We start from the raw sequence: 272,325 nt of genomic DNA, 5'->3' as shown, positions 1-272,325 counted from the left end.
ACACACACAACACACCACACACACGGCACACATCGCACACACCACACGGCCTGCACACTCACTCTCCACACACACCACACAAACATGAGGTGCAACCCCCTCCACACACACACACACACACACACAGACACCAACACACACACATGGCGCGTGCACCCCCCTCCACACCCCTCCACACACACACACAACACACCACACACACAAGGTTTGCAAACATCGCACACACCACACAAGTGCACACCCACTCTCCACACACCACACACTAACACGGCGTGCACACCCCCTCCACACACACACACATACGACACCACCACACACACCACACATACACCATACACAGACACAACACACACAACACACCACACACACACGGCACACATCGCACACACCACACGGCCTGCACACTCACTCTCCACACACACACACACACACCACACACACACCACACACACACCACACCACCATACACCACACAATACACCACACACAGACACAACACACACAACACACCACACACACACGGCACACATCGCACACACCACACGGCCTGCACACTCACTCTCCACACACACCACACACAAACACGAGGTACACAACCCCTCCAGACACACACAACACACCACACACACACGGTTTGCAAACATCGCACACACCACACGGCCTGCACAACCCACTCTCCACACACACCACACACAAACACGGCGTGCACACCCCCCTAATCCTAACCCTAACACCACACACAAACACGAGGTGCACACCCCCCCTAATCCTAACCCTAACCCTAACCCTAACACCACACACAAACACGAGGTGCACACCCCCTCCACACAGACACACACACACACACACACACACATGGCGCGTGCACACCCCCTCCACACACACACACACACACACCACACACACACCACACACACACATTACACACACCACACACACCACACATACACCACACACAGATACACACACACCACACCACACACTCACAGCACACATCACACACACCACACGGCCTGCACACTCACTCACTTTGTGCTTTTTACGCTGTACTCCCCCCTTGTATGTGTGACTGTGTTTTGTAGTTTGTGCTTTTTGCGCTGAACTCCCCCCTTGCATGTGTGACTGTGTTTTGTAGTTTGTGCACACTCACTTCTCCACACACACACACACACACACACACACCCACACACAAACATGGCGCGTGCACCCCCCTCCACACACACACATACACAACACACCACACACACACGGTTTGAAAACATTGCACACACCACACGGTCTGCACACCCACTCTCCACACACACCACACACAAACACGGCGTACACACCCCCTCCACACACACACACACACACCACACACACACCACACACACACCACACACACACATACACCACACACACACACACACACAACACACCACACACACACCACACACACACGGCTTGCACACACCACACGTACACGGCCTGCACACTCCCTCCCCACACACACACAAACACAGCGTGCAAACCACACACACACACACACACACACACGACGTGCATACCCCCTCCTGACACACACACACACAAACGTGTATGGCATGCACACCATACGCTGTGTGTGTGTGTATGGCGTGTGTGTTGTGTGTGTTGTGGGGTGTGTGCACGCTGTGTGTGTGTGGTGTGTGTTGTGTGTGTGGGCTGCGTGTGGTGTGTGCACGCCGTGTGTGTGTGTTGTGGGGGGTGCACGCCGTGTGTGTGTGGTGTGTGTGTTGTGTGTGCGTGTGTGTGCGTGTGTGTGTGGCGGGGGGTGTGTTTGGGGTGTGTGTGTGTAGGGGTGTGTATGTGTGTGGGAGGGTGTGTGGGAGGGTGCACGCCGTGTGTGTGTTGTGGGGGGTGTGTGCACGCCGTGTGTGTGTTGTGTGTGTGTGTGTGTGTTGTTTGTGTGTGGGGAGGGTGTGTGGTGTGTGTGTAGGGGTGGGTGCACGCCGTATGTGTGTGTGTGTGTATGTGGTGCACGCTATGTGTGTGTGTGTGTGTGTGTGCGTATGTGTGGGTGGCTGTGTGTGTGTGTGGCAGGGGATGTGCACGCATGTGGTGTGTGTGTGTGTGTACGCATGTGGTGTGTGTGTGTGTGTAAGGGTGTGTATGTAAGGGTGTGTATGTGTGTGGGGGTTGTACACCGTGTTGTGTGTGTGTGTTGTGAGTGGGGGGTGTGCACGCCGTGTGTGTGTGTGTGTGTGCGTGCGTGCGTGCGTTTGTGTGGGGGGTTGTGCACGCCGTGTGAGCGTGGGGGGGCATGCACGCGTGTGCGTGTGTGGGGGTGTGTGCACGCCGTGTAGGTGTTGTGTATGTGGTGGGGGTGAATCGTGTGTGTGGGTGTAGCTTTTCTCAAATTGGGCATAAATTAGCTAAAGGTAGTGGTGAACATGAAACAGTAACAGGGGCAAACACTAAACACAAGCAGGAAAGTGTGCACGTGGGACCTAACCCCTAGCAGATATTGTACTTGAAGCTGTTCTCAATGGGCATGAAGTAGCTAAAGGAACAACAGAGTGTAAGTGATTGCCCTACTACCTCCAGAAACAGTAACAGGGACAGACGTCTACTAAACACAAGCAGGAAAGTGTGCGCATAGATGAAAAAGACTTGTGTGATTGCTGGTACCATTTTTATTCGTTTTCTAGGAGGCACACCGCCTTTACGGCCACGAGCTGCACAGGCATCTGAGAAGTTATTAAGAAAGTAATGTTAGGTATTTTCGTAACAAACGACTGCAAGACTCCGTATCTTCTGCTGCAGAATTGGAGCAACTGAATGAGTAAAATGCCAAGAGATCACCAATTGGGGCGAGTGCTATCAGAGCAAAACTGACCACTTCTTTTTCTGGTATTTGCAACCAGGAGCAGGCTAGACTCTTTAACAAGACAAATTGCTTCCATCATCATCAATCCCATAGCTTGAGCTTTGTCTTGGAAACTTGGCAAATCAGTATCAGATGATGTTGAGGTCATATGTTTGGCTGTAGACGGGAAAGATTCTTGTGGTTGGTGGAAGAGATGTCGTGATACCTTCGTTTTTGAGGGATATTCATGACTCTATTTCCATGAACCATTCACGAATGCCTGCCTTTTCCAGTGACACACTGCTCTTTGATAGCAGGCATTGTACTTGGTAGCTTTTCTCAAATAGGGCATGAATTAACTAACTGGTACAAGGGAGTGTAATTGATTGCCCTACTACCTTCACAAACAGTAACAGGCCAGAAACAGTAACAGGGACAGACACACTAAACACAAGCAGGATGTGGGAGCATAGATGAAAAAGACTTGCGTGACTAAACACAAGCAGGAGAGAGTGCATGTGGGAGCATAGATGAAAAAGACTTGCGTGACTCCGCTGGTACCATTTTTATTCCTTTTCTAGGAGGCACACTGCCTTACGGCCACAAGGTGCAGGAACTTATTAAGCGAGTAATGTTTAAGTATTTTCTTTGCTTGAGAGAACAAACGACTGCAAGACTCCATAATCTTCTGCTGCAGAAACAGAATTGCAGCAACTGATTGAGTAAATGCCAAGAGATCACCAATTGGGGCAAGTGCTATCAGAGCAAAACTGACCACTTCTTTTTCTGGTAACCAGATGTGGCAGACTCTTTGCAACCAGACACGGACACGGCGTGCACAAACACACTCACGGCATTCATATCACCCCACACACCACCACACACACACACGGCGTCCACACCCCCACCCCCACACACACACACCACACACACCACACAACACACACCACACACACACAAACACATACAAACACGGCACGCACACCACAACCCCCCACACACGCACACAAACACACACAGACACGGCATGCACACCCCCTACACACACACACACCACACAACACACACCACACACACACACACAAACACACACAAACACGGCACGCACACCACCACCCCCCCACACACGCACACACAACTCCACACACACACACCACAGACACACACACACACGGCGTGCACACCGCCCCCAACACACACACACACACAAACACGGCGTGCACACCCCCCACATACACACACATACAAAATAGTCACCTCAAAAAAAGGGAGCTACTGTTTACATAGGAGTGTGTGTGTTGGGGGCGGTGTGCACGCCGTGTGTGTGTGTAGGCCGTGTGTAGGCCGTGTGTTTGTGGGTTGTGTGTGTGGGGTGTGTGTGTTGTGTGGGGGTGTGCACGCCGTGTTTGTGTGTGTGTGTGTATTGTGTGTGTGTTGGGTTAAACACGGCATGCACACCCCCCACACACACACATACGGCCCCCCAACACACACAATACACACACACACACACAAACACGGTGTGCACACCCCCCAACACACACACACCACACACACACACACAAACATTTCCACACACACACGGCATTCATACACACACACGGCATGCACACCCCCACACAACACACACAACACACACACAAACACACGGCGTGCACACCCCCTCACACACACCACACACACCCACACAACACGCAGGCCGTGTGTGTGTGGGGTATGCACGCCGTGTGTGTATGTGTGGAGGGGGTCGTGTATGTGTGGTATGTATTAGTCTCATGAATCCGCCGCCGTTCTTTTGGAACCACTGTCTGAGCACTCTTGTCATGAAGTCTTTCAAAATGGAATGTTGATTGCTCACAAAACCAATGGAATGTAATTAAATCGTGATCTTACGCCCACACATAATTATTTTAAGCGAAGTCTCTACTTGGGTTTTGCTGTGGTGCTAAATCTGTGCCCAAGGACCCCTGCTTGCCTTGCTTATGCTTCGTAGCAGCTTCTATGTATGATGCGTAATGCATGCGTAATGATTATCCAAATGCGTTGAGCAAAGTGCAGTTCTTTGCTGCCTCCAAGTTCATCACCTGACTGGACTTCTGCAATTTGATTGGTCAAGACGGAATTCCGTCTTGGCACATAAAACGATGACAAGAGTGCTCAAACGGTGGTTCCAAAAGAACGGCGGCTGATTCATGAGACTAGGTATGTATGTGGTATGTGTGTGTGTATGTGTGGTATGCACGCCGTGTTTATGTGTGTATGTGTGTGGGTATGTGAGGGTGTGCATGCTGTGTGTGTGTGTGGTGTGTGTGAGTGAGTGTGAGGAGGGGGTGTGCAGTGTGTATGAGGGGGTGAGTTGTGTGTGTGTGGTGTGCATGTGGTGTGCACGTAAGCACGCGTGTGTGAGTGGTGTGTGGGGGGTGTGCACGCGTGTGTAGGTGTGTGTGTGTGTTTGTGTGTGTCACATACACAACACACCCCACACACACATACACACACACCACCCCCCACACACCACCACACACACACACAGCGTTCACACCACCCCCACACACACACCACACACCCACACCCACACACACACACACAAGCACACCCCCACACACACGCACACACAACACACACAACACACACATACACGGCATGCACACCCCCTCCACACACACACGCCGTGCACACCGCCCCCAACACATACACACAATACACTCAAACACAAAAACACGGCGTGCACACCCCCCCCAATACACACACACACACACACAACCACGGCAAGCACACCCCCCCACACACACACACACGGCATGCACACGCCCCCATACACTACACACACACGGCCCCACACAACAATGTGTGGTATGTGTGTGGTATGTGTGGGTGTGTGTGTGTGTGGTGGTGCACGCCGTGATTGTGTGTGTTTGTGTGTGTGGGGGTGTGCACGCTGTGTGTGTGTGTGGGTGTGTGTGAGGAGGGTGTGCAGTATGTGTGTTGTGTTTGTGTGTGTGGTGTGCACGTGTGTTTGGTGTGCACGCCGTGTTTGTGTGTGTGTGTGTGAGGGGGTGTGAACGCGTGGAAACCGGCCGAATGAAACGAATGAACGGAGGCTGATAGCACGTGATGAAAAGTTTGTTCCCTCTAAACAGGTGTGACTGCCAGGTTTGATCTGAATTTGGCCAGTGTGTGTGTATGCCTACACACCCCCCCCACACACACACAGCTTGCACACACTACACACACGCAAACACCACACGGACACACACACACAACACACAACACACACACAACACACCACACACACCCCCTCTCCCACCACACACACACACCCACACACACACACACACACACAAACACGGGGGACCACACACACGTGCACCCCACACACACACACACTGCACACCCCCACACTCACACACCTACGGTGTGCACACACACACAACAACACAAAGATACACAACACACCACACACACCCCCCTTCCCACCACACATACACCCACACACACACACACACACACGGCGTGCACACCCTCTCCACACACACACACACACACAAACACGGCGTACACACCACACACGTGCACCCCACACACACACACACACAGCATACCCCCTACACATACGGTGTGCACACCCCCCCACATACCCCACACATACACAAACACGACGTGCACACCACACACACACGGCCCATACACGCGGCCTGCACACACCACACACTCACAAACACACACACACACACCAACACACACACACACCACACAACACACACACACACACACAAACACGGCACGCACACCCCCCACCCCCTCACAGCCTCACACCCTCACACACACACACACACCACACACCACCCAATAAACACCACACACACACACACAAACACGGCACGCCACCCCCACCACACAACACATACAGACACGGCGTGCACACACCCTACACACACATACACACGGCGTGCACACCGCCCCCACACACACACACAACACACACACACACACAAACACGGCGTGCACACCCCCCCACACTCGGCGTGCACACCCCCCAACACACACACACACACACAAACATTTCCACACAACCACACACCACACACCCCACACACACACGGCGTGCACACACACCACACACACACACACACATCGCGTGCACACTGCCCACCCCCACACACACAAATACGGCAAGCACACCCCCACACAGACACGGCCCCTCCACACACACACGGCGTGCACACCACCCCAACGCGCACACACAATACACTCACACACACAAACACGGCGTGCACACCCCCCCACATACACACATACAGGGCGTGCACACCCCCCAACACATACGCACACACACACCACCACACACACACACACAAGGCATGCACGGCATGCACACGCCTCCACACACACACGGCCCCACACAACACACACACGGCGTGCACACCCCCCCCCACACACCTCACACACACACACACACACAGCACCCCTACACACCACCAACCGCCACAAAACCCACCACCCCCACACACACACACACACACCACACAAACACGGCACGCACAAACACGGCGTGCACACCCCCTCTACACAGATACACACTACACTACACAAACACGACACGCACACCCCTACCCCCCACACACACACAACACACACAAAGACACACCACCCCCAAACACACACACACACACAACACACACTGACACGGCGTGCACACCACCACACAAACACGGCCCCACCCACAGACACGCCGTGCACAGCCCCTCCATACACACACACCACACACACGGCGTACACACTCCCCCACACACACACGGTGTGCACACCACCACACAAACACGGCCCCACACACAGACACCACACACAGACACGCCGTGCACAGCCCCTCCACACACACACACCACACACACGGTCTACACACTCCCCCACACACACACGGTGTGCACACCGCCCCCAACACACACACACACGTGCACACCCCCCCACACACACACACACGGCATGCATACCCTCCCAACACATACACACACATACCACGTAAGGATTAATCACTTCATCTATCAATTTCAGAGTTTCTGTCTCGTTGGACCAATGTTTAGGATTCTGTGATAAACTAAACCCAGTTGGAAAGTGGAAACCACGGGGGAGACTTGCTGTAGTCTTTCCTTGATATAGTGGCAAAAAATCACCAGCCAAGGTAACGACAAAAGTAAGGGTAGCTTATCAGTTAAACCCTTGATAGGTATTGATCCACTCTTGGCCATCGTTATCTTTCCAACAGAAATATAAGATGATGGAGTTTGGTCGGCATTAAGCACAAGTTCAGATGGACTTCTTTATTTTGTCCTTGATGCCCCTAAGTACTCCATTCGACATTCCTTGTACAGTCCTGGTGGTCGTGTAGTAGTTCCCATCCGTTTAGTAAAACCACTGAATCCATGAACGAGGCATATCAAATTTAGCTAGGTGTTGTGATGTTGATGGATTGCTAGCAATGAGAGCTGCTCGAACAACATGCCTATTGATCACACCACCTTTACATCGGAGACTCCGAAGAAATTTAATCAGCTTCTCATCCAACTCCATAAGTATTGGTCGTCTTCCACGGGGCAAAGCTGGGATTACTGTGATAGGTTTAGGATGTTGATGCTTTTTTTGCTCCTCTAGCCTTTCCTTGTATGCTTTCTTAAAATTTTGAATTGTGCTCTCTGCCAAGTTTGGAATGTAGTAAAAAATGGAGTCTAGCATTCTCATCCCATTTTCAAGAGCCAATCTGTGCTCCAGTGTAGGCTGTATATTTTCTCCTCGTCTTTCTCTTCTTAGTTGAGGGTCTTGGGTCTGCTACATTTGCTGTGATGCTCTCATGCTCCACTCTTCCTAGCCCAGATTCCTCAATGGCAGGCATGTAGGGTGGGGTGGGTGGTCTTTCTTCTTCCACTGTGGCAGGATTAGAACGGCAAAACCCATACTGAAAAAGGTTCGTTGACAGTAGCTAGCTAGCTAAACAAGCAGCTGTAATCAAGCCACGTGTATTCCAGCCACGTGGATAGAAAAGGTAAATTGCCCTCAAATATTTAATAATAGAAATAGCCAGGTGAAAGTGATTGAACACAGATAAATATGGCTACAGGTGGTACTGGTAGTTTGAGGTTTAGGTTCTTGAGGTTTAGGTTCTTGTGTGGAATTAGGGGCTATCATCAGTATAGATCCATGTGGGTCCCCACTGTTAACGAAATGTTGCGTGTTGAACCAGAAATCTCCAATCCACACGATATGTATGCAATAGCAACGAAGAAACGGTTTCCAGGATTCTCTTCTGATTCAGTGGTTGGACATTTACCCAGAGAGGTTTCCAGGATCACCCATTTCATTATCCTTCATGGTGGAAGAGTGTCCTGTAGGGTTACTGATGCCCACCATCGGAGATCTCCTCTGGTAACAAGGAGGACTGGAGATTCCAGCATATTAGTAAAGAAAACATATTAGTAAAGAAAACGTCCAAGCAATGAAAAAATACGAGGCCCTGGTAGAGGAGTACTACAAGGAACCTGTTGATGGTAAATTTGAGGACGCAACTGCTGCTATTCTTCAATCTCTAAAGGCACTAGCATCTGATGATGAGGAATCTGCAACAGACTCTGATGAGGACACAGAGCTATAGCTTGTATGCTGCCCTCTGACCTCAGACCTCATTGCAAATCCACCCTTTATTTCATTGACAGAAAATGCAAAAAATACATTGGTAATCTACACATGCTTTTACCTTGAAGATCAATTCATCAAGCCATGCTCCTCTTTCATCGCTCCTCGCTCCTCTTTCATCTTTTATAATGACTGTGTGATTCAATGATAATAATAATTTTATTACACAAAGATAGCATTGAAATCATTACTGTAACACTCTAAACAAAAGCAAAACATGGCGAGAGGCATTAGCACAAGCACATGCAGCGCAGCTTGCACCACTCGTTCGGAATGTTTATTTTCCTATAATTATTATACATATGCTAAATCGTCCCATCTCCTCTTGTTCCGTAACAGTTCTCCGTGACTTTGTACAGTTTGCCACTGGATGTCCTGTATCCAACAAGAGGATGAATACATCGTCTCTCACACTTGTTCGAGAGAAATTGTAATCTCTACCCGCGGCTGTGCTAGCTGTTATTGCGGACAAAACTTCACAATGGTTTAGAAACTTGAACAATAATATTGACGATGTAGATAATCTGTATATAGGTGAAGGTGTATAGGTGAAGGTGAATGTGTAATCATAGTGTGGTGCATATAATTATTATATATAGTATGTTGATTTTTGTATGAATCCTGAATTGATAATTATCATCTATAATTACATGAATCAAATAATGCATAATCATAGTATGGTGCATATAATTATGTATTATTGTATGAATCCTGAATTGATAATTATTATCTATTATTATCTAAATTATTATCTAAATGAATTATATAATTATACACAAGCTGTATCTAATTTCTAGTGCATCCAGATAATTGAACAGTAAATTTTATATTAACTGTTTTTAGTAGCAGCAATGTAATAAGAAATAGCCATGTCATGTCCATCAAATTGGGTGTTGACGTCGACTGATGTCAGAAATTCTTCACCATCTAAAGGAGTGACAACAGTTACAGTGGTAGGATCAAAACCGTACATGTTCACCGAATCACTATTGACCCATTTTTAAATTCTAGGCTTCACTCAGACTTTTTCGTATCCTTGGTAAATACAGGACGAACAGATCTAATTCGCTGACAGGACACCCCGCAGCGGAATACATCCCTCCAAAGACGTTCAATTGTGTGTTGAAGATCCTGCTAGGTCCGTGATGGGCAACCATAAAATAACAAACTTCCCCACCTTTATCTGATCGCACTCGCCTGGGAATACCATACTCTTGAGTAGCTTTGAGAAAGACCGTTAATGCTGTGTTGTTTGTGTTGCATGCACCTGGAATAACCATCGATTTCCCCAACGAAGTGCCACCTGATCAAGCTATGGTATCCTTTTACAGAGTATGTGCGTCTATTTATAGCTCTTCTCAATGGGATCTCTTATTCTGTGTCAAACACCTGCCGTCGCACAACATCATCTAGCTTATGTCAGTGTACTTGTCCATTTCAATACCACTATCTTTCAGCCGCCTCCATACCGTACTCCCAATAACCGAACTCCCAATAACCGAACTTCGGAGAAATTCAATAAGTTAGTTCAATGTTGAGGTCAAGTAAGGCACGGCCAGACCGTACAGATACACTATGATTACCGATTGGTGGAATAGTGCAATCGTTGCATCCATACAAGATTTGCCGGATCAAACGACCACCTTTTTGTCGAACTATGCTCAGCAACTGAAGCTCAACACTAAATCGTATTTGTTTGCTGTGTTGTGACGCAAGTAGATGGAAACTATGGCCTGTGCGAACAAACTTTCCACACCTTGTCACATCTTGTGAAAATTCCACTGGTATCTGCATAAAGGTTCACGCCTGATCAATAATAAGAATCGATCCCTACCTACCCATAAAACATCTATTCGAATTAATAAAACACATCGCCTACCAAAATCGCAAAATCGAGTCGATCCCTACCAGATAATCCCTACCAGATAATCGATTTGATAAAACGCATCGAGTCGATTTTATCCTGACACCAACACATGGTATTCACATAGTATTTTGTATCGCCATTTTGAAACAAAAGGCTCACCATAGAATTATATCATAGATAGTAAACAGGGGCGTAGCCAGGATTTGAGATAGGGGGGTGCTTGATGAACGAATTACCAATGGGGGTGGGGGCACTCCCCCAGAAAATTTTTGTTGTTACATGCTCTGAGATTGATTCTAACGCAATCTGGCTAAAGAAATGAGGGTACTGCTGCTTTGAGGGTACTGGTGGTTAAGCCACATCTTCATTTGAAGATATCCTATAAAATGCATTGTTTTGAGTTGTGACAATTAAATCATGCAGCTGCTAACCAGGTTCTGCTTGTGAATTAGTAGGACAGGGTGGCAAGCCACTTGCAGTTGCAGTGCTGCTCTGTGAAAACTGGGCTCAACGGAAAAATACTCATGATGATGATGGTGATAGCTGCTGAACATTAACAGTCTGCAACTCTGTGGGGGACCTTGGTCTGCTCAGCACGTGGCTTTGCGCATGTGCACTGACTGGAATGAATATTTGGAGGTGGAGCTAGATAGTTAGAGGTGGAGTTGATCGTGCAATTATAGAGCTCTAGTTACTCTCGATCTCATATCAGCTAGCTAAGCTAGCTAGTTAGTAAAATGAACTTGTGGAGCAGAGTCTGAGGCCAGAGGGCCTCTGCCCCCCTCTGGCTACGCCACTGGTAAAGGAAAGGGATTGGAAACGCACCAATGTTTTCAACAGCTAGAGTCTGGATGCTACTTACGATTTTTAATGTTATTCATTGCTAGTCAAAAGGTCAATTGCTGCTATAGTTTTGGACCTCAAGATCATTCTTTCAGCGTTCAAGCCCATCAAGTGAGCTATTTGGGTACATAAAAACATAAGTACCATAAAGTCCAAAAAAGTGTTTTTCTACCTTGAAAGTTAGGGTAAGTTGTTTGCAGGTTACTCGATTGATTGCACGAGCTATAAGATGGTATGTGATATAAGAGGCAGTTATACTTGGTTTTACAAAATTATTCTCGTTGTAGTGACAATTTTGTGGGCGCCAATAATGCTTTGGCAGATTATTATTTTATTATTTTTTATTTGTATGTTGTGTTGTAGTACATGTTGTAGTACTCATGCTGAGGTACTCATGCTGAGGTGCAAATGATTCCCACTATATTGATACAACGTACATGTGATTTAGGATGTGAAGCAAAAAGCTCGTAAGAAAAAATTCAAGCCATCCCTACCCTCAAAACAAAAGCATCTAGGAAGATTCATCACTTAGTAACCTCACCTGTCACCTCATTATTAAGTATACATAATTTTATTTTTGCTTGTGTGTATACACTGTAGTTTTGCAACCACTTACTAAACATTATAATTATAAAATAATTATTATTGACATCCCTTATTGACATCCCTTAGATTATTATAATTATGTAACTGTAGATCTAGCTTTTTTGGATGCCCCTGATGATATGGATGCCCCTGAACCCCCTTATCATTATCTCAAAATTATAATTATACCATGTGGCTTCGATTTACGCCAATCCGTAAATAGGATTGTACCGTATGCGTTTCCAATCCCTTTCCTTTACTATCTGTAGAATGGATCAGTATGTTGCCATGGTTACTGACATGTTGCGTGCGTTACCTGTGACCATTTATTTTAAACAACTCTTTTTAGAATGCAACCTCCAATACACAACCTCCAATACACCCTCCCTCCATACACCCTCCCCAATTTCATAAACTGTATAGCGGGTAAGTTTCGTGGGGTAAACATTCGTTCAACTCGAGAAACGGTGCACGATAAAATTTAGTGTACAGTAGTACAGTAGGAACTATGCTAGTATTTAGGACTGCCTCGAGGATATGGTAAAGCCATAGATAGTAGAGGATCTATGGTAAAGCTGACTGTGTGTGTAGTAACAATACTCAGAAAATATCTGTTAAAATGAAAGCACCGCGGGTGCTGATGCCTCGGTGGACATAAAAGCTAGTTCTATCCATGCTTTTATACACACATTGCGGCAAACTCAAAATTAATAGTGGGTAATGATCGACCATGACGATCGATGGCAAAAGTTCAAGTCTAAATTAATGGCTGCAAGTCATCTTTTCTCACTCCTGCAGCTAGCGTTATAGTGCAGAGCTAACTATAAGTAACGCTACAGTAAGCAAAACTAGGCATAACTCGAGTACAAAGTTTTATTTTAATAGCATGCCAAGAAAACATGACTAGAAGTCTACACACACACACAGACACACAACCGTATACCTCATGCGCACCGAGGCATTAAACGGCACTTGGGATGCTAGAGGATTTTCGTTGCTACCGCCTCGATGTCGCTGTTTAGAAAAGTAGCGTTCCAAAGGGTCCTGCGAAAACACTTCACTCAAGAGATAGTCAGCTCCAGGTAGTGCAAGCAGCTTTGGTGCCAGCTCAGTAAAAGATTTCACTGTTAGGAAAAAGAACCACATCTAAATATTTTGTACCGGACAGTGCAGTTTTCTAATTAACTAACCTATCAATCTCAGTCCTTCTTTTGTTGACACGCTCAAACCAAGTCTCTGCTTTTCACTGGCTCTCAGTTGGGATTTGCTAGCAATCTCCTGATCCCATTCATCCAAGTACTGCACAAAATCTCCAGAAAGCCACTGAATAGGAAACTTTAGGTAACAATCACTTATAAACATTGTGTTCTCTATACCTTCAACCGTTCATCCTTTGAGTCCTTGTATGGTGCCCTGCTCTCTTTACGCTTCCAGCCAGCCCCAGCCATCTTTTTACATTCAAATAGTCGAAGAACCGGTCCACTATTCCACTATTCTGATATTCCACTATTCTGATAAAAAGCCGAGTTTGTTCTGTACCAACACGATCCATATACTCAAGGCAACTAGCCACGCTCTCACTCATTACGTACATACAATTATCATTAATAATTAATGGTACAACAACGCATACCGACTTACCTGTGCCGCCAAGTACACTCGCATGCGCGTGCGGGGTCCTAACCATATATGGTCTCTTGTTAGCTTATGACAGAGCCTAACTCCCATAGTAGACGTAGTAGTCTCGCTGAGGTACAGGCATTAACGCAACAACTTCTGGATCATCAGTCATCACAAGGTTAAAAACTTTTGAATGATGTACGTGTGTGCTGTGCGAGTGTATGAATGCGTGTATGTACGAATGCGTGTGTGTGTGTATGCGTGTGTGTGTGTGTGTATGTATGTGTGTATGTGTGTGTGTATACCAACACACACACGCATTCGTACACAACACGCATTCGTACACACATGCTAGTTGAGCTGTGGCCTTTTTCTTGGGTTGTACACACTGGAGGTAGTACAGAAGTTTAAGGGCACATTTGCTTACATCATCACCTTGCTTACATCATCAACAATGAATTCGTACACCTTGTTCTATGATATCCTTGATGTTAATTTTTCAAAGGTGGCAGGTGCCCACTTCCGTATGAGCGATGTACAGAATACTGTTTGCAGAGGACCAGATCCAATTCTTGTTCAATCTACAAATCTACAACATGCACATGCACATAACAATAGTCCTATTCTCCTATTCGTTTAAGAGCCTGGAATTTTTGAACACCCACTAACTACTTCCTGTATAGCTTCCGCAGTAAAATTGTGCTGAGCTGGCACACCCTTTTACATTGAAGTCATTGAGCAGCCTCTGCATTCTGCAATGCATGCGCTATTCTAAATAAAGGAAGTTTGTGAAATATTGAAGTAAATGGTTTTTGTCCCAGAAAGTGTTGTGTCAACTACCAGTGAGCTAGCTCTAAGAGGTAAACTAATGCTCCAAGATGGTGGAACGTCTCCTCTACACTATATAAGATGTTCCATCATCCTTGAGCATTAGACTACCTGCACTTACTGTGTGTATAGTAGGTGTCTTCAAGACCAGCTAGCTCACTGACAGTTGACAAAAACTCTCTGGGACAAAAACCATAATAGCGTATGCATTGCAGAATGCAGAGGCTGCAAAAAAACGCATTGATTTTACAATGACTTCAATGTAAAAGGGCGTGCCAGCTCAGTACAATTTTACTGCGGAAGCTATACAGGAAGTAGCGTTCAAATAGCAATCAAAATTCCAAGCTCTTAAACGAATAGGACTATTGTATTACATGCACAGGCTACCACAGAAAGCGTCTTTAGAGCATCAATGTAACCGACTTTTGATTATGTAACATGTCCTTTCTGGTAGAACGTCCTTTCTGGTAGAACGTCTTCTCTTGGTTTTTCCTTCTCCATTTCTCCATTTCTCTATCAAGTGCCATCCTTTCATCTTCGCTACCGCATCAACATTGAAAATAGGATATCTATTTCCAAGTTTACTAAGCTTCTTCGGGCGGCCACGTTTTTTAGGATGCTCACTATCATCTTCACTATCATCTGTGGATCGCTTTCTTTATTGTACACCATTTTGTGCGATCCCTACAACAATTGTACACTGAAAACCAAATGTTAAATACAACATAACTTACACAGGGATCTATTCCTGAGTCCTTCATAAATGTGTAGTTGGCAACGAGTTTGCGGGAAACTTAGTGGGAAGTAGGCTTTCCCACAAAAAAGTACATGTGTGTAACTAAATCTCTTACAATCTCGCTTCGCAGCTCTGAATCCAGAGCCGGTTTCGCGGTATTGCAAAGTCTCTTCTAGAAGAAGTGGATATGTCTGACACGTCCTTTGACGTAGATAGTTTAACATGTTTTTACCTTGGGATTGGCTTTGCTACTTATCAATCTAGAAGTGGTTTCACTAGTGACTTCACATCGCTTTCGCTTAACTCCATGAATGCAGCGCCATCAATAAGTTCATCTGTTGCATATGACAAAGTGTATTATGACAAAGTGACCAATGTAAAACGAGTACGGTTAGGGTTATAGTGGTCATTTCTCAGTGGCTAGTGGCTATCTAAGTTTGGTACGTTATTGCTTACCTTTAAAACTTTCACAAACTGCTTCAGGTATCTTTGGCTGGAAGTAGTCCCACTCTGCAAATGGTTCCTCAAATATTGACATCTTTTAAGTGCTTAGAAAGTATAGTTTCACTGCTCAAGAGGTATCTAGCTTGCTTAGCGCCGAATTTCCATGTGCAGCTCCTCCCTCCTTTATCTGGCTCAGCTGCATGCATAGAATCAGGTGATGCTCTATGGGCTGTAAATAATGACCTTGGATCAACCATGAAGCAGTAGTGCTACAATTAGCTGCTATGATTGCTCGATGTGCAACCCAGGTAGAAGACTAGATGAAGACAGTGAAGATGAAGATTTTCATGCTGTGTGTAAAATTGATGGATGCACAACTGAATACGCAAAGTGTTCTTCTCATGTGTACAATCTTCTCATGTGTACAGAGATGTACTAGCAGTTACTAGCAGTCAGTTGAAAACTCAGGTGTATTAAGGCACGTCCAGAATCAAGAACAGCCAACGTCACATATATCAAAAAGTATTCAATATTAAACATAGTAATTGCACATTTTGTTTTGTCATAATAATTTAAGTTTCCTTAATGAAAAAAAGATCATGTGACCAATTAACATGAAATTTCCTTGTAAAACTAAATTATAAAAAAACCATTTGTTCCAGCTTAGTTAGATCCTATCTTTTCTTGGAATCCTGATGTACATATCATATACTGATGAAATCCTGCTGCGCAAAAGCAGATTCATAGGTAATCATGGTCTACACAAACAACATGCTAAGATTTACCTGAATTGTCCCCGAGATCTCCTCCTAACATTCTTGTTTGGTTGCACTCTGTCTTGCGCAGCAGGAAACAAGTTCTCTACTATCTAATAGTCTTAGTTAAGGCCTTTAATAACTACTAGGTAGCTTACAACAAATAGTTTTTCAGGGTTTTACACGATCAACTAGCTACGGTCAACTTCAGAAAGCGAAGTACAGTGTCATGTGACGGAAGCTCCACCCCCACTAGTAATTGCAGATGTTTTCCACCCACGCACGTGATAAACATTCCAATGCGATGACACTTGTGTATGAATATCATTATAACAAAATTCCTTGTAATTTTAATTTGAACAGTCCTTAATGCTTAATGCCCCTGAGAAAGCACACTTATACCTACACTATACCGAATATCGAGTTATATCGAGTTAGAACACACCTACTTGGAACTGACAAAGAGCTGCAAAAAAAGAAGGCTGCGCTTTATATTTTAAACTTGAAAAAAATTCAGCTGTTCAACATGTAGTTGGTGAAACACACAAGCTCCAGAGGAGGTCTTGAACTTTGACCTTTTAATGACATTCCAGGCCAAATTGCTTTTATGTTTTATGCTGATTTACGTTTTATGCTGATTCAGCACAAATAATGCTGGAGTCAGCACAAATAATGCTGACTCAGCAGTGTGACAGAAACCCTACAGTTATATATGGCTACTGGACCTAACCCTATGCGACAGTATCAGTGAGGATGAAGGCAGCAATGGCAATGGCAGTGACAGTGACCCTAACATTGACAGTGGTACAGTGCTCACTACCACTGAGCATTAACACAGAGATGTCACAGAGATGTCACAGACTAAAATTTAAGTGTCTTCGATCAGCTCAGGATGTGCGACGGCTTGGACATACAATCCCTGTTCAAGGAACCTCTAAACCCTAGAGATGCACAAGCTTCTAATGTCAGTTGGATAGAAAATGGAGGATATGTCGTTAGTGAATTGTTCCACAATGTAATGGATAGTGGCAGTTCGCCTGGATATCTTATGTTACTGACTGGAGAGCAAGTACAAGATAACTGGTTATTGAACTTTAATATATTTATTATGCGTTCATGAATCTTTTTAATCCCTTGTTGTGTTGTATATATAATTATAATTTGATTTTCATATAAATTATTGCTTTAATTGAACACAATAAGAAGTATAATGTTGGAGTGGAGTGGAGTTTATTGAGGGTGATGTTGAAATTATGGAAGGTCATCCAAGCACCAGATTCAGGGAGTGTTGCTCTTCCATACATAAGGTGAGCTGGTTGTTCTTTTCTTCGAACACGTTTCTTCCTCGGCGGTCATGTGATGAAGAAAAGCCCAGAGAAGCCCAGAGTTGGGTCGTCAAACTTGATGCACACCTTCCTCCAGGTGTACCTCGCTTGCCGTAAGGTGCTTTCCTGTCAAATCTCTCATGATTGAGAACATGCACTCAACATCATCAGTAGTGCTTGAGCGGGGATTCCTTCCAGTTTGGGCGTACTCTCGTCTTTTTCATTCAACACTTTCGATTCCTGTGGTGAGGGCATACACAATCTCCCTGGTGAATCCTAGGACTTCCTGTGTGGAAAAATTGCCACTTAGAACAGGGCCAATGAAAACAGACCTTAACGCGGACATTTTTGAATCAGTTTTTATTGTTGAATCGGATAGGGCGTCCTTTAAGCTTCAAAATGATACCAAGATCGACCTCCTGGCTACTTTCTTTCCGGAGATATGTTCGAGGGAACGCTACAAAGGTATTGCAACGCCTTCTTGAGTAAATGACGTTCGATAATTGAAGTTCAATTATTGGCTTCCGGGCACTCATAAAGCTTAGTAAAAGATGTTCTGGAGAAGACAAGTTAGTTAGATGAAGGCTAGGCGTTCTAGGACTAGCTAGTATAGCTATGTAGCTGGATTGCTTGGCACCTAGGAAGGATCTTCGAAGAAATAAAGAGACAAGAAATAAAGAGACAAAGACTCCCGTCGCTCGAATGGTAAGCTCTCATGTCTTGTTATAAGCTTGTACTTATTATCTGTGTAATGTATCAGTCTTATAAAAGATCCCTCACTTGTATGGAGCCTACAGATCTGTCCTTCATACAGCTTAAAGGAAGCCTCAGTGATCTATTATAGGTAGTCTTTCACTTAGTATTCGTCCGTATCGATCTAAGGCTTGATCCAACTTATTAGTAGCCTTATAAGAAGCTTTCCTCCTTTAATTTAGTACTGGTATCACTGCCATTGTGCTTAGTAGTAACAGGCCTGATGGGCCGTATAACATTTATATTGATGGTTCCCCAAGGTAGTGGTAGGTGTCGGAGGCCTAAGAAACGCTAGTCTATTGGCTAGAATGTAAGTGACATGACATGATAGTTATGATAGTTATGGAGTGTTTATGAGGACACGTGGCACGGGATACGTACATCTAAAGAAACAAGAGTGGATCTACGCCAAGCTAGCTAGCTAGATAGCTGCTCTTTCTAATCTAAGTGGAGCTATAATATACCTGGCTCCTCTTGATGATTGTAAGTACTGGGCTGATGAAACAGTCCTGTACAAGTTGTCATCTTTATTTGTTAAAAATAATTAACAATAATAGGGGAATTTCCCCTCACGTAGACAGTAAATTTCATTGTAAAAAATGAACGTTCGGTGAGTTTCTTCAACGTCCGCGCTTGACCTGTTTAAAGCTTCGTAGAGACCCAAATTTTTACAGGTAGGTAGAGGAAGGGTTGAAGTTAGCACCTGTGAAAAAAAAATGTTTGCCCATGTCTTTCATTTCTACTAAATCGGCCTATAGCTTAATTTAATTATTGCCGCGTTAAGGTCTGTTTTCATTGGCCCTGTCATATTTTTCAATTCACATCAACAGTAAACTTTATAGGTTACCTTGTAACTTCCATCAAGCTGAAGTCGTACTGGGCTGTATACCAAGGGCTGTATACCAAGGCTGATATCAGCTCATCTAAAATGAGATTATTCCTGATATTTATTTTTTCTCTGAGGGGAGAAAAGATTTTCTGCATCTTGGACTGTCAATGCTGGTCCAGACTCATGAAATCTTTCAACCCTGATTGTATATTAAATAAAACTCGAGCTGGTGAACATACTGTAAAAAAACACCTTCATAATGTGTGCAACTTCATAATGTGTGCAAAATCTTCTCTCTCGTGGAATTCTTGTTCTTTTCCGGTAATGGGATCATGTGAGTAGAGAATGGCAACACCCTTTTCAACCCAATGGCACACTTCCCAATGGCAAACTTGATACTTGCTGAGCTCTTAGCTTGTCACCTTTGTCTTCTGCCCTCTGATCTACACATAATTATTATACGTACTTTCACGTAATTTTGGTTGGTCATTATTATCATACCTGAATTATAAAATTGAACCGTTAGGATCGGTTCGTTAAAGTATATTTGTAGCGGAAGCCATGGTTTGAACTTGTTTCTTGAGCCATTTGTTGTATGAAAACGAAAGTCTCAATCAAAGAGGTCGGTCTGCTTGCTGAGGCACTTGGTGGTTTCAAGGAGTCAATGTTTTTCGCTAAGCGTTCTTTTATAGAATATGAGCGACAAACAAAGCAGAAGCATAAAGATCACAGCTTAAACAAGACCATTCGCTGTAGTACCTTACGTAACTTTCCTTCGAAGCATATTACAATAATGATCGCTTAAAACGATTTGACTTAGGGTTGTGTACACGGAATCAGCTGACATTGTTAAAAAGGTTCGACAATCTGCAACAAAGATGTGGACACTGGCTACTTTCCTTCCTCTATTGATTGGAGACCTCGTTCCTGATGACTGTGAACATTATGCCCTATTTCATATGCTAGCCATGGCATGGCGGTTACGTATTTGCTTTTTAAAGAACACCACAAGACTAACAGCACTATAATCCCTATGTGACAGGCTCTGCCATATTGGAGCAGGCTACAATTGTTGAGATCGACAGTTCTTGTTGGAGGGCCCATTGTTGGAGGGCCCATTGCAACTAATCTATTGCAACTAATCTCTTTGAGGTGGAGCAATGTCCAATGTCCCTGTTTCACTGTTTCCATGTACTAACCTCTTTGAGGTGCTTGAGGGTAGCAGTCAGTCTTTCGGAACCCAGGGAACCCAGGGACTCTACCGGTGGCAGCATAGTTCAGTTAGTGGGTGCGTGCTTGTTGCCGTGTATCCGCTCGCGTTGTGCGTACAGGTAAGCGTACCTGTATTATTTTTAGCAGGAGTACGCATCATGAAATTCATACACAAAAATTGGTATTTGCGTGTATTTGCGTGTGGATTTCTCGATGTGTAAAAATGGACAATACGTAAATGCACAAATGCACAATACCTACTAGGAGAATGTAGAACATTGTGGGGCGAGCGTAAGAAAACATGCTTGTTTTACGAATTAAAAGAAATATGTTGTATTTAAATTCAAGGTTATTAATTTAGTATACGTAGTAGAAGCATTTTACATTCGCACTGGTAGTTATCAAGGTCGCGTAACTGACAGTACCATTATAAGAACTGTGCAGAGATTAGGTTGTCAGCAGTGACTTCGGCTTCATCTATTTCAGCAATTTCTGCTACATTGTTTGGCCAAATACGTCCAATGTAAGAATACGTCCAATGTAAGATAGTTTCCACTTGGTGGAAGTCGGTAGATTTAAGGTCCCAAAAGCAAATCATTGTGCCGGTCCATGACGTATGGATACATACCGACAAAATTGCAACGGTGGAAGTCGGCAAGGATCATGAGTCCCAAAAGCAAATCATTGTGCCGGTCCATGACGTATGGATACATACATACATACATAACATACATACATACATACAAGAAATACATACGCAAATACACACAAGTATTTTTAGTGCGTGCGTGTGTTATGTATGTTATGTATGTGTGTATGTGTATTTGATACGCAAAATGGATAAACTGTTCTTCCTCTCTGCCACTACGTGTCGAGATTGAACCACCACACCATCGCTACGATTAGTGCAGGCCGGCCGAAATTTGAAATTTGTCCCAAAAGAGCCATATCGAGTTCCTCGTGTGAGAAATTTAAGTTTTGCGATTATCGAATTGATCAACCCGTGCAATTGATCAACCCGTGCAAATTAAGTTCAATGCATCTTTAGCCCGTGTGTGCGTGGCAAAGAGAATATATATTTCTCTTGTAAAAGTAGTGTGTGTGTGTGTGTGTGTGTGAGAATATACAGTCCCCTAAGCTTAACACAACTGAGCTTGAGCTAGCTAGAGCAGAGTTTTTATACTGATTGGAGAGTCAGACCACACCTAAGTTTCCTGGGCATGCGTACTGTGACTTATTATAATGCATGCTACATAATAGTGCATGCTACATAATAGTACAAGAGAAGTTTCTCACTATATATTCAGCCAACATCACCAGCAGAAACTTGATCAGCAGAAACTTGATCACACTTTATGATCACACTCTATGATCACACTATAAAATACCAGGTAGAAGATGGTTTCAATACAGATTTTCTTCGTGATAGTATAATTATTGTGCTGCTCAGCAGAGAGGTCTTTCAGTGGTCTGAAGAGAATGAATGAAGACAGCATTACGATCACACAGACTATTTCTATTTCTATATACACATACACTGTGTATAGTTGTATAGTAGATATTGATATAATACATGAGTCAGTTAGGCAATGCCTTTGTAATTATGCGCAGTAAAGCATGGGTGTGGCGGCTTCCAGTGCGTGGGCAGGACCCAAAAATTTAGCGCTATCGCGCGACCTGAGCACCCTCCTACTGATATTTCTAGAAACGCCACAGTGTGTGAGCTAGACTGTTGTATAGGCAGAGAGATTATAATTCAGTGACTACTACTACTTATGTCCCTTCCCTTGTGCGTTCACAGTGTGCGCGCACTGTGAACGTGTATAGAACGGATGTCAGTACGTCAGTGTGTGAGTTCGTATACTACTAGGTGTGTGTGTGTGTACGTACACACACACACACCAAGTAGTACACCAAGTAGTACACACAATTAGAAAATCTGTCAACCTAATGTGTGGGCGTGGCCTTCCCCCCAGCAAGCACGCGCGCTAAACATAAGAGTTTGTATACTGTCTGCAAATAGAGTATAATTATGCTTTATAGGTGGATCTGTTTGAAACTGAGTTTGCATACTACTACTATATCCTACTGGTGCATGCATGTGTGTGGCATTATGTACAATTCACGTAGAACTGGAACTGTGTGTGAGTCCTGGAAGAGATTGGTGAGTTTGTATACTACTATACTACTGGTGTGGCATTATATATAGTTCACGTATAGTTAGAGGAACTGTGCGTGGTCTGTTACGATATTGGTGAGTTTGTATACAACTACTGGTGCATGTGTGTGGCATTATATATACTGATTACCTGTGTTACTTGTGTTTACAAATACCCTTATGCCGTGTGAACGGACGTCAGTGTGTGAGTTCGTATACTACTACTTGGTGTGTGTGTGTGTGTGTGTGTGTACTGTACGTACACACAATTGTACACACAATTAGAAAATCTGTCAACCTAATGTGTGGGCGTGGCCTTCCTTCAGGGCCACGCCCAGCAAGCACGCGCGCTAAACATAAGAGTTTGTATACTGTCTGCAAATAGAGTATAATTATGCTTTGTAGGTGTTTGCATACTACTACTACTACTACTACTGGTGCATGCATGTGTGTGGCATTATATACAATTCACATAGAACTGGAACTGTGTGTGAGTGCTGGAAGAGATTGGTAAGTTTGTATACTACTACTACTGGTGTGGCATTATATAAAATTCACGTATAGTTAGAGGAACTGCTGAACTATAGAGGGTAATTGCGTCCTGAAGAGATTGGTGAGTTTGTATACTACTACTGGTGTGGCATTATATATAATTCACGTATAAACTGTGTGTGACGAGATTGGTGAGTTTGTATACTACTACTACTGGTGTGGCATAGTTAGAGGAACTGTGTGTGACGAGATTGGTGAGTTTGTATACAACTACTGGTGCATGTGTGTGGCATTATATATACTGATTACGGATTGGTGAGTGTGTGAGTTTGTATACTGTGTGGATAACCCAGTATGCGTAGCAAGAGCGTATATTTTATGCTCTTGTAAAATCATTGGTGAGTTTGTATACTACTATACTTGGTGTGCGTGACAGATAATTCATGTGCTGTGTAGAAGTATAAAATAGTACTACTTGGTGTGTGCGTGTGTGTATTCACCAGATAGAATAATTACAACTGTCGAGTTTATGATTTAGGTATCTATGATAGTGCGCACATGCTTTACCGGCCAAGCTTAGCGTTTACCAGCGTACGAGTGGTATTTTAATTCAACAAACACATACGCAGCGCAGTATGGATGGCTCCATCAGACAAGAGTTTCTCGAAATCGACAATATGGACGAATCCACCCGACTAATAAAACTGGCGAAGGTGGACAAACTCGTGGAGTTTTCCAGCAGAGGATGTTCTTGCGGAGGGTGCAGGGAATGCAAGGTAACCGTTAAACCGAGCATGCTGTGTAGTTGCTATTATTGTGTTTCAGGCTCCTGCGTTGCGTCAACGAACGGTTGACGCAACTCCTGCAAGCCACGAATCAAAGCCTCTTAAAAATGGCAGGCTGCGATTTCGGTGTAAGCACCACAGTGATTTGTCTCGTGTATTATAGGTTGCACAGAGGACATCCAATGTCCAAATTCGCGTGGATGGGGCGCTCGACTCACCCAAGTTGAGCGACTACATCATGGCCGGACGCCAATTGAGCAAACAACCAGTGAGATCCTACACTATTATAACACACCGTTTTTGAACGTTACACACACTTTTTGAACGTTAACGTGCATACTGTATTTCACCCACCCACATCCCGCCCACACATCCCGCCCACCAGGAAGTGAGATTATCACATACTTTTTGAACGTTAACGTGCATGCTATATCTCAGGTACCACCCCCCAAGAAAGTATCCACCCACCCACATCCCGCCCACCAGGAAGTGAGATTATCACACACTTTTTGAACATTGACGTGCATGCTGTATTTCAGGTAATCCAAACCCACACCCTACCCAAGAATGCCCACCAGGAAGTGAGATTATCACATACTTTTTGAACGTTAACGTGCATGCTGTATTTCAGGTACTACCCACCCACACCCCACTCAAGAATGTACACAAGGAAGTGAGATTATCACACACTTTGTGAACGTTAACGTGCATGCTGTATCTCAGGTACCACCCCCCAAGAAAAAGAAGAAAGTATCCACCCACCCAGTATCCACCCACCCACATCCCACCCACCAGGAAGTGAGATTATCACACTTTTTGAACGTTGATGTGCATGCTGTATTTCAGGTAATACCAACTGACCAAACCCACACCCTACCCAAGAATGCCCACCAGGAAGTGAGATTATCACATACTTTTTGAACGTTAACGTGCATGCTGTATCTCAGGTACCACCCCCCAAGAAGAGGAAGAAAGCATCCAAGGACAAGGAAGTGGAAGTGAGATTATCACACACTTTTTGAACGTTGACGTGCATGCTGTATTTCAGGTAATACCAACTGACCAAACAGAAGAATAAGTGAGATCCTACTACTATCACACGAACATTAACATGCATTCGAATGACCCACGTCTCCACGAAATTGTAACACCCGTTAATGTCCCTGATGCAAACTACAACTAGATGTACATGCACACTCGTTCATTACAGTGTCTTACGATAAATATTTTTCAGGCACTCTCTAAGACACTGCTTAGCACCAATGTGAGTCCGTATTTATATTCTGTACAGTTATTACATACTGCTTCAAAACGAACTAGATGCCACGGCAGGCTAAAGTACAGGCTAAGAGGAACATGTTCGTGGATTCGCCCTCTGAAAACGTATTAACCATTGTTTATATAATGTAACTACAATAATTATAACTTATGCAGGAGCATGAAGTGGAGACCGAGGTTATACAGTTATTATAATAAGTTACAAGCTAGCCATTAAAGTATATTATTATTATACAGGATTCTAACCCTACGTCCACGGATTCAGATGTTGTACGTTAACTAACCCATTGACCGTATTCATAGCTATCACTATTGCAGGAGGAGCAGGAGGACAACGTGGAGAGAGTGAGTTTATACCATGCAAAGCACGAATTCTACATAATGTTTATTATGTATACATACATCGTAACAGTATAATTATTATACTTCACAATTACAGGCCCCTTCCGAACAACCCACAGCCTCCACAACCTCCACCACTGTGAGTTTAGTCCAATCACTATAATTAGCTATAATGTGTTATTATGAATAAGAAGAAGTCCAAGCGTGTCAGGAAACTGGGGGTACGTACCCCCACCCTGATCCTCACCGACCCTCACCCGGTGAGTTTACCAAACTTATCAATCACAATGTCATTACTTGCTTTAAAGAGACCTGATCCCAAAAGGAGGAAGAAGACGGATACAGTGAGTTTGCAACACTTAAAATCACTTAAAATCACATTGTCATTACTATAATTATTGCTAAGGACGATGGCAACGACAATACAGTGACTAAAGAAGATGTAACGTATGCTGAAAATGGGCAAGTATGGATCAATGGAAAGTGTTACAGCCAAAAGTGAACAATTTTACTTTTATTTTTCTTATTTTAATCTTAATCTCATTTGGTTCTCTGTTTTCTGCATTTATCATTATGGCATTAAATTGTTTTCTGCATTTATCATTATGGCATTTATCATCATGGATTATTATTATAGTGATGAGGAGGAAGAGGAAGAGACCTACTGTCACTACCGTTTACGTCATCGTAGTCTCCAGGTCACTATGTATGTAGTTGATTATACAGCCATTTAACATGATCCACATTAGAGCTCACAACTACCCGTGGGGCCCAAATTGAAGGTGGAAGTTTTTGAGGGCAAAGGAAGAGGAGTTGTTGCCCTTGAGGCAATACCGAAGGGGTCCACTGTGTGTGAGTACGTGGGCAAGCTGCTCAATTTTGCAGAGACGAAGGCTGCAGAGAAAGCCTATGAGCAGCAGGGAGACGGATGCTACATGTATTATTTTAAGGATGGAATGTGGTGAGCCTATATAATTTATATTATGTATAATTTCCTTTAAAGAGTATTGATGCCACTAAAGAGGATGCAACAATGGGCCGTTTGATAAATCACTCTCGCTTAGCACCAAATTTAATCCCCAAGAAAATCAAAGTGTCCGGAAATGTCACTTTAAAAGACATAGTGTTTGGTGAAGAGCTGCGGTATGATTATGAAGAGGAAGACAGAGATGTCATTAAACAGCACACCTGGTTAAGGACGACATGAGCTCGAGAGGGGGTGGACCGGACCACCTCCATAAAACAAAAAAGGGGGGGTGAGAGCGTGAGGCGACAGCCTCCATAACCAAAATGAATGGTGGACCGGACCACCAAAAAAAGGGGGGGTGAGGGCTATTGGCGACAGCCTCTATAACCAAAATGAACGAGATAAGGCCGTACCTCATGGGTGTCTTGGAAACCGGCCAACTCTGACCAACCTTTCCATAACATTATTGGAATCGTCAGACTGGTGTATGGACTCACCTTAACAGTATACTGATATCAATTTCCGCCTGAGAATTATCGTACGGTAAAATTATATAGCTACAGTGTTACATAGGCAGCTCATAGGCAGCTCTATAGTGACCTACGTGTGTGCACTCACATTGCTGGCATCATGTGCATCATCAATTTCCGTAGGTACCTAGTATCATAATTATGAATGCACCGTATGTTAGTACGATTCTCACTTGGTATGTAAACAGTCCATGGAACTGTGGTGGCTTCAGTCTCCCACCCATTCTTACGAGTACCTTCGATCTCTACAGACAGATTACATAGATACGGGGACTACATAGATACGGGGACGACTGTGGTGCTTACTTCTTCAAACTCGCCGGCTGCCATCTTTACGACGCACTTATTCGCAGTGTCCAGCAGTTGTTGTAGTTCTTCGTTTTCCCGTGTAAGGCGTTGAATCTCCAGAACTGCCTGAACTATGACCTAGGACAATGGGTTTTTCGGTACCTTGCACTTTCTACATTCTCCACAATGACACTCAAAATTCAGCATACCTTGCTTTATATGTTCAAAAATTTTAGAGTGTGAGTGAATTGTTTCGAGTAGGGGCTACCATTAGCAAGTTTGCATCCAGGGTTACCTACCAGTGGTGCGTGAGGTGCGTGAAGGGACGTGAAGGGAGCGCTGCTTCCAATGGATCTGTTTCATGTGTAATGTTGCCATCATCGTCATCGTCTCGTCATCGTCTCGTCATCGTTATCACCTAAACAAAGGAACAAAGGCAACAACAAAGGCAAGGATTGAAAGTTAAATCCTAAAATTTTTATTTCTTACCTTGCAGCGAGAGGATGTGCAGCGACAGGATGTGCTCGTCAAATTCAAACCAGTACCCCCCATGCCCTACATCGTAGCATTTGTAACCTATGCCGTCTATGCCGTCCATGTTATCGGTTTCTCTCTAGCCATTCTGAGATGAAATCACCCAGGTCTTCTAGGCAACCTCAGCGTTGCCTGAGCTCATGCTGTTGATTGCAGCTGCAGCATGCGCAATCGAGATACGGGTGTGATGCACTTCCTTCATGTGACCCCACCCCTCCATTACTTAATATCTGAGACCAAGCTGCATGCATGGCCGGGCAATGGACAAAGGAATTAAATCTACTATGACTTGAGGGATAGGTTGAAAACCTAGTCTCTCCTCTCAAAGCAAAGTCAAAGTAGACTTAAGCTTCTAGTAAATATGAGAACATTTGAAAGGGGGTGAGGGGATTTGAGTGCACAATTCCGTCGCCCAGTGACTCTGAATCGTGGACGGATGAACATCACTGTTACAGGGGGGGTGGTGCTTAGGGTGCTCCAGCACCCCTCTGAGAAGCTTAAACAGCCATCACTGGGTCTGCTCTTGGCTGCTGGCCAGAGAGGAAGCTGCACTCACTGCAACTAATCTACAGCTTAATAGTGAGTTACAATAACTCTATAGATACCAGTTGGCTAGCTAGCTAGACTAAATAAAACTAGCTAGCTTTTACAGTTTCTCTAATGTACTGTACTGAGGATAACTAAGGGGCTCAATAACATTGAGACCCAGTGGACTAACACAAGCATGCATCAACAACAACAAGGTTTCCAGGAATGTTCTCCAGGGAGAAGCCCCAATCATAGAGTAATAAATAAAGCTGTCAGCAATTAAACAGTAATTAATACATTTGAAACGTAAATTACGAAACGTTTGATGCAGATTTTGTTTTTTGACAGTTCTCCCACCTCTCCTCAACCAGAATTTCCGTATTCAATTCCTCCCACCTCTCCGCCAGAATCCCTATATTCGATTTCTCCCACCTCTCCGCCGTATTCGATTTCTCCCAGCTCTCCACCAGAATCTCCTCATTCGACCCTTATTCGACCTCTCCACCAGAATCTCCACCGGAACCTCCAGCTAAGCAGCCAAGAATTTGTCATTCTGATCTAGGTGAATTTGTTCAGTCTCCCCGCACAGACAACAATGACAAGTATCACCTTATTGAAGAGCATTTTGTACCTGCGCCTACATACAAGTTCCCAAGGTCATCAAATGGGCGTGCTTTTCAAATAGGTGGCTTTTAAGGCTACGATATAGCCAGAAAGATGATGGAGGGTACTCTGTCTCCCATGTGCATTGTTCTTTAGACCAACTGAAAGCCACTCACTCACTCACTGAACAAGCATGAAAAAAAACCGTTCCATCGAACGTCAGTGGTGCAAATGGAAGGTTTCTGAAGGTTGGTTATGACAAACGAACAACCCAGTCAATAGTTTGTTGTGTGGGCGACAGAACATCCCTTTGCGAGACAGCATGCACCATGGACGTTGAGCGCACTCTTGATGCTCAACATGGGGATGGAGGTACTGTTCTACGAAAGATTATCCAGAGAGTGAGAGATGCCAAATACTACACAAATTCCAATAAGTTTTGAGGTATGTTCATCAGGAGGATAGTTTGATTCCAGAGGAGTGTGAGGAAGAAGGCAAGAAGGCATCACTGGTAAGGCTCTTTCCAATATGATCCTCACATTTCTCGGGAGCCATGAGTTAGATCCTACCAAATTGCGTGGTCACTTCTGGCAGAGTGAATGGTACCGCAGCTCTGATCACCAAAGATTATCCGGGTACAGCGCCTCCCAGTTCACTCCTGGGAAGGATAGGTTACTCAGTTATATGGCGCTGATGGTCGAAAACTGTCTTCTTCTTATCTTAAAATCTATAATCATTATCCTGTAACCAATCATACCATTGCCGATTCGTTTGAAATGGGTTAAATAGACAAAGCGTCCCGACTGTGGGTTAGGCTCAGACTCAGTAGCGACTGGGGTGCTGTTGAGGGAAAGGGTTATAGTTCGCTTTGGTCCTGGACCCGTAGCCGTTGGGCACCTGCTGACTGGGTGATTTCCACGGCAACTCTGGCAGGCATGGGTGTTCTTCCCGAAGCAGTACACTGTTAAAACAAAGGTCTACACTATAATATTGGGTGTAAACTGGGTGGCTAGTTTACACCCTTAATTACCAGAGTAAACTACAAAAGCTAGGGTGTAAGAGTACACTAGGGTGTAATAATTACTAGTGTATAAATTTTTCTTGCAAAATAATTATGAGAACAAAATCATGGCAAAATCATGGTGATATAGAGGCCATTCTGTTTAGAGAAGTAGTTTAGAGAAGTAGTGAGCCCAAACATAAGAGTGGAATAGCAAGTGGAAGGGTCAAAAACAAAGCACGCTGCCAGTAAGTGAATGATAGCACTTTTAAAAGTTGAAAGTTCATCTAGAGACTCCTGTTCAACCATTATGTGTTCTTCAGCGGATACACATACGATGATGTAAGGGGCGTAGTCTAATCCTTTCTCCAACAGCTGAAATATCATATGAAAAATGCTAACTAGAATAGCACTAAACGTTTAGCAAATCTCTGCAAAATGGACTAGGTTTTCAGAAATTCAAACAAACAAACACCTGATAGACCAGTGACTACTTTCCGATTAGCCGTTTCCATTTTGGAGTAGCCACAAATCCCAACTCTCGGTGAGTGATTGGACAGTGCTTAAATTCAGACCGAAACTGCAAGCATAGTATGTGTATTGAGGCTGTGTATTGAGGCTGTGTACACAAACATTTGATCAACTTACCACTTTTCTTATCACTAATATGTGTGGCTGCTTTTCTGTCATCCAGCCTAAAAAGGTGTCCCTAGCAATATTCCGGTCTCTTTTTCGCTTCTTCATTTCCTCTTGCAAACTTGCAATCATGTCGGTACCTATGCGCAGGAGGCTCAAGCACGCCTCAGAAATTTCATTCGGTCACGAAGTTTGCACTTCCAGGTAGCCTGCATGTGTACATACATGTGTACATAATACAATTTGAAACTTGAATCCGGACCGGGTCATAATCATTTTTCTTAGCTTATAGTTGGCGGCAGCGGGTGAGCGTCCCTCCACATCACCGAGGCCGTTGACCCGGTGTCATAAAATTTTGGGCCCCCCCCATGGCCCCCTGGGCCTAGAATTTTAAAATTTTGGGCCCCCCGGGCCTAGAATGTTAACAGTTTAGGCCCCCCAGGGGGTCCAAACTGTTAACATTCTAGGCCCCCCACTGTGAGATTAGGCCCCCCTCTTCTGCTATCCTTTTCTGCACGATATAATAATATGGTAAGGTTAGCTCTATTAGTTGACAAAGCATCAAAGAGACTGCATGCATGCAAAGACTCTGTATCAAAGTAGCAAAAATATTTGCATTATTATTCTATCAAAGTGAAGGAAGATTTACCTTTCAAGTTACTCATGCTTTACCTATAAATGCTTTGATGCAGCTCTGCAATGTTGGATCTGCCTGTAAGACAATCGATGTTGTTGCATAGCTATCGCCATATTTGCAACTTCTTGCTTACTTTCTCAGCCAAATTTCAGGACAAAAAAGTATAAAACACACAATTTCAGTGCAAAGACAACAATTCATATCTTCCTCCATGTTTTCCTATACAGACTCCTCTTCAATTTCTTCTGGGATTATTTCAATACAAATTTTGACCCAGACGAACTATGTACTTATCATGTCATTTGCCCTTGCTCCAATTGTATTATTTAAAAATCCTTATTTGTAGTATAGTACGATTTGTAGTATAGTACGTACTCCAGCTAGACTTTTAAGAAGTCAAAGACTGGCAGTGTGCTCTATTCCTTACTTATACTCAGTTCTTTATTCATTTTTGTTCAGCACTACTGAAAAGTTAATAATAATAATAATAATAATAAAGATGTAAATTGTTGTGGGGATGCTCCAATAGCATCACTGGCTCAGCTTCCAAGTAATGTGGAATCACAGATAGAAGTCAAGAGAGAAACTGTTGTATCATGGTGGAATCACAATAGCAGTTTCCTTTCGGGACAAGGGTAATCTTGGACAGTCCTGACCAATTCTGGACAGTTGGCACCTATGTGCTTCGTGCTGCATGAGGCCTGATTCATAGAATGATATGGTGCAGTGTGATGGTATTGTGATGGCTGTGATACCAGTGGTATACTACTGTACATGCATGAAATGTGTGTGTGTGTGAGGAGAGCTGCATTCAGTAACTGGCACTGCATAGACTGTGAAGACCATAGAAGACTGTATTGGTGTATTTTGAGAATGCACTGTCACATAATGTTACCGCTGTTGCGCTGTTAATGGGGGGGCCTAACATTTTAAGAGGGGGCCTAAAATGTTAAAATTCTTGGCCCGAGGGGGGGCCCAATCTCATGGGGGGCCTAAAATTTTATGACACCGGCTCCCAGCCAGGGTTGTAAAGAAAATCCTAAACCTGCAATTCAGGAGACCACAAACAGCACGTCCCCCGATATCTGCAAAGAGATACGGCAGGGATCCTCGCCTCAAATCGCCTCAAAGAGCCGAAAGGAGTAGGGGGCATAATTATGACAGGAATTATGACAGGCATTCCACGCTGACAACATATTGCCCCCTGAATCCGAATCGCCCAGTGTTCGGGTGGCTCACTCAACCGCCCCCCACAAGTTTTACAACCAGGGGTACACTGTTAACCGAATAGCCGCGGTTGATGTAAATTTGCCCTTTAACCGTCACGGGCCACAATCGTGGCCCGCAATAGTGACTTTTTTGCGAAATTCTAATTCTGCGATACTTAGGAAGTAGCTCAAACTACACACATCCCTGTATAGAGGAAGAGCTGTAGAATCAGCCACGTTGCTATGTTAAAATTTCATTAGCATCTTACCGCACGAAACTTGTGCCGATGTGCTTGAACTGCCGATGTGCTTGAACAGCTTGAGGACAGCAATGGCGATGTCTCCTCTGGTGATGACAGTGCCTATGAAGGTACCTCCCAAAGGCTACCAGCCAGACGCTGATGAACTGTCTGGGACTGAGGACATGCATGACATGGACCTAGACGCTAGCGCTATGGACCAGGACGGTGAAAGACCAGGAGAGGGCTCACTGTGTGACTCTGGCAAGTAGTATAGTATAGCTAGAATATCAGTAGTGTATAGCTAAAATAGAATTAGCAGTAATGAACAGTCAGCTTGTAAATTTCATAGATCGTTCACCGATCAAGTATAGTAATACATGTACATATTGTACTTCAAATTGATATATCTTAGCACTGTTACATTCATATGATGTGAAAATCAAGCTTAGTCAAGCATAATTATGATAGGCTGATCCATAAAAAAAAAATTTTGGATTTTATCTCACCGCTGGCCGAGCATTTAAAATGATAAAAACGGGTGAGCGTAATAACGTTATGGCAACACATGTTGCAACATTTTATTCCTTGTTGTATGGGCATTCTATTGGTATATGGTTGCTAGGCATTTTATTGCTGATATTTCACTTCACTGTTAATTAAGAAGAGTATTGTGTACTCTTATTTAATTTCCTGAGCTCCACGTCCTTCTCTCGAAGGTCAACAGAAGGGCAATCAAAAATTTGCTTAAAATTTCGTGTGAAATTATATAAATTCAATATCAATCTCAAAAGTGAACAATAAATACAATTACAATTAATTCTATAGTACAACAATAACAAAGAGGGTATCCTGGGTATCTTGGACAGTGAGTAGGACTTCTCAAACCTGGTGGTGGTACCATGGCATTGTTTCACAGACCTGCATGAGGAAGAAAGAGTATTACCAACCAATGACAAACACCAGAATTGAATTTTAAATGTAACCTTTGGGGTGGTGCCTAAAAGATCAAAAGATTATCATGCAATCCATACACACACTATATTGAATAATCTAATAATAACATTCAGCCACATAATTATAATTGAATTGCTATAACATGCATACAGCACACTAAAAATTGGGTAGATACAAAGAATTATACTGAGAACACAAAGTACACATCATACAAGGGTGACAAAAAATTATGAATCATGCAACCTTAGACATAATTATGTATAGGCTCTGCAATGGGCGGCACATATAAAGCAATTGTGATGCTACAACAAACTGGGAGTTCATAAAAAGATTCAACTTTGGGCACAGAAGAATTACAATGCATATCACATGCATATCACAGGCAAACAAACACACAAGCCAACTAATGACAAATTATGACCTAATCCTAGCTGGGGGAGCATAACACAACCAACATGTTGGGAAGAAAATGTCCTTACACAAGTAAACAGTACACTCATAAGAGTACACTCATAAGCCTTTGCTTTCCCCTGCAAAGGTCAGGACATTATTATGCAATCAACTTCTGTACACAGTGAGCCTAATTGAGTAGTGAGCCTAATTGAATTGTAACCTTGCCTTGGAAGCAAGCAGAAACTTCTAGGCATAAGAATTATAATGTAAATTGTTAGCAGTATAAAGTATCATGCCACTGGGCACACACAGGGGGCACACACGGCACGGGCGGACACGCACACACACACACACGGCATGGGCGGACACGCACATACACACACACACACACACACACATGCACGCACGCACGCACGCACGCACACACACACACACACACACACACGTGGGCACCAATAGTGAATACAGTGCACACTAATACACACACACAGATACACACAAGTGCGCACGTGTGGCCACACACACACGTACACCCACGCGGGCACACATACACACACACACACACACACACACATACACTCGCGTGGAATTATACAGACACGCACACGCACATAAAGTTACACACACGCCTAAGCTGTTCCACTCCTGGCCTCATCTCAACCAATCTGTTAGCCCAAACTTTCCGGTGCCAAGCATTCTTCACAGCTATTAACAGAATACATTGTGGATGAGACCAACAGATAGCTAAGCATAACCCCTTTACATTGCAACACTGCTGAGTGTACGCTTCTGTATTTTAAACTTGGGCTTCAACACACTGCTGGAGCAAGTATACTTTACAAGCTACGTAGGTAAGCGTCAGCTTACCTCTAAATCGCTCTGTCCTTGGCTGGTTGACTCTTCAGATAGAACTACAAGGTAGCTTGAAGAGAACTCTTTAAACAAATAAATTCAATATCAAACACTGTACACTACAAAACTAGTATACTTCACACACTCATAAGCTATCTAGGCAAGCATATTAAATCAGCCCTTATGAACTAACATAATGCTTGCTATACACGCTACCTCTGAAGTGATCCCTTGCTCTGGCCCTTGGCTGGTTGACTGTTTCGTTGGATACCTGACACAGTAAATACTGTAGAAGTTATGCATCTTTCTTTCTTTGCTAGAGATGAATATCAAACTACACTCAGGCTCTAAACTCACGAAGCTACTCTTTCAGTATATTTCACACAGCTATCTAGGTAGGTGGACAAGCATATTAAATCAGCTTCTAAAGGCTAAATGATGATCGCTATACGAGCTTACTTGTGAAATGATCTTTCACTGGGGCCTTGGTTGGTATACTTGGTTGGTATACTCCTCCGTTCGAAACTTAGAGATCCTGGCAGAGTAGACTAGTTTGCAACAAAGTTGCCTGCAGAAAACTGCTACTCTTAGCTACGCATCTTTCTTTGCTAGAAGCTGATAATGAAAGTAATTACCCGAGGCCGTGCCGCGGCCAGCGGGTTTGTCACAGGTATATCTACTCACCTGGATGCCTGCCTTCACACAACAATATCTTGGTTTAAATAGTGGCAGATTTTGATGTTAAAGCTTCATTGTCGAGCAAAGCTTGAAGCAGCTATATAACTGGCTACACGTTACGTAGTTGCAGCTGAAGTGATCAGTAGAAAGCTAAAATTGTGACTGGTTGTTGGCTGACTCTGGATCCTATACTCCAGCCTGGCAGGAGCCATACCTCCTAAGTCTCTCTAAGTCTAACACTCCAGGCGTCTAATGTGACCATGTACCACTCACTAGCACTCGAAGTTTCTGCCTCCAGTCTGGTTTAGTTTTATTGCTTTTGAGTTGCTCATACATATCACTCTTCTGGTTTCTTTATTAACATGTCACCAGCCGAGGGTTTGCACTTTAGTGCTCTAGTTTAGATTTTGGTTCCGCGGTCCGCGGTGGGCGTTATGTATTCAGTACCCAGAGGGGTGTAAACGACTAGGGAGTAAATCAGGTGCAGGTGTAAACTGGGGGTGTAAACAATCATTAGCTATATACAATTGCAATTATTGTACAAACCACAAACCACAAACCATCATAATAATCAGAGACAATCAGAGACAACCATGTTAACCAAGTTTTTTATATACGATTGAATGGTTTTTGATCCTGTAACTGGAATGGGATTAACAACTCCAGTGCTGGACACAGTTCCATTGACGATGTACACACTGTGTGTACACGTAAGTAATCGTGTACAGGCTAAGTATTACAGGCTGGCATTACATTAATTGAGATTAGCTATATACACTTACAGGCTTGAGCTCCAATGGCCTGTCCCTACTACAGGGGTTTACCTACAGGGGTTTACCTGAATGTGATGTCCAACTGTTCTGCCATTGTTAAAACAAAAGGTTAAAACAAAAGGCTTTGTTGGACTAAGTGTTAATTGAAAGTTCAAGGTTCAGATAACTAAGTGTTAAGATACAGATCACAATACATATGATAAACACTAAGAAGCCAGCCCAATGAAGCAGGTAGCACTCTTAGGTGATGAGGCAAGTATGAAAACAAACATTGAACATCAAAGGTTCAATTGGTGATTGCTGCACCAGTGAAAGTAAACAACTGTTTGCAACGGTTGTACTTGAAAGATCACTTTCTTCGAGTCTAGCACAATCAATTTTGATGTGACCAAGACTTCTTATAGAGCACTCCATCAACCTACTATAATAGGGAACACAAAAATAAGTGTGTGCATCATGCTTATTTGTTTACCTCCACCATCTTGAGGCAGTCTTTCCGGTAATGAGCATGCATGTGTAAGTACGTTGAAAAACAAAACATCTAACCTACAATACATTCCTGGACCAAGGTTCACTGTGGGAGTCCAATCTTTCGTAACATTGTAGACGACGAACGAGCAAGAGTAAGTGGGAGATTAATCAAATTCCCTATGTTTTGCGTTTGCTTTTTAAAGTAAGAGTTTTTACTAAATCTCATTGTCCAAAGCAAGTCTATAGAAATAACAGATAACTACTAAAGAGTACGTGCTAAAAGTGCTAATAATCAAACTTATTATTCTGCACAAGATAGTGGAATTTGGGTGCATGTTCGTACAGGTGCTTGAACTGATGATGGTGATCTGAGATAAGATAAACGGCATCGTCTTCAGCCAAAGCAGGAACCAGCAAGCGATCAACTATCGGTCTAGGAAGTTCAGCCAATACTCATCGCACCACGTGGCCCACCATCTGAGGCACTAATCTAGAGAAAGACAAACAGTTACAGCTCTACTTTGGAAGATAGACTTTCCTTGTAAGTATAAACTAAGTAAACACTTACCTCAGCTTATGGTCTTTGCTGTGTAGAGTGGTGGTGGTGATAGTTGATGGTCCTATCTTTAGTTTCCATAGCCAAGGTCTAATCCATCAAGTCCATCATCAGTTTATACTTAGTCGAGAGAGTAAAGCTTTTCTTGTTCGATTTATTACTGTACTATTATTACTGTACTACACACTTGCATGTACCCGTCATGCATAACATCTTGAAACAGTCCACCAGAGCAAACATTGACAAGAAGGTTCATCGGTGGTTCATCGGTGGATAATTGACGCTGAGTACTCGAAGCATCACAGCTGGCCAGGTGATCTGCATGCAATCCATTGGCCGGCCACTGGATACATATCTTCGAACACTGAATATTGGTGAGACAAACAACACAATTATAATGTACCGTACTTCGACAGATTTGGTCCAAAGAGGGGAGGTTATTTGAGCAAATGGTTCCACGCCACAACGAGGCTCAGGTCGGAAAGATAACAGAAGTGCATGTATTCATGCTGGCATTTTGGGGCAACTACAGGTGAAGGGCATGTGTCTCACACTAAGAGCAAGGCACCACCAAAAACGTACGTATGTACGTAGAGCTCTACAGTTTATATATAAGTATGGAGACCACAAAATTATTTTCAATCTAGGAAGCATAGTATACTTTAATACACGCTCAGAGGCCATGTTAAGAATAGTGATCAGCTAATACATACATCTAGTACGAGGGACATCTAGTACGAGAGAGTCATTAAGATCATTAAATCATTATTAAAACTTACCTCAGAAGACAAGTAGATAAGTGAGCTGATCAATCCAGGCAGACTATAGTTACAGTCGACTAGGTAACCCTCACAGAAATTTTCGTAATTCATGACGTAATTCACGTGCGCTTACATTCTGATTAGACGTAATTCACGTGCGCCATTCTATGAATATCATTAATGGAAATTATGACATTCTCAAAGTTGGACCCAGGCCTTAATCACCCAGAGACGAGACACACGCACACACCACACACAGGGCCAGACAACAGGGCACACACACACTACTATCTATTTATTTTAACATGACTTCAAATGTATACGCCCCAAGTGAATAACACAAGTGAATAACACACAATAATTATTGAAGCTACCCATAGGGATATATCATCAAGGGCAGAACTTTAGCCGTGATATGACGGCAGCGGTAGTGATAATTGCGCTGTGTTGGGGTACCAGCACATGCGCATTGGGCTGCTCTTTCACGTGGTATCTTTAATATCTTGCCTCGAGGTACGAGGTATACTTCATGCAATACTGTCGAAAGAAAAGTGACCGTTTGATAAGATCCTACCTCAGTGAGGTTCTAGGGCAGCTAGACAGTGAGAGTAAGAGGACAGTGACTGGGATCATACCAAGAGAGGCCTGAGCATGAACCAAAGTCCTGGACCTTGTAAGTAAGTATGGAGTGTATCATAGCTTCAGTATGGTATGCTTAGTCTAGTTAGTACACAAGTGGACCACCGTGTGTAGGTGAAGAAAACATTTCCAGGGAAAAGAGCGTCTGCCGATACGACCGATACGACCTCGCAGATAAGTTTCTGCTGATCTTGATTGATTGAACTATGTTACCGTGAAAACATTGAGAACACTTACTTAGTGTCTTTAGTTACTTCATGCCTTCATGCCTTCATACAATATTGTTTATGTTCATAATTCATAATTGTGAAATGTGTAAAAAAATCGTTAATTAGTGGGGGGTGGTAAGTTGCTAGGTAACGATGATGATGTCATGATGTCAGGCGCTACCTGTAGAATGTATTTTTACGTATTTATTCTGTATTTTGTTTTTTTAATTAAAGCCGTTACGGTGTAGCACATAGCTTATGCTCATCACATCCCACCAGCCTAGTACTACTCAATTTAGGCCACACCATCTCAACCACAAAGAGCAACAACCAATCAAATCCTGCCCATGCATACTCAGCTCACATGAAAGTGCCTATAAATAAGTTACTGTACTTCCTGGTATACCAAATGGATGCCAAAACTTTTAAGATAATGATCGACTTATGACATGCATGCGGTTGCCCACACCTACCATAATAAAATATACAGTACTAGATCTTTCACTAAGTAAATACAGCGTCATGTGTGAATTTTGTTTTTTGTGACACCAATCAATGGGGAGACCATCAAAGATCTTTAACCCATCGTATCTGATTCTCAAGGTCAGATCAACCCTCATGATTAGATGTCAAGCGTTCATCATATCACGAACACAATTAATTTACCTCTATTAACCCTTTAACCGCACGATCGTGGCCCGCAATAGTGACTTTTTTTGTGAAATTCTAATTCTGCGATACTTAGGAAGTAGACGCACATCCCTGTATAGAGGAAGAGCTGTAGAATCACGTGCAATTTAGTCTAGAATTTTCCAAGTCACGTTGCTTATGTTAAAATACCGCACGAAGTTTATAGCTATGGCTAGGTTGTTTACTTATGCCGATGTGCTTGAACAGCTTGAAGACAACAATGGCGATGTCTCCTCTGGTGATGACAGTGCCTATGAAGGAGAGGGGATAGTAGGATACCTCCCAAAGGCTACCAGCTTTATGCCAGACGCTGATGAACTGTCTGGGACTGAGGACATGCATGACATGGACCTAGACGCTAGCACTATGGACCAGGACGGTGAAAGACAGGAGAGGGCTCACTGTGTGACTCTGGTAAGTAGTCAGTAGTGTAAGTATAGTATAGCTAAAATAGAAGTCTTTATGTGAGGTTGTAAATTTCATAGATCGTTCACCGAGCCCCACCTTCTCTCTGATGTCAACAGTATCAGGGGGGGACTGTCTGATGGATGTGGGTCACTGTCCAACAATGACGGAGATGAACTTCCTGATGACAAAAGTGTGTCATCGGGTGATGGACTGTCCGGCGACGATGAAAGTTTGTTGATGTCTGATCTTTGCAGTTCTAAAGAGATACCTGGTATCACACTCACACTAGCTGTGCAGTTCGAGAATAGGGCTGATGGTTATACAATGTATACCAGAGGCGATGGTACACCTTATGGTACACCTTATCAAAACAACCAAACGATACCCACGATGTACCTCTTGGGTGGTAATGGAAAGCATCGTTATAATAATATAGTAATTTGATAATTTTTATATCTTAGCACTGTTATATTTAATTATGATGTGAAAATCAAGCTTAGTCAAGCCTTTAATGCCGTATGATAGGCTGATCAATAAAAAAATTTTTTTGGATTTTATCTCACCGCTGGCCAGATATTTAAAATGATAAAAACCGTGGTTGGTATGGCAACACATGTTGCACGTGTGGGCATTCCATTGGTATATGGTTCTGGAAACCCGACTTGCTCTGGAAACACATTTCACTTCACAAGAATCCGACGGTTAAAGAGTTAAAACCTCCCGACCATCAGATGCCGACCTTTGTACCGACCTTTGTAAAAAGATTATATAAGTGAGCATTCCGTTTGAGCTAGTAACGCGAACAGTTGACACACGTATTTGTTGACACGCGTATTTGTACGGGACTGGCGGGATCCTCAGTTGTCGATCCATTACTCTTATTTATAAGTCTTCTCAATGGATAAAAAAATTCAGGGGGGTGGGTCTAAAATAATTAAATCTGTTGATAAAATATAAGCACAAAGCACACTGATAATAATTATTAGCACACTGATAATAATTATTATTTCACCATAACCATAAGCATACCCAACTCCTGTCCTTTGACCTCCCACAAGCAACTCTTGTCAGCCTACACTCACAGTACCACTGCCTACCAGAACTTTCCAAAAAAACTAAATGACAATCACCCCAGACGATCATCCCAACACCCACTCGAACAAACAAACCAAAAGGAAACAACCGCAATTTTTTATGCCCCCACGACTAAGTTTACACAACCAAGAAATCACTCTACTACGCCCCCTCTTCTAATATTTCCTTCGACAATTTACACAATCACTACGATCCAGGCACACCAGACAGAACATTCGTGTACAGGAAGATATGCTTTCTCCCAACGAACAAAACAGTCACATTCACTCAGGACGTACATACAACAAACAAAACTGATTCTAGACGAGCACCCCACAGCAACCTCCGAACCGACACAGAAAAGAAGTAACAATAAAGCCAGCAGACAGAATTTAGGAATCGTCGTCGTCGTCCTCAACACTCGTCGTCCTCAACACAGATGACCACATATGACCACATACAGACAAAGCAATATCTTCCCAACAACTGACATAGAAAGAAAATTACAACACACTGTCAGAGACCTACTGACTTTCTAGTACCGAATCCCAAACACACAACCACACCGTTTGTCCATTTGCCTCCAGTTAGACCCATAGTGTCCCACTCCAACTCTATTCTCTCTCCATCTGCCCATATACCCAGACTACCTCCACAACGATCTCCGAGTACCAGACGAATCAATACTACCACCTATACCCATCCATAAGTCACGAAACAGACTACTAATAACGGACCCAATCAAATCTTGTCATCAACTACTTCGAATTCGCAACCTTATATTGCTTCACAGACTTAGAGAAGTTCATCACAGCGCTTAGCAATTTCCATCAATCTCTGAAATTCACATCAGAAACGTCAACCAATTTCTTGGATCTCACTATATACAAAGGCATCATGTAGAAAAAATTTATACCAATATTTGAATTTCAAATCCCTATAATCAAGGGAGAATGCATCCGCTATGCACGTACCAACAGCACATCGGATAACTATTACTCCATGACCCAACGCAACGCAACGACTCTCCTCGATTAATAGACAAAACAATCAAAACAATTAACTATCAAGACCGCCAGCAATTTCTCCGCCCAAAACAGGGACACCCAGAGAGTATGATGCTCTAAAAGCTACAGTGCTACTACATTACAACCAAGTACAAAAGTTCATTGCCCAAGGAGAAATTTGAGTCGACCCCCCCCACAGCTCACTCTAGGAGAATCAGAAAATGAAACAGAACACCAAACAGCGGGAAAAATGCCGTTGTCACAGAAAGAAACACCACCTCATGTAGGCACCCCCGATGTGCCCATCTAAACTGCGATAGCTACTTTAAAAGTACGTCACTCCTTCACGTGTACCTCAATATGTGGGGTATACAACAAACCAGATCAATAAACCATAAAAAACAACAAAAATATCTACTTCCCCGATCACAAGCTCACAAGCTAGACCATCTACCGGTACAAATAATCGACACAGCTCCCACAATATACATGAACTGAAACACCTAGAGATCCAAACATTGAGACTGAACGTTAGCCAATATAATTTCTTCAATGTAATGTCTCTTGTCTCTGTTCAATGTAATGTCTCTCAATGTCTCATGTCTCTCAATGTCTCAATTAGTTCAATATCACCGTGATGCCAATATAACTCTCAACCTAAACTGTTGAGGAAAACAAACCAACACCGAAAATTTCAAGTACACATAGCAGTAAACGTCTCCCAAACGAACGTCTCCCAAACGGACAAGAAAAAAACAACAACCAAACGGACAAGAAAAAAACAACAACAACAACGACGTGTAAAAACAAATCACGTGGCAGTCACACAGTGGCAATTACTCAGTGGCAATTACTCACAAAAGGTGGGTCCCACAGGGGTAGGGGACCCACATCGCCCTCCGCCCCCATACACGCACACACAGGACACACACACACACACACACGCGCACACACAGGACACACACACACACATAGCACACACTCACGCACACACCACACTCACGCACACACACACGCACACAGGGGGCACACACACACACGCATACACATACTCACACACACGCACACATAGGGGTGCACACTCACCCACACCACACCACACACACACACACACACATACTCACACACACGCACACACACACACACACGTACGCACACATAGGGGTGCACACACACACGCACACACGGGGCACACACACACACGCACACATACTCACACACACACACGCACGCACACATAGGGGTGCACACACACACGCACACACAGTGGGCACACACACACACACACACACACAAGGGCCCACACACACACACACACACACTCACGCGCACACACACACACACGCACACACATACTCACACACACGCACGCACACATAGGCCACACACACACACACACACACACTCACGCGCACACACACGCACACACACACACACACACACGCGCACACAACACGCACGCACATACTCACACACACGCACGCACGCACACATAGGCCACACACACACACACACACACACACACACACGCACACACACATACTCACACACGCAAACACACGCACACACACATAGGGGTGCACACACACATACTCACACACGCAAACACATGCACACACACATAGGGGTGCACACACACACGCACACACACACACCACACGCGGGCACATACACACACGAACACACACACACAACACACACACACACACGCAAACACACGCACACACACATAGGGGTGCACACACACATACTCACACACGCAAACACATGCACACACACATAGGGGTGCACACACACACGCACACACAGGGGGCACACACACACACACCACACGCGGGCACATACACACACGAACACACACACACAACACACACACACACACGGGCACACAGGACACACACACACACACACAGGGGGCACACACACACACACCACACGCGGGCACATACACACACGAACACACACACACAACACACACACACACACGGGCACACAGGACACACACACACACACACACAGGGGGCACACGCACACACACGCGCGACACCCAGGGGCCCACACACACACACACACACAAACACACAGGCATACGCAGGGGCACACAGGACACACACACACACAGGGGCACACACACACACACCCAGGTACGCACATACGCACATACGCACATACAGGGGGGCACACACACACACACCACACACACACACACACACACACACCCGGGCACACACACACACGCAGACGCACACACGCACACACAGAACACACACTCACACACACGCATGCACACACACACGGCACGCACCACACATGCACTCACAGGGGGCCTATACATTACCTGTATTACCTACACTAGGGTGACACAAGGTGTCATGGGGCGAGCGTGAGCGCAGTACAGGTGGGAATGAAAGCACTGTAGGTGCTGATATAAGCATAAACGTTTGTGAAAAGCTGTTTTAAGAACAGGGGATATAATTATGTACTAACAAGCTAGGTCTGTCTTCTGTAGTGCTATAATTATAACATTATAGGTCACTCATTTTACATTGCTAATCCCCGTATCCATAAGCATTGGCAGGTCTCGATAATAATTATTACAACATAGTTATTCAGGCAAGCAACAAGCAATAAAGATTAATAATGTTCACAAATTAATAGTTACTTTGAAACACTTGTGATGAATAATGTTCACAAATTAATAGTTACTTTGAAACACTTGTGATGACATTGTACATATTGTATGTAACATCAAAGGGCTTGACTTTCATAAATCCTCCATCGAGAATGCATTTCAACATATCAGCAAGTACATGTGATTGACGTTGTAACGGATTGGAGTTATGCTCTCGTCGGATTTCTTGTTTCCACGCTTTTTTGTGGTTCCCTGGCCAATCCTAGCAATTTTTCACATTGCAAATGTTTTTCTAGTCGGATAGCAATTATAGTTACACCTTCAAGCCGCGACTCTGCCGTGTCTGTAGTGTATTCATTTACATCGTCAATTTTCAATTTTTGCCATGAGAGACTAAAGTCGTCGTTGAAAACACGGACAAGCATCTTCGACATGTAGTAAGTTCAAGGGTGTCAATGTCATCTTCCCAAAGTGTTAAGGTACAATTGTTCGTTGAATCAGCAATCACACATTTTGTTGGAGAATTGGTAGATGAGAAGAGCTCGATTAGACTCGTTGGTTTTGACAGTGTCAGTCAAGCTAAGCTAGAGGAACTCAGCCAGAAAAAACTGCCTATACTTCTCGAGAACTGTGATGTTCAGTATAATAAGTTTACGAAGAAGCTGGAAGTAATCGTAAAGCAAATTGATGTCTCGTCTCGTACGTTTCGAGTTGCTGATGTTGATGGCATTGGTGCGAAGTCGATAAGTCTGAAGGAATTGAGAAGTATGCAAGCGAGTAAATGTTCGTGTGAAGGTCATAAATATAAAGAAGACTGCTCTGCGCACTTAAGGCCCGGGTCCAGATTTCAACACCAAAATTTACACTATGTTCATACTGCTGTATTATTTGCAATATACAGTGTATGCTGCATCAAAATGATCCAAAATGAAGCTCAATGTTTTCTTTTTCCAAAAAACTAATTAGCTTAATTCAATTATGCTAATTAGTCCCATAAACGGTGATGACGTCATGCCACTTTCAGAAAGAGAACTGCAAATACGGCGTTGAAGATGCCAAGATCAAGCTTCAAAAACAAGGCTAGATGAACATCTCATAGCTAGGTACTAGTATCCTTGATGGGAAGAGTAAGAGTTATTGTATTCTTGAGATACACAAAATAGCCTACCTCTAGAGTGGCTGTCAGAGCTAAAGAAGCTAGCATAGCTAAGAAAGTTTTGGACATTTTTACTTCCCATCAAGAAAACATAATCATAACAACATACTCTATCTTTTGAGGGCCTAAACAGCTACTCTTACCTTGTTTAAGTCCGCCGTATTTGTTGCCAAAGATAATCTATAATAGTTCTAGCAGCTAGCTAAGCAAATACATTGACCTTATGACGTCATGTGCAATGAATAACATTAATAAACATTATGAATCTCATTAACACTACATCATCTACATCATCTACATAAAATGTAGGCAATGAATAAAATTAATCTTATCAGTGCCTGACCCAGGCCTTAACTGCGCAGAGTGGGAAGAAGTAATTGGAGAGACTTGAGCAAGCAATGCCTCAAGACTTACATGAGTGGACGGTTCTTCTGGGTGTCAATGGCACAGCTTTCTTGGGAGTTGTTGACACCTCAGCTTTAGCTCTCGGTGTTGACACGTTGTCCAAGTCCTCTTGGAGCGATCTTGTGTTTCTTCTTTGTTTTCTTTGGAAGTTCTGACATCCTGGTAGGTTTGAGATTGTTGATAGCTGGTACTGAGATTGTTGATAGCTGGTAGGTTTGGTACGGATATAGCTGGTAGGTTTGAGATTGTTGATAGCTGGTACAGATATAGCTGGTAGGTTCGAGATTGTTGATAGCTGGTACGGATATAGCTGATAGCTGGTAGGTTTGAGATTGTTGATAGCTGGTACAGATATAGCTGGTAGTTGTTGATAGCTGGTACGGATATAGCTGGTAGGTTTGAGATTGTTGATAGCTGGTAGGTACGAGATCTTCACAGTGCAGCGTGGATGCCTTTAAATAAGAGAGTCAGGATCAGTTTGAAATGGATTGCAGGATTATACCCAACCCCACTGTACTCTACACAAAATTGATGAGTCACTGCCAAGGATCAGTTTGAAATGGACCAATCAGATTGCAGGATTTTGATGCCAAGGATCAGTTTGCAGGCCTACCGCATTGTACTCTACACAAAATTGAGGAGTCACTGTCAAGGATCAGTTGCAATGGACCAACCAGATTGCTACCGCATTGTAAGATTTTATAACCCTTCTCTTATATAAGCATTTCTGATCTCGTACCTACCATATCAACAATGGTATCATGGAAAGTCTAAAGAAGCTTTTTTACAGAGCCAGGAATAGTGAAGACTGGAAGTCAGCGGTGGGAATCAGAGAGGCAGAACTTTTGATTAAAGAAGAAAGTGTTAAGGAGAAAGATTGTAAAATAAAAAAACTGGACGAGAATCTGAGATTTGAATGTAGAGGATATGACAGAATCAAGAAGAGATTGAGCTGGTATGAGTATGAAGACAGAATGCGACACAAGCGAGAGGTAGACAGAAAAAAGAGGAAAGAGGAAATGAAGGAAGTAGTACGAATTGAAGAGGAAGAAAGAGAAAAACTGAGGGAAGAGTTGAGGAATAAGAAGTTGAAGTGACCATTATACGAACTATTCCGAATCTGATCAATAATTATGTACAAATTCATCACCTCCGTATTTTTTGCCTCAGCTCATTCAATAACTATAATGATGTATTTTGGCGATCTAGTAATGCACACGGTATTTCTGTGATGAACAATTTCTGTGTTTGCCTCCCAATACATATTTATCAATATCATATTTATCATATTTATCATCACGGGCAAAAAAAAAAGCAGACAGATCTTCATCTTTGTCTTCTCTTGGCAAATCTTTGTCTTGCCATGCAGCCGGTATATCTTTGTCTTGCCTTGCTCTGCCTGTGGAAATCAATAATATATTTAATTATAGTGCATGTGACTGTGTACGGTGTATGGTGGTGTTATCAGGTGCATTCCAGGTCGGTTCAGGCTTATTTGGTAATGTGGTTGATGCTGACACGTCAGTTTCCACTACAGGGAGAAGTGGATAGGTGTCTGATGGTTGCATTAAAATGAGCCGTTGATCTTCCAGCTGTCTGTTTGCAAGATTGGAGAGACGCTGATATGGTGTGAACAAGAGGTCACTCATGTGACGAACTCGATAAAAGTCAGTCCACAGGAGAATTCTTTCTTGCCAACGTCCACTACCACCTGGTTAAGAGTGAGGCCCAGGCTAGCTTGCTGCAGGCGAGAGGGGGTGATCGGCACTGTGCCATCAGAGAGTGTGGGTCCAGTGTAGTGGTCAAAGTTGATCAGTGGGAGGTCAGGTGGGCCTCCATTTCTGTAGCATATGGCTTGAATGGTACCCATTGACGAGGCCTACTTCAACCCAGAGGTTACTGGTGAGCATGACCCGAGCTGAGGCACACGACCGCTTCTAGACCACTTGCATCATCACATGAAGCTTTGGCAGCATTCGCTCCAGTGTGAACAGCCTTGATGGTGGCAATAGGGTACCACTGCAGCATTGACAAAAGGTGTGAGATCTTGCACATTGAAGTTCCTGCCAGTCGTGGTTGGTGATCTGTGCATTTCTCGAAGGATGTCTTTGAACAGCACTTGATGTGGGTCGTTACCAGCTTGACGCATCACTTGTGTGAGCTCTGTCAAACTGGAGGTAGGCTGTTCTTCCTTGATGCCTGACCCAGGCCTTAACTGCACAGAGTGGTGGGGAGGGGTGAACGTTCCGGCGCGTGTGCGAATACTTGTAGAGGGACCTCTCCTTGTTGACTTCTTCAAGGTGCGCCTTCAGAGTGGCACTCTTCTCAGCGAGTGCTGTTACGGTCAGTCATAAAATAGAATTAGCTGTTTCCATGCAAATAGCGATGTCCTCCTTGTACCACTGCTTTCCAAACCCTAGTTGATGCCACCCGTAAACAAGCTAACCCATGTAACGTGGCCCAGGCGGACAAGTCCTACGTTGAGGCTCCTATGTTCCTATGTTGAACCAAACAAAGACCCTGAGGAACAGAATCTACGACCCCCTTGGATTCCTGGTCTTATGCAAGAGCTATGTAAGAATAAGTTTGGATGGGACCAACCGGAGACGAAACTGGTGGAGCAGTTGAGAGGGGCACCAACGAAGAATTTGGCGATGTTTGAAAAATGCTGACATCTCAGTGTGGATTATAACGGTCGGCATTCTATAACGGTCGGCATTCGGCTATTTACCGACCGGTAAGTTTATCTGCGCATGCGCCCTATGCATGCTGATTCAGCAATGCTGATTCAGCAAGCACGTGCAAAATTAAGAATAATTATAGTTTTTGTTGATTGTAAACTATGTCGACAAACTGTTAATCAGTGGGGTGTGCTCTTGAACGCTCTTCCAAGGTATGGCTTTAGAGTAATTTAGAGTAATTTAGAGTAATGAACCTTGGTCGTGGTGGAGTCTCTGGCTGGGGTGGTGGGAGGCGATCGGTTTACGTGCGAGTTGCACTGTTGGTGGTGGAGTTTTTAGGTGCGTTGAGAGTACTTTATGACGGGGTATTGACGTCTTAACAATCTCCGTTTGAAAAGTTCAATGCAGACACGGTAATTTTCGGGGATTTGGATATACCTAATGCACTCGCCTTTGATGAGACCTTTGAAGACTGCCCGGAGATATAGGTTTTTTGGTTTCTGAGGTAGTCAACTGATGTGTCGGAGATGGTCGCTCTGATAGAAATTTTTTTAGGTCTTCGTCTTCATGTGGCCAGATAACAATGATGTCATCAATGTATCTTTTGAGGAGTTCTTTTCATGGGTTTGAAGGAACTTTTGGATGGCTCCCATGGCCGTTCCTTTGATTTGTTGATAGGCGAATTCGAAGTAGTTATAATTGATGTTGATGTGGAGCAGTTTAATGATGAGGTTAGGGTCGCAGTTCCTTTTTCTTACACATTTCGTCATAGACTATGGCGAGGCACTCGTTTTGTGGTATGGATGGGTAGACTCACCACGTGACCAAGATGGTATTGTCTGGAAACTCATGATGAGTGCTGAGTTGTGTAAGTGATCGATCAATCTGGCGTTGGAGTGAGATACAATTGGTGGTAATTTGGTGAAAGATTTATAGAAACGTGGTGTTTGTGTTCGAGTGAAGTCTGTACAGACTTCGTACTGCTTATGCACTTGTCAACCCCCCTCTCCTACCGGGGATAGGTGGGCCATCACATAATCTAATCCCCCTACCTTGGGGCATTTTATTTGGTCCTGGTATTCCCTAGTACTCATGGGGGATTAGTCCCTTAGGTGGGAGCAAGTCTAACCCCGAACCATCGCCGGTAGGGAACCATCGCCGGTAGGTCAGGGGGGGGTTAGTTTTATAAGTACATCACACATGCAATACATTGTGACAACTAAGGCTCGCACAGCAGAGCCCCCCTGCGACATATCCTGACAAGTTGTTGCCTAAAGACAAAACATCTTGACAACCAAGGCTCACGTATATTGCACAAGAGAGTAAACACACAAGCACAAGAGAGTACATACAAACGTACACAGACAAGCCTAACAACGAAACATCTTGACGGGCTAAAGACGACACATCTTGACAACCAAGGCTCGCACAAGAGCACACAACACACACACACCCACCCACACACACAAACATACACAAACCCCCTGCCTTAAAGAAACATCTTGACAGCCTAAAGACGACACATCTTGACAACCAAGGCTCGCACAAGAGACACACACACACACACCCACACCGTACACATACAAGAAACATCTTGACAGTTTGTTGCCTAAAGACGACACATCTTGACAACCAAGGCTCGCACAAGAGTACACACACACGCACACACACACACGCCACGCACACACACACACGCACGCACGCACACACACACACACACACACACAAACGTACACATACAAGCCCCCCTCACACGCACACGCACACACGCTACACATGCCACGCACACACACACGCCACGCACACACACACGCACGCACGCACACACGCACGCACACACACGCACGCACACACACACCACACACCACAAACGTACACATACAAGCCCCCCTGCCTAAAGACGAAACATCTTGACAGGTTGTTGCCTAAAGACGACACATCTTGACAACCAAGGCTCGCACAAGAGTACACACACACACGCACGCACGCACACACACACGCACAAACATACACATACAAGCTCCCTTGCCTAAAGACGAAACATACACATCTTGACTCGCTCAAGAGTACACACACACAATACAAGCCCCCCTTGCCTAAAGACGATGCCTAAAGACGACACATCTTGAAAGTACACACACACACCACGCCCACCACCTGTTTACTGTGTTACAGGTTTTTGCATATGTTTTTGCATATTAAAAGGCGAAACGTACACATAAAACCAAAGCTCACATAGTCCACCACTGTAAGTATAGCAAAGTATAACATTGTAAGCTTACCTTGTAAGCTTACCTAGATGTATCACAGTGAATCCCATTAGGCGTGTTGCTACACATATCTGCAGGACGGTGCAGCAGCTCAGCAGGTGGTGGCATCAATGGTGGGTCCTGTGTGGCGCCTAAACACTAGCAGCTAGATCTAGATCGTTACAAATGCGCATGCGCAGCCGCACCCCCATACAAAACATAAAAAATAAATAGCATTTGGGACAAGAGCTATAGTGCACTTGCTATATTCCTCCTGTTGCTAGCACCTGTATGAGTGCCCCGTTGAGGAGTTGTGTCAAGAGCATCGATGTCATCTGAAGTCTCAACAACACTCCAGAAGGGTGCTTCCTTCGGTTGAAGTTTTGTTGATGGGAGCCCTTCCAGGTTCACCAGTACCACGAGAATCAAGCTTTCTAATTAAGCTGTTGAGCTCTGTAGATGGCACAAATGCAAATGTTTTACACCAGTGTGAGGAAAATATTGAGCTAACCTTGAGACCGCCATTGTAGTTTGTGCTGCCGTATCGTGCTCTCATCATCTGATTCTGACTCATCTGTCATGTATTGGTAGTCAATTATTGATGACCACTTCTGTTTCTCAGCATCTATCTTCAACATCTTCTATTTCACATGCACAAGAAATTAGTAACACAATTAAGCTACAACCTTACTCTTTTCTGGAATCCAACGCTTATTGAGCACCACAGACTCTCTTCTACTATCGTTATAGGTTCGTCGACGAGATTCATAGTGCCGATGAATCGCACCTACATAAATTCACATGAATAACTATTATAAACTATTAAACACTAAGGAGACGATCTGCACCCTTCTTTCATTTGAGAGAACAAGAACTCAAAACACTTTTTGATTGTGTTCAGATTGATATCTACAGCCAGGTTCAGAAAACCAATGGTATATGTACGACTGATAACAATAAATTAATACTTACAATTGTCATGCAATTTTTTAATGGATGCCTGTTAAGTACCGAGAGTTCTGAAGGAATTTTCTTGCCGCCACTGTCAGGAGTATTTATACTTGACCTACTTCAAGTATGGCATGGGCGATCAAACACAAGTTTTTGTGTAGAACTCTCTGCCATGCTATCAAGTCGTGAGAATAGCTCATCAAACGGTTGGGTATGGGTACTAATTGGTGGATGCCTAGTGGAGAAGATTGAGAAGATCTTGGAAACTGGGCAAAGTTATCAACAGTTTGTCAAAGGATGTCTGCAAGTTCCTAGTCAGGGAAGTGTTGTCTCTGCTGTAAAATCCTCCTCCGTGAGCCATATAGAGCCATATAGGTACGTGTAGGCTAGCTAGTATAGTATAGTACAAGGCCAAGGGAAAATCTATAGAATTTGAGCTTTGCTCAGCACTAATTAATCGCACATGCAAAGATCGGAGAGTAGTTCCAGCTCAAACTTTGGTGAAGCAACAAGCCCTCCATCCAGTCCAATCTACAACTGAGCAATTCCCTGAGTCGGCACTCTGTTAATGAAAAGAGAAAGATACGAAATGTGCGGAAGAAGCGTAAGAAGTTTCAAAAAGTACACAGCACAATTGCACAGCAAGAGAAAAGCACTTCAAATCGAGCAAACAGCGCAAGGCTAGATCTTTTTGGGACAGGTGGCAATGGGAGCTACTCAAACGGAAAGAAGCGCTAAAAGAACATATCGTACTGAAAGGACGGCAACTTGCTCCTAGTGTTGTACAGCAGCCTATTCACCACCAGATTGATCCTAGTGACTCAATCGATAATGGAAGCAGTAGGTACATTGGTCGCGGATCTTTCTCTGTGGTACGTGTTCAGTTATACAGCTCAACGCGATGCCATTCATGAAGCCAATATGCTAATCAAGGTTTGTCATCCTTACTTGTTTGGTATTTGTACGTCTGCCCGGCCACTAAGCATGGTATTGGCCTGAATACGATAACTTTATTCCAAGAGATGCAACACCTTACTTGTGCCTTACTTGTGCAAGAGAATGGATTCTAGTCTGTGCACAATTGCACAATGACATAAAATCCAACAATGTTGTGATTGCTACAAATCCAACAAGTTGTGCATCAACGTCGCAATGTATCACGCGGTTTTAATAGACTTTGGTAAAGCTACTGAGAAAGAGTCTGGTCATTTGTATACCCTAAATGATCGTGAAAGATCTGAATACCTTTCGAAGTACCCACATATATATAACGCGAGTTTAAGCAAAGCGACATATTTTCTCTTGGGCAATTGCTAGTCAAAATGTCGAACTTCTCTGGTTTATCTGCAAATCTCAAGAAGAAGTTGCTGGCACGAAGTGTCGCACACCTCGATTCCACGCACACCTCGATTCCACAGTCGTCCCAACTCAGAAGATTGCGCAACTCAGACTCAATGAATTCATTTGTATTATTAATGCTTACGTTATATCCTCCTGATGCATGAGTATATGTCCCAATACAACTGTACATAATTATATATACAAGACTGACTATGCGCGTATAATTATTTGCCTTATATTATACTGTCAGCTGGATAAGTACACCTTAACTTTATTATTATTGTTGCAGTCGTAGCATACATCAATCACATCAATCACAAACACAAGGTGTAATACAATGTTAGGCAAAAAAACAAATTAATAAGCAATTAAGCTGAATACTTCAAAGGTATTGGGCAAGCAATGAACACAGTTTCAAGTTGAGTTCCATTTTCTATAGGATATTGCACTGGTATTTCGGCATATGCACAACGTGCATAAATGCGCTGAACTGGTATAAAACAGCATGCATCTGCATCTGCCAAACCATAGATAAAGAAGAGAGGGATTGGCAACGGAAGTAATGGCAACGGAAGTAAATTTGCTGAACGATGCGTGTTGCCCTTCGCCACGCCCACCAATGAATTACTAGGCAACCAATGTGCATGCACAATGGCTGAAGCAGTTCAATTGGTTTTAGATGCTGTCAGAAAAGAAATATCCAAGAAAGAACTACAAGTAGATACTACTCGTGCAAAGAAGGCTAGAGAAATTGGACAGCATTTGTTGTTGTTTGGTAAAGATGATGATCTTTTTGTTACATTTTGTCAAACTTTAGTAACTGCCCTGAAGTCCTGTTTCACAACATCTAGGTTAAGGTAAAAAAAAACTGCTGAGTTAAAGCTGTGGATGGCATATCACTGTGGATGGCATATCATACAGTAGCTACAGTAGCTACAAGCCAAATAAGCACTCTTTGGACTCAACTGTGTTTAAACATTGAGACTTTGGGAAAGGATCCTTTACTAATTCAGAGTGTTGCTAGATCCCTTTTTGAGATGTTACTGAAGAAACAGTTTGGCTGTGATACTGGTCCTCTGACTCGTGCAGCTACTGTTGATGTCGAATTTAATAAAGATGAGTTAAATGCACTGCGTTATGCGTGTGGATACGTGGCACTTAAGCTTAAGCTTCTCTACGCAAGTACAAGAGAAAGAGAGGTGAAAAATTGATCAATTTGAGATGTGTCTTGGAGAAATGGCTGTCATGGGAGAACCAACAGATTTTACTCAATACACTACAGAGTGGATGGACAAAGTAAATCGTGGTGGTTTATTCCCATTGAATGACGAATCTTTTCGATTTTTTTGTACTGTGGAAGGTGTTGTTCGCACTACATTACCAAGAGTTGTTGTCTCTGAGGATTCTAACTGTAACAGAAAGACAATTGTTGATGCCGTCGGACAAAATGAAAATGTACTATTCTACTGGAGTTTAGTTTCTCAAGATATTGATGAAGAAGAGTGGTCTTCTGAATTGTTGTCGGAGACAATTAATTTGTGGGTAACAATTCGGGGCTTCTCATTGGCATCACATTGGTTGGAGGCATACAAACGTGCGCAAAAAAATTAGTGAAGAAGAGCACTGGTATCAGGAAGACACTGAGCTAATTCGTATTTTGCATTCTATATAATTATGTAATTAGAAGTCATGTAATTAGAAGTCAAGGAAATATTATAGGCGTCAACCATTGCATGTACAAGTAATTATAAAAATAAATGTACTGCATGTATCTATAGAGTTGGCTATTTAGCATTGGTCTTTCTTGAACACTTTCTTTTTGGTAATGGGGAATTCATATCGTCATTAACTGTGATGTCTTCGTCTCTAAACAATTGCCTCTTTCTGCTAGAGTTCCCTCTCACTGGGTTTAAGGCCAAACTCTTTTGAACCCTCAATGCATTGGCATTTCGGAGGCACTGTTGAATTGTGGGATTTTCATTTCTATGTCCTCTTGCCCTTTGTTGGCACAATTTATATCATTAGTCGAAGTACTATCGCTTGTACTAGGCTCACACTCATCTTCCTTGGAGGAGGTACAATTTATATCATTAGTCGAGGTACTATCGCTTGTACTAGGCTCACACTCATCTTCCTTGGAGGAGGTACAATTTATATCATTAGAAAGCAAAAGAGATACACTTTCACAACGTACCACACCAACTTTAGCTACGGCATAAAAACAGTACATACACCAAATCTATAGCTACCTTCTTTGTCCAATAACGGTACTTTATAGAGCAAATTCTCATGGGCCACTATTTCTCCTGTGGAAGGATTTAATAATTGTTGACAGGTCATTTCTATGCATTGGTCATTCAATAATAGGTGTCAGTGATCTAGACATCCACATACAAATCACTAGGAAGCAAATGGTACATAGCCAAACACACTATCGCAAACTATCGTCACTATTTCATCACTATTTCAATGCCAATAGTCAAGCTTTCATTGTTTATTTCTATCAATCAAGATGTCTGTTAACCCTTTCCCTGCTTTAATTAAAAGTGAATATTTGCATATTTTGTTTAAAAAATTTATAACTCATGAACCGTATATTAAAAACACTTGTAACAAAGTTCCACAGGTAGAACCGGACCTGTCGCATCCATGGACTCATCATCGTTGCCTAGCAACCAACCACCACCCCATAAATAACAATTGTTAACAAAAATTCACAATTATGTACACAAACAATATTGTATGATGTTACGAAGTGACTGAACACATGATATAATATAAGTGTTCAGAATGTTCTCACGGTGACATGGCTCACTCAGGATCTGCAGAAACTTGTATTTGAGGTTCTATCGGCAGACGCCCTTTTCCCGGGAAATATTTTCTTCACCTACACACAGGTTTACAAGTTCAATGGTGGCTCATGATGTCCATTGTTGTACTTACTAGCCTAAACAAACCTATAGTGAAGCTATCAAGACTACAAATGCTACTCATAGTGACTTACCAGGTTCAGGAAGATGGTCCACCTCAAGTGCGTCTTCCTCAGGATTCTCAGGCTCTTTCTTTTTAGTTTGACCTCTGAAAGGAAGCTTCCTACCTAGCTATGACCTCAGTCACTGTCCTCTCACTCTACAAGGCCATAAGCATCGATATTCTCACTCTCTAGCTTCCCTAGAACCTCCCTGAGGTTGTACTACAAAGATCTTGTAGCAATTATAAAACGGTCACTTTTCTTTCGACAATTCTGATCAAACCGTACCTCGAAGCAAAATATTCAAAATACCATGTGGAAGAGCAGCTCAATACGCATGTGCTGGTACCTGCAGCGTGCGCATAGCTCCAACACAGTGTGCACAATGATTTTTTGAAATTTATCAGTAGCCATGCCGACTATAGTCGGCTAAAGCGTGGAAAGGGTTAAGCTTTTATATACAGTAAACACTATCAATACAATGAACTTGCTTTTCAGAGGTACATAGCCAATTCCACAATTCCAAAAACACTTACTTTTTAAAACAAGCGCCCAACTAGAGTCAAACGTCTTTAGCTAACAAGATTACTAGCCACGTGGCATACATAGTATACTATTTAAAGTCTTTATCCATATAAAATCCTTTGTTACTGTACAGAAAAGGCATAAAACACTTTCCCGCGAGGCAAGCGGGAGTCTCTGGAGGGCAACCGCGGCGTGGTTCGGGGGACAACTTTATCTATGGCCAAACATACCTTAGCAGATACTCCAAATCAGTTGGGTCAGTTGGGGTATCCGTAGGGCTTTGCAGAGTCTTAATCGAGTGCTTCACAAAATACTGTACTTCACCTATATTCATTTGCTCACTAGTTTCATTTGCTCACTAGTTAGAGTATCGAGTGAGTTTCCAGTAGATGGCCAATTAGCCATTATAATTGATGAGGATATATTGTTATTTACTAGTTGGATGCGGCCACGCTCTCTGTAGAAATAATACATGTGAACAATTCTTTTTATGTAGACAAATTTGCTGTTGAAACAACTTTTCCGTCAAAGCATTCTTTTGAAAAGGCTTTGAAGGATAAGTGCAGATCTTTAGGCGATGTATATACCAAATGCATTAAAATCAATGGTCATTGTCTTTGTCAGCATTTGGAGGCAATTTGGAGGCAAAAGAGAGAGAAAATCATCTTTAGCAGGGAGTTGCAGTTTGTCTGCTTCCTGTTCTAATTTCAACAGCTGAGATTCAATTGATTTTTTATTTTGTGTCTAGAATTCCGTTGTAACGTTCAAATGCAAAACACCAATATGTATGCGACGGTCTTATACAATCCATAATGTGGCAATGAAGGTGCATGTTCGGAGTGATATACTGATGTGACAGGCTCTGGGAAAAAGGCCATATTGGAGCAGATATTGGTATTGAGCAATAGCTAGATTTATGGACTGCTGATAACTTATAGTTATCTACAGTCTTTCTACTACCAACCTGATGCTCTGAATCCAACGCGTTCCACCGAAGCGCTAGTTTGTCTAAGCAGCAACCATTACCTTACTTTTCCCAATTTAGCAATTTTTAAGTGGGCGTTTCTCAATACCGCTATTGCATGGTATGTGCAAACTAAGCGCAAGCGTATCAATGCACAGGCAATTCTTTGCTCTATCATCTGGTATTTAAATCTCAACAATTGTAGCCTGCTGCCTTTTTCCCAGAGCCTGTCACATATATCTTCAAACAGTTTGCAAAATTGTAATAGCATGACATCAGCAGTCTCGATATCATCAGCTCTACAAATGCGGGGGAGAATTGAACATGCTCTAACGAACAACAGCCAACATCTCTAGTGCGAGTCAGGAATGACACCTTTTAAAACGATAATGGAATACAATAATGGAATACAATATTATCCAATGCCTCCACTGATCAGCTGTGAAACCACCGTAATTGCTCGATATATTTATTGGACTTTCAATTTCAAACAAGGTCTTGTTCTTAAAATATTCCACACCTTAAATACATGCTTGCCAGTGCCCAGAAAAAGATTGTGCATGGGATCAATAGTAAGGGGACGGAATATCGAAGTCTCTGAGCTTCAATATTTCTTTACAATGTTCTTGATGGTTTTCTTTACTTCCACTTTTGCCGATCACAAAGATACGAGTTAATACTGACTCCAACCAATATCACGTTTTCTTTTTTGTACCTCTCACTTCGATGAAGATTTTGAACAGTAAGATATAATGCGCCTGTAGATTAAGTGGTGTGTTTGAATGGTTGGAACCAGTCTACACTTAATGAGAGTTTGGGTTAGCCAGAAAATAATTAAAATACTCAAAACGTCTTCCATACATTGCCATCATAATATGTCACACAAAAAATCTGATGGAATTGATTTCTTTCGTTCTTCCCACTTCCCATTTCTGACCCATTTCTGACATTGAGATGCTTCAGTTTGGTGATACTTCGCTTTAGTGGTCTGTAGGCTTGTGTGGAACCAGGCGATATCCACATTCAGTACGTTGACGCATTTCTACATGGCAACACTTCTTCGATTCTTTGCAGCTGTTGTATAAACACAGTTATCAAACTCATATATGGAGTGACGTACTCAGTGCACCAATCATTTACATCAAAACCTAATGCCTTGTGTATCTGTGTATCTGTGCAGGTACATTGGATGCAAGGTACATTGGATGCAAGTTCAATAATGCTATTGACTTGAAAGGCTCGGCCAAGTGTCAAAACAAAGAATTTCAAGAAACGAATCAATTAAGTGCTACATTTGAGAGCACTTTGCCAAAGGACAAGGCAAATTAACCGGTAATTCAGCGGACAGGGTAGTCATGTATAGAGAGGGTAGTCACGTTGTCAGAATTCGCTGCTGAATTAGAAGATGACCATACTAATAATAGGTAGTATTCCATAGCTTATGCATGAGGCACAAATTATTGTGAGTATAGTGTGATGTGATGTTGAATATTCGTAAATGGGTTGTCAGAGGGTTCCTTATCAGATACTGTACTGACTCGTATACTCGTATATATATACGTATATATATACCTGAATGATATATATACCTGAATGGGATGATCTAGTCCAGTTGATGATCTAGTCCAGTATTGAAGCTTGCATGGCCTAAATCATGATCAGACAAAACTGTAGACTGCTGAGAGTCAATGCTGCCTGGCTCATGATCACCATCTGACGATTAACGGAATTATAAACTTAACGGAATTATAAACACAGTTCCGGTATATTAAAACGTGTATTATATATAATGCTATGTAGTACCAGTAATAATTATGTCATAATTATGATACAGCTAGCCCCATGCAGGCCCGCACACGCACACGTCCGTCTGAGTTAAGCACACACTATTATGCTTAGTGCTTCAATTATATTTCGAGCTATATCTAGATCTAGTCCCTTATTCAATTTATACCGGAACAAGCTGAATGTTCATCATCAAGATTGTCGTCAGTGTCGCTGTGACCACTGGCTCAGCAGTAGAGCTCTAAGCAGAGGCAATAAGTGGTCTTTGACACTTGCTGATGGCAGTGCTCACAATACTTACAGTACTTATAACCATAGGTTGTGTGGCCAGATCTCTTCTTTTTGGGAGGTGGACCTAGCCTCGATCCCAGGCCGAGTTTTCGCTTTTATAACGGTTAGGCGAACAACTAGGCCTGGTACTAGTTGCGTCAATCGTTAGTCAGATTCTGACTAATGGATATTCTCGTTCACTTTTGTGACATTTATATTCGTGTACTATCGTGTACTAGAAGTCAGTTCCCGTTTTATCATTATTGGAATGGCTGAAGCTTCTCTCTTCTCTGAAGCTTAGAAAACATTATTCTGAAGACTGAACAACAAGGGAAGAGGTATAAAGCTTTGTCAAGCTTGTTAAGGTCAGACATTTTTGTGTGGGCCCTGTGCTATCATCATGTTTGGCAAGATCTAGGTAGACTATAGTTTCATCATTAATATGGTGGATCAAGTGAAGAGTGTGAGCTAGAGAACTTGGTGCTGCCATCATCAGCTCGTCGACAATGACACTATAACCTGTTTAAAAAAATTTAATATAGATCTACACGTATTTAGAATGTCTACTTCTCTGTACGCAATGTCACCTTGATTCGGTAAATTACCAAAATTTATTCGCTGCCAATTTACCTAGTCACATGATCTATTCTCTTACCTTTGGGCCTGTTGGGGCTGTGTGCATTTACTCATGTGTATCTTTCGTTTTTGGAGTGCACACTAGTAGTTAGTTTATTGCTTCATAATTCTGTGAATACATCCGTGTTCATAGTTAGCGCTCCCTAGCAACGTGTGTGTGGGCGTAGGTGTTCCGGCACCCCTCTCTTGTACCGAGAGATGTTAGTAGTAGATGGACAACTGGAAGTTATTAGTAATCTGGCTCAATGTCAAGGGCAGTTACCAGTACCAGTACACCTTTTCTTTGTGCACCAGTTGCACTCTGCGGTACAATTGGAAGTTTCAAATTCGCAACTGCAGTGCTTAATTGATACGTCGAATGTCAGTTTATCTATTTGATTGTGGCAGACGAGGCTGAAAACTTTGAAACGACGTCCTCAACACCGAGAAGGTATGATTCCAGGCCACTTTCAATTGAGAACTGGTATACACTGGCAGCATACCTGATGGCTTCTACTCACGGTGAAGGTCTTCTTTTGTACTGTGGTAGAGTGGGGGTGTTCTTCTGTCAGGCTACTTGCTTGGATTGAGGGCTCGAGGGCTGTATTGTACAAACATTTAATGTATATAAATTTGCACCAACAAAAATTTATGATACTTGGATACTTGTACACGTCAGCTATAATCATTTGTGGTTCATGGGGAATAACAGAGCATTTTTAGAAGCGGTTCAGTTATACGGGGTACCAAGTCGGGTAAGAAAAATGTTCAGGTTTCAGACTACATGATAGCTTCGTAGTGTCCAGAATAGAACGTCTAATAGAACGTCTATGACCTATCACTAATTACATGGAAGAATCAAATATCCTGTGTGTAGACAACCGAATTCACCTTTTTCACTCCACTACGTGCTCGTCCTTTGTCCTGACAGGTTGACTACTCTATAGCTAAGTTTGTTATGATTTTAAGTCTTTTTCTATGGATCGGTCCAAGAACTTAATTGATTATTATAAACACTTACATTAACACTGTTTGATATAGGTTAGGGGAACCCAGACTAGTGCTCGGGATAGACCAATTCCCGCGGAAGAGGTAGTACTGTAGCACCAGAGGCACCAGAGATACCACTAAAGTTTCTACTGTTAGTTTTGTGCGTGACCACAGTTGTCGCAGTATCATAAATTGTGAGGAACACAGAGGAACACAGAGGCCAGAAATAATTATTTGTTCTGAACTGTTCGAATTTATAATTGTTATCCTGCACGCAACACCGAGGCCGAAAGAATAACACTAAATTTGAACTGTATCTAAGGCGAAGTTCACAGGTGCTCAAGCTATTGGGGCGTTGTAAACTTATTCAGTGGGGGAACAGTCTGTGCTGCCATGGCCTGTACTGCCATGGCCTGTACTTGAGCAGCCATCATCATTCTCTGAGCCTCTAATAGTTGTGTTACCGATTGCATAACGCCAGGCATCTCGGGAGATACACTATGGTCCGGGTCAGGTCTGGGGGGCGGATGCGTAGATGCGTGGACGACGTGTGGACCCAGTATACACTCTTACATTAGGTGCACTAGTAGTGACCGTAACTGGTGTGACATCACTAACAAGTTCCATAAGCAGTTTTCTGAGGCTGAAAAACTTCTCCATGGGATTTCTATTCGGCAAGCAGCAAAGCAATCCCCCATCAACAACTAGTACTATCCCTGTAAAATGAGTTTTTGTCTCACATTGTAGCAGAGCTTGATCAGCGATTTGATGGTTTGCTCTATCTCGTACCCTGTGAGTGTGTCCAGCTAGACGATGAGAGCGGCATTCCAACACAGCTGGATAAAGCTGGATAAAGCTGTTCTCTCAGATGATGTTTAACTCCTGGGTTCCTGGGTGTCTCCAAATAAGCCAAACATCAAGTACATTGTACGTGCTGAACCCGGGACCTTAGAAGAAGGTTTGGCGTATCTTGTAGAAGAGATTAAACTGTGTAGACATCTCACAGATCGAACAATAATATTCTGCCGCACGTACGACAGTATGTCGCACATGTACTTGTTTTTTAGGAGCCGTCTTAGAAAAGAAATGTTTGAGCCAATAGGTGCTCCAGCTTGTTTGGGCACACCATTGTCCTCATCAAACTTTTTTAAAATTTAGATCCTAAATCCTAATCCATTCAATGCACCTTTGCAATTCTTTGTTTAGCTGCTCCATATGGAGTTTACCAGGTCGACCGTGTGTGTTTATAGTCCTGCTCCACTTCAGTTGCAAGGCGGAACTTTTCTTGTGCGAGAAGCATAGTTTGTTCTCTAAACAATAGCAGGAAGTAACGCCAGCATCTCAATATTCTCTCGCCATCTCCCTCTCTAATGGCATCAACAAACTCTCTTTCTCCTTCTCATCTATAGTGCTTTGAGGGTCAACATGTAGCTTAACAAATTTGCAGTGAACAACATTAACTGCCGTCTCTGCAGGGGATCCAACTCCGATGAAATAGCAGAGAAGTATATACTTCTCTGAAGGTTTTGACATCATTTCAAGCAACGTCATTGCAGCGGTTAATACGTGGCTTTCAGTAACAGAGACGAAGAAATCTTCACTTGCATTGACATCAGCGTGTGGGTCTTTTCGAATATTTCTTCAATTAACAAGGTTACAAAGTTGGAAAAAGTACCACCAGATGCTGTAGAATATAATCTTTTCCAGATTATCTGCATGACAAAGTAAAAATGACAGGGGAAATTGAATAGTGGTAACAGTAATATAACATGTATATACCGCCTTACCTCAAGAAATATGACTTTAGCATGCCTTCAATCGATCTAAGTCTGTTTCAGAGTTGCTCATTACCCTTTTGCTACCTCTAATTCGTGCAGCAGTCATCTGATCTCCTATGAATTATTGCACATCATAATTAGCAGCACACAGTGAACACTAATTACACGAAGTTTTACACATGCAGGCAGCATACACACCGAATAGCAGTTTATGATGGAAGAGTCAGTGGTTTTGGTAAGCTCGGCACGGACACTTCTTCAGTTCTGGGTACATACTCCTGCAAGGTCCCAAGAATTTGCACCATGTCCTCGTACTTCTGCTTTGATTTTAGCTCAATTCCAATAGGAACCTATATGTAAAGTATAGAATGCAAACAGACACCAATATTTTTACTTACAACTTCTGATTTCTGAGCGGGAGTACTCGTGCTGAATGTGTCTTTCAATGGCCTTCCCAAACGTCTTGTACATGCTTTCTGAGTGCACGACAGATCAAGACAGAGAAATTTTTCATGAGGAGTGGAATCAACTCGCCTAAGGGTACTTTGCCAACCTCAACAAACGGTAACTGATCACTGACTCCAGCAGTCAACACGATCCCTAACAGCGTAGGTATGAAAGTAGTGAAAAGATTTTGTTTGGTAGTCGCTACGCATGTCTCGAGGTCGTACTTCTTTGTCGATGTTGTCTCCAACTAATTTACGTAATCTAAATTTAATGCACACATTGCTTAGTAAACTAGGCGAATCTTGAAGGATACGGCTTAGGAGGAGGTCCTAAAAAGGCTATATCAACAGGGATTGTGACGAGTATTGAGTGAAATCGGAGTACGTTGGAGTGTTACAAGAAGTGAAACTGGAACTGTGCGAAGAGAGGTTTAACAGTTCTTTGTCAACTGGTGGATCTTTATTCTCATCTTTTGACAGAATCTGTGCATTCTGCGACGGACTTTCCAATTCCTCATTATCGACAACCTGTATAAATTAAAACATGTATATCTTTGTTGGCATAGACTATATTATACACACTGTGAAACCAAGTCCTACTTGAGCACACAAAGTTCTTTAACATAATGACGACTTTAACACAATGACGAGGGTAATGACGAGGGATACATTTATGGGCATATACCTGGGGATGACATCTATACAAGATTTCCATTCCAGCACAGGACGATCATCCAAGTAGGCTAATGTACGCTGTCGAGACAATGAAAGGTTCAACTTCTGTAACCTCGTATATACCTGCACAAGACAAATAATATTTTGAACTAGAGTCTCACTTTTGAGTTGTTGTTACGTACCTGTTTTGAACTGTGTCCGGCGTTGAGAATCATTGCAATCGTTTGTTGAATGAGATTCATATGATGGTTACGGTAGCTGGTTACGGTAGCGCACACACCAAGAATGCTTTTTTCTGTCTTCGCTTTACGTCCTCGCTTTACGTCCACACATGCGTTTTGAGGCGTGTATCTCAAAACAGATTAAGCCAGTCTTATAAAAGATCCCTCACTTGTATGGAGCCTACAGAAAGTGTCTGTCCTTCATACAGCTGATATATTATAGGTAGTCTTTCACTTAGTATTTGTCCCTATCGATTTAAGGCTTGATCCAACTTGCCTTATAAGAAGCTTTCCTCCTTTAATTTAATTTAGTACACTGGTTATCACTCTCAGGGACTGGGACCTTCAATTATTGCTGAATCAGCTAAAACGCAGCCACGCCCACGAACAATTCTGGATAGCTACTTGTCTTTTTTAGTTCTAAAAAAACGGTGTTCTAAACCTTCCTTTTAGCTCTTAATTGTAGGTAGTAATTGTAGGTAGTTCAAAGGCTTAAGCAGCTGGGAGGGAGCATCATTTCTATTTGCCTATAAAAATAAAAATGTCACTTATTGTCAGCTGTAAGACTAAGTTTTGTGCAAAATCTCACCTTTGGCCAAAGAAGTGGCTCTGGCTCTCTCCCAGCGGTGCTTAAGCCTTTGAACTACCTGCTATACTAAGAATTAAAAGCTAAAAGGAAACACCGTTTTTAGAACTAAAAAAGATAAATAGCTGCACAAAATCGTGGGCGTGGCTGCGTTTTAGCTAATTGAAGGTCCCAGTCCTTAATATACCTGAGCTGATGGGATGGGTGATCACATCATAGGGCCCAGGAAACTGTCTGATAACATTTATATTGATGGTTCCCCCAGGTGGTGGTGGTGGTTAGTGTCGGAGGAAACGCTATCTTAACTTACTACTTATCTCAGGGGCGGATCCAGGAAAAACAAAGGGGGGGCTAGCTAGAAAGAGGCGACAAAGCCCCGTACGAAGGCGGCCTCGCCGGAGACGGTTTTTTTTGCAAGATTTGACCTTTGAACTTTCATATTAATGACGTTGACCTCTGCACTTACTATGGTGATACTGTACTGATCAGATGTAGGTACGTACATACAGCTAGCTAGCTAGCTAGGTACGTCCAGCTAGCTACCCTAGATCCTTTATACTCCTAGTAGCTGTTGTCTAGCATCTCTCAAGTGATTTCAAGTGAGTCTACAGACAGATGCATAATTGGTGGTAAAATTGTTGTAGAGTCAGACTACAACACATGGTAGTTTTTTCGAAAGGGGGGGGGCTTCAGCCCCTCAAAATCACCCCTGGATCCGCCCCTGTATCTGTAGGTTGTTATGAGAGGTTGTTATGAGGACAAGTGGCACGGGATACGGGATACGTACATCTAAAGAAACAAGAGTGGATCTACGCCAAGCTAGCTAGCTAATCTATTTCTGTTGCTAAATTATGCATTATACCTGGCTCCTCTTGATGATTGTAAGTACTGGGCTGATGAAATAGTAAGTTTAGTAAGTTGTCATCTTTTATTTCAAAATAATTAACAATAATAGGGAAATTCCCAGGGAATTTCCCCTCACGTAGACAGTAAATTTCATTGTAAAAAATGAATGTTCGGTGAGTTTCTTCAACGTCCGCGCTTAACCTGTTTAAAGCTTCGTAGAGACCCACATTTTTACAGGTAGGTAGAGGAAGGGTTGAAGTTAGCACCTGTGAAAAAACCATGTTTTTTAAATTGGTCCGTTTTCATTGGCACTGTCACAAATATGGATTTGAGACCTATAAAATGCGACTATAGTGGTACATTTTTGACAGAAACTATGTAAAAAATCAACCGTATGAAAAGTAGAATCTGTTGGCGACAACTGATTAGTAATTGTGTGCCACTTATGGCTTCAATTATAAGGAGAAAAAATATTGAAAAAAAATCCGGAAGTGACAATAGTTCAAAGCTATATGCCTAACAGTGGGATCAATGAAAAGTAGCTGAAAAAGTACTGAAAATCGAACCTTTCCACTGTTAGGCGTGGATAGAGTGAGTGAAGGATAGAGTGAAGGCGATGGCATCCTTCAGGCAGGCACACGGACTCACTTATGTTTTATGTTATATGAAAGTTCAATTAGACGACAGTTACACGCCACACTAACCAAACTTTTGTTAAAGTACTGGAGCAGCATATACCTTCGACAGGTACGCCCATCCTCTCACAGCAAGTGACTCTTGTAGATGTACAGTTTCGGCCTGCACGTCCGCTCTCTTGGAAATAATCCTCCAGTGATCGTGGTGCTCCATAGTGAATCGTGGCATACAAACCAACAAACCCATACCCAGTTGCAAACTGCAACACCACGCGAACAGTACCATCAACTTTGCCCATGCTACCTGTGTCCTAGAATGGTACGGGTGATCTCCTAAAGTGTACAAGAAATGGACGTACAAGGTATACAATTACACGTTTTGCTGAGATGGCTACATCTTCAGATATTCTCTCAACACCCATCTATCACTGTCGCTGTAGCAACACCGGAATACCAGAAGGAGTGAATGCTCTTAGTTCAGAGAGACGAGTATTGACTCCTGCAGTTTCAATTAATAGTTTATGATTATTATCGCCAGACAGTCACACAGAAGAGGCTTCATCAAACTGATCGCGGAGAGCTGTAGAGTAGGCGATACTGCCTGAAGCTTGCTGTCAACTTACTGTTGCCAGAGTGAATACTGCGAAGTTGCGTGACTTGGTTGACCATTAGAGAAACCAGAGAAACCAGAGGAGAAATCACAAGTACAACACTATGTTTCAGTGGGGACATCATCCTGCCATCAAACATGAAAGGCAGCGTTTTGAAGCAGAGACTTCAGTATGTACCCACAGAAACACATCGCTCCCTTCGTACAGATACTGCAATGCCTCAAGTCCGGGGCGCAGGAGAGAGCAGAAAAGTCGCTGGAACACTCGACTTGACAGCCTTATTCCGTGAATAAGTTGGTAATAGTTTGCATGCAGCCCAGGGGCATAGCCAGACTTTTGACACAGGGCTTTCCTTTGAAAAATGCAATAGCGCCGCGAAATTTTGACCATGCCCACTTCCTGTGCCACACCCTATTGATTGGGGCACACCTACTGCTTATTGTTCGTAATGACTTTTTTTACATGTAGCTAGCTAGCTATAGACATTCTAAAAGGCAGGTGTCAATCTAGTCTAGCTGAGCACCATCATTTACCTGAGAGGTTTCATGTGGCTGAGATTGTTCTAAACTTGTCCTTCCTGAATATCGAATAAAGTTGTGCTTAGAGCTGAGTCTGAGAATACTGGAGCATGCAGGATTGATACTAGAACTTAAGTCTTGGTCTTCTTTGTTTGAGGTAGCTAGCTAGCTCTAGCTGAGACAAAGCTAGCCAAAGTGAAACGATTCACGGTGCTATCTCTGATGATTGACATGAAAAGATGGGCAGGGCTGCTTCATTGGGGAGCCCTGCCCAATTTTCTCAGCAGGGGTTTCTGGGCAACCAGGAATAACAGAATGACAGGAATAACAGAATGGAGACAAAACAACAGAACACCGAAGCCTCACTTCAAGAGGTTGATTCAAATCAACAGTCGCATGTAACTCATCACCTATTGCTCCACATACCACGAAAAGTGTAGAGGGAAGCTTAATAAACGAGTGTTCTCTCACCATTTCGCTCAAAAGTATTGGAGTGTTATAGAGCTACTCTGCGCAGTTAAGGCCTGGGTCAGGCACTGATAAGATTAGGCATTCCGGAAGTGAAATTTTTTCGAAATATTTTTATCCGCATAATTAGAACACAGTTCGTGGCACAAAGTTGTAGAGGACTTAAAGTGTTGTTGAAGGACCTCAAAACGCTTTCTGGGGTTATCAAAGGTGCTGATTAACGAGGTAAGCTTTGTTTCTTCCCTTAGTGAACGCTTTTACCTGATGTTTATATGAAACTGTGGAGATATTCTGAATGCAAAAGAATGGTACTCTATCTTTCTGAAAGAAACACATATACATAATTAAACCATCATTAGATACATAGCCTGGCATGCCTAAATCATTCTGGGAGTGTACATATTTGACGCTAGACAATAAAAGGTCTGTTTACATAGTGACTATTTGTTTAGATAGGTTCTAATTTCCGATATCAAGGATCTGCACCCGTCCCACATAACTGTAGAAGACTCAAGTGTAGTTTAAATACCTCAAAACGCTTTCTGAGCTTATCAAAGGTGGTGATTAACGAGGTAAACTTGATTTTTTTCCCTCGGTGGGTATATGATACTGGAGATATTCTGGTAAATTTTGGTACTCATCCTTTTTACATGCATGTAGTTAAACATACATGTAGCCTGACAGTGTTATGCTTATGTCATTCTGGGAGTGTACATGTTTGACGCTAGACAATAAAAGTTCTGTTTACATAGTGACTATTTGTTATATAGGCACTAATGTCCGATGTCTAAGGTCTGTACCTGTGGCACAAGACTGTATATAGACGACTCAAGTGTTGTTTAAATTAAAATTATCAAGGGTGCTGATCAACAAGGTAAGCTTGATTTTTTCCCCTTGGTGAATGTTTTCACTAGGTTTTTATATGACACTGGATTTATTCTGTGTGCAAAATTGTACATAGTTAAACCATCATTAGGTACATGTATACACATAGCCTGTTATGCTTAAGTCATTCTGGGAATGTACACTGTATATACAGCTACACAATTAAAGGTCTGTTTACATGTGACTATTTGTTTATATAGGCACCAATGTCTGATTTCAAGGATCTGTACCCCACCCTGACGTCTGTGGGGCTAACGTCTGAGCGTCTCTTGGCAGTAGCAGATGATTCTGACCAAGGATCAGATATTGAAGCTCTCAATGTGCCTGCATCACATATAACAAACCAGTTTGTTTTGGAGCTGTATAACTTCATGAACAGAAATTCGCCCTGCACTTTCTATGTGCTGTGGTGTTGGATGTCATCCTTGTTTTCAGCCAAACGCGAGCAAGAAGAATTTCCTACCATCAAATCGATTCGGCAAAGTGTGCTTCGCTTGTCTGCAAAGTTTATGAACCTAAAGAAAATGCCATCCTCCAGTGACAAGGTCACCATGATTGCTGAGTTTAAGGCTCACTTATACTCCTTACCTCGGGTCTTTGTTTCACAAGGCAAAGTTGTTGTTTCCACTGATACTGGTGGTGAGGGCAGTAGTTGCTCATCATGTGCAGAAATGAAGAATGTTGTAAAACAATCAAGACAGAAAATGTACGCTGCTTGAAGGAATGGACAAAAGCGAACTAAAAGGAGAGATGATACTATTAAGGATCAGGCCCAAGAACTCAAGAAAGACAAGAAAGCTATAGACATGCTCCAGAAACAGGCCACTAAGAGTGCCAAACAAGTGACTTCACTCAAGGCAAAGGTTGATCGACTGAGACACCGGGCTTCCTATTGGAAATCAAAGTTCTCAGAAATCAGTGGAGGTGAAAACTGTGAGGAACTGGATGAACTAGAACGAGAGTACGGACAGAAACAGAATCTACTTGTAGAAGAAGTCAGGAAGCTTGAATATGACAATGCTGAACTAAAGGACAAAGTTGATGAAGTGATGTCAGACAATATTGTCACATTCGAAGGGGGGAAATACACCAATGATGTCCGTGCTTGTTGTTATGAATTGCTTTCGCTTAATGTTGGTGTCAACAATGTCCGGTCAGTGATTGAGAGTGTACTGACAAATCTAGTGCACAAGAAAGCTGACCGTCTACCCAAAAGAACTGCAGTCTGCCAGATGATGCTCGAGTGCTTGACAGTCGCTCAAGCACAACTAGGTGAACAACTGGGCTCTGAAGATGGTGAGCACTACACACTACAAACTGATGGTACGACCAAGCATGGCCACCATTTTTCCACATTTGATCTGGCCACTTCAGAAGAAACATACACTCTAGGGCTGCGACACGTGTTTTCAGGGTCAGCACAGACAACATTGGATACTTTCCGAGAGATTCTTGATGACTTAGATGTTGTGAGACAGGAAATTGGGCAGTCGAGCGTGTCATCAAAGATAGTATATAAGTTGAAGAACACCATGTCTGATCGACATGCTGCCGAAAAGCTCTTCTCTACTCTGTTATCTGATTACCGAGCTAGTATCCTACCTGACATTGTGGACAATTGGGACGATATGACTAGTGGGGAACAAGAACAACTTACCCGGATGAATAACTTTTTTTGTGGGTTACATTTTCTGATCGCCTTAGCAGACTCAGCAGAAGAGACACTAAAGGTATGGGAGGCTGCAAACAGTGAGGAAGAAAGCACCCCAAATTCGAGGAGCTCAGGAACACAAAGGCTCATACGGACAGCATGCAAAGCATTCCACCACCGCGGGTCTGAACAGTCTGGTTGCTCCACTCATTTCAGAACCTTCTTACGACAGAATGGAATAGCAAGGCTACCACTAGCTTCCTTTATTGGCAATAGGTTTAACATTCTATTCTATGATGCTGCAGGAGTGTTCTTCTTGAAGTCACACATGACAGAATATTTGTTGAAATACCATGGGGCAAATCTCAACCTACTCCTGCAAGCTGTTCTGAAAGACCTCAAGTCACCACTTCATATCGCAGGGTGCAAAGCTTTGGGAATAATTGACAAGTTGGTTAGTGGTCCTTTTTGGCGCTACTTGCAGACCTCTACATTGTCAATCCTGAAAATGGGTGAAGTCTATACCAAGATGAGAGACAGGATGCAAAAGTGGAGTGACGACGCTCAGTGTGTTTTAGACAACGAAGCCATTTTGTTCCCAGAGACCACATCGTTTCAGGACGAAGTGATGGATGCATTGTACGCTGAGACAGAGAATGATGCACTAGTTCAGGAGTTGCTTCAATTGTTATTTAAGAGCTTTGCCCTAACAATGGAACGACTAATGCCTGACCACTTACCTGGAGGTGAATTCCATGCTGTATCAGATCCTGTCATTATCATCAGTACCTTTGAGTAATGTAATGCCAGAGCGGGATTTTGCCCTTCTCGACAGGTTCATGGGTCAAAAACCAAACGCTACTTACATTGCACTGGAGTCTATGATCTTATTCTCCCAGAACAAGACATCTGCTTGGCTCAGACAGAAGAGTGCTGCTCGTAAACTCTCCAAAGTCCACAAACAAAATTTTCGGAAACGGACTGACGAAATCAAAGCAAAAAGGTTGGAATTGCTTCTGCAAAGAGAACGTGAGCTGTCAAAGAAACATGAGAAGGAGCTAAAGGACAAGGAAGAGCTAACTCTAAAGATACAAACTTATGGCCTTTGGACCAGCAGTAGTGAGGTACAGTTACAGTTGAGTAAGATGACAGTTGAGTAAGATGAAGACAAAGAAATCAAAATTAGAAGGTGTGAAAGCCCAGATCAACTTTCGCCGGAAAGTGCTCAGTCAGCAAAATGAAAAGCACCTGTTCCAATTTTCTCATGATCGTCGGCCCTTGACAGTTCAAGAACTGTGTAGCAACCTGTCTAAGTTGCTTCTTCCCGTACCAACACATGCACAGTCAAGAGTACCTGAACACAGTGATCTTGTGAGAGACCCCGAACTACTTTTGTATAGGCGAGTCAAACATCTGTTCACCGTTGATGGCACTGATGTTTGGTACAGTGGAACTGTGATTTCCTATGATGCTATGATGCTGTGTCTAAGCAATTTAAAGTAGCATACGACAATGAAGAAGAAACATTCTCTTTTCCTCTGCTAGATGATTTACTTTGTGGTGACTTAAAGATTTTATAATGCATAGTCATGTCTATTGTCATTTTTTATTCTGTTTCTTTTGTCATTTTTATAATCTATATTTCTGTGTCTTTTGTCATTCTTATGATATAATCTGATTCTCCTGTCTTTATTCTCTATGTGTGTCAAATTTGATGTTATAAAACTCAATACAACCTTAGAAATATGTCTTTAACTAAAGCCTACAGTTGGAATTCAATTGGAATGTGCGGTTTGTGCCATTTCCTGTGTTCTAATTTAAGGAAATTGTGGAGAAATTTTACAACACTTATAGTGTGCTAATCAAGCTCTAACTCTGCAACAGTTGAACCAATCGCTACTTGTCATATATCATTTTGATCAGAAAAGACTGTAGAATAAGCTAGTGAGCAAAGCTATTGCATGCAGTGTAGTTTGAATTTCCTGCGAAATCACTAATAAGATTAATTTTATTCATTGCCAACATTTTATGTAGATCATGTAGATCGTGTAGTGTTAATGAGATTCATAATGTTTATTAATGTTATTCATTGCATGTGACGTCATAAGGTCAATGTATTTGCTTAGCTAGCTGCTAGAACTATCATAGATTATCTTTGGCAACAAATACGGCGGACTTAAACAAGGTAAGAGTAGCTGTTTAGGCCCTCAAAAGATAGAGTATGTTGTTATGATTATGTTTCCTTGATGGGAAGTAAAACTTTCTTAGCTATGCTAGCTTCTTTAGCTCTGACAGCCACTCTAGAGGTAGGCTATTTTGTGTATCTCAAGAATACAATAACTCCTACTCTTCCCATCAAGGATACTAGTACCTAGCTATGAGATGTTCATCTAGCCTTGTTTTTGAAGCTTGATCTTGGCATCTTCAACGCCGTATTTGCACTTCTCTTTCTGAAAGTGCCATGACGTCATCACCATTTATGGGACTAATTAGCATAATTGAATTAAGCTAATTAGTTTTTTGGAAAAATAAAACATTGAGCTTCATTTTGGATCATTTTGATGCAGCATACACTGTATATTGCAAATAATACAGCAGTATGAACATAGTGTAAATTTTGGTGTTGAAATCTGGACCCGGGCCTTAAGTGCGCAGAGTATGTGCTTTGGGTGTCCACAGTTAATAGTGTATACGATAGTGTATACGAGAGAGAATTTTAAGCACGCAGTCAGAAAGTGTGTATCTATCTATATTAATACTGAGAAGATCTATTGTTATCTAGTTTAGTTTTAGTTTTGTGGTGATGATAACAATATCAGTCCTGAAAGCGAAGTCTTATGAGTAGAGTCAACAATCAACGATCAATAATCGGTGCCGATTGCTCCGAAGTGAGACAAATTTTTTTTCCATGTACAGGTCCTCTGCAACATCTGTGCAAAAAAAAATCCAACTCAGAGTCTTGCTAGTGGTAACTGCTAAAGTACACAAACCGGAGATATTAATAAATTACTTGTTTAGTGTATAGCTAGAGAAAACTAACTACATGAGTAGCCTTTGGGCTTGAACTGGCACAAAAACTGATATCTAATCTTTCTGCTGTTGTGTTATCTGTTATATGAGCTGTTTTGTTGTACTACTACACACAATGCATACAATGCATGTTCGTTTCTGCGCATGCGCACTGTACTCTAGATCAATTGATGTGTTCTTGGCAGCAGACCCTATTAACTAAGGTATGTCTGTATGGGATGACAATGACAATGAAAATGAAGATAAATGAGAATAAGAATAAGTACTAGCTATCTATCTAGGTGAGAGATGAAAATAAACCCAGCCTTGGCTATTTAGCTAAACCATAACTCAGCCCACTTGGCTATCAAGGCAGCACATGAATTGCTTTCATGTAGCCTTCTGAATGATTTGACCTTCTGAATGATTTGATTTGAATGATGTTCTATTTTATTAGATTAACATCAGAAGATCGGTTGCTGTAGGCATGCAGTTGCTGTAGGCATGCAAGCGACTGTAGGCATGCAAGCGTTAAAACTAAGGGCGATTCAAAGTAATCCGAAAAAGCACTTCCATTCTCCACCAGCTGTTGTAAGAAGTCGAGATGTAACATGTCTCGTGCTCTATAGTTGACCCTCGGTCTACCTTGGGTGATAGAGTTAGTAGAACCTGGAGCGAAAAGTGGGCCAAGCAAAGAATGTGAACTTGTTGATTTTCTCCTGCGGTGTGGATACCCAAAGTCTCGTAAACAAGTCACGTAAATAAACAAGTCACGTAAACAAGTCATGGGTATTGTTCAGGTAAGTGATGGGTGGTGGACCTGACGTCATCATCGCTCTTCTCTCAGTAGAGCACGTGCAGCTGCATCAAATATCGACACACTCAATGACTATTTTGATCTACTCGAGGAAACAATTGATACGTACGATTTACGAGACCGTCGGACATGGATGAATCTGGGATGCCGCCAAATCTCCCAAGGTAGTAGCTGACAGTAAGGCCAGATTTCATCCGGAGACAAAACACAAATAACTGGTGTCCTCCAATGGTAATATGGGACCGAAAAAACCGAAAAAATTTGAACGTAGTACTCACCGAAGGGGATGTGCCGGAGACATGCTATGTGCTGAGATATTTGACGGCTGGTTTTGTAATCACTTTTTGAAATATGCCCCTAGCGATAGACCACTGCTGCTGCGCCCGGACACATTGTCGAACGGACACATTGTCGAAAGCTGCAGAGCACAAAGTGATTATTTTTGCTCTACCCCCCAATACTACCCATTTCCGCTTGACAAGGGGTGCTTTGGACCCCTAAAATCGCATTGGAGGGACCGGTTCATTAGTGAGAATCCAGGGAAAGTGGTCACACGATATGAAGAATGTTATCGCTGGGTTTAAAACAACAGGTATCTACCCTGTAGATATAGGGATATAGATAGAAATGCCAGCGTACTACTCTTACTACTCTTCCTTTTCTACCTATGACCCCCCTATTTCCTCTTCACAGCCTCATCATGTACGTGCTTACTATCGGTACAATCGTTGGCTCTCACTGAACCATCCCGATAATCCATTAAATCCTATTTTATCCCAACAGCCACATGAAGATGACACCCAAGAGGTGCACATACCGTGGCGAACACACGTAGCACACTGAGCAAGTTGTTGTCTGAGCAGCCAAAAAAAAAGAAGAGAGATGAAGATGTTCTAAAAAAGCTCAGAGCTAAGGAAGAGAGGGAGAAGAACTAAAAAACAGATCGCTGTACAAAAGCCCCTTGCTAGGTAAGATACACTGCATGTACATGCATGTATGCTTTCATTGGTTCTCTTAAATTAATTGGTTCTCTTAAATTAATTGCAGCAAGTATTCAGGACACATCACAGACTGAGGAGGACTCCTATGGTAAGCTATACAGTTGCTTAGTTATCTTTTTTTTCAATAGAGGATGATTTCCACTTTGATGGTGGTGAGTTTTATTAGAATGTTTTTATTAGTGTTAATTGGCTTTTTCTTGCAGACGTACCTGTCAACAAGATTGATTCCTCCAGCTCCACAACACGTAGTGCAAGAGCTAAACGTCAAGGTACTAAAATTGTGTGTGTGTATATACGTGTGTCATATGTACATGTACGTGTACGCTTATTTATTGCAGCCTGTTTATCTAAGAAGTCGGGGTCAGGTGTTGCCTCTAAGAGTTCCACTGTAGAAAATGGCCAAGAGAGGGAGAAGAAGAAAATTGATAAAAAGGGCTCGCTGTACAAAAGTAGGTAAGATACACTGCATGTACTTGCATGTATGTATGCTGATTTGACTTCTCTTAAATTATTTGCAGCAAGTATTCAGGACACACCACAGACTGAGGAGTACATGTATGACTCCTAGGTATGGTTGCTTAGTTACATACATCTTTTTTTTCAATAGAGGATGATTTCCACTTCGATGGTGTTGATTTTATCAGAGAATGTTTTTATTAGTGTTAATTGGCTTTTTCTTGCAGACGTACCTATCAACTCCAACTCCAGCTCTACAACACGTAGTGCAAGAACTAAACGTCAAGGTACTAAAAGTGTGTCATATGTACATGTACGTGTACGCTTATTTATTGCAGACGCTTATTTATTGCAGCCAAGAAGTCGGGGTCAGGTGTTGCCTCTAAGAGTTCCACTTGGGTTTTCATTAGAATTAGTGTTGAATGTAAGCCAATATATTCTTTTTCTTGCAGACGTACCTATCAACAAGGTTGATTATGCCTCGGTGCGCATGCGCAAGCGAGGTAGTGTGTGTCTGTGTGTGTAGACTGCTACAGCTGCTCAAGGATGAATGAAGTGCAAGTAAGAGTTTGATTTTAATTCGTGGATTTGCAAATAATGCTTTACTTGGCACGTAGTATTGCTACTCTACTTAGTACTACAAGAGCTGCAAAGGCTGCACACCGTACGTAGGCAGCCATTCTGAACCCCCTTTCTTTTGGAAAAATTAAGGGGCGTGGCGTGGTTCCATCTATCTAATTATTTTTGCTTGATCCTTGGTAAGTGATTTCTGATATTGTGAGAGACTATTCCTACATAGAAATTGTATATGCCTTTAACAAAGGTGTGCACGCAGTAGAACACTGCAAAAGAGCAATATGCATGGCTACTCGTTCGTTATGAAGCAATCACAGATCAGCAGCAAAGCTAAGTTAAAAAATAAATCCTGAGAGTATTTTACGTAAAGCAATGAATAGAAAGTCCATGTCTAAAGCAAGAACAGTTGAGTCAGAGCCTGAGAGTATTGCTCTGAGAGTATTTTACGTAAATCTAAGGATAAGCAGTTGAAGAGTAAAGCAAGATCTGTTGAGTCAGAGGCTGAGAGTATTTTACGTAAAGCAATGAATACAAGGTCTATGTAGACTTGTTATTTTACGTAAAGCAATGAATAGAAAGTTCATGTCTAAAGCAAAAACAGTTGAGTCAGATGAGTCAGAGGAGTAAAGCAAGAGCTCAGAGGCTGAGAGGTCTATGTCTAAAGCAAGACTTGTTGAGACAGAGCCTGAGAGTAAAGCAATGAATAGAAAGTCCATGTCTATGCTCTTGAAACTGAGCCTGAGAGTACTTTAAGGATAAGCAGTTGAAGTCTAGAAAAAGAGCTAGAGCTAGAGAAAGTGATCAAGATATTGAGCTAAGAATAAATGTTTAATAGAACGTGTACTAAACCAATTGATGTTGTTATCCAATTGATGTTGTTATTGACAGTGGCAAAGGTTAGAATTGGACCCGATTATGTGTGTACTAGCTGCGATGTTATACAGGCATAGTTAGTGTTGTTCCATTCAAGCCTGATTCTGAACTCGGCATGAGATATGTTTGTAAAACCTGTGATGGCTCCATTAGTAGAGGTGTACTACCTGTTCAAGCAAAAGCTAATGGTATGGATGAGCCTGACGAGTTAAAATGTTTGAATGCACTAGAGCAAAGATTGCGTGTCCCGTTCATGAAGATGGTAGCATTGCCAACTGGAAAGCAAAAGTGTATTCATGGACCAGCTGTTAATGTACCCTCAAAAGTAGACACAGTGTGTGAAATACTCCCAAGGTTGCCCTCTGAGTGTGAGCTAGTACCATTGAAGTTAAAGCGTAAGTTATCTTACAAAGGCCACTATCTCTATAACTATGTCTCCCCAGAAAGATTAAGTAGCGCTCTGAGATGGTTAAAAGCAAATAATCCATTGTATGCAAATATCAAAATTATTGATGATTGGGTAGAGAATGCAATGTGAAGAACTAGTAATGACCATGTTAAATGACTATAATTATACAAAGACATGAAAAACAAGACATGAAAACGATACCGATACGGACAACTAACAGGATCATACATATACACTGACATAATTATAATTATAAACACACCGTGAGCTTACGCTATGTACTATTACAGACCGACATCATAGTTATCAAACTTACAGTAGGATCCCCCCTACAAGATTATTAGATAGTGCCATTTATTAGATAGTGCCATGCTGTTTCACGCCGAAATATAAAATGCGCGACGATTATAGATAAATGTGACATAATTATTGGTATTGAGATATATAAATAGCTACTCCAACTCTTGCCAAGAATTCAGCAGGTTATGTGCACACTAAGCATATCAATGCGTAGGTAATTCGTTGCTGGACCTGTCACAAATTATGGCATAATTATAGCCATGTGCAACTGTGCTCTGTCTCGTGGTCTGAAACTGAATCAACTGTCTGTAGTGTGTACCCTGCTCTGTGTGTGTGTCCTGTGTGTGTGTGTGTGTGTGTGTGTGTGTGTGTGTGTGTGCGTATGTGGGTGTGTGTACCACAGCAATGAAGACCCCTGTGCACAAGTTGGAAACTGGCTTGGATCTGCATATAACCAAGAGGTTTCCAACAATGGATATGTGGCCTGTATGTGGCCTTGTACAACTTGATTATGGCCCAGAAAATGCAGCACATCATATCCCAGAGTAATTTCCAAGTCAAACACCCCATGTAACCAAGATGTACAAGCATTGTACACCTCGCTTGATATGCTTGACAACCCCATGTAGCCAAGATGAACACTGCTTGCACACCTCTAGAAAATTGCTTGACAACCTTGACCACCTCATGTAACCAAGATGCACACTGCATGCTGTACTGTATATTTAATTAATTAATTTTCAGTATAATTATTCATTATTGCATGTTCAAACAGCTTTTGGCAAAGAAATAATGGATATACGTAATGTTAAACTAACAGAACAGAACGTTATAATTATATCTGAGGTTCGTTGTACAGTTTGTTGATGAGACCTCCAATGCACACTTGCATGATTAGTTCCAGTTAATTGGAGTCTTTCATCCATTCAGGCGTGGGCGAGGAGGACTGCTTGAATGGGTACCCACTGATCGAGTCTTTCTTGCAACCAAAATCCCTTCATTCTTTGTTTTTTCTGTGTATCTTTTATCATCTTTTATCTAATATTCCAATAAAGTCCGTGAACTCTGTAGTGATTTAGATCCCCAAATAAATAACATAATTATTAATAAATAACATATTAATGTAGTGAGCATAAAAAGAGTACCTTGGGAGCACCACTGGAGCTTATGGACAATAAGATTATTTATGTCTCCTGGATCATCTGATTCTTCAGACATGTCTTCTACTGTAACATTCTCCCAGCTCCCAGTAGTGCTTCTCTGGTTCCAAGACGACTAGCGCCCGATTCTCAAACTTCTGGATAATTAAGATACCAAATTTCAAAGTACAAGATTATAAACAAACCTACCCTCTTGCGTCTAGCTCGATATTTTTTGGCCTTGCTAATTTCCACAGAAAGTTCGTCAAAATTCTCATTGTCCTGCATCAACCGCTGCCTGCGGACTGTCTCATGTTTTCTTTGAACTGCGGCTATAAAAAGGGACACACACACACACAGTCAGCTTTACTGTACAGTTCGAGGCACAACAACAAATTTAAAGATATGCGCAAAGCAACAAAACCTATATACATTTTATTTTGTCTTCACTGTATGGGCTGTATGGGCAATCTGGGAGTGCACAAATATCGAATATCGTCCACGATTTTCTTCTTGACAGACGCATTAAAAATGGATTATGCATGTACATATGTAGCTATAACCAGACATACCCTTCAGGCGGATTGAAACCACTATCCTCAAGTACAAGGGACTCATAAATGAGAGCAACTTTTCTCTAAAAAAAAAAAAAGAAAGACTTCATCTCACATAATGGATGGGTTGCAGGAACGTACCGTTAAATCTCGGGTTATCCTGCTTTTGGATTTACTGCTGCTGCTGTCAGGTGAGGAGGTGAGGCTCCACTTGCTGTTGCAGATCTAGTAACTGTTTTTCAAACCCATTCTGCTTTGTCTCCATTATTTTCTGGTTATCAAGAATTTTTGCAAGCGCTTTTTGCTGCTCTTGGATGAGTGATACGAGATGCTGAGAGGAATCACCTGAGGTCAATCGAGAGTTTCTGAAAGGAGCTCGAGGGGTTGCAAAGCCACCACCAACATGGTTTGATAATTCATTCAGCGGCAATGAACCGCTCAATGGTTGGAACTGGCTGAAATCATCTGCATCACCGTGATAAGTACCTTCATACAAGCTCTGGTTAGGACCGTAACTCATGTGCCTAGGCGCCTGTACAAGGAAAAAACATTCAAAGATTACTATTAATAACAGCGCCACCCATAGTCATAATTATGCGCTAATTTTTCTGGCGCTATAACTACAGAAATCGCTATAACTACAGAAAGGATAATACATTGGGGTGTATTTACATCTAGTCTATATACGTATGTGGGGTGACAGTTACTTCCAACTATAATTTACCTTCTGTCAGTTGGAGGTAAGTCTGAAGTGATCCTGGCCGCCAAATCTTCAGCCGAGTAGCGTAGATGGCGCCTACCTCCAGCTCTAGAGGTAATGCTGACAAGTTGAGTAGAATTAAGGTAGCCTAGTAAGAGTAACTAGCCATTTAATAGCTAACGCTATTAAACCATTCCATCATCTGTTTCAGTACCAACCATTCCATCAGTGTCAGCAGCAACCATTCCACCAGTGTCAGCAGCAACCATTCCATCAGCGTCAGCACCAACCATTCCACCGGTGTACGTGTCAGCAGCAACCATTCCACCAGTGTCTGGCTTTAAATAATGGATCCCAATTGCTCTATCTCAATTATCACGTCATGCATCTTCATGTGTCTTTCCATAGTCTTGCATAGTCTTGCACTATAATTATGTGAAAGTCATAAACTAAATGTTCCACACTGATTTTTGGCCACACCTGTACCCATTCAGTGATTGCATGAATTTCACCACACAGTGGTTAACACCCAATTAACACTACACTATTTAGTTAACACCCAATTATCACTACTAGGTTATCTAACCGCGGCACTTAGGGCCTGACACGAGTGGTGATAGTGAAGTTCACCAGACTCTTGCAAAGAGGCTGGAAATCGAGACTAGTACGTACTAGATCTTGAGAGTATGCTGTACATACACTAACAGGTGTACATACACGGTAATATTAATACAGTTCAAGTTGTATGGTTAGAAAGTGTTTAGACAACCAACACATTGCTCACATATGTTATAGAGGATGGAAGCCTGCTCTATCTGCAGCCCCTCCTAGTGCTTCTAATATCAGAAGCATGTTGTTATAATAATCTAATTCTTAATCAAGCCTTATTTATTTGACCTTCAGGTGATGGAAAATGCTCCTCTACTAGCATGTCTGTGAGACACCAGCTTTTTCCAATTCATGATAACAAGGTAAGTTTCATACTTGCATGGGTGTTTCTTCGTGCGGATCTTGTGTGTGTATGTTCGCGACCATGCTGGTCTTGTAGGCAGGGAGTGTGTGTGTAATGTTCCCTGACCGGCGACCATGCTTCGTGCGGGTCTTGTAGGCAGGGAGTGTGTGTGCAATGTTCCCTGACCGGCGACCATGCTTCGTGCGGGTCTTGTAGTGTGTGTGTGTATGTTCCCTGACCGGCGACCATGCTTCGTGCTGGTCTTGTAGGCAGGGAGTGTGTGTGTGTGTATGTTCCCTGACCGGCGACCATGCTTCGTGCTGGTCTTGTAGGCAGGGAGTGTGTGTGTGGTGTGTGTGTGTGTGTGTGGTGTGTGTGTGTGGTGTGTGTGTATGTTTCCTGACCTGCTTCGTGCGGGTCTTGTAGGCAGGGAGTGTGTGTGTGCGTTCCCTGATCGGCGACCATGCTTCGTGCGGGTCTTGTAGGCAGGGAGTGGTGTATGTTCTCTGACCGGCGACCGTGCGGGCGTGTGTGTGTATGTATGTATGTATGTTCCCTGACTGGGTCTTGTAATTTAAGTATGTGTATCATTAGTATCCATTTACTCTTAGGAACCAAGAACAGCTGAACAGACCAGGAAAAAGCGAAAACGTTTTCGTGAAAACAAGAAGAGAATCTTCCACACATGGAAAATCGAAACAAACAATATCAGCAAAATGTACAAGATAGGAAAAGGCACTTGTAGAGAATCATAGGAAGGAAGAAAATGCTCTTAAGAAGAAAAGGAGTATTGAACAGCTGCGAAAAGTACAGCGTAAAATTGAGATTGAAAGTTTGAAAGTGCATACTCGTATGAAGCTAAAACGAATTCAGATGTTTTACTGCTTTCTGCCCATGAGACTTGTAGCCATGAGACTTGTAGCGTTGCTGACAGATTAAAGAAAGTTGATCAGTGTGTGCATATTCAAGAATTGGAAACGGAAAGGAACGAGGCTTGTATAGGGATATGGCAGAAAGAATAAAAGCTGAGAAAAGGATACTACACAATAGGATACTACACAATGAAATGTGCAGAAAGTTAGAGGTAGTTAGAGAACATTATAGGAACAAAGTTATTGAAAGTGGATCAAGAGGTGGGGTGATGGTGGGGTGATGGTACGTATGGCAATGGAAGCAAAATCTGACGATCCACCACTATGTCATGCACATAATTATATAATTATACTCCATGAATTTATATTGTGATCGATAATTGTACTATACATAATTATGTACAGCATTCGACAGAAAATAATTAATGTTTCACAATGTTTTAATAATAGCACAACATAATTATAATGCACAATAAAAAGTAATGTTATTTAATTCGAAGCAATGGTGCTACAACATACACCGAGTCATTCTTTAAATTACCAAATGTTTCAATGCATCTGGAATAGACGACACGAGATTTTATGCTATTAACTGGGAGAAGGAAAGAGCTTGGTGACTTGACAGTTCCTGAACAGGATTACCATACCACAACTTGCACGGATGTTACTGTCCGCAAACAAACCACAATTTTTGGGTTGAAGAACCAACCATACATGTACACTCCGTCAATTTCCGCCAAATGAATCACACCAGAACAATCCACTAACACTAAAGACGACTTTGAATGTCGAGATCCTTTTGCGCCGATAACAAAATTACCAATAGCTAACGTCTTGCTATGTTTGCAAAGAGTTAATAAACTGTATGTTCCACCTACATCTTTACTAACAAATGGTTGCATTTCTGCTTTCTGCTGTTGGGTTAGTGCTAATTCCCGTATCGGTGGTAGTGGTTTACACAGCTGTTTTGAGAGTTTCGTATCGAGAGTGTCTTGCATGAGGGAGCCTTTATCATACACAAATTGTTGGAGCAATGATAGGTATTCATTCACCTTTAAATTCACGTGGCCAATTTACTGGAGCAAATGTTTTGCTAGCCAAAAACCTTTCCATGTATTGAATTGAAATTTGGCGATTATTTGTGCTATAAGATCCAAGTATTCCATTCATACGTTCAAACGCGAAGCACCAAAAGGAATATACCGGGCCAAATTCACGGATGCAATCTGTTAAATGGCCATGTAAATGGATATTAATTGTGCACTCTTCAGCACCATGCACTCTTCAGCACCATACAATTCCTTAAACGATTTCCAGAACTCTTTCAACAACGCATCAGCTTCTTGTAGATCTGTACTCATGATGGTTCTTTGGCATAAGACAAAGCAAATTTTAACAAAAAGCTTCCAACAGTCATAGTGACGCCAGGGCAAAACATCTTTCAATGCCAGCTTTGATGGAATTCGCCCAATATCTGATGGACACACATAATGTTATCAAAGTCGTGATGGCTGAGTATTCCTTTAGATTTCCATATTTTGTACCGAGTAACAGGTTGTGCATAGGGTCTCATCAAAATTGGATCAAAGTATGGCAATTCAAGCAATGCGGTGTACCTGACTCCCCAAACTCTTTCTCTATCTTCTTCTGGGCTATGCGAGTAGTACAGCAACAGTGATCAATAACAGCAGCTCTTCTAGTGTCCTAGACGTCCATTGAGATTTGTCAAAATTTGAATAGTCGGGCTTCTTAAAAAATCCGGACGCTTTATCATTTCCTGGAGAGATTCACTTAAACTTTTGTAACAGTAGTTCGATTTTTAACTTCTTTAACTAACACCGTACCACAAGCTTTACGGTGATGATGCTGAGGATGATTTGGGAACTGAACAAAAGGGCAACACCTCGCTTTCAAAATAGAGTTTAAATTACAATCTTCCGTACTGTAGAGTGCACCACACGTAGGGCAACACACATATGTTTTGAACGACCGGTGTTTATGGTTCAGTTTCTTGCGTGCGGAGTAAATATTTGTGGGTATAACATCCAAAAACGACTGTGGCAGTGAAACAACGATAGTGTTCTAAAGAAGATTGCCAAAAACGCTCTGTCTGAAATTCTAAACAATGTCTGGAACATGAACAAGAAAAACAGATACACAAGAAAAACAGATACACAGATACAGCTGAACAATTGGAAGGTGCGTCTCTTCAGCAGTTGCAGGTGGTAATGACTCGGTTTCTGTTGAACTACTTTCTAAAACAAGTCCAAAGTCCATGGTCAAGTTCTTCGCCATCTTAGCTGAAATCTTCCATTTCTGAGCGTACACGATCAACAGGTATGGAGCAGCTGTCATCAGTAGATGATGAATGCCCATGGTCCAGACTAAATACATCTGAATGATCTTGAGTGGGCTGCGTACTCTTTTGTCACTCCACCATTCAATGTGAACGGTATGACACTACATTCAGCAGCGGGTTTCAGCCACTAGGTCACGATAAAGTGAACACATTAAGAAGTAAGCTGTCCAAACTTGTATTTGTATTGTTTGTATTGTTAATTATTGATGAAGTAAGTATGGTTGGTGCAAACATGCTGCTCGAAATGCCTTGTATCAATTGCCTCCAGTTGCTCAGCAGTTGGTGATAGTTATGCACAGTTGTACAAATCTGGCAAATAAGATAATGCAATGCGTCAGAGGGGTGACAGTACATTTGCTGAGTTACTATGTAGAGTGAGAACAGACAGTTGACAACACTTGAATCCAGAGTGATTAAACCCAACAGTCAGCATTGCAGGCTGATGTTGATGAGCACATGTTGAACCAATTGTCCCCCAGTATAACACGGTATCAGATCAAAGCTAAAGATGCAATGACTGGTCAAACTAAGCACATTGATATGTCCTCGTTATCGAACGATAACGAGGATTACATGGTGTGTGTGCTTAAGATAAGATAGCATGTGGTACCAGCTTACAACTAAGACCATCTGAGACATCGACATTAGTTGTAAGCTGGCACTAAAGAACAGTCACTAAAGAACAGTCACAATGATATCAACTCTACCATGCATTGCCTACAACCATATAGATAGAGTATTGTATGCTACAATTGACTCATCTCTATAGCTATTATCACTATCTACAGGGTGTATGTGTAGAAGTTAGTCAGTCCAGTTAGTCGATCGTTCTGTGTGGATCGTTCTGTGTGTGATTGTACTGCTGTCTTTATTCTCTTCAGACCACTGAAAGACGGCCTCTCTGCTGAGCAGCTAGTGACAGGCAGATACTACATGTATATCACCAAGAAAATCTGTATCAAAACCATTGTTTAAGATTCTTTGTCCTCTACCTCGTAGTCTAGTTTCTAGTCCTCTGCTGGTGCTTTCTGAATTATATAGACACTGACAGGGAACAACCTCCTGATGCAGACTCTTGCCTTGTACTATTAATTTTTGTGGTATTAATAAGTCACAGTACGCGGAAACTTGGATATCTGAAGGGTGTGGTCTCCAACAGTATAAAACTCTTTGCGAGCTCTAGCTAGCTCTATAGTGCAAGCTCAGGCTCAGCTCCCAGCTATCCAGTAAGTTGCAGTAATTAATGTTAAGCTTAGGGGCACCCTGAGCCCCTAGCTGGATACGCCTTGCTGTGTATTTGTATTGTTCAGTACCACTGCAACTATTGTATCACAGAGAGAGACTTGAGAAAACAATTTATTTTTATTTTCTGTTCCAGAAGATGTCCGGAGCTACCTAGCTCTATCGTAAGCTTTAATTTCATTGATGTGATTTTATCTTCCTTATTCCTCCTTCTCCAACATCCATGGGACTCATATCTGAACTTTACGATGTGACTCACTGGAATGGTAATTTCGGTCCCTAAATACATCTACTGACAATATATGAAAACGTCTTCTCGGTCTTTCCCTCCTACTGTTGTATGAGAGGGGTTTTTCCCGTGGGATCAGCAACTATTGTGATTTAGATCCCTAAAATGATGTTTTATATTGTTCACAAATCATATCGTATAATTATAGGCAACTTGTTTAAATAGCAACAGTGCATCAAGTGATCAACAACAAAACTTAATGAATATGCAATCACAGTTAAACAAAATATGTATAAGTTAGTGTTATGTATAAGTTAGTGTTATAGAATGCTGTTGACTAGAATGACTAGAATGCTGTTGACTCGGGAAGGAACATGATAATCACATTTTTCGAATTGTACTCTATAAACTTGAATACAGGCAGTAGACCTCCTTCCTACATGTGTATCCTTCCTACAAGGATATGAACTTCGATTAACATCAATTTTGCTTGTAGACAAATATCATATTTTTGAAGCAATCTTGTCGTCCTAACCCCTCCTTTCACAGGCTCAACTCTTAGCTGTAAAGACAACTTCGATACTTGTTTAACTCCTAGACAGCCATGATTCAATTTCAGGCTCATGAAATTCAACAATGTCATCATGGAGCTATACTTTCGAATCAAATTCCCTTACTATGAGCTCTCGTAACTTTCTCCTTCTTCTAGTGTTCCAATGTCATTTTCCCACAAAGTACTTCCCTGTGTTAACAGTTCACAACGGTGCAGCCTGCTGTCCATTTCTCCAGGAGGTCTCTCAGTTTTGTTGCGAGCTCCAGGCTTTGTTTCTATCAAAACCACTTTGCCATCTCCACCTCAAATTCATCCATTGCATCAAACCCTCTGACAATCTTCAAAAGTTCATACGCGAATCTTTAAACCCAACAAGTCGGCATGTTCTTTTGCCATCGCTAACTGTTGCATTAAAGTAGTTGGGTGCATTAAAGTAGTTGGATCCTTCTTCACTGGTGAAAGATATGTAACAATGCCATGCACTGATGCGCTGTCAGTTTCTTCGGTCACAGATGAAATATCCTCAAATCCGTTTGTTGATAGCACAAAAACTAAAACTGCACACACATCTTAAATAGCACTGCTCTAGAACATTCTATAATAACTACTACACCTCACCACCTGCACCCCTTGGACTATTAACCACAGACACTTCATCATCTACACCTAGATGATCTCTAGAAAATAACTACCACATTCACCTACAGTATTAACCCCTACAGTATTAACCACATCATCTGCACCTAGGTACTTACTTTTATCACTTCTGATCTACATGATTGTGCCTTTCATTCGTATAATATATATCATTTGCCTAAATTTATATACCATATGAAATCTGATGTCCTTACACCCTTTCAACACAATTAATAACACCGAGGCTCCAGCTCCACAACACGTAGTGCAAGAGCTAGACGTCAAGGTACTAAAATTGTGTGTGTGTATATACGTGTGTCATATGTATATGCTGTATATGCTGTACGCTTATTTATTGCAGCCTGTTCATCTAAGAAGTCGGGGTCAGGTGTTGCCTCTAAGAGTTGCACTGTAGAAAATGGCCATTTTTCCAATGGTGGGTTTTCATTAGAATTAGTGTGCCAATATATTTTCTTGCAAACGTACCTATCAACAAGGTTGATTCCACAACTCGTATTGCAAGAGCTAAACGTCAAGGTACTACGTGTATGCTTATTTATTGCAGCCTGTTTATCTAAGAAGTCGGGGTCAGGTGTTGAGTTCCACTGTAGAAAATGGTATTAGTTGAATGTAAGCCTTTTTCTTGCCTATGAACAAGGTTGATTCCTCCAGCTCCACAACACGTGGTGCAAGAGCTAAACATCAAGGTACTAAAATTGTGTGTGTATATACATGTATCATATAATATATGTACATGTACATGTATACACTTATTTATTAATTCATCATCGGTGTTGCCTCTAAGAGTTCCACTGTAGAAAATGGCAATGTTTCCAGTGATGGTGGGTTTTTATTGGAATTATAGTGTTGCAGACGTACCTGTCAACAAGGTTGATTCCTCCAGCGTGGTGCAAGAGCGAATCGTCAAGGTACTAAATTGTGTGTGTGTGTGTGTGTGTGTGTGTGATTGCATGCATGCAGCCTGTTTATCTAAGAAGTCGGGGTCAGGTGTTACCTCTAAGATGTAGAAAATGGCCATGTGATGGTGAGTTTTTATTGGTAGTGTTGAATGTAAAATCAAGCCATGCATATTCTTTTTCTTGCAGACATACCTATCAACAGACATACCTATCAACAAGTGGTACAAGAGCTAAACGTACAAGAGCTAAACGTCAAGGTACTAAAATTGTGTGTGTCGTGTATGTGTACATTTGTTTGCAGCCTGAGTTCCACTGTAGAAGATGGCAGTGATGGTGAGTGTATGCATTTGTTGACACATTACTTAACGAATGTAGATGACGTTCCTTGTCAGGCTCTACCACAAAGACCAATACCCTAAATGTGACTCGTGGTATCACTCTTTTTGCTTGGGAATTGGAGCAGTTCCAAATGAGTTTCTTTGTAGTCTTTGTGGTCAGTAGTTTTGATGTTTTTTGTAATGAATCATTGCATAATGCATGTGCGCATGCGCAGAAACGAACATGTAGTAGTGCAACAAAACAGCTCAGATAACGCAACAGCAGAAAGATTAGATATCAGTTTTTGTGCTACTCTACAGTTTCATGTAGTCACTAGACGGGAGTTATATCCTCTTGTCGAAAACAATTAATATCTCCGGTTTGTGTACTTCAGCAGCTACCACTGCCTACCGTAGACTTTTTTTTGCACATAATTATGTTGCAGAGGACCTGGCCCACCTGTTGATCGTCTTGAATATTGATCGTTGACTCTACTGTTGATATTCAAAGTGATAATACCAATGACCCTAGTCATCGATTGTCTAAGAGTAAGCGACGGAACCAGCTTTTTCTCACACTGATTAAGCCACACTGATTAGAATCTTAATGAACGAGACCTAGCGTTTAGGTGCTGCATCCACTGTGTCAAAGTATTTTATAACTTGGGTTTGCTTTCTACTCTGCGCACTTAAGGCCCGGGTCCAGATTTCAACAACAAAATTTACAAATTTACACTATAATATTTGCAATATACAGTGTATGCTGCATCGAGCTCAATATTTTCTTTTTCCAAAAAACTAATTAGCTTAATTCAATTATGCAAATTAGTTCCACTAGATCATAGCTAGGTACTAGTATCCTTGATGGGAGTTCTCAGATATATTAAGGACTGGGACCAGAGGAGGCTGGAACCACTTGACCTTAGCTAATTAACCGCCACGGGCCACGGGTGGCCCGCAATAAGTGACTTTTTTTGCAAAATTCTAATTCTGCGATACTTAGGAAGTAGCTTGAACTACGCACATCCCGGAAGAGCTGTAGAATCACGTGCAATTTAGTCTAGAAATTTCCAAGCCACGTTGCTATGTTAAAATTTCATTAGCATCTTACCGGTTGTTTACTTAACGGTTGTTTTTGTGCCGATGTGCTTGAACAGCTTGAGGATAGCAATGGCGATGTCTCCTCTGGTGATGACAATGCCTATGACAGTGCCTATGAAGGAGAGGGATACCTCCCGAAGGCTACCAGCTTTATGCCAGACGCTGATGAACTGTCTGGGACTGAGGACATGCATAACATGGACCTAGGCGCTAGCGCTATGGACCAGGACGGTGAAAGACCAGGCACTGGGCCAATTACACTATTTCCTGCATTAGGCCACATAGCTTTGTCAGATGTAGAACACATTGAATTTCCTTTGATTGTGTGTCACATGTTGTAACACAGCACATGTTGTAACACAGGAAAGTTACGAATTTCCTGAAATTATTATATAGCAGTATAGGGCTGAATTTCCTATAGACTTTCTTTCACAATTCCTGAAGCTTGTCAGGTCATGTTTCATGCACTTGTCATGTACTATAGTAAATACCACTTAAACTAGACCTGTCCTAACTGTGAGGTGCACTACCAGTGTACTACACATTAGGTTGAATGACCTATACTAAACCTGTCCATCTGCAGTGGCACATGAGGTGGACTGCTGCGTGGACTGCTGCATGGACTGCTAGTGTCCTATACATCAGGTTGAATGACCTGAACTAAACCTGTCCCGGCTGCAGTGGCATGTGAGGTGGACTGTTAGTGTCCTTTACATCAGGTTGAATGACCTGAACTAAACCTGTCCCGGCTGCAGTGGCATGTGAGGTGGACTGTTAGTGTCCTTTACATCAGGTTGAATGACCTGAACTAAACCTGTCCCGGCTGCAGTGGCATGTGAGGTGGACTGTTAGTGTCCTTTACATAAGGTTGAATGACCTGAACTAAACCTGTCCTGACTACAATGGCATGTGAGGTGGACTATTAGTGTCCTTTACATTTTAGTGTCCTTTACACCAGGTTGAATGACCTAAACTAATATAAACCTGTGCAGGGGCATGTGAGGTGGATTGCTATATAGCTATTGCTATTAGCAGTATAATATAGTGTATAAATAATAATACATATGCGTCATGTTGAATGCTATATAGACTGCATGCAATTGCAATGGTAGGTGAAGTGCACTATATACCTGTCTACTAATCAGGTTGAATGACGTAAACTACAAATACCCGACTACAGTGGCAGTGAGGTTGCACTGCCATAATTATATAGAGTGTAGTTATGTATAACTAGCTGCATGTCTCGACTGCATGCTGAGTGAATCAGTACTATACAACAGGTTGAATGACGTAACTATATACTCTTAGACCACACCTATATACTGTGCATGCATATACATACGCTTATAAATAATTATATTTGACTTATTCCAAATAATCTCGATCCAAATATATAAGACAGTGAGAACTACATGTATATATAGGGACTAAATGTTGTCTATATGCATAATGTAGACATTGTTTATTATAGTCATGATCATACGAATGCCCAAGGAGGGAACTTCTCTTCGCTAGGCGTTTTCCGACTAGAGAGCTCTCCCTCAACTCTCTGCTTTGTTTGTGTCTTTGCTTGAGGGCTCTTGTCTTTGAGGCTGGCATCATCAATTCTTCTTTTAAACTCAGCCAGGGCAATGCATGCCTTTTTATGATCTCTGTCCCATCATCATCTATATCGCTTTCATCACTTCAAGTGAGTTGAGGACACAGCACCACTACCCATTTTTCTTTATCTGAAGCTGTCAGAAAAGAAGCTTTTTCCAACATAGCGTGAATAGCTGAAGTGATAGACGTGTGCATGTATATAACAATCAAGTGTATGTCCACTATTAATAATATACATCAGGCTCTCAGGACGAGAAGGATGGTTTACCTTGTCATAATCGAATGCATAATTAAAATTTTAATCATGCACTTGGAATGAAAAATACCTATAAAGCTACCTTACCTAACTATCTAACTATATAGCTAATTATAACAGTCTCAACGAACGACAAGCTTGTGCGCATATAGCTCGTAGCCAGTGCATGCTAAGGGTTCTAGCTCTATGTACAGTGTACTACTTTACCATGCATGCATGTTTGTGACTATTGCTAGTGCAACGGGTGCTAAACTGCTGATTGATACCTCAATGGAAAGCAAGCTGCACAGGAAGCATGCACAAGCGAGGTATACGTACGGTAGTGTGTTTGTGTCTGTCTGTCTGTGTAGACTGCTACAGCTGCTCAAGGATCAATAAAGTGCAAATAAGAGTTTCTATATATACAGGCTTCTAGTCACGGATTATAATTCGTGGATTTGCAAAATAATGATTGGTTCTCGAGTTATGCCTATAATTTTGCTTACTTGCAATGCCATGCATTGTAGAAGAGTGCATATTCAAAATATCGGATATGTAATTTTTGAGGGCCAATACTTCTAGCGACTACGCCACATGTTCAATATTTACCATGCCTTGCCTAATAGGAACATTTGCACAAATTGGAAATTTTCACAGAGCAATTGTAGCAAGGCCATCGAAATGCACCATACAACCATACAACAGTACACCAGTACACCCTTAGAAGTTAACATACCCAGCTATAGCACGCAAGCCGATGCATCATACAACACCCACAGGACAAGTATATAATTATACATACCCTCGCAAGCCATACCCTCGCAAGCCGTTCAAAGCCGTTCATGTTTTCTTTTGCTTTTGTTTTTGGCTCCTAGTTTTCCTCGCCTACGAGATGACTCCTCCTCGTTACGTGAACGATAAAATCGATAAGCAGCGTCTACACAAACATAAACAACAACTTATTGTCTCATAATTGAACATTAAATGAAAACACCGCGGGTGCTGATGCCTCGGTGGATATGTCACATTAACTATACCAAGTGATAGAGAAGAGAGTATCGAACGTAGGCATACTGTACATCAGATGTATGCGGAGAGTAACGTGACTTCCTGTATCTGTCACAAGCTTGGAATTTGCACACTGACCAATCCAAGTGTGGGTGATGTAATCTATTAAGAAAGTAGATTACATCACCCACACTTGGATGGGTTGATAGATTACTATCAAGAAAGTAGATTACATCACCCACACCATCACCCACACTTGGATGGGTTGATAGATTACATCACCCACGCTTGGATTGGTCAGTGTGTGCAGATACAGGAAGTCACGTTACTCTCCGCATACATCTGATATACAGTATGCTTACATTCGATACTCTCTCTCTATCAAATACTCTTGACTATACTAGTTATGGCTATAATACGTTGTTACTGGGTAATTTACTGCATACAGGGAAACTCAAAGAAACTCAAAGAGTGCATGGGAAATGATCGACCATGATTGATGCTAAAAAGAATGCCAAAAGTACAAAGTCTATATAGCTGCTGATCAGTAGAGCCTATAATAGCTAGCATGCAGCTCTAATCTCACTCTTGCACTGTAGCTAGCGTTTTAGTGCAGTCAATATAAAGTACCTGTTCCGTTTACGTAGTAGTACGTTCGCGACGTTTCCGTTTTTTACCCTACCGTTGCTAATTACCGTTGCAAGTACGTTTTGCAGAAAAGTTTTTGAAAACGAACAAAGAGACAATCCTAAGTGATTTCGACTGTCGTAGCTAGACTAGTTTACTTAGCTATGCTATGGCTATATCTAGCTGTAAGCCTAGCTCTAGATTTACAACAAAGACGTAAAACGCACCATTCACAGGTATAATTCTTCTTCAAGTCTCTCATCAAAAAGGATGTCTGCAGTCTCTATAGAGTCCTATCTCTGTTCTACAAGGTTAGAAAACGCTAGCTACCTAGCTATAATATTTAGCTAACTGCTGTAAAAGTTCTAGCTAGCTAGCTGCGGAACGGGTACTTTATATTGGCTGCTACTGTAGTAGCAACACGGCTGCAATAACATTAAGCCAAGAAGACATGATGATTAGAAGCCTATAGAAATCCTTGAGCAGCTGTACACAAACACATTACCGTATACTTCGAGTGCGCATGCGAACTGAGGCATAATGAAAACACACATAGCTAAAATCACATAGCTAAATCAGTTGATCATCATAAATATTCTTGTACCTTTGATATGCTCAGTGAGGAATCCCGAGTTTAAAGCCTTAACCTCCTTGAGTAAGCGATTTAAAGTCACTTGGTTTTGGTCATCTTTGAATATTACCCTAAACTTGGCAAGAAAAATAAGACACTTAATTACCCAGGCTCGATTTTCCACCCAAGGAAGTTTTCTGTATCCCACCGTAGATCCGTCTTGTTTCACGCTGCAGTGAGAAAAACAGTTATATACCCCAATAATTGGATTGTCCCGGCATCTTGATGTACTGTAAATATTTATAACAAAAACTATGTGCAGTTCATTTGTTTCTCATTTGTTTCTCAAAAACATGTAGAAGACACCTACAGCTGGCTACAGTAAGTTTGGCCACCATTGGGATAGTGCAGCTTGGCCGGAATAGCGAGGAGAGTTGTGTTAACCTTAATTATAGTGGGTAATTTCTTTGGGAAAATATATAGACGTTTACTGCACAAAACTCGCCCTGAAATGCGGCCACTCACTATTCCGTACACTGGCCATGCACCAGTATACTGTTTGGATGCCCAAAAACTAGGTCATTTTGGGTGTGGGTTGGCAGATAAAATTGGACACGTACGTACAACAAACTAAATTCGAGTGGTGAAGCTTAACGCATTAACTTACTCTAACTTCATCAGGGACATTTTTCTTTTTCCTCTTTGGAGTGCTACAAGACGAGCTGGAAATCTGCTCTTCAACATTTCTTACTCTTCTCTGGGTAGTCTTTACTGTAGACACAAGCTTTTCAATTGCTGAGTTAGTTTTCTGTAGTTCCTTTAAAATCATGACATTGGAGCTGGTAGAACTAGCAGCCTGGAGGGACTTCTTTTTCTTCTTTGTTCTTTTGGGTGGTGTTGACCTTTTGGGTGGTGTTGACGATTGTTCTAGGCCATCGCTGTCCTCGTCTTCACTAGAACTGGAAGCGAACGCCGGACGCCGTCTCTTTTGAGGACTGCCGCCTATCCAATGATCCATTGCTGCAGCTATCACTTAATTCATGATCACTTAAGTCAAAAGCTTCTAAGTTTAAGTTGCGAGCCAATCGAGCTAGAGAACTGTGTACTGTGCTGTGCAGCTGGCTGACCATATGCTCCTAATAATACTGCGCATGTGTAGATATCGGAAGTGCCGCCCTCAACTCTGCCTTGATTCGAGCGGGCGGGTACTCGATCGTAAAGATTTCTTGCTCATTGCTAATGACCTCAAGAGAGCCAGCCAAGCTTGAAGCAACCTGGATACTATCACCAACTTTCTTAATCTTAGGTGCTCTTTGCTTAGAAGTACGTATGTGGTATTATGTAAACATGGCATCCAGTTCCAGCTTTCTTACTGCGCGCTTAGATCAGAAAGCAAGAAGATAAAGTTGTCCAACCCATCTCTTGCCAACAGGCAGATATGTCCCCACTGTGATCTGAGTTTGGTTTCTAAAACTTTTAAGAAGCACAAACGGTTGTATTGTAAGAAGGACGGTAGTTGGATACGTATTGCAGAGATTTCTACTACCATTATGGCAGAAGGTAACTTTAGTCTATGGAACTTGATCCACCGCTCCATTTTATTATCACAATAATTTATTGTATAAATTATCATTTGTTTTTTTGTCAATAATTTACGAAACACTTCACTATAGTTATAAGCCCATGCATTTGTGCATAAAAATTGTAAAATTGAACACTAATTTGTGACCTTCATAAAGTTGTCATAACATGAGTCATACTTTACTGAGTTTCATATATACCATTGGAGTATAAGCATGCATGTGTATAAGCATGCATGTGTTCTTTTACCGTTATATAACATTAACCATCCCAATGATTCATCATATATTTTGTTTCAGGCTAGGCCTATATACATAATTTATACTGATTATGATCATAATTGAATGCACACTCATGTCCCAGAGCCTCCTTCTCTACCGTCCTTTTCTGTCAATCCACCTCATGTTGATGTCTGTTTAGACGCAGTAACTATGGATAGTGACTCAGATACTACATGTTCAGGTTCGTATATATAGTACCAATAAGTGCATGCATGCACGTGCATGTGTCGTTCAGTCATTAAACTTATCTTTGTATATCCAGATGATGAGCTTGGGGATTTGGAATATTGGAGGGACGTTGAATCGGATAGATCTAGTGAGGCGTGTAGTGAAAATGAAAGCCAAGTGGATGATACACCAGAAAAACGAAAAACCCTTGCTCTATCTGTATGGTTGATGGGGTTCTTACTGACTCTGCAAGCTAGATTTTATCTCCCAGATAAATCTGTTGATCTTTTGATAAAGTTTCTGTCAGCTTTTCTAGTTATATTGGCTCAATTCTCCCCACCACTACAGGATCTCTCTAAAGATTTCCCGTGTTCGCTGTATTTGTTACGCAAACGAGTTAAGGCATTAGCCATTTCATGAAGCTTGTTGTGTGTGTAAGTTGTTGTAGTGTTTACGATAAAAAGGACTGTGTATATACTGAAGGAACAAAGACTCTTAGCCGACGCTGTTCTCATGTAAAGTTTCCGAATCATCCTCACCAACGAATCATCCTCACCAACGAAGACGAGAACCATGTGGAACCCTGTTATTAAAGACAGTTCAATGCATAAAGTTACTTTATCCGTGTAAGATTTATTGGAAAGTCTTCAGACCCTACTTCAGCGTCCGGAATTTCATCAACATTGTCAGGTGTGGCGTAGTAGGTTGTAGGTTATCATCAAATAATCTAGAGGATGTATACTGTGGACGGATTTGGAAAAAATTCCAGCAGTCGTCTTTCTTTGGCTCCTTATTTTCATTTGCCTTTATTCTTAATATTGACTGGTTTCAACCGTATAAACATACACAATTGTCTGTTGGTGCTATTTACTTAACAGTACTTAGTCTACCACGTTTTCTACGCTACAAACGGGAAAATGTTATCCTTATTGGGATAATTCCTGGACCACGTTCCTGGACCACGTGAACCTGAGGATGAATGAACTTTTAAAATGACGGTTTCTATGTCAACAGGGACATCAAACCGTACGAGGTGCCCTTTTGTGTGTTGCTTGTGACATACCCGCAGGACGTAAGACTTGTGGGTTTCTTGGACATAATGCAAATTTAGGATGTTCAAAATGTCAGAAGGTCTTCCCAGGCGATATTACCAACAAAAATTACTCAGGATTTAACCGCTCAGAATGGGAAGCAGCGTAGTAATAAAGACCACCGAGATAGTATTAAAAAGATTAACAAGTGTAAGACCAAATCTGACAAAGGTAAAGCAGAAAGTTTGTATGGCTGCAGGTACTCTGCTCTACTTGATTTGCCTTACTTCGATGCCCCTCGAATGTTGTCCCATGCACAATCTCTTTCTTGGGACATGTAAACGTATGATATCTATTTGGATGGATCGATCAGATGGATCGATCAGAACTTTATTGCTAAAAACCATTATCGAAAGATTCAAGAAGTTATTGATAGCATTAGTGTTCCATCGGACATAGGTCGCATTCCTTACAAAATAGCATCTGGTTTCTCAGGCTTTAAAGCTGATCAATTTAAACTTTGGGCCACTGTTTACTCCATTCCTGCAATGTATTGCCGACTGAGCATCTAGAATGCTGGCGGCACTTCGTCTTAGCGTGTCGCATCTTTTGTAAACAAACATTATCTATCACAAATGTTAGCATTGCAGATGCCTTACTCATCCGATTCTGTAAGAAGGTGGAACATCTGTATGGCAAAAACTCTATTACACCTAATATGCACCTGCATGGTCATTTGAAGTCTTAGATTATGGACCAGCACAAGAGTTTTGGCTTTTCTCGTTTGAGCGTTACAATGGTATGCTAGGGAAACAGCCTTCAAACAGCAAATCAATCGAGCCGCAACTGATAAATCGTTTTCTTGCAGACAATTGTGCTTATTCATTTGAATATCCTGCTGAGTATAAAAAAGAGTTGGCTTCTATAGTAATCAAAGAGAGACTATCTGGTTCTGTCAGTGACACACTAACTCCAGATTTGTTTAAACTACCTTTGAAATATAAGAAAGGTGTGTTAGATTCTGATTGTATAGAAGCACTACAAACATTGTTATGCAAGATACATCCTTCAACGACACACTGTGAAGTTAACTCTGTTTACGAAAAATATTCTTCCCTTACTCTTCACGGAAAGGTTTTCGATTCAGTAGGAACTAAAAGTAGTAGGGTACACTATGTGATTCAGGCAAAATGGGTCGAAGAATTATATGGTAAGCCTCCAACCCCACTTCCTGTTGACCATCATCCTTTGTCCAATCATCGTCCAATTGTAGTCCATCACTATCTGAAAGTATTTTACTCTATTGATAATACTCCAGATCTTTGTAACAAACTTTTTGCATATGTTTCGTGGCTGTTTCCACATCCAGAAAGACATGCCTATGGAAAACCTGCTGAATTATGGTGCAATCAACTATACGAATCTTTCGGGTCACATTCGTTCATTCCACTTGAGGGCCTGGTGTGTAGATGTGCTCATGTTATTGTAGAACATAACAGTGAACACTTATCCCTTATTGTTCCTCTTGTAGAATAGAGCACCAACTGTAAAAGAACAATTATCACTGAGCTGCATGCATAATTATGTATATATAATAGACTTATGCATGTTGTTTAATTATATTTGAGTGGCATGTAATTTTATAGTATATAGCCCAATACATACAATTCAAGCTAGCTAGAGATCTAGAGCAATCTCTGGTCAGCTTTTCTTGAGCTGCATAGATGTTTTAAGTATTTTTCCAGCTCTGCTTTCTTCATTGTAAATAATAAGATCTTTCCATACATGTTGAACAGAATACATTTTTCTTTTAGCTTCCGTGATTACCAATTTTTGTCTTTCTACTTCTTTCTCCAAGCCGATAGCATATCTGGTGGTGTCGATTAACTTCTTTTGAAGTCGTTGACAGTTTTCACTAACTCCAGACCCAGTCTCGTGTTCAATACTGCAATTATCCGTCTTTTCAGCTAACACTTCATGATCACTTTCAATTGGGATCACTTTCAATTGGGACTTCATTGCCATAGCAATATACTAGCGGTGACGATGGAGGGGATCCTGGGCTTCGTGGGCTTCCAAATGTTTCGTCACTACATGTACTTGAAACTGAAAGACTATCAGTGATTGTATCCGGCATAGTATACACAGCATTGATTTCGGTTCCTGCAGGATTTGTGATTCATTGCTAGCTATAGATATTGACGGTAGCACTACCTGGACGCCGAGTTGCGGAACATATAAAGGTTCATTCTTGGAGTCAACAGGTGACAGGTGAGGGTCTATATAGATCTAACTCTCTTAAGCTGAATTTTCAACATATTTTGTCTTTTCCTGTGCTTTCTTTTCGACACCAGTGTCCTGTTTCTGCCCATTGCATTGCCGCGCTGTAGTAATAATTATATCGGTTATGGCTAGGACCATAGATATGCTAGGACTGGACTACGCAGAGGCAGAGATACTTTCACGTGAGCCACAGCTGTGCAATGCTGTGCCACGTTTTAGACTAGACGTCGAGTCGAGTGGATATCCATGGGGCTAGGCTGGAGAGGATGGTCAGGCTTCTACAGATAAGTGTAGACCAATATTGCTCTCTCCCCATATGTGTCAGTTACACTGGCTTTAGGGGTGTGTGGTGTGTATAGCTAGCTGTTTTCTGTCCCGCCTTTAGCCAATCAACTGTATAGGGTATTTGTTTTCTGTTCCCATGTGTCAGTTACACTGGCTTAGGCCAGTCGACTTAGGCAGTGGGTGTGTGTGTAAAGCCTTGCTTGCTGTTTCCCGCCTTTAACCTGTCAACTTAGATGTGTTTGTATAGCCTTACCTGTTGCTCTCTGTTCCCATGTGTCAGTTACACTGGCTTAGGCCAGTCGACTTAGGCAGTGGGGTGTGTGTGTAAAGCCTTGCTTGCTGTTTCCCGCCTTTAGCCTGTCAACTTAGATGTGTTTGTATAGCCTTACCTGTTGCCAGTCGACTTCGGCAGTGGGGTGTGTGTGTAAAGCTGTTTCCCGCCTTTAGCCTGTCAACTTAGATGTGTTTGTATATGTTCCCATGTGTCAGTTACACTGGCTTAGGCCAGTCGACTTAGGCAGTGGGGTGTGTGTGTAAAGCCTTGCTTGCTGTCAACTTAGGTGTGTGTATAGCCCTACCTGTTGCTCTCTGTTCCCAGATGGGTGTGTGTATAGCTTTGCTTGCAGCCATGCTACGTAAGCGTGTGTGTATGATTATATAGCCTTACCTGTTACTCATGTGTCAGTTACACTGGTTTTAGCCTGTCAACTTGACAGCGGGGTATGTGTGTAAAGTAGCCACACTGCTGGACTCATGTTGACTTGGAACAACTGAAAGCTAACTATACTACTGGCTCATGTAGCTACCATGCATGGTAAAACATAAGGAGGCGGAAAAAGGGCGCCCAATAATTGAAGCAGAGCATCTGAGATTATAGAGTAATAATATTAATATTATTTGTTATTATGACATCATTAATTTTCAGATTTCTAGGGGAGAATAATCCCAGGGCGCTCCCCTCTCTGACCCTGGACTAGTCTGTGTGTCTATGTAGATTGCTACAGCTGCTCAAGAATCAATGAAGTGCAAGTAAGTGTTTCTAATAGGCTTCAATAGTCATTTGGTTCTTGAGTTGTGCCTAGTTTTGCTTACTTAGAATGCCATTGTAGCCTTTTCAGAAGTGTGCTTAGCAAAAATTGTGGCTATCAATACTAGTATAGCAGTATAGCTTTATGTTCTGTACGTTTGGTACATCCACCAAGGCATCAGCCACACGTGGTGCTTTCATTTATATATTATATAGCACCATTGTCATGCAAGTTCACCATTTTGCAGATATACCGGATTAATGCTGCAGAATACTTGTACGCTTGGTTCCAGCTTTATTTTTGATTGTGTTTTTTTTTTTGAAAGTTGAAGGATATACTCCCATAACGGGCCCTCCCACTAGAGCTCTATATAAAGGACACTAGCTATGACCATCTAAGTCCTTGATGGCGGGACAAGCTTGGTGTTCCCCCGGTCCCAGAGCCAACTGACTAGCCTCGATCCCAGGCCGCACTTCCTGGAAGGAGGCTACCGACCACCTTACAGACATACAGGAAACCACACCCACATTTTATCCACACCCACATTTTATGTCCGTACTGTTGTCATACTCGCTTACTGCTGCATGCAATGAATGTTTGATTTCAGCAAGTTATAAGTACAGCTTCTTGAAAAAAGACGACAAAAATATAGACAGTGCATGAACATACTATAGTTATCTAGTTACATTCTTATGATGTGAAAATCAAGCTTAGTCAAGCATAATTAAAGCATAATTATGATAGGCTGATTCTTAAAAAGGATTTTATCTCACCGCTGGCCGAGCATTTAAAATGATAAAAACGGGTGGGCGTAATAACCGTGGTTGTTATGGCAACACATGTTGCACCATTTTATTCCTTGTTTATATGGGCATTTTATTGGTATATGGCATTTTATTGCAGAATTTACAGACATTTCACGGTCTGAGTATGTAACTCTGGAGCTTCAATTGTGCTTTGTACATTCCCCAACTTCTGCTTTGCTTCTTCTGCTGTTAGGTAGAAAGCAGGATCATAAACAGCTGAAACTAGAACTGACCATGTCCGGGTCATGCCAAATCTTGAAATAACGTGTGGTAGAAAATCTTCTTAGATGAGCCTGATATACGTGTGTACGTATGTATAGTTATCACGTATGTATAGTTTTAATTATAGAGTAGCTAATAATACTATGTTCAATTAGGGATTATAATCAATCAATAACGTACAATGCTTGCAGTGTATCCATGCATGATATTGTATAGTAAAACTTCTTGTACCTGTAGTTCCTCTGCTTGAGGCAGTAGTCTCTACAGCATTGTGAGTTCCTCTCTCAATGTTTCTCTCTCAATGTGTCTGTTGGACCCATATGCACCCATATGCTCATGTCTTTCAAGTAACTTGGTTCTGATTTCGAAATTTTTCTGGCATGGGCTGTGGTCAGAGGAGGTAAGCCAATGTCAACATCACGTGGGCTTATGTTTTACATCCTCGCGCCCCAGACGAAATGACGAAATGGCTTGAAAGCAGAGATCCACGAAAACTTTGACCTTAAAATATAAATTAGCCTCAACAATAGCCGCGGTTTATTTGTGCCAAATGTTTGAGCCACAAAAGCTAGGCAGTACTAGCTGTACTGTGTCAATATGCAGCGAACAAGGGGATCTCCTACTGGACTGACCCCTTCACAGCTACCTAAAAGGCGTGTGCAGCGTTCTGATAATGCTAGAAGACGCAGGCTGTTTGATCCAGGCTGTTTGATCCAGAGACTGTACCAACCCTGCCTGAACCATTGCCTGAACCAGTACCTGAATCATCTGCTTTCTCACAACACAAAGTTGTCAAGAATCCATTGTGTTCTCATTTGTATCCTCCAACCAGTGGGTGGTCTTTAACAGAAGATAAAGCACTAACAGAATTTATTGGTGACCATCAAAAAAGAGCACACTTAAAGCTGGAACCAAGCGTACAAGTAAGTGTCCTCTGGTCTGGTGAGGTGAGAATACACTTGGTTATTTTCCTACGAATATTAGGTGGTGCCTGTCGTACCCGAGTGACAAAGTCACTGACTGTGACCTTTCAAAAACCGTCTATGGCCAAGAAATACTTTACAGATGGGGTAGCAGATCAGCTCCCTATAGGGCACGTATACTAATGTAGTGACCATTGACACCTTGAGTGAGATGGACCAAACCCTACTTCTTGTTCCAAGTTTGGTACCAAGCGATTACATACAATATTCAGCCCAGGGAATGCAGCAGCTGAGTGACACAGGCAGGACCAACTTTTTTTGTACAACCGAGGTCAGATGGAGAAGATTCTGTTTTTCCAACAAAGCAACTGATTACTGGCCTGTTTAAATATACTGTCAACTTCTTCAACACTACTCATAAAACTCAGGTGTGTGTGACTTGTAATACATATATACATTAGAATGATGTCTCCCACTTCATGCATGTAGGTTGCCTGCCCAGCAGAGTATCGACTATGGTTGGAGTCAATGTATACACTCTTTGGAAAGAAGTGGTTGAACATGCATTCTGGTCCTATGTGGAAGGTGGAAACAACGAACGTGAAAGTGAAAGGACCTGCTTCAATTCCCAGGAAGCAAGTGATTGAAGATGATGTTGTCATGAGCATGCTCATTCGCATAATTATGTATTGAATATATAGCTTCTTTCACTGTGGAAGCTGGTGTTCAGGTATATTATAAAGGTCTACGTTTGTTAATGTTTTAGGGATCGGTACTTGATGAAGCGTGCAAGGTTCTACCAAAATCAGATGGGTGTAGTTCCTGGTTTAACGGAGTCAATGAGAGGTGGAGACGTAGACCTTGAAAATGGCGAACTAGCTAAACGTACAAGGAATACCGTACCCTCGCGAAAATAAGCCCATCTTGAATAAACGCCCATCCCCTCTTTTGCTTCGAAGTTCTTGCACGAGGGTATTTTCACTCGATTATAAGCCCACCCAGAATAAGAAGTTGAGCATGCGCAGTAGCTGAATGCCACATGTTCACTATTAATTTTAGTGAAGAAAGTAAGTTTTAGGTAGTAGCTAGTAAGACTATACTCCTTGCTGGACCAAGATCAGACATTATAACTTTCTCTGTATGGATCTGTTTGCCCCCTGAAGATGTATATGCAGGGAACAAGTAGTCCTATATGCTGAGAAAGGAAAACACAAGTCCAAGAAAGTTATCACACAGGCTAATTTTGCAGGTTACCTTGCCTTGGTTTTCTGAAACAAAGTACCTGATAGCTGCTCTGTAGGAGTATGACCTACCATCCTTCGAGAAGTTTCTGCTACATCTAACATCAACGAATAGAGCCAGAGTCCACTTCTTATGTTCATTCTCTTGTCATGCTTTAATCATACTCATGCATTAGTTTATAACATTGTTGTTGTATAAAATGTTCATACTATGTATTAAAATGAAAATACAATAAATTAATAAAGAATTGGCATAGAGCAAAGTGTAAACCTCGATTTGAGGCAGGGGGTGGGCGTAAGTTCGAATGAAAACTCGCCGTTCGCGATTAAACGCCCAGTCCCCTAATAAGCCTAGACTTCTTGCAGAATAGGGTGGGCGTATTTTCGCGAGGGTACGGTACTGCAAAACGGTTGTGTCGACAGCGTAGCCTCACTGTGGTAGACTTGGGCATCATCAAGAAGGAATGGTTCAAAGCAAACACTTGTAAATCATTATTTCTTTTGAAGTTATGAAGAAGTCGAACGACAAACTTCAGGAGAAGCTCTCCTCTGGAAAGAAGACAAGCGATAAAGATCTCTTTTCGCTTAGCTGGACAGTCGATGAGCTGAGTAGGCTGAACCGTGATGGTCGTGACATGTATGTTGAGTTGCTGTCTGATTTGCTCAAAGACAAAACAACTGATGTCATTCAAAGAAACATGGCACGCAGACTCTCTACCCTCTACCAAGTGCATCTCAAGACGTGGCTGCGTCTCACGTCTTGGTGACGCTTTACCCATAAGTTGCATTCCCTACAAAGGCTCGCACCCACATCAACGGTGTCATCGAACAGAGGAAGGCTGGTGAGTATAAAATAACGTTTGAACTGCATTATATTGTAGGATTTGTTAGCAATGGGGCATTCAGAGTCAAGGGGTTCACACGTCCTGTGTCAGTTCTGAAGCTGAGGTCTGATGCACGTAACAAGTTTTCATCGTATCTACAATGCTCACGCCCCAAAATGGTTAGTACTGGATATACTAATTAAAATTATAGTTTTTCTTTGCCCTGATGGCGCAGTGATCGGCAGCTTACATCCAACTCCTTGTGTCTCCCCTCTCCTCCTGTGTGAAATTCATTCGTGGAGACATTGTGGAGCTAGTGGGGATGATGTTTCTAGTGGGGATGATGTTATAGATCGATTGAGGGTAAGATGCGTGTCGACTGGATATACCCCTCATCCATGGAGCATATATCGGCATGAATAATTAATTCCATTTCAGAAAGAATGGTTGAAACCAAACTAAGATCGAGGCACAACTTGAGTTTCAGTATCAGGAACGGAACTCACATGTGGCCATGAGAGGGCTCATGTATTAAAGGTATATATATTGATTATTTCCGTATCTGGATTTTTTTCCAGAGATTTGCAACTTCCACTCGTATAAGGAGGCACTAGAAGATCCTGAGTCAGGTATCCGTGAGAGATGCCGAGAGGTTGTTGTTCAGCAAAGAAATGCTCCAGTTTATGCGAAAGAAGAATTATAAGTTTAAGGGTGACTATATTGAGGTCGTACTAAACTGGAGGAGATTGTCAGATGAGCGTGGTATTTCTCAGCTGAAGCGGAGCAAATACAACTATGAGATGCTCAACTTCCTATTGGATGACTTAATGCCGTGGCATAGGTTTGTTATATTTATTATGCTTGTATACTATGATTATTGGTTAATCATACAGGAGTTTGAGAGGTGTTAGAGGAATATCAAGGGAAACTCTAACGACCACCCTCGAAAGCAGAGAGTGGATGAGGAGAAGATGTCTCGGAGAGTATTCCTCTCGAGCATCCTCTCGAGCATCCTCGTGCCACCTCAACCGACGACGTGGAATGCGTACTTAGGACTTAGGAGCATGGTGGGAGACCACTTCACCTCCAAGGCAGTAATGCTTACGTGGCGAAAGATATGCAATGAGTTTAGCAAAAGAATTGACTTCAATGCATAGCCGTTTCTACAAAGGTGAAATGCAATCGTTTGATGTACCTGGCAGCAGCAAGTCAACCTCTAACCCCAGAAATCAAAGGAGCAGGACTGTGGAACAGCCTGGGAAACTAGCTTCTGATAGAGCTTCATTACTTAAAACTGGCCATGGATCAATCCGCAGACAATTCCATGCTGTGCCAACAGATGTACCTCCACCACCCACTGCTACCCTGGTGGAACTTATCTCAAATGAACTAATGTTTATGTTATAGCCCCTGGCGGAACTTATCTCATCTCAAATGAACATGCATACTATTATCATGCATACTATTATATCATGCATACTATTATACAACAGTCATGCTCCACATTATACTTATGGTCAATTCTCAATTGCATAATAATTATAATTATGATGAACTGAGATATGATGAACTGAGTTTTACTAATTATACTTTCACACAAAAAATTAACGAGTACTCTTGAATCGTACAACCTTGCGCTCCCACTGACAGCTCTTAGTAACTGCAACACCAGCAAAGTATCCAGGACCAGAACGTGTCCAGTCAGTGATGTAGTCCAGTCAGTGATGTACTTAACCCACTGAAAGATGGGCATTGATACTCAGCTCATACAACTACTCAATATCTCAATATCTTATCGACCTGGTGATGGGTTAAGCAGACTACCCTTGCCAGAAAACCCTAAGGAAAGCCCTATACCAGAAGAATTGGTATTACTGTTGGATACCGTGCGAACAACACCGATCACAGTGAAACAAATCAAGCAATGGACTGATAGAGATCCGATATTATCGAGAGTCAGAACCTTATGCCAGAAAGGTTGGATGGAAATAAGCGATTATCACCATACCGAGAAAGAAAGAACGAACTAAGTATTCTTGACGACTGTGTACTCTGGGGCCACAGCTGGCAGGCAAAGTGTCCTGGAATTGCTACATGAAGGTCAACATGAAGGTCACCCTGGAGAGACAAGTAGTATGGTGGCCAGGACTAGATGGTGGCCAGGACTAGACGCAGAGATCGAAAGAACAGTGCAATCCTGTGAAAACTGCCAACAAAACCAAAAGAATCCGAACAAAGAATCCGAACAAAGCAGCATTACATGTATGGGAGTGGCCAAGTCAGCCGTGGAGACGAATACACATACACCACTTAGGACCAATCGAAGGTAGAACTGTACTTGTTATGATCGATGCTCATTCAAAATGGATTGAGGCAGAAATAGTCCGAAATACCACATCTAAAGAAACAATTCGATGTTTGAGAGACATGATGGCAAGATTTGGATTACCAGAATTAATTGTGTCTGATAACGGAACATCCTTCACAAGTGAAGAATTCAAAACATTTGTTGAAAAGAATGGAATCAAACACAAAACTACAGCCCCAGCTACAAACGGGCTAGCAGAAAGGGCAGTTCAAGTAATCAAGAATGGACTAAGAATGGACTAAGAAAGAACAATGGAGATTTTGACTAAGAACGATATAGAACTCAACCACACGCTACTACAGGTACCTCCCCAGCCGAACTCACTTAGACTTGATGCATCCACTTGATGCATCCTGACTTATCGACTAAGGTTTCTGAAAATCAGGAAGAACAGAAATCACACCAAAAGGCGAGGAAGGTGACTATTGTTTTGTAAGGAATTTTCGATGTGAACTGAGAAATGGAACTATTGTCAAGCATCTGGATCAAATTAGATTGAGACCAAGTGACACAAGTGACACAACCGAATTACCCATAATTGCTCCTGGTACCGAGTGAAGAGACTCCAGTGGTAACTGAAGAGAATTCGAAAAGTCAAGATTTAAGACGATCTACCCGAAATAGACAACCCCAATAGACAACCCCAATAGACAACCCCCCGACCGGTTTCAGTCTTAAAGGGGAAGGAGTTGCTATATTTAGAGTGCTGGTGTATGAAATGAATAATGAATGCACCATTCTTCTGAACATATATTAGCGTGCAGTATAAGCAGCAGTATAAGCAGTATAAAGTAGCTAAGACCAAGTTACTACACAGGAAAAGATTTCTTAAATCCGAAAATGAAGAAAAGCTTTGGGCGGACATTGACTGGAAATTTATGTTTATGAGCAGCTGTGATGAAGGGACAGTCAAGGTAGGATACACCATATGCAGTCTTTTATTATGCCGCACATGCGCAAAGTAAGAGCTTCGATATGCTGTGTATATACGGTGACCCTCGTGCTATAAGGCATGGCCACCCCTAACTCTTATTTGCGTGTGCTATTGTTTTTTATCACAGTTCTGAACAGGCTTGTCTCGAAGCTTGAAAAGAGGGCCAACCGTACTACCATCTTGGCAGGGCACGTGCTGCTTCGACTCCTCCTCCATCTGTAAGATTAACTCCAGGAAGTTCTAAGAAGGAAAAGATTTCAAGAATTTTCGGAACAGGACAGTACAAGTAGTGACGAGAGTGATTAATTCATTGTGTACTTATACTTTAATTGTGATCACATTTTTTTTATAAGTGTGTGCTTGCATGCTAAAAAGTAAGTAAATAAATTTAAGTCGACGGTTTGAGGACGATTCAATGACGGGTTGTGTACGGTGTAAGTTCGGCCACCCCGTACCAGTTGTTAAACGGATGTGTATTTTTTAGAAACGGAGCCGAAGTGCGGTCCAGTGCGGTCCATTACTTTCCTGGTTTCCTGTGTTATTTTTATAATTTTATTTTAAAACCTCGAAACATTACGCCGCACTTCGTATGGTGGCTGGCTTTTGTCAGCCGGGTTGGTATTTGTGGGGCGCTAGCTCTCCTATGAGGGAAAAGTAAGCAGCAAAAGTCAAAGAAGGTCTTCTGATGTAACTATACATATATACATATAACCTAGCCCCACCCTCCGCCCCACCTAACAAAACTTACCTATTATAACTACGATAACATCAAGATAACCCCACATAAAATGCTAGTTACCCGAGACGCTGGGTGTAGTGTGTAGTGTTTACCTATACCTAACTGTCTGTTTGTTTGTGTACAACTACCGCGTGTTTAGTGTCTTCATTGTATACACGAGCCAGATGCGCGTCACTAATGTAGAAAGCAGGGTTTAGTGCCTCTCTGCTAAGCCTTCCTAGCGCTAAGCCCCACCAGGATACATTATTCTAAAACTCAAGACTGGTTGTATACTAGGACATGTGTTTATATTACCAACACCTACCCTATATCAGTTGATAAAATGTGTTCAATTTAGCTAGCTTCCACGCTTATAATAACTACTGCAGTGTACACTGTTAGCTCTAGCTAGCTAGGACAAAGTAAATGGGCATAATTATAACTATTACCTCCGACTACATGAATATATAACAGTGTGCAAGCAAACTGTTTCATCCTACAACAAGCTACCAGAAGCAAGCAAACCTGCATCGTCCGAAAAAACACACTTTTCTTCCAACATCTAAGTGAACACAACACAGTGTCCAACATTGTTCATTTCACTGAACAACATCTTGCGTCCTCCGACCTCAACTCTCGCCAAGTTACACTCACTTTTCCTTGCAAAATGTCACCTAGATAATCACATCTGTCTACCGGAGCTATCCAAAAAACTGACTGACCCTTCCAAACCAAGCTCCAAAAGAAAAACACCACATCCTCAACCACCCTGCACAAAACATCCGAAGCATTTTTTATGTCCAGGCCTATCGCACGACATAAAGCATTTACAATCTCAGCTCACACAATATCCAACCAGAAAACATTATCAAACACCCCCAAAACCAAACAAAAACTTGAACTCCACCGACAATTCGACGACTACGACCAATTTATGTTCATGCTACACACAAAAAACCCAAAAAGCCCCCAAAAATACATACCAGAAACAAAGATCATTCATGTACCAAGACAGACCAAGACAGACCAAGACAGTCACACACACACATCATACATACATAGACGAACATAGACGAAACAAAAACAAATTTGGATGAAAAACTCGAAAAAATATGCGAATCAAGAACAACGATTCCTGAAACGATTAAGAAATGAAGTGACGATCAAACCTGCGGTGACGAACATTGTGCTTGACACAGATGACTACCTCCAACTATGCGCAAGCCAACTAGCAGACACAACCATCTAAATTCTAAAAAAATCCTTCTCCCACGACACCACGACACCACGACACAAGAACCCAAACGCCAAGAATAAACAACCACTAAAATTCTACAAATTCACAAGCCCCGTCCGACCTCACTCTAACTCGATTCTATCTCCGTCTGCCCTCCAACAAATTTTACCCAGACTACCTTCAAAATTCAACATCACTGGCATGCACTCTACAAGACCTTCGAATCCCAGATGAATCGATTCGATTCTAGTAACCATAGATGTACAAAGCTTGTACCCATCCATCCATCCCCCAGACAAGATTGCTTGGAAATAATTTACCAAGAAATCCACACCTCCACACCAGAAATAAACTCCATCAACTTCAACTATTTTGAGTTTGCAACCCTGTGCACTGTTCTCTGAAGTTCACATGTGAAACAACAGCAAAACAACAGCAAACCTCACCATCTACAAAGGAATCACCTTCGAATACACATTCGAATACACAACTATACATAGACATAAAAACATATCAAAAAGAAAAAAATCTCTACAAATATTTACACTACAAGTCGGTATAAAGGCATCATCAAAGGAGAATGTGTCACGTACACCAGAAAATTATCACGCCATGACTCAACTTCTACTACTACAAAAGCAGTAGATAAAATAAAGCAGTAGATAAAATAATTCTCAAAATCAAATATGAAGACCGCCAAAAATATCCTCGCCCAAGTGTTTACCACCATCACACCACCACAGTACACGATGCTAAAAGTAAAAGTATGCCCCAAAGCCCCGCGGACCAATTCGTTGACATTATACCCCAAACAGCAACCCCAAACAGCAGGGCACAGTCACACGATATACAGCAAGGAACACCACCCCGTGCAGACACCCCAGATGCAGCACATGCAAACTGCAAACAGCTAAACTACTTCAAAAGTAGCCTTCAGTACACTCTGAGTATAATCTACTTGATCACCTGCACCAAGTGCTACGTTGGCTACACCACAATCAATAGACACCGAACAACAACTTCCATGACCATAGCATTAAGAACCTCTCAGTTCAGGCCGCCTCCACGCAAACCTACGTACGCCTGGGTTCAGATTAATCTTTGAAATTATGTCAATTATGTCAATTTTGTATGTGTGATGATGCCCACGCAATAAGTGGGCATTATAAAAAATAAATAAATTATATATAATTATAATAATTATATAAAAAATTTAAAATTAAAGAATAAGATAATAAATCCACTCGGAATTAGATATTTTGTACCTCGAACAACCCTGTACCTCGAACAACCCAAACATACCATACCGACCGCTAATATATGTATAAACCAAATATAGGGAACAGCAACACGTACTCAATCAGCTTATAGCACACAAGCTACCCCTTCCTCCTACGCTCATGAGTTGAGACATAAAATAAGCACGTGGTATATAAGCACGTGGTATAAATAAATAATAAAAGAACATGCGCACAAAAGTACCCACAATAGGTGGGTCGGTCGCCCACTCCTGTGTGTGCACACACACACACACACACACACGCCTCGACCTAACTCTAAGAATTCTTCAACACCTGAGTACTAGGCCACAAGGCCACACCATGACACATACAACAGTGAACAGCCAACCAAATCACAGTCATAGATCACTCTTCGTGAACAAATACTATAACTGTCATATAAATAATTATTCTATACAGAAATAAAGTATGGGAGACCCGGTACCTACCAATGACATGCATAAACCAAAGAATAAACCAAAGAATATCTGTTCTCCCCATACTACTCAATGTATAACTAGTGTACTAATACAAATACAAAGATCATTCTCAAGGTCGAGCGGCTGACTGTAATTTAATTTGTGTTTTCTCTTTGTCTCCTAAAGGCTCCCTAATTAAGGCCGCCCTATAATGTCTACACGTAACTATGTACAATAGTAGACGTCTTCAACAACAAATATGAAAAAAAACAACATCAGATGTCAATAAGCGAGCAGCAGTGGACACAATAGGGGAATTTCATAACCATCAATAATTAGAGTCATCTGCTGAAATGGTCAAATTTCATTGTTTACCGCTAAAGAATAAAAATCGGGCGGAAAAATCTTCCTCTAAACTGAACCCTAACATGGGTATTGAGGCAATGGCATTGCCGTGAAGGAATGGTTGGATAAGCCCCATAGATATGAACCTTTTTTGTGTGAAGGCACTGACCTTAAAAAAGAAGCAAAACTCTTCTTAACCCCTCCACTTTTCAAGGCCAATTGGGAGATACGATGCTAACATGTCTATCCAACATACCAATTATTGTATTCTCCTCCATGGCATATCACACACTCTTCTGTGTCACCCCTGAGGTGCAACTTTGATGGTGTCATTCCACTGCCACTACAACTAAGTAATGCCGAGAATATGATTTCCTGTACTTGTGGTAAGAATGACAAATCTGGAGGATCTCATTGCAGTGAAATCAAGTACAAATACACAACCAAAATATCATGCCCATGCTTAAAAGCAGGCGAGGGATGCCATGCAAAATGTGTTTGCAAAAGTTGTAGCAACAGTATTGCTAAGAGACCCCCAAAAACAATAGTAAAACGCAACAGGCACAAGCACCAGTGGCAGAAACATGAAATCACCAAAAGTATTGGTTTTGCTGAAAAGAAGCAAGAAATAGTTATGACTGGACCCCCTACAAAGCTGGAGTACTTCCTTTTAGAAGCAATCTTATCTTACTGCTCTGAAAATGAACTAGAATCTAGTAGTGACATTATATCATCCATCTATAATACCCACTTTTTGACTGCATCTGATCAAGGCCTGAAACTTAGCCCAAAATCATCAAGTGATATTGCAAAGTACCTGTTGCACCGACGCAAATCACTAGCTACTAGCTACTTTCGCACAACTGTGTACAATGCAATTGAAATGCACACTGCAAGAGGCACATCATGACAACATCAGTACAGACAGTGGAGATGATACAGATGACGATGATGATGAACCGCGTAAGAAAACGCCAAGGCGACAGTAGAAAACACTTACAGCTACCCATATACTATTTAATCACTATTCTTCATTGTTATTTGTGTCGTTTCAAGGTTGTGTTCATCAATATTCACTGCATGCATATTTCAACTTTACCGTACCATGATATGCACACCGTTACAACCTAAATCCTATCAGTATTACATCTATATACCTATACATTACCTGCATTACCCGTGTTACCTACATTACCCGTGTTACCTACATTACCTGCATTACCTACAATACCTACATTACCCGTGTTACCTACATTACCTACATTACCTGTATTACCTACATTACCTGCATTACCTGTATTACCTACATTACCTGTGCTACCTACATTACCCGTGTTACCTACATTACCTACATTACCTGTATTACCTACATTACCTGTATTACCTACATTACCTGTGTTACCAACATTACCCGTGTTACCTACATTACCCTACATTACCCGTGTTACCTACATTACCCATTACCCGTGTTACCTACATTACCAGTGTTACCTACATTACCCGTGTTACCTACCTTACCTACATTACCAGTGTTACCTGCATTACCAGTGTTACCTACATTACCTACATTACCAGTGTTACCTACATTACCCGTGTCACCTACATTACCAGCGTTACCACATTACCCGTGTTACTAGTGTTACCTACATTACCTACATTGCCAGTGTTACCTACATTACCAGTGTTACCTACATTACCAGTGTTACCTACATTACCTACATTACCCGTGTTACTAGTGTTACCTACATTACCTACTTACCTACATTACCTACATTACCAGTGTTACCTGCATTACCTACATTACCTACATTACCCGTGTTACCTACATTACCCGTGTTACCTACATTACCCGTGTTACTAGTGTTACCTACATTACCTACAGTACCAGTGTTACCTACATTCCTACATTACCGGTGTTACCTACATTACCTACATTACCCGTGTTACCTACATTATCTACATTACTAGTGTTACCTACATTACCCGTGTTACCTACATTACCTACATTACCAGTGTTACCTACATTACCAGCATTACCTACATTACCGGTGTTACCTACATTACCCGTGTTACCTATATTACCTACATTACCAGTGTTACCTACATTACCAGTGCTACCTACATTACCAGTGTTACCTACATTACCAGTGTTACCTACATTACCAGTGTTACCTACATTACCCGTGTTACCTACATTACCCGTGTTACCTACATTACCAGTGTTACCTACATTAGCTACATTACCTGCATTACCTACATTACCAGTGCTACCTACATTACCCGTGTTACCTGCATTACCAGTGTTACCTACATTACCAGTGTTACCTACATTACCTACATTACCTACTTACCTACATTACCTACATTACCTGTGTTACCTACATTACCAGTGTTACCTACATTACCTACATTACTAGTGTTACCTACATATAGTGCATTACTATGATTATGATGTAATACACAGTGTAATAGTATGATGTAATGCAAGGAATAGTTATACCAAGAAGCACCCAGATGATGTAATCTAGGATTGGTTACATGGAGAAACAACCCAGAAAGACTTAACTAGCAATTATAACAGGTAGCTACACTGTAAAAACGGGGGTGCTACACTAACACCTGGGTGTCAAAATTTACAGTGCTCCAGTAGCCTCGACTCCAGCCCCTTGAATATTGGGCCTGGTATTTACTGTTGGCGCGTGGGTGGACAATTAATTTATTATTTACCGTATTTTATCTCATTGAACGTTAAAAAAGAACAGAAAAAAGAAAAAGGAGAGGCTACCTTCTCTGTATATACTGTAGACAGAGACAGCTAAGTAAAACATCAGCTCTGTAGATTTATTCATTAACTTGAGGCGATACACACACAGGCGACAAGTTAATCTCATAAGAAATTAGTTAAACCTGTGGGTAAAAAATAAATGTGGATAAGTACAGTGGCTGTGACGTAACATAATGTGAGGACTACTTATTGATTTACACAATAGATTTACCATTGAAAGCACTATCCATTAATACACACTCAAGCAACAAGTCCGGATACACACTCAAGCAACAAGTCCCTCGGATCGGATGCACATTCAGGCCACACAGTTCTCAGATCAGATACCACGTACTTACTCTGTGACCAATTTTCGGCAAATGTCACAACAATATTTCCTTCCAGAGAGAATGGCACTGAACGTCAAACAAACACACCAACACTTTGAAGATGGCTTCACTCAGAGAAACAAGAGGAGAAATCACCATCACCATCACAACACTTCTTTCAGAGAGAGGTGCACTGGTCCTGTCAAGCTTCACATCAATCAAGAAAGGGAGTGTCTGGAAAGCAGATGGACTTGACTTGCCATAGCCGGTCGGTATGGTACCCACATAAACACCAGCGTACAGACACTTCAACGCCTCCAGCTGCTTGTCTTTCAAGACTAGACCTGGTTTTCCAACACAGGATAACGCGTATGCGAGAGCAGAAGAGAAGGTAGCAGCCATTACACAACTTGGACTAGATTTCTTTTTTCAATGACATCATTATAAATGAAACGGATATCAATGTTTTACAAACTAATGCGGAATAAGAATACTGATAAATATACTGCAATTTACGATTACCCAGATTCTGGGTAATTCTGGCGCAACAGTGTATACCAGGGGCTAGTGCTCCAGTAACACTGGCCCTGTGTTACTGGAGCATGCACACCAGGTGTGTCAGGATAACACCAGGGTGTCAAGTATTTTGGTATTATAGTAGCACCAGAGTGTTCCCATAGCACCCTGGTGCTGCTGTTGTAACAACACCAGAGTCAACTGGTATTAATAGTCACTCACACCCAGTTGTTCGAATCTCAATTTTGTCAGGTGGAATGTGCATATTTCTATTATAGGCTTTCAGTTAGCCAAGTGTGTGCCTACCTGCAAAATAAAATACCCACTATCTCTACTCAAGGTTGATGGAGAAGTGTTACTACAGCTGACTGCTTGTGATGACTATTTGAAAGAAATAGCTTCACTGATAGGTGATCGTTTGAAGATAAAGAGAGTGGATAACTCTAATGTAAGTTATTTTAGTGTGGACAAGCAGCTAAGTTCTATTTTAATAGCTCCTGTCGAGTACTTCTTCAGATAGTCAGGTAAGCCCTTCTTTTTCTTACTGTCATGACTGTTGTCAGCATGTTATCGCTGATGGAGCAAACTGCCCACTTGCGCAGAGAATGGGTACGAAAAGAGGATCCATCAATCAAGCAACTAATTGAGAAATGACTGTTGTCAGCATGTTATCGCTGATGGAGCAAACTGCCCACTTGCGCAGAGAATGGGTACGAAAAGAGGATCCATCAATCAAGCAACTAATTGAGAAATTTAAATTTCCTTGTTTGGCTTCCTTGTTTGGCTTCCTTGTTTGGCTGATCCAAGAATAGTGAGGTTTTATGTAGTGAGGTTTTATGTTTTTGCTCACTTATTTCAGGTTTTCTATATTACACAGATGAGTTTTGTTTAATCACGGGAGCTACAATCACGGGAGCTACTCAAACTCGCTTCAAGCAGAAGTGGCAGGAGTATGAAACGCTGCTGTTTAAGTTATTGGGAGGCTCCGAGAGTGAATCTGAAGGTATACTTGATTTTATACATGTTGATGGTGTTGTGTATGTGTGTATCTGCATGTATTGTAACGCGCAAGATCTGTGTTTGTACCCATGTACAGACCAATGTACATCATATGCTCTGCGTCTCTTGAGTGTTAGCCTTGCTAGACGTGGGAAACAACAATCAGTGTTACAATTCGAGGTTATAATTATGCCAGTATGTATAGTATTCGTATTTACTTCCTTTTACTTCCTTGTACATGTACAATGTGATACTGGTTTCACAATAAGCAGTGTTTAACAGGTTCATTTTATATATAAGGAGAAGCAATCGATGAATCACTACAAGTTAAGGCCCCCTGCGTGGTGGGATTTGGGAAACTGCCCAACCGACATGCACGTTGTGGTTGAGGACAATGTGTTTGTCATGCCTTCAATGTCAGCTTCAATGTCAGTTGCTCTTCACTTTTGCTTTGCTATGTATTATGTGTGTAATATATCTTTCCCCTTCGTGACGTTTTATTATTTTTATTTATTTGAACAGTCTGTGTCGAAGTTACCTTTGTCCGTCCTCGTCCTTTACCTTTACCTTTACCATAATTTGCACATGTGACATGTCATTCAAAATGTTTGTCAAGAGTTTAACATTTTAAAATTACATGAAATGTGCACCAGTAAATTGCGAGGGAGAATTGAATATTTGGGCAGTGATAGAAACCATGAGGATGGTGATGTACAAGGTCTGTTTGTTTGATACGAAATGTTGCCTTGAAGATGTTGTTGCCTTGAAGATGTTTGCCTTGAAGATGAGGGAAGAAAAGTGAGAGCATATGCATGATAGTGATGAATAAAATGGGTTTCCATCAACTCGCACTCATCATCACCGCACACTAAAATTTGGTGAACATTTCCAATAGTAGGGTCTTCTTCTTCAACAATCAATACACACGGTGTTTGGTATTTTGTTCCGCTCACTTTTACCCAGTTAAATAAAGGTGTATATACATGCATGAGTATTATAATTAATAATACCTATGAAAAGTAGTCGGAGGCACAGAGAGATTACAGTCAATCGATTCACCTGTGTTATATGAAATGGTACTAAACTATACGTGGTACTAAACTATACGTAAGTGTAATACAATGGTCATAACACGAAGGACCTCGAGATTAATTATCTAACCTGGACCAATCTAACCTGGACCAATCTCAATCTTTTCTCCCGGTAGTGAGTAGGAGTTCAGTGACAGGTAGCAGTGCAAGTGAATAGCACACGTTCGTGAAATTTCCCATTACATTTGCTAATACTTGTGCTTTGCTTTAGTCCAGTGGTTGATCAGCGGCCCAAATCTGAAGGGTATTTGTACGTACGTTAAAACCATCGTACAAAGGGAGGGGGGCCATAGACTTAATGTGACATGCACACTTACCTCAACAAAAGTCTTGGAATGTGTACAATGTGTACAATGGAATGCATCTTCATTGTAAATGCATCTTCATTGTAATTGATGCGTGAGGGTAGAGCTGAGTAAAAGTAGAGTGGTGGTCACGGCTTCTAGATCACCACAAACTGATTTCGCAACTGGACAAGCAAACACTAGATCCAGTAAGCACTCGCTGTCTTCTGGAACAAGGTGGCCGATTACAAGAGGCAAAAATCGTCCCAAAGTCCACATCTGCATTGCTGTGAATGTTGGAACAAGCTATGTACTAAAATAGTTACATATACCGTATAGCGGGTAATTTTCGGGGGACAAAATATTCGTGGTTCAGCAATATTGAGACATTTCGTGGCTGCTTGCACTGCAGGTAAAGGTAGGCAAGGTCGCTTCATTCGTGGGTAAAATATTCGTGGTCAGACCTCCGATCCAACCACGAAAACCACGAATATTTGCCCCACGAAAATTACACGGGAATATAGTACAGTAGTAAGTACTGGTATGACGAATGGTATGACGAAGGGTTTCATGTTGACAGTTCATATAAAAGCAAGCTTACCATGTTGACGAAGATTGGAGTCCACTGTAGTAAAGTTAACACCAGCTAATGGAGACGGCTTGTCACCATCACAAAAACGCAAGTTCAGCTTCTTGAGGCTATCATCGATGAATTCCAGGGTAAAAAGCCTTTGATCAACAACAAACACCTATACACAGAAAGAGATGACTGATGACTCCGCATAGATCTACTTTACCTTAAGCATCAACCCAGTGGAAGTATACCCTCCAATATGTCGTCCGGTAGTAGCAAGGCATGCCGATTCACCCCATACACAATGGAATAGTGGCTATGATCAGCACTTGACAGTGCCAAATGGTTTGCGTCAGAACGTAACTCAAACTGAGAGTCAACAAACTATACAGATGGTAATAATAATTATGAAACAAAAGTGCATACATACATGTATATATATACCTTGGTCTGTCTATCCCAGACAGAACCTAAAAGCAGCATTACTTTCCATCAGCAGATACAACTGTCACGGTGCCACGAAAGTGGCACGTTTTTCCATCAATGTTTACAATCAATGTCCTGTAAACAAGGATCACAGATGAACACTACAGATTTGAAATAGCTGTGGAACTAGAGGAACACAAACTGCTGTGATATATGATTCTCCCTCACATGTACATGTAGATATACTCACGGATTCGTGTTTTCGGATATCTTTTACTATAGGTTCAAGCATGCGGTCAATCCAAAATTCAGCCACCAAGGCAAGGAGTAGGAGCTGAATATTGTTGATTCTTGACCGGAACCGGGGACTTAGATTTCCAATTATAATCATACATGTATGTAAATGCATACAATGCAAACAGTGAGTAGTGTGCCGTAAACTGAAAGTAAACTATATACATAATGCCCACGACCCATTCTGCTGACTTATATGGCCAGGCTAATACATGTATGTACTGCCTGTACTACTATATCTCCTTACATACCTGTTCAATCCCCTCTGAGTGGAACCTTCACTGCATTGTATTCACTGCATTGTATATAAAACGGGGGTCAGTCTCGAATTATAGACCCATCTCTCTACTGAGTTCCATATCGAAAGTGTTGGAAAAGTTAGTGTATGACAAACTCAATAACTATATCTTAGCTGCAAAATTCAAATCACTCATCTGTTCAACAACTGCTGTGTTTCATACATGAGGTTACCACTGCCCTAGACTCTAAGGCCCAGGTTGATGCTATATACTTGGATTTCAAGTTTATTAGCAAAGTTGATGGGAACGCTTGGAAATGGCTCCGGGAATATCTTTCTAATAACAGAAAACAAGAACCATTCCTCAATTGTGCCCGTTAACTTGAGCATTCTTGGCCCCCTGTTATTTCTGGTTTTTATTAATGACTTGCCAGACGAAATGTTCGAGAGTTATCTACTGCAGGGAAGAGTTACAGTGGGATATCGACAAAATACTTATTTTAACGAATCCAACAGTATACAAATGAACTTCTGCTCCTCTAGACAACCATCCACTTACACACTGGCTGGATCATACAGGGTTTTGCAGAATTCTTGCAACAGGCAGAGCAATGACTTCCATATGGAGTTGTAATTGTGTAAACAGCTGTAGACCACAGATGCATGGTTTTATTTTAAGAGCACCAAAACTAGCTAGCTATAGCTAGTTGTACACTCATTTCTATAGCTCTGAATTCTGATCTGTGACTAAACACTAGTACTAAGAACTAAGACTGACTGTGATTGAGAAGAGTGCTGACATGGATCAGTTTAACTGGTTTGGTGGCATGAATTCATTGGTGGCATGAATTCAGGACGTTCTGAATGGAGTTATTGTCTAACTCAGTTCAATTCCTACAGTTTTGCTCGTGAGGGTGACACCTACCCTAACCCGTCTACAAGGCAAGATTCAGTGTCCAGCTGTATCACCTATCATGTAAAAATCATTAATCCAAGGAAGAAAAGTGACTTTATTGTGCGTTTGTGGCATGGTGTAACTGAAATATTTATGTCACCATCAACACTGCGAGCAAGGCTACAAGAATCATTTCCATATGATGTGCCTGGCACCACAACTTTTCAGTTGGGTTATCTTGAAGGCAACACAAAGCGGTGGGTAGTCGAAGAGAAGGATCTGGAAGTTATGTATGGTACTTTAGGGCAAAGTTCTAAAATAACTTTGTGGTGTGATGCTAAGATTGAAGTGGATGATGAGCCAGCTAAAAAAAAGAGGAAACGTGATGAAACTAATCCGGGACCTAGCTGCTCTGACTCTTGCAAGGTGGATTCTGTTGATCTTATTTTCAAAGAATTGAAAAAGAAACACCCTGACATGCATTGTGATTGTGGGCTAAGATGATAGATAAAGGACGCCATGATGATTACGACAACCCCCCACAAATTCCACTTATTACTGGATCAACTGTTCCTGCAAAGAAGAAATCTGGTAATGTGGCAGATGCACTGGCTAGTGCAGCCACAGCAATTGCTAATGCATTTCAGGCACCGAGTACACCACAAAAGAGAGGTAGTAATACAACTGATGTGTCTGCAGGTTTCTCACCCATGAGGAGTGCAAAGCTTAGGAGGAGCTGTTTAGATGACTTAAAATTGTTGAAAGACCTATTACAAGAGAATGTGTTAAGTGAGGCTGAGTTCTCTGAGCAAAAAGAGAATAATTATCCTACGCACTCTTAAAGAAATTCATGATTAACGTCCAGCAATAATAATTATTATCTATTATAGTACGGTACAATTACTAGTACAATGTATGGTACAATTACAGCGAGACTATCGTGTTCGATATTCTGTTCAAGTTAACTGTATCCAGCATGTTCAACCATGTTCAACCCAGTGCATGCAATCTGTGTGAGTAATTGCTGAAAATGAGTGAAGTACAACTGATTCACAGTCCATTGTATTGAGTAAAGATTCATTTGTTCGCAATGTTGATTTAACCCTTTAACCGTCACGGGCCACGATCGTGGCCCGCAATAGTGACTTTTTTTGCGAAATTCTAATTCTGCGATACTTAGGAAGTAGCTCGAACTACGCACATCCCTGTATAGAGGAAGAGCTGTAGAATCACGTGCAATTTAGTCTAGAATTTTACAAGCCACGTTGCTGTGTTAAAATTTCATTAGTATCTTACCGCACGAAGTTTATAGCTATGGCTAGGTTGTTTACTTGTGCCGATGTGGTTGAACAGCTTGAGGACAGCAATGGCGATGTCTCCTCTGGTGATGACAGTGCCTATGAAGGAGAGGGGATAGTAGGATACCTCCCAAAGGCTACCAGCTTTATGCCAGACGCTGATGAACTGTCTGGGACATGCATGACATGGACCTAGACGCTAGATCTATGGACCAGGACGGTGAAAGACCAGGAGAGGGCTCACTGTGTGACTCTGGCAAGTAGTATAGTATAGCTAGAATATATAGCTAGAATATCAGTAGTAAGTATAGTTAAAATAGAATTAGCAGTAATGAACAGTCTTTATGTGACTTGTAAATTTCATAGATCGTTCACCGATATAGTAATACATGTACGTATTGTACTTCAAATTGATATATCTTAGCCCTGTTACATTCATATGATGTGAAAATCAAGCTTAGTCAAGCCTTTATACCATATGATAGGCTGATCCATAAAAAAAAATTTTTGGATTTTATCTCACCGCTGGCCGTGCATTTAAAATGATAAAAACGGGCGAGCGTAATAACCGTGGTTATGGCAACACATGTTGCACCATTTTATTCCTTGTTGTATGGGCATTCTATTGGTATATGGTTGCTAGGCATTTCATTGCTCTGGAAACTCGATAGAGAATTTACAGACATTTCACTTCACTGTTATTAAGAATCCGACGGTTAAAGGGTTAAGCTTAGAAAACGCTTCCTCGATAGGATTGAGATCTGGGCAATAAGGCGGTAGGTAATAAAGAAGGGCACCAGTTGATTCAATTAGTGGAGCTACACCATGAACATGATGGATGGACGCATTATCCATGACGACCACACTGTGGGGATTGACTCCATCAAATGGCTGAAGATGTGGAAGTAGAATGTTTTGAACAAAGTAAATAAATCTATCACCATCCACAGACGATGTTACAGAATGACAATCAAGGACACCACTGGTCGATATAGCTGCTATTGCATTTACTCGCTGGCCTCGTACTAACAGCTTCTTTGAGACAGGAGGCTTAAGAACCATCTTCTGTCGGGTTATATTTGATGAATGTAAAAACCTCCAAATGGTACTAACATCAACATGTGTACCAGTCTCGTTAACAAGAACCTCAGTGATTTCTCGTAAGTAAATATCTGGCCTCTCTGAAATTGTTTCGATGATGATAAGCTTATCAATATCAGTCAATACAGCTGTGCCACTGTTTGGAGGGTGTTTACGTTTATCAACTGTTCCTGTGTCATTGAAAAGAGCAGCAGTTCTGCACACAGTTGAAGCGTTGACATTCAAATTTTCACCAACTTCACGAAGATTTGCGCTGCATTTCCACCTGGTACACCATCCGCCACCTTAAATCTTGTGAATAAGCTGATGCTCTCTTAGGCTCACAGGACATCTTTCAATTCAATTCAAGCTATTCAAACTAGAGCACTAAAGTGCAAACCCTCGGCTGGTGACATGATTATAAAGAAACCAGAAGACTGCATATAGTGATGTTGTTATCATCATGCATGACTTGCACAGCAACTCAGGAGCAATAAAACTAAACCAGACTGGAGGCATGCTGAAACATTTGAGAACAGGTAGTAGTACTATAGATATATGCACTGTGGATTAGGATCACAGCAAAGAAGCCTGGAGTCTCAGAGAAGTATGGCTCCAGGTCCTGCATGGATCCCAGTCAGCTAAAGCAAGCTTTCTACTTTGGTGACCCTGTTCCATTCTTCCTGGTATATACAGCTTTCTACTTTAGTGACCCTGTTCCATTGTTTCTGGACCGGGTACAGGATCACTTCAGTTATAAGTAACGCATGTGCAAGTTCTGTTCAAGCTACATTTGCTCGCTTTTATTAGACAACGAAGCTTTAACACCGAAAGCTGCCACTATTAGAAGTACTGACTTGTTGTGTGGAGGCTACCCATGCTGTAAACGCAGTGCTAGAGCATCCAGGTAAGCAGACCCAGTCACAAGCTTCTTAGCTTTTGCTCGTTTTTATTTGACAACGAAGGTTTAACATGAAATTCTGCCACTATTAAAATTAATAACTTGTTGTATGAAGGCTATCCATGCTGTAAACGCAGTGCTGTGGCATCCAGGTGAGTAGATTCACCTGTCACAAACAAACAAACAAACCAAACGACTACTATAACCCGTGGCCGCCCACGCGCCTCGGGTTAATAATTATATGTGCATGCACATGTACTACAAGTCAGCAGTGACTTCCATATATGGAAGTCATTGCTGTGTCTGTTTAGCCCTGTTGCAATTCAAATAATTATTGTGCATTGCATATGTACCAAGTCAGCAGTGACTTCCATATATGGAAGCCATTGCTGTGTCTGTTTAGCCCTGTTGCAAGGATTCTGCAAAACCCTGTACAAAGATCTTGTACTTTTGGTCTGAAATGGGAGGCTCACTACAACTCTAATCAGCTAAAGATCTTTCTTTCCTTAGTAAGATCTCAGCTACAATGGAGAGCCCAAACCACATCTCCTATGATTTATAAGGAACGACTCGATAAATACATAAAGTCAATGTTCTCTATCTCCTCTAACCAGGGGCTATATCTCAATCTGGCAATCTGGCCCTGCGAGCCCCTGACACCCGACCGTCAGCACCATCCAACCAAATGGGATCGTACTGGCATTGTCATACCAAGTTCGTCATACCAAGTTCGTGCGGAAAATAATCATTAGCCAGCAATTCAACGCTCCATCCTTACATCACCCACTCAACCCTCATCAGACGAGACTCCGCCTGGGACAGCAGAGGACCGTGCCACATACCGGCGAACCACCCGCAGCCCTCCACCACTTAGCCCCATTCCACTCCCCGCTCCTTTAAGACGATCCACGAGAGTGAAGAAACCGCCTGCTTTGTGGCGGGAGGCCTAGCTGTGTAGGTAGCTTGGTGGACTGTCTGGTCAGAAGAAACGGTATGAGCTCCCCTTTCCGTATCGATCGATAATTGCAATGTAATTGCAGCCTTGGTAATGGAAGTAGTCTGCACATACAGTTGACAGGTTCTCATCCAGACTAGGAATTTTTTTTCTATGGATCGGTTCAAGACTTAATAGTCCTAATAGTCCTTTCCACACAACGGTAGAAGGAATTAAAATTTAATTAGAGTTAATTAGTTTTTCCAGCAGTCTGGGGGACGGAAGCGCTGATGTCACGCCATCAACTGTGCATGAAAATGATCATTTTAGTTGCAACTGCATTCTGTACTGCCATGTGCTTGATGGATTGAAGTGTAGCTATTGAGCCAACCAGTAAGAATGAAAGAATGATTTTTCTGCAACCCTCTTGTTTTGTTCACTGAAGGTTGAATTTACTCTCATAACTGCTTGTTTTCCTTGTTTTCTGTGGCTGTACTCCTCTCCTGAGCGCTTGCTAACAATCACTTGTGCATCATTCCATAGCTAAAACTGCATGCAGTCTTGCATAAATAGATCAAGCACATGGGCAGTACAGAATGCAGTTGCAACTGAAGAAGTGATCATTCACATTTGATAGCCCAGGAAACTAATTGCAATTGCAATGTCAGCACTTATCAAGAGCCCATAAAGAGAAGGAGCGGCTAACTTCAACGTACACTCGGGGATCACATCTCGGTGAAACCACATATGGAAGCGACTGCTTGCAAACCGCATCCCTGCATTGCGTATAACACGTGTACCACTTAGTGGACCCTGCATATATGGAAATGCGGTCACGAGATGTGATCCCCGTAGTTAGCCGCTCCTTCTCTTTATGGGCTCCTGATATTATTATTATTATACACACATATTATTTTACTGCTTGATGAAACTTCAATAAATACTAAAAAGAAATGTATATATATATAGTACGTCCAGACGAACATCTTCAGTGTTCTGAGCGATGTCAATAAACCCTAAACTCACACGACGACGATGACTGAACATCATCTCCATATTCAGTGGAAACAGGGATTGACAAGTGTGCTGTGGGGGTCACAGGTTTCAACCGACGACGATGACTGAACATCATCTCCATATTCAGTGTTGTGGACCTACAACAATGAGTGTGCTGTAGGGGACAGTTAAGTACAGACAGATGTCAAATTTTGTATAAACACAGGTTTCAACCGACGACGATGACTGAACATCATCTCCATATTCAGAGCAATGGGGACCGACAACAATGAGTGTGCTGTAGGGGACAGTTAAGTTGGTTGGTAACAGACAGATGTCAAATTTTGTACTCCACCACCTTTGTCGCTTGTTGTCCAAACTGTTTGAATTCAAATTGTTGCCCAAATTTAAAACCTGGGGCATCTAGCTAGCTATACACTGGGGTGTCAGGAGGACACCAATTTTTGGTGTCAATGAATTGTGCCCTCTGGGCACCCTTTTAAAGGTGTCAAACGAAGGTGTCATCAGAGCCCATATAGGGTGTCATCAGAGCACTTCTATATACAGTGTCAATAGCACTAATATTAATTTTGGGACTCATGTGCTCCCTTATGATATTTTCCAGAATCTCATACACCTTCGCAATTGCAAGCATAAATTGCACAAATTCAAAGATAAACTAAGTAACAGCTTGTAAATTATGGTGAAGGGTGAGGATTGACAAAGGTAACTTTGACACAGACTGTTTTAAATTATACACAAACTTTTCTAAAAATAACAAAACATTACGAAATGCAGGGAAAGATATATTACACACATAATACACAGCAATGTAAAGTGAAGAGCAAAAACACATTGTCCTCAACCACAACCTGCATGTCGGTTGGGCAGTCAACAGTTTTCCCAAATCCCACCACGTAGGGGGCCTTAACTTGTAGTGATTTAATTGACAAGTCCACATCGATTGCTTCTCCCTATATATGAAAATGACTAGTACAGATTGAAAAGAGGATCGCTCACATTGTACATGTACAAGGGCATATTATTATACCCACCTCAAAAAGTGTTAACACTGATTGTTGTTTCCCACGATTTGCAAGGCTAAGTTGCAGAGCATGAGGTACATCGATCTGTGGTTGAAATACAGAAATATAACATCATCAACTTACGTCCGACAATAACTTTTTTAATGCCCTCTTATCATCATGACGACAAAACTTAAACAGCAGCGTCTCATACTCCTGCCACTTCTGCTCGAAGTGAGTTTGAGTAGCTCCCGTAATTAAACAAAACTCAGCCAGCATCTGTGTAATATAGATAAATAAGTGAGCAAAAACATAAAACCTCACTATTCTTGGATCAGGAAATTTCTGCTTGATTGATGGACGTACCCATTCTCTGCGCAAGTGGGCAGTTTGCTCCATCAGAGACAGCATGCTGACAACAGTCCATTTGTACGACTTCTGAGGAACTGCACATGTCGGTCGTACTCGTCTTTGGTTGACATTGAATGGGGATTGATAATAGCGACCTTCAACTATGCCAGCTTTATCGGCTCGATCTGGTCGACGCAAATTCTTGAATTTGGTACGCAAACGACGTCTCCATCAACCCTGGGAAAATATGAAGTGTTTATGAATGTCCACTTACATAACCATTATCAACTGCATCTTTAGGTTCTTATGCTTTTCCACAAGCCTTCGGCTGAGGTCAGAAGGAGTAGGACGGGAAGTGTATACCAGCACTAATGTTGACAGTGAGTTACATATTTCCACACGTTCCTTCTTTGTCAGGATACCCTTGGCCAGCTTATCATTTCACTGGTATAACTAATTTCTGAGCCCAGTCCTTTTCAGGTTCTTCAGTGGCCAAACTGGAGAGCGAGGAACCCTGATACACTATTCTCCTTCCTAATGAGTAATGATAATCAATAAGTTCACAAACAAAACACGTACTTGACAATGACTTGGCTGTCTACTGCATCATTCACACTCATGTCACTGACATCATCATCACTTAAATAGGTCAACATGTAGGAACATACAATTCACTGGACAGCAGAGAGGTTGACTCAGTATCAACAGTATCACTACATGACATTGTATAAGGCAGCTTAGCTACTATTAAAGCTTAGCTACTATTAAAGAATTAAGCTTACTACTCTTCCAAATCACTATCACTTGAAATGGATAGCGGGGATAGCGGGGTCTCTTTCCTTTTTGAAGTAGAAACAGTTGGAAAGCCTAGATCCTGATAATTTGCTAGTCACACTAAATAAAACAGACACACTTACATTAACCAGAATGTCTCTTAAACGATCACCTAGCTATTTCCCTCAAACAGTCATCACTAGTGCTGCCAGCTGTAGAAACTTCTCCATCAACCTTGTGTTCCTGTATCTTTTCTAATACTACGTGCACACGTGGTTGATTGAAAGCCTTGTCCTGCCATCTTTCTCAAGATTCCACGTGGCAAAATTGATTATAATTAGATTTAACTAGGCTTAGTTGGGCAGAGCCCAATCCTGACAAGGCGCGGCTTGAACAACATTAATTTATTAATTAATTATTGTCCTGATGGCTACTCAGCTCCCTCAGAACAACTTTTGCTGTCTCATATCAGACTAGTACATTCCTCTGATCCTGGATTTACCATGCAGTGCTCACTCCAAGCTCACTAGAAGTGCTATGCAAGGAATAATTGAAGATACGGGGGACCTAGTTAAGTTTGTAACGCAGACCTTGGCTTCTGAAACACGAGCATTGCTGCATAGAAATGGCCAGATTTGCTATCCGGACTAGAGGATGTATTCAGTGGATCAGTCACCTAACCATTTGAAGGTGTTCAGCAATACCTAGTTAAGTTTGTAACGCAGACCTTGGCTTCTGAAACACGAGCATTGCTGCATAGAAATGGCCAGATTTGCTATCCGGACTAGAGGATGTATTCAGTGGATCAGTCACCTAACCATTTGAAGGTGTTCAGCAATACTGCCGCAAGCACTTTAACTTCATCGTAAGTTGTATGCAAGTTTGCTGCACTTTTCACATGTATATTTTTCAGAAGAATGTACTTCACCAGCACCAACTTATTTTTTGGTTGTTGTGTTATCATTCCTTACAGGAGCCAAATCGCATTGTTCTAAGGCGTCGCATTGTTCTAAGGCGCATTGTTCTAAGGCAGTCACGCAGGCTACGACTTTCTGGCCGTAAAAGGAAAGTAGTAGTCAAAAAAGAAGAGGTGATGTACATTCCTTTGCTAGAAACATTACAAAGCCTCCTCAACAGCTCTACTGTGTATGAACAGTGAACAGGTATTGTGCATATTATTTAGGTGTAGAACCTATAAACACTTTTCCACTACAGGTCATGGATAATCAATGCGACGGTACTCAGTATGCGTCAGATCCAGTGGCACTTCAGTTGATTCTGTACGTCAGTGCCTCTTGTTTTTGGAAAGGGTTAGCACAAGCGGGAGGCTGGCAGATCGCAGGAGGCCATGTGATTCAAGGTGCAATGTGATGAATTTACAGTCACGACTATATTGCATCTTCCCACTCACTGGGTCATACAATCTGTATCCTTTGACATTCGTTCCGTATCCTATCAAAATACACCGCTCGTCTTTAGGCACATGTGCGTAGACAACACATCCAAATGTTCTGAGGTGACTGACATTTGGTTTCACTGCGGGCTGAGATTGGCTGCTGTTGTCGTCGTGGCTAACATAAGTGTTCGGTTTAAGCGTTCGGTAACACCGTTTTGTTGCCGGGGTTTTCGGAATTGTTCGTTCATGCTTTATACCTTCGGATTGCAGGTATTCTTGAAATTGGTTAGAGGTGTACTCTCCACCTTTGAGTTTGTGACCAGTGCCTTTCTCCACCATTGTTTTCCATAAACAAAATACTTGAAAACCTCGTCTTAAAATAACGTCATAAAGGTCAAAAGATATCCAAGGGACTTGGTGTTTCGCTGTGTACTAAATCAAGTGGTTTTTCAGCTTGCTTTGCACCATTTGTGTAGCTTCCCTTGAGCACAGGGCTCATCCTGCTTTGGCCAGTCACCACAGGAAAACTTGGCCTGTTACATGGACAATCTGAGTTTCCGTTGAAAATGAAGATAACGGGGTGTGTCTGATAGGACGGCACCCGTGAGTAACACCGTTTCACCCACGCCAATCTAACGGTTTCCGTTGGTATGAACCGTCCAATCTAGATGTGTGTGAAACGGGAAGGGACGGATAGCCGTTATAGTAACAATTATTAGCTAGCTAGATCATATGATACTTATAATTATTGTGTTCGTAGTGTGCATTAATTCTGAAGAGTTTAGCAACGATATAATAAGAACTATGGAAGCTGTGATGAGCTTGGTCCACCTCTAGCCTCGACGCTTTTATAACGGTTAGGCGAACAACTAGGCCTGGTACTAGTTGTCTGCGCATGCGTCAAATTTTTATTGTATTTTAATAAATCAATAATCGAATTAGAAAATGCACAGAGTGAGTACACACAAAATATGCACATAGAGGGAGCTGCTTCACAAGGGCCTGGGGAGTTGCCAGTTGTGCTGCAGCATGATTACAGTGACCCAGGGCAACTTCAAGATGATTGAATGTCTTCAAATTACGTTTCAACGATTTAGCAGGCTGCTGGACTTCTCTGATTCTAGGCCCCAACTCGTAACTCAGTTAAACTTTGCTTGAGAAAACGTAGATTCTCTTGATGCCTCTGAGCTACCCAGCAACGCTCGAACGAGCAGGTCATACTCCAGTCCTGTAAGTATAGGACAATATTAAAGAAACTAAACACGGTTAAACCCTTACCTTAAACTGTCCAGTCTCATCCATTAGTATAGCCAAGAGGAATTCTTCCGATACCACTGCTATTGTTTTACACCACCATTTGGTACAGTTTCTTTATTTCCCACATCAATTACTTTTACAAATAAGCATTTTATTTCAAGCTCCTTTAAAGTAACCTCAGTAGCTAAGTCATTACATCAATTTGCTTACCAGAACAACATATCTTTGACTTGGACTTTATTAAAACCTCCATCTCAACCTCCATCTCATTCCCTCGACGGGCACTCTTTATTTCTACATCTCTGTATTTCTACATCTCTGAGTTCAATAGTTTGTTTTTTCTCCTTAAACTTCTGGATTTCTTTGTGTTGTTTTTCACAATACGCATGGAGCTTTTTCCATCACTCAAGTTCCCATCGAAAAAAAGGCTTTTTCTGCCTTTTTTTACAGGCGATAAACTTGTTGCAACACGTTGCACTGCTCAATGGCTCCTCTATTTCGTCAAAATTTTCCACTTCACGTGGCCTCTTCCTTGAGTTAGCCATTGCAAAAACTGCACACCGAGCGTACCAAACGAAATACTCAGCACAAACTCCACACAAAAACTCTGCAACACGGACACCTTCTTCAGCGCACAGACAAATCAAAACTGCACTCTGCAACACAGGACACATTCTTCAGCGCACAAACAAATCAAAACTGCAACACAGGACACCTTCTTCAGCGCACAAACTGTACTCCTTCTTCAGCGCACAAACAAATCAAAACTGCAACACAGGACACCTTCTTCAGCGCACAGACAAATCAAAACTGCACTCTGCAACACAGGACACCTTCTTCAGCGCACAAACAAATCAAAACTGCAACACAGGACACCTTCAGCGCACAGACAAATCAAAACTGCACTCTGCAACACAGGACACCTTCTTCAGCGCACAAACAAATCAAAACTGCAACACAGGACACACCTTCTTCAGCGCACAGGCAAATCAAAACTGTACTCTGCAACACAGGACACCTTCTTCGAAATTACGAACTTAGTTCTTGAAAAAACAACCGATAGACAACAAGTGCCTAGATGAGAACATTATTTTCCTTTTATACAAGCCACAAACTAACTACCTCGAAAATAGGCCTCTTGTGCCACACATGCGCATTGAATAATGACACGCCTCGATTCGATTCCAGGCCGACTAAAATACGGTCTGCATAGTGATAGTGCGCATGCCTTAGTTTATTCTCCAGAATTTTAAGCGCATGCGCACTATCACCCCTATTTTAATCCGCCTGGAATCGAGGTTACAGGGATTTTCAGGTAGGTTGTCAGTGAATTGTTTCAGTGAATTGTTTGCGCATGCGCGGTAATATTACGTACTTGAGCTTCATGAACACTATGACCACATGGAGCTAGAGAGATGATAGAGCTAGAGATGTATGTTGCTCAAAGCATAGCTCAAAGGAAGTTGTGTGATTTGTAGTGCCACTGCGTATGGTAGAGGCATTGTCAACTTGCTACGATTTAAATGATTTGTCAAAGTTCTTTTCAGCCCAAGTGGAGTAAATACATGTAATAATTAATATAGAATGACATGACATGTACAGTGACAAAGACCTTAAGGGCACGCGTATATTTATTCTGTATTTTGTTTTTTAATTGAGGCACTGATAACATTAATTTTATTCATTACCTGCATTTAATGTACGAAATTCATAATCATTATTAGTTATTCATTGAGTTATTCATTGCAATTGATGTCACGTGATGTCACGTGTCAAGAAGAAAATTAAAAACTATGTGTGGATTTATAAATCCACCCACATCTGTTTAATAAATCTAAATTATATTTATATCCACACCCAGATTTATATATCTTTTATAAATCCAAATAAATCCATGCAACTCACATGGCTAGTGTAAGTTAAGTCTCAACTGAGCTTATAAAGGATTGCCCAAACACCAACTACTTCTACTCAAAACCTAACAGTGAATGCAAGTAAATGCCCTCTCAAATGCATTTCCAATAGCAAGCCAGTGCCTCAGACAGTACCAGCTCACAGCTTCAAGCTCACCAGCGACCGGTACATATAATTATGACTACATAATTATTGATATACATTTGTATCTAGCCAGACCTTTTGTCGAAGGGAGGGAAGGAGGGGAACTCTTGTAATATCAATTTCGGAGATTTAAAAAAGGAGTATAAAAAAAGGAGTATAATAATTATAATTATAGATGTAGAATCTCGCTGTATCTCCACAGAGGCATTTCATTGGGTTAAAAATCACATGACGCATGCAGGTGGCCACATTCCGCTAGAGTTAGTTGCTGTATAGTTTGTGGCACATAAAATTGGTATATGTAAAAAACATGCATTGCAGTGGCGGATGACTAAGCTATTGTGGCTTTACTACAGCATCAGAATTATAAAATGATTCATTCTCTTCAAATGTAATCAAGAAGCATTTGGTAATAATGTCATTGCTTGGGATTGGGTGACAAATAAGCTGAACAGATTTTGATGTCACAATAGTCTCTACAAAATCTGAATCTGCTTGGTGTTCCTTATTGACAGTGTTGTAAGCAGTTAGCAGTTGTTGGATAACATCCGAAACATGATGGTGTCTTACGTTCTCAATTTGTCTTGCTATGGATTCCATTGACAAACCTACATTTTGTTTTCGTGAATCCGGTACGATGAAGCAGAACAAAAGGAATTTCATCTCTGCTAATTGTTTGCATAAGTATGGGGTCAGTTGAATATACTATGTGATCACAGTTGCATTTATAGACTGCTGCAATTAACAGAATCATTTCATGTGTGTCGTGAATTGACCGGGGTAGCATGCCTTGTCTCTCTCCATCAGTCCACAGATGAAAGTCAATAAGACCGTTACAACTATCTCGAGGGCATCGTTCAATGGACGATCTTAATAATGGACGATCTTAATGGACGATCTTAATAATGGAAATTGTGCTAGAGGGTTCCAGTCAGAAGGGACATTTTGTGAAAGGAGATATTGAAAATTGTTCGGTTGCAGTATCATCACCATTGGTGATTGCGAGTTGTGTTGCACCCTGAAAGCGGTATATAAAAGATGTAAATTCCCCATTGTGCACATGCATTGAATGCACATAATAATTTACATAAGATACTCACTGTGTTAGCAATTCCTTGAGAATAATTGTCCTGAGGGATACTAATTGAGTGACAGGAGTTGGGTTAGCAGTATGTAGAAAGAAAGAATTTTCATCTTGCTGGACTGCATCATGGTGGCATGCAGAGGTCAACTAGATAGTGATTTTATTGTACCATGCAGGGGGTTGTTCTGTGGTGGGACTAGATTAACCACACTCTGCTCATCTTCATGCAGCAAGTCTCAGCTTTATAGCTAGCTCTAGGCATGGATGCACTATTGTTGGATGTCGATGGCAGTGATGATGAATTTGCTTTCCCATCTACTCCTATAGAGTCTGTAAGCTCAAGACCTACTGTTGATTTACTTTCAACTTGAAGCCTCCAATTCCTCCAATTCTCTACCTAAAAAAGGTGACATGCATGATGTTTATTATTTAGACCATATCATATAATTATGTCAAGTTGTACTTTATACACATTATTTTGGTCTATAATATTGCAGGGTTTTACGATGACACTGAAGAAAACACTTTTGGGGTTGTAAAGAAAGGCATCTACGTTCCATGCTCTGACTTTCAGTTTCAGCTTGAGGCTGAAGTCATATGCGATGTACCCTCTAGTTCAGGCTACCTCATAACGCTCTCCCCTTCGAATGGATCTGACACTAAGTGGGTACAACTGCATTATAGATTTCCTCTGCCTCGATCTCCTACAAAAATTGTCACATCTTCTTTGTTGCTATATGGTAGATGGCTAATTATGCTTGTTGGTGCATGTTAATTAAACCTTATTATGTATTATTTACTACAGTTTAAACCATACTTTTCTGCTGTCAAGTTGTACTTTTGGACTCTAGCATTTAGCCTCACTATTGACCTCTCTTTGTTCATGTGAGCCCCACCCTGGGCCTCCATCACTGTATTTTGGTAGAAAGTATAATTTTAAGAAGCATGCCATAGCCTCAATAGCATGAGTAATGCTAATACTGTGTATAATTATACGTATGATAGTAGTACCTCAGTTAACTCCTCTTTTCTAAGATTTCTTTCACCAATATAGTTCCTTAGAAGATTATGTAGAAGGGCTGTGATGTTGCAGTATATAATTCTGGTTGATGATTTTTATTGAGACTAATGAGTAATAATTAAAGACGTACACCTGGGTAGGACTTGGAGACTGGACTAAAATTGTGAGCATAATTGGGCAAGCAATAGTGGGTTGTGGCTATGGTTTTGAGGGATTGATAGCCACCACTTGTTATGAACATTGCTCTTTTTCACACAGGAAATGCTTTTTGACAGCAGAGAGCACAAACAAGAAAGGGGATTTTATGAAGTGTCTCAACTCATCTTACAAGTCTCCAATGCAGCTTTACTGACAAGGAGCTTGGAGATTATATTATAAGAAGCGAGCTGCCCCAGCAATCAAAAAACAACGTGCTGTGAGCAAGATGGGTAAACAGGAGAACGGAATATGGGTTTTCTCTCGTGATGTTTTCTCTCGTGATGTTTTCCTGTCATCGTCAGGAGAACAGCTCCCTTGTGATCTAAACGAAATGGTGTGGATTGGCCACATACATTCAGGTCCGGGAGTGGCGAACGAAGTGCAGGAATGCTGCATTTCATTGCCATTGAGCACAGATCCCCTCTGTTTAATGCTGCACCCCGTTAGGGATTACTTTGCACACAACTTTTTTCCTGCTGTGCTCACCATCTCCTCGACTCTCATTGCACTTGAAGAAGTTTAAATCCTGTTCAGTGTCCCTTGCAAGTGTTTGCGGATGGATCACACATTCAAGGTTGCTTCAAACATAGGCTATCTACGTCATGATGGTAACACAATACTCCAGCTGCCTTAAATGAAAATGGAGAGGTAGTGAGTTGGCAACTCACTAAATCTACATCCATTGACGAGGTTGAATCAATGACACCACCAAAGAGGAACTAACTATTTTTGTTGACAATTGTTGCCAAGTGAGAAATAAATTAGTATCTGTGTTTGGCAGTGGAGTTAAGCTTGACGTGTTCCATGCTGTACAAAGAATAACTCGTGCTATTTCAAAGAAACACGTTCTTTCATGCTTGTATTACGGATTTGAGGATGGTTTTTAGATATCCTGTGGATATTGGGTACAAAAGAACATTAAATACCCCACAATCACAACATTTAATGGCAAACATGGAAAGCTTTGTGGAAAGCTTTGTGGCTAAGTGGAAGGATGCTGAAAGTAATGGTAACGAAATATTGACAGAAAACTATCAGATATCGAACCATCAGATGGAACGAGTCACAACGAAGCACTGCACCGACATCTAAACCCACATTTTGGTCATGCGGGGAGAATGGGAATTCCACTGGCATACGCGCACACACAATGCCAAAAAGGTAAACCCAAAATATAATTCCACTCGACATACACGTTCTACCGGCTCCACAACATCTTTTGGAATAACTGATATAACTGGCACTAACATGACAGACAACACATATGAAATTAGTGATGAAGACAGGGATAAAGCTATAAGGAAAGCACTGTCCACTACAACAATTAGTTGATCAGACTACGAAACTTGTTGGACAATCCCCACTGTTTTCCTATCAAATGATTCCATTCATGATGTATGTACCCAGTCTTTATATGCATTGCTCAAGATCATCCTCGAAAAGTGAAGCACGAGAACATCATGAGCGTCTCACAAACATACTGACTGCATGTAATATGCAGAGGCATTTGATTCCTGGAGATGGTAATTGCTGCTTTACTACTGTTGCTTTCAGGTCCTACAACTTTGCATTAATGAATGATGAACATAAGCAAATATCTTATACATGTCTAAGATCAGATGAATATCCCATGATGAACTTGCCAAGTATAACTACACAAAGAAAGATTCTTGTAACTACAAGTGATGATCATGATATTGCTGTAGCCACTGAGTGTTGCTCATCTACGCAAACAGATGTTGATGGTGACAGCATTGGAGATTAGAGTTTTTTACCTTAAAGAAGCGGAAAGCATTTCAGACAGCAGTATACTGGTTTTTCTGACTATTCAACTCTGAAGATTTTCTATTGGGCCATCAGTTAACAAGCTTACCTATTGGGGTAGCAAATCGTGTTAAAAATTTGGTTGTGGCAGAACCCGACTATTACAGCCCTTTGAAGAATTTTTTATTGTACTGCAGCTAGGGCTATTTGAGAAAGATCTATAGCCTACAAATTCCACACCGACAGTATCAATTTTCTTTACTATAAACTGAAATATTTGCCAATGTCAGTTCTTTCAAACAATTGTATCCATTGTATCCAAGCACTCGAGTTATCATTGATGCCACTGAACCGTACAAGAATCACAACACATACAAGGTATTGATACGTTTGTGTCTAAGCTGTTTCCTGGTTCTATTTCGGATAAAGAACTAAGTGGACTTATAGATTTACTTGAACCAGGGGACCCGATCGTGGGTTTGATATTCAGGATGAACTTACACCGCTGGGAGTGCGATCCCTCAGAGGAAAAAGACAATACAAAATGATTCAAACACGTAGAAAGTGCAATGAAACGAACTATCTTGACGTAAGTGACCAAAGGTTTTTTTATATGTGCAGCTATGAGTAACTTTTTACCTCCCTTGTGTAGCACGAGTACGCTTTCAAAAATTGTGGATTTGCCTCTTGGTGCTCCTATTGATTATATGCACTGCGTTTTGGAAGGTGTTGTGAAGCGACTACTAAATTTGTGGACCAACTCTTCAAACCATGGAACTCCTTTCTATTTAGGCCGTCATTTAAATATCATAGACTCTTCATTAATCAAACAAAGACCCCCTCATGACTTCACCAGAGCTCCACGAAGCATACAAAAACACCGGAGTCACTGGAAAGCTAGTGAGTATCGAAATTGTTACTTGTACCACATCTCCCTCCTCTCTACTTGCACCACTATGCCCTCCTTGTTACTGCTTTACACATCCTGTTCCGGAACTGTATGGTGAAAGAAACTGTGTACTGAACACTCATTTACTGATACATCTCTGTCAGCAAGTGAGGATCTCTCTGGGCATTTTCAGCATTTGGATTTGAAAGTCATTTAATGAGATATTTACATGGTACGTACAGATTGGCAGACCAACTAGTATTCTCACTGAACTTGAAGGCTCGCTACATTCTAAGCTGTTATCAACCGAAACTGAACACTCCATTGATGACAATATAGGAAAGCAAATACTGCCCTCTACATATGTTGTTGTTGGACCAATCAACCTAACAACTCTCTCCCTCGAATTTAGAAGTGCCATTATATCTATAACAGCCGAATCTGCAGCTTATATCATCATTCAAGCGAGTTTACCACAACAAAACCTTATTTTATTCAGCTGAGTATGGTCAGCACAAAACTAAACAGGACAGTACAATGTGCACATTCTGTGCTGAAGGAGAGGAGCAGTACGGATCGATTTGCCTTGTGGATAATGTACCAATTGTTATTCTCAAGCAGGTCCGGCTCGCTACTGTTGGAGGCAGGCAGACCAAGTTTAGAAATGCATCAGTCAGTTGACCTACATTTATTGTTAAAGTTGAAAAGGAACTACCTGCTAGAGCAGTTCAGTTGAAAGCACTCCGGTCTAAATGTATTTTTGTAAGCACCTGCCACACCTTTTATTGTCAAAATACCAAACAATTATGAATACCATTAATTTAATTTGTTATTGACATGATTCAGTCAGAGGGTAATTAATTGTTGTGGGTAATTGTACACCTTTTTAATAAGTAAAGCCTTAATTGAGCATCTGGTCAAAGTGCACTCATCATCAGTAAGCATGGCAGACCCCTATGTCATCACAACATATCCCGCAGTAGTGAGATATGCTAAAGTTGCGGTGCGCATGATGGAGCAGGCATACATCAACATGCCAAGGAATCGACAAATTCAAAGTAAGTCTGTAGCAACCTACAAATTATTTGTATAGTTATAATATCCAATATCCTTATAGTGGAAAATGGTGTCACCCAAATTCCTGAAACTCCGGCGCCCCGTCCAATTTCAGCAGGTAAACATAACATTTTAATGTATACATGAATAATACTGTAGAAATTGATCATGTAGATGATGATGATGGACCGATCGCGTCCAGGACGAGGTCAAAGACTAGACTATAGAATAAACTACTATGTGCCATAGAACACAATCATCACTCTCAATTCTCTTTCATTTGATTTAGGCGTGGCCATACACACCTATATAAATGCATTGTCTTGTACTGGTTGTACAAGATTATGCACTACGAATAATGTGAAGGGTTCACATGCATTGTCTTGCTAAATCATATGAATGGTTGTACAAGATTTTGCAACAAAGGGTTCACATGCATTGTCTTGCTAAATCATATGAATGGTTGTACAAGATTTTGCAACACAAAATCTTGTCATGATAAACCTCTGAACAATTTGAAATACCTTGTAAGATAATGCAACTATTGCCAGGAATTTTCACTAGGGCTCCCTACTATACTAGCGATGGTCAACTCTCTACTAGCGAAGGTCAATCGTACTGTCTACTAGCGAAGGTCAATCATACTGTTGTGAACTCTCTGGGCCACCGGAGGAGGTACGACATTCGCGTGTCATCCGCATGTTCTTTAACACACACATTCCTTAGGTCAAAGTGTGTGTTAAAGACACACGCCTAAGGAATGTGTGGACATGCGGATGACACGCGGCTCCTCTGGTAAAAATCAAGTCCCTAGCGTGGTTTTCTAGGCGGAACCGCTATTCACTAAAAATGGCTTGCTGTACCTCTGATATTTCTTCTTGATTCTTGAGGTAGGCACTAGTAGGATGAATGTCTCTACTGGCAGCAGTTTCATAGTTAGTTTTCCTCCAGATCCTCCTGGCAGAATCATCTTTTTCTTGAGGGACTGGTAGCACTACCATAATTTATAACAATAATATTATAGATCAATATGCATGTACACAAGTCTTTTCTTCTCAGCTATGATAGATGTTACAGTAGACTCTCGCTATTCCGGCTCTCTGAAGTACGGCCACCTCGATATACCGGCCATTTGGCTTGGCTAGCTATACTGCACAAAACCGTTAACCGGCCAGTGCTGGCTGTCCCAAACAAGGTTTTCAATGTACGTATATTACGGCCGGATATTATCAAAAAAAATTGGATTACACTTAATCATTAGATTCGAGCCGCGGCTATTTTCTGAGCTGCAGCCACCTTGCTATTCTGGCCAAGCTGCATGGTCCCAAGCATAGATACTATAAATTACATGGATATGAAACGACGGTAGTTTCCGGTGTTTTGGCTGTCGCACTCATTGCATCGGATGTAGCGGAAGTTTACAGTATAGTATACGATTATTCCAAATAAAAATGGCTACTCAAAGAGAGTCACTAGTTGTTCCAGCACTGAGAGCGTTATTTGAGAGAGTTTTGACGAATTTATGAATGAGAATAATGATGATGGAGGAAGATAGCCTTGAGTCATATGTATATAGATCTCAGAATTTAATATCAGTAGATTCTACTACAATTATTATACATGAATGAATGACGAGTATGCTTGGCTGTCGTAATTGTTGACGACATGGACAGTGGACATCACTTTCTCATGTCGTTCTTTTGCCGGTCAATTCCTTCATGAATGGTTTTCCTTCTTTTTTCTTGTGAGGCGAGAGTCTGGCTGTAAAAGAAAAATAAACGAAGTCAACAGCATGACATTGTAACATTACGAAAGAATAATCTTTAGCTACTTCAGTTCATAATAATTATAAATCAACCACAAACATTCATTGAAGGTGAAAAACATCTAGTGATTTTGTTGAGATCTAGCCACAATGAGACAACTGCAATACTAAAACCTTCTGCAAGGCATGAAGATGCCTTTGAACTACCTGATAAAAACGGTTGATGGTCATATAAATTAAGTGACACAAAGAGACCTACTTGACAGCACCACTGCTTAATGTAAAACAAACACAGCAATCCTCTTATAAGCGAGTCACAAAGGTTGAAACACAGCGTAAAACATCCTGATTAATCAGCTGTAAAAGCACTAAGCGAGCTAATCACGGATAAAACTTACTTCTGATAGTTAGTTGCAGAGTCAGTCGTGTTTTTAGTTGAGCTCTTTTCATACAGCTATAGCTCTTTTTTCAACTCTGTCTAACTCATTGACAGCGTACGGTCGTTTCATATCCATGTAATTAACCCGAGGCGCGTGGGCGGCCACGGGTTATAGTAGTCGTTTGGTTTGTTACCCGCAGATACAAAACCAAACCATAATTATGGAAGGCACAACAATATAATTTATATTAGCTAACTGCTTAATGTAAAACAAACACAGCAATCCTCTTATAAGCGAGTCACAAAGGTTGAAACACACGTAAAACACCCTGATTAATCAGCTGTAAAAGCACTAAGCGAGCTAATCACGGACAAAACTTACTTCTGATAGTTAGTTGCAGAGTCAGTCGTGTTTTTAGTTGAGCTCTTTTCATACAGCTATAGCTCTTTTTTCAACTCTGTCTAACTCATTGACAGCGTACGGTCGTTTCATATCCATGTAATTAACCCGAGGCGCGTGGGCAGCCACGGGTTATAGTAGTCGTTTGGTTTGTTACCCGAGGTGCGCGTGGGCGGCCACGGGTATAGTAGTCGTTTGGTTTTAAGCCGAGGCGCGTGGGCGGCCACGGGTTATAGTAGTCTGTCTGTTTGTTACCCGAGGTCTAACTCATTGACAGCGTGGCAATGAGTAACCGTAAACTACGGTCGTTTCATATCCATGTAATTAACCAGGCGCGTGGGCGGCCACGGGTTATAGTAGTCGTTTGGTTTGTCTGTTTGTCTGTTTGTAATTAACCCGAGGCGCGTGGGCGGCCACGGGTTGTCTGTTTGTCTGTTTGTTACCCGAGGTGTTTGTTACCCGAGGCGCGTGGGCGGCCACGGGTATAGTAATCCGTTGGTCTGTTTGTTATGTTTGTTTGTCACAGGTATATCTACTCACCTGGGTACCACAGCGTTGTTTACATCATGTATAGCCTTCCCAGAATAATATCTTTGTTAACCCGAGGCGCGTGGGCGGCCACGGGTTATAGTAGTCTGTCTGTTTGTCTGTTTGTTTGTTTGTTTGTAACGAGTATATCTACTCACCTGGATGCCATAGCACTGCGTTTGCAGCATAGGTAGTCTTCACACAACAATATCTTGGTTTAAATAGTGGCAGATTTTGATGTTAAAGCTTCTTTGTCGAGTAAAAGCGAGCAAAAGCTAAGAAGCTTAAACTTGCCACGTGGCCTTGAGTCAAGGTACGGGATCACTTCAGCTAAAAATATCTAGTCAAGGCTTGATTATGTATTTTCAGCTGAAGTGATCCCGTACCAGGAACAATTGAATACGGTCAAGAAAAAGTAGAATTGTGTGACTAAGGTTGTTGACTGACTCTGGATCCTATACGTACTCCAGCCTGGAAGGAGCCATACTTCTCTTAGTCTAAGACTCCAGGCTTCTTTGCTGTGATCCCAGTCCATGTGCACGTTGTTACTTTAGTTTTGAGTTTAGTTTTATTGCTCCTGAGTTGCTGTGCAAGTCATACATGATAACAACATCACTTCACTATATGCACTGCATTATATTTCTGGTTGCTTTTTAATCATGTCACCAGCCGAAGGTTTGCACTTTAGTGCTCTAGTTTGTTTGTTTGTTTGTTTGTAACGAGTATATCTACTCACCTGGATGCCATAGCACTGCGTTTGCAGCATAGGTAGTCTTCACACAACAATATCTTGGTTTAAATAGTGGCAGATTTTGATGTTAAAGCTTCTTTGTCGAGTAAAAGCGAGCAAAAGCTAAGAAGCTTAAACTTGCCACGTGGCCTTGAGTCAAGGTACTCACTTCAGCTGAAAATACGTAGTCAAGGCTTGATTATGTATTTTCAGCTGAAGTGATCCTGTACCAGGAACAATTGTCAAGAAAGTAGAATTGTGACTGGTTGTTGACTGACTCTGGATCCTATATGTACTCCAGCCTGGAAGGAGCCATACTTCTCTTAGTCTAAGACTCCAGGCTTCTTTGCTGTGATCCCAGTCCATAGTGCATGTCTCATGCATGTACGTTGTTAGTTTAGTTTTATTGCTCTTGAGTTGCTGTGCTAGCGCATGCTGGTCATACATGCTACATGCACTGCATTATCACTCTTCTGGTTTCTTTATTATCATGTCACCAGCCGAGGGTTTGCACTTTAGTGCTCTAGTTTAAATAGTGGCAGATTTTGATTCTTTGTCGAGCAAAAGCTAAGAAGCTTGAACTTGCATGTTGGCACTAGCTAGCTACACGACGTGGCCTTGATTACGTAGTTGCAGCTGAAGTGATCCGTACCTGGAACAATTGATAGTAGAAAGCTAAAATTGTGACTGGTTGTTGGCTGACTCTGGATCCTATATACTCCAGCAGCCTCTCTAAGTCTAAGACTCCAGGCTGTGATCCCAGTCCACAGTACATGACATGTACCACTCAATGTTTCAGCATGCCTCCAGTCCTGTGCTAGTCATATATGCTACATGCAATCATCACTCTTCTGGTTTCTTTATTATCATGTCACCAGCCGAGGGTTTGCACGTCTGTTTGTTTGTTTGTTCTACTCACCTGGATGCCATAGCACTGCATTTACAGTCTTCACACAACAATATCTTGGTTTAAATAGTGGCAGATTTTGATGTTAAAGCGAGCAAAAGCTAAGAAGCTTAAACTTGCCACGTGGCCTTGAGTCAAGGTACGGGATCACTTCAGCTGAAAATACGTAGTCAAGGCTTGATAATGTAACACTCAACTTTCACACCACTAGTCCTCTCATCTACTGGAGGCATGGGAAGAGCTTTCTACAAGAGACTTTCGTCGATGCTCAGTGATGCCAGCTGAGTTTCGCTCTACTGATCATGAGGGCAGCAATTAGGGGTGCCAGGTCATGACCAGCTAAGGATGTACTTCTTGAGCCAATCGAGGTCCAAGTTGTGGAGGGACACCTAGAACACTAACTTATTTTTTAACCTCTTTTTTACTTTCACTTGTTTTTGTATAATTAACCTCTTTTACTCTCAATTGTTTTTGTAATTTAAAAAAAAAAAAAAAAAAAATTTCAGCTGAAGTGATCCCGTCAAGAAAGTAGAATTGTGACTGGTTGTTGACTGACTCTGGATCCTATACGTACTCCAGCCTGGAAGGATGCTGTGATCCCAGTGCATGTCTCATGCATGTACGTTGTTAGTTTAGTTTTATTGCTCTTGAGTTGCTGTGCTAGCGCATGCTAGTCATACATGCTACATGCACTGCATTATCACTCTTCTGGTTTCTTTATTATCATGTCACCAGCCGAGGGTTTGCACTTTAGTGCTCTAGTTTCTGGGTCTGCTCACCTGGCTGCCACAGCACTGCGTTTATAGCATGGATAGCCTTCACACAGTAAGTGATTAGTTTTAACAATGGTAGATTTCGATGTTAGAGCTTTGTTGTCGAATAAAAGCGAGCAAAAAGTGACGGTCGCAGCTAGCTATAATTATAGCTAACTACACGCGGCCTTTATTCGAGGCAACCTCCGTATTTACAGCTGAAGTGATCCAGTACCAAAAACAGTGGAAAAGGGTCACTAACCAGAATTGTGACTTGTTTGTTGTCTGTTAGCTGACTCTGGGATCCGACTCTATCCAAGAGTCGTACTTCTCTGAGACTCCAGGCTTCTTTGCTGTGATCCTAGACTAGGACCTAGTTCACCTCATGTACAACTAAAACTCTGTTCTCAATGTTTCATGCCTCCAGTCTGGTTTAGTTTTATTGCTCCCGAGTTGCTGTGCTAGACAGCTCAGTCATACATCACTACATGCACTGCATTATATCACTCTTTTGGTTTCTTTATAATCATGTCACCAGCCGAGGGTTTGCACTTCAGTGCTCTAGTTTGTTTGTTTTGTTTGTTTGTGACAGGTGAATCTACTCACCTGGATGCCACAGCAAATAAAAACGAAAAACTAAGAAGCTTGTGACTGGGTCTGCTTACCTGGATGCTCTAGCACTGCGTTTACAGCATGGGTAGCCTCCACACAACAAGTCAGTACTTCTAATAGTGGCAGCTTTCGGTGTTAAAGCTTCGTTGTCTAATAAAAGCGTGTAGCTTGAACAGAACTTGCACATGCGTTACTTATAACTGAAGTGATCCTGTACCAGGTCCAGAAACAATGGAACAGGGTCACTAAAGTAGAAAGCTTGCTTTAGCTGACTGGGATCCATGCAGGACCTGGAGCTCTGAGACTCCAGGCTTCTTTGCTGTGATCCTAATCCACAGTGCATATATCTATAGTACTACTACCTGTTCTTAAATGTTTCAGCATGCCTCTAGTTTTATTGCTCCTGAGTTGCTGTGCAAGTCATGCATGATGATGATAACAACATCACTATATGCACTGCATTATATCAGTCTTCTGGTTTCTTTATAATCATGTCACCAGCCGAGGGTTTGCACTTTAGTGCTCTAGTTTATAGTATCTATGGTCCCAAGGGTGACCGGATTAACGAGAGTCTACTGTATATACACTGAAGTACAGATCTTAGAAGAATAAATTTTCTTCTTTCTTGAGGTCCTGGTAAGCCACATAATACAACAATTAATGCATGTAAATAAGTCTTTTCTTCTCAGTGAGTTTATATAGATAAGCTAACTTTTAAAAAATTCATAGAAAGTACTAATATCTTGAGCGAAAGCATAACATGGCGAGAGGCATCAGCAAGCGCACGCTTGCAACACTCGTTATTGTGGTAATGAATTTGCTACAAATCCGCCAAAATTAGTGCCCTAAAAACAGAGAAAAATCTGAAATTGCTAAAATTACTACCTGTCTATAATAGTAACATTAAGGTAATGAATAAAATCCAGGCCTTAACCATTGTCTAGATGGGAAATTCTAATTAATCCGCCCACCCTTGAGACAACAGTGCAGCTTGGTCAGAGTAGCGAGCAAACAATTACCCTACCTCGAATCTTATTTTGCTCTCGAATATTTTTGATGAGCATGCAAAGAGAACTTTGAAATGCGAATCCATCCAAATAGACAATTTTAATAGATAGCTTAGGTGCAGTCTACTGTAGCAAATTATGCAGGGCCACACGAAGAAATAGTTTTGGCTCTGTCACCTTTACGTATTTTGTTTTATGAGTTTCCCGGCCTGGAACGAAAAACTTGGAAGTATAATAATGACTACTAGTTTGTGTTGTTTCTAGTAACGCTTTCACTGAAGATGTTTTGCATGAAGATTGATACTTGTCGTACAGATTAATACACTGATAATGTTTATCATGTGTGTGCTTCAAACTTTTATCAAGGCACTTATAGTTTCACAAAAATCATTATAAGATGAACATTCATGAGCAACTGTTTACCGTAACCTTAAATACAGAGCGTAATGATTCAGATTTAAAAACAAGTCTAATTTGTGATAGTGTCATATGGATATTTCAAATCTATGTTATAAAAAGACGCACTAGGTTCATCAAATCCTGAAGTACATATAGTAGGAATAGCGTTAGTATACCTGGATGTGTCTACAGAGAAGTCATACAAGCGAACGAGTCCTCTATGTCGGCGATGGTAAATGAATGGGTTGTCAGAATCAACAACGGGATATTTGTCCGAAGGTTCAAAGCATGCAACAAGAGTGTCACGACTGAAACTGCATAAAGATACCGGATGCCTGTAACAAAAATAAAGCAAGACATAATGATGATAAGGCCAGCAAACTGCTTCAGCCACCCACATCAAATTGCCATTATTACTGATGTCGGCTTTTATTTGATGATGTCCTCAACAAACTCCACACAGAAAGGAGGGTAGCCTCAACCACTTCCTCTCGGAGATGGGCCTGGTATCGAATGCTTGCGTTAAAATTATGCTCAGTACGTTTCGAAAGGATGGAACAAGTAAACTAGTGGCAACTCTAGTGTACGCTACGTACAGTAAAAGGCTTCTAGCCTTATCTGATAAAAGACTCACAGTGTGGATAACCCATCATTGCTATCAGAGTGAAATGCTGAGCAATAAACCTATGTATTGTGGTCTGTTCATACTAGCTATATAGACCTTTACTCACAGCAAGGCAAGTTTAAAATGAACTGCATAATAAATTATATTATATACCGTATAGCGTGTAATTTTCGTGGGGTAAAATATTCGTGGTTTTCGTGGTTGGAGGTTACCCACGAATAAGCGGCCTTGCCTACCTTTACCTGCAGTGCAAGCAGCAACCACAAAAATATTACCCACGAAATGTCTCAATATTGCTCAACCACGAATATTTTGTCCCTCGAAAATTACACGCTATACGGTATAATATAATTATGCAGTTCATTTTAAACTTGCCTTGCTGTGAGTAAAGGTCTATATTTAGCCAGTTTTTAATTTTGTGGTTGCTGCTTGCATTGCAGGTAAAGGTAGGTAAAGTCGCTTCATTCATGGGTAAAATATTCATGGTCCAGTGTTAAACCATGAAAACCACGAATATTTTGCCCCACGAAAATTACCCGCTATATGGTACATTTTGCTGTACCACATCTTCTGAATAATTATGGTGTATCCCACAGGAATAGCAGTTAGAATCAACGCTGCGTGTGTAGTAAATTTGAAATTGAACTACCGTATAGCGATATAATTATTTCGAGGGTATAAATTTTCGCGAAAAAGAATTTGATGGAATAATTATAGCAGCCTTTTTGCAGCATGCATGCGATATTATGTTTGCGGTGTGCATGCTTAATCCGCGAAAACCACAAACATTTATACCTTTGAAATATACCCGCTATAAGGTACTCTCTTCAGTGCTGCTCCTGCTAACATGCCTACACTATATTTAGAGGAAATATTAAAGGTGATGCATGGGAAATAGTACAGCTCATGACAGCTAGCTACTTCAAAAGGACATTCCATGAACTGATCATGATTTGTGACTACTGCTACTCTCAGACAACTGTTCTGGAAACCACCGTGTATAATGTTTATACGGTATAGGCCTATAATGTCTATAATGTTGATTGTTGACAATGGATTCCACACAGTCATTATAGGAGGAGCCATAATTATGTTAAACATGCAAATTCACGATCAAAATCCAAGAGAACGTGCCTAACGTATACCGGGTAAGTTTCGTGGGTGTAAAAATTCGTTCAACTCGAGAAACGGTGGTTTTCGTGAGTAAAAATTTCGTTTAGTCTCGTGGCTGCACGGCATTCCTACGTTCCGATAAGCCACGCCTACGTTAAAATTTCGTGGAGGTCAGCCTGCCCACGAAAATAACGAATATTTTACCCCACGAAAATTTCCCGCTATACGGTATAATAATTATTATAAGAAGCTGTTAGTTTTTGTCGCATTTCAACCGTTGAGCAGTTACAGCTGGAATACACACACAGATAGACAGACAGACGACATACATACACAAACAGTCAGTATCCATTGTGTGGCTATGCCTCAAGGCGCAGTAGCAGCCAATATAAAGTACCCGTTCTGTTTACGTAGTACGTCCATCGTACACTGGTACGTTGCAAAATAAACGCTAAAAGTACGCTCAAGATACGCTATACGTATCGTTGCGTTTTTTTTCTAATCAACCGTTGTTAAATTTTTCCTTCGGCCACACCCATGCAGCTCAGCTAGCTAGCCTTGTAGAACAGAGATAGAACTCATATAGAGACTGCAGACACATGAGCATTTTATGTCTTTGTTGTAGATCTAAAGCTAGTCTTACAGCTAGACATAGCCATAGCATAGCTAAGTAACTAGTCTAGCTACGATACTCGAGATGACTAGTCTTTGTTCGTTTCCTAAAACTTTTCTACAAAACGTACTTGCAACGTGCAACGGTAATTAGCAACGGTACGGTAAATTCAACACTTTTAATACGATGTCAAAATGGAAACGTTACGAACGTACTAGATGTATACACATAAACGGCACGGGTACCCACTACTGTATACTAATTTTTACCTTTCATGACTTCTCCATAGTTCAGTATTCATTCGTTGATCCCACACTATTAAGCTGCCATTTAGGCTGTAATTTAGACACATTATTTATCAAAGTAAAGAATTTATCGAAGTAAGAACATACCTGCCACTAACAACCTTCCATTCATCCATTTGAACACATGACACAGGTGATCCATGCCCACATAGTTTCACAATAGGCAGTGTGCTTGCCCGGGAGTCATATACTCTCACACACTTGTCCGCTGATCCACTAGCAATCAATTCTGGTGATCCTTGAAAGATGGTTACACATGATACACGTTGACTATGACTGCTGCAAGTGAACATCATTGAAGTTGAAATAAGGTCGTACACCTGAACCTGGCCAGAATAAACAAAAAAGGATGATCAATGACACTCAAAATCCGGCAATGTAGAAACACCTACTTTGTAACCAAAAGTTGACGTTCCACATGCTACGCGTGTGGAGCAATGATCACAGCAGGAAATGTAGCCAACATTTGCAGAAGGTGAAAGAATGTGTGTTGGGACAGATTTTACCGGGTGGACAGTTAAAGTGTTGGAGGTGCAGTACAGGAGACACACACCAATATTAGGCATTTTCAGTAATTTCATTTGCTGCACCTACATGTACATAAAAAACAATCCTATCAAAGTGAGTACGACAATTAGTATTGAATCCAAAGAGTGACCTAGTGAAAATAATTATTAAACTAATCACCAATGTTGGTACACAAGTAACTACATGTACATATAATAAGATATAATGAGGGGGACATAATTATGCCTCGGTGTGCGTATGCGCAAGCAAGGTATACGTATACAGTGGAACCTCCGAATAACGGACAAGTTGGTGCAGGAGGTTTTGTCCGCTATTCGGAGGTTTCCTTTATTGGGAGGTTATAACATATAAGGTTACGTTACCCCAAATGTGTTTAATGAGACAATCAAATACATAAAATATGATGAACTGAATCAGTATACATGTAGCCATAGTCCTTGGAAACAGATTAACTCCACAATTGACATTATTGTAAATGTTGGAAAATGCAAGTGGATTGTCGTCACATGCATTGCATGCAGTGAGTGAGACTGAATAGTGAACTACAGCTGAAATGTTCATGCACACATGACAAGAATATACTTAGATAATAGTCACAGCAGTCTCCTTGCTAAGAAATTAAATGTTAATATAAAAACAGATTAACTCCACAATTGACATTATTGTAAATGTTGGAAAATGCAAGTGGACTGTCGTCACATGCATGGCATGCAGTGAGTGAGACTGACTGGTGAACTACAGCTGAAATGTTCATGCACACATGACAAGAATGTACTTAGATAATAGTCACAGCAGTCTTCTTGCTAAGAAATTAAATGTTAATATACAACTAGGAGCCTGTTTCAAGTCCACACTGCAACCACAGACCTGTATACTGAGTTCTCTTTCAAGCAGCAACACTGAACACATTCCCAACACCTAGCATAGGGTCCAAATTACTTGCTTGAAGGAAAGAAGTAAACTCAAGACTGCTGTGGAGCAGCAGGTAGGGGGTGCCAATTCTTGTAGATCAATAACCACACCCTTTGTCCGTTATAGGAGGTTAATTCTTGCACTGAATGCATCCGTTGTGCTAGCCTCGATCCCAGGCTGCTCTTCCTCGAAGAGAGGGCCTGGTATCGACTGCTTGCGCATGCGCTAACCATGCATTAACCAGATACCGGCTAACGCAGGATAACAACGTGTATGCTCAGTAAAACAACGATGTCACAACAAATGGAAGTGGATTGAAGGAAGTTGATAGAAACTTCGATTGAAGGCTTCTAACCCATCTGAGAAAGAGCTGATAGCTACCCGTAGCCTGCTATGCTAATAAAAGACCCACAGCCTGCAACAGTGTGGATGACACTAGCCTAATAGACAGGCCACGCCCATCTAATACTAACTTTGGTGAAAGTCTACTATACTACTGCTACTGACTCTATCAGAAAGAAAATAGCTGTACATATAGCTGTACAACAAAACTATACAGCTCTATCTCTAGCCAGCTAGCTAGTTAAATAGCTCTGTGTATGAATTTCAATACTTCGTCAGGATATTTTCGTAAAAAATTCAAGACATTTTACGGGAACAAATATCCACTAATGTTGCGCATGCGCAAGTCAGGCTACTTTTGTGCAAGGGCGACGTCGAGGTGTCCGCTATTCGGGGTTGCAAGTACACTAGTTAGATAGTAAAGCAGTTGGTACAAGGCATGCTGTCCGCTATAACAGAGGGATCCGCTATTTAGAGAGTCCGTTATAAGAGGGTTCCACTGTACAGTAGTGTGTTTTAGTGTGTTCGTGTGTCTGTGTAAACTGCTCAAGGATCAATGAAGTGCAGGTAAGAGTTTCTATTATAGGCTTCTAGTCAAGTTTTCTTGGATTTTGATTCGTGGATTTGCATGCTCGATGAGCAAACTAGACACTATCAACAGGGTTCTACCTACAGTGGTCGTTTGTTATCTTGCTGACTTGAAGGGATCATGTGAACGCCTAAAATTCTTTTTTTTTTATGCTTTGCTGCAAGCTCAACACGATGTTATACCGAAGGCAATAGGCGGCAACAAGTTTTAGTATAGCCTGTAATTAATCATGAGTCTGCTCATCCAGCCACATGCATGCAGCACTGCGTGTACAGCCGCGCAGATTTTAACATGACATTGACAGCCGTTCTCAAAACATTGTCATGCGTTAAAATTTGATTGTACATTCACCCTCATAGTTGCTGCTAGGTATCTATAATTATGTTCATACATACTACTGTACAACACTCGGGTTGTGACTCCATGCAGTGCTCTAATTAAAATCCGAACTAGCAACACAGTTATGATAGGTAAAAAGTGCCAAAAGAAAACGAATTTGCTTTGTTAGGAGGCAGCGGTGTTTACTTGTTGGCGGCAGCTTAACCTTGAGGGTGGCGGCTTAGCCTCGAAAATGTAAAGCCAGTCGTGGATATGGATGAGGCTAGAACCACTTGACCTTAGATAATAGAGACAGAGGGTGCTCCTGTGCTAGCCTTGAGACCATGAGCAGCCTGATATCAGGTCAGCGCTGTCTGGTCTTGACCACTCCCTCCCAGACACTAAAAACAAATTTGAGAAGTAGCCTGCAAGATAACTTAAAGGTCAAGTGGTCCAACATTATCTTATTCACATCCACATTAACATATTCGAGGCTAAGCCACCGCCACCATAGATAGAGTCTATGCCGCCACCAAGTAAATACCCACCGTCACCTTCGAGGTTAAGCCGCCGCCACCAACTAGGCTGCCGCCTTCTAAAAAACAGCCTCCTTTTGGCACTACTCACCTCTCATACACACTAACCCATACCAGAGGAGGTTGGCCACGCGTCTATTGTTTCATTGAAGTTTTTATGATCAATGCGCGTACAGAGAAAGAATAATTTTAGTTGGTGCAAATTTCCGGATTAATGCTGTACGTACATACAAAACACGAAATGTGGACCATCCGAAAATAACCTGCTACACAGTACTACATGTGTGCTAAACAAAATTAATTGTGTGCTTACTGGCCGGGTTTCACGAGCAAGTAGTAATCGATCCCACGAACCATCTGCTTGAGAGAACACTGTTACTTTATGTACTGTACTGTCATCGATTCGTGTCTGAACAACCTGAGATGCAAGCACACGGTTTTCTTCGTCCTGTGCTACATCAATCCTGCGCACTGATCCTGCCTCTACCAAACAATCAACTTCGGCACATGTAGCAACATCAACAACATGAATTCTACCTAAAACAATGATAAAAAACATTATTATTGACATTCTTATTATTTCGCAAAAAAATGTCAGTTAGGTAACCACAATTTTCTGCTGACCAGAAGATTGGTAGTGCCTTTGTAAGGTTTTGAGGTGGTGGTTATAATTAGGATTGGCAGAGCGTTTAGAGCGTTTTAGTAATGTACGTTATATAAGTAACGTTCTCGACGAGCATTTCCAGCAGACACGTTGATCTGCACTCACTTTTCAAACGACTAAAATTATACAGATTTGTGATCGATACTTCCTATAAACAAAAAAGACTGTCTCACATGCAGAGTAAAATCACAATATCTCATGACCAGTTATGAGAAACGTGTGAAATGTCGTAGTCTATTATAGTGCAGCAGTACTAAGTACAACTCTTATTTTCTCCACGTCAGAGACTTTACACTACATTTTTTCACTGACTCACAATTATTCCTTGGAGCGCATGCCCAGCGAGGTATACGGTAGTGTGTCTATGTGTGCATGTATTCCTACAACTGCTCTACCATTGCAATACAGGTGCAAGTGACAGCTTCTATAGTCACTTTTTCTTGGATTATGAGGTGGATGTGCAAACTATAAAGCACCCATTAAAGTCTCTTAGCTTTTACTAGTATCAGTTTGACTCTTACATAGCAAAATCTGTAGCTATTCTACCTAGTGCATCGGTGCGCAGCGAGGTATTCAGTAGTGTGTTTGTGTCTGTGTGTCTGTCTGCATGCATGTGTAGGCTGCTCAAGGATCCATGAAGTGCAAGTAAGAGTTTCTATAGGCTTCTTTCTAGTCATGTTTCCTTGGATTTTAATTCGTGGATATGATAATGTTTCGTTCTCGGAGTTCAATATGCCTATATACATGTAGTTAGCTTACTTGGAATACCATATTGCAGCCTTTCAGAAGAGTGCAGAGAAAAACTTGTTCATGGAGTGTTGCTACTCTACTTAGTAGACTCACAATCACACAATCAGACAAACCAGACAAACTAGAGCACTGAAGGTAGGCTGCATACTAATTTTTTTTTATAGAGAATGCATACCTTCCTCTATAAAACAAGTAAAACCTTAGTCTCGAATTCCAGCCAGTTCTCATTGTAAGCGTGGGAGGGAGAGAACCGTCTGGTGACTCTGGACAGTCGTCGGACGGAATGTTGGTAGAGTATATTCATTGGAGCCTTACCAGCAAAAAGAGTATATTCATTGGAGCTTTACCCAGAAGAATGAAAGATAGCTTCGAGAATACGAGGATGATTACATTCCTGACTGACAGAACGTTCTGCCCATGCAGTCACCAGATGGTTCTCTCCCTCCCACGCTTACAATGAGAACCGGCTGGAATTTGAGACTTAGTAAAAGCTAAGTTTGCAGCCTACATTCACTCTTATATGACAGATTTTTCTGTTGAAAGTGCTCCTTTTCTAGTGATGGCTATAATTATCTCAAGAGCCGTTCACTTTCAGCCAAAATGCTTCTGGGCGGGGCTAAATGGGACCCCGGATGTGATACCTTAATTAGACGGGTAGTAATTTTAGCGTTTTCAGATTTTTCTCTGTTTTTAGGGTACTAATTTTGGCGGATTTGTAGCAAATTCATCACCACAATAATAATTATCTCAAAAGATGTACAAGTATGAGTTTTAGGAAAGTTTGGAGTCAGATACAGATGAAAAAGGGCTAGCTTGCTTAGCATACTCTCAAAAGTACATTAGAAAAAAAGAAGAAAAAAGTTTTTAATGAGTTCATAATTTTTAATTGCTTTTTTTTATTAGCGCGTACTTAATTTAGCGTTATTACAAATTCGCTAAAATTCGCTAAAATTAGTACCCGTTTACAATAAGGTATCACAGGCAATTAGTGCTTAATTAATCTTTTCTGTTTAATCTGGAAGGCCTATTAACCACTACACCTACGCACCCACTTAAGATGCGGTCTGATAGTGAAGTGGTATGACATACTCGTACCGTAACGTGGTTTACACTACAACTGCTACAGTTATCTTTATGTACTCCTGACGATAGAAATTGTAGTTGGTTTATATAGTTTTGTAGCCTCGATTCTAGGCCATGAAGAGAAAGGCGGCCTGGTATACATTGTATGCGCATGCGCGTACATTACCCCAAAAAGGGGGTAATCCGTGTATTTTGGATACTGTAAGTAAAATAAACAGTATACTATTTTGTATTCTAAAGTTGTAGTCCGTTACATATAAGAATTGTGCAAAGATAACTGAGTTTTTATGCCCTCACCCTACACCGTAAGGCTACAGATGTTATAAGAAATTAGAGGTATGATGTACGTGTTCCTGTGGGTCCCCTGATGAGGCTGTGGGTAATATGGACCAGCCAAGTCTTCTGCTACCAAATCTTGCCGTTATGTTTGACAAGAAGCCATTGCTGAAGATAAACTAATGATCACTCCTGAAAGCTTTTAATAAGCTTTAACTCGACACTCAGGAAGTTATTCACTCAAGATCGTATTAAAGAGTCCACCACTCTTCCTAGCTGGCAGCTCTAGCTGTCTGGGAGGCCTTCTTGAACTGCCTCTTTGATAAACAGAGCTAAAAGAAGCAACACTGCTGTAGCATAATTATTCTAGTGTCTCTGAACGCTGCCATTGTGGTCATGAACATTTTACCACTAACCACATAATTATAGTCATACGTATTCTTCCTTTTTGTTCGTTTTTTACAATTTGTATGCATGATGAAATTGCTGTCAATTATTTCACGCATGTGCATACAAAGTAAACTAGGCCACCTTTCTCTTTGCGGCCTGGAATCGAGGCTAATAGTTTTGTTGCCCAGTGAGTGGGCAGATCAAAGCAGCTCTGTATACGGCATGTTGCATCACTACCCATAGCAACCATATATTTGCACTGCATTATAATTATATAATTATGGCATAATGCACTGGTATTATATGCACTTGCGCACTGTGTAAATGCAGTACCTTTGGGAAAGAAATCTGCTTTTGGTACGGGGCGTAGCCAGGATTTTGAGGAAGGTGGTGCTATCATAGAAGAAAGAGGGCGTGAAGCGCCCGATTTTTAGCCGTGCAGCGCCGAAATTTGGTTAACCGGAAGCCACACCTCTTATTAATAACGTCATAATTAATAGTTGGGCGTGCCCCAATCTTCTATTTGCATAGAGAAGCCTATTTAGCTACGCAAGAGAACTAGTCTATAGATCTAAGCCAGAATAGCTCACAGTTTAAAGACCAATTTGTTTTGCTTGCCTACTAATTTAAAAGTCTATTTGTGTTGAGATTGGCCCCGGAAGTTATGTGGTCAATTATGGCTTCATTTATGCTTTATGTGGTGGGACAAGTATGCCTGGGACTTCTACATGGAAAATGCTAACTTTTAACTGGTTGGAGCTTACCAGCTCTAAAGCATAATTTATAGATAGAAGCGCTTTTTTTAACAAGGAATCCAATGGTATACCGTATAGCGCGAAATTTTTGAGGGGCTTAATTTTTGAGGATTTCGTGGGTTAGAATTCTACACGAAAATTAAGTCCATGAAAAATAATTGATCTTAGAATTACCTACTATCATGCAAAGATTTAAAGGCGTGGCTTCCGGTAAGCAGTCATTCCGCGAACATTGTGCAACGAAATGGCTTTTAGAGGCCAATCCACGAAATATAAGTGCCTCAAAAATTTCGCGCTATACGATATGCAACTTAAATTGAAGTATGACAAAGCTAATGACAACTTTATGAAGGTCAAACTCGACACAAATAGACTTTAGCTAGCTAACTGCAGCAAGATCTGGAAGAGAAAGGGGTGCTCAGTTAGACAATCAGGTACACTTTGTGTACAATCTCAGAGAAAGGGGGTGCTTCAGCACTATGAGCCCCCCCCCCCCCTCTGGCTACGCCCCTGTACTGAATGCTTTGTGAGCATCAAACATTTTGCGAACTTTGCGATGGTTGATCAATTCACAACAATAAAATCTGCAAAATCTAAATTATCACTAGTAAATACACACGATCCTTGCCAGCTAGAACGCAATAGTTAGATCACAAAAGGTCAAATTTTCTGCTGATCTGGCTCATTCGCAAAGGTTTTTTTCACGCGCAAAATATTCTAGTAATAGGTATGCCCACCCTTCCACGCAATAACTGATTTGGTCCCTCTTATAAGCTACCATTAGTTGTGGGAACAAAACCTAAGAATATACTATGGAATTCATGAATCCACTAAAATTCACTCAAAACACATTACAATTATAGGGAAAAAACTTGACGTCATTGGGGAACTTAGTTATTGCAGGCCGCGCCCTCGTGCTGCGGCCCTCGGGGTTGCTACAGTGCATTTTGCACTCGTGCTGGGCAATAAGTAGTATACACTTTATCTTCAATTTTAGTATCGGCCTACCTGACAGAGTTCATAATGGCTAGATCGCTGCTTCTAGCTGTGTACAGTACAGCTTAGCTAGCGGCATTTTTTCTGACTTTTGTAGCTAACAAACAGCTAGCACTTTAGTGAAAGGCTAACTCGTAAGTTAAACAGAAATTTTGTGTGAACGATTCAGACTGAACAGCCTTCACTGTAAGTGTTAAACTACCATAACTTGAGAAAGAAGCTTTTTAGTTTGCCAATCCATGATTCAAAATGTAACTAGAAGCCAATGAAGCTGGTACTTCATTGAGCAGTTAGTTACAGCTGGAATGCACGCACGCATACACACACACACACACACTTAGCATCTGACTAATGGCAAATCCGACCAATGTTAGATCTTATACACGTATAACTACAATCCACAAAACGCCTAAACGTAAGATGATACACCCAGATATGGGAATCACATGCGCCTAGCCTAGCTAGCCTAGCTAAACATTTGTAAAAAAACTGCTAACAAAGAGACAGAATTAAAAGCTCAGAATGGAGACTGACGTCGTCACGTGGGTGACATTTTGCTTAGATTAATTATGTACAATAATTATAAGGTAGCAAATTTGAACTGCATCGTTTTGTGGTGTTTAACCATAGAGTCTATGGTTTGACAGTCACACCCGGACTCTTGTTCCATCCAATCCAGTTAGCCTTGTGCTTACTACTCCCTTTCCAAACACACGATAATAATTATAATACGAGTATCATTAATAGGACACAGCATAAGACAAAATTAAACCAATTTTGTTGAACTGCACTACATTTTTAACAAATAACATGATATGTGATATTAAAATAGTGCGCATGTATTCTATGGACTGGAAAACAGTCACCTTCCTGTGTGGGAAATTTGAATTTTTGGAGTTATATGCGAGTCAGAACAAGGTTTCAATTATGCGGTTACGGCTCAAGGCATAATCAGAGTAACTATAATTTATGTGAGAGATTAAACACACCATCACTTGTTCCTACTGCTCCCCAGTGACTGTTAGCAGCACAGCAAGACAGCTGCAGATGATCTGACGACAGCCACTTAATTGGAACTCCATCAGACCGATCCATAATTCTCCACACCATTGACAACCCAGATGTATAACTAAATGCACACAAACACAAGCAATTTCATACCCCAAAGGGTTTTTTATACAGAGGAGGGGGGGGCGCCCTGGGATTTCCCACCCCCAGCTAAAATTTCCCCCCTCCCCTAGAAATCTGAAAATTAATGATGTCATAATAAAAAATGTATGACTTTTCTCCTTAAAATGTCTACAATCTCATCAATAAAACTATAGACCAGTAAAATGTATGGTTTGAAGCACACAAAAAACCCAAATTGCACCTCAGACAACCATTCCTTAAACATTTTTCCGGGAGAGAACCCCAGACCCCCCTCAATTAAACATTTCCCCCTCCCAGCTAAAAATCCTGTATGAAATCCTGCCCACAAATAAAAATGTGGATGGAACAAAGTACCATGTGATTAGGGTATCGTCAGAGTGATGAGCAGATAGAAGCACCCCAGCATTGTCTGGTTGATAGTCCCACAGTTCACATTTTCTTTCTTTCCAATTTTGAAACACAGCCTTATCTTTGATTATACTTGTTTTAACTATTGTTTTCCAATTAACAACATTTCCATAACTGCAATGTTGTAAAAATTATCAACCTTCCTCACTAATCAAAAACACTTACAGTTGAAATGAATACTTTTGGGAAATCTTAAGCCACAGTACATTGTCATCGGCTAATGCTTTCCAACTTTGGCTAACCTGCAGCAGTTAACATATAGACATGCATGGGCATACTATTTTTAACTTGCCTGAGAGCAAACACACAAGTCCCTCAAGGACAGATGACTGAAAATGATTAGAGCAATTTCCCATGGTAGCTCAATATCAAAGAATGGAATGCTGCTAATCTCATCCTGAAAAGTTTAGCATAGATCGATACATATAATTCCTTTACATTTAATAAGTGCAGCAGAATGAGATATGCTGTACACATGCATGCAACAACAAGTGCTGCACGTGTGCAAATGACTCCTTTGTGCAGGATAAGCGTGTCATGAGAACAAAACTTTACGACTATCATACACATGCCATACACATAATTACAATCTACACATGTGTCTGTTGCACACGTTCCACATACATCTAGTTGGTATTCAAGCTAACTGCATACAAGCCACACACATAATTATCGAGATCTCATGGTAACAATTAAAGTATGGCAAGTGTGTAAGTGCATAAAACAAGCAACACACATGCTTCCATAGGTGTGAGGCAAAAGCATCACACAATGTGTGTGGCATACATGCCACATGCCATGTACAAGCAATTATATTAGTGTGGTACGTGTGCATACAATAAGAGGAGCACGTGTGCAGACCGCATTCACAGTACATTCAAGGGGTATTCATAGTACAGCTTTTATGTTACTCTCCTGCTGCACTTGTCCCACGCGTGAGTGCAAAATTCTTAAGTGTACCACACGTGTGGCAAGCATGTCAGAAGTGTGTTATGAGAGTACGTGTGTGCAATTGATATGTAATTATAGCTGTTGAAATTAACTCACCAAGTCTGATATTAGAGTATCAACCAAATTGCATGACCTTGTTTTCAAGCATTGTTGAGTGGTTTCAGTCATTTCCGTTGTGCGTGAGCATGACTGAGGACAGGGTAATACAAAAAGAGGAAGGATTTCTTTCACATCGACATCATCAAACGCAGGACTTTTCATAAGGTGAGATTGGCCTGAAAAAAGTAGCATACTGATTATTATAGCCTTAATTGTCACAAGGCCGATTTTCTAAGAGTACTAGGTTGAAAAATGGGCCTGAAGAAGAGATTGTATATGGGCGTGGTTGTAACGAATTCCAGTGACTAGTAAAACCATAGATTGAAGAGTTAGAGGGATAGGAAACGGAGTGGTGCACATGATGATTTTACATTGAATCTGCAGTGGAGCCTCGAAAATTATCCGCGTTACGAGGCTATTAAGCACATTTTTGCCGGGTAACTCCCGAAGCTGTGTTTCCTCGAGACATCATCTCTTTCAGCAACTTACAACACGCCTAGTCCATGAGCCACGTGTAGTACTTGCTAATGACTGACCACACCCAGTAAAAAGAGACTTTCCAATAAAGTTATATGTTCCCAAGGCTGTTTTAGAGCTATTGGAACATATAACGTGTAAGCGTGCTGGTTATGACTACTACAATAGGTATAGACCTCGAAATATAAATGAGTTGCACGGACTAAGCACAGTTACTTGTAGTTTATTATGCACTGAGTGTAGAAATAGATATTGTTGTGATGGCCTCGATTAAATCGCAGCATAGCGCGGATATTACTCGAGATACCAACCGTTTCCTATCCCTCTAACTCTTCAATCTATGGTAAAACTGAACGTATACGTGTGGATACTTCTCCGAAAAGCTGTCGTAATTACTCCTGTGCATGTTATAATTATCTCGTGACGAAAGCTAAGCTAGGTACTAGCAAGGGCATATACAGAGAAGAGGGCATGCAACTCACTATGTACCCTACGTACTCATCCGACTTCGTATCAGAGACCGGATATGCTAAAAATAGAATCCAGTATACGGACGTGAACAAGTGGGCAGTGTTGTTTACAGAGTTATAATTATGGGCGTGTACATCAGAGCTGCCTTTGTTTAGCTAGCTAGCTAGCTAACAGTGCAGTATTATTTTAGAGAAGTGTCATGACCAGTCCTAGTCCATCTAGGTCCAAGACAACCCCTTTGAGCGGGAAGTTAAGTGCTGGGCGTATTGTTAAGAAGTACCAGAGACTAAGGAAGACAGGTTTATTGTACCTAGGTTTCTTCTTGGAGTTGCAACTGTTGGATGGTTTGCCTTTGCCTTTGACACTGCTAGTACGAGCCATACTGCTGCTGAGAACTAGTTCTACTATGCTGCAATCGAGCTAGCTAGCTAGCTAGCTCAGATATAGAAAAGACTTTGATTTACCTTGTGCGGTCAAAGGTTACGCGTGGGCGTTTTTGTGGGCAGTTCTAAAAATAGCTCAATACGAAGTCGGATGATTCTGAGAATAGGGCGAGTTGCATGCCCTCTTCTCTGTATACGCCCTTGGTACTAGGTGGTTAATAGACAGACAGCAATTACTAGCTGTTACTAATAAAATGAAAGTACTGCGGGTGCTGATGCCTCGGTGGAGCCAAACATGAAGCTACTAGCTAGCTATTGGTGCAAAAAGTGGAAATAATTGACCATGATCGTTGCTAAAAAGGATGTCAAGTTGTAAAAAAGTTCAAAGTCCATAAAATTAATGGCTGCATGAAACAGCGAAGTGCATGCAGCTTTGAGCTCTTTTCTCACTCTTGCAGCTATCAATAGATAGCGCTCTATTGCAGAACTAACTACTACGTAGAGTAGTAACACGCCATGGACAAGTTTTGCTAGTGCACTGTTCTGAAGGTTACAATGGCATTCCAAGTAGCTATGTATAACTCAAGAACGAAGCATTTTTTTATTATTGCAATCCAAGAAAACATGACTAGAAGCTTGCACTTCATTGATCCATGAGCAGTACACACATACACACACACACACACACACACTACCGTATACCTCGCTTAGGCATGTGCACACTGAGGCATAATTATTAATAGTTATAGACACTGTTTTGGAGGTGTCTAACTGTTTAGTTGTCGATTAACTGTCGATTTAGAAGCCCAAAGGTACTACACAACTCAAGTGCCTCGCATGGCTTCTAAATCACATGGATGAAGTACAAATTTTCGTATGAACTGCTCAATTAATATTCGTACAGCTCAGCATTAGGGGTAGCCTCGGTTCCAGGCAGATTAAAATACGGCCCGGTACAGGGGTGAAGAATTACATACCAAGATTCAATTACTATCCTCATTCCAAACCGATTGAACTTAAGGTTACGATGCAGCGTTCGCCTACACAGTAACTATATCTAGTAGTAAAATCAAGCTGTCCTGACTGTATTCACTTAATTTTTATATGCTAGATATTACATCAAGGCAATTATCTATTTAAACAAGGAAAGGGGCAGGGCGGCTTGAAACAATTTCTAAACAGTCATTGAGTTAGCACGTGTAGAAGTAGCCGACCAGCTAGTAAACTCCAGCATTTTTCTTCAGTTTGTAGATTAGATAGGAGCAATTAAGAACTCTTCGAGCCGCCCTCAGGAATATCATAAACTGCTGCTTGTCAGAGTCTTTAACGAATAAAATCGGCTGTGACCACAATATCTTGGCAGTAAAGTTGCATGTGCCATCTAGTAGTGTACTGATTATAGCTAGCAAGCACTGTAATCTGTTGATCTATTCAGCAGCATTAATTAACATACAAGTCAAAGTTCAACTGCGAAGTAGCTAATTAAGGTAGTTGAACTCTTAAGTAGCTAAGGTAGGTGAACCATCAAGTACCGTATTACTAGAATGTTTTGCAAGCATCAAACATTTGCGAATTTTGCGAGGGTTGATCAATTCGCATCATTAAAATCTGCAAAACACACACGATCCTTGCCAGAACGCAATAGTTAGATAGCAAAGGGTCAAATGTTCTGCTGATTGGCTCATTCGCAAAGGTTTTTCACCAGCAAAATATTCTAGTAATACGGTAGCTAAGGTAGGTGAACCATCAAGTAGCTAAGGTAGGTGAACTATCAAGTAGCTAAGGTGAACTACTAGTAGCGCTCAGGGCCATCGTAAATTTCCCTTGTTTGAGGATTATTTCTTCTGCGCATGAAGTTAATGGCTTTAGCCATGTGCTTATTAATTATTATTTTGTCTTGGAGTGGCCTTATTCATTGTACTTGATGATTTGAACGCGTTACGTTGTACAGGGTGTCATACAGGATTTTGAAGTATATGTAGAGGGGGAAAAAGGTCAACTGTTATTTCGATACCCTGTTAGTAAGTATGTAACATTGCCAGCTATGGACACTCAGTCATACAACTAGGAACTGAATGCAAATTTTAGGGGGGATTGGAGCCAGAGGGGGGATATCCCCCTTTCCCCCTCCCCTGTATGACACCCTGTGTTATCAGCTAGCCACACACAGAGGCACTTAGCACATTACAAACAAAGAGTGTGGATAGTGAATCAAGTAAAAACTCGATTTAAAGCGACACTTATAAATAATTACGTTTTGCAAAAGTAAACTTTTAATGTACACACAAAAAATGGTGCTATAATTATGGGCGAAATGTCCAAGTGTCGCTTATTTAGAGGGTCGCATTAAATCGAGGTCTTACAGTAAGACGCTCCATCCTCACATCTGCTCGACATCGACAGTAGTCAGATAGAGATGGCGATACTAGATCTAGCTAGTACAAAAAACATCACGAGGCTCTGAGAGGACTCAGATAATAAACCAGCTATCCATTCCAATTCAATAAAAGCCTATAAGATACAGTGAGTATTTTTACAAATTTGCCTTCAATCTCAGCATCTACGGTCTCAGCAGATGCGTGCAAGTCTTGCTTCCACTCTTTGAAGAATTCATCCAATGAAGCTTGAGCTTGAATACCTTCAGGGTTGTTAACCTGGACACTAGTAGCACAGAAAGATTTACGTGGTTCCATTGTCAGCCCGTGATTACAAACTACCAGGTCGGGTAAGTGGCCAACTTTGAAATGGGTACGTTTCCTTCTTCTATCTATGGTGCCCCTAGCCTCTATCCCACTGTTGACCCTTCAATCTAGCTTCGAGACCAGGACGTATTTTAATGGGCCTGGTCTCGAGGCTAACACAGAGCTAGTGCGGCCTGTAATAGAGGCTGTACGAGAGATCTACATCATTTTATGATCGATGATCGATCGATCATGGCTACTAAGAGGAAATTGGGTCCTGTGCGGAGTCCAGTCGTGTCTTTTACTCTAGCAAAGAAGAAAAAGCAAATTTTGGCTGGGAAGGCAATGAAGAATGTCCTGGGAATCCTTCTTACAGTGATCGTTGTATCTGTCGATTGGTAAGTTTTTGAAGTGACACTTTGATTGTGTACGTGTGCAACTTGGTCAAATTGCAAATCAATTGCTCTCTTTACTCTACGTTGCAGGTATTTTCTGGTTTTGGCACGCTTATTCTTCACAGAAGTGTATCATTTCATATTCTCCACTTTCGGTACATCCTTTCTTGAAATGCTTCCATAGTAATTATGTTCATAATATTCTCCTGCAGAATTGCTGGTTCTGTCACTGCTGCTTTTTCATCTTCTATATTCTGGTGTGCTAGTTGTCACTGCCCTGCTGACAAAGGATACTGTCAGGCTGACATCTATTCAGAAGAAATTACTTGGAATCAAAGAAAAAGGTTTCTTTTAAGCTGTGTAATTATTTATGAATCTATATAGTCTTCGAAGTTGTCAGTCCGAAGAGCAACCAAGATATGTTAGAAGGTCTTTCTAAATTGGATTTCATTGCGCATGCTCATACGTATACCGAGCTAAGACCTAAACAACTACCGTACTTATTCGATAAAGCGACCCTCCAAATATGCGACACCCTCGATCTTAGGAAATGTTCTGACCTCTAAAAGTAGTGACTGCTGCGTTGACAATTATTTTTTTATGTGCTAAGATTGGCCGAAGGAAACACCAAAAAGCAGAAATCAGACGAAAGCATTATAACTCCAATGCGTTACAACGTTCACATGTACTTTTTCGCTGGGTGCTGGCTAATCTAGCAATTTTCACTGGTGGAGTGGGGTGACAGACCGATCCTTATGCACATACATAATTACATCAGTACATGCAATTTACATAATGAAATATATGAGAGGTACAAACAGTAAAGGCTAAACTGGAGCACTGAAGTGCTAACCCTCCGCTAGCTGTTCCCGTTGGCATAAATAAATAGATCTAGAAGAGTAGCAACAAACTTATAGAGACTGGTCCATGCTGTAAACGCAGAGCTATGGCATCCAGGTGAGCAGGCTCATTAATTACAGTAGACTGTACCTAAGTAAAAAATATTTATTCGAGCCATGAAACGACTACTGCGTTTCGACTTTCATCTCATTCTAGCTGCTCAAGATCACTAGATCTAGCTCATGAATAACGAGTGTTGCAAGCTGCGCTGTGCTAATGCCTCTCGCCTTTTGCTCAAAAAGTATTAGAGTGTTATACCGTATAGCAGGTATATTTCGAGGGTATAAACTTTAGCAGATTGACTGTTAGAAAGGTCAGAATAGCAGCCTTTCTGCAGCATGCATGCATGCAATATTAAATTCGTGGGTATAATGTTCGCGGCACATGCTTGATCAGCGATAACCGCAAATATTTATACCCTCGAAATATATACACGCTATACGGTAGTAGTACGTTAGAGTGTTATAGTAGGGGGAATATCTATAATGAATATTATATTAAAATTTGCTTTTGAATTTCATACAAAGAAAGTGTATTATAATTGTATCTATCTACATGTACGGTATCATCGTAGTGTTTTGTGGCACCTCAGGAAGAAAGATAAAAATTGATTCTGCCAGGATCTGGGATTGTCTCACACGTGGGGATGAGCGCGCATTCGCATTAGATCCATAGGAGTAAGGGGTGTGTCTGCAAGAGGTCAAGTTCACAAAATTAATTTCTTTCTTTACTCTTGTAGCTAATAAAAAGCTAGCGCTTCAGTGCAAGGCTAACTAATAAGTTGAATAGCGAACAAATTATGCTACGACGAAAGAGACTGCAACAACCTTCAATGTGAGTCAGAGACTGCAACAGCCTTCAAACTAGCCATAACTCGAGAAAGAATTTAGTTTGCTAATCCACGAATCAAAATCCAAGAGAACCTGGCTAGTTAGTTTTCGTCGCATTGCAACTGTTGAGCAGTTACAGCTGGAATACATACACACAGTCAGCTTTACCGTATCCCTCATACGGTTACGCCTTCAGGCATAATTAATGAGCAAACGGTTTACCATAACCTAAACTTTTACATTGTACATCTACAATAACATGCAGTTGCTTCTATCCTTGAAGATCATCCATCAACCCATATCAGATAAGTATTTGTTCGTTAAAGTCCTAGCTCTCGATCGATCCTATAATGACTATAATTATGTGGAACCAATTCATTCATTGTCAACAATTGCAATCAACGTAATAACGTACGTAACAGATATTATGCACAAAGTAAACTATAATTACCTAGAAAAATTAATGCTTGTCACAAATGGTGCTATCTGATTGGTTACTGAGAGGTCCCTTATTTCACTCAGACGTCGGCAGAGGTCTTCTACAGAGGTTCATTATAATTATGTACTTGCCTAGATGGAAATTTATGTTGAAGTCATTGTAACGATACGATGATGCAGTGCGATTTGTGTTCTGCAGTGCAGCTTAATTTGCAGCTTTTATCTTACTGCAGCTAACAATAGCTAGTGCTCTAGTGTAGAGCTAATTACTAAGTAGTATAGCAACTTTCTATTAGCAGTTTTTGCTATGCATGATTCTCAAGAGACAGAAATGGCCTTCAATGTGCGTTATTTTATGAAGACCTAGCCAGAGCGAAGCTTTAACGTTGATTGAGGCTTGTAGAAACTCTTGGTTGCAAAGTCTTCTTTGTGTTGATACAGCCTAGCTTGCTTAGCACCATTCTAAATCAGTTATAGGCCTCGTCCAACAGTCACTATGGGATTATGAGGCCCTCGGGGTCTCATAATCCCATAGAGACCTTGGATTCGGTCTATATAACTATTATATCCCGTTGCTACGTTGTTGCCAAGTGCAATATGCAGCATAATGCACTGCTGAAAGTCATAATGCATAACCACAAAATGCCCCTCTGGCATTAGACATAATATCATGAGTATCAAAGTAAGTCCAGCCATGCAGCACTGCTGGACTGGAGCTTCTTCTTTGCAACCACCACGCAGGCTTTAAAATTGTCCAAGGTTCATTTTGTGGAAGATTCTGTGTTCCTAGACCTCTAGTTCTCGACCTCGTGATGCATGTCAATTCTGTTTCACCATAGCACTAGAAGCGGCTCTTTTTGCTGCGCTGGGGGCTTGAGCTGTTTTGCAGCAGTGTAGAGGCGAGCTTCTTGGCTTGGTTGTGATGCCGAGGATAGACCACCGTGGAGGGCTGTTTGAGCAGAAGTTACACTGAGTTGGGGTGGGGCTGTTTCTTCGCAGCAGTAAGTGGTGAGGCGGGGCTGTTTCTTTCTTTGCAGCAGTAGTGGGGTGGGGCTGTTTTGCAGTGGTTTCAGCGTTGGGACTCCAAAAATGTTGTGTCAAGCCATTCGTCGGTCATGTCAATCTTATACGCTGCAGATACTGGCGTCTAGAAGAGAGAAGATATGGAGCTGTGTCTAGAGTTGTCTCTATCATCTTTTTGTGCAGTTTATATTGTGTTACTAGGATAGTGTTATGTTGCTATGCCCTCGGGATATAAACTAGTTATAACACATGCACTCGGGATGCATGGCATATATTGCACTCGGGATGCATGGCATATATTGCACTCAGCCCTCGGGGCTTACGCCCTCGTGCTTCAGTGCAATATATGCCATACATCCCTCGTGCCCGTGTTATAACTATAACGTAGTTTTTGAGCAAAGCAAAGCATATGGCGAGAGGCATTAGCACAGTGCAGCTTGCAGCACTCGTTTCCTACTATACCCTGCTTCCTACTGAGAATGCTCAGCAATGACATCATGTAGCTAAATGCTAATAGCATGGATAGCCTTCACACAACAATATCTTGATTTAAATAGTGGCAGATTTTGATGTTAAAGCTTCATTGTCGAACAAAAGCTAAGAAGCTTGAAGCAGCTATATAACTAGCTACACGTGGCCTTGATTACGTAGATCTAGTTGCAGCTGAAGTGATCCGTACCAGGAACAATTGATATAATTATAGTAGAAAGCTAAAATTGTTGGTTGTTGGCTGATTCTGGATCCTATACTCCAGCCTGGAAGGAGCCATACCTCTCTAAGTCTAACACTCCAGGCTTCTTTGCTGTGATCCCAGCCTAGTCTACAGTACATGTCTAATGTGACATGCACACCATGTACCACTAGCACTCAAAGTTTCAGCATGCCTCCAGTCTGGTTTAGTTTTATTGCTTTTGAGTTGCTCATACATACTACATGCATGCACTGCATTATCACTCTTCTGGTTTCTTTATTATCATGTCACCAGCCTGCACTTTAGTGCTCTAGTTGTTAAAAACGATTGATGCCAACATTTCAAAATCACTGCATCTGCAGCGCCTTGCAGCTCTCTTCTCACTCTTACAGCTACCAATAGCTAGCGTTCTAGTGCAGAGCTAACTACTAAGTAGAGTAGCAACACTCGGTGAACAAGTTTTTCTACGCATTCTTCTGAAAAGGCCGCAATGTCGATCATTCCAAGTGATCAAAACTAGGCATAACTCGAGAATGAAGCATTAGTTTGCAAATCCATGAATTAAAATCCAAGAAAACATTACTAGAAACTCTTACTTGCACTTGATTGATTCTTGAGCAGCTGTAGCAGTCTACACAGACAGACACACACTACCGCATACCTCGCTTGCGCATGCGCACCGAGGCATAAAATATTCATACAAGAACTGGTGATACCGTGACGGACACAGCAAAGAATGCAAATAGAAATTCAGTAGCGCAGTAGCAAGTTTTATGTAGATAGAGGTGACCTATGTGCCATGCACCTACTGCTGCTATTCGATCTAGCCCGACTAAAGTGCCTACAAATCAGGGAAAAGTACAAACAACTTTTTTAATGGCGGAAAATATAGTGTTGGCTAGCTCAAACGCCAAAACAAGATGGGTAGTGTACTTGGGTTGTTATAAAGTATAAAGTAGCAACAATTTAGAAAAACTGTCCTATAATGAGTTGCAACAACTGAAGGAGAAGTAGTAGTATTATAGTGTTGGTCCTCATGATTACTTGAACCATGCCAATATCAACCAACACCAAGCCATCTTGTTTGCATCCTTTTTGGTGCTTCTGGTGGAGCTGCATTATTTCAACACGTGACGGGTGGAGTTGAGCAACTCGCAATATAAAAGAGTTGAAAAAAGAAGAAATTAGCAGTGATGAAATTGTTCCTTTTAGCTCCTAGTACTACAAGGGAGAAGCCTTTGTCTGGAGTTAACTAATAGCCGGGAGGTTTGGTGAATCCATCAGTGCTGAAATTGTTTTCATTTTTAGCTGCAGTTTCAGTAAAAAAAAAAAGATGCTGCGGCCGTTATTCGAACTTGCAGTCGTTAAAAAATAGCCGCGGCCGTTATTCGAACGTGCAGTCGTCAAGGCAGTAATTGCACGTCGTTAATGACGACGTGCATTTACTGATACGCGATTAATCACTGTACGAATCCCAGTGAATATATAGCTAGGACAACATGCGATAATAATTATAATAGACACAGCTATCTAAGCTGACTCATATTATAGTACCCATTAAATTTTTTTAGCACCTACATGTAGGCACTTGAAAATATTTTGAAAATATTATTGTCGCCGCTCGCAATTTTATACAAAATGTGTTTTGCAATTCTATATTATTATTATATACCGTATAGCGCGAAATTTTCGAGGGGCTTAATTTTCGTGGATTTCGTGGGTTAGAATTCTACACGAAAATTAAGTCCACAAAAAGTGTTCTTTAATTAGAATTACCTGCTATCATGCAAAGATTTAAAGGCGTGGCTTCCGGTAAGCAGTCATTCCGCGAACATTGTGCAACGAAATGGTTTTTAGAGGCCAATCCACGAAATATAAGTGCCTCGAAAATTTCGCGCTATACGGTATATAAACCCTATATAACACTGATGACACCTCGGTAAGAATGCACCAGATGCGATATCAGACCGTCTATTTCTTGAGGGAGCATGCATGCCCCCAGACCCCCCTAGATGGCCGTGTGCCTGAGCACACGGATATCCGGCTGGCCCCCCTCCCCCCCCCCATATTTCTGAAATGTGACTTTGGCCCTCTCTGTCAATTTTTATGCCTCGGTGCGCATGCGCAAGCCAGTTATATGGTAGTGTGTCTGTGTGTGTATACTGCTACAGATGCTCAAGGATCAATGAAGTGCAAGTAAGAGTTTCTATAGGCTTCTATAGTCATGTTTTCTTGGATTTTAATTCGTAAATTTGCAAAATATTGCTTCATTCTGGAGTTTTGCTTACTTGGAATGCCATTGCAGTCTTTTTAGAAGAGTGCGTAGCAAAACTTGTTCACCAAGTGTTGCTACTCTACTTTGTAGTTAGCTTTGCACTAGAACGCGCTAGCTATTGGTAGCTGCAAGAGAAAGAAGGAAGCTGCATGCAAGGCTTTCCTGATGCAGCCATTAATTTTAGACTTGAACTGCATCAATCGTTTTTAACAACAATTATGGTCGATCATTACCCCTTCTTTGAGTCTGCCTGCAGTAAATTAATTACTGCAATAAATGTTCATTCGGCTTGATAATTATAATGTGTGTATAATTATAAAACTATTGGTAGCTTTATGTTATGTAACTTTGACACCTCCACCGAGGCAGCATGTTTTCATTTGTTTTGTATGAAGGCCTGCTTGTAATCAATATACCTTTAGTATCATAATGAGTTTATAGGGGCTCATGTAGACAAATTACTTTATAAAAACCCCTGAATGTTGTGGGCTATTTTACGCATGTATCAATTTTATTTTGACCTAGCATATGGTTACATTTCAATCTCCTATCCGGCCCCATTTGGTCCTCAACTTTCTTCTGAACCAGTCTCAAGCCAACATGCCAACAGCAATCCGCCACTGCATTTCCTCACACCCACAGTATGTTGATCAAGTTGGGTACTGTTTCAATAATTATAACTCATCCTATAGAATTCTCCACACTCACCACATCGAGCTACTTCTGGATCAGTCAGTGCAAGCCGCACTCCTACTCCGTCTAGGTGCGTGAATTTCTAGGTGCTATAAATCATACATGAGTATGAGGTACATAATTGCATCATCCTGTGTTGTGTGCGTCTTGGTACTTACATCTTCATGCACTCTTATGTGTGTGCCTTTTTGTTTACAGTTGGTACTCCCATAGCTTTGCAAAGGGCTCACCATGTAAGTATTTTTTTTACAACAATAGTATGTATGTATCTATTTGCGTCCGAAGGTGATAATGACAAAATGAAAATCTCTGACTGTACTACACTGGAAACATTTCTAAAGTGTGAGCAAGATAGGGAACATAAGGTTCTCTCAAGTAGCCCGAATGTAACGGGTTCACCACTTTCATGTGATCAGTATGGCTCTGACTTTGCTCCCACTCCACGGAAATATCACCTCTCGACCAGGTCCCTGCCTTCTTGTCTTACGGAGGGTGATTCTCTTTTAAGCTCTGACAGCAGAATAGTGAGTATAATAATTACACTATACACATTACATTAAGTATTTTCAGGCCCTGAGCAAACTCGGAATTTCAAGGGACGAGTTGAGTTTTTGGAATGATCGTTGTAGAAAGGTAAGGTGTGCTACCAACTAGTTTTGGACATGTACAGTACAGGTTAGCAGAATATTAAACATTATAACGAAGCTATAACCTACTGTAATAACGCATTTTACGTGTGTAGCGCTGGTCTAACCATGTAGATTAAGGAAGAGAAAGGGATTGGAAATGATGGGCGTGGTTGAATCTAGGCGCGTTACGGTGATATATTCATTATTAATTTTAGCGAGACATAATATTGCACGCGAGATTGCATGGCACCAATAAGAGAGGCTGTGGTGGCAGTGAATCAAAGCCTGTCTTCTCATCAAAGGGCTAATAATGATGGCAAGATAATTATGTACCTGAGGTCGTGCCGGGGCCAGCAGGTATAGTAGTCCGTTGGTTTGTTTTTTTGTGGCATCTGAGTCTATACTTAACTGGATACCATAGTACTGCGTTTACAGCATAGATAGCCGTCACACAACAATCAAGTTATTGTTAATAGTGGCAGACTTTGATGTTAAAGCAAGCCTCGTTGTGGAGTAAAAGACATAAGAAGCTTGAAAAATTCCACGTTGGCTAGCTAGCTAACACTCGACCTTTATTCGAGTACACAAATATTTGCAGCTGAAGTGATCCTTCACTAGCTGGGCGTGACCACTGGGCGTACCAGCTAATCCTTCCCCGCTGCAAGCTCTTCCACTCCAGTGATGTTGACAGTGAGCGTGTCACCATCCAAGGTGAAAACATTTCTACTTGTCAGATCGAACTCACCCAGGTACACGACCTCGTACATAGTGATGATCGATACCACATGAGCATCTGGCACACCAAGCCAGTCATCTATTTCTTGCAGCCAGACCATGCATACATTTATTAATTAGAGTCTAGTTCATGAAAGAAGCTAGGCAAGATAGCTTTGAGTAGCCGTATATGTGATACGGGACTAATTGCTGTAATTCTCTAGTCACTAATAGCACGTACATCATACGATTACTGACGAAAATAGCCAGTGTTTTTCAGCAACCTAGGAGTAACACACCTAGACTTACGAAAATCTTGCAGTAATGTTACGATTTTATTATGCCTCAGTGCGCATGCGCAAGCGAGGCATACAGTACTGTATGTGCGTGTGTGCGTGCGTGCGTGCGTGCGTGCGTGTAGACTGTTACAGCTGCTCAAGGATAAATGAAGTGCAAATAAGAGTTTCTATAGGCTTCTAGTCATGTTTTCGTATTCGTGGATTTGCAAAATAAAGCTTCGTTCTCGAGTTATACCTAGATTTGCTTACTTGGATTGCCATTGCAGCCTTTTCAGAAGAATCCGTAGCAAAACTTGTTCACCGAGTGTTGCTACTCTACTTAGTAGTTAGCTCTGCACTAGAACGCTAGCTATTGGTAGCTGCAAGAGTGAGAAGAGAGCTGCAAGGCTCTGCTGACTTGCCATTAATTTTAGACTTGAACTTTTGGCATAGATCGTTTTTAACAACAATCATTGTTGATCATTACCCACTCCTTGGGTTTCCCAGTGCTTCTGGATTCTGCATGCAACAAAATTAAAAATGTTCATCATGATAATCATAATCAATGTGTGTATAAAAGCTAGCTATTAGTAGCTTTATGTTATGTAGCTTAATGGCACCTCCACCGAGGCATCAGCACCCGCGGTGCTTTCATTATGCCTCGGTGCGCATGCGCAAGCGAGGTATACGGTAGTGTGTTTGTGTGTCTGTGTGTCTGTGTGTCTGTGTGTGTGTGTGTGTGTAGACCGCTACAGCTGCTCAAGGATGAATCAAGTGCAAGTAAGAGTTTCTATAGGCTTCTAGTCATGTTTACTTGGATTTTAATTCGTGGATTTGCAAAATAATGCTTCGTTCTCGAGTTATGCCCAGTTTTGCTTACTTGGAATGCTATTGCAGCCTTTTCAGAAGAGTCCGTAGCAAAACTTGTTCACCGAGTGTTACTACTCTACTTAGTAGTTAGCTCTGCACTAGAACGCTAGCTATTGGTAGCTGCAAGAGTGAGCAGAGAGCTGCAAGGCTCTGCGCTGACTTGCAGCCATTAATTTTAGACTTGAACTTTTGGCATCGATCGTTTTTAACAACAATCATGGTCGGTCATTACCCACTATTCGGTTGATTGCATGCAGCAAAATTCATCATGATAGTTATAATCAATCATGAATGTGTGTATAAAAGCTAGCTATTAGTAGTTTTATGTTATGTAGCTTTGGCACCTTCACCGAGGCATCAGCACCCGCGGTGCTTTCATTGACTCAGCAACCAAAATTAATTGGCTGCACATCCTACATATAATTATACCGTAGAAACTGGATTATTAGCATACGCTCATGGTCAATAGCAGAGTGCTCTACATATACGCTTAATATATTCGAGAATGCACCTATAATGCAGTCATTTTCGAGCCCCACCTAGTAACCGAATGTCTCTGTGATGGGAGCTGAGGCTAGAAACTGAGCAAGCAGGCAACCCTAACTGGATCTATATCATACTACCGTATAGCGCGAAATTTTCGAGGCGTTTATATTTCGTGGATTTGCCTCTAAAAGCATTTCGTTGCACAATGTTCGCGGAACGGCTGCTTACCGGAAGCCACGCCTTTAAATCTTTGCACGGTATAGCAGGTAATTCTAATTAAAGAAAATTTTTTGTGGACTTACTTAATTTTCATGTAGGGGTTGCTAACCCACGAAATCCGCAAAAATTTCGCACTATACAGTATTCGTTTTACAGTTCATTTTACAACATACAAATTCAGTCAAGTTTTCCCTAATAAAATACATGTGTTTTGAGTGGAATTTTAGTGATTCATAGTAAATTCTTAGGTTTTCTTCCCACAACTAGTGGAAAAGGTAGTAGCCTATAAAAGGAGTTATTGGGTTGGAGTGTGGGGCATAAGCCCCAAAATCTTTCAATGTGCAGGCGACTTGTCCGTTAATTGTCTGGACTTTAGAGACTAGTTAGATAGTAAAACAGTTGGTACAAGGCATACTGTCCGCTATAACAGAAGGGTCCGCTATTTAGAGAGTCCGTTATAATAGGTTTCACTATAATGGTGGCACTTTGCATTTTCAAACTTGGAAATTACGGTTTATATATAATTATTAGTACTGGGATCTTACTGGTGGTAAGAAAGTTTTCAGGGAGTCGGAGACCTTCTGCTAACAAATTAAGTAGATACTACGTAGTTTCTGGTGACCTCTGTCCTGTATACTGATGATTTTGTGCTCTCCGTATAAATTAATTAACCCCAACAGTGGCTTGCCGAACGAGTTGTCTGTCCTGTAGCACGAGAAATTGAGAAAGTCAATGCAGTGTTGAAGAAAATGGGAAACACAGATCTCATGATAGGCTGTACGTGTGATGTATTGTTGTTACTTGATCAACTGTTTCATTCAATTTTGTATTTGTAGCTGTTTCTCTGCCTAAACTACAGCAGATTGCAAAAATAAAAGCGCAACAGGTGCCAACCTTGTCCGTCCTTGCTCCATACTTAGAGCTATCCACCAAACAAGATTACCTCGTTTCTAGAACCCAAGGTGTAGATTTAACAGCGAAGGCATTAATTAATTGTTGTCAACTTCATAATAATTTATTACTGAAGGAATTTTCATCAATACAGAACTCTCAAAGGGTACTAACCTGAGTGCATTTCACTGGGATTCTGGTGGCTCGTGGAGAGGGAAGCAATGGAATCAAAGTTTACCTAGCGACTCACAAGTAAGTCAACTATACACAATTATCCTTGTTCTTATCCTTTCTCTGTTCAGATTGTTATGCACCTGTTTTGCACTTACATGGATAGTCAGTTTCCTCCAAATCCTCAATATCCAGCAGATGGAAAAGCATTCTCTAGTAGGCATTTTATGAAAGCGCCAGATAAAACTAGTAAGTTAATTATAATTATGAACCTGGTAAGGTACGTAGCATAAAACCTCGCATGCATGTAATAAATAAATCTATATAATTACCATCCAAAAAAGTGTGGAAAGTGGCTAAAAGTGTACATTTCAGAAAGATGGGGGTGGGACAAGCCATATATCTGTATGCGTAAGCGAGGCCCCCCAGAAATGTTTATAGATTGTCGGACGCATATGGTACATTCTTAGCATTAATTCCTACCATCTTGTAGAGTTTATAAAATGGAAGTGCATTCCAGAGTGTAAGGTGTCAGTGTCAGTGTCATTGTAGGGTTATCAATCGTTTTTAACAACAGTCATGGTCGATCATTACCCACTCGTTGAGTTTGTCTGTGATTCTGCATGCAGCAAAATTTATAAAAATGTTCATCATGATAAGTGTGTATAAAAGCTGTTGCTATAGTAGTTTTATGTTATATGTAGCTTTGACACCTCCACCGAGGCATCAGCACCCGCGGTGCTTTCATTTTTCGAGTAATCATTCGTGTGCTATAATGACTAATTATCCTGATCGAGGCACCACGGCGTGCGTGTGTTGTTTTCATGAGAAGACTCCAGGCTTCTTCACTGACTCTAATCAGGTGTCTTACATACTTGTAATACTCCGGGCCTCTTTTCTAGTGATCCTACGAACGGTCCGGGACTCCCATGCAGGTGCCCTATATTTTGTTACACTCCAGGCTTCTTTGCTAACTCTCCGTGATTCTATAGCCTACTGTTTGTCTAACCATGCACCACAGCCGTACTTTTTCAAAGCTTTAATACATTTATGCTTCGAGGCTTAGCCACACAAGGGATGATTGATGTTGTCTACCACATACTACTCGTACACCTGGAGATACAAAATCAATCCCCTTTTAGTCTTCTGTGTTAGTATTAATTTTGGGGAGCCTACAAAGAGTCTACAAAGAGGCAAGAATAGATTATCTCGTAAATGGACCCTAGGCGATCAGATAATCGAAAAAGAAGATGAAACACATTACCTAGACCTATATCAACACCCACTGTCTCCAGAGAGAATCTCACGCGGTAGTAGCCTGCTTGCGCATGTGCTAAACGGTTGCAATTCGACGAAAACTAACAGCTTCTATATCACATTCTCTTGGATTTTGATTTGTGGATTTTCAAACTAAAGCCAGTTATTGCTAATTTTACTTACAGTGAAGGCTGTTGCAGTCTCTTCAGAATCTTTTGTAGCATCGTCTGTTCGCACAAAGTTTCTATTCAACTTACAAGTTAGCCTAGCTGCACTAAAGCGCTAGCTCTTTGTTAGCTACAAGGGTCAGGAAAGAGCTGTAAAGCTATAGCTATGCTGTAGTGGCCATTTGTGAGCTAGACCTCTTGCAGACACACCCCTTATTCCTGTGGATGCATGCGCATGCGCATGCACTTATCCTCATGCATGTGTGAGAGAATCTATTTTGAACCCCAGAATCAATTTGCTTCCTTTTTCTTGAGGGCCCTGGGTAAGCCACAAAACAGTACGTATTTATACAATGATACCCTAAATTATACAATGACAACTGTAACAATAGAAATAGATGCATTCATGTACACAAGTCTTTTATTATAGATAGATAATTATATGCAATTTCTTCTCATTTTTTTAATTGTTATAGCTAGATACTACTTTCTATGCTTAAATTCTCTCTTACTATTCTTTCAGACTATACCTTTGACAATGCGAAAGCAAAACATGGCGAGAGGCATTAGCACAGCGCAGCTTGCACCATTCGTTTTCATAGTGTTCATACAGACATGGCATCATTTATAACATTTGAAAACAAGCAAGTCTCAGGCATGTTTCAGCACTTCATGCATGCAATTAGGATATTTTTTTCACGATATGTAATATTGATTCAAAATGAGATTCTTTTGGCTAGATCTAGTTTGACTCACAGCATAGATTAAGGAAGAGAGGGATTGGAAACAGCAGTGACCTCGAATAACCATCCGTGTTGCCCGGTTTTACTCAAGGCTGTCTACTCCAACATGGAAAGAAAACGTGGAAAGAAAACCTAGGCTGGGAACAGTTGAGGAGACAAACGATTGTCGTACTGTCAGTATAACAAAACTACTGCTGAACTTACACTTCATTGAGAAAATAATATTAGCTTAGCTAGACAGTCTTAGCTATATAATAAATGCTATCTTAAGATAGCATTTATTATATTATGTTATACTTATTGTTCACTACATCTGAATGTATGGCAGTAAATCTCCGAGGACGAGGGCGAAGCCCCGAGGCTAAGGATAGTGTCTAGACAACTATATTTAGATCATGTTTGCCACAAATACTGCAAGGAAGTATTCTAGAAAATCACGTATTTTATTTAGAAATCGTGTACTTACTTAGAAAATCATGTACTTCACTTAGAAAATCATGTAGCAAAGATTAGATAAGAACATTCAAATCTGATTGGCTAAATACTCACGGTTGCTATGATCTAAAATGCTTAGACACTGTTTAGGAAGCCTCCACATGATTTAGAAGTCCTCAGGGCTAGTAGAACCCTCACTGCGTTCGGGATACTACAACCAGCCCTTTGGGCTTCTAAATCATGTAGAAACTTCCTAAACAGTGTCTAACTATTATTTATCTACCCAACAAATGAGAATTTTTTGTGTATTTTCACATAATAATTAACCCCCCAGTATGGAAATCAATTTTTGTGGGGACTTAGAAAGATCTGCATAAGGCCTCAAACAAGTAAAAGTGTTTCCTGGGGGGAGGGAGAGCTGCACAATTAGTGAGTACATTCGAAGTAGGGTCGGTTTTAGCCGCGGCTATTATCTGAAACAGTGAATACCTGATGTCATTATTACTTCATCAATCTAGCACTAGCATCTATTCTAAATCTGTAGCTAAGAAGCCCGCGAGCCTTGTTGGAGGCTACGCAATTTTACTACCTCACGCAATGTAATCTGTCTTCTAAGCATTCAAGTTATTGTACTCAGCGGATATTTCTTCGAAGTTATTGTCTTCCTTAATTATTATAACTTCCTATATAATTCTCATCTGTGCATCTAGTATGATCATTATTAATTTTATGTACATGCGAAGTACTATAATTATACAGTATTATTATGACACATTTTAATAATTATAAACAGTATTAGCCTCCTTCACAAGCCTCGAGCGAAGAGCGGCCTGGAATCGAGGCTAAACAGTATTAGCTTAATAATTCTGCTAGCAGTCTCTGAAAATCTGAAGAACACAAGGATCATTAAACATCACGTCTGCACATAACACCTTCTAACTGCAAATTTACAAAAACATGTTGCCCACTAACTACGATCTGTTCCAAAAAATTCATAGGGAACAAGACCCACAAAAAATTGTCAGGATTGGCCGGAGGAAACACCAAAAAGCGTAGAAAAAAAAGCGAGAGCATAACTCCAATCCGTTACAACGTCATGGACATGTTACAGCTAGTGTTGCCATGAGGTACATCATAATTATTAGCATAAAAAAAACCTCTATTGTCATTCAATTAGGAATTGTAATTAAGAGATGTACCGACTGTACTTCCATCCATGTCAACATGCATGGATGGACTGTGCATGTATAATTATGCCTAAAACTCAACATTCATAATGTTGTATACCTTGCACAAAATGCACGGTCTATTCATTATGTCCCACCCCAAAGTGCATATACTGTATTAATGGCTGTACGTAATCTATAAGGAAGCGAACATCGATCACCCTACCAGCATGTGGGTTAACTGTCATAAATTGGCACCTGAGGGCTACAAGGGAAAATAATAATGGCTCATAAATTGGCACCTCAAGCATAATTAATTTTATGTAACAAAAATAAAAATAATGGTGTTTTCGATGAATGAAGATGAATGAATCGAAATGTCTTGCATGAGAAACAAAATGAAAACATGGAGTCGGGTGTAGTCTGTAGACTAGTTAATCAAAAATTCTGCTGTGTGCTTGCAGAAGGAGCTGCTTTAGAGACACTCTGGGAGAAGGCTAGGGCTCAAGCTGAGCCTTGCTCACTAGCACTAGTACTGCACGCCACTGCACTCACTAGGCCTGTGTGACATATATCAGTTAATACACAGTGCCTCGGGGTTTATGACAGTAAACCACACCTCTCCCTCGGGCTTGCGCCCTCGTAGTCCGGAGGTTTACTGTCATAAACCCCTCTACACTGTACATTAACTAATACGTGAATGACGTTATAACGGATTGAAGTTACTGTAAGACCGCGATTTAAAGCGACACTTTTTAATAATTACGAAGCCAGAGGTCGCTTCTTTTGAAGGTTGAAAAATTATATTGAAGTCCTGGTGTCGCATATTTAGAGGGTCGCATCTAATTGGAGGAGTCTACTTACCTCGATTTCAGGCCGCTTAAAAACACAGATTTTCCAGTGGGCTACAATCGAGGCTAGGGAGTGGCTACATTTACCTCTATTTGCGACATTAAAAAATAATTGTCAACGCAGCTGTCGCTATTTTTAGAGGTCAGAAAATTGCTGAAGCTCCTGGGTGTCGCATATTTGGAGGGTCGCCTTAAATCGAGGTCTTACGGTATATGCTCTCACCCACTTTCTTCTTTCTTTCTTCGCTTTTTGTCCAGACATTGCAAATGTTTTTGTGGGTCTTGTAGTCTACTCTGCTGATACGTACAGTACCGAGTTTGTTTTTTTTTGCAAAATTTTGGGTGATTAGCCCCCCCCCCTTCAATATTCTAGTATCCACCCCTGGAGAAGGTCTATTATGGGAGGTAGGTTCTACTTTACCTGCACAATCACTGTTTTGGACACTATGCAAAGTGAGCTTTACAACATGTAACAATTAACAACTAGCTCGTAGAGCTGTTTGCTTATGCTTATGCTATAGCATAAGCAAACAGTTCTATGTGATGAGCAATCACTATAACGTATACATGTAGTTTATTCATTCCACGTCCCAAAAGTGTCATGCCTCCGAATTAAGTTGTATAGCTAACCTGTGCACTGAGCAGTCTGATCACAATGTTTATGTAAGCTAGGTCTGAACCTGAAGGGTCGCAGCACATGTATGATATCAACACAGTTGCCCAAGCAAAGTTAATTGTTAGTTTCTCATCAGACATTTTAATGCCTATACCCGCTCCAATTTTGTCTAGTACACTTCAGTGCTGTGTCTATGGTAACGTGTCTTATGAAAGTCACGTGATGTTAGCTCATGTCCAATTATCTGAGCGTAACCGTAGCGGACTTGCCCCGTAAGGTATATGCATTTCAATTATGGCTTCATTTATGCTTCATGTGGTTGACAAGTATGCCACATAATTATGGAAATTGCTAATTTTTAGCTGAAAGCTTATCAGCTCTATAGTCTGCAATAATTATGGTATATGAAACTTTGAATTTCAGTGTGATATAATAATGACAAAGTTGTGGACAACATTATAATTAAGGTCAACCTCAGCACAAATAGACTTTAGTGCAGCGTGTAAAGGTCCATTTTCTCTAAAAATTATTTCAGCAAAGGAATCAGTTCCATAATTATTGACAAAATATTGATTGTATGGTAGTCGCAGTGCTTTCATTTGTCAAGGTTTTTAAAAAAAATTGTGTATCTGTAGGAAGGCGTGAGGGGTGTATAGAGTAAGGAATTCATTTTCAAATGACACATGCAAGATTTATCTTGTATTTTTTGCATATCTAGGTGGTTTGAAGAAGGTGGATGTTTGCATATATCAAGAAAGCCTGAATCCACCGGACTATCAGGTAATTTACAGTTATTGTTGCCTTTTGACCGAAGGAATAGCAGTGCCAGTATAATATGGCATAATGTATAGGGCCAATAATTATAATTATGGCATAATTATTGCACTGGGGCAAAGTAACCTTTTCAGACCTAAGCTTATACCCTCCCCTCCACCCTAGCACTGGTCAATACTTCAAAACATTACTTTTATAGTGATACACTCAGTGAGACATTTTTGGTTCCTGTGGGGGAATTTATATCAAAAACAGAACAAAACTACCAAATTATTTTCTATGTAGCAATTAAGTGGTTTCTATGCTGGTTTCAAGTGGTTTTCACGGCAACAAATAGTTATAATACATGGCAATTCGTGCCACAAGCAATTTATTAGCCCTTGTATGGGAGATAATGATCTCGGGCCGCCTTACATAGCCATGTAATAACTAATACTTTTTGCTGTAAATGCAATTATGCCTCAGTGTGCGCATGTGCAGCAAGGTATACAGTAGTGTGTGTGTGTGTGTGTATTTGTATTACAGTGGGGGGCTTTGGGAGCTTGAGAACCCCCGTCCTCCCAGACAACTATGAAACTAATCTTATCACTCGGTAGCATGCAGAGGAGGTTGTACACGCATTATCATGACGCCTTCAGTCATGTGATAATTATAAACCTTTATAGAATTCCTTTGAGGTCAAAGGTGAGAATGTAAAAGCTTATCAGTGCAAGTAAGAGCTAGAGAGAACGATTAATGGTGCTCTGACCTACTCTGCTGATCATAATCTTGTTAGATAAAAATTGTGGAAAAGTGTCAAAAAAATCTAAATACTAGTCTAGATCCATCTTGGAACGCTAGCTATTAGTAGCAGTATGCAAGAGTGAGAAAAGAGATGCAAAACTAGACTGTGTTTTAGCTGTGGTAGTGCGCTGTTGACCAACGAAATCATTTGCATGTATAGTTCTACTAATCCAGTGGCGGATCCAGAGGGGGGTCCATGGGGTCCCTTGACCCCCCCTTTTGAAGTTAACTTTAAAAGGCTTAATGACACCAGCTAACTATTTATCAGTTTTTGTAGCTATTGTAATTTGATTCAATGATTGTACCTGTTGTTTTGATGTATCAACTGCCAAAGGAGTGTTCAGGTTAGCCTAGGCTAGCTAGTTGACTGCTATACGCAAGTCTATTATAGGACTTCCCTGGCTGAGCATGGGATTTTCCCTAGTCACGTGTGACCGGAAAAGTGGGCGTAACCCTAAAAATTTCGCGCTGCGAGCGACTTTCATTACTTGCGCTGGGCGCTAGTTAGTTTGGACCCCCCCTTTCATTTTTCCTGGATTCGCCACTGTAATCAAGTGCATGTGGACGTATGTTAATTAAGTCTACTATCAATCTAGCTCTGCATGGTCTCAACAAATACCTTTCCATTTCATAAGGGGCCCATACGGTGACTCTTCCTAACTTGAACCTCTCTTTCTCTCCTTCTAACCGAAGTGTGGTATACAAGGACCTTGTGCACCTGTTACTTAGCTATCGATAGCGTTTTACCTGGAGGTTTCAGCAACAGAATAATTATAGCTGTCCCCATGCCCCAAAGTCGTTCCCAGTATCTACAAAAAAGGTCATGAGCATAGAAAATAATGGATCCGTACAGAAAGAGTATGTAAGCCCGTAGCTGGTTCAGAATGGCTGCCACATTTAATTTAGATTGTACTATTCAGTTTCACATTATCATTGAAGGAGCTGTTTTTGCATTGTAATTTTTAATCTATTACGGCAGACTAGACACAAACCGCAAACCTTAATACTTTCTTTATACCGTATAGCGCAAACTTTTAGAGGCACTTATGTTTCATGGAATGGCCTCTAAAAGCATTACGAAGCCACGCCTTTAATCTTTGCACGATATAGCAGATAATTCTAAAATCTAATTAAAGAAAAAATTGTGTGGACTTAATTTCGTGTATAATAATAGGATTGCTAACCCACGAAATCAGCGAAAAGTTTAAGCCCCTCTAAAATTGCGCGCTATACTACCTGTTACGCTCAGCAAGAGCACATAAAAGAGAGAGAGCGTGTAAACTTACACCATCCGCTACAATACCGGCAGAATCCAAAACCACTACTATAAATAGAACAATTCTTGAAATCGCTCACTGCTGCATGTGCATGGAGTCATAGATAGAGTAGATAGAGAGGGATTGAAAACGGAAGTAGCCTCGAAGTACCATCCGCGGTTTTAATCAATGCTTACTTTTTAACATGAGAGATAAACATAAATAATTCATGAGAATTGTTTTGCTCTCTGTAAGAAGTCCACGAGCAGTTCTGCTGCTAAACATCAAGTCTAATACTTGAGGCCATTTGGGACACAGGACACTATTTAGTTACACAGTCTTAGCTATATCAAAGGTACTATAGGAACACAAGCATGAAAAAGCGCTCTGTGTACCTCTAGCTACTTCATGACAATCGAGATTATATTTTCTTCTTTTCCAATTGATACCTACTATCAGGGGGCATGTGATTCAGTAATGGGGGTAGCTCTGAGATGTATGCTTTGGACACAATAAGTTTCCCGGGCTTTTGCGGGAGTTATGAGGAGATACACGGATGGTCCCACGTAGACTTTATTGTAAAACATCACTTCTGTTTCCAATCCCTCTCTACTCTATCTATGATGGAATGTTGTCCCACGTGACCATAGTTCTATTTATAGTAGTGGTTTTGGATTCTGCCCGTACTGTAGCAGACGGAAGTTACACGCTCTCTCTCTTTTATGCGCTCTTACGCTCTGCCATAATAATCACTGGGAACTTTCTCTTGTGAAGGTTTGGTACCATAAAAATCTAACCATTGTGGTTTAATTTACAGATTTTACTGAAGGAAAAGCGTATTGAATTGTCCAAGGTAAGTAAATTGCACATTAAGTTGTGGCAGTTTGATTTCTGTTGGTATAGGGGAGGAACAACATGTTGAATGCAATCGCTGTCTTTCTCTACTGTGTAAAGACACATTTCAAGTCTACCCTGGGGTATGTATATATAATTATGCTTTGATAACGCAATCAATCTTTTTACTGATAATTATGTAGGTCCGTACATCTGGATAAAACTGGACTTAATGCTCTATGGATAACAGAGAGAGAATGAACTTGTTTTTGCATTAGTTAATTTGTAAGCTAAATTGTTGAAACTACATATATGTCTACGTAGTTATTATTCGCACTTAAGTAATGTTGTAAAGTAGAGTTGGCTATGTTTAGTGAACCAAGCAAGGTTTATTATCACAAGACAACACAAGTTTTACTGCAGGCATGCCTGTGGCCTCAATGTGTACGTGTCTTGCCTGTGCCATGGCCTCCACTCAGGCAAGTTTACGCAAATATATTCTCAGGTAAAATTGCCTGAAAGTTAATGAAAATCCACATCAACTTGCTTAACAAGTTATATGTCATGTGACATTTTTGTAATCCGCCGGCTAGTTTTAAATATCAAGCGCAGCCTATAGTCTCATGCAACAGCCGATATAGGGTCTGGGTCCGCGAGACTAAGCACAGCCACACATCCCAAACTAAAGAATTCAAAGTTACTATCATTTGCATCCAGCTAATTAGCTAAAATTGGGGAAACTTTAATCTATGTACTTAGTAAACTAGTATAGTGCCAGCACCATAAGTAGTCTGTGGGCCAGACCTTTTCTCAAAGGGGAAGGTCTGGACTCTTGTAGCACTTATGTGCTGCATGCATGCGCTTGGAAGAGTTATAGAGTCTGAGACTTGTGATATTGGAGTTATGGCCTGGGAAAGGAGTAGTGCATGCATGTATATAGCATCGGTATGCATGTGCAAGCGAGGCTCGTACACAAGTCTCCCACTCTATCACCTGTGCTGGATGGGCATACTTACTCTACTCGTTTGTACCAACTTTACGATTTGTTAAGTTACTTAGAGTTACTAACTTGTGTTTCATGTATAACTACTTTACCCACTAAAAAAAAGGTATATATACGGAGTATACCTGTTGTGTGTGTATGTGTGTGTAGACTGCTACGTATACAGCTGCATGCTCAAGGATCAATGAAGTGCAAGTAAAAGTTTCTATACGCTTCTAGTCATGTTTTCTTGGATGTAATTCGTGGATTTGCAAAATAATACCAAGGGCGTATGAAGAGAATTCTCTTCATACGCCCTTGATAATCCTTCGATAGTACTTCGTTCTCGAGTTATGCCTACCGTATAAGCTCTATTAAAATAGTGAAGAGTAAGTATTGAGGGAAGATAAGAAGAGTAAGAGTAAGACAAAAAAAAGAGTTGCTGAAAACTAGAAGTTGAAATTGAAATTGAAGTTAAGGTCTCGAAGTTGAACAGTACTATGGGCCGGTGCAATGCAAGCGGACGGTAGGTATCTAAAGACTATGCACCTGCTTCAAACCTGCGTCAGCTGACTTATGCCAAGCCCTCACAGAGAGACAATCCAGAAAGCATTGCCCCTTTTGAAGCCTGCCGTCTAGATAAAAACCCTGGGGTTCATCCCATTGGCATCGGCGACACAGCAAGAATAATAATAGCTGAATCAGTTTTTATAATAGATATCCAAGAAGCTTGTGCTGGCCAAATTTCTGGCATAGAGGCTGCATCGTATGAGAATGAAGAAACTGAAGCAATACTATTGGTTGATGCAACTACAACCCGAAAGACCTCAACAAGGCTACCCCATGAAGACTATTGAAGAGATAGCTGCTCGAATGCCACATGCAACAACCTTCTCTGTTCTAGATGACTAAAACTCGACAACCAAAGTGCCAAGCTCTGTACCTTCAATACTCCATTTGGGCGATACATGTTCAAACGGCTCCCATTCGGAATATCGTCAGCTCAAGATGTTTTCCAAGCTGCTATGTCGGATATCTTTGAGGACACTGAAGGTGTCGAAGTTGTCGTTGATGACATATTAGTGTGGGGCACCACCATCGAAGAACACGATACCAGGCTCGAGCAAGTCCTGCAACGTGCACAAGAGCGGAATCTAAAACTCAACAAAGACAAAAGCCAGATAAGGCTTAGCCTCGATCCCAGGCCGCACTTCCCGCTAGGGAGGCCGGTGAAGGAGGCTAGATAAGGCTCAGCTACATAGGTCACATCCTAAGCCAAGATGGAGTCAGACCAGACCCAAACGAATGAAGAAGAGCTACAGTGATTCCTAGGTATGACAACATACCTATCAAAGTTCATTCCCAACTACTCACAAACATCAGCACCATTGAGAACGTTGCTAGAGAAGGAATCTGAGTGGCATTGGGAAGAGCAACAAAAGAGTGCACTGTCAACACTGAAAAACTCATAACAAATGCTCCAGTGTTACGATATTTCAACCCAAGCAACCGAACTAGTAGATGCCAGTTCAAAAGGGATGGGTGCAGTCCTGCTACAAGACAGATACCCAATTGCTTATGCGTCTAAGTCACTAACAACCACCCAACAAAACTACGCTCAAATCGAAAAGGAGATGTTAGCAATTGCCTTGGGCTGCAAAAAATTCCATGACTATGTGTATGGTATACCGAAAATCACAGTAGAGACTGACCACAAACCACTCGATAACCAAACCATTGCTCCAGAAAATGATCATGTCCATCCAAAAGCACCCGATTCATGTCATTTACAAACCAGGAAAAGAACTCCTAATAGCAGACACACTGCCCCCCTACCTGACAAAGCAACCGAGTTAGAATTCCAGCAATACGATATTAACATAATACACCGGGTAACTGAACCAAGAACAAACAGAACGAGATACTGCTCTCCGCGACCTACACAAAACGATACAAGATGGTTGGCCAGAAACAAAATCAGATGCACTCCCTGGTGCCAAACCATATTGGAACTTTCGTGATGAAGTCACATACCACCACGGACTCCTATTCAAATGAAACAACATTATAATACCGGCTTCAATGCAAAAGAGATGGTCCACAACGCACACCTTGGAGTTGAAAAATGCAAGCGACGAGCCAAAGATGTAATGTTCTGGCCAGGTATGGCAGCACAAATCACAGACACAGTTCTAAGCTGCTCTATGTACTCAACACAACAACGGAGTAATACAAAAGAACCACTGAAGTCACGAGTAGCTGCTGATTTAAGCCAACTAAATGACCAACACTACCTGGTTTTGGTAGACTACTATTCAAACTTTATCGAAGTAGACAAACTCTCAGAGACTGCTAGTGAAAAGATTATCGATTGTTGCAAATGTCACTTTTCCCGTCACGGAATCCCTGATGTTTTTGTTTCTGACAATGGACCACAATTTTCTGGTACCAAATTCCACGAGTTTTCCAAAACTTACCAGTTTAATCACCGTCCACACTACCCGCAGTCAAATGGCAAGGCCGAGAAATCACTATTACAGAAAGCCGACTTTCAGTTAGCACTGTTGGATTTCAGAAACACACCTACAAATGACGTTCTAGGATCCCCCGCTCAACGTCTCATGGGTCGTAGAACAAAGACTTTGTTACCTACAACAGCTAAATTGTTGGCCATACAACTATCAGTTGTCAAAGCAAATCTCCTTGCACAAAAGGAAACTCAGAAGCTATATTTCGATCAACATACAAAAGTCTTACCTGCGTTAGACCAAAGTCATGTTCCAATGTGGCAAAATATGGAAACCAGCAAGTGTTAGAAACATTTCATCACATCCCCGGTCCTACATTCTTGTCACTGCTGATGGACAAACATATCAAAGACCCTTGCATCATGTTTCCGAGCAGACAAACGAAAATGTCAGTGTTTGTAGTGATGCCACTGTTCACAGTGAGGCCAGTGTTTGCAGTGATGCCAGTTACAGTGTTGCCAGTGTTCACAGTGATGCCAGTGTTCACAGTGATCCCAGTGATGCCAGTGATACCAGTGTTTGCAGTGATGCCAGTGTTTGCAGAGATGCCAGTGTTCACAGTGATACCAGTGTTTACAGTGTTGCCAGTGTTCACAGTGTTCACAGTGACGCCAGTGTTCACAGTGATCCCAGTGATGCCAGTGATACCAGTGTTTGCAGTGATTTACCGTGATGCCGGTGTTCACAGTGATTGCCGTGATGCCAGTGTTTGCAGATGCCAGTGTTCACAGTGATACTGGTGTTTACAGTGATGCCAGTGTTCACAATGATGCCAGTGTTCCCAGTGATCCTAGTGATACAAGTGATGCCAGTGTTTACAGTGTTTCCAGTGATGCCAGTGTTTTTTTTTTGATTTTATTTAGAGCATAGGATAGCTAGATGTAAAGTGCATCCTAAACAGAAAATATTTAAACACACTGACAGTAACAATATCTTCTTTATTGTACTTACTAACAAGTTTGTTCCATAAAGTTACAGCGTGTGGGAAGAATGAGTATTGGTACATTGATGTTCGAAATCTAATTGGTACCAGGGAGAGACTATTAACTGAACGGCCTCTCTCAACCGGTGGGTTGGGAAAGTCTATCATGTCATGTAAAATTTTGTACAAGTGGCACATTCTTGCAACTACTCTTCTTGTCTCCAGACTAGATGCTGACAGCAGTTCTTCCTGCTTTAGATCCCACTGACCCAGACACATTCTCATGGCAAATCTCTGTACTTTTTCCAGGTTTTCTATATCACTTCTATAGTGGGGACTCCATACTTCTGAAGCATATTCCATAATTATGTGGCCTCACAAAGCTAGTTTTAAGAGAGTGGATGGAGATGCATTGGTTGAGAACCTTCGATAAAGTAGACCAATTAGTTTTCTTGTTTTGTTACAAATGGTAGTAATATGAGGGTGCCAGGAGAGATCATCAGATAATGGGTAGATAATGTGAGACCCAGATATTTGTAATTTGGAACTTGTTGCAGCAAGGTTCCATTTAAGTGTAGAGCTGGAGTGATGCCAGTGATACCAGTGTTTACAGTGATGCCAGTGTTCAGTGTTTCCAGTGATGCCAGTGTTCGCAGTGATGACAGTGATACTGTGATGCCAACGTTCACAGTGATGCCAGTGTTCCCAGTGATCCCACCCAGTGATACCAGTGTTTACAGTGATGGCAGTGTTCATAGTGATGCCAGTGTTCCAGTGTTTCCAGTGATGCCAGTGTTCCCAGTGATCCCAGGATCCCAGTGTTTCCAGTGATGCCAGTGTTTCCAGTGATGCCAGTGTTCACAGTGGTGCGTATTTCACATGCAGTGATACCAGCTAGTGTTTGCAGTGTTCACTGTGATGCCGCAGTGATGCCATGCAGTGTTTACGCAGTGATGCCAGTGTTTACATGCCAGTGTTTGCAGTGATTCCAGTGTTGCTTTACAGTGATACCAGTGACTGAGTGTTCTACACAGTGTTTACATCAGTAATGCCAGGTTTCTTCATAAAATTATACCAGCTAAAACCACAAACCACAACTTCAACTCAAAATGTGTGTCATAATTTATCACTATGAGACAAAGTAGCACTGATGTCATAATTGTTGAATATCTGCCTCCTACAGACTCATCTGAGGTTTTTGCAAAATGCCTCAGTGCTAGGTTTTTTTGTGCTCAAACAGTGTCACATGCAGTAAATACTGTCTGCGTACGTTTGATGAGTATATAGAGCATGGGTGTCGCATGGCGTGCATGTGTTTTCAGGGTATACTTGTGCTGAGCTATGATAATGAATGGTGCTTGCTAATTATACGAGCTCTTTTCTTTGAGCCAGTATATTTTGTAAATCTGACTCGTGAGTGTGTACCATGCATCAGTGGCCGGAGATTTAGAGTAGAGTTGAGAGAGAACGATAATTATATTCAGTTTTCATAGTAGTCATAAAACTCAATACCTATAGAATATTCTACTTGTAGTAGAAGCTGCAGTCCTGCCTAGGAGTGATGTTTATTATAGTACAGTGTTTGTTATTGTTTATCACCTCAATGTTATTAAAAAAACTGTGGCTTATTAGTTCCTAATATCAACTGCAGGCCTGTCCTCACACAGGGGCAAACACCAAAACGCTACAAGAATACAGGGGCAAAACGCTACAAGAATATATTCTTGTAGCATTTTGGTGTTTGCCCCTGTGTGAGGACAGGCCTGTATTCTGGTGTTTGCCCCTGTGTGAGGACAGGCCTGCAGTTGATATTAGGAACTAATAAACCACAGTTTTAATAACACTGAGGTGATAAACAATGCTACAAGAATGTACTACATTCGCTGTGATATAGAATAATAGCTGATCGATTTTCAAAGCCCTTTCAAGATAATCATATTTCGTTTACTTGCATACACAAGTCCAATATACATGCATGACTAAAAAGCTACTCTCATCATAGAATAGTAATTGCAAGTATACCTTCTATATGAAAACACACCTTCATAAGATAGCAATGACCACCCTGGTAAATTATGCTTTTTATTTTGCCTATTATTCTTTTTGAAAAGTCAGCCTGTTTTTTTATTTGTGATAGCACTACCTGAGGTATCCTCGTTCCCAGCCTCGTTGTCTCTATATAGCGGCCCAGAACAGAGGTTATTGAGGTAACATTTATACAGAAAGTGCATGAACTATAATCCTCTAGTGCCTGCCTAGTGGCTATAGTGCTATATACAGTACAGTAATATATGTCTATCTATAGCTACATTATAAGATGATGTGAAATTAGGTATACACTCTGAGGGTCAAATTATGCTAATTTAGTGCTCTATTATTCTCAATTATGCTAGTTGCTAGAAGTCTACCTATAGCCCTAGAGGGACACCACACCCTTCATAAGATTAGTATGAAAAAGCACTCTCATTGAACTTTTGCATCTAAGGATTCAGGAAAACCATAATAATGATGGGTGTATTGGTGTGTGGGTGTCTTTTATCTTGTACCTTATCAGTTTAGTCATGTGTTGTTCATCAACATTATGAAATTCACAGTTTATAGCTTCCATCTGAAGCAGTCCCCATGGGACCTGAATTATACTGTATGTAGTTGTAGTATCCCATAGACACTTGATTCTGACATATACACATTAATTGTAGCAAATGCTCTGCATGGTTGCAACGAAGTGCTTTTAAACTTGACATCCCACTAAACTAATCTGGGATTCACTGGGGAAACGGCGATCGAGAGCATAACTAAAATATGTTACAAATGTTAGCAATTCCATGTGATGCCCAGCCAATACTTCATCAAGTCGAATTCCCTCTTTTTAATGTAATGCTGTGGAATAGAAGTTAATCGCTAATTTTTCGTGAATGCGTGTAGTATTACACACTCAGTACGTATACTGCATGGTGATCGAATGTGTATATATAGAACACTCCATGGCATCACTGTGAACAGTGAACTGCATACATGTAAATACTAAAACACTGGCAATACCCCTGCATGGATATGTTTTGAGCTACAACACTGTAATCCATGCACTGGTATATCACTATGAACACTGGCTTCACTGTAAACACTGTATCACTGGCATCACTGGCATCTCTGGAAACACGGCATCACTGGAAACACTGGCATCACTGGTATCACTGGCATCACTGTGAACACTGGCATCACTGGTATCACTGTAAACACTGGTATCACTGGCATCACTGGGATCACTGTGAATATTGGCATCACTGTGAACACTAGTATCACTGTGAACACTGGTATCACTGGCATCACTGGGATCACTGCAAACACTGGCATCACTGTAAACACTGGGATCACTGGGATCACTGCGAACACTGTGAACACTGGAAACACTGCATGGAAACACTGGCATCACTGTGAACACTGGAAACACAGGCATCACTGTGAACACTGGCATCACTGTAAACACTGGCATCACTGGAAACACTGGTATCACTGCAAACACTGGCATCACTGGAAACACTGGTATCACTGGGATCACTGTGAACACTGGCGTCACTGGGTATCACTGTGAACACTGGCAACACTGTAAACACTGGTATCACTGTGAACATTGGCAACACTGTAAACACTGGTATCACTGTGAACATTGGCATCACTGTGAACATTGGCATCACTGCAAACACTGGCATCACTGTGAACACTGGCATCACTGCAAACACTGGTATCACTGGCATCACTGGGATCACTGCGAACACTGTGAACACTGCAAACACTGCATGGAAACACTGGCATCACTGTGAACACTGGAAACACAGGCATCACTGTGAACACTGGCATCACTGCAAACACTGGCATCACTGGAAACACTGGTATCACTGCAAACACTGGCATCACTGGAAACACTGGTATCACTGGCATCACTGGGATCACTGTGAACACTGGCGTCACTGGGCATCACTGTGAACACTGGCAACACTGGTATCACTGTGAACATTGGCATCACTGTGAACATTGGCATCACTGCAAACACTGGCATCACTGTGAACACTGGCATCACTGCAAACACTGGCATCACTGGGATCACTGTGAACACTGGCATCACTGTGAACACTGTAAACACTGGTATCACTGTGAACACTGGCATCACTGCAGGCATCACTGCAAACACTGGAATCACTGCGAACACTGGCATCACTGTAAGCACTGGTATCACTGGCATCACTGGCATCATGCACTGGAAACACTGTAATCACTGGCATCACTGCAAACACTGGCATCACTGTGAACTGGCAACACTGTAAACACTGGCATCACTGCAAACACTGGCATCACTGCAAACACTGGCAACACTGTAAACACTGGCATCACTGCGAACACTGGCATCACTGCGAACACTGGTATCACTGGGAACACTGGCAACACTGTAAACACTGTAAACACTGGCATCACTGCGAACACTGGCATCACTGCAAACACTGGCATCACTGCGAACACTTGCATCACTGCGAACACTGGCATCACTGGAAACATTGTAATCACTGTAATCACTGGCATCACTGCGAACACTGGTATCACTGTAAACACTGTGAACACTTGCATCACTGCGAACACTGGCATCACTGCGAACACTGAGAAACACTGGCATCACTGCGAACACTGGTATCACTGTAAACACTGCATGTAATTATTGCGTAGGTGGGACTCTGAAATTATTCACTCTTTATGGATCCATCTTACATGAGACATCTCTCTCTTCTCCCTACTGCAAAAACAAAACGCCTAGTATGTGTTAGTCTAAGTCTAGCAAACTTTCTCTGTACAAAGTGACTCCTATTTTAGAACTTTCTGTACCTCACCGATGACCATGATGTATACCAACATCCATCAAAGATCTAGCTATTCATTTTCTCATTGTCTGGGCGTCGGCCCGTCTTACAATCCCCCTATACAATTATATTTTGGCCTGTTGTCCAGGCTGCACGCGCCTTGCGTTAATTAACCTAGCTAACCGTGAGCCCGGATATGAATGGTCACGTGGTCGTGTTAACCTAGCTAATTAGATGCCCGGATATAGATCACGTGCCAGCTATAACATAGGGGCAGTTCTCCGTTGTAGACCGCCGGGCCGTATGTTATGAAGCAACCTTCTAACTACATCAAATAACCTATTCTAGAGGGGTGATGGTGGGTGGGCACAAGAAAACAAGAAGCTGTTCTGAACTCTTGAAGCATGTGGCTACTTCTGAACTGAGCATGCCCAGAACTAGGTATGGCTTCCAACACACCACACCCCCGCAAAGCCACAGGAAGTGCGATTGCTCTACAACCTTAACTATACGTTTAACCTACGCTGACTCATTGTCTGGGTGTCGGCCCGTCTTACAATTATATTTTGGCCTGTTGTCCAGGCTGCCCGCCGGCACGCGCCTTGCACACATGGTCCCTAGCTAACCGGTCACGTGGTCGTGTTAACCTAGCTAATTAGATTAACGGTGTGCCCGGATATAGATCACGTGCCAGCTATAACACAGGGGCAGTTCTCTGTCGGTACTTGGGGGGCCCAAACTCCCAAAGCTATTGTAGGAATGTGGTAATTATAAGTGGGACCCCCAAAGTGTGATAGTATGGGATATGCCAATGGTGATTGGCAGGCGGACCCGGCCTTTTAAGAGGCGGAGCCTACTGATTCCGGCTTGGACCCGTTTCAGAATTGGTAGAGTCTGGGAGGCCGAGTGATAGCTGAGCATTTCTAACTGACGTTTTAATTGACTGGGGAGCTAGCCCCTCATCAGCAAGATGGCTGCAAAGGAACATAGTAATAATTCAGTCGGGAGACGTAGCTGGCCTGTCTATCTCGATACCGTGATGGTGGTCGTTGGCCACCAGTGGTATCCTGTCCAGGATCGATAGATACTCCTGGCAGAGTGTGGACGCTGCTGGGGTGATGATAATAAAATCATCGAGGTAGTGGTCGATGTCCGGTATTCCTTTTTGTTGCAGGTGCCAGTTTAAGGCGTCTGCAACAGCGTTAAATATTTTGGGAGCTGACCGGAGGTCAATGAATATCTGGCCGTTCCAGGACATTGCCTGTAGTGGACGGTCGTCTGGGTGAACGGGAATCAGTCTGTAGGCAGACTCGATATCAATTTTTGCCATCAGGGCCCCTGGTCCGATATCTGAGATTCGACGAGCTATCTTATCCACGGTCGTATAGCATAGCTCGGGGTCCCCTGGTGAGAAAGGGCCCAGCATCCTCCCCAGTGCTAGTTCCTTTCCCAGGTATGCTGTTACCACTTCAGGGTCGGAGCCCATATTAATCTGAGCTTGCCGTAGTGGGGCCTCGCGTTGGAATCCGATCCGGAAGCCGTTAGTGGTACCGTTGATGATGTAGTTTGAGAATGCTTTATCGGGGTGAGCTTGGAGGGCCGCTTCCCACGCCTCTACGATAAGGGGTGTGTGGACTCCTCGGGCGGCAAAAGTCAAGTGCCATCAGGTCTGCTGTGTAGGGATACAGCGCCTCCCAGTTCACTCCTGGGAAGGAGTAGGGGTATAGGTTACTCAGTTATATGGCTCATCGGAAGCCGTCACACCTGATGGTGGAAAACTGTCTCATTCTTATCTTAGTCTATAATCATCCTATTATTATTATTATTTTTTTTTCATCATAATTATCTATAACAAACCAATCATACCAGACTTAATTATTGCCATATAATTATTATATACATGATTCGTTCGAAATGGGTTAATAGACAAAGCGTCCCGACCGTGGGTTAAATGTGAAATAGGTTCGAGGGCTCAGACTCAGTAGACTGGGGCTGTTCGCTTTGGTCCTGGAGAGGTGTAGCCCGTAGCACCTGCTGACTGGGTGATTTCCACGGCAACTCTGGCAGGCGTGGGTGCGGTGTGCTTTCTTCCCGAGGCAGTACCCCTGGTTGTAATTTCATCTAACGGTGGTTTTCTAAAACTTGTGGGGGAGTAGGTGGGCGGTTGAGTGGGTCCTTGGGTATTCGGGAGACCGGCCGATTCGGATTCAGGGGGCAATATGTTGCTGTGTGGTCCTCCTGCATGCGTAGTTTTTGCCCGCCCCGTGGAGGCTTCGTTGTAGAGGGTGGAATCATCCCAGTTTAGGTCCCTTCTGGCCAAGGCTGTCATATGCCCCCTCCTGAAAATTCTCTGATAATTGTGGCCATGTAGGCGAAGAGTTCTGGGGCTTTGTCCGGGAACCTTGAGGCGAGGATCCCTGCCATGAGAGAGTATCTCTCTGCAGATATCGGCTGTTTGTGGCCTGCCGACTCGCAGTTGTCATCCCTGGTTATTTCCGCCATATCGACGAATTCCAGGTTTAGGATTTTCTTTACAACCCTGGCTGGGAGCCGCCGCTCGCCCTGAACCGCGGCTGAGGCCAGGAGGTGGAGGCCAGCCGGATCGTGGGCGGGTGGTGGTGTAATGAGAGGGTGAACCGCGGCTGAGGCCAGGAGGTGGAGGCCAGCCGGATCGTGGGCGGGTGGTGGTGTAATGAGAGGGAGGCCACCTGTGGAGAGGTAAGTCTTTGCATGAGCCTCGGTATAGGTACAACTATACCGTTGGGGTCACCGGGTACCATATTTTTGTCGCTGGGCTGATCTGAATGGGTCGCCGGGTACTTACCAATTTTGACCAGGTCCTATCTACTTTAGGTCGCTGGGCGGGTGCCATTGAGTCCTATCTACTTTTGGTCGCTGGGCTCACCTGAACAGGTCGCCGTGTACCGTTGAGTCCTATGTCGCTGGGCTGGCCTGAACAGGTCGCCGGGTACCGTTGAGTATGGCAATTTTTCTTACTTACCTCGGGGGGGAGGAGGTGGTTCCACGATCCCTGCGGGCTCAAGTCCTGGCAGTCTGGGGGGGTAGCCATCAGGATTGTAGTGGATAGAGTGGATCACAAGAAAACGAGAAGCTATTCGGCTACTTCTGAGCCCAGAACTAGGTATGGCTTCCAACACACCACGCAGCTATGGATTGCTTAACTACGTTTAACCTACGCTTAAACTACATTTAGCTAGTATTGTATGTGCACATGTCAATTGAAGTGAAAGATATATAATGCAGAATACAGCTTCAGAAAACAGTGTGAGACAATACTGGATGAATAAGTGATGCAAATTACATGATAACACGATTAAATACAGAAAACATGTTCTGGGAGTGTGTCACTTAGCGCTTTCCCATAGTTATACAGCATTTTTTCTTTGAAAAGAGCTGGCTGATTGTGGTACTGTGTCGGTAGTGTAAGGTGGAGTGCACAGGTTGATGATGTGGGGAACATTCTTTTGGGCAGACAGGCGACAAGTCTAACCCCAATGGAGGCACTGACTCTGCCCCAGTGAAGAAAGCCAGGATTTTGCTCAAAGGGACGACATCACTTCCTGCATAAACACAAATACCAAGGGCGTATAAAAGAAGAGAAACATCAGAATTCGTCGAGTTCCAGTCTAGTCTAGTACTTTTAATAGGTGAAGGTTGAGAACTCAGGTCAAGGGTCAAGCATAGAGGCAAAATTAAAGATCGACAAACCGATGATCGATGAACCGATTGGTGTGATCGACAAACCGATTGGAAATGATCGATGAACCGATTGGTGTAAACCGATTGGCAATCATCGATGATTGACCTGCCATCTATCGATGATTCTGTCATGCATTTTTGACCTGAATGGCGCTCCATACCTATGTAGAAGTTGTGTCGACACGCCGAAGAGTGTTAACCGCTGCAGTAAATTGGAGGCAAAAAGAAGGAAAAGAAGTTATGCAAAGCAGCCTCTTGTTTCCCAACTTGCTACAGTTTCCAGCTAAAGGCAACTGACAGTAATGGCTTATTTATGTTGTAAGACTATCCCAGAAGATCACAGAAAGATTCATGGGTAGTTGCACAAAAGCAAGAGCTGAGTTGTATAGATGTTTAGCATATATATGTCACATTCCTACTAGACTATATACCTAAAACTAGCATTATATTCAAGTGGCAGTACTGCAAATAAGATTTGATTTGCATCTTTTGCTCTGAGAACTGAATCCATGCCATTGAGAACCTGAGAATCTTGAAACATAACATGCCTGGTCAGTCTGGATCTTTCTAGTGACTCTAAGCAGGGGCGTTTCTAGAGATTGAAGCAGGAGGGTGCTCAAAAGTACAGAAAAAAAATGGAGCCGCGCGCATAGCGCGCGCGATTTTATGCCCCCGCATTTATTGCGGCGTATCTTTCATACATCTACAGTGCAACAACCAAAGAGAGTAGATTTTTTTTTTTTGTACACATTTTTTACATTTTGTGGCATATCTTTTAAAATAAAAGTGATATGATCTATTTGAGTGCAGGTACTTAAAGTTCAACTATTGGCGCTTCCATTGGATCACCACCTGTTACATCACATGACATCATCAGTATAAAATGGCTGTCTGAAGATGTGTACTTCCGAAAATATGTTAGGAATAGAAGTAGCTTATTTTGTTGAGTTAAGATCTGAAATTTGTTGTGCATGTACCTGAGTATATTGCTCATCTTTTGAGCTTCAACGGAAGTCTGGGCTACTAGTAAGTTCTGAGAAATACTGCATTTTGTTGTTTTTTGGTGGCAAATATGTTAGGAATACAACTTTCGATTTTATATTAGTTAAGGTCTAATTTTTGAGCAGCATGTACTACAATAGTGTACTTTTCATCTGTACTAACTTACAGGAGTTAGGCTAGCCTCTTCTTTGCTAGAGCGGCCCATCTTGTCAAAAACAGTGCTTTTTATGACTTTTGGGGCGATTTGCCTACGTATAAGGCTCATTTGCCACGCCCCTGTGACACAGAATGACCAACACCAACTGTGCATTTGCAGGTAGACATCACATGACCTTTGGATGTACAGGGATTTGAGGAGTTCTTGCTACTGTAATGTCGAGAGCGGAAGTACCTGTCACGTGAACAGTTACGTAATTATGGCTCATTTCAAACCAATTTTTCTCCAATAAAGCCTTAGTTTATTTTGGGGGAAAATCGACCTATACAGTACAGGAGGCTTTGCTCTGCATCTGCAATCTATAATTATCTGCAAGCCCAAACACCACAGCTAAAGCTATCCTTGAGCCCAATCGTGAGCTACTACTATTAGTCTGTCACACAAACTGTGTATCCAGCTGGAGCTAGCCTAAGAGAGATTTTACTGAGACTAGTGATACACTTTCAACAGCTTACGGGCAGGCTGGGGCAAGTAGTAGCTCACAAAACTAATAGAATCTCAAGGATAGCTTCAGCTGACAACCTGCTGTGGTGCAAAGCCTTTACCAAAGGCTCTTAGCTTTCTGGTGTAAGTCGATGTTTTCCTAGTTTAACAAAAATGAATAGGCTCTATTGGAGAAAAATTGGTTTGGAATGAGCCAAAATTTCAATCTTGTTACCAAGGTTCACGTGACAGGTACTTCCGCTCTCGACATTACAGTTGCAAGAACACCTCAAATCCCTGTCATGGTTGCCTAATCTTATGAGCGCATGTGATAAAACCTGACGGTGGATGACGCGCGTCCAACCTCCTCTGGGTGCACATGATGCGTTTCAATCACATGATTAATTAAAGAAAACATAGAAGTTTTTCCCAACCTGGATATCATCCACACGTACGTATATTGTATAGGCCTAGTACCTTGCATAGTGGCTGCGCTGGAAACAAAGCAGCAGGTTGGAGATTAAAGCTAGAACTGTTTCAGTGTCAGGAGCACCTGTATAAGCAAGAGTAAGTTCATTGATTATCTCAACCGTACTACCTCGGATTTGTAAAGGCTATGTAGTAGACTATAATTAATTATATAGCGGGTAATTTTCGTGGGGCAAAATATTCGTGGTTTTTGTGGTTGGAGGTCTGACCAAGAATGAAGCAACCTTGCCTACCTTTACCTGCAGTGCAAGCTATATAAGCAACCACGAAAATATTACCCACGAAATGTCTCAATATTGCTGAACCACGAATATTTTGTCCTCCGAAAATTACTCGCTATACGGTGTAATTATGACCTTCGCTTTATACTCGACTCGACTCACGCTTTCCTGTGCCTTCAGTGAGAGGAAGAGATAAATAATCCCTGTGCATGTATAGTCGTAGGAGATGATGGCCCTCCAAAATGATATGCGACACATAGCCATGCAGGAATGAATGTTTAGCACTGCTGGAGTTTATTCTTGCAACCATATGCAGGTTTTAAAATTGTCCAGATTCATTTTGTGGAAGATTCTGTGTTCCTAGATCGACCTAGTCCTCGACCTCGTGATGCATGTCAATTCTGCTTCACCGTAGCACTAGAAGTGGCTCTTTTTGCTGGGAGCTTGAGCTTTCTTGGCTTGGTTATGAGGCCGAGCGTAGATCACCGTGGAGGGCTGTTCGAGCAGCAGTTACACGAGTCTTTGCAGCATGCAGTAAGTGGGGTGGGGCTATTTTGCAGATTTCAGCGTTGGAACTCCAACAATTTTGTGTCAAGCCATTCGTCGGTCATGCCAATCTTTATGGTGCAGACGTCTAGAAGAGAGAAGAGATGAAGCTGTGTCTAGTGTTGTCTCTGTCTTTTTTTGTGCATGTGTTACTAAGACAGTGTTATGTTGCTATGCCCTCGGGATATACACTAGTTATAACACGTGCACTCGGGCTGCATGCTCTGGGTACTTAAGGCCTGGGTCAGGCACTGATAACATTAATTTTATTCATTGCCAACATTTAATGTAGATTATGTAGTGTTAATGAGATTCATAATGTTTATTATATCCCGTTGCTACGTTGTTGCCAAGTGCAATATGCAGCATAATGCACTGCTGAAAGTCATAATGCACTGACGCAAAGTCATAATGCACTAACCAAATGCACTAACCACAAAATGCCCCTCTGGCATTAGACAGACAATTAAATTAAAATTAAAAAGTATCAAAGTATGTCCAGCCATGCAGGAATGAATGTTCAGCACTGCTGGAGTTTCTTCTTGCAACCATGCAGGTTTAAAATTGTCTAAGATTCATTTTGTGGAAGATTCTGTGTTCCTAGATCGACCTAGTCCTCGACCTCGTGATGCATGTCAATTCTGCTTCACCGTAGCACTAGAAGTGGCTCTTTTTGCTGGGGGCATGAGCTGTTTTGCAGCAGTGTAGAAGCGAGCTTTCTTGGCTTGGTTATGAGGCCGAACGTAGACCAGCAGCTAATACGTGAGTAGTGGGGTGGCATGAGTAGTGGGGTGGGGCTGTTTCTTTGCAGCAGTAAGTGGGGCGGGGCTGTTTTGCAGCACCAGAAGTGGGGTGGGGCTGTTTTGCAGATTTCAGCGTTGGAACTCCAACAATTTTGTGTCAAGCCATTTGTCGGTCATGCCAATCTTATACGCTGCAGATACTGGCGTCTAGAAGAGATAGAGCTGTGTCTAGAGTTGTCTCTGTCTTTTTTTGTGCAGTTTATAAAGTCACGTGTCCAAGGTACTTGCTTAGCTAGCTGCTGGAACTATTCTCTAATATCTTTAGCAATAAATGCGGTGGGCTTACACGAGGTAAGAGTACTTGGTTAGGCCCTTAAAAGATAGAGTAGGTTGTCATGATTATGTTTCCAGCTGGGGAAATTAATATGTGCAAAACTGCCTTAGCTATGCTGGCTTCTTTAGCTCTGACAGCCACTCTAGAGGTAGGCTATGTTGTGTATCTCAAGAATGCAGTAACTCTTACTCTTCCCCAGCTGGATCCTAGTACTTAGCTATGAGATGTTCATCTAGCCTTGTTTTTGCTTTATCTTAGCTTCTTCATGTCCGCATTTGTAGTTCTTCTTACTACACTGCCATGACGTCATCACCATTTATGGGACTAATTAGCATAATTGAATTAAGCTAATTTGTTTTTTGGAAAAAGAAAACATTGAGCTTCATTTTGGATCATTTTGATGCAGCATACACTGTATGTTGCAAATAATACAGCAGTATGAACATGTGTAAATTTTGGTATTTAAGGCTAGACCCGGGCCTTAACTACCCAGAGTGGCATGTATTGCACTCAGCCCTCGGGGCTTCAGTGCTCGTGCTTCACTGCAATATGTGCCCGTGTTATAACTATAACATGGAGGTAAATGTGGCCACAAGTTAGACGGGCGTTGCCAACCTCCCTGAAGGAGGACGGGAACCAAGCTGGTTATAGACGAGTCCAAGGTCTCTATGGGAATTATGATACCCCGAGGGCCCGAGGCTGTAGCGCCCCCGAGCGCAGCAAAAGCTGCAAAGCTGCACCGCAGAACACAAAATACTTAAAAAAAATTTTTTTAATGATGCACTGCATCATGGTTACTATGACTTCAACATAAATTTCCATAGGCAAGTACACCTCTGTAGAAGACCTCTGGAGGTCTCTAAATGAAATAAGGGACCTCTCAGTAACCAATCAGATTGCACCATTTGTGACAAGCATTTTCTAACTACATTTGTACAGTTTTGTTCCGGCCTGTTACGCAATAGCATTATGAATCTCAAGTGGGTGTTAGCCATTCTTCTAAAAGAGACGGCCCTTCTAATTATGCGCCACCTAGACTGAAAAGTAATTTTGCGGACAGACTCCATATAGAGCTCCACGTGGCTACAGAGATTATTTGTTGGTGGCGCCTTGCTAAATGGAGGCCAGTAACACTTCTATTTTCAGGAAGCTTAAGGATACGTGAGGCACCTCCTCCACTTAAAAAGCATCGTCCTCCACCTGTAGTTGCCACAAAAAGGCCAGTTGGAAGGCCACGGATACACTTCAGGATCATTTTACAGACCTGAACCTTGAGTTCCATAATGTTTTTAGGGCGGCTTGAAATCGAGGATACCACTTGCTCAAGTATCCTCTATTTATAATCCTCTTTGGACCAAATCTATGTCTCTAATTATAATCCTAGCTAATATCGTAATTATTAACGTTAGGCCTCTTTTAGAAGAAGTACAGTAGCGATGACACTTGGGTGTTGGCCAAACCTCTCAGTCAATTTAGCGTGTGCAAAATTCACAAGTGATAAAGTTAAGTGGGTGTGATCAATCCACTCGAAATACTGTAATCTGATTGTAGCCAGTGGCATTAGAACAAAACTGTAGATAGGCTTGGGTCCCGTCCTCCGACACCCGTCTAGCCACAAGTATAGTATAGTAATTATTTTAGAATGTCTTAAATTGGTATTACAGTGGAACCTCTTATAGCGGACAGCATATGCCTTGTACCAACTTCTTTTACTATCTACTAGTGCTACAGTGGACGGACGTAACTGTATACAGTGGAACCTAGCTCTTACAATGGATTCTCTAAATAGCGGACAACATAATTATGCCTTGTACAAACTGTTTTACTATCTACTAGTGCACTTGCAACGGAAACCTCTAAAGTTCAGACAACAGACAAGTCGCCTGCACAAAAGATACATTTCCTCCTATATAAACGGACAAAGGGTGTAGTTTTAGATCTATACATATCCACCATTTAATTATTTCCCTTCCAAAAATCTGGATATCAAGTAATTCGGAGCGCAGTTGGTGGAATCCAGAATCAGGGAAACTCAAAGAGTGGATAATGATATAATTATGTTAACTGCATGAACGGCAAGTTTACTTGATATATCTGACAGGTTATGAAGATGGATTTGAGAGAAAAAGGATTATACTGCCAATGAGACTACTTAGAGTGATGAATTTCCTTTAAGGATACACGAGTAAACTTGTATACGGCTAGCAAACTCCTTCACAGTTAACAAGATCCTCATAGGCATTCACCCCGTGCACGCGCACAGCGGCAAAACGGTTACAATAACTTTTTACCATAATGACCTCATTAATCATCGGGGAATGATCGTGAATCTATATAAAGCAACGATTAGAAAACAGTTGCCTTTGAAGATCGGAACTATAATTAGCTTGGTAGTTCATACGAACATTTATAGAAGTGTTGCGTTGTAATGTCAATTATAATTTCACAATTTCGTTACAACAAGGTTCACTTTCATATTCTTTTCTTTTATTTCTCAACAGATGATGAAATACAGGCAACTGGGTCACACTGGACTCAATTTGTCTGTTCTTGGAATGGGAGGAGCCGGGTTTGGAAATGTTTATGGAAATCACCTTGAAGAAGAAGCTACTAAGGCAGTGCACCATTCTCTGCGCAGAGGAGTGAATTATTTTGACACAGCATACTGGTACGGTCAGGGTAAGTCCGAACAATTTCTTGGAAGAGCGTTGGAGAATGTGTCTCGAGATAAGTTTTACATCGGTACAAAAGTTGGACGTTATGAACGAGATGTAGCAAATATGTTCGACTTTTCCGCTAAAAAAGTGATTGAAAGTGCAAAGGATAGTTTAGATCGATTGCAGATGAACTACGTTGACATTCTACAAGTTCATGACGTTGAATTTGCCCCATCGATTGATATATTAGTTAATGAAACCCTTCCAGCCCTGGAGGAAGTACGTCGATCTGGTTTGTGTCATTTTATTGGTATCACTGGGTATTCGTTATCTACTTTACAAGATGTGATTTTGCGCAGCAAAGTCAAAATTGACAGTGTACTAACATACTGTCGCCTAACCCTCAATGATTCAACGCTGTTGAAGTCGTTAGAATTCTTTCATGATATGGGTGTTCCAATAATTAATGCTAGTCCATTGAGCATGGGTTTACTCAGTCCACGGGGAATACAGAGTTGGCATCCAGCAAGTCAGGAGATTAAACAGGCATGCAAATATGCAGTAGCGTATTGCAGGAAGCAAGATGTTGACATCACGAAACTGGCCTTAAAGTATTCATCTACTACTTGTGAACAGGTTAGTGCTATATATATGTAAGGCCTGTTGATGTACTTAAACTCAAAACACAGGTTGTTACAACTCTTGTGAGTATGAACGATATTGCAATGGTTGATGAAAACATTGGAGCAGTTGCACAACCTTTAACATCAAAAGAGGAAGAAGTACAGGAATACATATATAAAACGTATTTTGAACAGTTAAAACAACCACACTGGGAGGGTATTGAAGAAAAAAACTATTGGAGTGCATTACGTGCAGAAAGTTAACTATATAGCTAGTGGTAAATAAGAATGTTCACACAGTAGCATAGACGTTCTATAATAGTGAAGGTATTGTGTAGTGTAGACTTTCTATAGTAATAGTGAAGGTATTGTGTAGTGTACATGCAGTGGATAAAAACTATGATAATTCAAAGCCAGCATGTGCAGAAATGGCATATATTAACTTCTCACGCAGAATTGCCTTCTTTCTATAATTGGGAAGTTTTAGAAGATTAAAACATGTAGAAGCACTCGGAAGTTTTTCAGATGAGTGAGGACTTCGAATTGAGAAAAATCCTTTCATTACACTTCCCAGGCTCTCGCGAGTACCCTATAAAAACAAATGCAGCCACAATCAACACCATAGGTAGCCTCGATCCCAGGCCCTCTCTTCGAGGGGCCTGGTATCGACTGTTTGCGCATGCGCCACATAATCCCCAGAAACTGGGGACTCCGAATATCATCGTATAATGCTCAGTAAAACCATGACGTCACAACAAACGGAAGTGGATTGAAGAAAGTGGAGAAGAAGGTTTCTAACCTGTACCGTGTGATAGCATTCTAATAGCTACCTTTAGCCTGCTATGTTAACAAAGAACTCACAGCCTGCAACAGTGTGGATGGCAATCGTCTGAACGGAGGGAAGGCTGACAATAGCCTATATGGACAGGCCACGCCCATCTGACACTAACCTTGGTGGAAGTCTACATGTAGACTCTATCAAAAGAAATAGCATGCTGTAACCAAACGTACAGCTCTGTCTCTAGCTAGCTAGCTATATAGATCTGTGTATGTAGTGTTCTTTGTGTGTATATGTTTTTCAGGATATTTTTCGGGTAAATGTCAGTTTAATGGAAACATTACGGGGAAATTATCCAATAATTTTGCGCATGCGCAAACAGTCAGTAGCAGGCCTCCTTTTTGAGGCCTTGTGAAGGAGGTACACCATAGGATGCAGCAACTACATGTATACTAGTTCAGTGCTTTGATTTGTGCATACATGTCTGTGATAAAACAGATATTTACTAAGTGCCTAACTAAACTATTATTGCCTCACTATTATGTATAGACTGTCAACAATAAACGTAACTAAGTTCAGAGCTAACTACAGGAACTACTATAGCTACAAAACCTCAGCCAGCTGTGGTGGGCGGATCTGGTCAAAGTTTATGGCTTCCAGCTAAAGTAGCTACTTGTAGTTCTGCAGTACCAAGGGCGTATTGCTAGCTCTATTTGTAATTGTTCTAACTGAATATTAGGTACAAGTGCCATGGGAGGGGGGGGGGCGGGTTAAACATTTGCGGTATAGCATGCAGCTAATATTCATCGTTTATGCCTTGAAAACAGTGAAATTCGTTTGGTTTCATTGCCTGCACTGCATTCATGCGTTCCGGTAAACCGCGCCTAGGTCTTCGTGCTTAGGGTTTTAACCACGAATATTCCCTCCCCCCCCCCAAAAAATTACTCGCTTTACTTGGTGGTATACACACTCGGTATGGATAATTATGGGTATAATCGCCTGTGATATAATAATTATGTATTGAACATAGTTATAATTATAAATCCACACTGCATGGATGTACGTGTGTACATTTCTTGCAAAGGCATTTTAACACACACGGCACCCCATAGAAAATACATAGTCTAGAAAAGGATTGTGTGTGCATGAATACACCTCTGCATCTCTGATATCCACACATCGTATTCCAAATCGAGGCTTAAGCTGAGAAAACCCAAGTAAAGGAGGCCTCGAGCAGCTTGTGACAAACTGAAATAATTTTAATGAAACACAATCGATAAGCAAAGTAACGAATACATGTACAGGCAAAATACTAAGCGAAATGGTAACAGTTTGCAGCAACAGACTGGTGGTAAAACTGTTAATTAGTACAATAGAACCTCACACAATTGGGAAACCGCCTTTTGAGTGACGATCTATAACCGAAAAGTCAAATGCTTGTAGGAGGAATTTGAAGCGCAATTCAGCCACAGAGGAAGTTTGCCAACAGTTTTGATTATGCAAAATTTTCAGGGACAATTAATTAATAGCTCGAAACAGCCATTCGCAATGTTCCAATGGCCAGCCTCTAGGGAAGCACCAAAAAGCGGAAACATCATTTACATGACATGCACATTTGCCTATTTAACAATACACGGAATGTGATGAATTTCGTTAGCAAGTAGTGCATGGCAAACTTACGAATGCAGGCTTATCTAAGCTATAATTCGTGCTGCAATTAAAATTGTGACCAACCTCTTCTGGTTCAGAGAGGGGAGGGGGGATTCTTATCATTTGCTAAAGCTGATCAAGGACTAAGAAGCGGCTGATTGTACCAAGTAGTTGCTCTTCAAATAGTGGTCGCCAAGTGAGGTTCCACTGTACTATACGACTTTTTAGAGTATAATTATGGACATAATTATAACCACATGTTATTGAATTGACCGTCGTAGGCGGGAGAAGAGGGCATGCAAAGAATTTTCTAGAATACTAACAATATTATGAATTTTGTTGAGCCTGAGTATCTGTGATGCATGCCTTCTCCCGCCTATGTATATCATCATGGCGGTCGATAAGCCCTGATTATTATACCAAACTACTTGCTTTCAAAAAAGATTTCTTCCTCTCTTTGTCCAAATCATTCCGCAAGATCTCCCACAGCCAAATGATTACTTGATGCTTTGAGTGATACCCACCAAAATATTCCGTATGCTGCCTGCAAAACAACAATTTACCATGTAATAATTTTGCTACATACTGGTATAGGTTATATTATTATTATTTTTATATTGTTATGCCCTACATGAATAAGCAGTTACCTAGGCTATTATAACTATTAGGCTCTATAACATTATTTTGTTTAGCCAAGTACAAGAATATGTGTGCCCTCTTACCTTAAGTCATCAACATCAAAGTCGACCTGTTCACCAGAAATTATGCTCTGTAATTCAGTGGGAGAGAATGTACCAATCCAAGATGGTGAGATGACAGAATGAAACCCCTTGAGAAAAGCAATAGATTGTTGCTTCAGTTGTGTATACAGCATAAAGTGCGCCATCCTGTGCACATAGCTAATCCTATGAATATAGAAGATGGTATAATAATTATGTTCACACACTATAGTGATACACATGCATACGTACATGTGCATAAGTAGAACATGTATATTTAAGTATAATTATGCAGAAAGTATCGTTTTATATAACAAGTGGTACAAGCTGCACCTATCATATAACGGCCAAAAGGCTTTTCCCCAATAGTGTCCGTTATATGGAGGTTCCATTGTAATTGACACACAACGCAAAATGTTTGGAAACACATATATAATTAGTCACTCTTGAGACAGTGCAGTTTGGCCGCAATAGCGAGCTGGCTGCATTTCAGAAAATAGCTGTGGCGGTGCTACCTTGAATCTATAATTAAGTGTATCCAATTTTCATCTGCCAAACTACACCCAAAACATCATTACACCCAAAACGTCATATCCGGCCGTAATAAACGTACATTATTGCTGATCATGTGACCTACAGCTAGCCTCGTTCCCATGCAGGCATATAGATAGAAGCGCTTTTTAACAAAGATGGTATATGAATTTCATTGAAGTACGTATGACATATATATAGTTATGACAACTTTATGAAGGTCAAATAGACTTTAGATTCTACTATTCATCTATATACAGTTTTGTTGTACCATGCTGAGCTAGATTTGCTAGACTAATAGCTTATAGTCATCATTATCATTTACTGAGCTACTTGCCATCAGAGCTGGGCATGCTGGTTCTTGCTGGTTCTGCACTGGGATTGGTCTCTCAGTCGTCTGCTCCTAGATCCTGGGCCTTATACTTCCGTAGATTTTCTAGTGTCTTAATTAATTCGTGGGAAAATACTCTACGTCACGATTGTGGGCTTATATATTGCCCACGTTCAAAAAAATGTATGTGGTAACAGGCTTTCCTTTTTCTTTCACATCCATCATGTCCTTCTTTAGTGCCTCCCATCATCTCTAGCTCATTGAGAACAAACAAAAACAAGCGAAAAAGTAAAGCCTACAGCTAATGACATCCATCAAATCCAGTCATGTGACTGTACTTTAAATGACTTGGCAATACGTTGTTATTGCACACTTTTTTTTATAATACTCGTGATTTATTAATCCCAGCCATCTCAAAATGCAATACAGCTAGGTAGCTTTTTTTCTAATCTGAAAACCAGCTTGAACAGGGTTTTTGGCTTCATGATCAGCAATAACACACTTAGCTAGCCAATGTGTTTTTAATGATGGTGCACTCGGATGATGAATAATGCTCTCGGTTGAGTAATGCACTTGCTACGTTCGAGCACACATTAAAACACTTATTGCTAGCTAATCAGTGTGATATAAATATTACTTAAGTTTGAGGCAGCCAAAACTGACCAGTATACGGCGAGGTGGCCCCATTTCAGAGTGAGTTTTGTGTATTAATAATTCAAGCTAGCAATCTATGCCAAACGTAGCAACGGGTATATCGAGGTGACCGTGCTTCAGAGAGCCGGATTAGCAAAGTGTACTGTAATTTTTGAAAGAAAAAACGTTTGCAATATGAATGTTGATGCGATTGGGGGAGCGGCTATAAAAAGTTCAGAATATGGAATTACAAGTATCTAACATTTATGGTTCACCAACTCAAGCGAAACCTAGTCATTGATGACGTTGTATGGGGCTTCCCAGCCAATTCTAGCAACTTTCACATTGCATACGTTTTTTCTGGACTGTTTGTAGTAAAACTAAAATTAATGCTGCTCAATTATTATTAAATCTTACTTGTTTTCAGCTGTGACTTCCATTAGGCTTCCTCCCAATAACAGTTCATGGGTGATAGTCTACATGTATAGATATTCGAAATATGTACTATTCATATAATCATCATACTTTTCCTAGCAGGTTCTCTTCCCAAGTGAATGTGAGGCACAGATCTTCAATTCCTGAATCCGCATGCTGTTGGAATCACCAAAAATTGTAATAGAAGCGATAAAACACCATAAACATAATTATTATTAAAGTAGCCCAAATTGAGTAAGACAGCAAATTATTAGCATGCAGGTAGACAATGAAATAATTTCAACAGAGCCACGCTTAGTTTCTAAGAGGTTTTGCAAACACATTATAATGTTACTATAATTATAATAGTTAGACACTGTTTAGGAAGTTTCTACATAATTTAGAAGCCCAAAGGGCTGGTTGTAGTATCCCGAACGCAGTGAGCCCTGAGGACTTCTAAATCATGTGGAAACTTCCTAAACAGTGTCTAAGCATTTTAGATCATAGCAACCATGAGTAGCTATTTAGCCAATCAGATTTGAATGTTCTTATCTAATCTTTGCTACATGATTTTCTAAGTGAAGTACATTAAGTAAGTACCGTATATCTTCTAATTTATCGGACAATTCTAATTACCCCGGACACTCTTTTGGGCAATTTTCGTTGTTCTAATACAACGGACACTCCAGTACTTTAATATTACATTTGTTCTAAATATCCGGACAATACCTTGAAAAGTTGAGTTACCATTCATAGACGGCAAGTAAGACTTAGAGTGCTGCAGTTAGATAGCTTTGAGTAGCTAGTTTTAGATAGCTAGTGCAGCTATTCAGTCGTACCCTGTTCTATTAAACTTAGCTAGCTCGCATGCAGCTGCTTGCTTGTTATAATTATTCCAGACACTTCGCATGCTCTATAAAAATCTGTTTCAATTATACCTGGACAAAATTTCCAAAATAATTATTTTTTGCTGTCCGAAGATATACGGTACATGATTTTCTAAGTAAGTACATGATTTTCTAAGTTGGATAGAACACTTTCTTTAGCCAATGAGATTGCAGTATTAATGGCAAACATGATCTAATGTACGTTAGTTGGCTGCATGTTTTTAGGGTATTCATTTTAGCGGATTTGCAGCAAATTAATTGATATGTGTCTTAATGATGTGCAAGCTAATACGAGTTTTTAAGATGTAATGAACGAATTTTGAAAAGGTGGAAAAAAGAGCATCTATTGGAATTGCGAGACCACCACAAGTATGAGGGCAAATCTTCAGTGAGTAATCAGTTTGTTCGGGAGATGTTGTGTTGATGATACCAACTGAAGAAGCTTGTGGGAGTTGTGGAGAACAAGATAAACAAACATGGGGTGCCATCCTAAGACGCTAAGAACCACGTAAACTAACATAACGCTTATACCCACTTGAATTGTTGGACTGAGACAATGATGATAACATAAGAGGTGATACTTTAAGTAACACAAAACTAGCAACGGCATGCATGTGCATGCCGTCATTAAAAAACAAACGGTGTTGTGCATGAGTGTCCACTAGCTGGGGTAGCTAGTACTAACTCTTGGGCCTTATCAGTACAACCAATTTGCTCTGCTGTATACTGTGGAGTTCAGATTAAATGTGGTTAGTCAACACTCACCTAGTTGGTCATGGTGCGCTCCATGTACATGCATGCATGTTCAACCACATTACCAACTGATATTAATATTGTTAGGCAGCAGCAGTACGTACATGTACTACCCAGAACAATTCCTCATTGGCTGGTTAGCTAGCCCAACCAATTGTACTACACACTGTAATAACGAGTGTTGCAAGCCTCTCGCCATGTTTTGCTTCGCTCAAAAACTATTAGAAGAGATAAAATTTGCTTTTTACGTTATCAATGTTGTATATAATGTTATTACTGCATGTTGACTACAATTTTTGACAATGAATTCCACACAGTCATGATAGGAGAGGAGCAACAAAAGTCTATCTAATGGCTCGATGAATGATCTTAAGGGTTTATAAGCAATGCATGTATCTCTATTAAGTACATAGAAGTTTTAGTGCAGTATTTTGCATTTCCTGTCAATGAAATTAAAAAAGGGTGGATCTGCAATGAGGTCAGAGTTCATGGCTGCTTCTGACAGTACAGTCACGGTTGGCATGCAGCTTTGCAGCTCTTTCCTGACTATTGTAGCTAACAAACAGCTTGCACTTTATGCAAGGCCGGCTAACTCATAAGTTGAATAGAACAGATGAAAAAAGCTTAATTTAGTTTGCTAATCCACGAATCAAAATCCAGGAGAACGTGGCTAGAAGCCTATAGAAGCTGATAGTTTTAATCGCATTGCAACCGTTGAGCAGTTACAGCTGTAACAGACACACAGACACACACACAGTCAGTTTTACCATATCCCTTGTGCGGCTAATAACAAATTAATAACAGGACTTTCTAAGCTATTCTCAAGTATACAACAGGCCTTAATAATGTACATGCAATATAACAGGTAAATACCTTGATGTATGACAGTGACTTGTATACATCAGAATCCAGATATACCAGCTCATCCAACGAGCTGTACAGAGATGATAGGTGATGTTCTAAAATTTGACTCAAAAAAAACTGAGCAAACTGAACATCGACAACAATTCCCTGTGATAAGACACGATAATGATCAAATCACAATTGCATCATCTCTCACTTCATACACTGCTTTTCCGAGGATACGACCAATGAATTCAAACAAAGCTAAGTGGTTCTCTTGAACAGAACTAGACGGTGATGGATACAGTAGACCACTGCTTGAAATCTACAAAACACAGACTACACTATAACATAAGTACGTACACATTAACAGTAGAGCTGACCTTAAAAAGTCCAAGCGAAGGGTCGAATGCTACTGAAATGAATTCTTCCAGAAACTCTTTAAAAACTCCGGCTTCATCAATACCAGCTTCATCTAATCCCTGAAGATATACACATGTAGATGAGAAACTGGCAGAACTATAATTATAGATCAATAACTATTATTACTGCGGTGTGGTTTACAAATACTTATAAGAGGAGTGTTACGACTACATGTACGTATGGTACAGTACAATAGTTTCATGTGATCAAGAATCGTAGTTATTCAGTCAATACAGAAAAGGGCACAATAGGCTCATGGCCTCTCCATCATTGAAAGAATTAACGGACAAATATATAATTATAATGAAAGCACGCAGGTGAAGGTGCAAAGCTACATAACATAAAGCTACCGGTACACACATTATCATGCTTAATTTTTGCATTCTGCATGTAAACTTAAAGAGTGGGTAATGATCGACCGTGATTGTTGTTAAAAACGATCAATGCCAAAAGTTCAAGTCTGGCTGCATCAGCAGAGCCTTGCAGCTCTCTCTTCACTCTGCAGCTATTCCTAAAGAATTACAAATTGTCTCATGGCTACATGTACATTGAATGTAGTTAGCTAGCTGAGAGCAAACGAACTGTCTGAAATTAAGTTCTTAATTTATTCTCTCTCTCTCTGGCTGAAGGGTCTCTCACTTTGGCTGGTGGGTCTGGTCTAAGAAATTTGCGCAAGTTTAGTGATGGACGGCCACTCAAGGAATATTCGAGCGTCCAACATCGAAGATTATGCTGATCTTAACGTCACATTACAGGCAGAGTACATGCATCGTATACTTGATAAAATCCTCGTTTACGATTTCTATTTCCTCTGAATATTGAGTATGGAGAGTCAGCATCTACAATGCTGCGTTTTGGTGATAGCTACTAGATCAAATTCATCTAAGTAATAAACATAGTACCATTGTTGCTGTCCGCACGCTTGCCCCAAGGCATTATTAACACTAACCACACACTACAATAATTATCAATAGGAAATATACAAGGATCATCCGATTACAGAATTACGTGTGTTTATATACCCGTGATAATTTAATGTAATGGACTACTATAAACACTCACATACATGTACCTGTTCATTAACGAACTTGACTCGGATTGTGCCTTTAATTGCCGTCACTGGCTGAGAAGAAAGTTGATCGTACCCACCCTCAAGTACTCTTCCTCTCCTAATGGTGATGTAGGTTGCAGGTCTCCGGTGGGATTTCTCCAACAAACCAAGACATTCTTTGTCTGCATTGATACTCTCCATGAATACATCAATGCGCTACGAAGGGAAATGAATACAAAATGGTGAACCGCTAATGATAATGTACAGGACTTACGTTCTTGAATGGTACACAGAAAGGCATATACTTCAGAAGATTCAAAGCATATGTTTTGCCAAGTTTTAAATCCTTGATTACCAAGCCAGCTCTCAATTTTCTGTTACAAATTTTATTACATAACAAAATGGACTCTTGATATATAATTCATGTATGTAAGACACTAACTTTTCGGTCCAAAAGTTGGGGTCGCTAGTGAATGACCTTCGACAGTCTCTGCTGTGTAGAAGAGTGAGTAAGGCATGGCAATGAGAGAACATTGATGGAAGCTGCACTTCCATTATAAACTTGTACACAAGGTGCTTAAGAAAAGTTGATATGTCTTTCAGATCGTCCAGTGTGAAGTACTGCTGCTTAGTGTGTAACTCTTCATCATCAAGAGTCCTACATGTGCATATACAAGTGGATATTGTAATACGTATGAATCATACGGTGGCCGTGAGGTACACACATAGTAGGCACATGGCGGTGGGTGATTCAACTGAGGATACGGCAATTCGCTACGGTGATTCAACTGGGCTACGGCAATTCACTACGGCAATTCAACTGAGGCTACAGTATGTCAATTCAACTGAGGCTATGTCAGTTCGAGGGTACGGCAATTCGTTTTTCACTTCAACTAGACTTCTAAGTGCTATGTCAATTCGTATGGTGCATGCTCATCTTAATTTATTGCCATCGTTTGTCAATCACACAGCTACAGAATAATTATGCCAACGGCCGTATACATAATTATATAGTCTACTACTTTGACAAGCATTGTGACACATAGACTGACAGGAGAGAGCTGATCAATGATGTTATGTCTTAATCGTCAAACAGTTATATCGTTGACAATCAGCTCTTCAAATCATGACAGTCAGGCTCGTTGACAAACAATTAACTGTATAGGCCTACATTGTGTATGTGATACAGATAGACAAAATTATTTCCAGTAATTTGAGCTAGAATTTGAGAGTCACATGAATTGACATAGCTTTTAATTGCCACGTACTCTCCAACTGCAAAAGCGAACTGCCGTACCCTCGAACTGACGTAGCCTCAGTTGAATTGACGTAGCGAATTTCCATAGCCTCAGTTGAATTGACGTAGCAAATTGGAATTGCCGTAGCCTCGAATCGATGTAGCTTCAGTTGAATTGCCTTAGGAAATTGGAATTAACGTAGCGTAGCCTCAAGCCTACATGTGTGTACCTCAGGGTTACCATAGAATCATTCTCATGCAGGTTACATGTACATGTACAAGTCAAATATCACCAAGGAAGAACAAAGACAAAACGTGGCTACAAGCTATTACTACATTATATGTACAGGGCTGGGGCAACTATATGAATACTCACGCAATTAGGTACTGTGTGGCTTGAATGGCAAGTGTTAAAACAGTCTTCAAAGATGTCTGCTGGGAGGATAGCTCAGTAAGAACTTTGAAAGCCAGATCTTCTTTGAGACAGGACATATCACTGAGTGCATGCCATATTTGGCTTATGACGTCTCCATTGCAACTAAGTCCAATAAGTATATCAGTGGATAGCAGTGGGAAAGTAGATAAGCAGTTTAGGTACAGCTCACATCCCGACTTAAGCATTGAGAATTCTGAATCATTCAATTTTTTCAAAATTGTTTGCTTCCGAAAGATTGACACGCGTTTTCCTGTTACAAGGTTAGTGTTAGAAACATAATTAATGCAGTCCAAAACTACAATACCTTTAGAGGAAAGACTGTTGGACACTCGTAGCAGTGGGGTACCAACAATCATTTCCACCATCGGTCCATTCCACAACAGTTGAAATTGCTTTTGTATTAAGCTTAAGCCCTCCACATTCCTACAATGAGAATGAAGCAACATATGAATCATGCAGGTACGTACCTTCTATCAATATCTGCTTTGATCCAGCCAAAGAATGGGTGCCAGCTACTTGCATTTGACCCCTTACTGAGGCGACTTGAGTCACACACACTAGTCAGTACGGTGAATACATCCTGCAAGCAATACACAATCGTAATTTGCTTTCAGCTGTATGTTTAAATTTTCGGCAGGTACTTTAAAGGAAGTATAGAGTACAGATATACATATAAGGCTATGGTTGCAATATGGCTATGGTTGCACCATAGACAAACAAAAAAGTGGGTACAGTATAATTATATGGCCAATTGCTGGCATTGTAATTGAGGTCACAGAAAATTTTGTGTACAAGAATTTACCACTAGCTGTTGTCACTGCAATGCTCTAATACTCTAGTGATGGTGTACATGGGTAAAATCTTAAGGAATACACACATACAAGTGCTCTCTAGTGTTGGTGTGGGTCACATGACTGCATGCATTATGGCTTCTACAGGGGCGGGGGTTCTGTAGCGTTGCCTCACAATAAAGAGAACACAAGAGTTACGTAAAGATTTTGACAACCAATATTTCACAGATTTCTAAAAATACACATTTTGGGGATTTTGGATCAGTCAAAGTAATCGAGGCTCGAGGTCAATCCGCAAAAGTTACGTGTCTCGAAAGTTTGATGATACTCAAGGGATGGGTGCTTGCAAACACAGTACTTGAAACTTACAAGCATGAGACTGGTTTCTTCGCTTGCTTTGATCTCCTAAATAGGTAATTCTTCATAACTATGAAATACACTGTATTAAGCATACCTCAATATGCATTTGGCATACATTGATCACATTCCCTGGAAAGAATTTCATAAGACAATAATAATTACACATAGGTGACTACGCACCAAACAGAGACAGTGCTGGCTTCACACCAAGAGAAACAAGAGGATCTTTTCCAGCTACTACTGTGATCGCTTTTAGAAGATGTAAAGCAAAGCTAATTTTCTGTAGCTTTTGTATGCTCTGTAGAATAGACAATTTAATGTCATAATTATTTAATGCTACACTTGCATACACTGATACACGTAACTGACCTCTGGAGCCTTTTTTTGAAGAACAAAGACACAGCCCGGGACAGTCAGCAATGTGACAGCAAAGTCTACGAGCATGGTAGGAGACAGCTGATACATAGCAAGCTGTCTGTGAAGTATATTGAGTGTAAAAATTACACTGAATCGTGATACATTACCTAAAACCGAACATTGCTGTTAGACTCTGACCAGTCACGTATGACGACCGGAGAAAGTTGGCCAGGAGACTCTACAAACGTTTAGTGGTATTTATTGGCTACACATAATTATACAATAAACTCTCACATGCATTGCAGAAAAATAGGAGCATCGCTTGTAAAGGTGTTCAACAAACTTCGTGCACAGAAGGTGCATGCTCCGTTTCACAGAATCACCTGTGTAAACAAAAGAATTGAGTTGAATGCGTATAAGTAGGCACAAGAGATGTATAGTAAATATATAGTACTGAAGCCCGAGGGCTAAGTGCAGTATGTGCATGCCATGGCGATGCATCCCGAGTGCACGTGTCGTAATTATATCCTGGGGACATAGTAACATAATAAATATAACAGCAAAACTTCACCGCAAAATTCTAGCTTAGTAAAAGATTCCTACATATCTTCTGGAGTATTCGAAGTTTTGGCATGGACGAATAGTTTGACACAGAAATGTTTACTGCAAAAAAGGTCACTACTGCTGCTGCAAACCAACTGAAGCCAAAGTAGAGTCGATCCCAAAACTGCTGCAAAACATCGAGCCCCCAGTGAAAAAGAGTTGCTTCTCAGCGGTTATTGAAACGGAATTAGTCTAAACCATGCATGCATTTCAAGGCAAATAAAAAGTATAATTGGCTATTTATAGATTGACGATCATGTCGAAACGAATTTAATTTGGTGACCATTCGCCAGATATACCTGCTATACGGTGTCAAGGGCGTATACGCCCTTGACGGTATACAATTTTATTATGCCAAGAATATGTATATAATTATATAGACTATTGTCAGGGCGTTTTGTGGTTATTGTAGTTATTACATATAAGCACATAATAATAATATTATTATAGCGACAACAAATCATTAATAAACATACTTACTAAGCTTAGCTGTAAACCTCCAAAGAGTATAGTCAGTGAACAGAACCAACTACAGATTGAACGCGTATAGAATGTAAATTGAACATTTAGATACATAATACATATAATAAGCATAATAATTATTATATTTAGATGTACTTATAATAATGCATACACCAGGGTGACGTGAGAGGGGGGGGGTAATGATCAAATCATGCTGAACCACATTACAATGAATACTAGTTTCGAGGCTATACTTATAGCATATATATTATGTATCACACAAAATCTACATACAAAATTGAGGTAAAGATCCATTCTCTCCTTGCCAGATTGATTAGCTCTCTGAAGAAGCAACAATCAAGGAAGTTAATGCGTAACGCTAGCATACTGATAAAACCTACTGTCATCGCTCTTAGTTGTACACAACAAAGTCTTAGAAGCTGCTTCATGCAGGTAATCCAGACCACTGAGTATCTTCGATCCAATGAGACAGCCAAATAAGTACCCTGCACACACCAAACAAATTGGCTAGCTATCAAATAGGACAAAAATTAACTACTACATGTACATGTACATGTACATGTATTTCTATAAGAGTTTTGAGTATTGGTGATCTGCCAATAACTACATGTACATGCATGTACAACAAGTGTGCGTGTATGCATGTACAGTGTGCTCATGTGCACGGAAATACACAAAATAATGTATGTACATGTGTGTATGAGAATGTTGCTACTGCAGCTTGAAACATACTTTATGCAGGGTGTCAGCGTGATAATTGGCGTACGTACATGTACATGCACTAGGCTACATGTACGACAATCAGCTAACCTTCAGATTGTCTCTATCCATGTTCTTGAGGAGAAGTTGACACAATCGAGTAAGCTTCTGATGTTTATAGTGAGTATGGAATGAGACATAAATGTACATGTAGTATACGTATAATTATTATTAATACGATATTGGGTTGGTTTGATGAGTCCATAGGTAGAGTAGAGTAGAAGAGGGATTGGAAACGGAAGTACCCTCGAAGTACCATCCGTGTATCTCCTCGGTTTTAATCGAGGCTTACTTTTTAACACGAGGGCTAAACTGAATAATAATTATTCATGAGAATTGTTTTGCTCTCTGTAAGAAGTCCACGAGCAGTTCTGCTGCTAAACATCAACTTTCTCTAATACTTGAGGCCATTTGGGACACAGGACACTATTTAGTTACAAAGCCTTAGCTATATCAAAGGTACTATAGGAACACAAGCATGAAAAAGCGCTCTGTGTACCTCTAGCTACTTCATGACAATCGAGATTATATTTTCTTTGTTTCCAATTGATACCTACTATCAGGGGGCATGTGATTCAGTAATGGGGGTAGCTCTGAGATGTATGCTTTGGACACAATAAGTTTCCCGGGCTTTTGCGGGAGTTATGAGGAGATACACGGATGGTCCCAGAGCCACTACGTAGACTTCATTGTAAAACATCACGTGAATCACTTCCGTTTCCAATCCCTCTTCTACTCTATCTATGATGAGTCTCAATCAGCTGAGATGCTAAATGAGCCTACGATTATGCTAAAAAAAGAAACTAACTCTTTAGCACTGATGGCAGGGTGTCATACAGGATTTTGAAGTAGAGGGGGGAAATGAGAAAAGTAACCAGAAAATGTTGCTAAAAAAAGGTCAACTGTTATTTCAATACCCAGCTATGGACAATCAGTCATAATTGAAAGGGGGATATCCCCCCTTTCCCCCCTGTATGACACCCTGGATGGCATCGTCTCAATTCACTATGTTGGTAAAACAAATAATAGTCTATAATTATAAGGTCAACTGTTATTTCAATACTGGAGTTTGCAGAATCTTTGCAACACATGAATAAAAGTGTTAAGCACTGTGGTTCCTTATATGGGAAATGCTCACACATTTAAGTAGTAAAACAGACCACAGTATGTACACAAAATCCATATAAGGAACGCGTAACGCTCTACGCTTTTACTGGTGTGTTGCAAAGATTCTGCAAACTCCAGTACCCAGCTATGGACACTCAGTCATAATTGAAAGAGGAGGGGGGATATCCACCCTTTCCCCCCCTGTATGACACCCTGGATGGCATCGTCTCAATTCACTATGTTGGTAAAACAAATAATAGTCTATAATTAGGACAGACATTTTCACAATTAAACGTGCGCACTAAATTATCCTCTTTCATTAGCGGATCTATACAAATATGTGGAGATTTTCCTGTTGATTAGACCCCAAAATTTTGGTACAGAGTTTATTACAGACAGTATAGTGTAAACAGGGGGTGCCACTCAGAAGAGGCCCGACATACGCGCACGAATCACTAAAAGTGCAGTGTATTTGGATTTGATGGGAAAAGCACCCAAAAGTGTGGACAAGCGGGAGAGGGCAGTACCTCAGTAATAAACTATATTATAGGTCTTTGACAGTTGTAAAATTTGCCGAGCGGCATAGTCTCAGTATATAAATAATGCATATTGCATTGGATTGTTGGGGGAGGTCCTTTTATACTCCTGCGGTCATGTAGTAATAAGTCAGATATACTACACCTACATGTACACGGAGGATATGCACCCTCCTCGTAGGTGTGGTGTATATCCTATACATAACTTACATGTACATCCTCATCAACGTTTTCTTTGAACACAAATAAAAGTTTTCTCGCAATAGAAAACAACTTCAAGCCTAAAATTGACAAACATTGATCATGATTACGTGCCCTAGCTGTCACAGTTTGCTATAATTATGACTTAAGATTATTCTGTATAAGCACGATATTTATATTTAGCTCCCAAGAGCATTTGACATACATGTACATTGTAGATCACGTACTAAGTAACTCGTGGCAGTTTCAAGTAGTAATTATGAATGACCTACACTTCTATCTTGGCCATATTATTACCCTCTGTTAATTGGCCATATACCATAAATCAAGAGTAGCTCTTATCTACTCTTGCATAAATTAATGGAGATCGACATACTCCTTCCATTAATTTTTATTTTAAAGCACGTACACTATACCTGAAGCAGTTTCAGTTTCAGCCACTTGAAGCGCAGCATCAACACTTTGTCTATGCAACAAATGTAATAAAACCGACAGTTTCAGTTTTACACGTACCTTAGAGATGTCAAAACCACTTTCTTTCCCGAGACATTTCTGATGAAACGCTGGAAGAAAATCACACAAAAATCGAGGTCAAATAAAATCTAAGTACGTACATGTACTGCATACAGGTACATGTACATACTGATTGAGATGAGAATGGCCCTCTTAATGTAATTATATGCATTGTATTATCTGTGTACATATAATTAGATGCAGGCTGTGAGTCTTTTTTTAGCTAACAAAGGGTAGCTACATGTACAACAGAGTTTTAGATTACTGTTTGATCTACTTTCTTCGATCCATTTCTTTCCGTTGTGACGTCACCATTTACGTTGTTATTCGTAGTCTCAAGCCAGATAGTCATTCTAATTAGCTAAGCACCAGAAAATAATAATTCAATTTTACACTTGGTGCTCAATTAGAACAGAAAAAGATCTATATTTCGAGGTTTGTGCTAGTATTAGAGCAGTGCGGTAATTAGAAGGTGGTAACTTTTTTATCTGTGGTACCGGTATAGGCCAAAAAGTAAAGGTCACTGCTGTGGCATCATAAACACACCTTTTTTAAGCCCCAGAAAACAATATGCAACGCAGGTGGCACTTATTTAAGAACCTCAAAAAATTGTCAAGGTGGCGCTGTAAGGATAATATATAATTATACGTACACCATAACAATAATGCACCTATCAATGTGTCCCCCCCCCCCGGGAGGGGTATGGGGGATTTGACCATACCTCAGATCAAATTCCCCCTGGTGGGGGAAGGATTCTGTGATCAAATCCCCCAGTCAAGTTTTTGAGCCCCAAGCAGTTGCACACATCAAAACAGGTTATAAAAACAGTCTTTACTACGCAAAGCCAGGTTCCCCCAGTATGGGGCAAAAATTTCAGGTAAAATTAGAGTCGAATTCCCCCGGCTGGCCGTATGTATGTCCCGGGGGCCGGCCGGCCAGGGGGGGGTAGTGGGGCAACACATTGATAGGTGTTATGTATAATGTACATGCATGTACACCAAAACCATTATCTGTCAGACTGGACCAAGCACCAACTCACAGTTATCTTCAACGCTGCCAGATTTTCTCTTTCCATTTTCAATGCATGCACAGAACAGCTGTGATGTCGATGGTGGATATAGATCTCTTTTTGATAAAAATCACTTTTAACCCAGGTTAAAGGTTAATTAAGAATGCACGTGTGGATGGACGGTAGCTTTATCGACCACCGGCACCAGCGCAGCAACATAATAAACTTTAATATCCTACTGAAGAGTTAGTACGCTGTGTGATAACCTGTAACCTGCTGGTTTGATGAAGTTAACTTAGCTAGTGCCTGTAGCAAAAGGTTAACTGATACAGAGTAAGACTAGTAGATCTACAGACTACAATGGCTGACGAAGTTTTTGAAAGTGGAAAAACCAGGTCACATTCCCAACCACGTGGTAGTAGTTCTTATCATGGATCGGGATACAGGTAAGAATTAAAAAATAATGTTGCTCTGCATGCACACACGTACACGACGATGTAGTATAGTAACATGAATTTGGTGGCCAGGATAGTCTATCAATGATTATTTAGAGCTACACCTATAGATCTATAGCTATAAGTCCTAGCCTAGTTCTATAGCTCCGTTATATGCCATGTGTAGTGATCAGGTTAGTGCTTATGTTGTGTTCCTTGCAGTGATAGTTATGGGCGCCCTTCCCATCAAACAGACCGGGGCTATGGAGGGAGAGGGAGAGGCCGTGGTTATGGTTATGGTGATTCTCGACCTGTGCAAGAGTTTCCAAAGGAACCACCATTCACAGCGTATGTAGGTAATCTGCCTCCGCAGACTGTACAAGGTGACCTGGACGCAATATTTAAGGACCAGCAGGTGAATTATAATTATGGTTAATTGAGGGCCTTTTTCCAACTATTTTCGTCAATACATAAACAAGCATAATTTTGGGTACCGTATTTATTATTTTATGCTCACACCTTCGATTATCCGGACAACTGAATACGCCAGATAATCAAGTGGATAAACCACGCCTTAATACACCCGGCCATTTAATTTTATTTGATAAACAGCAGTGGGCGTCTGCGCAGAAGATAAACTTGCTGTCCATGGTCAGTTTTTAATTGCGTATGCGCATTAAGGGACACGCCCATTTTAAGATGCCAAGCCGGATAATCGAGGTTTTACTGTAGCAATAATGAAGTCAAAAATATAGCCCCTTAGCCTCATGCAGCTGCTAAAACATAATAATTATAATTAAGTGACTAACCTCCAATTTATAGATGCGATCCTCTAAACATAATTTTCCAACCTCCCAAAGTAAAAACGACCTCTGGTTTTGTTTATGTTGTCGCCTTATCAATAAAAACGTTCATGTTGAGTGCAACTGTTGATTATCATTGCTGTCTTGTTTTACCATCACAGGTAAAAAGTGTTAGACTCGTCAGAGACAAGGAATCTGATACGTTTAAAGGTGATCCACAGTTGTTGTTTGTTGTTAGGCAATTACGAGACATGCTGCCAAATTGATACTAAACAACTGCAGGATACTGCTATGTGGAATTTGAAGATTCCAATTCGTTGAGAGAAGCATTAGACTATGATGGAGCTGTAAGTTTGTGTACACAGCACAAGCACTGTCCTACATGCATGTCTCGCTACACTTAAGATACTAAAGTAAAAACAGTCTCCAACTATATCATTAAATAGGAGTACGGTGACAAGCAATTGAGAGTGAACTTAGCCCACCGTGGAAGTAGAGGGGGGAGAGGCAGAGGAGGGGGCCAAAGAGGAAGAGGTAAGCAGGTTTTTGAGTTACGGATTTGTTTGTTGTAGTGCGACACCCTACAGAGATGTGTGTCAATATACTTGGTGTATGAATTAAAATTTTCCCAAGTGAACACTATACTATCATACTTTGACTATCCTATGTTAACTCTTTGTCATAATTACAAGGTGGTCCACCTGGAGGATTCCAATCACATGGCCCTCAGCATTCTGAATATGGGCCCCCTACCGGGGAGCAGTACATGTTTGACACCTCTTATAGAGGCGGTAGAGGAGGCTATCAAGCCAGCCGGGGAAGTAGAGGGAGAACTAGGGACCAAGGACCACCAGCCGAATTCAAGGAGGCTACTCCAGGTACGTCTCTCGGGCATTGTAACATACTGTAGGCTGATGAGTGGTGTTGTATATAATTATGGCATATTGTAGTTGTTTTTCCTGCATACATACATCATACATTTTCATGCCCAATGTAAGACCATGTATATATGTATCGTCGCCTCTGATATTTACAGAAGACCTGGCGGGACGACCGAAACTCAATTTAAAGCCACGCAGTACTGTCAGACCTGTTAATGAAATGGCCGACACTACTCAGAGAAGCTCAATATTTGGTGAAGGCAAGCCTAGAAAAGATAAGAGCACGTAACAGTTAGGACAGGATATGTAGTATTAACTTCTTTACAGTGTTTGTACCATTGAAATATTTGTTGTGATGGTAGCCAACTGCACAAGCAAAACACAAAATTGTAAGATGAATGGGGTTGTGATCTAATGAGGGTATAGTACACAAGCTAATAATACAAACTGTAAATATAATGGTTTGGAGATGTAGACGAAAGGAATGGAATGCCGGTCCAGTGATTCACTTAGAGACCAGTAACTGCAAAATTAGACAATTGATAACAGTCACACTACTTACATATTGCTCAGACATCGAAGGATATACACTGTTGTAAATACAGTACACCGGATCCTGAGTGACTCACTCGATCAACATACATCTTATTATTTACGCAACAATTGTATAATGAAAGCACCGTGAGTGCTGGTGAATGGTGGATGTGTAAAAGCTGCATAACAAAAACCTATTCCTATAATTATAATTGCAGGAAAACGATTGACCATGATTGATGCTTAAAAAAAGAAAGATGCCAAAAGTACAAAGTCTAAAATTATGGCTGCTGCATTGCAGCTACCAATAGCTAGCGTTCTAGTGCAGAGCTAACTACTAAGTAGCTAGAGTAGCAACACTCCATTGCTACGCATGCATGCACTCTTCTGAAAACATTCCAAGTAAGCAAAACTAGGCATAACTTGAGAACAAAGCCTATAGAAACTCTTACTTGCTGATTCTTGAGCAGCTGTAGCAATCTACACATGCAGACATACGTGTACACACAAACACACTACCGCATACCCGCTTGCGCATGCATAATTCTATGAAAGTACCTCGGGTGCTAATACCTCGGTGGAAGCACCTGAACCCTAAACATTTTCATGGAACATTTATACTGCATGCATGGGGAATCTGGTGCAAACGAGTGGGAAATGATCCACCATGATAGTTGCTAAAAAAGATCCAAACAATAATAAAATCGCAAAACCTAAATTACTAGTAGTACATGTAAATACACACAATCTTTGCCAGAATGCAGAAGGTCAATTTTTTGGCTCATTTGGCTCATTTGCAAAGGTTTTTCATCCGCAAAATATTCTAGTAATACAGTATACCTAGTTTTGAGTTTTGTTATCACCATCCGTATATAGTTAGCTCTGCACTAGAATGCTAGCTACTGGTACCTGCAAGAGTGAGAAAAGAGTTGCTTTGTGCAGCAGTCATATATGTATGTATGCATGGTCATTAAAGTTTTGTCATCCTTTTTACATGTAGCTCAACTATCATGGTCCCACTTCTTGCTATTCTGATTCCCTGCATGTATGTATTTAATAGCTGAGCTTTGGCTTGGCGCCTCAACCGGGGCCATCTCCATTGATATAATTATAGACTATTGAGAAAAATAGGATTGCTTCGGTGAAAAAATGTGGGTTCCAAATATTAAGCAGTAGCCTTGTCTGAGCTCATATCCCTTACCAGTAGCACCCGGAGGAATCGATGAAGCTGACACCCCATCTTGGATTTGTGGTTCATCTTTTAAAGCCTCACGGTAGCTGGCATCACGCTTCTCCTTGGAACGTCGATTTTGAAACCACACTTGTATCACCTGCACATTTAATAGAGCACTCACATAATTACATTATGACGGATTGCTAGCTAGATGTTTACTGCACAAAACTCACATGGAAATGCGGCCACTCGCTATTCCGTATACTGGCCAGTACTGGCTGCCCCAAACTAGGTTTTCAAATACGTTTATTACGGCCGGATATATGGTATGGTTTAGAAGATAAAATTGGATTACACTAAATAGAGAGCAGAATGATTATTTTTATCCTTGAGACTTACTTGAGACTAGTCATTAAATTCAAGGTAAGGTCGGTTTTTTAGCCGCGGCTATCTTCTGAAATACAGCCACCTCGCTATTTCGGCCAAGCTGCACTGTCCCAAGGGTGACGAATATCTACTACAATTAATCGACAGAGTTTGCTACGCGAGTCTGAAGAGACTGCAATGGCCTTCATAGTAGCCAAAGCTCACCAACAAAGCTTTAATGTGCAAATCCACGAGTCAAAATTCACTATAGAAGCTATTACTTGCAGAGCGGTAGAGCAGATACAGCAGTAACACACACAGCATAGAAAAACAAACACACCACCGTATGCCTCCGGCGCATGCGCACAGAGTACGTACCTTCATTTCCAATCCAGTTGAAGCGACAAGTTCCTCACGTACTTGTTTTGAAGGGTGCTGATCTTCAATATAAGCCTGGGTCAACACTTCCAGCTGTTTTGGAGTAATGGAGGTTCTTGGTTTTGTCTTTTTACTATCAGCATTATTAGCAGGAGAATGCAGGGATACAGATGCTTGTTCCGCTAGCTGACTTGTAGCTGCCACTCAAATGAAGTATACGTATAATTCATTATTACATGCTGTGATCAATTGTATTGTACTATAAAATAATTTTTAGGGCAACAATAAAATTTTAAAGAGCTGTCAAATACCTAATTTTACAGGCTCCTGCGTGGGATGTAAGCCTCCTGGGGCTGCGTTGACGGAGACATTCTTAGCAGCAACACTCTGCTGTGCTGTGACTTCGTAGCACTGCTCACAGAGAAATCTTTCATTCTGTATTTTGTAATAATTATAATTATAGCTGCAGCCCAAAAATTCTGCGAATATAGCTGTAAAAAGACCTTCTGCGGATAATATTTCTGCGAATTAAACTTTCAACTGTTAAATTAGGCATGGTTAATAAGCATTTGCGAATAATATTTCTGCGTTTACTCATTCATTCGCAGAATTCGCAGAATTTTTGGGCCGCTAGCTATACGGTATTAGGAAAAGTGCAAGCTCATGAACATTTTCGATTATTACTGGAGAATTCAACATTCAAGCAAATTTACATTGACGGCATTTTTTCAGTTTGCAATACATGTGCTATTATTCCCAAAAACAAAAGAAGTAAGATTGAAATAAAGTCTTAAAAATACCTTAAAGCGCCCTCACCAGTTCTAATATTCGTGTTTTCAATGCCAGGAAACCATGCACCCACCAATATCTTTGCATGTGAAATACTGGTGAGTGGCAGTTTATCCCAGTTTTAATTTTTGTCTGCCCTCGAAAAACGCAACTTTTGAAATGTCCCGCCTGGTACCTACTATATACACAGTAAGTGCAGTATAGTAGAGGTAAACTAATTAATGCTCAGGAACATCTCACTACAATGTAGAAGAGATATTCCATGAGCTACTACTGCACTACCACTATACTGCACTTACTGTGTACAGTAGAACCTCCGGTGTAAGAGGTTTTGTCCGTTATACTGAGTGTTCTTTATTGGTTTACTTAAGGTTACAGTCAGTATACTATTCCACCCACGCTCAAATTTGCCACTCAAAAAGTTGTTCCCAAGAGAGTAAGTTACAACAAAGAAACGGCCATTTCTAGCTGTTTTTGTAGGCTAATATATGGCGACTGTAGAGTATAATATAGTGATTTAAGGATACTGAACATAATTAAGGTATCTATGAACAAGAGTTGCCCTCCAGAAAGCTTCAGGCGTCGAATGCTGGTCAGAAAGACAACCTGGAAGCTATATATATGCAGTCAACAAAATTTGACGCCAAAATCCTTACCCCATTTCATTGGATTACAAGACATATAAACTCTGAGTTAATTATTATTGTAGCTAGCGTTGTTTCATTGTTCTCGATTATCTTTTCATTGATAATTATTGCAAGTTACAAAAATAATGTTGTGATGACAAAATAAATAGCTTATGAGTAATAACATGCCCATTTTCTGAACTTTGACCCAATCATAGAAAAAGAGCTTCGCCTGTAGTAATTATCGATAATTATAGCTTTGACACATCTACCGAGGTATCGACCCGTGGTGCTTTCATTTAGCTCTGCACTAAAACGCTAGCCTTTGGTAGCTGCAAGAGTGACTACTGTGATGCAGCAGCCATTTTAGACTTTGTGCTTTTTGGAAAATCCAGCTATCCAATCAGTTTTGGTCTTTCCCTGCAGCGCACAGATAGGACAGTTTGAAAATGTGTAAAACATAGTTTTAAATTATTACTAGGGTTAGTACAACAATCCGAATACAAACCTACTGGTTCTAATAACTAGTCTAATCTAAAGAAAGGAACAAAAATCCAGTCTATGTAAATTTGCACAAGAACAAGATGGTGTACATCATGGAGGTCAGACAAGGGTGAACCATTATGTAACATGATTGAATTCTTAGCCTCATTCCAAACCAATTCTTCTCCATAGTTTGGGGGGAAATCGGTGTAAAAAGGAGGTTTTGCAAGCCTCTGTACCACAGCTGAAGCTATCCTTGATATTGTAAGCACTTCCAATAGGTTTGTGAGCTACTATAGTCGCACAGACTGAATGTCTGTAGCTAAGAGAGATTCTACTGGCTATGACTCTCATCAGCTTTCAGAATCACAAACAAACAGCCCGGTCGGGGTAAGTCGACAAATTTCACTCAATGTAAAAAATGTGCCTCACTCAGCACTATTTGTGCTCGCGTGATGTTGTCCGCCCTCCCCCCCCGCGGGTGTTTATGTGGTGCAACTACTATATATAATGCATGATTGCATGCAGACTCTAGGACCCAAATCAGATGAGCGTGTCCCAACAGGGAGGACGGGTTTAAAGCCTATCAAGCATTCGTTCTGCTGCAGAAAATCATGCACCACTACTGTCTGTCTCTCTCTCCACTTCTTGAATTTCAGCATCAATTAGATTGTATTAGCCCTTACGTAATGCATTTGTTGGCTTAATTCCCAGCTCCTCCCCTTCTCAGCAGCAAGCTGAGCTCTACGGTTAGAGGCGCGGCCAGGCCAATATTAACGATATTCATATTTAGTATACAATGCAAAGAACGAGAATGAATGCTTTTGGATGGGCCAGCGATCTAGACCCAAATACCACCAAGTAAGTAAGCAGGCAGAGATTGTAAAGGTGAATGAACAAATGTTTCCTTACTTGAATCAGAAACAGCTGCTCTCCAGTGCTCATTTGCTTACGACACATGGCACAGGAGAAGCATTGAACATGGTACACTTTGTTAAGCGCCTTCCTCACAAGGTCTTCTGGACAAAGCCCAATGTTGCAGCTCCCGCATTTCGTCCCATAGCGCCTACGTATATACATGTACACAATAAAGAGAAGTACCATACTTGATGTAATTACATAGCGCAACCATAACTAAGTGCCATGTCAGCATCAGCATAATTTTTGAGGCCCTAAAAGAAGCGCTTATTGTTGTTGTAATTATTTTTCTGGCCTTATAACAAGGCTTGTTTGAGACATCAAGACCATCATCCTGCATCTTTGACTTCCATCATACTGCTGAACAATTTTCTGACCCATAGCTACAGTCATGAATGTTGTTCACGAGTCGCCTCTCAACGGTACAGCTAGCTAGCAAGTTAAAATCATGCCCTAGATGTACAACATAAGCGCCACATAATTTAGGCGCCCAGCTGAGATGAACGCAATTTTTGGGGTTCTAAAAGATGCGCCACTCAGAACTGGAATTATTTTTTCTGGCGCTGTAATTACATCAATTACGGGTAGACAAAAAATTATTGTAATCTCACTTGAAGAAGTCAGTTTTGCAGTAGAGCTTGCTATCTCGCGAAAAGCACTTTTCACTCAAAACACACTGGCAGTCAGAACACTTCACACAGTGCATGTGCCATGACTTGTCTAGAACTTTCATCAAGTAACGTTCCATGATGGGTTGTTCACACCCTCTGCAAATGAATGGAGTCATCATGACTCAACAAAATCAATGGCTTGATCTGGCCAGAAAGCTGCAATGCAGTCTATTAAAACGTGTAGATCTGGTGTAGATTTCGGTCAGTAGTTAGAAAGTCCAGCAGTAAAAAGCAAGCACTATACACGTCAGGTGACTTCCACGTGATTTTTGTCCCACGAACAAGATTTGAACCAATAATAGGTCCTAAGATCTTAAGTAATCTAGATCCGGCTCCCACTAGCACTGCTCTCTAATAAACGTCAGATCTGCATCACAGCGAACCAGAGTTTAACAGGAGGCAGCATGAACATGTGAGATTTATGTATCCATGATTAATAGTTAACATGGCTATAATTTATATTTGATCTACGTAGGTTCCTCGATTTAAAACAACATTATTTTTTTGAGGCCAGAGCTAGCTAGCTAGAGGATCTTCTGTTGTAGGTTGAAATGTTATGCTGATGCCCTAGCAGGTGTAGCATATTTAGAGGGTTGCATCTAATAGGAGGTGGCTGGCTCAGTATTTTATTGGTCTATTTGTCTTTAACAGCACGCACAGACCATCTATAGCTAGCTAGTAACATTTTTTCAATGACTGGCCTGGAATTGTAGTATGTGACATAATTATTTTTAACACAGCTGTCGCTACATTGTACTTTGAGAGGAGAGGTTAGAAATTTACAAGAGTGTCTAGAGCACACACTGTCTAATTATTTCATCCCAAGCTCTTACAACAGTCTCCATTATGTTACAATTAAGTCATAGCCACTACTGTATACAGGTAATTTTCAGGGGGCAAAATATTCGTGGTTGAGCAATATTTAGTCAGTTCGTGGATCTTATGCTGCTTGCACTGCAGGTAAGGTCGCTTCATTCGTGGGTAAAATATTCGTGGTCCAGTGTTCAACCACGAATATTTTGCCCCCAGCTTACGGTAATATACATTCAGAATTACAGTACTAGATCTAGCTCTTGTCATTGAAGTTATATTTTGGTTTCTAGGAAGCGAAGATCCAAGTCAAGTAGACGTTCATCAGTAAGTCATGAGAACATCGTAAAGTGTAGCAGCGTAAATTTATGCAAAATGTATACAGATCTTAAAGGTTTCCCGACCACTTGATGAAGTTCATAATTTCTCAACAGATGACAGGTTAGTGGTACCCCACTGTACTTACAGGAAGTACTTGCTAAGCTGGTCAAAACTTTTTCTACCAACATCACAGGTATCCCAAGAACAAACGTGTCAGCTTCGCAAACACAGTTCAAATCAAGTGAGTATAATGCCCGCTGCTGTTTCAGTTTTCACATTGGACTTTACCTGCCTTTGTTACATGTATTATTTATTTGTGTATCATTGTGTTATTTTCTCCTAACAGAGATTTTCGAGGAGATCAGCCTACCCTTACAGCAGGTTAGTTGCCCAATATTCGAATTCTTTGTCTATTTCGTTGTTTGCAGCTGATGATGCACAGCCTAGAGATGAAAATGCCCTGCCTGTAAGTTTTTATCTAATATTCCACTACATGCCATATTTCAACTAGCTTGCATGACTGTGGTTAGAGCTGTGAGTATCATTTCTGAAAATATTGTGGTTGCATCCCCCGAGCACAAATATTTTACCACAAATGAAGCGATCATCAATGCTCTTGCAACCACAAATGTTTTGACCCCCGGAAATTACCTGCTATACGGTATACATATACATGCAGGTTAGTAGGAAGTTGTACTGCTACCGTGTTTTTAATTTTGGAACAGGTTGTCTTCAATTACTCGTAGGCTATAGTGACTATTTCATGAATCAACATCAAACGGCTTCATACAGCTATGTTACACTTTTAGCTTTCAACTCAGTATTAGTTTTGCTAGTACTAGAGTTTATGTCACATAATTTTATATAATTATAAGTGCAAGAAATACATATACGTCGCAATTAAACAGAATGAACTTAGAGGAACATACGTTGTACCCCTCCTAAATGCTGCACCTATCCTCCTTTACCTGTATGTACATGTACAGCGGTGGGATTTGGAAAGGAGGGTTCTAAAAAGTGTCACACACAAAAAAGTAAATGATTAACACCCGTTAGCCCCCAGTACTGATAGCTACATCATCATCAGTTTCATGGTTGTCTGCTCAAAGCCCCTGGTTAGACACGCCACTGGCTAGATCACCACGACCATGTGGTGCAAATGTGGCTGATGGTAGCTAGCTAGATCAGCTGACTCAGCCAGTAGCCAACCCCAACGAACTGACCCTTGATCCACCACTACATGTAATTCCATGGATGCAATCATAATAATTTATTTTTTGGATGATGTGGGAGATTGTGTTAATCACAATATTTTTACTCAAGAAAAATGCTAGTGATAGTTTCGCTCAACCATATAACATTGATGCAGGCTCAAGAGGATGCTGAAACTGTTATACAGATATCAACACCAATGGGAAAGAAGAGGCGAAGAATTTCCTCTGATACTGGATCCAAGTTTCAAAGACTCTCCATAATACCCAAACTTGAGAGATCTTTTTGTCTCAGTGAAGAGAGCTTCGAGGTGATTTGTGATTCCCTCATTATTGTGTCAGCTAGACAGTATTATATGCTACTGCACTACTACTACACATACATAATTATAACTAGAACACGTAAGACCAATAATGGAACCTGCTGTGTGTTTTTTTAGGTTTGTGAGGATAGCAATTCCGCTGAAGAGGGAGAGAGAAACGCAATGAAGGAATGTTCACTGCCAGCTGGTAATGATTACACTTTTGTGCTGCTCCACTGTGTTACACTTAGTGATTACTTGCGAACGTGTGTCTGGTCAGCTGCTCGCATCAAATTTTCATTATTGTTGTCAGCTACAGGTATAATATAGTTATAATGGGGTCATCAACAACTTCACCTAAAAAGAAAGCAATCAGCCAATTGTTGAGGCCGCTTGCAACGGCGAATGCTGTCCGTCTCAAGGCTGATTTTCCAAATTAGTAATGAGTATAAAATTATAATGACTGATACCGCTTTTTAGTAAATTTCCGAACTGTTGTAGTGCAGTAGAACCCTGACACCTTGGTTCCAGTGGCAAGCCAAATAACTGAATGGCGCATAATCAATTGGTGCCTTGATCCACCTACGTATTTGATAAGCAGCGGTGCAAATGTAGTACTCCTGCGATGAGATAAACATCAGGGCTTCGTAGAAGGGGGGACGAGTGCCCCCCTGGCAATTGTAAATTTTTGTATTGAAAATATACACTATGTTACAGCCTCTGTGACACACCAACGAAACAAAGAAAGCGCTCTGCTTAAAATTTATAACAACAATAATTATTACAATAATGAGTTCTTTACGAAGCTACTTTAATTAAACTGCTGTCTTCTACTCTTTCTGTTCTATTCGTCCACAATTTCTTCAAGTCACTGTCTGCAAGTACAGAGGGCGATTCAAGAGCGACTTTTGAGAAAGGCTTTTATCTGATAACTTATAGTACCTACCATTCAGTCCAGGAAATTGAAGCTAAAGTAGTTCAATTTAATTTCTGCATTTTTATTAAATACTATTATTTTACATTAATAACCATAACCCTAACGCTGACACCACAGTTCCTAAGAATGCACCAGATGCGATGTAAGACGGTCTAAACACAATTTCTGGCTGGGGGGGGGGCATGCCCCCAGACTCCCCTAGATGGCTGTGCTAGCACACAGATATTCGGCTTGAAAGCCAAATGTTGCCATGACACTACAATTGATACCATGATCATCTTGGTGCTCCATTGTAATTACACAATTATGTGATGTTTTATTGTCTTTTCTCTAGAGCCATTACGCTCAAAAGATGAAAATGCTGCTCATCTCAACTTAAAAGAAAATATAACTGTCAACAAAAGCTTCAGTATGGACATGACCATGCAACCAAGTGATCAACAACACTCGTCGTTTTCTCTGCTCTCCCCGGGAGCACTCTTGAATGGATCCTTTTGTACTTCTGAAACCACAAATTTGACTTGCCCGGTACCTAAAACCACTAGTGTCGCAAAAGAGAGCCTAGATTTCACAGCCACCAGTCAAAGTGATGCTTTCTGCAGCCCATTTAAAACATGCAGCACCACACCTGGTGGCATTGCCCAGACATCTTCCTGCCAACAGTCTGTTGATGTAACTGTTAAACTTCCTTCTGGTCCATGCAACCAATCCTTTTCTTTTAATGCACCCTCTCTGTGCGACAGCCCAATCAGTTGTTTAGTAGATGTTCGGTCTGAAGCAAAAGCTGAGTCTCCCTCTGGGAAGTCCAACAACGGAATGGAGGAACATACGTACAACAATGGAGCAGTCAATTGTCAGCAGGTCCAACAAAATGAAACGTACAATGTGTCAAATTTTTTCACTGAAACAAGTTCCCAGGAAATTAGACAGCCCGATTTAGAATACACCTGTAGCTCCCACGAATTCAAAGCTGTTAATGGCTCTGAGAATGAGTACATGAACCTTACGCACACTATTCAACCAACTGAACTGCATGAAAAGGCAGCAATGAAAGAACCATCCGATGTGTCTTCTGGTGTTGACCTAAATACCAGCAACTGGTTAAAACTTGATACTTCTTGCAATGACTTCCTTGTTATTGACGAATCAATGCAATCCCCTTACTCTGCCATGCCAATACCTTCTGTGAATGGATCTGTACTGACCCCATTGAATTTGCAGAAAGTAAGTTTATTGCCTAATTCTGTAACCCAACTGCGAAAGTTGCAAACTCCTCTAAGTGGCTCTTCAGCTGCTGATTTAAGCAAGCTTTCTGCAGCAAAGACTTTAAAAAACGAACTTCCAAGTACTAGCACGATGAGTCAAATGTTGAGTAAAATTCGGCAGGCTACCAATGACACTTCATCCGAGACGACTGTCATTACTACACCTGAAGCAGTTTTAGTTTCATATGCCAAAGTTGTTGACAAGCAAGCTACGTGTAGTCCCATATCCAGCCTAGATTTAACATATGCCGCTGGTGAAAAAAGTATTATCCCATCTCCTTCTGCATATGTCAAATTTGGAGCTTTCTTGAATTGCGATCAAACCGATACAACAAGCTTTTTATCGCCTCTAAACAAACAGCAATTACCGCAACAAAAAGAAGCTTGTAAACAATCTTGTCTTTCTCATCATCTCACTCGGGTCAAAACTAGGTAAGAGTACAAAGTATGTGCAGGTGAATTAATTGCTTCTTTTTGACAGGCTACTGCAGGCTATTGACTCACTGAGAGTACGTTTGAAAGACAGCACATACACCATATCCCATGAAGCAATCACTCCAGCAATAACCATCCTTTTAGATGCCTCTTTGCAAGGTTGGTTGCTCGTGTGTGTAATACATCTACTAATAAATTATCACTCTGCCATTGTTTTTAGCCTTGTGTGCTGTTAACCTTTTGGAATCGTATGGCAAAATAACTGACCATTCCGAGCCCTGTGGTGCTGCTTCACCCTCAATTTGCACGACTGAGTTGTTGTCTACCACCATTAATGATACAAACCTTCTTACTAAAGTTCACTGGCTTTCTGAAATGGTAATTATAGTGTTATAATTATGTCAATCAGACAGTGATTTAATAAATCGACTCCCATGTTTGTAGCTGTGCATGCTTATTTGTGCATTATAATTAAGCAAAAGTTAAATTAGCCATTCGTAGTCCCTGCGTGCACCTAAATTGTGTTATCATGAACCTGCATAATTAGCGTCTAGATATTTTTCACTCCTCCTAGTTCTCAAACAGCCATAGTCCAGAGGCTAGTTTTATACGTATAATGCTAATCCAGCAAAATCGTGCTCACACATAATTATAATTATTGTCGTGCCTATATTTTGCAGCACAACTTCCTAAGTCAAGATGTTTACCCAGCTGTAGAAGAGGCCATGCACATTGCTCAAACGTAAGAATTTAGTTCCTATTATTATAATGTGCACTTCACCATGATCAGTAAAATTTGCATGCATTTATCTACATAATTATGCCTCGAGGGGTAGCCGCAGGAGGGCCATAGGTGTCTGTGTATTCCAGCTGTAACTCATAGATACTCCAGTATCTATGTGTAACTGATCAACGGTTGCAATGCAAAAAAAACTGACAGCTTCTATATAGGCTTCTAGCCACGATCTCTTGGATTTTGATTAGTGGATTAGCAAACTAAAGCTTCTTTCTCGAGTTATGGCTAGTGACTCACATTGAAGGATGTAGCAGTCTCTTCAGAATTCATAGCATCATCTGTTCACACAAACTTTCTATTCAACATATAAGTTAGCCTTGCACTAAAGCGCTAGCTTTTTGTTAGCTACAAGAGTCAGAAAGAGCTGCTAAAGAAGCTAGCTATTTTATATTTAGTAGCCATTCTTAATTTCGCCGACACACCCCTTATTCCTGCGCATGCGCTCATTACCACGTGTGAGAGACTCCAGATTGACAGAAATTAATCCTTTTTGTGGTCCTGGTCAGTCCTGGTAAGCCACAAACACTACAATGATACCAGAATACTGTAGATGTGTGTACACAAGATATAGCCTTTTAGACTGCTTGTTATAGATCCTTCTTTCTGTGATTGAATTCTGTCTTTAATACTTATCTCACAGGCTTCATTCAATTGCTAACACCTATTTTGTCAATTTAAAATCATAATTATTGCAAATTATTAACCTTTCTATAACATTCTAATACTTTTGAAAACATGGCGAGAGGCATTAGCACGGCGCCAGCTTGAACACTAGTTATTATAGTTTAGACACTGTTTTGTCGGTGTCCGTGTCATAGACACCGGCCTGTTTTGTCTATTGTTATATAATAGCTGTGTACTGTGACAACATAGACGGACACTCACTGTAATAGAATGGCAATAAGTAATTTGATCTTGCATTCAATTGTATTTACTTGATTAAACGCCCGGGCGTTTATCTCCTAGCAACATCTGTAGAGGGCGGTTAAACGAGATGGGCGCTTATTTGAAACGGGAGTTTACTGTTATGTCTACTTCAAATTCTTGCACAGCTCTCAGCTTAAATCTTAAGTCAAGTCGTAGGAGTGGTGTTTCTCCCTGTGTCGGTATCTCTCTCGATCCTTGCCATCATAAATAGTATCTATTATTCTGCTGCCATGCTTGCAACTGGTTCCACGTGCTACTTCAGCTCCACCCACAGGGCCACGCCCCATACATGGGCGTTTATCGTTTAGCAGAGCCTTTACCATGGGCGTTCAATTAAATACGGTAATTATATCCCAAAACTTAGTAACTTAGTGGTGTTTCATGTGTATTTATACCATGTACTCGTACAATAATTTATGGTACGTACTGGTATGCCAAAGGGCATTAGACTACTGAGGAGGTATAGGTACTCTGACACGAGTGCCTTGATTAGGCGAGTTAATTAGTCATGTGCAACAATGACTTTACTGTTGAATTTTGCACGTGATCAAGCCTATTAATCGAGGTACTTGTGTCGTACGTAACTTCCTCTGAATACTGATAGTAACTCTACAATCTAATAAGCATAGTTACGTGTACAGGTTGTACTATTGGACCTTGAAATTCTGGGACAAGAAAAGTATTCAGATCACTCTGGCAGAGGAATGTAATGTTTCTTTCCAGCTTTGCACATTAGAAGGTGAATGTGAATATCAATTGAATTTTTCTGAGTGTGAATCTCTACTTTTGCCATTAGATATGGATATAAATACACCTGTCATGAAGGTTTTGTCAGTTCACATTCAGTCGTCACATGGTAAGTGATGATATGAAAAGCTATTATACCTTGTAAAATAAATAACCCAGGAGATCGATTAGACTCCACGTCCTGGAAAACACCACTCATAGAGTGCTTACACACATCTGACATACCTAAGGTAATAATAACAATTCAAGAGTGCATGGTGATGAGATTTGGCCATCACATTTATCTGCAGGCTATTTTTGAAGCTTTGAAGATCTTGCAAAAGCAAGTAAAAAGCGTTGGAGACACTGTGTAGTTATACTGTACTAGTAATTAATTATTTCTTGTAGGACGTCTGTTTCATAAACATTAGCGATAATTATAATCATTTTTAGAAGTCCTATTTTAAATACAGTTTTTAGTAGTTCTCTGTCTTCATATCATTTAGTCCAAGTTCTTCATTTTGCTGAAAGTTTCTCTCATAATTTTCAACAGTCAATTCTGGGTCATCATCAGGTGCATTCGTATTCTGGCAAGGAAAACATATCATTTCAATTAGTACAGTCACTTTAATTCACCTACCTGTATGTAACTATTTCCTGCAGGGTCATCCAGTATAAAGTGAACATTTAAACGCTTGCCATCAATTACCTGTGTATAAAATTAATGCACCTGCATGAGGACTAGCTACATGTATAGCTATAATTATATATATATATATATAGACCTGTTTGAGTTAAGCTTCAAGCACTCTATCTATATAATTATATATATAATTATGACAACTTTTCTCTTTCCCTGCTGTGAAGCTAAAACAGCAAATGTATCATGCAAGTGTTACATCAAGCTAGCCCTTGGTTACATATAATAGTATATACGTGGCTTCATGCTATAGCTGTACTAGCTTATAGGCCATGCAGGCAAAGTACATGTAGATTCCTTGTTTATCATCAGCCACTTCCTCAATTTGAGAGCGGGCTTGATCGATCGAGGTCATTATTCATTGAAATTACCACAGGAAAAATAATGAATATAACCATAGAATATAACCATAATTATAAGGTTACGTGAACGAGACAATAATGACTTAAAATACACAAAATATGATGAGTACCCGGTATATTACATGTAGCCATGGTCTTTGGCAGAGGAGGTTGGACGCGCGTCATTCAGAGTCATAATATCATGTGACACAACTTCAATTGCTGATTGCTTGCGTATGTACACGTTAAGTACGCAAAGAACGACAGCATGACTAGCTATGGGATTTATTCGAGAAACTTCTGAGCTAGTGAAGGTGAACACTATGATATCAGTGTGAACTGGCTGTAAGAATATTCCTATGGATGAATTTATGAGGTCAAATGTAGAACTAGAGCTGGATAATTTCAACACTTTCGACAACAAAGTGTTTGTTGTTTGGAATTGGAATCTTCTACCACCAGATATACCACCATCAATGTCTACAACAAATAGTACAGCTGCTGCTGATGATGTCGATCACCAAGGTATTGATGATGTCAATGATCAAGAAGGCGTTGTGTTTAGGACAGTACTGGATCTGCAAAAGAGGAGCAGTACCAACGCATCTGGCTGAAGTGAATAGATTACACAGCAAAGGCATACCCATTGAAGTAAGAGTGCCACACGAGGCATCAAATCGGTACGACTTACGTGCCACAGCAGTTCAAGTTTTTCTTGACTCAAAATGGAATCATATAGGATACGTCGTTAGAGAAGTATTGGAGAGTGTCCACTGAGCGATGCACGAAGACATAAACTAGATTGGACAACATTTTTATTGCACTGGCGATCTCCTGGTTGGTATTGTGGAATAAAGATTATAAAAAGAGGAAGATGGGGTGACATTGTACACACATTTCAAAGCAAAAAGATGTAAAAGACATTAATCACTATATTAATTGTATGTAGTATTGTGTTTTATTATTGTTGCTGTCCATATGAATGTTCATTTGATATTTGAGACGTGTACATTGATTAGGTAAGGGTGGTAGGTTGATGGCGATATTGTGAAAGGTGGCTCTAACACTTAGACTATATATTTCTAACAGTAAGAGTTGCTATTCGACAACCATTGCTTAGTGCGAGTTGTTCCCGTCTTGGAGCTCGGAGGGGTTCCTTAGCTTTTACAATGGGTGGATTGAGAGTTTTCCACAGGTTTTCAGTGTGGTTGAAGCTCGGCAATTCTTCTTCATAATAATTTTATTTTGGCTGTAGCTATCTGAATTCCCCTGTCAACACTTGTGGCCACAGCTGCTGGTTGATTTGCACCTTGGTCAATAGCAAGCTTTTGCTCTGTCTGAACACTGCTGAGCCTGAGAGGCTAATGTTTGAAGAGGAATTTTTGAGGCCTTGTAGGTGTTAGCAAAGTAGGACTGGAAACATGCCTTGGTCTTTTTCCATTGCCCTCCATCTTCCCACACGCCCGCAATCTATATTCTACACGCAAACAAAATTACTGCTGACTTGGCAGAAAGAAAGTGCTGACATGACTAAAAAAGGATCTGCTAGGATCCCTTTATAATTATATTTATCATTAATTTTTTATCACATGATTTATTATTACAAAGTATGACGCGCGTCCAACCTCCTCTGGGTCTTTGGGAACAGATCATAACTACATGTACCAAAATGCAAGCTCAGAGGAGGAACGCCAGGGTCAATAGGGTCATGTTTAATGAAGGATTGTTCTGGGTTCTTGACCTTTGCTGCATATATAGGAGCTTAGCGCTTTTGTTCTTTATTTGCCTGCTTGGAAAGCTTACTATACCTAGATCTATCCAGTGCAGCAAGCCAGTACATACAAATTAATACCCTAGCCACGGAAGGCTAATTTCCATATGTTGTGGTTTTGAAGAATACAATAAAAGGTCAAAGGTTGCAATTAAATCCTGAATCTCCTCTCTCAAGCTGATTCCTCTGGGGCGCGAGGGTATAAACTCAGTTTTACATGTAAAACATAGGGCCACGTGGTGTTTTAATTAGTGACCTTTTGACACTGGCATTCCTCCTCTGATGCAAGCTATTGGACTTTTGTCACATGACATGCAGTGAGTAAGACTTAATGGTGAACTACGTCCATGTACAGCAGACTGAATCTGAAATGTTCATGCACACATGACAAGAATTTAGATAATAGTCACAGCAGTCCTCTTGCTAAGAAATGTGAGAAACTAGGAGCCTGTTTCAAGTAACTGCAGATCGACCTGTGTACTGAGTTCTCTTTCAAGCAGCAACACTGAAACACTTGGCATATAGGGTCCAAATTACTTGATATAAGCATTTATCCTTGAAGAAAAAAAGTAAACTCAGACTCTGACTCAGACTGCTGTGGAGCAGCAGGTAGGGGATCCCATTATTGTAGATCAATAACCACACCCTTCATCCGTTATAGGAGGTTAATTCTTGCACTAAATTAGTGCGAAAGAGGCTAATTAGTCTCGCGAGCAGACTTGTCCTAGAGGGAACGTCTGGTTACTATTGCAGCAATTCCATGGCACTGAGGAATGTAGTCACATGCAAGATATTTGCAAATTCACATGTAGACAAATATTTTCATTCACAGCTAGCTTGGTCTGAGCTCCTTGTAACCGAGTTCCTTCGCAGCCAGGTATGGTTCAACACTAAAATTAGCCTTTGCTAGAGTCAATAATCCTTCTTTTCACCTTCATTTTATGCTATAATAGGAAAATATACAGGGTGTTACCGCCCACTATATACGACGTGGACAAATGTGATTGGCACTGCCAACATTCTGGCAGGAGTCCACGGAATTGCTGCAATAGTGACCAGACGTTCCCTCCCTCCCACGCCTGCTCGCGAGACTAGAGGCTAATCCGCTGTCCGAAGTTTAGAGGTGTCCGCTATTCGGGGTTGCAAGTACACTAGTTAGATAGTAAAAGCAGTTGGTACAAGGCATGCTGTCCGCTATAACAGAGGGATCCGCTATTTAAAGAGTCCGTTATAAGAGGTTCCACTGTATTCCTTCTTGGTGATTGTGGCTGGCGGAGTGGTTTATTATTAGTCAATTTTTGTTGAGTTTAGCTTAAAATACATGTATATGACAACCTTTCTATTTCCCCTATTTCCCTGCTGTGTCTATACTTTTAGCCACGCCCTATATAACGCGGAGTGTTCCATGCAAACCCTTTCGTTTCCAATCCATCTTACTTTTCTATGGTTTGTTTTAGTCTGGCGAGCAGCCGTCAGAAGGACGTTTGGTCGAAGTGGCCGATTTTCCATGATACCGTACCCTCGCGAAAATAATCCCATCTTGAATAAATGCCCATCCCCTCTTTTGCTTCGAAGTTCTTGCACGAGGGTATTTTCAGTCGATTATAAGCCCACCCAGAATGAAGACTTGAGCATGCGCAGTAGCTGAATGCCACATGTTCACTATTATTTTAGTGAAGAAAGAAAGTTTTAGGTAGTAGCTACTAAGACTATGCTCGGACCAAGATCAAACATAAAACTTTCTCTGTGTGGATCTGTTTGCCCTTGAAGATGTATATGCAGGGAACAAGTAGTCCTATATGCAGAGAAAAGAAAACACAAAGTCCAAGAAAGTTATCACACAGGCCAATTTTGGAGGTTACCTTGTCTAATTGGTTTTCTGAAACAGAGTACCTGATAGCTGCTCTGTAGGAGTATGACCTACCATCTTTCGGGAAGTTTCTGCTACATCTGACATCGACACAAGCAACGAATAGAGTCCGAGTCCACTTCTTCATGTTCATTCTCTTGTCATGCTTTAATCATACTCAGTTTATAACATTGTTTATACTAATAAGAATTGTCACACCGTAAAGTATAAACCTCGATATTGAGGCCGCGGGTGGGCGTATATTCGAATAAAAACTCGCCAGTCCCCTAATAAGCCTAAACTTTTTGCAGAAAAGGATGGGCATAGTTTCGCGAGGGTACTGTACTCGATATAACTATGTATGAATATCATTATTACCATTGTCATATCACGTCACTATAATTGATCAAATGTCAAGTGTTGTTGGAATACGTCATAATACTGAATTAATGTTTAGCAGAGTATTTTAATAGTCTGCTAAGATTCTAGTTCTCTACAAGTACAGTTGTATGGTCGGGTGTCTTCACAAGCAGGAGTTGGAAGCACTGGTTTGCATACCGTATAGCGGGTATATTTCGAGGGTATAAATGTTCGCGGTTTTTGCGGATTGAGCCTGTACCGCGAAAATTTATACCCACTAAATAGTAGGCGTGTTTAGTATTATTGACCACATCTATCGACAAAAGAGGTGCCTCACCGTTATAGGCTAGGCCTGGATTCGAGGCTAACGGTGTGGAGGTACAGCTGCATGTTGATGTGCGCATGCGCCAAAAGACTGGAACTCAGACCACGAAAAAAAATGCGCGAAATCCTTTGTAATGGTCCATCCGCGAAAATTTATACCCTCGAAATATAACCGCTATATGGTAGCTGTACGGAACCGCGCTCATAATTATGGTTTCATCTAGGCTGTGGTTTACTGGTACGCCAGGGACTTTTACAGTCATGTACATGCTACGTACATGTATATACTGGTTGGAGCTCATCACCTTTAAAGCATAATAGCATAATAGAAGCGCTTTTTAACAAGAAATTAAATTGAGTAAACTTAATGAGGCCCAAACTCAACTCAAATAGACTTCAGTTGTAGGTATGAGCTGGCATACATGTACCTCAGTGGGCAAGCCTCGATTCCAGGCCGCGAAGAGAATGGCGGCCTGGTATACATTGTATGTGCATGCGCGTACATTACCCCAAAAAGGGGGGTAATCCGTATTTGTGGATACTGTCAGTAAAATAAACACGTGTACTATTTTGTACTCTGAAGTTGTGTCCGTGTTACATCATTTACATAGAGTATTGTGCAAAGATGACTGAATCCGCTTTGGCTTACGCACTTTATTGTGTCAAGCCAAATCTCTGAAGATAAGCAGCTTAACAACACCCTACACTGTAAGGCTACAGATGTTATAGGAAAGGCATGATATGTTCCTGTGGGTCCCCTGATGACTGTGGTAATATGGACCAGGCAAGTCTTCTGCTACCAAATCTTGCCTTTATGTTCGACAAGAAGTCATTACTGAAGATAAAGAAGCTAACGATCACTCCTAAAAGCTTTTAACTCGGCACTCAGGAAGTTGTTCACTCAAGATATACTGATGTATTAAAGAGTCCACCACTCTTCCTAGCTGGCAGCTCTATCTGTCTGGGAGGCCTCCTTGAACTGCCTCTTTGATAAACAGAAGCAACACTGTTGCAGCATAATTATTCTACTTTAATTAGTGTCTCTGAAAGCTGCCATTGTGGTCATGAACATTGATTTTATCACTAACCACGTGGTCTTACGTATATATTCTTCCTTTTTGTAACTTTGTCTGTTTTTTTACAATTTGTATGATATGATGAAATTGCTGCCAATTATTTCGCGCATGAGCATGCAGGCTGCCTTTCTCTTCGCAGCCTAGAATCAAGGCTAGCTAGCGATCTGTGTTTCGCTGGGAAAAGCCGGAAACACTTTATATTTAATACAAATGTATTAAATCCCCTGAAACTCATAACAATGATTAAATGAGGTGCAATTCTAAACAATTTCCAACATGTTCAGAAACACTCTACAACAGCAGACATTACTAACAAACATTCTGCTCACCAATTGTAAATCCTCGTTGAAGATCTTCATCTTTGAGTCGGAATCACTGCTGTCTCCAACAACAAACGGATGAGATGTTGACAGTTGTTCTTTGATTCGAGCAAGTATACCTTCTACCGTTGTGAACTGTCCACCAAGAGTCCCAGCTTGCAGTTCGAGCTGCAACTCAGGAATTTCCAATGAGCAGGTCTCAGACTGCATACAAAGATAGAATTAGTAATCTACTTGTAGTGCAAAGTAAATAACATTCAAAAGTATTCGCGGTACACTGCAACTCCGAAAAAAGTGCGAGCAAGATAAAGTTGATGTTATATTTTTTGTTGCATGGAAGTTTTCAGCGAAAGCAGTTTGATATTGCATGGTTGGAGTCTCCGCATGAGGTCTCCTCTCTCGTCAAACTACTTTAACCTTAAATTGTAAGTTTTAATCCTGAGAAACAATACTATAATTTTCATTTGGGGGTCGGTCATATTGTTTAGGATTGTCTCTGTCATTTTGTGCAGTTCTATTTATTGTTCTATTTATTGTGTTACTATAAGACAATGTTATGTTGCTATGCCCCTGGGATACATGTACGTGTACATGTATATAACTCGGGATGCAAGGCATAATTACATTGCACTCGAACTCAGCCCTCGGGCTTACGCCCTTGCCCTTCAGTGCAATAATTATATGCCAGTATACATCCCTTGTGCTCATGTTATAGTTATAACATAATTACTGGACATAGGATACGGGGTGAATCAGTAAATAAGTTATAGTTATAACACAGGCACGAGGGATGTATGGTACCGTATTACTAGAATATTTTGCAAGTGAAAAACCTTTGCGAATGAGCCAAATCAGCAGAAAATTTTACCCTTTGCGATATAACTATTGCGTTCTGGAAAGGATCATATGTATCTACAGGTGATAATTTAGGTTTTGCGGATTTAATTATTTGCGAATTGATCAACCCTCACAAAGTTCGTAAATGTTTGATGCTCACAAAACATTCTAGTAATACGGTATATACTGCATAGTGCGAAATTTTCGAGGCACTTATATTTCGTGGATCGACCTCTAAAAGCATTTCGTTGCACAATGTTCATGGAAAAACTGCTTACCGGAAGCCACGCCTTTACGTTATGCCAGAAAAATTCCGCAGTTTTAATTTTCGGATTATGCTCTAGCGCTATACAATATGAAAAATACAAAAATTTGAAAATAACCCGCTATACGGTAATTATACACAGAGCTATTATATACCACTGTTGCAGGCTGTGAGTCTTTTGTTAGCATAGCAGGCTAAGGTATAAGATAGACTAGTGGACCAGAAACCTTCAATCGAACTTTCTATACTTCCTTCAATCCACTTCTATTCGTTATGACGTCATTGTTTTACTGAGTATATATACGTTGTTATCCTGCGTTAGCCGATGTCTGGCTAATTGTTAGCGCATGTGTAAGCAGTCGATACCAGGCCCACTATCAGAGAAAGTGCGGCCTGGGATCGACGCTAGTGAGCTACACCATGATGGTAAGGGAGTAGATGCTCAGCGTAGCATGTTGCATGGCCAATCACATAGGATTATCATACTATGATTACTAGGGATTTATGGCAACGTACATCATCTCAACCTTGGGCTTGATGGGTTTACTGCCATAAATCCTTATAGTATAACTATTGCATACATGTACATGTAAGTACCTTCAAGATATCTCTGCTTAGATCAGTGATATCAGTAATATGCAATGCCAGTCTTATTCCAGTGGCCGACATCCCAGCTCCTGACTTAACCTCATTGCTCTTATATCCACAATAGTCACAGACTGACGCCATTATTATCACTTCCTTAAAGTGTGGTACATCTGCAATTGAGTAGCATTCATTAATAATTGAGCGGTCATAACTATAAGAGTGTGATAATTAAGCTTATACCTAAGGTTTTCATCCTTGTTTCTGTTGGAGAGTGACATAGACAGCAATTTGTTTGAAAGCTAAACACTTCAGATGCACCTTCCTCAACGTCCTCAACGTCCTGGTACAAACGAAAGAAGGTTGGGTAAAGTGTTGCACGTACTACAGTACTCACCTCTGGAGCGGGAGCTGATAAGCCCAAAAATTGGTCTTGCTCAAAAGAGCGGGTGTAGTTTACAACAGAGAGGTTGGGATCATAATCAGGAGCCAACTTATTCTCAACAAAGCTATTTCCTGAGGGATCATCCAACTCCTGTACAGGTTGTTAACACCAGCAGGGAACAACATTGCAATGCCTGCGATTCAAACTAAACGCTAAGTAACGTGCTGAACTTGAACTTACAATTACGAATGGTTCAACCAAGTTGAGACATTTCTTCAAATGTAAAACGAAACTGTCCAACTTTTCAGCCAGGTCAGGATGTAGTAACTAAAACAACTAATGATAATTTGGTTTGCAACACAGTGCATAGTGTACCTTTCTTGCGGGTTGCTCTTTCTCTATGTCGTCAACTGCTTGACGGAGGATACTTTCTACAGTGCTCACTTTTCCTTTCTGGGTATTGGGTGGTATCTCAAAGTCCAGGTGGGGTATTCTGACATGTGCAGTATCACCTTTGACCATCAGACGATTAAGGTCCTGTCACAAAAATTAAAAATGAAGTGATGTTTGGAGGTAATTTTATGTAAATTCAATTGCGGAACATCAACCAAATTTGAAAATAGTAACTGGGCTTTTCCAATACATGTTTTAGAATTTCGCCTAACAATTCAATACTGTACATGTATATACAAGTATAATGACACAAATACTAAGCACATGCAGCTAGGTTAATTCACATGTAGGCACATTTTTTAGGTGAAAATTATGCATAATGGGACCTTTATGCAATTAATATAATCAATGTAGCAGGAGTGCTCTCCTGTTAATAGTATGATTAAGAGTGCAATTCAATATGGCAGGGCTTCTAATTGCACGAGGTGTAGTCGAGTGACATTAACTTTGCCAGTGCTTGTTATAATCGAGTGCTAATAATCTCATATTGCACGAGTAACCACACTATTGATTTCTAATCGTTCATGAAATTCTCTGTAGTTTTATTAACATTTTCCGCCGCGGCCGTTATTCGAAAACAAAATGTCATCATTGCCAGCGTGACAGTAATTGCATGCTGTCAATGACGACGTGTAATTACTGGTGGCGATACGGGATTAATTGCTGTACAAACTCCAGCTAATAGCACATCATACAATCATGAGCCTAGAATAATAGGCAGGTTTTGGTAATACAGGTCAGTCAAGTCAGTAGTATAAACATATAGGCCTAATAGGAGTACTGGGTAGTTTTCATACAAATTGGCATGGCATCATTCTAGGCTATAGTGTTTAGAGTCATGTAGCCATTATTTAAACTTTGATTTACTTGCGACAACATGAGATGTGGTCTATGTTGTACTTTTGAGGAATAATGTGGGAATGTGCTGATGATGCCTCGGTTGTAGTGAAGCTATAGCATAATCTTATACGTATCACTCCAAGGTACAGTATAGATCTACAGTACTACTAACTAGAGGACTATTATATTACTAATTTTTTTGCAAGAGAATGGTGAAAAAGAGGCTAAACAGGATGCTGAAAGTTCAATGTTCATAATAATAGTATAGCTGGAAGCTCATGAAACAGGGTGGGTTTGCAGGTCTTTCTCACTCTTCACTCTTGCAGCTACCAATAGCTATAGCGTTTTAGTGCAGAGCTACAATGTAACTACTAAGTATAATAGATCAACAGATATTGCTGCACACAAGTTTGAAGAGTGTACAATGGCCTTTAAAGCAAGAAAACCTAGCCATAACTCGAAAACAAAGCATTATTTTGCAATTCCACTAATTGCAATTCAAACTCTTACTTGCACTTCATTTCTCCTTGAGCAGCTGTAGCACTCTACACACACTAACACACTACCGTATACCTCACTGTGCATGCACAACCGAGGCATAATAGGCAATTTGAAAAGAATAATAGCCTGATATGTGTAGGCAATGTCTTGAGCATTATCTAACCAACACCTAACTTATAGGCTTACTTCAATTTTGCAGGCCTTGAGGGTATACCTTACTCCCTCATCTTGAATCGGACCACCTGGTTGTATCTCACTATCAGAGTAGTGGCAATGAGGGCAGCTAAATGACATTAGCACAACCTCATGGAACAGAGGTATCTTTGTGAGCAGCAACTTTGTTACACCCTGCGGAAACAAACCAGAGAGTTGAGTATCGAGCAAACACTGTAAACTATCAAAAAGTATTCATCAATTTTTCTACAAATCATCAAGTTTCATCCGGGGCAAATCAAGGGTATGCATGCTCCACCCACGAATCTAATTTTAGGCTGTCTGAAGGCGCACATAGTGCATTAATCTTATAAGCTCTTTATGCGTCTCATTTAATCTAGATGGGCATGCATGGCCTGTCATCTATTGTCATACACAAGAGAACGAATAGAAGGATATATTGCACATGCAGGTTTTATTCTAGATACGGTCGGAATATTGGTGGCTACAATCAGATAGCAATATTTTCTTTGAGGAACGGTACTGTAGCCAATGCATGTATTCATTCAAATAAATACAGTACTTAGGCAAGATAAATTTGATTTGATTATCTGTGTCACGGAATGAGCCCGGCGGGCAGAGAATGCTGTCCAGAGCTCTTAAAAATGTACTAGTCTTAGACATACAATTGCCATCTTCAATCAGAACAAACTAACAAGCTATAATCTAGCCTCGAATCCAGGCCGATTAAAAAATACGGCCTGGAATCTATTGCATGGGTGCATGATAATGCACATGCGCAAACTGAGTTTCCCGGGTAATTCGTTATACGTTAGTACAACGAATTTTTTTCCTTGTTAATTTTGACTGTCTCCCATAAAGCTGTGGCTCACTGCCGCATTGTCTAAGTCTGAAGCCAGAAGAGGCTAGCACCACCAAGTGCGGGGCTCATGCGCATACCCTTTGACCTTTGATCTGGAGAAGGGGGATTGGCACCAGTTTAACATCTTAGACTGTTCCTTACATCTGTCCATGTGAGTGACCATTATCATGCCAGCTTAGAAAGTTTGATACTGCCTTTCTTATAAATACAGCGCCACTCTAATAGAAGCGCCAAGTTCACAAAATCATTTTTATTTTGCACCAAGTAAATTCTGAATTATCTTTTTGCTGGGGCTTAGGTAATTAGGTAATGATTATTATATCGCGGCCTGTAATCGAGGCTCTACATACAACTGATCTATGATAGCCTCGTGGAAACAGCTACTATAGTACTCTACGTTCTATTGCTAAGCGCCACTCTAATGTAAGCACCAAACTGGTATTATCTTGTTCTATTTGTGTGCCACTGGAAATACTTTTAGTGCTGCTGTAAATAGAAGATGGTGATTTTTATTTGGTTCTAATTGTGCGTCAAATAAAGCCATCTACTTATCCTGCAATTTCAACGTGGACCCAACCTCCTTTCATTACGAAAGGTCGAGCCACACTCAACTAGTAATACATCACATGCCAGAACAAAACTGTACGTAAATTATGATATAGGCCTGATTCCCAATACAGTAGAGTATCCATTTTCCTTACTTAAAATTAATACTTACATCATTACCACAGGACATACAGAGACTTTCTATTTCAGTAGACTCTAAGTCGTCTATATCTTCTGAAGCATCTATGTCCCTAAACAACGGCTTTTTCACTTTATCCGACATAATTAATTATGTTGTCGACCGCGTACCGATCAAGCAGAGGAGGGTCAGCTCTAGCCTCGATCCCAGGCCGATCCGTCTCTAATTGAACGCTAGGTCGCCTCCTAGTCTGGCCCCAGACCACTCCCTTGCACGTGATCTGACATGTGCCAGGGAGAGGGTCTGGCATTTAGAGTCACTTTTCTTGGTTCAGATGTCAAAATTTGACATCTCCAATCAGATAGCAAGAATGCAATTAAACTGTCACATGATTCCACTTCACAGAGGAGGTTGATAGTACTTGACCTTTGTCATTTTTAAAACTATGCCAGTAGGCAATGGCTAACTTAAATTCCTGTATACATCAACTAAAAATGTTATTTCAAGTACAGAGAATCTTTCAAATCTCACTAAATCTGTATAGGAGTAGAGATAATAGCCAGCCAGTTTTAGCATCGTCACCACGCCCATTTCCGACACGCCCACTTTTGACTCCAAGAAAAGTGACTCCCGGGAGGAGTCTGGCCTCGAGACTAGTCGCCTCCTCGGCCTGGTATTGATTGTATCTGGGCGTGTATCTGGGCATGTGCTGTGGTTGCTGTGGTTGCTCAGGTATTCGCTAAAAAAGAGCGAATACCTGAGCAAGGTGGAGCGAATAGAACACTAATAGTGTATGTAAGCATACTTACTCCGTAAAATCACCGTTAAATCACAAATTAAGAACTCCGTGTCACAGGTCTATTCATTTAGTTTGTCATAGATATAGGCTTAGCTAGCTAGCTAGAGTGTGAGGAGCTGTCTTGTGCGAAGGAAGAAGGAGCATCACTCTTGTGAAAGAACAGACCTAGGTTCTCAAGTTTCTGCTATCAGTGGCTACCTTTGATTGACTACACAATTTAATACAAGCGCTTGATTAGACCATTGATTGCCAGATACACTTGGTAGAGTCTATCCTCAGACTCTGGCCATCGATCTCTTGTATACTATGCTCAGGGGTGTCCACAAGTGGCTGGGCCTGGGATGTATTGTCAAGGTGAGCGATATAAATCAATAATCCCCTTTCATCATTGGAAATTGTACACTATAGCCTATAGCCCAATCCTTGGTATCTGGATCAAGATATGACATTACGGCACTGACACTGGTGTTGTGTTAGCCTCCTTCACCGGCCTTCAAGGAAGTGCGGCCTGGGATCGTGGCTAGTTTGTGTGGACCATCACTGTGAGTTACAAAATGTATAGTGGAATGGTGAATTTTAGTTCATACTAATTTGTATACAGGAGCAAAATGGAACCTTCCCCTCCAACCTCCGTCGTACTCCTCCTAGCTGATGGGTGTCAACTAATTGAAAGAGGATGCCCCAGTGCCACTCGTGTCCTTCCCAAGGGTCCGATCTTATAGAACTACCTGCACTAAAACTACGGACGTGGAATGGCTCTTTCAACACTTGTGGTTGCTATCCTGACCAGTGACGTCAGGATTCTACTGTCTCTTGATGCACTGTGAACACACAATCTTTGTTATGCCACCTGAAGGCTTAGCAGGCATATCCAACGCAGTATTTATTAAGTCTTTCTGGAAGCTCTTGTTTGAGATCTTCGCTTCTAAACATCTGCATTTTCCCACTGTATTTGAGTTTATACCTGCGATTCTGCCAGCGTGCAACAAATGTTCATCACGATATCATGTGTATTAGCATGCAGGAGCCATGATATCATGTGTATTAAATAGCAATAGCTAGCTAGTATCATGATAGAGTATGTCAAGAGTTCATTAGGAACTCTTGGTTATGTACAGGTCACTGATGTGTTATGTACATGTAGGTTTGGCAGATCTACCAGGCATCAGCACCCGCGGTGCTTTCATTATAATTATAAGCGCCATGCAGAAAAATATTAAAGCAACCTTTGCTGAGTTTGCACTATGGTGGTACCAGCATGCGTGTAATTATATCAACTACGGGGGAAAAGTTACGAAGGTTTCAGACTCTGAAAATAATTGATGGCCTATTTCTACACACAGTTACATAATAAAACTAGAGCACTGAAGTACAAACCTCGGCGTTAATTTGAGGTTTAGTGAACTCTATAGCCTCGAGTCAAAGCATGTGTACATCTAGCCAGCCATAGATAAAGAAGAGAGGGATTGGCAACGGAAGTTAAAACGTAGACTTTTGTGCAGGGGGTGTGGCTTAATCCTGAAACGATGCGTGTTGTCCCCCACCGTAACGCAGCGAAACACTTTTTTTTTGTTTGAGGCCTTACACAGAGCTTTCTAAACCCCCCAAAACTTCATTTCCATGCTTCTTGATAATGTGTATTATGTGGAAATTCCCAAAATTTTTTCTAGGTTGTTGAGAGAGAGCTAGCGGTATATACCGCTTTTTCACCTCTTTTCACCGTTTTTTTATGGCTATGTACCTATAATAATTATAGTCTAACTAAGTAGTGTCCTGGATCACATATAGCCTCAAGCATGGAAATGAAGTCTAAAATCAACAGCAGGATTGTTATACTGACAGTAAGACAATCAGTTGTCTCCTCAACCATTCCCAGCCTGTGCTTTACTCGAGGCTGTCTTCCTATGTTGAAGTAGACAGCCTCGGCTCGAGTAACGCCGGGGCAACACGGATAGTTATTCGAGGTCGATTTTGTTGCCAATCCCTCTTTGCTCTATCTATGATCTAGCCTAGGCCAACGTGCAGGTTTGAGCTTTTTAGCTTTTATTTGACAATGACATCAAAATCTGCCAAATTAAAACTACTTCCTTGTGCTATCCATGATACAAACACTGTTATCGCATCCAGGTGAGTAGACTCAGAATACACCTAGACAGACAGACAGACCGACCGACTACTATAACCTGTGGCGCACCTCGGGTTAACAAGCAACTGTGCTTATTCTGTGCAACTCACTTATATTTAAAGATCTATACAGGTCTATTATATTGTAGCAGTTATAACCGGCACGCTCACGTTTTACAATAAAATTTACTGGCACAAATAAAATTACCTACAGTAAGACAATAAACTACGACCTTACAACTGTTTCACAGTGAAGTTCATTGTTAATGCAATATCGGTTTCATTTTCTCCGCTGTGTATGAGCCCTGACTGAACCAATCTGGTGTGATCCTCCTCACCCAGACAAAGAGAGGATGTAATAGAAACATACGCTTTTTCCTCAAGCAGTGCAGACACGTCCAAGGTACTGCAACCAAGCTTGAAAGTAGTCATATCAATTAATTCCCAACTCTCTTCTGGTAGCATTGTTTGGTCTTGAATTGCTTTCCCTTTACCAACTTTTACTGCCACCTGTTTCTGTAGAATCCCAAATAACATACAAAGCAATATACATGATGGTATAAACGTAAACAACAAGTATACTACATGTATGTACCGTATAGCGGGTATACTTCGAGGGTATAAATTTTCGCGGATGGACCACTACAAAGGATTTCGCAGATTTTATTTTCGTGGTCTGAGTCCAGCCTTTAGGCGCATGCGCACATCAACATGCAGCTGTACCTCCACACCGTTAGCCTCCAATCCAGGCCTAGCCTAGAATTAAGAATCGGTGAGGCACTATGTCCTCCACCTCTAGCAAAATGTTTGCTGTGCAGGCCATGGTCAAGGGATACAGTAGACGTAGAGCAAGCTAGCTAGCTGGCTATACCGGCGTCCTTGTCTTTTGATTCCTTTTTATTTCCTCTTATTGTCGATAAATAATACTGAACACGCCTACTATTCAATAAAGATATAAATTTTCGTGGGTATAAACTTTTGCGGTACAGGCTCAATCCGCGAAAACCGCGAACATTTATACCCTCGAAATATACCCGCTATACCAGGACAACAGTCAAGTCAACAAAGAAGCCTGGAGTCTTCCCATGAAAACAAATAGGGCTGTAGTACATGTGCATGTGCAATGACATGCCTCGAATAATGCTGCGTTTAGCTACCTACATGTAACTAATATAGTATAGGACCTATATATAGCTCATGCACTGACAGTTGAATGATAGCCATGCACTCTCCAGGACAAAGACCATTGTGTGTAGCTCTTATTTCACAAACTAACTTTCTTTGGATTTTTGTTGTCCCAGTGTATGTCTGACCATGCACCACCACCACCATTTTTTCAAAGCCTTGTTAGTGCTCAAGTCTGTGTAATAATCATTTCCGCTAGTTGCTGCTATATCCATACATGTACATGCACACACAACAAATTTTCATGTATACCACTTTGGTTGTGAGACGTTGTAACCGCCAAGGGTTTAGAACTTTAGTACTCTAGTATAATTGCGGGTATAAAGTATTTACCTTAGAAGTGGAGGATGCTCTACTCTGGGCAGATGTTCGACCAGATTTATTTCCTTTTGCATTGGTAGGGAACTTTCGAGCAACAGAAGGAGACTCTTTACTGGGTTGCTCCATTCGCCCATACACAACCTTAGTCAAACAGACGGACACCTTCACACCTTCAGCTAGTAGATCTACCAAAGATCCTAGATCAGTGACTTCAAATGTCTGGATCATTTTTGAGTAAACAGAAATATCAGCTTTGTAGATGGCAGGTTCAAAGAAAACATGCCTCTGATCAGCACTATCCATGCTTGATAAGTGAGTTAAGATCTTTTTCAAATTATTGTTAGCATCTGGCAATGATACGTACTGTCCATTTCGTAGGAATCCGCAACGAACAGCTAACAGATACCGGACAATCTTATCTTCCTGATCACAACTTTCCTGCAAGGAGACACTAACGTAAGTATGACTAGACTGAAATTGTACGTATAAGTACCTTGGTTTGAAGCTGTGGTAGATTGCTCACTTCAGATACGTTCAGAGTTAACTTGCACGTTGATATCAGCTCTGTTGTTTTCACATACCACAACAATAATTACATGTTAGGCAGTAAACATCCAATACACAACATCCTCAGTGTACTAATTAAGCTTCCGGATTTGTACAATCAGGATTGTATTTGCCGTATTATATATACACAGCCAATAATACACTCGTTTTTAAACCTCCCTAGCCAGAGGAAATGTATTGCAGAGGTATATTTTATATTTCAACTAGAGCACTTGGCGGTTGGCGTCTTAAAACCATAGTGTTGTACAAAATAATGTCATTTAAGCAGTAGCATGCTACAATGTAACAGGGGCAATGAAACTAAACTATGAATAAGAAAATCAGGTTTGAAAGCTATGAGAAGTCAGGGATTTGACAGTGGCCATGGTCAAACATGCAATGGGACTATACCTGAAGAGTTAAAAAAAATAGCACACACACACACACACACACTGGGATTAGCCTCGATTCCAGGCCGCACTGAAAGATATGTGCACAATTATTGCTAAATCAGCATTGTTTGTTTGCGTCTAGCTGGGTGGGGCTCGATCTGCAGTTAACGCTGCTTTGCCTGCAAGTAGTGCTCACTAGTTAGAGATGTACTAAGAAGTATTGTTTAGTGCTGGTAGTTTCAGTGCTTGGTAAGCGTGCAAAGACGGAGATAGATATCTGACTGACGATAATTGACACATTCGGCAGCTCGCTTCTCATGGCCACCATTCAGTCCGCAAGCAAGCTATTCTTTGCAAATTTTTGGGAGCTGTTATTTTCTTACCCATCTGTAGGTCCATGTAGTTAGTTTGTATAAAATCGGAGCCGCCGATTATAGGTGTCTGGCGAAAATTGGTTACTTACTCTATAACCCTACATAACCCATCCAACAGCACTTCAAAAAGCGAGAAGAGTGCAGCTCACAATTGCAGTACCCAAAGCTTGTTTTTCTTACCTTGTTGATTCACACACACATCAAGGCTTCCAAAAGCTTCCTCTTTCATGCTTGATGTGACGTTGATACCATCTAAACTTATTAACTGCCGCAGACAATCAACTGTGAATTTCTTATAGCATTGAGCAAACTGCGTGGTGTATGCATGGTGACAGAATAATTATTATAAAAATGATAGCCGACTCTGATACAACTCTGAAGCATATACACAGATCTACGTGTACAAAAAAAGACTGAAATATGTATATAGGCACTAGTGCTCACAGTGATTGGGTTGCCAGTCAGCATTAAGCTCCTCAGTGACCTCATACCCTGCAGGGTTGCAGTAGTGCCATACAAGTCACACAGGTGATTGTGGCTCAGATCCAGGGACAGCAACAAAGGCCTACAGTGCGACAACCAAAGAGTCTGGGTAGATTTATAATTACAATGAAAGCACTGCGGGTGCTGATGCCTCGGTGGAGGTGGCAAGCTACTAGCTATCATAAATTTTGCATGCATGGCAGAATCACAAAGAAGAACTCAACAAGTGTGTAATAATCGACCATGATTGTTGTTAAAAACGATCGATGCCAAAAGTCCAATGCAAGTCTAAAATGAATGGCTAGTTGGGCGTGGCCTGACCGTCCCTGACATGATGTCGGGGGACACGCTTATATAGGATTTGTACTGCTGCACTGAGAAGTGCAGCCCAACCCGATTGCAGTATTTCTGAGATAACGATTTATCTCAAATATTGATATTCATAACCGGACATGCGGTTATAATGATGCTTATAGAACAGTATTGCATAGCACAGCAGTACAAATCCTATATAAGCATGTCACCCGGCCACCCATCAGAACGGGTGCCGGGCTACGCTCAGCTAAGCAGAGCCTTGCAGCTCTCTTCTCACTATTGCAGCTACCAATAGCTAGCGTTCTAGTGCAGAGCTAACTACTAAGTAGAGTAGCAACACTCCATGGACAAGTTTTGCTATGCACTCTTCTGAAAAGGCTGCATTGGCATTCCAAGTAAGCAAAAGTAGGCATAACTCGAGAACGAAGCATTATTTTGCAAATCCACGTTACTAGAAGCCTATAGAAACTCTTACTTAAGTTCATTGATCCTTGAGCAGCTATAGCGGTCTACACACACATACATATACACAAACACATTACTGTATACCCCGCTTGCGCATGCGCACCGAGGCATAATTGTAGTGTTTAAATAGGTGTCCACTGATGTATGTACATAGACTCTGACTCTCATTAATCCGGCCACCCTTGGGACAGTGCAGCTTGGCCGGAATAACAAGATGGGGTCGCATTTCAGAAAATAGCTGCGGCTAAAAAAGACTTACCTCGAATCTAATGACGTTCTGTCTCGAGGATAACAATGCTCTCTATTTTAAGTGTCACCCATGCATAATTATAAAAACCTTAGTTTGGGGTAGCCATTATACGGAATAGCGAGTGGCCGCATTTCAGCTACATGTAGCAATCGGTGCCAAACCAAATGGCCGGTATATCAAGGTGGCCGTACTTCAGAGAGCCGGAATAGCGAGAGTGGAATAACTGTGTCGATAAGTTCAGCAGCAGGATTGTACGTTATACTAGCTGAGAGTAAGACAATTGTTTGTCTCTTCGATCTAGATTTCTTTCCATGTTGAAGAACCAGCCTCTTGCAAAACTGGGGCACCGCGTGGCTATTCGAGGTCGCTTCTTTTGCCGATCCCTCTTTCCTAATTCATGCAACTATTGTGTGATTGAGTTAGCAACTTTGTTGTACACGAGCTTGAGCTGAGGCTACTAATACATGTATATACCTACGTGGATGACCTCAACTACACAGTTACTTTCATACACATCACGGTGGGCATGGCAACTACATTGGTATGGCGTATTTATAGCCGGAATTATGCAGACTGAGAGTATGAATTTCTCAGGTTTTTTTTATCAACAATTTTTCACAGAAACTCTCTGGTAGTGGTATAATCTTTGATTTTCGCACAGTATAATTTATGTACATGTACATGTAGTGTTACACAAGGTTATGCACAGACGGGTCTTGAGTGAATGCCCGCCCACCCGCCATGCATGCACAAGTGATGTGTTGCACGACTGGATGATGGCGGAAATATACAATGCCCACCCAACTGTGATAGAAAGACAAAAGTTTTATCTCTATACTGTGCTTACCAGTGGGAGGGGGTCAGTTCGAGATGAGAGATACGGTTGAATGCCAGTCCAAGGTGCTGCAGCTGACCCAGCACACCTTCAACACAAGGGATTCCAGTCAGTTGATTGTAGCACAGCTCAAGCACCTACATATCACCATACATGTACGTACAACCATAGATACAAGAGAGGGAATTGGAAACGGGGCTATTTCTGCCAGCCAATCCTTAGCCTCGATCCCAGGCCGATTAAAATACAGCCTGGTATGTATTGCATGTATAATTAATAATAGGTGTGGCCCCAACGCCCATGTACTATCTACACTTATGGTGAAGCGTAGCTAGCTGTGGCCCTCTATTGTGTTGCCAGAAGGCTTGCACACTAGTGTCTGAAGCCAGAAAAGGCTATCATCTACCTCTATAATGATCGTATGGACGGGATGTGTGAACTTGGTTTCTGTACTGACTATGGCAAGTCTTTGACTTTGTGCTTCGATCCAACTGTGACTACACGACCATCGTAGAGGTAGATGAGAGTAGGGGCGTAGCCAGGATTTGAGAGAGGGGGGTGTTGGATGAATGAATTACCAGTGTGCAGAGTGCACTGGCGGTGCAAAATGCGCCCCAACGGGAGGGGTCTGGGGGCACTCCCCAAAACATTTTTTTTACATGCTCTGAGATTAATTCTAACGCAATCTGGCTATAGAAATGAGGGTACTGCTGCTTTGACAATGGGGGTACTGGTGGTTAAGCCACATCTTCATCTGAAGATGTCCTATAAATTAGTTGTGACAATTAAATCATGCAGCTGCTAACCAGGTTCTGCTTGTGAATTAGCAGGACAGGGTGGCAAGCCACTTGCAGTTGCAGTACTGCTCTGTGAACTGGGCTCAACTGAAAAATACTCAAAGAGTGACATGATGATAATGGTGATAGCTATACTGAACAGTCTGCAACTCTGTGGGGGACCTTGGTCTGCTCAGTCCACGTGGCTTTGCGCATGTGCCAGAGGAGGTCCGACAAGGTCAAAAGGTCACAACTAATGACAGATCTGGCTTGCATGCAGAGGAGGTACGACATCCGCGTGTCTTTAACACACACATTCCGAACTTTGACCTAAGGAATGTGTGTCTAAAACGTTTCCTTTGACACGCGGATGTCGTACCTCCTCTGGCTTGCATGCCATGCATATTTGTACTTTGAACCGTGCGCCAAATAGAATACTATTGGATTATAAGATGGATCCTTATCCTATTATATTAGGCCTTAGAGCTGTTGGACTGCCTTCTGAATGAGGACATGGCATCAGAAGTACATCAACAAGATAGTTGTGTAAGGTTTCAGAGCATCTATTTATTTGTTATCTAGCTAGGCTTGTGTGACATGTATTTGTATTTATTGTAAAATACCTAACACTGTCTTTTTTGTCTACTTGCAGGTCCACAAATTACGGAGACAGATTCCCCTAAATATATGGTGGCTGATTGATCGTTGTTATAAATGGAAATTCCTTTGCAAGGAGGAATGCAAAACACACCAGACTTGATGCACCATTCTAGCGACGATGAAAATTGTGCGTGGCAGTTCTGAAGATAGTGATTACAAGGGCTCTACATGTAATAGTCAGTGGTGGAAGAGAATGGGACCAGGGTCAACAAACAGTTACGTTGATTCAAGAGCCGAGTATGAGATCAAAAAGAAATGGAAGACAGTTGGCTATGTTGAAATAGACCATGTTCATACAATAATCAGCTCAGGTTTGATTGCAGTTCGATTGTCTCGGTGAATCTTAAGCGTGTTAGGTATATCACACATTTGAAAGTTTACTCTCAGGCACTGGCCATTACGCTGATAACAAAGACTGGACCATAGCTGCCTGTGAAACGTTACCAGAGCACAATACTGTATTGTGTGCATTAAAGTTTATAATTATGTTAAATAATACAGTCATGTCACTCGTGTGATCAAGAAGAGAAGAATTAATGTTCATTGTGCTTGGGCTTTAATGATGTAGGCGAGTTAAACTCATTTTTGGAGAGGCCATTAACTCCAATGAGCGGCCCTTATTCGAGGTTAATAGGTAGTGGCCTGTAGTTTTAGGCGGTTCCCTGAGGTCAAAAGTTCACCCACGATTTTCACCTTGAAATAGAGCTGTACCTTCGGGGTACAGTTACTTTTTAACTTCTATTTTCCAGTATCTATGTAAAGAGTAATCTGTTATATTATATTATATTAACGGGGTACAGTAGCAAACAGGAATTCCTATACAAAACGTAAGCTCACGTGATAAATTCATTAGTGACCTTTTGACCTTGCTGGACCTCCTCTGCGCATGTGCACTGGATGCACTGACTGGAGGTGGAGCTAGCTAGTTGGAGGTGGAGTTTTGAGTTGATCGTGCAATAGAGCGCTAGCTAGCTTAGTGAAAGGAACTTGTGGAGCAGAGTCTGAGGCCAGAGGGAGGTGCTGGAGCACCCTCTGCACCTCTCTGGCTACGCCACTGCAGAGCCTCTTCTGGCTTCAGACTAGTGTGCAAGCCTTCTCGACAACACAATATTATAAAGGGCACAAGCCACAGCTTGACAGGAGACAAGTATTTGTTGAAATTAATACGGGAAAAAACTAGTAAACAAACTAGTTTACGATATAATTTACAAAGGTTTACTAACGGTATACAAGTCCCCCAGATTCTGGGGGACCCAGTTTGCGCATGTGCACTATCACTCATGCAATAGATACCCCAGGCCGTATTTTAATGCGGCCTGGAATCGAGGCTAGCCAATCCTAATCCAACTAAAGTGTATATTTACCAGTCCATGTCTAAAAAGTAAGAAAAGAGATGTAGTGCTAATGAAAGCTAGCTTCCTGATGCATTATACCCCTAACAGTATGGTAGGAAATCAAGACAAAAACAGCTGTAAGAGGTGGCTTACCTCGAAACCCCAGTAACAGCACAATTGAGGCTGGTAAAGACTGTTTATAAACAATACATGCCTGAATGTCTTCTCTTATAGCAGAGTTTTTTGAGTAGCTGAGTTAAACCACTGCCACCATATTAAAAAGCGAAACGCTGGCCGATAGGGCTCCTACATGTATGCCGACTAGCTGGTGCTTTCCATATCCCTTTGCCTGACAACTACTCACCTTAATTTCAGGAGGTAGCTGAGCAGTAGAGACCTGAGTGATCAAGTTCCCTGTCAGAATGAGTTCCTCTAGGTTAGCAAACCTCCTAACTCCCTTGTCGATATGAGTCACCTACATGTACTGGTATAATTATAGTCCTCAATCATTGTAACCTGAGGAAACTTGTAGGGTTAGAATAGTATACAATGCTATAGGTACACCCAATTAAAGTCGGCTACTGTGCATCACCTGACATTTAAAAGCCCATAGTCTACATGTATCTATGTATAATTATCAAGTATAAATAAAGGAAAATTGCTAAATAAAATATACATTGGTACAAACCACGGGCGTATAAAAAGAGACAACTGACTATCAACCCTACGTGCGAGAAAAACTAAAGCCACAGACAGGATATACTATATGTAGGGTACACAAAAATCTAGATATTTATACTGCACTTTTCCACCCCCTTTAGTTTGCTTGCAAGCTGTTGCATGCCCTCACTCTGTTTATACCCCTTGGTACAACGTATAATTACATTAACCATTTACTGTGCTCAAGGTACATACATAATTATGGGCAGCAGAAATGTACATGTCATTGTGGAATACGTTTCAATTTAATGTTTAGGGTCATAACCCATCCACCACTGCATGCACCTGGGCTACAGGTTGCAAATGGGATGTTTTTTTTGCAATTTGCAGTGTTAGTATAGCCTATCACAGGTACATGCAAGTGACAAACTTGTCGAGTCTACCTGTTTCCCAATAATTCTTAGCTGAGTGATAGTTTCTCTACCATACTCTACTGAAAATAGCTGAGGATTGTGAAGAGCAATCTCACGTAAGGCCTGTGCTTGTTCACTCCAGTCCACATCTACAGACCATAAAGAACTACGGGCAAGTTCACTACACTCATCTGGGTGGAATAGATGAACACACATAGTTAGTTTAATACAACAGGAACAGCAGGCTTCCTAACACTAGATCTACAGCCATTTTTTTAATTCCAAGCTTTATAAAAATGATTATAATAGGCCTACAGGCTACACTGTGCAGCATAAGCACTGAACCTGTCTTGACATCTCTGACAGGCGGATTCAACTTATCAATTAACTTCTCCACAACAGCCGATAGATTTATGTTCATTGCAAATTTTCGGTTGCTAAGCTATAATGGACTAAACAGCCGGAAATGAAACCAATAATGGGCGTGGCTATTTCGAGGTTCTGTTGGTAATTGAACTTTGACCTTGAGACAATAATTAGTGTCCGGATAACAACGGTCACGCCCATAATAATAAATCCACACAACCTACTGTATTCTAGCTATATCTAGCTAGCTAGGTAGCTAGATGAGATCATACCGTACCTAGCACGTACCTGTACCGGAGGTAGATCTTATAATTGTTATTTCCTACGGCTAAGAAACCTGTACGCAAAATGGCGATGGCAATATTTAAAGATAGGAAAGATGATGTCTTGTCAATGGCGGCTGAAAGAATGGAACCGGTAAGCGCTAATCTATTAATTAACAATTTTACACCTAGCACTTTATACCGTATTTTAATAATTGGCTGGGATTCGTAATGATACCATTTCCAGTCTTTAACCAGTACAACAAAGTAGAAAAGGGAGAGATGTTATAAAACTTTACAGTGCATGTGTGAATTGTGTCCGTATCAGGTGGGGTCGAGCTCAACGCCAACCGTAAACCTTGAACCGGTAAAGTTTTCACAGTCAACTGCAACCGGTCTGGAAGAAACGTCTAAGCTGGCAAACTCGCTGGATACCTCTTCTGTCAGTAGTGATGACTTCTACGATGCCGAGGAAGGTCCACCTTTAACTCTCTCCCAAGCTCAAGGGCCCTCATCAGATATTGTTGAAGTGCCTGACATCGAAGGAAATGGTGATGCAGATGGTGAGTATACTCACAAGAAACATCACAAGCAAAAACAAACAGTTTGATTATTAAAGTACCAAGTACATGCGTGTTGTGTAATAGATTGATGGTGATTTGTATATGGTGCATATACCGTATAGCGGGCACATTTGGTGAGGAAAAAGGAAAAAGAGGTGAGGGTTGCCAAATTAAGAATTCGCTGAAATATCCTGGTATTATACATGATCCGTGCAGCATGATCGTGAAATCGATTCTTCTTGCAATTGCTTACCGTATATGCTTGTCAGATAGGTACTAAATGTTTCATTTAGCTGTTATTGTTTCACTGGCTACAATTCGAGAGAGGCCATTGTTCAAGACAGGCGTTTATTAAGCCCCAGTTAATTCAACAACCTTTAGTTTGTCATCAAAAGTTCTTTTCACCTGCATCAACTCGAACTCTGCCATGAGAATGTCTTTATGAAGCACTAACAAGCTATATGTAGCTAGTGGCTGCCACGTGCAGAAATGCTAGAGTAAAAGTTCACTGAGGCTACTATTTGAAGTGGGTACCATTTTGCTAGCAAAGGAGGCTACTATTTGAGAGCGGCCTTTATACAAGATCGACCTCTGGTCAAGCATAATTATACGGTATTTGCCTCATCTGCTATACGATATGACGCAACTGTATACTGTAGCTCCATTGTAAGTGGCATGTGTAGGTATCAAGATCATGGTATTTTCAGTATAGCGTAATAATTATGTCACATGTTGCAAGGGCACCGTGATGAATATCATTATCAAAACATTTTTTGGACTGGCTAAGATCATAGTAAGCTATAATTATAATTAAAACATATACATTAAATTTTATCACAGGTTTGATAGCCAACAAGAGCATAATCAGGCACATTCTGTCACAACTTAGAATTGGTATGGATCTGACCCGATTCACTCTGCCTGCCTTCTTACTGGCCCCTCGCTCAACGCTTGAGATGTATGCCAGCCTATTTGGTCGTCCAAACATGCTTACTGCGTACGTTAAGGCTCAACATTACTGTGTCTGTATGTGTGATGTAATGAGTTCAAATGATCAAGGTCTTTATTGTGTATATACATGTAGGGTTACAGATCAACCAACACCACGCGACAGAATGATTGCTGCTGTGAAGTGGTTTTTGGGCTCTTTGAGTGCCTCCAGAAGGGTTAGCATTTGTCATTTACGAGACTATAATTATACATGTATTCTGCATTTTCTTAACTATGACTTTGTGATGTTACCGTGTATGACTAGATGTTTCAAATGTTTGGTACATGTATAACAAATTAATACCTGTGATATGCATTATGTTGTGTACATTTCATTAGGATCCAGCTCTAAAAAAACCGTACAACCCCATCCTTGGAGAAACCTTCAACTGTTACTGGGACATACCAGGACCAAAGAAGGCTCCTGAACCATGGGAACAGGTAAATTCCTGATTTTTATGCCTTGGTGTGCATGCGCTGAAGTCATACAGAGTGTGTGTGTGCTATTGTATTAGTCGATCTTTATAGCTTTCACCAAAGCTGGTGTTTTTATTAAAAGGAGCACACAGTGGCTGTGTAGTTAACATGACCATGTAGAATCAAACAATCATGAGCCTCATGTTACTTGCACAGGTTGTTGCTGACAGTGGGCCATTTCCAGAGGGTGGACATGACGCTTTCAGCTTTGTGGCTGAGCAAGTGTCTCATCATCCACCAGGTAAGTAATGTGCATACGTTTTGTTTGTGATATCACTACATCTGTGACAGCGCTTCCATAAATAATTTTGTAACGTACATACTGTAAGTTGTGTATAATAGGAGGCCTTTTCCATTCGCCTCACAAGCTTCCTGTTTTCGATAGGCCTTCTTGCAATTGTGTACATACATGTACAGTGTATGTACGTCCGACGTATGCATACTTACATAATAATTATTGTTGCGACAGTACAACTTCATTATGTCGACCTATGCTTAATTCATCTTACTGGCTAAAGACACCATTATCGTTAGTTTTAGCCACACCTACTGTACTGCCTGTCCTCTTAACATTGGAGTTGCATGTGTGTTGCATGCTGCACATGCTTGTTCATATTCCTATTGAGCGAATATTTTTATTGCAATCAAAACTTTAGAACTTAGGCTATCACATGGACGTTCTCTAGCTCGTAACTAGCAATCGATCTAAATTAAGTTTTCTAGCAAGCACCAGAAAAAACTAGAAGCACCACAGGTGCTGATGCCTTGATGGAAGTTAGATATAGATCTAATGCAATATACTAGCTTTTACTCTTTTATTTGCATGCATAATTAAAAATTTTCATGGTGCAAAGGAGTGGGAAATGATTGACCATAATTGTTACTAAAAAGAATGCCAAAGCCATTAATTGATGCTGCTCTCTAGTTGCTTTGAAGCTCATTCCTCACTTGCATGCTACCAATTGCTAGCGCTCTAGTGTAGAGCCAACTACATGTACTAAGTAGAATGGTTGCAGTGCGAAGAGACTGCACTGTCCTTCAAAGTATCCAAAACTAGCCATAACTCGTAAGTGAAGCTTTGGTTCGCAAATCCATAAATCAAAATCCAACGAAGCTTATACTTGCATTGTAACGAGCAGTTGCAGCACTAATAATAAATAATTTATTACACATGTACACAAACACACACACTCACACACGTACACAAACACACACTCACGCACGTACACAAACACACACACACACACTCAAACACACTATGATAAGATAATCGTATCCCTCAGTCTCGCTTCACAACTACGCACAACTCAAAATCATACCAGGGATTAGCTTTATATAGCAGGTTACCTATAGTAGACTAGCTAGTGCTAAAATTATGTATAATTTATAGCTTGCCTTTAACCAGAATAAGTGAAAATTGTAGTAGTAGAATGTGTATAGCCAACGTGCAAGGTAATCTTCTTAGCTTTGCTTGATTTTATTCGATAGCAAAGCTTAGTATTGAAATCTAACTGCGACTATTACATGTAACTAGTTTGTTATGTTGAGGCTAGGAATACACGGACAAACATACCAACAAACAAACAAACCAACTCCTATAACCCGTGGCCGCCTACACCCCCCTTGAGTCAATAATTATGCAGTATATAGATTACATATACATGTATGCCACAGAGTGATAATGGCCATGCATATTTAACTCCACTTAGTATCTGCCTTATATGGGGAGTGTCCTGCCAAGAAAGTGTACGCTTCGGGCACGGTATGCACCAAGATCAGACTATCTTCCTCTCTCGCTGTGAAAGTGCACAACTCTGGCATATGTGAGCTCTCCTAGCAGCTTTTACATAATTATACATGTAGCACTGATTTGATCCAAGCTGGCCCTCAGTAAATTATCTGCATGTATTCTGTTCTTTACAGTTCGTTTATGCTTGGTGGAACATGATGAGGTGTATACTGCTCCTATGCCACACTGCTATGTTAGGTTGGTTAATTGTTTTCTGCAAGTTTGCCATTTGCCAGTTCAGCTGCTATAATAATGAAAGCACCGCAGGTGCTGATGCCTCGGTGGAGATGCCAAAGCTACATAACATAAAGCTAGCCTACTAATAGCTTTATACACAATTGCTGCATGCAAAAACTCAGGGAATGGGTAATGATCGACCACGATTGTTGTTAAAAACGATCTATGCCAAAAGTTCAAGTCTAAAATTAATGGCTGCATTAGCAGAGCCTTGCAGCTCTCTTCTCACTCTTGCAGCTACCAATAGCTAGCGTTCTAGTGCAGAGCTAACTACTAAGTAGAGTAGCAACACTCGGTAAACAAGTTTGGCTACGTGCTCTTTTGAAAAGGCTGCAATGGCATTCCAAGTAAGCAAAACTAGGCATAACTCGAGAACGAAGCATTATTTTGCAAATCCACGAATTAAAATCCAAGTAAACATGACTAGAAGCCTATAGAAACTCTTACTTGCACTTGATTCATCCTTGAGCAGCTGTAGCAGTCTACACACAAACACAGACACACAGACACATGCACAAACACACTACCGTATACCTCGCTTGCGCATGCGCACCGAGGCATAATTATTAATGCTGTTACAAATGTAAGTGATGTGCATGATGCAGTAAATTAAGTTGTGTTCACCATAGGGGTATTTTGACGGTTCCTTGGTTCGAGTTTGGAGGGGAGTGTATGCTAGAGTGTGAAAAATCCGGACACTCTGCAAAGCTCATATTTCACACAAAGGTATGGTACTCGGAGTATATATACCATCTACAGTAGCAGCAAGTTTAAAGTTCCTGTTCTGTTTACGTAGTATGTGCATAGCATGTACTGATTCGTCACAAAATAAACGATGAAAGTATACGCTACTATATATGCTAGCATAACATTTGCATGTTGCGTTTGTTTTGTACGCTTGCGTTTTGTAAATTGCAGTTTATGGCAGCTTGACTTTTCATGACCTTGCCGAATAAGGAGCTAGCTAGTTTATGAACATTGTAATGGCTCGATCCAAAGGATTTTTGACCGACTAATGAACTTGTGCACGCTGCTAGAATGCGTTATTTCCTCTCTGTAGATCTAAGTTTATAGCAAGTAACCCAATTAGTACAGGGATGACAATTAAGCCAATTTATTTCCTACTGCAAACGCAATACCGTACTTGCTACGTGCGTGCTATTCTGTCTGTGTGACACATAATTGCTTCTGCAGCCATTTCGAGGAGGAAAGAAGCACAAGGTCACAGCTGAACTCCGGTAAAATTTTTCCCCATTGTATAAAACTACCAAACATGTAATACCACAATCGCACCTAAAATAATCACACATACCTAACTGTTATGTGTATATATGCATACATACCTAACTGTTATATGTGTACATGTACATGTAAAACCTTCCTAAACGTTTCTATATTGCGGGTGACATGAATCCATATGTACAGTATATAATTATATCTACATGTGTACAGGCATAGATCTGAAAAGAAACCCTACATGTACTTTGAAGGAGAATGGGATTCCGTTATGTTTACTACAGAACCAAACCAGGTAAGATAATAATAATAATTTTGTTCACAAACAAGACCCCTATACATGTACATTGCACACCTTAATATCTTCGTGTACATGTGTGGAGTTTTTCTGAGAGCACAAAAATCATCTTATACATGATCGTAGGAACCTGAACCTTTCCTTGAAGCCAGTGTTCCGACATTTCCTAAGAAGATGAGGAATATCGCCGTCACAGAGCCTACAGACTCTAGATTGGTTTGGCAGAACCTTACCGAGGCTATTCTTGCTGATGATGATCAGGCTGCTGCAGATGCAAAACATGAGGTGTGCTAGCAGTAAAATTGGAATGTGTACAGTGTACGTGTATTCCATCCTATTTACGATTATCCTACATTCATAGGGTGTCTAGTCTCTGCTATTCTATTCAAGACTTCTCCCACTTATTGCCAGTATGCTATGAATTTCATTACACCAATAGCTCATTATTCCTCGGGTGTGCATGCACAGCGAGATATATGGTAGTGTGTTTGTGTGTCTGTCTGTCTGTGTGTGGACTGCTACTGCTGCTCAATGATAAATGAAGTGCAAGTAAGAGCTAGCTTCTATAGGCTTCTAGTCACGTTTTCTTAAATTGCAATTAACGGATTTTTTACAGTAGTGTTGAAGATTATTCATCAAGCCTTCAGATAGGGTTTCCATTCAGCTCCTCTCCTATAATGACTGTGTGGAATTCAATTCTGTCAACAATTGCAATCAACAATAATAACATAATATAATTATACCTCCTCACCTCTTCTAATAGTTTTTAAGCGAAAGCAAAACAACGGCGAGAGGCATTAATTAGCACAGCGCAGCTTGCACCACTCGTTAGTACTGCAGCTTCATTGCCCTAAAGCTTTGTCGCCTCCACCTGAGGCATCAGCACCCGCGGTGCTTTCATTATTACAGTGTATTAATTTTGATGTTTTGTGACACAAGGTGGAAGAGAGGCAAAGAGAGAATGTACGTGACCGAACCAAAACTGGAGAAGTTTTCCATCAAAAGGTATGATGTTAAAGGGAATGGCAATGGTATAGCTGGAATGAAATTATCACCTCTAAAGTATAATTATAGATAGACACGGTGGTTTTGAAGTTATGAAATGGAGTAAACTATCATCTCATGTCAAGTTATGGCAACATAACATCCTGCATCTTCTTGAGGGCCTGGTGCCACAAAACACTACCATATGCAATAGATAACAGTATAGATAACAATATGCATGTACACAAGTCTTTTCTTCTCAGTTATGATAGATAGACACTGAACTCCAGATCCTGGGGAAGAATCAATTTTCTTCTTTCTTGAGGTCCTGGTAAGCCACATAATACAATAGATAACGACAATAGATAACAACAATAAATGCATGTAAATAATTCTCAGTGAGTTTATATAATGTAAAATTTATTATAGAACTACTATTACTTTTTGAGCGAAAGCATAACATGGCGAGAGGCATTAGCACAGCGCAGCTTGCAACACTTGTTTTAAATGTTGTAAATTCATATTGACCAGTACAGGAATTCTAAATTTCACTAATATCCTTCGCATAATTGGAAGCATTTCAATTCGAGTACAAAAAACCTGCAGTTAAAGCATGCACTTAAAATAGAGATACACTTTTAGTCGAGTAAGCGCTAATAATCCAGTTTCTACGGTATTGGTACGCTTTCATTAAATATATATTCGTGTGGCCCTGCATAAGCTACAGTAGACTACACCTATGCTGTTTTTGGGTTGGTAAATAGCCGAATGCCAACCGTTATAATCCACACTGATCTATTCGATCCATGGTAATAATGACTACTGCGCTTCCAGGCTGCTCATTTAGCTGCTCACGATCACTACATGTAGATCTAGCTCAATGAGCAAACAGTTTACCGTATAACCTTAATACCGGGTAGTTGGTGTTTCTGGAGGATAAAATTTGGTTGAAGTCTAGAACGCACGAATATTTTTACCCAGAATCATTGACGACACCGACCACATCAGGCCTCGGTCTAGCATGCAGTATTGAACAAGGCAAGGCACTTGTAGGGCCACGCCAAGACTAGCCTCGATCCCAGGCCGCACTTCTTCTGAGAGTGGGCCTGGTAACGACTGCTTGCGCATGCGCTAATCTTACCCCGGTATCTGAGGGCTTTGGATAACATCTTATATGCTCAGTAAAACAATGATGTCACAAGGAACGGAAGTGATTGAAGGAAGTAGATAGAAAGTGTGATTGAAGGTTTCTAGCCCATCTGATAGCATTCTGATAGCTACCCGTGGCCTGCTATGTTAACAAAAGACCCACAGCCTGCAACAGTGTGGATGACAATCGCTGCTTGCATCACTAGCACTGGGATGCACTCAGTTTTCTTGAACTAGATCTGCTGCTAGATCTACGATGTAGTAGCTCTGATATCGTACAAATTATTGCTGATTCAGCTTTTTTGCACATGGCGGATCTTTCTGAGCATGCGCAATTGTTATCCGGCCAGATGGCAGTTCATGCAGTACAATGAATGGCGAAGCAGGCTACCGTATAGAGGGTAATTTTCGTGGGGCAAAATATTTTGGTTTTCGTGGTTGTAGGTATGACCACGAATATTTTACCCACAAATGAAGCGACCTTACCTACCTTTACCTGTAGTGCAAACTCCAACCAAACTCCAACCACGAAAATATTATACCCACGAAGTGTTTCGATATTGCTGAACCACGAATATTTTGTCCCCTGAAAATTGCCCGCTGTATACGGTATATGCTCGGATTTTGGCCGGTGGCCAGCTATTATTTTCATCCCTGTATCCCTGTGTATAATTATATGTTGCTGAAATTAAGTAAAATGACTGCACAATCTCATTTTTTTGTGCTATATAGGTGTGTTATTCCGCTGCTGTGTATTATATTACAGAGTAATGAATTATCTAGTGTGAATAATAATTATGCTGATGAAGTGAATATTTGGCACAGGCCTACATAGGTGGGGATTTGATCTTAAACTTTTCTCTCTGGGGAGGACCACTCTTTGAGCAAATACTGTAACCTTTAATAATTGTAACTTCAACCGTTAATTTTCCACAGTATTTCCACCAATTGGAGAGTGACCCCTCAGTGTGGGTATATAACTCTCCCTTGGATGAAAGGCTGGCTGAACTCAGATAACTTCCAGCCCACTTCACATGAAACCACAGTTGACTGATTTACCGACAAATATACACCCACGTATAATTATAATTATAATAATACCTTATATTCAAGCCATTTTACTTCTTTTTTTGTATATGTGACTGTGCACTTGTACTGTATGTTGTATAGAGCAGTCTCTGTTTATTGTTTTACAGTTCCGATTGTTATGTGCATGTACTGGTTCTGTCTGTTTATTTTTGAGCGAAGAAAAGTCCATTATAAGCATGCATGGGGTTACTATTAGTTGAGAGAGCACCATCGAATAGAGAGCTTCGATTCAGAATTATGTACTGTATTAGTACACAAAACAGTACAAACGTATGCACGTAATTATGCCTCGAGAGCGAGGTATTAGCTATAGGGTTGGCTTACACTAAAAAGGACCGTAGATGTGGTCATAATTATACATGCAAAGTTGGTACCCTAAAAAAATTATTTGTGTACCTAAATTGATAAGAGCATGCACCCCCCATATGTGTTTCGTCTTATAGTCTACACTGAAGGGCACCATACACCAATTAATTCATTGCCTAGAATGGTAAATTTGCAGGCAACCAGCAAGCAA

General features: G+C 41.2%; 15 protein-coding genes, 6 long non-coding RNA genes and 2 pseudogenes across 32 annotated transcripts; 12 read left to right on the top strand and 11 right to left on the bottom strand.

Annotated features, from left to right (window-relative positions):
• Positions 1–7,828: 7,828 nt before the first annotated feature.
• LOC135339982 (uncharacterized) lies at positions 7,829–15,025 on the bottom strand. The gene is made up of 4 exons (XM_064536249.1): positions 14,183–15,025; positions 13,997–14,129; positions 13,750–13,930; positions 7,829–11,299 (listed from the first exon to the last, which is right to left on the bottom strand). The coding sequence occupies exons 1-4, from the start codon at positions 14,252–14,254 to the stop codon at positions 11,272–11,274; spliced, it is 414 nt and encodes a 137-aa protein (XP_064392319.1). The 5' UTR covers positions 14,255–15,025; the 3' UTR covers positions 7,829–11,271.
• Positions 15,026–15,923: 898 nt separating this feature from the next.
• Positions 15,924–17,433, bottom strand: LOC135339983 (uncharacterized). Its single transcript, XR_010396152.1, has 4 exons — positions 17,220–17,433; positions 16,447–17,156; positions 15,989–16,325; positions 15,924–15,938 (listed from the first exon to the last, which is right to left on the bottom strand). It is a non-coding gene; the product is annotated as an uncharacterized LOC135339983 (long non-coding RNA).
• Positions 17,434–20,161: 2,728 nt separating this feature from the next.
• LOC135339981 (uncharacterized) lies at positions 20,162–27,311 on the top strand. 4 transcript variants are annotated; one of them, XM_064536248.1, is made up of 12 exons: positions 20,162–23,472; positions 23,529–23,562; positions 23,943–23,976; positions 24,031–24,734; positions 24,784–25,011; positions 25,182–25,232; positions 25,283–25,324; positions 25,375–25,416; positions 25,467–25,541; positions 25,590–25,640; positions 25,691–25,741; positions 25,792–26,015. In XM_064536248.1, exons 5-12 carry the CDS (start codon positions 24,982–24,984, stop codon positions 25,819–25,821), a joined length of 372 nt encoding a protein of 123 aa, XP_064392318.1. In that variant the 5' UTR covers positions 20,162–23,472; positions 23,529–23,562; positions 23,943–23,976; positions 24,031–24,734; positions 24,784–24,981; the 3' UTR covers positions 25,822–26,015. The 4 variants fall into 4 exon arrangements, with proteins under 4 accessions (XP_064392318.1, XP_064392317.1, XP_064392316.1 ...); XM_064536247.1 differs by lacking the exons at positions 20,162–23,472; positions 23,529–23,562; positions 23,943–23,976; ... (6 more) ...; positions 25,590–25,640; positions 25,691–25,741 and adding exons at positions 26,064–26,126; positions 26,178–26,198; positions 26,259–26,291; ... (3 more) ...; positions 26,672–26,707; positions 26,770–27,311 and having other exon boundaries at positions 25,811–25,821; positions 25,978–26,007; XM_064536246.1 differs by lacking the exons at positions 20,162–23,472; positions 23,529–23,562; positions 23,943–23,976; ... (6 more) ...; positions 25,590–25,640; positions 25,691–25,741 and adding exons at positions 26,064–26,126; positions 26,178–26,198; positions 26,259–26,291; ... (3 more) ...; positions 26,672–26,707; positions 26,770–27,311 and having other exon boundaries at positions 25,822–26,007.
• A 42,024-nt stretch (positions 27,312–69,335) lies between these two features.
• Positions 69,336–72,783, top strand: LOC135339979 (uncharacterized). The gene is made up of 3 exons (XM_064536244.1): positions 69,336–69,545; positions 70,091–70,194; positions 70,406–72,783. The coding sequence occupies exon 3, from the start codon at positions 71,012–71,014 to the stop codon at positions 72,653–72,655; it is 1,644 nt and encodes a 547-aa protein (XP_064392314.1). The 5' UTR covers positions 69,336–69,545; positions 70,091–70,194; positions 70,406–71,011; the 3' UTR covers positions 72,656–72,783.
• A 2,571-nt stretch (positions 72,784–75,354) lies between these two features.
• On the top strand, positions 75,355–77,502 carry LOC135339980 (uncharacterized). The gene is made up of 6 exons (XR_010396151.1): positions 75,355–76,650; positions 76,730–76,771; positions 76,887–76,952; positions 77,022–77,136; positions 77,202–77,251; positions 77,367–77,502. It is a non-coding gene; the product is annotated as an uncharacterized LOC135339980 (long non-coding RNA).
• Positions 77,503–79,681: 2,179 nt separating this feature from the next.
• Positions 79,682–81,274, bottom strand: LOC135339977 (uncharacterized). Its single transcript, XR_010396149.1, has 4 exons — positions 81,132–81,274; positions 80,647–81,073; positions 80,443–80,594; positions 79,682–80,362 (listed from the first exon to the last, which is right to left on the bottom strand). It is a non-coding gene; the product is annotated as an uncharacterized LOC135339977 (long non-coding RNA).
• Positions 81,275–82,217: 943 nt separating this feature from the next.
• Positions 82,218–83,952, top strand: LOC135339978 (uncharacterized). The gene is made up of 3 exons (XR_010396150.1): positions 82,218–82,354; positions 82,594–82,661; positions 83,254–83,952. It is a non-coding gene; the product is annotated as an uncharacterized LOC135339978 (long non-coding RNA).
• Positions 83,953–92,256: 8,304 nt separating this feature from the next.
• LOC135339976 (uncharacterized) lies at positions 92,257–97,041 on the bottom strand. The gene is made up of 4 exons (XR_010396148.1): positions 95,582–97,041; positions 94,948–95,144; positions 93,526–93,645; positions 92,257–92,646 (listed from the first exon to the last, which is right to left on the bottom strand). It is a non-coding gene; the product is annotated as an uncharacterized LOC135339976 (long non-coding RNA).
• LOC135339975 (uncharacterized) lies at positions 96,857–108,492 on the top strand. 2 transcript variants are annotated; one of them, XR_010396146.1, is made up of 9 exons: positions 96,857–96,957; positions 97,039–101,572; positions 101,819–103,522; positions 103,584–103,950; positions 104,012–105,605; positions 105,655–105,766; positions 105,833–105,950; positions 106,026–106,428; positions 106,481–107,094. It is a non-coding gene; the product is annotated as an uncharacterized LOC135339975 (long non-coding RNA). The 2 variants fall into 2 exon arrangements; XR_010396147.1 differs by lacking the exon at positions 96,857–96,957 and having other exon boundaries at positions 100,270–101,572; positions 105,823–105,950; positions 106,481–108,492.
• Positions 108,493–113,794: 5,302 nt separating this feature from the next.
• LOC135340196 (uncharacterized) lies at positions 113,795–118,143 on the top strand. The gene is made up of 3 exons (XM_064536517.1): positions 113,795–113,851; positions 116,712–117,016; positions 117,301–118,143. Exons 1-3 carry the CDS (start codon positions 113,795–113,797, stop codon positions 117,773–117,775), a joined length of 837 nt encoding a protein of 278 aa, XP_064392587.1. The 3' UTR covers positions 117,776–118,143.
• Positions 115,770–121,968, bottom strand: LOC135339974 (uncharacterized; annotated as a pseudogene).
• A 5,231-nt stretch (positions 121,969–127,199) lies between these two features.
• LOC135340195 (uncharacterized) lies at positions 127,200–130,392 on the bottom strand (annotated as a pseudogene).
• Positions 130,393–146,764: 16,372 nt separating this feature from the next.
• LOC135339972 (F-box/WD repeat-containing protein 8-like) lies at positions 146,765–164,402 on the bottom strand. Of its 2 annotated transcripts, XM_064536240.1 has the most exons (11): positions 164,141–164,402; positions 160,262–160,440; positions 159,507–159,611; positions 159,380–159,456; positions 159,161–159,328; positions 158,644–158,783; positions 153,054–153,277; positions 149,908–150,105; positions 149,603–149,841; positions 149,480–149,545; positions 146,765–147,194 (listed from the first exon to the last, which is right to left on the bottom strand). In XM_064536240.1, exons 1-11 carry the CDS (start codon positions 164,286–164,288, stop codon positions 146,930–146,932), a joined length of 1,809 nt encoding a protein of 602 aa, XP_064392310.1. In that variant the 5' UTR covers positions 164,289–164,402; the 3' UTR covers positions 146,765–146,929. The 2 variants fall into 2 exon arrangements, with proteins under 2 accessions (XP_064392310.1, XP_064392311.1); XM_064536241.1 differs by lacking the exon at positions 159,161–159,328.
• An 85-nt stretch (positions 164,403–164,487) lies between these two features.
• LOC135339973 (transmembrane protein 209-like) lies at positions 164,488–185,048 on the top strand. Its single transcript, XM_064536242.1, has 16 exons — positions 164,488–164,674; positions 164,762–164,826; positions 164,884–165,015; positions 171,354–171,469; positions 171,521–171,591; positions 171,720–171,754; positions 171,807–172,045; positions 172,092–172,154; positions 175,398–175,494; positions 175,554–175,679; positions 175,763–175,860; positions 175,911–176,028; positions 181,733–181,794; positions 184,645–184,680; positions 184,731–184,804; positions 184,865–185,048. Exons 1-16 carry the CDS (start codon positions 164,508–164,510, stop codon positions 184,920–184,922), a joined length of 1,557 nt encoding a protein of 518 aa, XP_064392312.1. The 5' UTR covers positions 164,488–164,507; the 3' UTR covers positions 184,923–185,048.
• Positions 185,049–187,736: 2,688 nt separating this feature from the next.
• Positions 187,737–188,459, top strand: LOC135340194 (uncharacterized protein K02A2.6-like). The gene has a single exon (XM_064536516.1). It carries the CDS (start codon positions 187,737–187,739, stop codon positions 188,457–188,459), a length of 723 nt encoding a protein of 240 aa, XP_064392586.1.
• An 11,240-nt stretch (positions 188,460–199,699) lies between these two features.
• On the top strand, positions 199,700–205,327 carry LOC135339966 (uncharacterized). Its single transcript, XM_064536229.1, has 3 exons — positions 199,700–199,869; positions 204,137–204,928; positions 204,982–205,327. Exons 2-3 carry the CDS (start codon positions 204,137–204,139, stop codon positions 205,177–205,179), a joined length of 990 nt encoding a protein of 329 aa, XP_064392299.1. The 5' UTR covers positions 199,700–199,869; the 3' UTR covers positions 205,180–205,327.
• LOC135339957 (ubiquitin-protein ligase E3B-like) lies at positions 199,726–222,492 on the bottom strand. 3 transcript variants are annotated; one of them, XM_064536212.1, is made up of 29 exons: positions 222,351–222,492; positions 221,312–221,361; positions 221,215–221,264; positions 220,808–220,878; positions 219,006–219,062; positions 218,576–218,680; positions 218,469–218,516; positions 218,193–218,241; positions 217,404–217,492; positions 217,277–217,347; positions 217,122–217,227; positions 216,933–217,050; positions 216,847–216,881; positions 216,762–216,797; positions 216,069–216,181; positions 215,906–216,024; positions 215,542–215,851; positions 214,371–214,586; positions 214,203–214,302; positions 213,950–214,144; positions 212,838–212,936; positions 212,672–212,779; positions 212,485–212,622; positions 210,083–210,148; positions 209,975–210,033; positions 208,066–208,248; positions 207,776–207,887; positions 206,849–206,941; positions 199,726–205,504 (listed from the first exon to the last, which is right to left on the bottom strand). In XM_064536212.1, exons 1-29 carry the CDS (start codon positions 222,384–222,386, stop codon positions 205,313–205,315), a joined length of 3,024 nt encoding a protein of 1,007 aa, XP_064392282.1. In that variant the 5' UTR covers positions 222,387–222,492; the 3' UTR covers positions 199,726–205,312. The 3 variants fall into 3 exon arrangements, with proteins under 3 accessions (XP_064392282.1, XP_064392283.1, XP_064392284.1); XM_064536213.1 differs by lacking the exon at positions 220,808–220,878 and having other exon boundaries at positions 222,351–222,461; XM_064536214.1 differs by lacking the exons at positions 220,808–220,878; positions 221,215–221,264; positions 221,312–221,361 and having other exon boundaries at positions 222,351–222,457.
• Positions 222,493–222,506: 14 nt separating this feature from the next.
• On the top strand, positions 222,507–224,825 carry LOC135339970 (eukaryotic translation initiation factor 4H-like). Its single transcript, XM_064536235.1, has 7 exons — positions 222,507–222,766; positions 222,977–223,169; positions 223,719–223,767; positions 223,840–223,904; positions 224,004–224,091; positions 224,250–224,435; positions 224,594–224,825. Exons 1-7 carry the CDS (start codon positions 222,681–222,683, stop codon positions 224,725–224,727), a joined length of 801 nt encoding a protein of 266 aa, XP_064392305.1. The 5' UTR covers positions 222,507–222,680; the 3' UTR covers positions 224,728–224,825.
• On the bottom strand, positions 224,768–230,642 carry LOC135339969 (LIM/homeobox protein Lhx5-like). Of its 3 annotated transcripts, none has more exons than XM_064536232.1 (6): positions 230,318–230,641; positions 229,701–229,854; positions 227,202–227,325; positions 226,891–227,093; positions 226,174–226,303; positions 224,768–224,961 (listed from the first exon to the last, which is right to left on the bottom strand). In XM_064536232.1, exons 1-6 carry the CDS (start codon positions 230,494–230,496, stop codon positions 224,948–224,950), a joined length of 804 nt encoding a protein of 267 aa, XP_064392302.1. In that variant the 5' UTR covers positions 230,497–230,641; the 3' UTR covers positions 224,768–224,947. The 3 variants fall into 3 exon arrangements, with proteins under 3 accessions (XP_064392302.1, XP_064392304.1, XP_064392303.1); XM_064536234.1 differs by having other exon boundaries at positions 226,891–227,087; positions 230,318–230,640; XM_064536233.1 differs by lacking the exon at positions 224,768–224,961 and adding an exon at positions 225,651–225,881 and having other exon boundaries at positions 230,318–230,642.
• On the top strand, positions 230,638–238,657 carry LOC135339958 (uncharacterized). The gene is made up of 16 exons (XM_064536215.1): positions 230,638–230,789; positions 231,481–231,514; positions 231,573–231,628; positions 231,702–231,749; positions 231,855–231,889; positions 231,937–231,974; positions 232,878–233,030; positions 233,160–233,229; positions 234,293–235,655; positions 235,705–235,817; positions 235,879–236,036; positions 236,339–236,400; positions 238,023–238,120; positions 238,178–238,237; positions 238,288–238,358; positions 238,419–238,657. Exons 1-16 carry the CDS (start codon positions 230,782–230,784, stop codon positions 238,479–238,481), a joined length of 2,430 nt encoding a protein of 809 aa, XP_064392285.1. The 5' UTR covers positions 230,638–230,781; the 3' UTR covers positions 238,482–238,657.
• Positions 238,482–250,665, bottom strand: LOC135339964 (zinc finger protein ZPR1-like). The gene is made up of 10 exons (XM_064536226.1): positions 250,469–250,665; positions 248,901–249,062; positions 247,296–247,457; positions 247,161–247,247; positions 246,933–247,070; positions 246,779–246,878; positions 246,548–246,708; positions 244,858–245,052; positions 238,748–238,816; positions 238,482–238,694 (listed from the first exon to the last, which is right to left on the bottom strand). Exons 1-10 carry the CDS (start codon positions 250,577–250,579, stop codon positions 238,584–238,586), a joined length of 1,296 nt encoding a protein of 431 aa, XP_064392296.1. The 5' UTR covers positions 250,580–250,665; the 3' UTR covers positions 238,482–238,583.
• Positions 250,666–253,520: 2,855 nt separating this feature from the next.
• On the bottom strand, positions 253,521–262,850 carry LOC135339962 (uncharacterized). Of its 3 annotated transcripts, none has more exons than XM_064536222.1 (9): positions 262,713–262,850; positions 262,398–262,558; positions 261,659–261,769; positions 258,537–258,661; positions 256,621–256,741; positions 256,357–256,486; positions 255,358–255,428; positions 254,877–255,302; positions 253,521–253,874 (listed from the first exon to the last, which is right to left on the bottom strand). In XM_064536222.1, the coding sequence occupies exons 1-9, from the start codon at positions 262,786–262,788 to the stop codon at positions 253,593–253,595; spliced, it is 1,503 nt and encodes a 500-aa protein (XP_064392292.1). In that variant the 5' UTR covers positions 262,789–262,850; the 3' UTR covers positions 253,521–253,592. The 3 variants fall into 3 exon arrangements, with proteins under 3 accessions (XP_064392292.1, XP_064392294.1, XP_064392293.1); XM_064536224.1 differs by having other exon boundaries at positions 262,484–262,558; XM_064536223.1 differs by having other exon boundaries at positions 262,484–262,832.
• A 68-nt stretch (positions 262,851–262,918) lies between these two features.
• Positions 262,919–271,971, top strand: LOC135339963 (oxysterol-binding protein-related protein 9-like). Its single transcript, XM_064536225.1, has 14 exons — positions 262,919–263,150; positions 263,325–263,559; positions 264,400–264,556; positions 264,644–264,725; positions 264,889–264,990; positions 265,183–265,267; positions 266,736–266,849; positions 266,950–267,013; positions 267,682–267,778; positions 268,247–268,290; positions 268,505–268,583; positions 268,713–268,871; positions 269,526–269,591; positions 271,656–271,971. Exons 1-14 carry the CDS (start codon positions 263,082–263,084, stop codon positions 271,734–271,736), a joined length of 1,434 nt encoding a protein of 477 aa, XP_064392295.1. The 5' UTR covers positions 262,919–263,081; the 3' UTR covers positions 271,737–271,971.
• The last annotated feature ends 354 nt before the right edge of the window (positions 271,972–272,325 follow it).

This window comes from Halichondria panicea, chromosome 8, assembly GCF_963675165.1.
Source record: "Halichondria panicea chromosome 8, odHalPani1.1, whole genome shotgun sequence".
NCBI lineage: Eukaryota > Metazoa > Porifera > Demospongiae > Suberitida > Halichondriidae > Halichondria > Halichondria panicea.
Note: the sequence above shows the minus strand (reverse complement) of the source record. Positions and strands in the feature narration are given on the sequence as shown.

What these genes read in the sequence shown, in the direction of transcription:
- LOC135340196 (XM_064536517.1), top strand. Translation starts at nt 113,795, where the DNA reads ATGACAACATCAGTACAGACAGTGGAGATGATACAGATGACGATGATG. An exon ending in TGACGATGATGATGAACCGC is followed by an intron (nt 113,852 to 116,711) that starts GTAAGAAAACGC and finishes TGGTATTAATAG; the next exon opens with TCACTCACACCCAGTTGTTC. An exon ending in GTCGAGTACTTCTTCAGATA is followed by an intron (nt 117,017 to 117,300) that starts GTCAGGTAAGCC and finishes GTTTGGCTGATC; the next exon opens with CAAGAATAGTGAGGTTTTAT.
- LOC135339970 (XM_064536235.1), top strand. Translation starts at nt 222,681, where the DNA reads ATGGCTGACGAAGTTTTTGAAAGTGGAAAAACCAGGTCACATTCCCAA. An exon ending in CATTAGACTATGATGGAGCT is followed by an intron (nt 223,905 to 224,003) that starts GTAAGTTTGTGT and finishes ATCATTAAATAG; the next exon opens with GAGTACGGTGACAAGCAATT. An exon ending in ATTCAAGGAGGCTACTCCAG is followed by an intron (nt 224,436 to 224,593) that starts GTACGTCTCTCG and finishes TGATATTTACAG; the next exon opens with AAGACCTGGCGGGACGACCG.
- LOC135340194 (XM_064536516.1), top strand. Translation starts at nt 187,737, where the DNA reads ATGGTCCACAACGCACACCTTGGAGTTGAAAAATGCAAGCGACGAGCC.
- LOC135339958 (XM_064536215.1), top strand. An exon ending in TTCACTGGCTTTCTGAAATG is followed by an intron (nt 236,037 to 236,338) that starts GTAATTATAGTG and finishes TATATTTTGCAG; the next exon opens with CACAACTTCCTAAGTCAAGA. An exon ending in TCACATTCAGTCGTCACATG is followed by an intron (nt 238,238 to 238,287) that starts GTAAGTGATGAT and finishes TAAATAACCCAG; the next exon opens with GAGATCGATTAGACTCCACG.
- LOC135339962 (XM_064536222.1), bottom strand. Translation starts at nt 262,788, where the DNA reads ATGAACATAAATCTATCGGCTGTTGTGGAGAAGTTAATTGATAAGTTG. An exon ending in TGTCAGAGATGTCAAGACAG is followed by an intron (nt 262,559 to 262,712) that starts GTTCAGTGCTTA and finishes TATTCCACCCAG; the next exon opens with ATGAGTGTAGTGAACTTGCC. An exon ending in AGCTACCTCCTGAAATTAAG is followed by an intron (nt 258,662 to 261,658) that starts GTGAGTAGTTGT and finishes GGTGATATGTAG; the next exon opens with GTGCTTGAGCTGTGCTACAA.
- LOC135339982 (XM_064536249.1), bottom strand. Translation starts at nt 14,254, where the DNA reads ATGGCTGGGGCTGGCTGGAAGCGTAAAGAGAGCAGGGCACCATACAAG. An exon ending in AGAAGGACTGAGATTGATAG is followed by an intron (nt 13,931 to 13,996) that starts GTTAGTTAATTA and finishes TTTTCCTAACAG; the next exon opens with TGAAATCTTTTACTGAGCTG. An exon ending in AATGCCTCGGTGCGCATGAG is followed by an intron (nt 11,300 to 13,749) that starts GTATACGGTTGT and finishes ACCTTTATGCAG; the next exon opens with ATACCAGTGGAATTTTCACA.
- LOC135339964 (XM_064536226.1), bottom strand. Translation starts at nt 250,579, where the DNA reads ATGTCGGATAAAGTGAAAAAGCCGTTGTTTAGGGACATAGATGCTTCA. An exon ending in TCAAGGCCTGCAAAATTGAA is followed by an intron (nt 247,458 to 248,900) that starts GTAAGCCTATAA and finishes TTTTTGTGACAG; the next exon opens with GACCTTAATCGTCTGATGGT. An exon ending in CAGGAAATAGTTACATACAG is followed by an intron (nt 238,695 to 238,747) that starts GTAGGTGAATTA and finishes TTTCCTTGCCAG; the next exon opens with AATACGAATGCACCTGATGA.
- LOC135339957 (XM_064536212.1), bottom strand. Translation starts at nt 222,386, where the DNA reads ATGGAAAGAGAAAATCTGGCAGCGTTGAAGATAACT. An exon ending in GAGGTTTACAGCTAAGCTTA is followed by an intron (nt 217,493 to 218,192) that starts GTAAGTATGTTT and finishes TTGTTTACACAG; the next exon opens with GTGATTCTGTGAAACGGAGC. An exon ending in TCAAGTTCGTTAATGAACAG is followed by an intron (nt 212,937 to 213,949) that starts GTACATGTATGT and finishes GTATATCTTCAG; the next exon opens with GGATTAGATGAAGCTGGTAT.
- LOC135339966 (XM_064536229.1), top strand. Translation starts at nt 204,137, where the DNA reads ATGATGAAATACAGGCAACTGGGTCACACTGGACTCAATTTGTCTGTT. An exon ending in CATCTACTACTTGTGAACAG is followed by an intron (nt 204,929 to 204,981) that starts GTTAGTGCTATA and finishes CTCAAAACACAG; the next exon opens with GTTGTTACAACTCTTGTGAG.
- LOC135339972 (XM_064536240.1), bottom strand. Translation starts at nt 164,288, where the DNA reads ATGGAACCACGTAAATCTTTCTGTGCTACTAGTGTCCAGGTTAACAAC. An exon ending in GACGATACCCTAATCACATG is followed by an intron (nt 158,784 to 159,160) that starts GTACTTTGTTCC and finishes GTGTGCATTTAG; the next exon opens with TTATACATCTGGGTTGTCAA. An exon ending in AGCAGTAGGAACAAGTGATG is followed by an intron (nt 153,278 to 158,643) that starts GTGTGTTTAATC and finishes TCATTGTTTTAG; the next exon opens with GTAGAATTCATGTTGTTGAT.
- LOC135339981 (XM_064536245.1), top strand. Translation starts at nt 25,927, where the DNA reads ATGTACATGCACACTCGTTCATTACAGTGTCTTACGATAAATATTTTT. An exon ending in CGTCCACGGATTCAGATGTT is followed by an intron (nt 26,292 to 26,339) that starts GTACGTTAACTA and finishes TCACTATTGCAG; the next exon opens with GAGGAGCAGGAGGACAACGT. An exon ending in TCCTCACCGACCCTCACCCG is followed by an intron (nt 26,624 to 26,671) that starts GTGAGTTTACCA and finishes CTTGCTTTAAAG; the next exon opens with AGACCTGATCCCAAAAGGAG.
- LOC135339973 (XM_064536242.1), top strand. Translation starts at nt 164,508, where the DNA reads ATGATCGATGATCGATCGATCATGGCTACTAAGAGGAAATTGGGTCCT. An exon ending in ACTTGGAATCAAAGAAAAAG is followed by an intron (nt 165,016 to 171,353) that starts GTTTCTTTTAAG and finishes ATTTTGACCTAG; the next exon opens with CATATGGTTACATTTCAATC. An exon ending in TAAGCTCTGACAGCAGAATA is followed by an intron (nt 172,046 to 172,091) that starts GTGAGTATAATA and finishes AAGTATTTTCAG; the next exon opens with GCCCTGAGCAAACTCGGAAT.
- LOC135339963 (XM_064536225.1), top strand. Translation starts at nt 263,082, where the DNA reads ATGGCGATGGCAATATTTAAAGATAGGAAAGATGATGTCTTGTCAATG. An exon ending in CTCCTGAACCATGGGAACAG is followed by an intron (nt 264,991 to 265,182) that starts GTAAATTCCTGA and finishes TTACTTGCACAG; the next exon opens with GTTGTTGCTGACAGTGGGCC. An exon ending in AGTGTCTCATCATCCACCAG is followed by an intron (nt 265,268 to 266,735) that starts GTAAGTAATGTG and finishes AACTCCACTTAG; the next exon opens with TATCTGCCTTATATGGGGAG.
- LOC135339979 (XM_064536244.1), top strand. Translation starts at nt 71,012, where the DNA reads ATGCTCCAGAAACAGGCCACTAAGAGTGCCAAACAAGTGACTTCACTC.
- LOC135339969 (XM_064536233.1), bottom strand. Translation starts at nt 230,496, where the DNA reads ATGATGACTCCATTCATTTGCAGAGGGTGTGAACAACCCATCATGGAA. An exon ending in AGCAGCTGTTTCTGATTCAA is followed by an intron (nt 227,326 to 229,700) that starts GTAAGGAAACAT and finishes TACAAAATACAG; the next exon opens with AATGAAAGATTTCTCTGTGA. An exon ending in GCAGGAGCCTGTAAAATTAG is followed by an intron (nt 227,094 to 227,201) that starts GTATTTGACAGC and finishes ACTTCATTTGAG; the next exon opens with TGGCAGCTACAAGTCAGCTA.